At 48.5% G+C, this 221,528-nt stretch overlaps 1 protein-coding gene and 1 long non-coding RNA gene across 4 annotated transcripts; one reads left to right on the top strand and one right to left on the bottom strand.

The window, feature by feature from the left end:
- Nucleotides 1-2,132: 2,132 nt before the first annotated feature.
- LOC140389906 (uncharacterized) lies at nt 2,133-27,137 on the bottom strand. Its single transcript, XR_011934506.1, has 2 exons — nt 26,789-27,137; nt 2,133-3,618 (listed from the first exon to the last, which is right to left on the bottom strand). It is a non-coding gene; the product is annotated as an uncharacterized lncRNA (long non-coding RNA).
- itgb6 (integrin, beta 6) lies at nt 25,766-165,692 on the top strand. 3 transcript variants are annotated; one of them, XM_072474525.1, is made up of 16 exons: nt 25,766-25,876; nt 26,145-26,445; nt 26,898-26,977; nt 27,788-27,992; nt 28,505-28,751; nt 37,004-37,169; nt 37,290-37,451; nt 50,592-50,687; nt 64,758-64,847; nt 108,224-108,358; nt 112,310-112,727; nt 133,591-133,813; nt 139,816-139,913; nt 147,382-147,501; nt 163,460-163,626; nt 164,835-165,692. In XM_072474525.1, the coding sequence occupies exons 2-16, from the start codon at nt 26,385-26,387 to the stop codon at nt 164,928-164,930; spliced, it is 2,364 nt and encodes a 787-aa protein (XP_072330626.1). In that variant the 5' UTR covers nt 25,766-25,876; nt 26,145-26,384; the 3' UTR covers nt 164,931-165,692. The 3 variants fall into 3 exon arrangements, with proteins under 3 accessions (XP_072330626.1, XP_072330619.1, XP_072330635.1); XM_072474518.1 differs by having other exon boundaries at nt 25,790-26,445; XM_072474534.1 differs by lacking the exons at nt 25,766-25,876; nt 26,145-26,445 and adding an exon at nt 26,582-26,600.
- Nucleotides 165,693-221,528: the final 55,836 nt, after the last annotated feature.

The following is a 221,528-nucleotide window of genomic DNA, read 5'->3' on the forward strand; positions in this document are numbered from 1 at the left end:
AGGGCCTCTTACTCTATTGCCAAAATGTATTATTCAGGAACTCTACCAACTGCTCTGTTGACCACTGGGTATCAGCGAAGCCCCGTTGTCCTCTGCCATCTGTTCCGGTGGCGCATCACGAAGACTATCGTGCTCCCACACCTCTTTCCTTCTTGCACCACTCCTTGTCCAAGGATCAATGCACCAGCCACAGCAGAGGAGTATTATCGTCCCCAGGCACTCCTGTACCTTTTGCCCACAAATCCCCTTTGGGGGAAAAGACTAAAATAACCGCCTTGAGCAGGAGCCACAAAATGTGCGACCACTCACTCCACGGCCGCCACCGGAAGTGGCACACATTTGGAATATTAAGCTCTGCTAATCCTTGGTTAAAATCAGCATGAGAGGCATTGGAGATGGCAAGGTTAGAGGCCACATACGGTAGGATGCCTGCCTATTTTTCTTAGCTTTCCTCTTTTCTCAAGTAATAAAATATACAAACAGCATAACAACCTGACGTGGTGCTGCAGTGTCACTCATCAGCTACTACTGAACTTGCCCATATCTTGCAGCATAAGTCTGTGAGGGGATTGTCGTGTTAGGTACACTGGTATAACACTGGCTGCAACTGGATGCAGCATAGATCAAAAAGATACTCCAGACCTTGAAGTTAGTTTAATCAGGTTTATTGAATTAATAGCACAGTTAGCACAGTTCTCTGTGAGTTTGACTCTCTGCTAATTTAAGTGTGGTTACTCTGTCTGACTGAACCAGACTAGCTCTTAGCCACGTGGTGGAGGTGTGAGATTGTAACAACACCCTTGACTGACTCTCCAGATGTTCATCAGTGGAAAGAGGCGGAGTGTGAGTGCTCGTGTCTTTTATAGTCAGATCCCACCCCTGAGTGTCCTGCCTGCTTATTGGTCATGTCCTGTTCTCTGTGTCCATTAGCTAGTTGTCTGTATATCATGACAGGAATAACCCTCCAGAAGAGGCAGCACGCCATCCTTCCCAAGCACCAGCAGAGAAATTAGCATCCAGGTCGGTATACATATTGGGTGGAATTTTCTATTTGCCACAATTTAGCGGCCCGCTTCATCACCGACGCAAGTCGCATAATGGTCGCTAAATTTTGCGAGCAGCCAAAAACTCGATTTTTTTCGGCGAGATCTCTGTTTGAAATCTCCACCCCCCCTGCTGGTGAGATGATCAGTCATTTACATAAATTTCCAGATATTAACATCGACTTAACGGCATTGATGCTGTAACATGGGGGAGGGCAGACGGAGAGATCCCCGTGAGGGACGAGAGAGATGCCTTGATGTTTGTGTCGTTGTGGGGTGGTCCCCGATGTAGTTTTTCAATCCTCCAATTTTTGTGTGTTCCAATTTCACTAATAATCCCACAGCAAACTTGAGTTATGATTATCTGAGGAAGTTCACTAAAAGGAGTGTCTGCAACATCTCACTCCACATTCACATGGCACAGGGAGGGATTCTGTAACTGAGGATAAACAGCCTTCCAGTAGATGAAGCTCAGATGTTTTTTGTTTAAATTTGTTTACGGGATGTGGGTGTCGCTGGTTAGGCCAGCATTTATTGCCCATCCCTAGTTACCCTTCAGAAGGTGGTGGTGAGTTGCCTTCTTGAACTGCTGCAATCCTTCAGGTGTAGTAACACACACTGTGCTGTTAGGGAGGGAGTTTGTTCTAGCGACAACAAAGGAACGGCGATATATTTCCAAGTCAGGGTGGTGAGTGATTTGGGGGGGAACCTCCAGGTGGTGGTGTTCCCAGGTATCTGCTGCTCTTGTCCTTCTAGATGGTAGTGGTTGTCGGTTTGGAAGGTGCTGTCTAAGGAACCTTGGTGAGTTACTGCAGTGCATCTTGTAGATGGTACACACGGCTGCCATTGCTTGTCGGTGATGGAGGGTTTGAATGTTTGTGGAAGTGGGGAGCAATCAAGTGGGCTGCTTTGTCCTGGATGGTGTCGAGCTTCTTGAGTGTTGTTAGAGCTGCATGCTGTTGCTCTCTTTGGTGTTGTCTCTTAATTGGCTCTGTTTAATTACATTTGCTCAAGAGTCGCCAGGTATCTTTCGACACCGCCTCAAGGTTCAGAACCGAATACTGATCAATGACTCGATACACCAGTTAGTAAGTTCAAAAGCAATGCTCATTTATTTACACACAGTCAAATCTACTCATGCACAAACTCTACAAACTAAACTACCACTATTACCAAGGCCCATACTTAACTTCGGGTGCCCACTCAGTCAGAGGAACAATGGCTGTTGCTCGGTTCTGAGGCTGCTGGATTGAACTGTTTACAGGGTAGCAACTAGGAGCGTCTATCTCGTAGTGTGCGTTGACTTGGAACTTACTTGGTCTGCTGTAGCTGCTAGGCTGCTCTCTCTCTTCATTGAGAGCCAAAGCCAAAGGAGAGAGATTCTCCCTTGCGGAATCCGTTTTACACCAGAAAGGGCTTTGCGCGCTTTTGGGCAGGCCTTGAACTTGGCCTCAACTAATTGGGTCTTTCTCAATCAATCATATCGATCTTCCTCCAATAGAGGGGTGGTTCCCTGATTGCTGGGCGTGTCCTAGTGACCGTTGGTCTGCTTTGTCTTAGCCTCTTCTGGCGCCGGGGTGTCTGCCTTAACATTGTGTATTTAAATGTTTCCCTTTTGTCCCCGGAGATGGCTCATTAGTATGTAGAGGTTCTAATCACAGACAGAGCTTGCACCTGCTTGTTTCTTAGCATTGTCCAATTTTCCTTGCATTCTTTACAAGTGTCCATTTTGGAATCAGGACGTGGCCATCCCAGATGGCTACACACCCTCCTTGTGATCCTCAACGCAAAGCGTGAAGGATCACACTACTACGTCGTCTTCACCCTCTGACCACCGGGGCACCCATACTTAGGCTCTATCCTATGCAACACAATTTTACCTAATCCATTTTAAATACATTCATTATCATAAAACTCTACAGGGCGCTATGACATTAATACATGCATTAGAGAAAAATAAAAAACTGGAACCTCTAATTATTCTCAATAAACTAACCTCATTCAAACAATCCAAAAATACAAACAATCCAAAAATAATCTATACATCTCAAACTGTACAAAATAGCAGCACACAAATTTCTCTGGCCTGGCAGTCAGACGCAGAGGTTGACATCTCTTTATTCCACAGAATACATGAAGAAAAATGGATGCTCTTTAATCCGTCCCAATGGGTTTGGGGTCTGGTGAAATCCGAAAATGGGGGACCTAAACCTGTATACCGGGGTGCGAGAGCAATATGCTCTCTTTCGCCATTTCCTAACTCTAAACGTTTGCACGACACTGCAAAGTATCGCCAGCACTAAGAGTGCTTCGACTACGTATGAGAGTGAGTACCAGGTGATAAACCTATCACACCAGGTCGGGGTATTGCTAGCTGTCGCTGAGCTAGTTATCTCGGGGTTTCATGTATTGCAGGGGTGAGAATCATTTACGGTTTGTGTGGTAGGGGTCAGGGGGGTAGCGTCCGTGCGCCACTGAAGGGATCCCGCTAAGGTCCATGTGAACACGAAGGCTGTCTTCATCTTTGTCGGTCTTCTTCTTTGTCTTCCTCTGGGGTTCCTGGGTTTCTGGAGTTCTGTGAACACAAGCATAATTTCTGTTATTATCTTGCTTAAGATCTCGTATGTCTGTCTGTCTGTGCTTTATTGCCAATTTCCCTTTATAATTGGTCACCATCTGTGACTCCCTCATTTTTTTTAAAAACCGAATATTGGGACAAGACATCTAAGAAAAATACTGCCATACTGCGAGCCGTCTCGCAGCCTGTGTGATTTACCATCCCAGTGATTGAGGATGTAAATAGCAAAGGGAAGCAACCTAAGGGTTGCCAAAACCAAACAAAAGAATTTTGAACGTAATGAGCCAAAATGTGGTACGTATGGGCCGCGGCGGGTAAGAAATGGGTGGAATCCCCGGGTAGGACGGTGATCAATGCCATATGTGCTCTACCCGAGCGAAGCTGACCAGAGGGGGATCCTCAGGCAGAGCGGGGACCAATGCCGTTTCTCCACTGCCTGAGCAACCTGCAAGAACGGGTAAGAATGTGGTCGTCGTGGGGGGTGCCTCTCGAATTAAGAGAGCAACTATGAGTCATGTTCTGTCGACAAACTAGTTCCTCTGAACTATTGTCTGGGGACAAACTAGTTCCTCTAACAGCCAGGGGGCATCAAAGGAGTGGTGACGTGGGGCTGTGAAAATTTTCGAGTTTACAAACAACACTTAACGTTAACACTAACGAACAAACATTCAACAAAAATGGTGCAGGTTCCATCAGAAAGGACACCATATCTCTCCATCGGTTTCTCCATCATTTGGACACCTCACTGCTCAATAGCGAACAGGGTCGTAAAGGGATTCGTTTGGTGGGATTCAGACTCTAAGTCATCATCTTCTCCCGGCTGCCAAACTCTTGTCTGTAGTAACCGTGCTGAAGCTGCTTGGGGTGAATTGGGGTCCATCTTATCATTCCGGATGAGCCTGAACGAATATTCTCAGTGCCAGAATCGTGTTTCGAGGTTGGAGCTACTATGCTTCAATCTGTAATCAGCGGGCGGTGGGTCTGGGTCAGGGGCTTTGATATAAATGATCTCAAATGGGTCAGGAGAATCATGCTCGGATTCGCTGGGAGTGGGGCCTGGTACAGGGGTATAGTCGTAACGTGGTGTGCTGTGGCTGTCGTCATTGTGGTCGCTATCACTGTCGCTGTTGCTGCTGGTTGAGGGAAGGGAGGTGCGGAGTCGTGCCTCTGGGGGCAGAGTTGAAGTCGTGTCGGAGGACGGGCTGGAGTGGTTGGGGGAGGGTAGGAATATGTCATCTGTTGGCGGGACGTGATCGTCTGCTTGGCTGCGAGCAGGATGTGGTGTGTGTGGTTATTCTGTGAGCCGTAAGCCTTGAGCTCGTTTATATGAAACCACGCAGACTTACCATTGGGATAGGTTATTTTGTATACTGAGGAGCTGACTTTGTCCGAAATAAAGTACGGTCAGGAAAGTTTTGGGGAGTGGATTGAACTGGGGTTGTAAAGGGAAAGCATAACTTGTTGCCCTACTGTAAACTCAGTGGCGTGTACTGTTTTGTCGGAACAAGCCTTGCTCTGTTTCTTCCTGGTTCCAAGTCTCACTGCTGCGGCGAGTTGGGCTGCCTTTATGTTCTGTATCAGTTGTTTAACCGCATTTTCATGCGTGAGGGCTGTAACTGCGGGGCTGGCCAAATCCAGTCCTAATAAATACTTAGTGCCTTTCATGGGGCGTCCGGTCATGAGGGTGTGGGGGGTGTATCCTGTGGATGTGGATACCATGTTTCTTAAAAACATTAAAGCAAATGGGAGTACTGAATCCCAGGTGCTATTATTCTGCTGTACCATTTTCCTGAGGGTGGCTTTCAATGTCCTATTCATTCGTTCTACAATACCACTTGACTGGGGGTGGTATGCAATATGGAGCTTTTGTCTAATGCCGAAAATTGTGAGGACGTTTTTCATTACACGTCCAGTGAAATGGGAGCCTTGATCGGACTCTATACTGTGTGGGAGGCCCCATCTTGTAAAGATCTGGTGTGTTAATATTTTAGCAGTCGTCTTGGCCGTATTAGTTAGTGATGGAAATGCTTCCACCCATTTTGTGAAGGTGTCTATGACCACCAACACATACTTGTAACCATTTCTGCACGGGGGTAGGGGTCCTATATAATCTATCTGGAAATTTGTCCAAGGTCCATTAACGGGGAGGGTGTGACTAAGTTGAGCATTTTTCGCATATCTGTCTGGATTGTTCTGGGCACAGATTAAGCAATTCTCAATGTAATGCGTTACATCGGTTTTTAAATCAGGCCACCAGCAGAGCGGTCTGAGGTGGGCTAGAGTGGGTTCAATTCCTTGGTATCCATGATTGGCATGGAAGTGACAAATGATCTGGTTCCTGTCCTGGCTGGGAACTATATAAATGCCATCCTTTAAAATCACACCGTCATGTGTGGTGATTGAGTTTTTATACTTGTCGTACGGGGCTGGGAAGGTTCCCTTTAAAACTTCCCTGAGTTTCTTGTCCTCTTTCTGGGCCTTCGCTAAATCCTGAATGTTGGTCTGTGAGACCTGAACTGCGTGTACTGGGGTGCTCTCGAGGGGGTTCCAAAAATAACCACGCCTAGAGCCTGCCTTCGCTAGGGCTGTCATAATATACACCAGTATATCATGGTGCAGAAACACACACACTGATGGACACACAGTGGGACCAATCAACACACACAACACCGCAGCCAATCACCAGTTAGAGCACACGCACTATAAAGACAGGGGACATCAGAGTTCCCGCTCATTCGAGCTGCAGCTTCCTAGTTGGACAGAGCTTACAACCTGCAGCACAAATCTTCACCATGTGCTGAGTGCATAGACTGGTTAGGACAAGGCATAGGTCTTTAGTTCAACCTAATATCATGTTAACCCTCAGTGAAAGTATGTTAAACAGTTTCTGACTTAATAAAATTGTGTTGCACTATTTTAAGTGTTGGTGGCCTGTATGGATCCAGAGCGCCCAACACAACATGATACCAGGAGTTGAGGGATATTAGAACTTCTTAGACCTACCTGCAAGTGATCTGCCTTCCACCTTTAACGTTACCTGGGGGGGAAGAACGGTGATGACTGCGAACCTTAATTATTCCGTATTTCCTATCCTTCACTGTCTCTAAGATATGGCGGAGTAATGGGGCTGAGGGTAGAGGTTTACCGTTCACGGAAACAAATCCACTTGTTTCCCAGAGTGGTAGGAACTCTGTCAAACTATTACAGACATACAAGCTGTCCGAATAGATGTCTGCTGAGGTCGGGAACGCGTCTAGGTGGTCTACAATACATGCAATCGCTGCCAGCTCTGCTGCCTGCGAGCCTAAGTGTCCTGGCAACTTTAAGGAAATTTCATCTAGAGCGCGTCCCTGCGCATCCTCTACATATATACCGCAACCGGTAATTCTCTCTCCATTTAACACTGTGGAGGAGCCATCCACATAAATCCTCAGGAGTGCGCACGTGTCTGTGGGCTGGTGTCTCTGGGGTGTACTACCTGCTTTCCTGGGGGGTGTTTTGGGAATAAATGGGCCTGTGTTGTGTTTTGTGGTGATGATCTCACATTCATGAGGGGTGCCTGCAGAATGCAAATTGTCGGCTCGGAAAGTGTGGGTCTTGGTTCTCTTTACCGTGATGTCCCGTCCCTGTAAAAGAAGGGTCCAACGGGCTGCGCGGATTTGGCTGACTGCACCATCTTTAAGTCGGCCGTCTAATAATAGCTGTGTTGGGGTGTGTTCAGTGAGAATGGTGATGGGGTTGAGTCCTGTAATGTATGTGAAGTATTGTACTGCCCAAAAAACTGCGAGCAGGTGCCTTTCACAGGCAGAAAATCCTTGCTCTACGGGGTCTAACATGCGTGAAGCGTATGCTACGGGGCATAATTGGTCGTGGCGTTCCTGGAGGAGCACGTCTGAAAGGGTTCAGTCGGTGCTAGAAACTTCGATTGCGTACGGGGAAAGTGGATCTGGGATCTATAGTGCGGGGGCTGTGCTGAGACCTCTTTTTAAAGCATCCACAGCATCTGTATGCTGTGGAAGCCATTCCCAAGGTGCCTGCTTCTTGAGAAGGTCGGATAGGGGCGCTGCATTAGTGGCGTAACCGTCAATATGGTTTCGGCAGTAGCCAACCAGTCCTTAAAATGACCGAAGGGCTGAGACATTGTGGGGAAGGGGCAATTTGACGATTGAGTCAATTCTCTTGTGCTCGATCTCGCGTTTATTATGAGTGATCACTGTTCCTAGGTAAATCACTTTTTCTTTCAAAATCTGTGCCTTCTTGGGGTTGACTTTACAACCAATTTCTTTTAGGAGTGCTAGGAGTTCGACGAGAAGCAAAATATGCTCTCCCTTTGTGTCTGTCTGTAGTAACAAGTCGTCTACATACTGGACCAGACAATCGGGGCGGGAGAATTTTGCGAAACCATTTGCCAGCTATCGGCGGAAAATGGAGGGGGAGTTGTGGAAGCCTTGTGGAAGGCACGTCCATGTGTACTGTTGCCCTTGGAATGTAAAGGCGAATTTGTACTGGCATGCTTTAGCCAATGGAATGGACCAAAAGCCATTACTAATGTCCAAAACCGAAAAAACCTTTGACTGGAGTCCCTGTTTGAGCATGGACTTGGGACTCGTGGCTACGGTGGGGGCTGCTGCTGGGGTTACTTTGTTCAGTTCCCGGTAATCAATGGTCAGTCACCATGACCCAGCCGGGTTCCTGACGGGCCAAATCTGTGCGTTGTTTGTGGAGGCTACAGATCTGAGTACGCCTTGATCCAGCAAACTCTCTATTACTTTGGAGATTTGTCCCTCTGCTTCCTGGGGAAATCCGTACTGCTTCTGGGGTTTAGGGTCGGGACCTGTAATGTTCACAAAGCCAGCCAAATTACCACAGTCGTGCTTGTGCTGTGCAAATTCTGCTTTATGTCCTGCAGGACTGCCCTAACCTGTTTGTCTGCACTAATGGCACGGGGGTCGAACCAGAAGTCTCCTACTGAGCTAATCCTGTTCACATATTCTCCTACTGTGAACGTGGCGGGGGCTCGTGCTGCCTTTGCCATTTTCCAAACACACTTGTTAATTGGGTCAAAAGAAAGATTATGGGAGCTCATAAAATCGATCCCAAGGATATGGGATTCTGCTGTCTGGGGCAGATCAACTAAAACTACGTGGTGCTTAGTCATGATGTTCCCCATTTGATTCGCTATAGGGGCTGTGATGTGTCCCTGTTGTAAATGACCTGTAAAACCGCTGAGTGTGATGGTGTCTGTTGTGGGCCACGTGTCTCGCTGAAAAATCGTGGAGGAATTGAGTGTGGTGCGGGTCCCTCCTGTGTCCCAAAGGAATTCTACGGGTTGTCCCCGGACTTTGCCTGCTACTACCGGTCTACCGGACTTGTCCCAAAGGGTGTCGCAGACCCAAGTTGGGGAGCCCGAACACCATCAGTCGGTGCCATTCATGTCTGTACTCTCTGAACAGGCGCTAACACTATGGATCGGCTTTGCCCTATTACTGTTTAGGGTGCCTGTCTGTTGGTTTCTCTGCTGCTTCTGGGGCGCATTGCACTCTCTCGTGCAAAGTGTCCTCGCTGTCTACAGTTGTAACATTCCTGAGCTTTGGGCTGGGGTTGGCTGTTCCTGCCCTCATTTACCCATGCGGGATTCTGGTGTGCTTTAACTGGGTTCATTTCTGCCTGCTCTTCATCGGGTGTTATAAATGCGGTTTTGCCTGCAATTGATTGCTCCCAAGCACGGGGCAATATCTTCAAAAACCCATTTTTCATTGTGGGCCTCATCTGAGGGGTCAAAATTTGCGCAAGCTTTTCGCCCTGCTTCTGTGGTGTGGGAGACTAGAATTTGGGTCCATTTGGCTATATTATCTGGGGACAAATGGGTGTGAGCTAACTCTCCAAAAACTGCGGTGAAGTGAATCCACAAATGTCCAGCAAACGCTGTGGGGTGCTCTGTCTTCTTTTGCCGACACTTATTTAGGCCTTCTACGGGGTCTCCTCTGTTAAAGCCGATCGCATCAAGGATCGCTGTGTGCATCTCTTGGAATGTGCCTCCTCCTACATTCTGTGGGTCGGGAAGGGCTGCCGCGACTGAAGGGTCGAGGCTTAAAACTGAGCTTCACTTGCTCCTTTTCATCCAGGCCGTACATGGTTGCCTGCTGTTTGACTTTCGCGAAAAATTGGTGGGGGTCTGAAGTGGGAAGGAACGGTGTAATTGTTCCACACGCGTCCCGTAATTGGGTCACGGTTAACGGGATTGTGTAAAGGAAATCTGCTTCTCCTTCTCCTGCAGCCCTGCGGTGTGTGGTTACAGGGTTCATGGGGGTGTGTTCTGCCTGTTCGGTTGGGGGTTGGGGCGCTCTCCTTTTCTGGGGGTTTTCCTGCGTACATGTCCCATGTACGTATCTATGGGCAGCCTCGTTCAATTCCTGCCAATTGGGGCCGTTTTCTTGATCTAATTGGGGTCCGAATGTACTTTGAAAACCATTTTGAACGGAAAGCAGAGATTGCAATTCTGCAATTTGCTTCCGGCACTTTGCGTGGTCTACGGAGCTCTGCCTTTGTTCCGTTGTGGAAGTATGGAGTGCTCGTAGGGCTGCTTTTAAATCGTTGCACTGTTTCTGCAATTTCTCAACTTGCTGTTCTGTTTCATGTCTTACCAAGACCGCACGTTGCGTGTCCTGGTAGGCCTTATCATATTGCGTCTGAAAACTGTTCAAATGCGCGAGACAAGACTGATGTGCCTTCTTGGCATCATCCACCTCTCTGTCCCTTGCTGCTAACTGCTCTTTTAAGTTTCGATTCTCTTTCTCTACCTCACTCAGGTCTACCTCACTACTTCTGTCTCTCTCCTCTTATCTCTCTACGGAGCATCCTAACGACCTCCTCTGTGCCTCGCAATTGTGCCAAACAGGACACGATTGCCATCGTCTTGCGAGCTTTCCCTAAGCTCTTCTTGTGGATCTCTGACAGGTTCTCCCGTCAAGTATGTCCTATACTCCCGGGTCCTGTTTCCTCATTATCACAGAATTCACTCCAAAGGGGCGATCCTTTCCCTTTGAGATATTTCCTGATCTCATCTTCCCAAACGGGACACGGTCCTACTCTACTGAGCGCTGCGACCTCGAATTCCTGAGGGTTCATAAGGCGTTCCATTGCCTGCATTGCCATTTTCTCTATCTAGGTTCTCTACTGAATTTGGGACAGGGGGTGATAAAGTGGTGATGTAAACACGGGTACGGCTTACGCTAATTTCCGGCCTACAAAACTCCCGACAATTTTACGCAACAAAATCTCTCAGGTTTACCTTCTATCCCTGTTAGTACGCATGCATTAACACACTTCCGAATCTCAGAGGATTCAGAATTCACTCCAAAGGGGCCATCCTTTCCCTTTGAGATATTTCCTGATCTCATCTTCCCAAACGGGACACTGTCCTACTCTACTGAGCGCTGCGACCTCGAATTCCTGAGGGTTCATAAGGCGTTCCATTGCCTTCATTGCCATTTTCTCTATCTAGGTTCTCTACTGAATTTGGGACAGGGGGTGATAAAGTGGTGATGTAAACACGGGTACGGCTTACGCTAATTTCCGGCCTACAAAACTCCCGACAATTTTATGCAACAAAATCTCTCAGGTTTACCTTCTATCCCTGTTAGTACGCATTAACACACTTCCGAATCTCAGAGGATTGATCAGTACTGTTTTGACGCTTGTGGTTTTTCTTTCTGTTCCCAATTGGATTCTCAATTAAAATTTTGGGTTCTCTCGGAGTGGTTAGGCCACTTCTAAGTTGAGTCCCGCGGAGTCGCCAGTAAATGTTGCTCTCTTTGGTTGGCTCTTAATTTGGCTCTGTTTAATTATGTTTGCTCAAGACTCGGCAGGTATCTTTCGACACCACCACAAGGTTCAGAACCGAATACTGATCAATGACTCGATACACCAGTTAGTAAGTTCAAATGCAATTCTCATTTATTTACACACAGTCAAATCTACTCATGCATAAACTCTACAAACTAAACTACCACTATTACTAAAGCCTATACTTAGCTTCGGGTGCCCACTCAGTCAGAGGAACAATGGCCGTTACTTGGTTCTGAGGTTGCTGGGTTGAGCTGTTTACAGTGTAGCAACTAGGAGTGTCCATCTCGTAACGTGCATTGACTTGGAACTTACTTAGTCTGCTGTAGCTGCTAGGCTGCTCTCTCTCTTCGTTGAGAGCCAAAGCCAAAGGAGAGAGATTCTCCCTTGGGGAATCCCTTTTATACTAAAAAGGCCTTTGCGAACTTTTGGGCGGGCCTTGAACTTGGCCTCAACTAATTGGGTCTTTCTCAATCAATCGTATCGATCTTCCTCCAATAGAGGGGTGGTTCCCTGATCGCTGGGCGTGTCCTAGTGACCGTTGGTCTGCTTTGTCTTAGCCTCTTCTGGCGCCGGGGTGTCTGCCTTAACATTGTGTATCTAAATGTTTCCCTTTTGTCCCCGGAGATGGCTCATTAGTATGTAGATTGCTTGGCAGTTTCTGTCCTGTCTGAGAGTTTAAAGTTCTAATCAACAGACAGAGCTTGCACCTGCTTGTTTCTTAGCATTGTCCAATTTTCCCTGCAGTCTTTGCAAGTGTCCATTTTGGAATCGGGATGTGGCCATCCCAGATGGCTACAACTCAACCAGGCAAGTCGAGAGTATTCCATTACACTCCTGACTTGTGCCTTGTAGATGGTTGACAGGCTTTGGGGGGGGTTAGGAGGTGAGTTTCTCGTCATAGGATTCCTAGCCTTTGACCTGCCCTGGTAGCCACAGTATTAATGTGGCTAGTCCAGTTCAACTTCTGATCAATGATAACCCCCAGGATGTTGATTGTGGGGGATTCAGCGACAGTAATGCCATTGAATGTCAAGGGGCAATGGTTAGATCCTCTCATGTAGGAGATGGTCATTGCCTGACACTTGTGTGGTGTGAATGTAACTTGCAACTTGTCAGCCCAAACCTGGATATTGTCCAGGTCTTGATGCATTTGGACAATGGACAGCTTCATTGTTTGAGGAGTCGCGAATGGTGCTGAAGATTGTTCAATCATCCGCAAATATCCCCACTTCTTTTATTTTAGAAAATATTTTATTGAGGCACTTATAATTTTTAACATTTTAAACAAAGAGATCCAACACACACAAAACCCCCACAATAACATACCCATTCCACCATCCCTCCCAAAACATAAACCCTAACTATCATGATCCATGTGTCTACTCCATCCCCCGGTTCTCCCCTCATTAGATTTTCTATCCTTATTCGTCACTTCCATGCCTCTCCTTGAAGAAGTCCATGAACGGCTGCCACCTCCAAACGAACCCCTGTCGTGAACCCCTTAAAGCGAACTTAATTTTCTCTAACCTAAGAAAACCTGCCATGTCACTGACCCAAACACCCGACTTTGGAGGCTCCAAGTCCCTCCATCCCATCAGAATCCGTCTCCGGGCCATCAGGGAGGCAAAGGCCAAAACGTCAGCCTCTCTCCCCCCTGGGCTCCCGAATCTTCCGACACTCCAAATATTGCCACCTCTGGACTCGGAGTCACCCTCCCTTCCAGGACCTCTGACATGACATCCAAAAATCCCTGCCAAAATTCCCTCAGCCTCGGACATGGCCAAAACATATGCACATGGTTCGCAGGACCTTCCCCACACCGGCCACATCTGTTCTCCACCTCCTTAAAAAACCTGCTCATCCGGGTCACAGTCATTTGAGCCCTGTGGACCACCTTGAACTGGATCAGGCTGAGCCTAGCGCACGATGAGGATGCATTAACTCTCCTCAGGGCCTTCTCCCATAGCCCGACTTCCAACTCCCCTCCCAACTCTTCCTCCCACTTCCTCTTCACCTCCCTTCTTGGAACCCCTTTCCACTCCATCGGTTCCTTATATATTTTCGAGATCCTCCCCTCCCTGACCCCTGTTTTTGACAACATGTTTTCGTGTAGCCCCCTTAATGGGAGGCGAGGGATCACAGGCACCTTCATCCGGACAAAATCCCGCACTTGTAAGTACCGGAACCCATTCCCTCCTGGTAACTCAAACTCCTCCTCTAGCTCCTCCAAGCTCGGGAAACCCTCCTCAATGAAGAGATCTCCAAATCTCTCAAACCCTGCTCACTGCCACCTCCTAAAACCCCAGTCCAACCCACCCGGAGTGAACCGGTGGTTATCACAGATCGGTGACCACACCAATACCCCCTCCAGTCCGATGTGCTGCCTCCATTGCCCCCACACACTCAGGGCTGCCACTACCGGTGAGAACGGCAGAGGTTCTGTTAACAAAGCCTTCAGACTCGTGCCCTTACAGGATGCCGCCTCTACCCGCTCCCACACCGACCCCTACCCCAGTACCCACTTCCTAACCATCGATATATTAGCCACCCAGGAATAGTTAATAAAGTTCGGAAGGGCCAACACCCCTCCCCGTGCCCACGCTCAAGTAGGGCCCTTCTTCACCCGTGGGGCTTTCCCGGCCCATATAAAACCCGAGATCGCCGCATTCATCTTCCTAAAGAATGTCTTCGGGATGAAAATTGGGAGACACTGGAAAATGAACAGCAATCTCGGCAGGGCTGTCATTTTCAGTCTGTACCGTCCCCGCCAATGACAGCGGGAGCACGTCCCAGCTCCGGAAGTCCCCTTTCATCTGCTCTATCAACCTGCCCAAATTTAACTTATGAAGCTGACCCCAGTCCCATGCCACTTGAATACCCAGGTACCCAAAATTCCCTCCCACCACCTTGAACGACATCTCCCTCAGTCTCGTCTCCTGACCCCTTGCCTGGATCGCAAAAACCTCGCTCTTGCCCATATTCAGTTTGTAACTTGAGAACCGGCCAAATTCCTCCAGTATTCCCAGAATTCCTGCAATCCTCCCCAACGGGTCTGTTATGTAGAGGAGCAAATCGTCCGCAAAGAGCAAGAACCTGTGTTCCAACCCCCTCTCACTATCCCCCGCCAAATGTTCGATGCTCTCAGCGCCATTGCCAAAGGCTCTATGGCCTAGGCAAACTGTAGTGGGGAGAGTGGACATCCCGGTCTCGTCCCCGACACAGGATAAATTATTCCGATCGCACCCGGTTTGTCCTGACATTTGCCATTGGTGCCTGATATAGCAACCGTACCCAATCCACAAATCCCTGCCTGAACCCAAACCTTCCCAGGACCTCCTACAAATATTTCCACTCCACCCGATCAAAGGTCTTTTCTGCATCCATGGCCACCACCACCTCGACCTCACGCCCCTCCGCAGGCATCATTATCACGTTAAGGAGCCACCTAATGTTGGACGCCAGGTGTCGTCCCTTAACAAATCCCGTCTGCTCCTCCCCGACTCAGCCAACTGATTTTCGTCTTTTCCAGGCACTTCTGGTCCACCGCTCCACAAACTAGGGGTCACTCTCTTCTGCTCTCACTTCTATGCCTTTTTCCTCCAAAATTCCTGATATAAACCGGGGCAATGGCCACAAAAAGACCACCATGAGCAGGAGCTATCAAACATGCGACCACTCACCCCATGGCCGCCACCGGAAGTCCACATCCCCACTTCTGACCTTATGATGGAAGGGAGGTCATTGATGAAGCAGCTGAAGATGGTTGGGCCTAGGACACTACCCTGAGGAACTCAGGTGGCCCAGCCTGGGCAGAGCTTGCTTCTGTATGGCCTGACAATTGGAAGTTAAACAGTCAACTGGCTGCACAGCTCAGAAAGGTCATTTTAAACTGCTCTAAATACCAGAGTCTTGGGTCATGTGACCTTCCTTCTCCACAGTGAATTCAACAAACGACTGATAATGTCTCAGCCATTATTGGTTGGAAAGGGTGGCATTCATGCTGAGGGCCTGGCGACTGGGAAGCCGTTGCCTCAACAAACCCACAGACTCTGCGAGCAAGGTTGGCTTATCAAATGCAAATGAGTTCCTGTGGCTCCTTTTGATATTGATCTGTCCAGTCCCACATGGTTTATTCAAAGCTTCTTCGGCATAACGAGCTGCGACACACCCGAAACTAAGAAGATAATTATATTTCTCAGGAGGCAGCGGGGGATAATTTCCAGGAAGAGGGCCAATCATCTTAATTATCTGTCTTCAGCAGAAACGTCCAGTTTAAAATTGGGAAATAGTAATGAGGCGGCATGGTGGCGCAGAGGTTAGCACTGCAGCCTCACAGCCCCAGGGACCCGGGTTCAATTCCGACTTCGGACGACTGTCTGTGTGGAGTTTTTACTTTCTCCCCGTGTCTGCGTGGGTTTCCTCTGGGTGCTCCGGTTACCTCCTATAGTCCAAAGATGTGCAGGTTAGGTGGATTGACCATGATCAATTGCGCCTTAGAGTCCAGGGATGTGCAGGTTAGGTTATGGGGTTACAGGGATAGGACGGGGTGGATGGGGGAGTGAACATGGGTAGAGTGATCATTCAAAGGGTCAGTGCAGACTCGATGGGCAGAACGGCCTCCTTCTGCACTATAGGGATTCTATGATTCTATGATAAAGTTTTTAAATATATACAGGATGGTGATCACCTAATGGACGTGTGTCCACAGCAGGTGGAAGTAGTGACTGCCAAGGTCTATGTCACTTGGAGGACCTCTGAACACCAAGTACCTGCAGAATCTAAGTCTGATGATGAGCTTCTGTGATGGGCCCTGTGAGAAATGTTGGAGATTCAGAGACAGGCAGGGGAACACGCGACAGGCAGGGAACATCAGGCAAAATTGTCAGAACAAGAACATAAGAACATAAGAACTAGAAGCAGGAGTAGGCCATCTGGCCCCTCGAGCCTGCTCCACCATTCAATGAGATCATGGCTGATCTTTTGTGGACTCAGCTCCACTTTCCGGCCCGAACACCATAACCCTTAATCCCTTTATTCTTCAAAAAACTATCTATCTTTATCTTAAAAACATTTAATGAAGGAGACTACTGCTTCATTGGGCAAGGAATTCCATTGATTCCCAACCCTTTGGGTGAAGAAGTTCCTCCTAAACTCAGTCCTAAATCTACTTCCCCTTATTTTGAGGCTATGCCCCCTAGTTCTGCTTTCACCCACCAGTGGAAACAACCTGCCCGCATCTATCCTATCTATTCCCTTCATAATTTTATATGCTTCTATAAGATCCCCCCTCATCCTTCTAAATTCCAACGGGTACAGTCCCAGTCTACTCAACCTCTCCTCGTAATCCAACCCCTTCAGCTCTGGGATTAACCTAGTGAATCTCCTCTGCACACCCTCCAGTGCCAGTACATCCTTTCTCAAGTAAGGAGACCAAAACTGAACACAATACTCCAGGTGTGGCCTCACTAACACCTTATACAATTGCAGCATAACCTCCCTAGTCTTAAACTCCATCCCTCTAGTAATGAAGGACAAAATTCCATTTGCCTTCTTAATCACCTGTTGCACCTGTAAACCAACTTTGTGTGACTCATGCACTAGCACACCCAGGTCTCTCTGCACAGCAGCATGTTTTAATATTTTATCATTTAAATAATAATCCCTTTTGGTGTTATTCCTACCAAAATGGATAACCTCACATTTGTCAACATTGTATTCCATCTGCCAGACCCTAGCCCATTCACTGAGCCTATCCAAATCCCTCTGTAGACTTCCAGTATCCTCTGCACTTTTTGCTTTACCACTTATCTTAGTGTCATCTGCGAACTTGGACACATTGCCCTTGGTCCCCAACTCCAAATCATCCATGTAAATTGTGAACAGTTGTGGGTCCAACACTGATCCCTGAGGGACACCACTAGCTACTGATTGCCAACCAGAGAAACACCCATTAATCCCCACTCTTTGCTTTCTATCAATTAACCAATCCTCTATCCATGCTACTACTTTCCCCTTAATGCCATGCATCTTTATCTTATGCAGCAACCTTTTGTGTGGCACCTTGTCAAAGGCTTTCGGGAAATCCAGATATACCACATCCATTGGCTCCCCGTTATCTACCGCACTGGTAATGTCCTCAAAAAATTCCACTAAATTAGTTAGGCACGACCTGCCCTTTATGAACCCATGCTGCGTCTGCCCAATGGGGCAATTTCCATCCAGATGCCTCGCTATTTCTTCCTTGATGATAGATTCCAGCATCTTCCCTACTACCGAAGTTAAGCTCACTGGCCTATAATTACCCGCTTTCTGCTTACCTCCTTTTTTAAACAGTGGTGTCACGTTTGCTAATTTCCAATCCGCCGGGACCACCCCAGAGTCTAGTGAATTTTGGTAAATTATCACTAGTGCATTTGCAATTTCCCTAGCCATCTCTTTTAGCACTCTGGGATGCATTCCATCAGGGCCAGGAGACTTGTCTACCTTTAGCCCCATTAGCTTGCCCATCACTACCTCCTTGGTGATATCAATCCTCTCAAGGTCCTCACCTGTCATAGCCTCATTTCCATCAGTCACTGGCATGTTATCTGTGTCTTCCACTGTGAAGACCGACCCAAAAAACCTGTTCAGTTCCTCAGCCATTTCCTCATCTCCCATTATTAAATCTCCCTTCTCATCCTCTAAAGGACCAATATTTACCTTAGCCACTCTTTTTTGTTTTATATATTTGTAGAAACTTTTACGATCTGTTTTTATATTCTGAGCAAGTTTACTCTCATAATCTATATTACTCTTCTTTATAGCTTTTTTAGTAGCTTTCTGTTGCTCCCTAAAGATTTCCCAGTCCTCTAGTCTCCCACTAATCTTTGCTACTTTGTATGCTTTTTCCTTCAATTTGATACTCTCCCTTATTTCCTTAGATATCCACGATCGATTTTCCCTCTTTCTACCGTCCTTCCTTTTTGTTGGTATAAACCTTTGCTGAGCACTGTGAAAAATTGCTTGGAAGGTTCTCCACTGTTCCTCAACTGTTTCACCATAAAGTCTTTGCTCCCAGTCTACCTTAACTAGTTCTTCTCTCATAGGGGCTGTTTAGCACAGGGCTAAATCGCTGGCTTTGAAAGCAGACCAAGGCAGGCCAGCAGCACGGTTCAATTCCCGTATCAGCCTCCCTGAACAGGCGCCGGAATGTGGCGACTAGGGGCTTTTCACAGTAACTTCATTTGAAGCCTACTTGTGACAATAAGCGATTTTCATTTCATTTTCATTTCATCCCATTGTAATCTCCTTTGTTTAAGCACAAAACACTAGTGCTTGATTTTACCTTCTAACCCTCCATCTGTATTTTAAATTCCACCATATTGTGATCGCTCCTTCCGAGAGGATCCCTAACTATGAGATCCTGAATCAATCCTGTCTCATTACACAGGACCAGATCTAGGACCGCTTGTTCCCTCGTAGGTTCCATTACATACTGTTCTCTGAAACAAAGGATGGAAGAGTCCGTCCACATTCCTTCTGAGGTCATGTCTCCAGCATGAAACACATCAGAGACTCCGTGGGAAGGGTGGTGGCCACCTTGGTGTCCCAGGTCCAGCAGGCACTGGCAGATTTGCACCCGGCCTGCACACATCTCACTAGCCATGGATGCGTTCCAGCAGTGGTTACACAAGAGGGGGAACAGAGCACTTTGTCCTCCCTTCAGGTGCCGCAAAATCTCAAGGAAGGGTCCCTCGGGCACTAAAAGGGAAGCTGAGCAGCAGCAAGACACCTCTGGGCATTCAAGGGGGGGCCATGCCACTGCAAATCCCCTCCACGTGTGATCCGATCAACTTCAGCAAGTCAGGCCAAGGAAGGTGCACCTGCACCAGAGCAGGAGGCGCTTAGCAGGCTGAGGTCCTCAAGGCTTCGGGCCTCCAGACGACACCAGCCAAAGTCATGAAAGGGAGGTCGTGTCTCATTAACTTGATAGAGTTTTTCGAAGAGGTCACAAAGATGATTGATGCAGGTATGGCAGTGGATGTTGTCCATATGGACTTCAGTAAGGCCTTTGACAAGGTCCCTCATGGTAGACTAGTACAAAAGGTGAAGTCACACGGGATCAGGGGTGAGCTGGCAAGATGGATACAGAACTGGCTAGGTCATAGAAGGCAGAGAGTAGCAATGGAAGGGTGCTTTTCTAATTGGAGGGTTGTGACTAGTGGCGTTCCGCAGGGATCAGTGCTGGAACCTTTGCTGTTCGTAGTATATATAAATGATTTGGAGGAAAATGTAACTGGTCTGATTAGTAAGTTTGCAGATGACACAATGGTTGGTGGAATTGCGGATAGCGATGAGGACTGTCAGAGGATACAGCAGGATTTAGATCGTTTGGAGATTTGGGCAGAGAGATGGCAGATGGAGTTTAATCCGGACAAATGTGAGGTAATGCATTTTGGAAGGTCTAATGCAGGTAGGGAATATACAGTGAATTGTAGAACCCTCAAGAGTATTGAAAGTCAGATGGATCTAGGTGTACAGGTCCACAGGTCACTGAAAGGGGCAACACAGGTGGAGAAGACAGTCAAGAAGGCATACGGCATGCTTGCCTTCATTGGCCTGGGCATTGAGTATAAGAATTGGCAAGTCATGTTGCAGCTGTATAGAACTTAGTTAGGCCACACTTGGAGTATAGTGTTCAATTCTGGTCACTACACTACCAGAAGGCTGTGGAGGCTTTAGAGAGGGTGCAGAAGAGATTTACCAGGATGTTGCCTGTTTTGGAGGGCATTAGATATGAGGAGCGGTTGAATAAACTCAGCTTGTTCTCACTGGAACGACGGAGGTTGAGGGGCGACCTGATAGAGGTCTACAAAATTATGAGGGGAATAGATAGAGTGGATAGTCAGAGGCTTTTTCCCAGGGTAGAGGGGTCAATTACTAGGGGGCATAGGTTTAAGGTGTGAGGGGCAAGGTTTAGAGGAGATGTACGAGACATGTTTTTTACATAGAGGGTAGTGGGTGCCTGGAACTCGCTGCCGGAGGAGGTGATGGAAGCAGGGACGATAGTGACATTTAAGGGGCATCTTGACAAATACATGAATAGGATGGGAATAGAGGGATACGGACCCAGGAAGTGTAGAAGATTTTAGTTTAGACGGTCAGCATGGTCGGCACAGGCTTGGAGGCTCTCTGTGAGTACAATGTTGAGTTAACCCCAACTTTGGTTACATGCTATTGTGTTACAGAACACTGCGCCCTGATTCCGATGGCACCTTGGGGCTCAGTGTCAAGCTGCGGCCTCTGCATTAATCATGCATGAGATAATAATATTTATTCGTGTCACAAGAAGGCTTACATTAACACTGCAATGAAGTTACTGTGAAAATCCCCTTGTCGCCAAACTCCGGCACCTGTTCAGGTACACTGAGGGATAATTCAGAATATCCAATTTGGGAGGAAACTGGAGCACCGGGAGGAAACCCACGCAGACACGGGGAGAACGTGCAGACTGTGCACAGACAGTGACCTAAGCTGGGAATCGAACCCGGATCCCTGGCGCTGTGAAACAACAGTGCTAACCATTGTGCTGCTGTGGCGCCCTAAACTGGCGTTCTGAGAGATGCTGCTATCCAGGTGTAGCTCAGTCTTCAGATGGTCAAGCAAGAACCATTGACTGATGTTTTCCCTCTTATGCCTACAAATGGACCGATCAAGAAAAGCAGCGTGAACCTGCTCTTCTTCCGACTTTTTATCTAAACCTCAAAAAATGCTGTAACTTAAGAGTCCTTTCCTCCATCGACCCCAGTTATGTGATTGGTCTGGACCCTGGTCTAGTCCAAATTGGCTTGGAGGTGGAGAATTGTGATCCATGTTAAAAATAAATTTTAACGTATGTGCAGTTTTAAGAGCTTTCTGGATTTCAAGATGGCATTGCCATTGACTCGAGACAAAGGGATATCCTGCACTTGCTGGTTTTGGCAGGCTTTGTAAAATGGTGATGGGGCACTTTTTGAAAGAAAGCTTTTAGCAATGAGTGCCTGTTGGCTTCTTTTGTTCAGTGGTTTATTTTTTAAATGATCAAGTCAGTCAATTCTGCTTGTTTTTACTGAGCTGGACAGTTGCAACATTCCTGACATATTTAATCAATTCTTTGACTTTTTCTGGACGAATTCAGGCTCCCATGTGGGCATCAAGTAATAGCAATGGGTTTCTTACAAACGGCACTTTGGACACTGAATTACTGAAAGGAATTCCCAGGACTTTCCGCAGCCTGGAATTTTCAAAGATTTAGCTCATCCATGCAGGTTGAGTCGATCTGCAATCTAAAGCTGGACTTGTAACACAAGAAGCTTTCTTGCATGAACAATTTCGAAGCCAGTTCTGTGACCCATCTCCATAAGGTAAAATACATGAAATGAATAAAGGGAGGAAGGTCAGCCAAGGAATTCTTGAAAAAAGCCACGAGATAATAATTTTTTTGAGAAATAAAGCTCATAGAATAAAACATGCAGATCGCTAAAATAATGGAAGGCTCATTGCCCATTTCTTGCAGTTTTCTATCACAGAAAACCCCAAGGTTATGCTTACAAGGTATGTGCAACAGTTAGATGGTTATTTATTTATTTTAATACAATCGGCACACAATACAAAAGCTCATGATCACAGCATTTATCACAATTGCCATATTGAGATACATCAGTCTAGATGGATTGTTGTTACTATATATGTTTATATGGGAGGGGGAGGCTCTAAGCGCTTGCTTGAAGGTTGACTCCGCTCAAGAGATACTACACAGGAATATTGTGTAAATTGGGATACCATTTGCAAATTCAAACATTTTTACTCTATTTAATTCTATTATTTACCCACATACAACTGAATGAAACGTGTGGATGTAACATAAGTTTAATATCCATCCTCTTCTTCTATTACTGAAGAAAGCTAGATGAATGTTAGCAGCCGCAGGCTGTTTTAACAATATTGATGCATTAACTCCGTTTCTCTCCACAGATGCTGCCTGAACAGCTGTTTTTTACCAGCATTCTTTGTTTTTATTTCCGATTTCCAGTGTTCACAGTATTTTGCCTATGTGCTCAGCATGGCAATTTATTGAACTGAAATCAAAATAAAATCTTGTAATTTTGAAATATGTGAAACATATTTCAAGAGATTTGGACATGACAGAAATGAATCAAAATATATCATAACCAATGCAGTCGAATATTTTTGAAAAGGTCAACAGTATGGAAATTGAGCTCGAGCTACTGAGTAAGGACGTGTGGTATTTTTACGAACTGATGTAACTATTCAAGTTTTCATATATGATGGAAAATGCCAGGTAACATGAGAGATTAATAATCTTTATTGTCAAAAATAGGCTTACATTAACACTGCAATGAAATTGCTGTGAAACCCCCTAGTCACCACATTCCGGCACCTGTTCAGGTATACAGAGGGAGAATTCAGAATGTCCAAATTACCTAACAGCACATCTTTCGGAACTTGTGGGACGCAACTGGAGCACCCGGAGGAAAGGCAGCACCAGGCAGAACAGGGAGAATGTACGGACTTCACACAGACTGTGACCCAAGCCGGGAATTGAACCTCGGACCCTGGAGCTGTGAAGCAACAGTTCTACCCACCCACTGTGCTACCATGCCGTCCGTATGAATAAAAGGATCACCAATATTTAACATGATCCTTTTCATTACATTATTGCTTACTTTGTCATGATCAGAGGAATTATATGCCTTGAGCAAATTAATAACTTTTATTATTTCACCTTAGTCAGTAGAAGGGGGGAGGCTCGAAGCGCTTGCATGAAGGTTGACTCCACACGAGGGAGAGATGGGAGAGAGCAAGAGATTGATACATGAGTTACGATGCATCAATAAGAAAGAAAGTCAGAAAGCTGAATCGTCATTTTATACACTGATATGATTAGCAAACACGAATTTACACTGGGAGTGTGCTGGAATGTGCTAATTCCTAAAGGAGAACAACAAAAATTAGAATTAAGAGTAGTACTTAAGATTACCTCTGAGTATTAAAAAATGGGAATGATATGAGAGACTAATAGTCAGATATATGGCACTATATTATCACTAAGATTATCTATCAAAGATAAATCTTTTCACTTTAGATTTGAACAAAGGTTTAATTGAGCTGGTTCGTATATCCAAGGATATTGAATTCCATACATTTGTGCGTTAAAGCAGTTTTTTGCACTGAATAAATGAGAAAGATCATGAATCAGTTCAAAAATCGATAAGGGATTGTTTAAAATATGTGCTGGCAGTTTACAGCTAAAATCACTAAAGCAGCCTATTGCGTAATAGATTAGGAGCACAGAAAATCAAATAGGGCAGGTGCATTCCTCACATGAATGGCAGGTGGTTCACTCTTATATCCATTATGACTTGTTCCATTTCTGTTAGGGTTCATCTGGTTCATACACAATGCTGTATGGGCAATATAAAATTTATATTATAAAAATGTTTGCATTAGATAGGAGTAGGTTGTTTCAAGTGGCTGATGGGTCAAAAATGAGAGACCACTGATTGATAAAAGATTAAATGTGAGAGGTTTATAACCGGGAACATGAGAAATTTCTTCATGCAAATAGTTGTAAGAGTGCAGGATTTACTACTAGAATTAGTGCCTAAGGTGACAAGTTATGTCCCGACGAGTGATTCTTATATTTTCATCCAAGTCAGACTTTTAGCCCAGTCAGTTGCTCCAAAGATTTGTCAAAGTGAGAGTTTCCAGGCATCAGGGAACAGCAGTAGCAAGAAATATAATCTAAATATAAGTACCAAAAGTTTATCCATCTATTTCTGCTTTCATAGTGTATATTTAATCTGACTGGTGCTAATTGTCAGGATATGAGATCGAGCACACCATATCAATGAGTTTGATACCCCTGGCCTTGTGGTGCACATTTCTGTCATCATAACTCGTATCTTGTCCAACTTATTCTGACAAACATCATGGGAGATCTGCTGCGTTGACCAAAATTAGTCATAGGCAAAGAATAAAAAACAGCTGCAGTGGAAAAATTGGAGAAATTATACTGTTAGAGTGGAAGATTTTGTTCTCAAGGTGCAGCTCAATTCTTCCAATGCAACCGGATTGGACACTATAGCAAGCTGTGTGAGGCAAGAACTCTGAAAAACTCTAGCATGAACCCCAATAACAATTGTGGATATCAATAGTCCCAGGAGAGGGAAACAAATGTGAGGTGTGCAAGTAGCAATATGCCTGGATGGACTGCAGACCCAGGCTGCAATGGGCAAGTCTGACGAATACCAGCATATAAGAGAACAGAAAAGGAAAATATATTTGGTGTGTGGAGGCTGTAGATGATAAGTAAAATGAAAAGAATTCAATTCAAATAAACATTATCTGGAAGCAGCAGGAACAAAAGTGCTGCAATTTTAATTTTAGCAGGAGAAATTTATTAAAAAGTAAGAGATTAAAATAAAGCATACGTCCATTATCAGCTAAAGCAACCTTTGAGAAATGGACCTTGGAGGAGCAGCAATGCTATTTATCAGGAGAAAGACTAAAATCTACTTATGGTCCCAAGTATATAGATAATTTGGACTTGGGTACTTGGAGCAGAATATCAAAATCTGCCAACAACACAAAAGTAGGAGACTGTGAGCGGGCTGTAAAAGAATAAAGAAAGACAAACGGGTTAATAGACTGGACGACAGTAAAATATTGTGAATGCTGGAACTGCTCAGGGAACAGACAGCATCTGTGCAGAGAAACAGAGTTAATAGGTTGACTACCTCTCATCAGAACAGTCCCTAAAGACGTGCTTGTTAGGTGAATTGGACATTCTGAATTCTCCCTCTGTGTACCCGAACAAGCTCTGGAGTGTGGCGATGAGGGGATTTTCACAGTATCTTCATGGCAGTGTTAATGTAAGCTTACTTCTGACACTAATAAAGATTATTATAATTCTGCTGGTACGTGATGCCCTGAAACATAACTGGGTTTCTCTCCACAGACCCTGCCTGCTCTGCTGAGCATTTCCAGAGTTTTGTTTTTGTTCCTATTATAGTGGAGTAGGTAAATAGATGGCTGATGCAATTTGATGCAGACAAATGAGAGCAAAGACTATCTGATAGAGTGAATTAAGTTACACAATGCAATATTGAGGATGCCCCCCCCCCCCCGCCCCTCAAGGGCAGTTAATTCACATTGATGAATATTGTGGTTATACTTTCCTAATCAGAGTTTTGCATGGACAATCCCCCACTCGCTACAACAACCTTCCTCAATAGTTTTTCCTTTCCCAGGTATGCCACTGACCGGGTGACTTTGAGTCGGGGAAGCTTGCTGGGGCTTGTCAGCTGTGGAGCCCGGCGTGTAAATGTGGGATGTGCCCTTTCTATAGAAAAAATTGCCTCTAAAGGTAAGTTATTTACGTGGTCTGTACAGAACCATCTATTATCACGGAAATCCTGGGACATAGAAAGTCAAAACAAACTTGGGGTGGAAGTTTTTTGAGCCTGTGGTGTGCCGGATTTTATAGGCAATGTTGATGAAAACGTGATTCACACAAGAGTTGCGGAAATGCACCGGAAGTTGGCCAGGTGAGCACTCTCTGCCTTTCCCCCATCAGGGCAGCCTTTGCACCTTCCTGACATATGTTTTCTTCACACCTGCCTTTACCATAAAAGGAAAAAGGAAGTTGGCGAAGGGCAAGGGCGAGGCGGCTACACCATGGTGACCGTACTACGAGACTCCCAAGTGTCAGCAGTCTGCTCCACCTCCACAGGTAAGGCACACGTCCTTTGCTCTGTGCTTGCAACTCCTCCCCCACAAAGCGCCAGGCTGCGGGTATCAGGAGCTTCTCAAGTCTTCCTTCGCCTTGAAACGCATCCTCTGGATCTGTCTGCTGTGTGGTGGAATCCAAAGACATGGGAGTGGACCTGCTGACAATTGTGCTGCTTCTGGCAAAGACACTGAGCGGTGCAGAAGGTGAGATCGTGGTACCTGCAACACGTTTCACTTTTATTACTTTGACTTTTCTTTTGTTTACGCAGCACGAAAGCAAGGGCCAGCAAAACCTGCTCCATGACCTTGAGTATTACCTGAGCTGTCTGATATTGTGCAGTGAAACTATTTCATGTACAGTAAGTCAACTGAAATGTGGTTTGGTTCTGTTTAATGTTACTTAACGTGCGCAAGTATCATTCGTCCACATACAGATCAGGAATTAAGGTGAATATTACACCTGATTTCTCGGGGAGGGATATATTATCACCATCCATTCATTTGACCACATTTTTAAAATTTAAATTATCAACTTGTTTACACTTACCAGCTAGTGCAATTTGTCAAACGTTCAGGAATGTACCTTTTCGGTCACAGGCAAGTTATTCCTTCGATTGATATTCTGGCCATTCATTCCTCCATTGTTTCTTTGGCAGGTTCCTGCTCCTCTGGAAACGCAGTCAATTGTGAAGACTGTTTGAGGCTCGGTCCGATGTGTGGTTGGTGCTTCAAAGAGGTGGAACAAACGTTTTTTAAAAAACATTATCAAGTCTTTCCAGGACAATCGTTACAGTTATTCCATTATTTATTGAAGTGTTAGGTGAAATGGCTTTTCCGTGTTGCGTACTCGTGAGTTTGACCATGGAGTTAATAGTTAATCCATTAAAACCACAGCCTTCTTGTGCTGTTTATTTGCGCCAATTGCAGTCTGCTGAAGTACATTTTCAGTAAATGAATAATCCATTTTATGGATGAATATGGCAAAGTGTTTGCTCATAACGTGTACGGCAAACAATCATGAAAGCGAATGATTCTAAAACCAATTCATTTGTCCCTAATATGTAGCTGTCACCTGCACCTCAAACCGGGAATTTACACCGGGGCTGAAAATGTATCAGAGTGCGTCAACTCATTTCAGTAGCCTCGGGCTCAGATAATTAGTCTTGAAGAAACTTGTACAAATATTCCTCTCAAATTACTCAGCGAGTGAATGCAAGCCCGTGGAGCAAAATGCACACTGTAGATTGTAACAAGATGGAAAAAGATATTACAAATGGTGTGTCCCCATTATCCAGTTGGATGGAAATAGCTCGCGGCCAGGCAATGCTGGAATTCATGTTCACAGATAGAGCAAGTACCCGGATTGAGGGAAAACCTGAAGTGATTGATTCAAATTTGGAGATTTCAATATTACCACTTCCCTGATTGGGATCATGTTAGCAGATTTCAAAATGTTTGAACACCTCCATCCAGCCTTTGTTTTGGAAAACATATTTCTATTACCATGACTAGGTCGAGGAAACGAATGTGTTATTGTTCATTTTAGGGCTTCAGTGACGGTTCGAGCTCTGGTGGAAGATGTGACACCTTTGATAATCTTTTGCTGCGGGCATGTCCCCGGAAGTTTATAGAATTCTCCACCAGCCACCTTCGGGTTATAAGAGGAGAGCCTTTAAGCGTGAGCAGCGAAAAGAGGGGCGGGAAAAGGACACAAATCACCCCACAAAAACTTGTACTTAACCTGCGGCCAGGTAAGGACGATAGAGAGTGGTATTCGTGTATACCCGCACATTGCATCTGAAAAGGGAGTGTATGCCACTTACCTCACAGGTTTCACTGAGATAGAAAGTGCAGGCTAACCCATCAAGTGGGAATTTCCCCATAGCCCTGGATGCCAGCCACAGATAGCCTTTACATGCTCGAAATTGCTGCAAGAGTTTTTGAAATCATTTCGTGATTCAAACATTGTCAAATTAAATAGAAACAGAAATAGAATAATATTGTTGGATACCTGATTTTTTTTTAGCATTAATCATTGAATGGCAATAGCATCTGGAGTAACAGGAGGCACCTGGTTTGAGTAAAATAAACGTTATAGATTGTATTGTACTGGAAAGTCTTAAGGATAAATAACATAGAATTTAATTTATTTATGTAGAGGACCATTTCAATTTCGACCACACCTGTCTTTTGCATATAAATATTCAGCAACTCAAATATGATTGTTTTTGACTTTAATTTGAAAAAATTAATTTTCTAACAGGTAGTCGGGTGACATTTGGAGTGGATGTGCGGCAGTTTGAAGATTATCCAGTTGACCTTTATTATCTAATGGACCTTTCTGCCTCTATGACTGATGACTTGGATGAAATTAAAGAACTGGGCTCGTCTCTCTCCAAAGCGATGGCCAACCTAACCAGTAACTTTAAACTGGGTTTTGGAACGTTTGTAGACAAGCCAATGTCTCCTTATATCAAAACGACAACGAGGGATTTAGCTAATCCCTGCTGGTATGTAATTTATATTATTATCAATGTATAGGGGAATTATCAAACATTTTTCAGAAGCCCTGGTCGTGTAGGAAATTCAAGGTGTGAAGTAATAATGTAAAATCATTTTTGTCAATAAAGATGATCTACGACAATCCCAACCCAAAATAAAGCTTCTTTTACGATGGCCCCACATCAATTTAAAATAAAGCAATTGTCAGCCTCATAAAATGACTTAGTCTTAACTCCAAGTCAAAGTTGCTGTTCCTGCTAAGTTACTATGCAGTTATTGTGCATATTTTGGTTCAGCCCTTGAGAATTTGCCCATCTCAGATCAATATAAGTTTTACCACTTTATCTAAAAAAGCAAGTTTGTGGAGTGCCTTTAACTTAGCATCGCGACAAAGGATCATGGAATCCCTAAGGTGCAGAAGGAGGCCATTTAGCCCACTGAGTCTACCCCAACCCTCTGAAAGAGCACCCTACCTAGGCCCACTCCCCAGCCCTATCCCTGTAACCCCATAACCCCACCTAACCTTTTAGACACTAAGGAGCAATTTAACATGGCCAATCCACGTAACCTGTACATCTTTGGACTGTGGGAGGAAATCGGAGGATCTGCAAGAAGTGCACACAGACATGGGGAGAATGTGCTAATTCCGTACAGTCAGTTACCCAATGTTGGAATTGAACCCGTGTCTCTGATGCTGTGAGGCAGCAATGCTGTAGTATAAATTCATAGGATGTGACTCGACATTTGGTGTGAAAATTACTGAGGGAATATCTCACACCACTTCGGTGCGATGTCTATATTACATTAAAATGGCAAACAGTACAGGCATTGCTTCCTGCATTGTTCAAACATTTAAATGCATGAATGGGTGGCACAGTAGCACAGTGGTTAGCACTGTGACTTCACAGCACCAGGGACCCGGGTTCGATTCCTGGCTTGGGTCCTTGTCTATGCGGAGTCTGCACGTTTTCCCCATGTCTGCGTGAGTAATTGTGTGTCGGGCGACATGAATTAAAACCATGTAGCAGAAAAAAGAAGAAGGAAAAAGACAGGCAGGCTCCATCAGAACTTGGACACCTTAATACTTAGGCGGTGTCTCTTTCTCACCATCTGGACACCTCAGGGTTCTGTACCAAACAGTGTTGTAAAAGCATTACCGAAACGAGAGGCAGTATCTGAATCATCACCATCTCCCGGTTGCCAGACTCGTGTCTGCCGTTTCTGTGCCATGGCCACATGGGCCGTCGGATATTCCGAATTGTCATGCCTTACTAGTCTGCAAGAGTTGTTGCAGTGCCAAAGAGGGGCTTGTTTGTCGTGAGGCGTAGGGGCGGTGGGAGTGGGGGGGCGAGTTACTGTCGTCGGGCGGTGGCTGTGGCGGTGGTTGGGGGAGGGCATAGAGGGGGTCAAAGATATCTAAGGCGTGGTTCCGGGGGCTGGGGTGACTGGGGGCAGAGAGATGGCGCCAGTGTTCAGGGATAGTAATCAAATCCGGGAGGCTCCCGCTGTCGTCGGAGTTAAGTTCAAGGTGAAAGTCTGTACCTGTGGGCGGAGATAAGTTCGGGTCTGTGGGCGTGGACAAGGGATAAATGCTGGCATGGCTGGGGGAGGGTTGGCGTAGGGGTCGGACTAGGTTGTCGATGGGCGGGGCGGAAGCGTCTCCTATTGCCAGAGAGACGTGGTGGGAGTGGCTACATTGGGATCCATAGACTTTGAGTTGGTTGATGTGGAACCAACCAGTTTTACCGTTCCGGTACGTTATCTTGTACACGGAGGGGCTCACTTTGTTGGAAATGGAGTAGGGTCCTGCAAATTTGGGAGAGAGGAAAGAACTGGGGTTGTAAACTGAAACCATTACTTGCTGACTGACTGTGTACTCTACGGGGTGGATGGTTTTGTCAAAGCAGGCTTTACTCTGCTTCCTTCTAGCGCCTAATCGGACAGCTGCAGCGAGTTGTGCCGCTTTAATGTTATCTGTAACCTGTTGGACTGCTTTTTCATGGGTGAGGGCGGTTACTGTAGGGCTTGCCAGATCGAGGTCGAATAAATATTCAATACCCTTCATGGGCCGTCCGGTCATGAGAGTGTGGGGGGTGAAACCTGTTGAACTGGAAACGGTGTTCCGAATAAACATGAGAGCAAATGGGAGGACTGCGTCCCACGTGGTATTGTTCTGTTGCACCATCTTCCTAATGGTCGCTTTTAAAGTTCGATTCATTCCCTCGACAATGCCGCTGGATTTGGGGTGAATGCTATATGGAATTTCTGCCTGATCCCAAAAATTGTTAAAACATTTTGCATAACTCTGCCGGTGAAGTGGGAACCTTGGTCTGACTCAATGCTGCAGGGGAGACCCCAGTGTGTGAATATCTGTTGGGTCAAAATCTTGGGTGCTGAACTACACAGGCTATGGCTGCGAGTTCTGCTGCTTGTGAACCTAGATGGCCGGGCAATTTTAAAGAGATCTCTTCTAGTGGACGTCGCTGCGTGTCTTCTATGTAAGTTCCACAACCAGTAATTCTAACTCCATTTTCGATTGTGGAGGAACCGTCGACATAAATTTTTAAAGCATTCCCTGTGGTTTGGGAATCCTGTGTCTTACTGCCTGCTTGTGGGTGTAGTGACTTTGGGATAAAGGGTCCTATGTGGTGTTGAGCTGCTGTGATCTGGCACTCATGTGGGGTCCCTGCATATTGGAGATTATCGACCAGAAACGTATGGGTCTTGATGCGTTTTACCGTAATGTCCCTGCCTTGTAACAGTAGTGTCCAGTGAGCTGCTCTTGATTTGGCTGACTGAACCGTCCTTTAATCTACCGTCTAGTAATAGTTGCGTGGGGGGGTGCTCGGTCAAGATAGTTACTGGGTTAAGGCCTGTGATGTACGCAAAGTACTGTACTGCCCAAAAGACTGCAAGCAAGTGCCGTTCGCAGGCTGAGAATCCTTGCTCTACGGGGTCTAATACTCTTGAGGCATAGGCTATGGGTCCTAAGTGATCGTGTCATTCTTGGAGGAGTACTGCTGATAGGGTTCGGTCAGTGGTTGCTACTTCTATGGCATAGGGCAAGTCTGGGTCTGGAACTTATAAAGCGGGGGCTGTGCCTAGGGCGCGTTTTAAATCATCAATGGTGTCTATGTGCTGCGGAAGCCATTCCCATGGGGCATTCTTTTTAAGGAGCTCTGAGAGTGGGGCTGCTTTAGTGGCAAAACCATCTCTATGATTTCTGCAATATCCTACCAAACCTAGGAATGACCGGAGTGCAGTGACATTTTGGGGCAGGGGCAATTTGATGAAGGACTCGATCCATTTTTGCTCAAGTTCTCTCTTTCCGTGGGTGATGGTGGTGCCTAAATAAAGAACCTTTCCCTTTAAACTCTGGGCCTTTTGTGGGGTTGACCTTGCATCCGATGGATTGCAGTAGGCCTAGTAATTCCGATAAGAGCTCTACGTGTTCCTCTTTTGTGTCCGTTTGCAGGAGCAGATCGTCTACATATTGTATGAGGCATTCGGGTCAGGAAAATTTAGGAAGCCCGTACGTCAATTGTCGGTGGAAAATGGAGGGGGAGTTATGGAATGCTTGTGGGAGGCATGTCCACGTGTACTGCTGCCCTTGAAACGTAAACGCGAATTTATACTGAGAGGCCCTGTCTAACGGGATGGACCAAAAGCCATTGTTGATGTCCAGCACTGTGAAATATTTTGCCTGTACTCCCTGTTTAAGCATGGTCTCGGGACTCGTGGCAGCAGTGGGGGCTGCTAAAGGGGTTACCTTATTAAGTTCTCGGTAGTCGATCGTTAGTCGCCATGAACCATCGGGCTTTTTTACAGGCCAAATTGGGGCATTATTTGTGGATGCTACGGGTCGAATAACTCCTTGGTCTAACAAACTGTTAATAACCTTCAAAATCTAACCCTCGGCTTGCTGTGGGAAACAGTATTGCTTTTGCGGCTTTGGATCAGGACCTGAAATCTTTATTGTACCTGGGATCTTCCCACAATTGTGTTTGTGTTGTGCGAACGAAGCTTTGTGTTTTATGAGGACCTCTCTAAACGTCTGGTCTGCACTAATTGTTTGCGGATTAAACCAGTCGTCCCCTACTGAGCAAATCCTGTTTTCATAATCCCCTACTGTGAGCGTAGCGGGAGCCCTAGCTGTTTTGGCCAGACACATTTGTTTACTGGGTCAAACGCAAGGTTATGGGAGCTCATAAAATCTATGCCTAGAATGTGTTCGGCTGTTTGGGGTAAGTCAACTAAAATGACGGGGTGTCTGGTGTTAATGTTCCCTATCTGAATGGGTACGGGAGCTGTGAGATATCCTTGCTGTATGTGGCCGGTGAATCCATTCAGGGTGATGGTGTCTGTGGTGGGCCATTTGTCCCATTGAAACATGGTGGAGGAGTTGAAAGTGGTGCGGAATCCTCCAAAGGAAATCAACTGTATGTCCCCGGACTGTGCCTGTAACTTACCCAAGTTGGGGAGTCCAAACACCGTCAATCTGTGGGATTAAACGCTAAATTGTCTGAACGGGCGCTAACATTATGCATGGGCCTAACATTGTTCCGAGGTGGGGGGTTTGGTTGTTGGCATCGTTGCTGGTTCGGGGGTTTTGTCGGCAGTCATAGATAGAATTTACAGTGCAGAAGGAGGCCATTAGGCCCATCGAGTCTGCACCGGCTCTTTGAAAGAGCACCCTACCCAATCCCACATCTCCATCCTATCCCCACAACCCAGTAATCCCACCCAACACTAAGGGCAATTTTGGACACTAAGGGCAATTTAGCATGGCCAGTCCACCTAACCTGCACATCTTTGGACTGTGGGAGGAAACCGGAGCACCAGGAGGAAACCCACGCACACACGGGGAGAACGTGCAGACTCCGTACAGACAGTGACCCAAGCCGGGAATCAAACATGGGACCCTGGAGCTGGGAAGCAATTGTGCTAACCACCATGCTACCGTGCTGCCCCAATGTCTGGGCACAATGTCCCATGTGACCACAATTGTAACAACCTCGTGGTGCCTGTGCTCTGGGGTGCTGTCCCTCGTGTCTACCCTCGTTTACCCATGCTCGGTCCTGGCTAGTCCAAACTGGGTGTATGTTTGCTTCTAACTTGTCCTGATCTGTCTGCCGGTGTAGGGTTTGTTCCCATGCTCTAGAGAGTCATTTCTATACCCAAACTTCATTGTGTGTGTGGTCTGCGGGGTCGTAGTTTACACAAGCCTTTTGACCTGCGTCTGTGGTATGCGAGACTAAGGTACGGGACCATTTAGTGGTGTCCTCCTCATTTAGGTGTGTGCGGTTCAATTGTCCGTAAACTGCCATGAAATGAATCCATAGGCGACCGGCAAATGCGGTTGGATGTTCTCCCTTCTTTTGCCTGCAGTGATTTAAACCCTCGACTGGATCTCCTTTGTTATACCCGATGGCATCTAATATGACTGTTTTCATTTCTTGCAGGGTTCCTCTTGCTACATTTTGGGGTTCGGGCAAAGTTGATCTTACGGACTGGCTGAGGCTCATAACTATTAGCTTTACTTCCTCTCTCTCGTCTCGGCCGTACATAACCTTTTGTTGGCGCACTTCCTCAAAGAAGCTGTGCGAGTCTGCGGTGGGCTGGAATGGAATAATTTTCGTGCAAGCTTCTCTTAATTGGTTTATGGATAGTGGGGTGATATCAAGCTCATCCTGATCCAATGACTTGCATTGTGTGGTAACCGGATTCATGGGGGTTGAATTGTGAGTGGGGGTGTGCGCTGCCTGTGCAGTCGGTGGTGCGGGTGCTTTTCGTTTTGGGGCGTGGGGGGCTCGATTTTGATTTTCCGTGTCCTCTACGTATTTTTGGGCGCATTTGTTTAATTCCTGCCAATCGGGAGCATCGTCCTCATCTAAATCCTGCCCGAAAGTGTACCTGAAGCCATTCTGTACTGAGAGTAGCGACTGTAACTTTTCTATCTTCTGTCGGCATTTAGCATGATCAACGGTAGTCTGCCACTCTTCCATAGTGGAGCTGTGGAGCGCTCGCAAAGATGCTTTTAAATCCGCGCATTTTCTAGTTAGCTGGGCGACCTGTTGTTCTGTTTCCTCTCTTACCAGGACTGCGCGCTGTGCATCTTGGTCGGCTTTATTGTACTGGGTCTGGAAGCTACTACGGTGAACTAGACAAGATTGATGTGCACATTTTACATTGGCCATTTCGTTATCCTTAGCTGCTAACTGTTCCCGGAGTTGCTCAATTATCTTCTCGCTTTCGTTACTGTTTCCTCGAACTTTTCTTCCTTCTCAATTAACTGCCTACGGAGAATCTTCACGAGCTCCTCTGTGCCTCGCAACTGTGCCAAACAGGACACTATTGCCATCGGCTTTCTGACTTTCCCTACATTTTTCTTGTGGACCTCGCTTAGGTTCTCCCACCAAGTCTGTCCTATCTTTCCTGGACCTGACTCATCATTAGCACAAAAATTCGACCAAAGGGGCCATCCTTTCCCCTTTAAGTATTTCCTTAACTCTTCCTCCCATATGGGGCATTGCTCTGCTCTGTTGGTCGCCGCGACCTCGGGTTCCTGTGGATTCATCAATCTTTCCATTGCTTTAGTGGCCATTACTTCTCTTACCTCTTGCTCTACGTTTAGTTTGAGACAGGGGAATAAGGTGGCGATTTGAACAGCGGGGATGGCCTAAGCTATCTTCCGACACACAATCCCTCGATAGTTGTACACAATTCTAACGAGTTTACCTTACTCTTCCTGTTAGGTACGCATGTGGGTTAGTACACACTTCCGAAATTTGGTTATTTGGTCGATATGGGACTTGCACTTGTGGTTCTTTCTCTTTCTCGCAATTGGATTCAAATTTTGTGGGTTCTCTCGGAGTGACCAAGTCACTTCTAATCGAATCCCACCAGAGTCCCCAATAATGTTGCCCGTTTCGATCTCAACAGCGTCGCCAATACTGTTGCTAATATTAATGATGTTGGTGAACCACAAGCCTTCCCTTATATCGATCAAATGACCACACAACCAGTTAGTTAGTTCAAAAGATGGTTTATTTACATACACAAGAGTTACCTTGACATGCAAATACAATATCTATTACGAGTTAAACTACACCTATCAGCTACAATAACCTATACTTAACTTCAGGGCGACCGGCACTGTGGAAATGGATAAGGCCTTTATCTGGATTTCATTTGGCTAGTTCGAAGAAAGTGGCTCTGTCTCTGCTGGGCTCATCCATCAGGTAGCGATCGTTGATCTTGAATTTGGCTGGCTGTTCCTGCTGCAATTGGGTTGGCACAGGCCGGATCCAAAAGAGACAGAACACATGGCTGCGCTCTCTTTTATCCCTCTGGGATTTCACGCTCTTTGGGGCGGTCCTTAACCTTGGACCCAATAGTTCGACAGGGCTCTGATCACTGTCTTCGATTTCGGCCAATAAAGGGGCAGATGCCTTGGTAGTGGGCGGGTCCTTAGCGGTCATAGACCTTGGCAGTTGGACTTTCTGAGTGCACCGGTCAGTCTGTGGCTGTACCGGTTGCTTGATTGGAGTTCTATTGTCCTGGGAAAATGGGCCATTAAAATGCAAACGAGCGGGGGGGGGGGGGGGGGGGGGGGGGGGGTCGATCAGGTCTGGTTACCTGTGTTTCAAATACACATAGGCTCTGTATCTGTCTGAGTCCTGGGTTGGCCATCATTCCCATGATCCTTTGCAGGTGGCCATCTTAGATGGCTACAGGGACAATTTAAAGGGAGAAGGTAAGTTTGAAATTTTACGGTTTCAGACAACAGGGGGGGTGGGGGAGGACAGAAAGGGGAATGGTGGGGCGGGGCAGATCGGATCAAGAGGAGGGTCGGACCAGAGAAGGATTGGGACCAGGTTGGGGCATGGTAATTTTCTGCAGGGATTCCCCAGTGCATCATTGGTGTACCCCGTAAATTCGATGCTGGGGAGCCTAATGTGCAAAATTGTGCTGCACTGTTTTTCATGAGGCACTGAACAGTTTCCAAACAGTCCAAAGACGTGCAGGTTAGGTGGAGTGGTCATGCTAAATTGCCCTTCTTGTTCAAAAAAAGTTGGGTTGGGTGGGGTTACTGGGTTAAGGATAGAGGTAGGGTGCTCTTTCCAAGGGCCGGTGCAGACTCCATGGGCCGAATGGCCTCCTTTTGCACTGTAAATTCTATGATTCTATGAAGTGTTGCTGCCGTCTGAATTCAATTGTGCATGGAGCTGGAAAAAAATTGTGTCTTTCTTTTTAATAGGAGGCACGACGTATATTGTTTGCCCACATTTGGTTATACACACATGCTTTCATTGACTGAGGACACCACCAAATTTAATGAAGTTGTTCAAAAGCAACAAATTTCTGCAAATGTGGATACTCCTGAAGGAGGATTTGATGCAATATTACAAGCAACTGTCTGTAAGGTAAATTAGACTTTTAAATTCACTTAGCTATAAGATTAGTCACTGCCACACAGACAGAAAAGAACTGATAAAATGTCCAAAGACAACTTGTTGAAATATTTTTTAAAATCTGCATTTTAGGAAAGAATTGGTTGGCGCAATGATTCCTTGCACATGTTGGTATTTGTGACTGATGCTGATACACACTTTGGAATGGACAGCAAGTTGGCTGGAATTGTCATCCCTCATGATGGAAAATGCCACTTAGACAGCAAGAACAAATACGCCAAGTCAACAACAATGGTAAAAGAAAATATTTGTTTAAATGCTTTGTTTACATGAAAAGTGTTCATGTTGAAAGCTGAAAGAATTGGCTGCAAAATAACTGCCAATTTTTGCAGGCTGCTTAGGTTTCAGGTCAATGTTTAGAAATCCTCAACATAGCCTAACTTTGATCATTCCAGTTTCCTGAAAATATAAATATTTGATATTAGCAAAGCTCTAAATGTTGCATGAAATATATATGAGATTAATTTAAACAAATCTTTTAAGTTGATAAATATTGGGTGGGGTTCTCCGTCCTGCCAGCCCCGTTTTCCGGCACAGCGCCCCCCCGCCGGCAACAGGGTTCTCCGTTCCGGCAGCCGGTCAATGGGGTTTCCCATTGTGGCCATCCCAAGCCTTCGGGAACCCACAGGCATGGGTGCACAGCTGGCAAAGTGGAGGATCCTGGAGCAATCTCAGATGGCCACCTGCAAAGGACCATGGGAATTATGGCCAACCCAGGACTCAGACAGACTCAGAGCTTGTGTGTGTATTTGCTACCCAGATAGCTAGATGCGATCGAAACCCCCGCTTGTTTGCATTCTAATAGCCCATTTCCACAGAACAAAAGAACTGTACTCAGGTAACCGATACAGATACAGACTAATCGGCGCCACTCCCTTTACTCAGGGAGCCCAAACAGCCAAGGTCAATGACCGCTGAGGACACGCCCAGCCATCAAGGCACCCGCCCTTTTATTGGCCAAAATCGAAGGCAGTGATCGAAGCCTGTCGAATTATTGGGTCCAAGTTAAGGACCACCCCAAAGAGCGCAAAATCCCAGAGGGATAAGAAGAGGCACAGCCATGTGCTCGGTTTCTCTTGGATCCGGCCTATGCCAACCCAAGTGCAGCATAACGACCAGACAGACAAGTTCAAGAGCAAAGATCGCTACCAGACGGATGAGCCCAGGAGAAACAGAGCCACTTCTTCCACCCAGCCACGCAAGATCCGGACAAAGGCCTTGTCTATCTGCATAGAGCCGGTTTCCCTGAAGTTAAGTATAGGCTACTGTAGTTGTTAAGTGTAGTTTAACTTGTAGTGTTTTGTGTTGCATGTCGAAGTAATCCTTGTGTGTAAATAAACCACCTTTGAACTTGAACTGACTAACTGGTTGTGTGGTCCTGTGATCGATATCCGGTAAAGCCTTGTGGTGGTATCAGTTGATACCTGGCGACTCTAAAGAGCATCATTATTAATTGGCAACATTATTGGCGACTCCGGTGCCGATTGGCAACAATCCCGCCAATGGAAAATCAAGCAGGTTATTTTTTTCAATCTAGTTTGCCAAGACTTGACTATTCCAATTCAGGCAATACCACAATTGTGGAGGGTACCAAATGGTTAAAGATTAACACACAAAGTTCAGTCCTGATAAATTTCTGCAAATAAATAAAACCGAATGGTGTATTGTGGTACAGGAACTATGATTTACTTCCCGTTTGTACACAGTGGTGAGAAACTGATGGTGGCATGACTACCATGCTCCTCTGACATGACTTCTTCACTGGAGCTATGAATAGTAGTTTACATGAATATTGCAGTCTCTTCAAAATGAGAGTTTCTCTGCTCATCCTCTCAACATGTGTTCCTGCTTTCTTTACAATGGGTGTAACAGTGAAGTTGCACATCGGATGGTTTTCTTCTGACTTTCCCTTCCTTGTCTCTTACCTTTCTCTTCATCACATCTTTCTTTCATAATTTCAGTTTCTGTATCAGATTTTACATTTAACCGACATTTCTTGACTCAGATTCAGTGCTCCTTATTAAAAATTCTCGTCTTGTTCACACAGTCCTAGTCCTCTGTAGGAACTTCCAAACCTAAATAGCTTTCCAGCAATAGCAAATCCCATTGCAAAAACTATAGTAAGTCTGTGGGCAAGTATAAGTGTAATGGATGATGTGGCACTGTTCATTTGCCACTGAAACCAAAATCTGGACCATTATCTTCAGGCTCAAACCCATCTGTGAGGGATCTGTTTGTGCCTATTAATGCACCAACAGAAGGCAGAGAGTTGGGATAAATGGGTTATTTTCTGGTTGGCAAGATGTAACTAGGGAGTGCCACAGGGTTTGGTCCTCGGGCCCAACTATTTACAGTAAATGTTAATAACTTGGTGTAGGGATAGAAAGTACGATAGCCTAATTAATATAGACACTAAAATAGGTGGGGTAGTAAGTTGTAATGAGGAAATAAGATATTTACAAAGGGATAAAAATAGGTGAGTGGGCCAAAATTTGGTAGATGGAGTTTAACATGAATAAGTATAGGGCAGCCCGGTGGCACAGTGGGTTAGCCCTGCTGCCTCACGGCGCCGAGGTCCCAGGTTCGATCCCGGCTCTGGGAGTTTGCACATTCTCCCCGTGTTTGCGTGGGTTTCATCCCCACAACCCAAAGATGTGCAGGCTAGGTGGATTGGCCATGCTAAATTGCCCCTTAATTGGAAAAAATGAATTGGGTTCTCTAAAGTTATAAAAAAACATGAATAAGTATGAGGTTATCCGTTTTGGTTGAAAAATGAGAAGGCAACTTATTATCTAAATGGAGAGAAACTTCAGAGTGCTTCAGTGCAGAGGGACCTGGGTGTCCTTGTGCATGAATCTCAGAAAACTAGCATGCAGGTACAGCAGGTAATAAAGAAGACAAATAGAATATTGGCCTTTATAGCTAAAGGAATAGGGTATAAAAGTAGGCAAGCATTGCTGAAACAGTACAAGACATTGGTGAGAGCACACTTGGAGTACTGTGTACAGCTTTGGTCCCCTTATTTGAGGAGGGATGTAGTTGTATTAGAGGCTGTTCAAAGGAGGTTCACTAGATTGATTCCAGAGCTGAGGGGTTTGTTTTATGAAGAGAGATTGAGAAATTTAGGCCTACACTGTCTCAAGTTTAGAACAGTACGAAGTCTTACAACACCAGGTTAAAGTCCAACAGGTTTGTTTCGATGTCACTAGCTTTCGGAACGCTGCTCCTTCCTCAGGTGAATGAAGAGGTGGTCTCCAGAAACACATATATAGACAAATTCAAAGATGCCAAACAATGCTTGGAATGCGAGCATTAGCAGGTGATTAAATCTTTACAGATCCAGAGATGGGGTAACTCCAGGTTAAAGAGGTGTGAATTGTACCAAGCCAGGACAGTTGGTAGGATTTCGCAGGCCAGATGGTGGGGGATGAATGTAATGCGACATGAATCCCAGGTCCCGGTTGAGGCCGCACTCATGTGTGCGGAACTTGGCTATAAGTTTCTGCTCGGCGATTCTGCGTTGTCGCGGGTCCTGAAGGCCGCCTTGGAGAACGCTTACCCGGAGATCAGAGGCTGAATGCCCTTGACTGCTGAAGTGTTCCCCGACTGGAAGGGAACATTCCTGCCTGGTGATTGTTGCGCGATGTCCGTTCATTCGTTGTCGCAGCGTCTGCATGGTCTCGCCAATGTACCACGCTTCGGGACATCCTTTCCTGCATCGTATGAGGTAGACAACGTTGGCCGAGTCGCATGAGTATGTACCGCGTACCTGGTGGGTGGTGTTCTCACGTGTAATAGTGGTATCCATGTCGATGATCTGGCACGTCTTGCAGAGATTGCCATGACAGGGTTGTGTGGTGTCGTGGTCACTGTTCTGAAGACTGGGTAGTTTGCTGCAAACAATGGTTTGTTTGAGGTTGCGCGGTTGTTTGAAGGCAAGTAGTGGGGGTGTGGGGATGACCTTGGCAAGATGTTCATCGTCATCAATGACGTGTTGAAGGCTGTGAAGAAGATGACGTAGTTTCTCCGCTCCGGGGAAGTACTGGACGACGAAGGGTATTCTGTCGGTTGTGTCCCATGTTTGTCTTCTGAGGAGGTCGGTCCGGTTTTTCGCTGTGGCGCGTTGGAACTGTCGATCGATGAGTCACGTGCCATATCCCGTTCGTACGAGGGCATCTTTCAACGTCTGTAGATGTCTGTTACGCTCCTCCTCGTCTGAGCAGATCCTGTGTATACGGAGCGCTTGTCCATAGGGGATGGCTTCTTTAATGTGTTTAGGGTGGAAGCTGGAGAAGTGGAACATCATGAGGTTATCCGTAGGTTTGCGGTAAAGCAAAGTGCTGAGGTGACCATCCTTGATGGAGACGAGTGTGTCCAAGAATGCAACTGATTTTGGAGAGTAGTCCATGGTGAGTCTGATGGTTGGATGGAACTTATTAATGTCATCGTGTAGTCGTTTCAGTGATTCTTCGCCGTGGGTCCAAAGGAAAAAAATCTAATCGATGTATCTGGTGTATAACATCTATGAAGAACTTGTTGTCGAAGGTGAAGACGTTGTGATCCAGAATGAAGCGGATGAGTTGCAGAATTGCGTCTGGAGATTGGCAGTTGTCGGTGTTGAGTACTGAGGCTGTTGCAGCAATGCCGTCGTCATGGGGGATGATGGTGTACAGTGCCGAGACGTCCATTGTGACGAGGAATGTTCCTGGTTCAACTGGTCCATGGGTGCTGAGTTTCTGTAGGAAGTCCGTCGTGTCGCGACAGAAGCTGGGCGTACCTTGTACGATGGGTTTCAAGATGCCCACGATGTAGCCAGAGAGGTTCTCACACAGGGTCCCATTGCCTGAAACGATAGGGCGGCCTGGTGTGTTGGCCTTATGTATTTTTGGGAGGCAGTAGGGATCTCCAATGCGGGGAGTACGTGGGATGAGAGCACGTAGGGTGCTCTGAAGATCTGGATCCAAGGTCTTGATCAGTCTGTTAAGTTGGCGGATGTGTTCCTTGGTCGGATCTGCGGGTAACTGTCTGTAGTGTTCTTGGTTGTTCAGTTGTCGGTATACTTCTTTGCAGTAGTCCGTTCTGTTCAGTACGACAGTGGCCTTTGTCTGCTGGTTTGATGACGATGCTGTGGTTGGTCTTGAGAGCGCGGATGGCATTGCGTTGTGCTTGGGTGACGTTCGGGGCTGTCTTGTGAATGCGACTGATGAATCTGGCATTGACGCGACTCCTGACGGCTTGAGCATACATGTCGAGTCTAAGGCAGCGGCCTTCCGGAGGGGTCCAATTCGACTCTTTCCTCTTCGGTTGCCGCACCGCAGATCTCTCGGTCTGCTGTTCCGGTTCATTGGTAGTCTGCTTGGGTTCGCTGTTGGCCTCTTGGGGTCTGTGGAAGAATTCCCGGAGCCTCATTCGCCTGATGAATTCCTCCGTGTCTGCCGCGAGACTGATGGGGTCCATTTTGCTGGTGGTGCAGAAATTGAGCCCTCTGCTGAGGACTTCGATTTCATCTGGTTGAAGGGTGTAGTCTGACAAGTTGACAATAGATTTCCCTGTATTGTTTTCTACTGTGACACCGGGGGTGGCTTGGTTGCTGCCGGTGGTGATGCCAAGTTTCTCAAGCTTTCTGTTCTTGGTATGCATATAGATGGCATAGTATTGTTGTCTCATCTGTTTGGCGGTGTTCCGCAGCTGGTCTGCTGCATCCTGAGCGCAAGTTGAGAATATGGCCTCTATCTTGGTTTCCAGGTTGCGTCGTCTGCTGTAGAGCTGGTGTACGAGGTGGTTGAGGAGTGTGAGAGAGGTGCGACGGCAGAGTCTCTCAGCGAAGTCTGTGTTGTAGGTCGACTTGAGTGGGTTTGTGATCTGTAGCCCTTTCGGGATCTTGTCTGCTTTCTTGCATCTTTGTAGAAACTTAATGTCAGTGTCTATATGCGCGATCTTCTTGGAGATCCTCTCCACTTTGAGCCGGCAGTTTGCGGTGTCGTTGGTAGCCATGATGTGGAGATGCCAGCGTTGGACTGGGGTGAGCACAGTACGAAGTCTTACAACACCAGGTTAAAGTCCAACAGGTTTGTTTCGATGTCACTAGCTTTTGGAGCGCTGCTCCTTCCTCAGGTGAATGAAGAGGTCTGTTCCAGAAACACATATATAGACAAATTCAAAGATGCCAAACATCTTTGGCATCTTTGAATTTGTCTATATATATGTTTCTGGAACATACCTCTTCTTTCACCTGAGGAAGGAGCAGCGCTCCGAAAGCTAGTGACATCGAAACAAACCTGTTGGACTTTAACCTGGTGTTGTAAGACTTCGTACTGTGCTCACCCCAGTCCAACGCCGGCATCTCCACATCAAGTTTAGAAGAATGAGAGGAGATCTAATTGAGGTATATAAGATGATAAAAGGTATTGACAAAGTAGACGTAGAGTGGATGCTTCCTCTTGTGGGGCAATCTTGAATGAGAGGTCATAGTTTTAGGATAAGGATTCGCAGATTTAAAACAGAGATAAGAACATAAGAACATAAGAACTAGGAGCAGGAGTAGGCCCTGGCCCTTCGAGCCTGCTCTGCCATTCATTGAGATGATGGCTGATCTTTTGTGGACTCAGCTCCACTTTCAAGCCCAAACACCATAACCCTTTATTCCTTTATTCTTCAAAAAACTATCTATCTTTATCTTGAAAATATTTAATGAAGAAGCCTCAACTGCTTCACTGGACAGTGAATTCCATAGGTTCACAACCCTTTGGGTGAAGACATTCCTCCTAAACTCAGTCTTAAATCTACTTCCCCTTATTTTGAGGATATGCCCCCTAGTTCTACTTTCACCCCCGAGTGGAAACAACCTACCCGCATCTATCCTATCTAGTCCCTTCATAATTTTATATGTTTCTGTAAGATCTCCCCACATCCTTCTAAATTCCAATGAGTACAGTCCCAGTTTACCCAACCTCTCCTCGTAATCCAACCCCCTCAACTCTGGGATTAACCTAGTGAATCTCCTCTGCACACCCTCCAGCGCCAGTACATCCTTTTTCAGGTAAGGAGACCAAAACTGAACACAATATTCCAGGTGTGGCCTCCCTAACACCTTATACAGTTGCAGCATAACCTCCCTAGTCTTAACCTCCATCCCTCTAGTTATGAAGGACAAAACTCCATTCGCCTTCTTAATCACCTGTTGCACCTGTTAACAATATTTTTGTGACTCATGCACTAGGACATCCAGGTCCCTCTGCATAGCAGCATGTTTTAATATTTTATCATTTAAATAATAATCCCTTTTGCTGTTATTCCTACCAAAATGGATAACCTCACATTTGTCAACATTGTATTCCATCTGCCAGACCCTAGCCCATTCACTTAGACTATCCAAATCCTTCTGCAGACTTCCGGTATCCTCTGCACTTTTTGCTTTACCACTCATCTTAGTGTCGTCTGCAAACTTTGACACATTGCACTTGGTCCCGAACTCCAAATCACCTATGTAAATTGTGAACAATTGTGGGCCCAACACTGATCCCTGAGGGACACCACTAGCTACTGATTGCCAACCAGAGAAACACCCATGAATCCCCACTCTTTGCTTTCTATTAATTAACCAATCCTCTATCCATGCTACTACTTTACCCTTAATGCCATGCATCTTTATCTTATGCAGCAACCTTTTGTGTGGCACTTTGTCAAAAGCTTTCTGGAAATCAAGATATACCACATCCATTGGCTCCCCATTATCTACCTCACTGGTAATGTCCTCAAAGAATTTCACTAAATTAGTTAGGCACGACCTGCCCTTTATGAACCCATGCTGCGTCTGCTCAATGGGACAATTTCCATACAGATGCCTCGCTATTTCTTCCTTGATGATAGATTCCAGCATCTTCCCTACTTCCGAAGTTAAGCTAACTGGCCTATAATTACCCGCTTTCTGCCTACCTCCTTTTTTACCTCCTCACGTTAACTAATTTCCAATCCGCCAGGACCACCCCAGAGTCTAGTGAATTTTGGTAAATTATCACTAGTGCATTTGCAATTTCCCTAGCCATCTCTTTTAGCACTCTGGGATGCATTCCATCAGGGCCAGGAGACTTGTCTACCTTTAGCCCCATTAGCTTGCCCATCACTACCTCTTGAGTGATAACAATCATCTCAAGGTCCTCACCTGTCATAGCTTCATTTCCATCGGTCATTAGCATGTTATTTGTGTCTTCCACCGTGAAGACCGACCCAAAATACCTGTTCAGTTTCTCAGCCATTTCCTCATCACCCATTATTAAATCTTCCTTCTCATCCTCTAAAGGACCAATATTTACCTTAGCCATTCTCTTTTGTTTTATATATTTGTTGAAACTTTTACTATCTGTTTTTATATTCTGAGCAGGTTTACTCTCATAATCTATCTTACTCTTCTTTATAGCTATTTTAGTAGCTCTCTGTTGCCCTCGAAAGGTGAGGAGAAATTAAGAATAATCTGTGGAATCACTACCCCACAGTGCGGTGGATGCCAGGACATTGAGTAAATTTAAGGAGGTCTTTCATTAGTAATGAGTTGAAGGGATATGGGGAATGGGCAGGAAAGTAGAGTTGAGGCTGAGATGAGATCAGCCATGATTGTATTAAACAGTGGGGCAGACTTGAGGGGCTGAATTGCTTGCTCCTGCTCCTAGTTCTTATGTTATTCTTATTTTAATGCTTTATCAAAACATCTTTTTTTTAACATATTACCTTCGGTTGCAAAAGAATTGACAAGAATATCCCATTAATTTACTCCCCTCAAGTGGTCCCTTATACTATCCCTCAGCATTTTTGGGCAGTTTTCCCAGACTCAATATAAATCTAACAGATTTATAAATAGCCTATCCTTGCCCCATTTTTGAAGATGGTGATACCTTAGAATTGTCTGGGGTTAATCTTGAATTCAGTGATCTTTGGGAAACATCTGGAAGTAGATCCAAAGTTGGTGGTTCCTGCATGTTTAAAATCATGTGCATAAATTGTCAAGGCTATATGCATTATCTATTTTCAGAATCGCTAATATACTTAATAATTGCCCTTTTGGGATTGAAAAATTGTCCATGAAATTTATAATAAAATTATTCCTATGTTGTGTCATAATAGTTTGCAAGCAAAGGCTTTGCACTGATGTTTTATTATAATTACTTTAAAAGAAGTGGAGCACTTATCTAAGATAATAGCACCCAATAGGGTTGTGCCAAAATAATACAGAACAGCAGGCTAGTAACCTCCAATATTTAATTATTAAAGTTCACACAAACTTTCAACAAACTAAAATCTACGGGCGGGATTCCCTGTCCCGCCAGCCCCATTTTCCAGTGCTGTGCACCCCCGCTGGCAGTGGGATTCTCCGTTCCCGCAGCCGGCCAATGGGGTTTCCCATTGTGGCCATCCCATGAGGCTGGGAAACGCATGGGTGCACTGCCAGCGAAACGGAGGATCCTGCCGACGGAGAATCTCGCTGTTTTTAAAAAAAATTAAACTATTTTGTCCAAATGCTATCCTAATCACTGAACCTATTGAGACTCCAAATCTTTCAATCAGGATTCGATTGATTGATAGGACCCTGTCTTGCGAGGGGTTGAAGATTCACTCCCCTCCCTTCCCAATAAACTTTGAGACAGAAACAAATGAGCCTCTAGCGGTCACAATGCATGGTTTGGGAACCCCTGGCTTAGATCAATTAATATACCCAATGGAGGCCCCCGCTCCCCAGTTTCTCCAATGCCCACCAGCCTCTCAATTGCCGCTCCCCAACACTCCCTGGATTCTGCTGATGATGGTTTCCTGCGCTGGCTGAGGGGGGGCTTCTTCCTGATTTCTCAACCTCTGCGGGGCCACCACCTCTGCAAAAACATCCGCCCAACATATTTTACAAGATTTGTATGAGTGATTATCCATGATGGTGCAGGAAGATAGTCTGAGAGTTTTCAACCTACAAGGATGGAAATAAAATAAATGGAAGAATCAACTGTTCTCCTCATAACTTCAGATAGAGACCCAACAAGCAGGCCTTCGATCCATCTATTGCAGATAAAAACAATAGACGGTTTGAAAGGCATTTAATGTTGTTGTATATTGTTCCCTCAATATTTAATGCAGGACCAACACTGATAACCTGAGATAATTACTTTTTATATCGCAAGAGATGTTCTATATATTTTGATAAATCTGTTTGATGATATTCATGTAAACAGCGAAGTCCTGTTGCAACCTCATTATCTGCTCCTTCTCGATTTTCAAAATGAAATCAGTTTGCCAAACAGTTTTTCAGACAGACACCTCACAGGTCTTTCAATATGTGGTGCCAGTATATTTGACCTCAGTCATACAGTCTATAAAAATATTAAAAGTGTGACAATTTTCCAACTATTTTTATTTGGATTTCAAATTTTAAACAGAGCTGAAATATTTTACAGAAAACTGAAGTAAGTACATTCCAAAAGCAAAATGCACCTATCTTGAATAAACACAGACACTTGACTCATTCAAAAGTTGCTTTGCGTCACAGGTACCATTGATCAAGGCTTTTGTGACAAACATGAACTGGGAAACCTCATTATGACTCAGAGTTGAGTTTTCTTCTGTCGCAAATATCTTGTTCCTTATTTTGATGTGACTCCAAATTTCTAAGAATCTATTTGCTACCAGCTTAGAATGGAAAATATCAAAATCAAGAAGTGTAGGTGACGTGTTTCATATTCATCAAATATGTTTATGGGTCAGGGTTAGCCTTTTCATGTATTAAATGTATTTTTGCTGTATTTTTTAACAAGTTGCATTTTATCCTCCCTTTAATGTAGCAAAATATCCCAGGATGCTTCAAGAGAGAACCTGGTAACGACACAGCCTATGGAATAAAAGTAAAATACTGTCAATGCTGCGATCTGAAATAAAAACAGAAAGTTCTGGAAAAACTCAGTCAGCCTGGCAGCATCTGTGGAGAGGGAAATAGAGGGTGCGATTTCATAGAATTTACAGTACAGAAGGAGGCCATTCGGCCCACCGAGTCTGCACCGCCTCTTGGAAAGAGCACCCTACCCAACCGCACACCTCCACCCTATCCCCATAACCCAGTAACCCCACCCAAGACGAAGGGCAATTTTGGACACTAAGGGCAATTTAGCATGGCCAATTCACCTAACCTGCACATCTCTGGACTGTGGGAGGAAACCGGAGCACCCGGAGGAAACCCACGCACACACGGGGAGAACGTGCAGACTCCGCACAGACAGTGACCCAAGTCGGGAATCGAACCTGGGACCCTGGAGCTGTGAAGCAATTGTGCTAATCACTATGCTACCGTGCTGCCCGGCATAGCTGAGGATGCGACTAATGACGCCAGTTCGGAGGCCGGTGACCGATGCAGAGACCCGATACAATGAGGACCTTCAAGTGGCCACATGGGCTGTCATTGAGTGGTGCATTGGACTCCTCAATATGCAGTTCCAATGCTTCGACCACTCAGGTGATGCACTGCAGCACACACCCCAAAGGGTCACCCACTTTGTTGTGGTCTTTTGTGCCCACTTCAACCTGGTCATCATCGACTGAGCCATGCTATGGACACCTCTACTCACGCTGCTGACATCATGCACCAGGTTCTCCACTGTGGGCACCGCCCACGCATTGCTGGTGACAGCACCTGCGCCCATAGCCTCTGGGACTCCTCCAATCGGCTATTGGCCTGCTGGACTGTCGCCGATATCCCTCTCTGAATATCACGGCTGCACACTAGCCTCTGCATCAGCTCTGGGTAAACATTGTCCAGAGGTACAGCATTTGGCTGGGTCCCAACATTGTCCTGGGATCCAGCAGACCTCTGACTGCTGTCTCGCCTGGGCGTTCGCGCCTCCAGCTGCTGTGCATAAGCAGGTGTGGGGCTCACCAGAATGTGCCCCGAGATGTGTGTCCCTGTGCTGGTGAAGGGTGGGGATGACAGCTGTGCCGTGATTATAGTGGTCACCTTGGAGCTTCCCTCCAAGGTGTGCTCATGGGAGGCACAGGGAGGGACCACCCCGGATGGCAGGCACCAATGGATGAGGATCCAGCTGGAGTATGGACATATGGTCAGTAGGAGAAATTGGTAATTCTGCATGGCATTAACAACTCAGGCGTGGTGGTCATCTGGGTAGGGGCCGTTGAAACCACATCTCAGCACCGTACATCGGCCTCTGTGTCAATGACATTGAGTGACATCTGTCCTCGGCCACCCCCGTTAATTCCAGGCCCCATTCCTCATAAGGGGTGAGGACTCTGATGTCTGGCACCCGCCGCGCTTCTGGGCACTCTCCCGTCTGTGGTGTGCCAACTTCTCCTGCAGAGACACAGACGAGGCATCGTGATCCACAGGTGGTGGTGGGGGGGTGGAGATGGTGAGTATGGGGGGGATGAGGAGTGTGGGGAGTATGGGTGGCATGTGGGGGTGGCGGCTTGGAACGGTGCTGAGCGACGGCCGTGCCAGGTGCATGCTTTGGGGTGGGCGTGAGTGGCAGGCAGAGCCAGGGGGCAATTGCCAACCCACCCGCGCGGCCTGGTGGAGGTTGTTGACCTTCGTAGGGCACTGGGTGCCAGTACGCTCCTGGTGATGCTCCCCGAAGTGGCGGGGGGAATCTAAGGCCATGTTGGAAGTGATTTTGTGGATCTAGACAGAGAAAGGCCACAAGATTAATGGACCGATGGAAATGCCCAGTTTAAAACACCTGGTTACCATGGTAGGCTCAGAGATTTGAGTCTTCATACATCAAAAAGATTAGATTTAGAGGTGATTTAGCGGTTTATGAAAAATGAGCGTGCTAGTTTCTGCTTACCTAGAGCAATTACTTCAAATGAATAAGTTAGGGAGGACCAGATGTTATGCTTGCAAATTACGTAAAGATAGAACTAGGTTAGAAATTAGGTGGTTCTTCTTTTCCCAGAAAATAGTGGACTGTGAGCGTGTAGCCAACTTGTGTGATGAACAATGATTACATGTATTTCTTCAAGGGAGAGCTGCACTTGTTGCTGGCTTAGGGAGAGATTACACTGTGCATGAGATAGGTGTCTGCAATCTAAATCATGACCAGTGTGACCTCCGAGACCAGTTTAGTTTGCCTAAAGGGTTTTGGAGAGGAATTTTTCCAATTCCTTTTCCCTAATTAGTTCGAGTTTTTATCTAAGCTTTTGCCTCACTGAGGGATTACATGACTGCAGGTGGGTGGGGGGTGCATTACAGGGACCACAACTCTGTGGGATATGCTCGATGGGGCAGTGGGTCTTTTCTATCCATTATTTTTGTATGCTTGCATCATGTTCAGCTGCATTGTAAATTTCCTAAATATTTTTCTTTTATCTTTTTTTTCTTTTACTTTATATTTGTAGGAATATCCCTCACTTGGGCAACTAATAGAAACACTTGTGGAAAATAATATCCTGCTGATTTTTGCAGTGACAGCTGATCATCTGGACATATACCAGGTAATTTAATTCACTATTATAACTGAAAGAATTGCAGAAATTTCAGTGCTTAATATGCAATGTATTTAAAGAAAATTTCTGGAGGCAGAATGCTGAACTTGCATTTCAAACAGAATTAAAGTCTGATAAAGCATGAGAAATCACCACATGATTATTTGGTAGTTACAGCATTGAATACCTAAGAAATGTCATGGAAAAAAAGATAGTGATTGGCTTTTCCACTTATTCGGAATATTGGTGTCTTGCACACATTAGAGGGAAAGGAATAGGATTTTGAGGAAGGTTGGGGATAGGCAATCCGAGTTGGAGGAAGGTTATGTTGAGTTATAAACACTGGAATAGACCAGTTAAGTTAAATCAATTAACTCGGTTGTTGATTCTATGTCATTTTTGGTTTTCCATGATTTCTACCCATCATAAGGATGTGCCTGTGACTTTAACCAATATTCTAGCCTCGGGGCCATTTTCATTTGCCATGCAGGCTTCCTAGAATCTACCAGAACAGACAATGATTTGAGCAGCAGGTCTTAGAGTGCCACAGTGTAGTCTGGAGACTGGTGAGACTGAAAATTAGAAAAGAATAATTGCACCTGAGCCTATGGAGCTGATTGTATTGAAGGGCAAACATGCCTTTTGCACTTTTCATTTCGAGGAAACAAATGCTGCAAAACCTTTCCAGATAAATGTGCTTCAGTCATTCCAATCATTTGACAGTATGCCAGCCCACACATGAGTGGACATGTTACATGTTTCCTGTAAATTTTAACAGGACATAAGGAAATCTGTTGTGTGAACAGAGCAGTTCCTGAAGTTTGAGGTGCCAGTGTAATTTGAGCCTGAAATTTAGTTCCGTTGATTGCACAATAGCATAGAAATTGCAAATCAAACAGTACTTTTTTTTTTAGAAGGCATAATTCGAATTCACTTTTCATTACTTTACTTTGGGTTTGGGATGAGGGTTGCAAGCTTTTGGAAATTAAATACATTTCTGTTCTGATGCAAGTGTCAGCAAGTCCGTTAGATGCATAATAAAGGTCCCTTCACTCCACACAGTAGTTGCTTTAACACCAAGCACAGAACCTACTACAGTGAGTGCCATTTTCCATTTCACCAGTCCTCCTGTGTATTTTGTGAGATTGCCAGTTTGTTGCTGTTTCGTTCATAATTAGGAAAAAATTCTGTCTTGTGGACCCATGACCACTGTGGTGAATGTATAATTACTGATAATTCACCAGTGCACTGTGTTATGTTATTAACCCTGTGGGCTCTACCTATGGGCCATTGTGTGGCTTCACCCACAGGGGATATGTTGGGGCATGTACAGGCTCCGCCCATGGCTCCACCCCCTTTACAGGAAGTATAAGAGCTGCTGACCTGCGGGGCCGCCTTCAGTGTTGTACCGGTCACAGGCAGGCTCAGTTCTAAGCTGATTAAAACCACGGTTACCTCTCCATGTGTCTTCGAGTGAATTGATGGTCGCATCAATTTAATCAGCTTAAAATACTACTATGGAATCAGCCCTCAAACCTGACAGACTGGAACTTGATCCACAGGCCGCGGAGGCGAAATAAATTTTTTCAGATTGGCTTTGATGCTTCAAGGCCTATCTCGCCGCGTCGTCTACGCCATCCGTCACTGATGAACAGAAGCTGAGCCTCCTCCACGCACGGGTGAGCCATCGCATTTCTGTCCAGCTCGACAAAGCCGCTTCCTATACAGAGGCCCTCGCACTACTCGAACGCCTCTATGTGCGGCCTGTGAACGAGGTATACACGCGACACGTCTTCACCACTCGCCGCCAGCGCCCCGGGGAGTCGCTAGATAATTACCTATGCGACCTCAAAGCCCTCGCGCGTATCTGTAACTACCAGGCCACTCAGCACAATGGAGCTCGCCGTCCGAGACGTTTACGTGGCGGGGGTCCGATCGAACTATGTGAGACAGCGCCTGCTCGAAAAAGGGGCCCAGGACCTGGATGATACAGTAAAACTGGCTACCTCTCTGGAGGCCGCTTTTCAGAGCCTTACTGCGTTCCCGGCCTATCACGCGACCCCCTCGTGGGCCCCCGACCCAAGACTACTCCAGACCTGTGCCGCGCGGCCGCCCGCCCATCATGGGGGCTACCCTGCTACTTTTGCGCCCAGTCCCAACACCCCCGACTGCACTGCCCGGCCCGCAACGCAAACTGCAGCAGCTGCGGGCGAAAAGGACATTTCGCCAAGGTCTGCCTGGCCAGGTCTAAGAACTCAAACTCACAGACCCGATCCACAGACTCACAGGCCCGCAGACCCCGCAAGGTGGCAGCGTGTCTGCCGACTCCGCCTCCGCATAACATGTGCGACTCATGGGGGCCGCCATCTTTGCCATCCTCCCCCACGCGGCCGTCCACGTGCGATCCATGGGGGCCGCCATCTTGGACGCCATCTTCCTCACCGCCCACCATGCTCGACCAACGGGGGCCGCCATCTTGGCCGCCATCTGCTACGGCGCTCGCCGCATACGCCCTGCACGGACAGCCATCGCGGGGCTGCCGCAGCACCTCCAATCACGCTGCCGGATACCCACACCTCAGCGCGGTCACCCTGGACCAGTTGCGACCTAAGCACCTCCAAAGCTCCATCGACGCCTCAGAGGACGCTTTCGCCGCCACCCTCAACCAAGCAGGCAGACAGGTAGCATTTCTTTCACGCACCCTGACCACCTCTGAAATTCGACACTCCTCGGTCGAAAAAGAAGCCCAAGCCATCGTGGAAGCCGTGTGGCACTGGAGGCACTACCTCATGGTAGGAGGTTTACCCTCGTCACCGACCAACGATCGGTTGCCTTCAGAATGATAAGATCTTGAGGTGGAGAATCGAACTCTCCACCTATAACTACGATATAGTATATCGTCCTGGGAAGCTCAACGAGCCCCCAGATGCCCTGTCCCCACGGCACTTGCGCCAGCACGCAAGATGACCGACTACTGGCTATCCACGATGACCTCTGCCACCCGGGGGTCACCTGGCTCGCCCATTACATCAAGGCCCGCAACCTGCCCTACTCCACCAAGGAGGTCAGAGCTATAACCAGAGACTGCCAAATCTGTGCGGAGTGTAAACCGCACTTCTATCGACCGGATAAGGCCCACCTGGTAAAGGCATCCCGGCCCTTTGAATGCCTCAGTATCGATTTCAAAGGGCCCCTCCCCTCTAATAACCGCAACACGTACTTCCTTAACATCATAGATGAGTTCTCCCGCTTCCAGTTTGCCATCCCCTGCCCTGATATGACCACTCCCACTGTCATTAAAGCCCTGCATAGTGTCTTCTCCCTGTTTGGTTTCCCCAGTTATGTCCACAGCGACAGGGGCTCGTCGTTCATGAGCGACGAACTGCGTCAGTACCTGCTCAGTAATGGCATCGCCTCGAGCAGGACTACCAGTTATAACCCCAGGGAAAACGGGCAGGTGGAGAGGGAGAATGTGACGGTCTGGAAGACCGACCTACTGACCCTGCGGTCCAGGAATCTCCCAGTTTCTCACTGGCAGGAGGTCCTCCCCGATGCACTCCACTCTATTAGGTCCCTCCTTTGCATGGCCACAAACCAGACTCCTCATGACCGTTTGTTTTTTTTCCCTAGGGGAGCTACCTCAGGGGCCTCACTTCCGCCCTGGCTGATGACACCAGGTCCAGTCCTTCTCCGAAAACATGTTCGGAGCCATAAGACCGACCCGCTGGTAGAGAGGGTCCAGCTCCTGTACTCCAACCCACACTATGCGTACGCCAAACACCCCGATGGCCGGCAAGATATAGTCTCCCTCCGGGACCTGGCGCCCGCAGGCTCCAACACCACTACCACTACTGCATCCCTCACACTGTGTCCCGTCCCTCCTCCCATGTTCAGCGCCCCCACCCCTATATGGTTCCCGTGCTCCCTCCCACCCGCCGCACCGGTCCACAGGAATGAGGCTCCGGAAGAGCCGCTCCCGGAGTCCACGCCTGTGCCTGCTCCGGACCCACTTCCACAGCCACCTAAAGTGGCTGCAACACCAGTGCTTCGGCAGTCGCAACGTACGATCCGGGCACCAGACCAACTGAGTCTATGAGCCCATCACCCCCGCTGCTCTTCATTTTTAAACAGGGGGTGAATGTGGTGAATGTATAATTACTGATAATTCACCAGTGCACTGTGTTATGTTATTAACCCTGTGGGCTCTACCTATGGGCGATTGTGTGGCTTCACCCACAGGGGATACGTTGGGGCATGTACGAGCTCCGCCCATGGCTCCACCCCCTTTACAGGAAGTATAAGAGCTGCTGACCTGCGGGGCCACCTTCAGTGTTGTACCGGTCACAGGCAGGCTCAGTTCTAAGCTGATTAAAACCACGGTTTACTTCTCCACGTGTCTTCGAGTGAATTGGTGGTCGCATCAATCACAAAACAATTAAGTGCAGATGACCAAAACCATTCCCCATACAACTGCAAGTTGAATCATGGAATCATAGAATTTACAGTGCAGAAGGAGGCTATTTGGCCCATCGTGTCTGCACCGGCCCTTACAAAGAGCACCCTACTCAAGCACACATATCTACCCTATTCCGTAACCCAGTAAACCCCACTTAAGCTTTTTGGACACTAAGGGCAATTTAACATGGCCAATCCACCTAACACGCACATCTTTGGACTGTGGGAGGAAACCAGAGCACCCGGAGGAAACCCACACATACACGGGGAGAACGTGCAGACTCTGCACAGACAGTGACCCAGTCGGGAATCGAAGCTGGGACCCTGGAGCTGTGAAGCAACTGTGCTAACCACTATGCTACCATATTGCCCCCTGCGTACTGCAAATTGAAGAAGGAGACCTTCATCGTGTCATTTTAGGTTGGATTCAAACTCAGGACATGGCAGTGAAAGGCAATTGTTTTCTAATCTTCTATACCCAGTCCCTGATATTATTTTTAATTCCTGAGAAATAATCAAAATGTGTAATGGTAGTTTATCAGAATCTAATTATCTGTAATCTCTTTAATTAAAAAAAAACACAGAACGACTTCCGGTTGCGGCGATGACCAGCTAAGCCGCATGTTTCGGCACCTCCCGTTTCAACGGACTTTTGGGCTCTTATCGGGAGCCCCAACGGAAATTTTTTGCGGCCAAACCCAGTGTGAGGTGACAAAGGAAGGAGTCCCCCCGGGTGTGGATGGAAAGGAGCGACAGTAGTGGCCAGATTGCGGAGGATCCTTTGGAGCAGCGGCAGAGAAGAGAAGGGAGAAGCAAGATAGCGGCCGAGGGAGCCCAGATGGTATGGGGCCCGGAACAGCAGGAGTTCCTCCGACGATGTGTGGAGGAGCTCAAGAAAGAGGTGCTGGCGCCGATGTTACTGGCAATCGAGGGACTAAAGGAAACACAAAAGGTCCAGGCGATGGAGCTCTGTGGAGTGAAGGCAAAGGCAGCCGAGAACGAAGACGAGATACAGGGCCTGGTGGTAAAAGCGGAGACGCACGAGGCACTACACAAGAGGTGCATAGAAAGGCTGGAAGCCCTGGAGAACAGCTCGAGGAGGAAGAACCTACGGATTTTAGGTCTCCCCGAAGGAACAGAGGGAGCGGAAGCTGGGGTGTATGTGAGTACGATGCTCCATACTCTAATGGGAGCTGAGGCCCCAACGGGCCCCCTGGAAGTGGAGGGAGCGTACTGGGTCCTCGTGAGAAGACCAAAGGCAGGGGAAACACCAAGAGCAATAGTGGTGAAGTTCCATCGCTACAGGGACTGGGAGATGGTCCTGGGTTGTGCTAAGAAGACACGGAGTAGCAAGTGGGAGAACGCGGTGATACGCGTGTATCAAGACTGGAGTGCGGAGGTGGCAAGAAGGAGGGCAAGTTTCAACCGGGCCAAGGCGGTGCTCCATAGGAAGAAAGTCAAATTTGGGATGCTGCAGCTGGCGAGATTGTGGGTCACACATCAGGGCAAACACCACTACTTCGAGACGGCGGAGGAGGCATGGACATTCATTCAGGAAGAGAAATTGGACTAGACTTGAGAAAAACAGAGGGGTGGCAGTACTGGTGGGGAAACGTGTAACGTTCGAGGCTAAGACCATAGTGGTGGATAGTGGGGGCAGGTATGTGATGGTGAGTGGCAGATTGCAGGGTGAGGCGGTTGTGCTGGTGAACGTATATGCCCCGAACTGGGATGGCGCGGGATTCATGAAGCGAATGCTGGGACGTATCCCGGACCTGGAGGTGGGAAACTTGTTAATGGGGGGGGGACTTTAACACAGTGCTTGACCCAGGGCTGGACCGGTCCAGATCCAGGACCGGGAGAAGGCCGGCAGCGGCCAAGGTGCTTAAGGGATTCATGGAGCAAATGGGGGGAGTGGATCCGTGGAGATTCGCCAGACCGATGGGTAAAGAGTTTTCCTTTTTCTCCCACGTCCACAAGGTATATTCCCGGATAGACTTTTTTGTTTTGGGAAGGGCACTGATCCCGAGGGTGGCAGGAACGGAGTACTCGGCTATAGCCGTGTCAGATTACGCCCCGCATTGGGTGGATCTAGAACTGGGAGAGGAAGGGGAGCAGCGCCCACTCTGGCGATTAGACATGGGACTACTGGCGGACGAGGGGGTATGCGGATGGGTGAGGGGATATATCGAAAGATACCTGGAGGTCAATGACGATGGGGAGGTCCAGGTGGGAGTAGTATGGGAAGCGCTGAAGGCGGTGGTTAGAGGAGAGCTGATTTCCATCAGGGCCCACAAGGGGAAACAAGAGGGTAAAGAAAGAGAGAGATTAGTAGGGGAAATTTTGAGGGTGGATAGGAAGTATGCGGAGGCCCCAGACGAAGGGCTATACAGGGAAAGACGAAGATGACAGACGGAGTTTGACCTGCTGACCACGGGAAAGGCAGAGACACAGTGGAGGAAGGCACAGGGAATACAATATGAATATGGGGAAAAGGCGAGCCGGCTGCTGGCCCAACAACTTCGGAAGAGGGGGGCGGCGAGAGAGATTGGAGGAGTTAGGGACGAAACGGGAAAGATGGAGCAGAGAGCAGGGAAAGTGAACGAGGTGTTCAAGACATTCTATGAGAGGCTGTACAAGTCCCAACCCCCAGAGGGGAAAGAGGGAATGATACACTTTTTGGACCAGCTAGAGTTCCCGAGGGTGGAGGGGCAGGAGGTGGCAGGTCTGGGGGCGCAGATTGAGTTGGATGAGGTGATCAAAGGAATTGGGAACATGCAAGCAGGGAAGGCCCCGGGACCAGATGGGCTCCCGGTGGAATTTTATAGGAAGTATATGGACCTGTTGGACCCGCTTTTGGCGAGAACCTTTAATGAGGCTAAGGAAAGGGGGACATTACCCCCGACAGTGTCGGAGGCGACGATATCGCTAATTCTGAAACGAGACAAAGACCCGCTGCAGTGCGGGTCATAAAGGCCCATCTCCCTCCTAAACGTAGATGCCAAACTGCTGGCCAAAGTGATGGCGACAAGGATAGAGGATTGGGCCCCAGGGGTGGTACATGACGACCAGACAGGGTTTGTTAAGGGGAGACAATTCAATGTCAATGTACGAAGGTTGCTGGGGGTGATGATGATGCCCCCAATGGAGGGGGAGGCAGAGATAGTGGTGGCGATGGATGCAGAGAAGGCATTCGATAGGGTGGAGTGGGACTATTTGTGGGAGGTGCTGAAGAGATTTGGGTTCGGGGAGGGGTTCATTAGATGTGTTAGACTCTTGTACGCGGCCCCGGTGGCAAGCGTCATTACAAACAGGCAAAGATCGGGATACTTTCGACTACATAGGGGTACAAGATAAGGGTGCCCCCTGTCTCCGTTACTGTTCGCGTTGGCAATTGAACCATTAGCCAGAGCACTGAGGGACTCTAAGAAGTGGAGGGGGGTGCTTAGAGGGGAAGAGGAACATCGAGTGTCACTATATGCAGACGATTTGCTGCTATATGTGGCGGACCCAGTAGAGGGGTTGCCAGAGGTAATGCAGATACTCAGGGAGTTTGGAGAGTTCTCGGGATACAAATTAAATATGGGAAAGAGCGAACTTTTTGTGATGCACCCCGGGGAACAGGGCAGGGGGATAGATGCTCTGCCGCTGAGGAAAGTAGCAGGGAATTTTCGATACCTGGGGATACAGGTGGCCAGGAACTGGGGAACCCTACATAAACTTAACCTGACGCGATTGGTAGAGCAGATGGAGGAGGACTTTAAGAGGTGGGATATGGTGCCCCTGTCATTGGCGGGCAGAGTACAGGCGGTTAAAATGGTGGTTCTCCTGAGGTTTCTTTTCGTGTTTCAGTGCCCCCCCATCCTGATTACAAAGGCCTTCTTCAAAAAAACAGACAGGAGCATTATGAGCTTTGTGTGGGCAGGAAAGACCCCGAGGGTAAAGAGGGGGTTCCTGTAGCGCAGTAGGGACAGAGGGGGATTGGTACTGCCGAGTCTGAGTGACTACTATTGGGCTGCCAATGTGTCGATGGTCTGTAAGTGATGAGGGAAGAAGAAGGTGCGGCGTGGAAAAGGTTGGAGATGGCGTCCTGTAAGGGAACGAGCCTAAAAGCGCTGGCAACAGCGCCGCTACCATTCTCCCCGAAAAGGTACACCACAAACCCAGTGGTGGTGGCGACCTTGAAGATCTGGGGGCAGTGGAGACGACATAGGGGAGTGACGAGTGCCTCGGTGTGTCCCCGATAAGGAATAATCACAGGTTCGACCCGGGGAGGATAGATGGGGGATTTCAATGTTGGCAGCGAGCAGGAATTAGGAAGCTGAAGGACCTGTTTGTGGACGGGACGTTTGCGAGTTTGGGAGCATTGGAAGAAAAATATAAGTTGCCACCAGGGAATGCCTTCCGATACATGCAAGTGAGGGCATTTACGAGGCAACAGGTGAGGGAATTTCCGCGGCTCCCGACGCAAGGGGTCCAGGATAGAGTGATTTTGGGGGCATGGTTTGGAGAAGGTAAAGTATCCGAAATATACAGGGAGATGAGAGACGAGGGGGAGGCGATGATAGAGGAGCTGAAGGGAAAATGGGAAGAGGAGCTGGGGGAAGAGATTGAGGAGGGGCTGTGGGCAGATGCCCTAAGTAGGGTAAATTCCTCGTCCTCGTGTGCCAGGCTTAGCCTGATTCAATTTAAGGTTCTACACAGAGCGCATATGACGGGAGCAAGACTGAGCAGGTTTTTTGGGGTGGAGGACAGGTATGGGAGGTGCTCGGGAAGTTCAGCGAACCACACTCACATGTTCTGGTCGTGTCCGGCACTGCATGAGTTCTGGGAGGGTGTGACAAGAGTGATCTCAAAGGTGGTGGGGGTCCGGGCCAAACCAAGCTGGGGGTTGGCTATATTTGGGGTTGCAGAAGAACCGGGAGTGCAGGAGGCGAAAGAGGCCGACGTCTTGGCCTTTGCGTCCCTAGTAGCCCGGCGAAGGATTCTACTTATGTGGAAAGAAGCGAAGGCCCCGGGCGTGGAGCCCTGGATAAACGACATGGCAGGGTTCATAAGACTGGAACGAATAAAATATGCGTTAAGAGGATCGGCTCAGGGGTTCACCAGGCGGTGGCAACCGTTCCTGCACTATCTCGCGGAACGATAATGGAAAAACAGAAAAGACAGCAGCAGCAACCCAGGGGGGAGGGGGGTGGGGGAGGGGGGGAGGATTATTCCGTGTTCTTGTATTTTCTTAGTTAGTTGTTGATATTTGCTTTTTGTTTATTTCTTTTTCCATCTGTTGTTAGTTTAATATATTATTTGAATAACGTTTAATGTATATTCCTTTATTAAGTTGTAAAAACGGAAAATCTTTGTTTGAATAACTTCAATAAATATATATTTTTTAAAAACACAGAACTTAGAATAATTAAGAAAACTTTCTCCAGGCCAATGCAGAGGCACATTAGATTGCTTGGGAATTGTGAGCACAGAAAATTAGGAGAATACACATGCAAGGAAAGTATCTAATTTTTTGATACCCATTGTGCTCAAGCTCCCATGAACCTGGGTACACGGAATCTTTGATGTTGTGCCTAAATGTTTTTGAAGCAGTGTAAACACGGCTCTGACTTGGCCCTCAGTATTTAGTCCTTAAAACTAATTGCAGCCAACCAGACAAATGCAGTTTATTTCAAAGAGCCTTTGTTATATCTAGACTGTGACAGTCATCACGTCCAAAGCGACTTACATTTGTTCTATGAATCACAAAAAAATGAAACCTGTCATTTTATCTTTTATTTGTTTAAGGAAATTCATTGGCCACTACAGCAGAGTATGCTTATCATCAGTTTATATTAATCAGAATAAAATTAAACTTTATTGGTACAAACATAGCTCAGTCATCTTAAGAATTACTGATTGCAGATATGCTAAAATAAATGATACAAACTGGAAAGATTTTACACATGGTTAACCATTATAGCCCAAGCCTGTCTGAACAGGTGGCTGTGTAGATAAGCTTTCCCTTGTACACTGAATGTGACCTTTGAATGCGAAGAATCTTTCAATATCTGACAAACAAAGCTCGTGCCCTTTACTTTGATTAGGTATATAGAGGTGTCCGTGCAAGATTAATTGATTACACCCCTCAATTTCCAATTTTCCTTTAGGTATAATCCATTCAAATGGATAGCTGTTTGACAGATTATATTTACAATTGTTAGTTTCTTTTGTATCCTCACAACTTTCTTTCTCTTTTCCTGTCAACTCAAAAACCTAGCAGAAGCTAAGCCACAACTTTAAGAAGCTGGCAGTTCAATTACATGATTAACAGGGTTAAACTACTCAATTCTGTAATCATAGCCATGTTGGCTGTGTGTAGGCCTGCAGCCTCTTATATCTATATCAGCATTCAAGCCACAAAAAATGTTGGACATGCCCACAAGAGAAACTAATGTGGTATCTGATACTCAAATAACTGAGTGTGTGACAGGATATGTTATATGGCTAGCATTTAAGTGCCTCACTTCAATTGTTGCATTGTCTTTGGGCATTGCAACATCATGATAGAATGCACAAGGTTTGGTGAGTAAATGCCAATGCTATTGCTGCCTTAGGACGGTGACTGAATGAAAGAAAAATAGAAAGCAAGCTGGAGAAAAGTAAAGGCCTTCTATGTCCTAATACTGATATTTGGATTTGATGGATCGTTAAGACTTTGAACGATGTTGTGTTTACAGTGCAGGAATAAAATGTTTAATAAAGAAATCCAGAAAAAAGACACCTGCCAGGAAACTCAGCAGCCAATTGCTGTACCAGAAAATTCAACCCAAATGTTTACTAATGAGTTGAATGACTAATGCACCTCTTTTGCTGCTGTTGATTGAGGTATAAGTGTTCGAACAACACCAGAAGGACTCCCTTTTTCTCCTTAGTTATTAAATATTACCATGTGATCATAGAATCATAGAATCCCTGCAGTGCAGAAGGAAGCCATTCGGCCCATCAAGTCAGCACCGACCCTCTGAAAGAACACCCCAAACAGAGTGTTATGGGCCAGGGTTTAGAGAACCCCAAAGTGTATCATGGAGTTCACCTGACCAACAACTTTTAATAGATTGTGGTATGGGGAGCACATGGCCCACTCTACAGGAGTGGTACAGCAGAAATGGAAAAGTATTTTTTAAAAGCAAAACAATGTTTATTCTATGAACTCACGTTAACCTTTTTAAAACATTCAGTGAACATCTCAGCAACCATCAATTCAAATACAACCCTCCAAGAATACAACACTAAGTAATGCTTACGCTGTCCTTTTAACATCCAGAAGACTGACAAAAAACATGACCTTTAACAGAAGCACATCAGGTTAAAGTCACTACTGAGAACATTTATAATTCTGAATTCACCAAATGATCAAGAGATAGTCTTTTCGTGGCAGAGGGAACAGCAGTACACCTGCTTTGTCTGGCTTCAGCTCCAACACTGAAAAATGAAACCAAAAAAACAGACACACCCAAACTTTTCTCAAAGTGAAACAAAAACCTTTGCCTGTAGGCTTCAGGCACTAGTTCATATGCACCTAAGATGGATTTTTTTCACCTCCTCATAATTCCCAAATACCTCCTCCGGTAGTGATGCAAACACTTGACTAGCCCTACGTACCAGCTTTGTTTGAATCAGTAATACCCACATGTCCTGTGGCCATTTCATTTATTTAGCTACCTTCTCAAATGAAATGAAAAAGGCTTCTACCTCCTTCTTATCAAACCTTGGCAATGCTTGGACAAATTAAAATAGATCCCCACCAAGCCTTCGACTATGACGCTCTTTCGTACTATCCTCATCACTATCATCCAACTGTACGTTTCCCTTTACACCTACCAATTTTAACTGACTGTCATGTTTCATGGCCATTTTCTGAAGTTCAAACTCTCTCTCTTTATCTTTTTCCCTGATTTGTATTTCCCTTTCTCTTTCTTTTTCCTCGCTCTCTCTTTCGTATTTAAGCTGCCTTGATTCTTTCTGATTTCCATTTGTTTAAGTTGTAACTGAATTTTTGCCATTTAGAATGAGTCAAACTGTATTTCAGGCAACTTTAAATCAAATGACACTCTTTCTCACTAAGTACAGACCCCACACCGACAATCACCCGAGGTCCGAATCGGACCCGGTCCCTGGCGCTGTGAGACAGCAATGCTAACAACTGTGCCACCGTGCCGGCCTAGCACCTGCATCCACCTCAGCAAGGAGAAGTGGTTTTATTTTAGCTTTCATCTGAAAATGGCAACTCTTACAATGCAACCCCCCCGCCCCCCAGTACTACACCAAAGAAGCAGTCCAGATTATGTTGCTAAACTCAAGCCAATATACCAGGAGCATGACTGAATTTGCAGCCCTTTAAGTGGCCAGAAGGGCCATTGATTTCAAGGCTAAACTGTTTGACTGAATATTGTTACAATTGTTTTACACGTCAATTTTATGAATTTTAGACACTCAACAAACTCTCTGAAAAACAGATGGCAGTGGCCCATTAGCAATGCAAAGAAGAATAGTTAGAAACTAATTACTTAGAAAACATTTTAAATACTGAAAAAAATGTACGCTTTAAAGTTACAATGCAAGGAATAGCTGTCAGGAAAAAATCTTTGTGAATGTCTTCTTCCCATTCCCTCTTGGACAATTCTTTTTTGACTGGCAGGCTTGCATATGACCTGAAATAAAAGCAAAACAGGTTTTATTCACTACTGTTCAAAATGTCTATTCAATGCTTCATCTCTGGCATCCAGCTCTTGGTACGACTTTGTTTAATTTCCACTTAGTCTGCACGCATGCTTAACCAATCAAACACAGTGAGCATCAGTAGTAACCGGACTCACATAATCAAGCATAGAACAATTGGACACTGTAGCACAGAGAGATATGTTGAAACAGGTCCTGACGTAATTGTTCAAACTCTAGCTTAATTATATTAATTCCTGTTTGCTCTGTATTCATTGCTTGCGTTGGAAAACACTTTTTAAATTTTCAACATCTTTTCCCATTTTATATTTGCACTGACCTTCTCACTCATTTTAACAACCAGAGGAAAAAGATATAATCACTTTTGGTGTTTTAAACACAATCTTTGTTGCTCTGTTGATCAGTTTCACTTCTCAGACTTATTGGTGTTAGCCTTTTTACACCGTGCAATGCACTGTAGGTTGGTTTAATTTTTATGTTATTTTGGTCACCTTTGTGCGACACATGGCCTGCATTAATAGTGGTCCCTCTTCCTGGTGATTTCCAAACACTTTGAAATCTCAAAACATTTGTAGGTCTGTTATAATTTAAACTATGCAATTTATGGGAAATGATGTTCTGTGATACAAGGCATGCAGTCTAATTACAGAACTAAATCCCAGGTTGTGAACAGATAGAATGTTGAAGTAAATGGTTAGCATATTTCCAACCAATTTATTTACAGAAAAAGCAACTGATTTGGTCACTCACCGTTATTATCGGCTTTTGTCATAATCTTTCAGATATGTGTAGTTTTTTTAAGAAATGGTGACAAATTATTATTGCACAGCAATTTATTTTATGGGTGTGATTGTTGCTTTTAAAATTAACCATCACATAATTGTTGCTTCCTCGTAGAATTATGCAGAACTGATACCTGGTGCCACAGTGGAACTACTTGAAAGTGATTCGAGAAATATCCTTCAATTGATTATTAAGGCATACAAGGTACACTTTTATATTTTAGCACTCAGCAGAACATTAAAAACTCAATCCCATTCATTGAAATTGTTTATCATTTAGTCAACTAATTAATTTCTTAACAAATGCTGATATGTAAAGGATCAAGGGTTATGGGGAGAAGGCACGAGAATGGGGGATAGGAAACATATCAGCCATGATTGAATGGTGGAGCAGACTTGATGGGCCAAATGGCCTAATTCTGCTTCTATGTCTTGTGGTTTTATGGTCTATAGTGTGAAATCTGACATCCAAATCTGTATCAGGTGTGAGCATGGCCAGTACATTTGTAACCACCGGCGCAAGGTTATTTTAACATGGTAGTGTAATCAACAAAGCGGTTAGGAGTGGGATTCTGACTGGCAGAAAGCTACTGATGGTCACACAAGGAAACAGTTTCCAGCAGAAGGAAGGTCAAGGAAGAGGGGTGGGACGGGCAGAGGTGATCATAGTTGTAGGGAAGGGGAGCCTGGGGTCCAGGAAGATATGGATTTCCTTGTGAAGCACAGAGGAGCCCTGCCAGAGGAGTATCTTTAAGACAGAGATAGATAGGTTCTTGATTAATAAGGGGATCAGGGGTTATGGGGAGCAGGCAGGAGAATGGGGATGAGAAAATATCAGCCATGATTGAATGGCGGAGCAGACTCGATGGGCCTAGTGGCCTAATTCTGGTCCTATGTCTTATGGTCTTATGGTCTTACAAGGAAGCCCAAAGTGTTAAAATCAAACTTATCCAGGTCTTTCATGAGAGGCTCTGTTGCTAACTTTCCGTTGGTTCAATTGCTCTGTTTTATGACCTTTACTCTCGAGTCGCCAGGTATCTTTACGATACCACCACGAGGTTCAAGTCCGAGTAATGATCAATGACCCAATTAGTAAGATTCAAATCAAAGCACATTTATTATTCACAGTAATCACTACTCATGCACAAATTCTACATCTAAGCTACTTCTACAACTAATAGGCCTATACTTATCTTCGGACTGGCCCACCAGGTCAGGGGAACAAATGGCCTTTCGTTCGGGTTCTGAGTCTGCGGGATTCGAAGTTGGTACGGATTGGTAGCTAGGAGCGCCTATCTCATAGCGAGCACTGAATTAACACTTACTTCTGTCGGTGGTCACTGCACCGGTCACGGTCAATGTTGGTTCGTGTTGCTGGGTGACCCGGGCAGGACGAAGAGGTGAAGAGAGCTGAAGAGAGACCGATTTGAACTTGGGGCTGAACTCTTATAGTCCCCAGGGGCTTCCCGCCTTTTGGGGCGGACCCTGTACCTGGTCCCAAGTGATTGGACTTTGTCCCAATCGCTTGGTTCGATTTTCTCCAATACTGGAGCGGTTCCCTGATCGATGGGCGGTCTTGAGGTGCTTGTTCACCTCCTTTGTGTTGGCTCCTGCTGGCGCCGAAGAGTCTGGCTTTGCTTTATATGTCCAAAATGTTACTTATTGTTCCCGGGGATTGCTCATCAGTATGCAGATGGCTGCTACATTGTTATGGCGATGGTCGCTGGTATCAAAGTTGTCTGGCCTTTGCAGAGGTAATTACACAGCAAACCTGCAGCTGCTGGTTTCTGTCTATGTTGGCTGACTTTCCCATCAGCCTTTGCCATTCGCCATTTTAAATCAGGAGCTGGCCAATTTAGGTGGCTACAATCCCTCCTTGTGATCCTAACGCGAAGCGTGAATAATCACATAACTACGTTGCTTTCCATTCCCTGACCTGGAGGGGCACTTCTTTCATGGCCTCTACACTGACCATAACTATGCAAAAAAATTTTTAACTGACAATTCTAAGGGGCGCTATGTCAACAGGGACATACATTACAAAACAATAAAAAAAGTGGGAACCTCTAACTATCCTTAATATGCTACTCTCACTCAAACATTTCATCACTCTAAATTCCTCAACCATACAAACAAAATCATAGCAGTCAATACACATTTTTCCTGGCTTGGCAGTCAAGCTCAGGATCGTACAATTGCTCATGAACATTTCTTTATTTACAATAAAACCGCAAGTGAATGCTCTTTATTATAGATCGCGGGGGTCGGGGGTCTGGTCGTACCCGAAAATAGGGGATCTGATCCTATATACCAGGGTGCGAGCGCGGTAGGCTCTCCTTCTCCATTTTCTGAGACGCATAGTGAATCATTAACGGCTGGGGGGCTTGAGGTCATGGGGTTCGCGTTCATGCGCAACCAAATGTCCATTATTATGATGAACCATCCGAAGGAAGTCCTCATGGTGCTTCTTCTTTCACTTCTCTTCTCTTCTCCGGTCCTGGGGCTTCTGGAGTTCTGTGGAAACAAGCATAGTGTCTATAACTATCTTGGTTTAACATCTCGTACAATAGTCTGTCTGTCCTTTAGTGCCAATTACTCCCTTTATAATTGGTCACTAAGTGTGACTCCCTCATTTTTTTTCAAAAACCGAATTTTAGAACAAGACACAGTTACAAATAATGAACCAGTGCGAGCCGTCTCGCAGACTGTGTGGTTTACCATCCAAAGTTTCAGGATGTAAATAGCATGTGGTTGGCAACCTAAGGGTTACCCGAAACAAAACAAAACATTTTGAACTAAAGTTTCCAAAATGAGGTGCGTATGGGCCGCGACGGGTAAGAGTTGGATGGAGTCCCCGGGTAGGACGGCTACCAATACCATATGTCCCCTACCCGAGCGTAGTTGACCAGAAGGGGGTTCCCAGGCAGGGCGGGTCCCAAGCCGTTTCTCCACTGCCTGAGCAACCGACAAGAACGGGCTGCCATAGTGGTTCTTCCCTCGAACCAGAAGGGCAGTTATGAACGGGCGTCTGGTATCTGTCGACAGACGAGTTCCGTTGAAATTGCGTCTGGGACAGTAGCAAGTCTCTGTGGGCAAGTCCTCAGAGGTTTCTGCTGAAAAGGCGTGGGGCCGTGGAAAAATGTTTCCTGTCTGACATACAACATTTAACAAAACAGTACAAACAACGTAAAACATGCTGCAGGTTCCACCAGAAAGGACACCGTTTCTCCCAAGCAGTTCCTTTTAAAACATCATCTGGACACCTCAGTTATCGGTTGCGAATAGGGTCACAAAGGGGTTCTTGTTTTGGGAGTCAGACTCAATGTCGTCATCTTCTCCCGGCTGCCAAACTCTTGAATGTATTCAGGTTGATAGGGCTGCATGTTGTGATTTGGGGTCGCTCTCGTCGTTTCGGACGAGTCTGTATGAGTTGTCTCTGTGCCAATAGGTGGTGTCTAGTTGTGTGGGGACGGAATTGGGGTCGTCATGGTGGGTCGGTGGTCGGTGGTGGGGTTTGTTTAGGAAAGTAATCATGAAGGTATCACTCGGATCGTAGTCGGATTCGCTGTGTGTGGGTCCTGTTGCATGGGGATAGTAGGGAGGCGTGCTGTGGCTATCGTCCGAGTCACAGTCGCTGTCTCTGCTGCTGCAGTCTGTGGGCATTCCGGGGCGGAGTGTATATTTCGGGGGTGGAGTCGAGGTTGAGTCCATGGCTGGGCTGGACGTGTTGGGGGATGGTAGGGTTACGTTGGCTGTGGGCAGGGTGTGGTGTGCTGCGTCGAGCATGACGTGGTGTGAGTGGTTAGACTGTGTTCCATATGCCTTCAGCTGGTTGATATGGAACCATGCAGTCTTTCCGTTGGGATATTTTATCTTGTATACGGAAGGGCTTACTTTGTCCGCAATGGAGTACGGACCCGAGTACTTTGGTGACAGGAATGTGCTGGGGCTGTATACGGAGAGCATGACTTGCTGTCCTACACTGTACTCAGTCGCATGCACTGTCTTGTCGAAGCAGGCCTTGTTCTGTTTCTTTCTTGTGCCCAATTTCACTGCGGTGCTAGCTGAGCCGTTTTAACATTATCCACTAATTGCTCTACTGCTTTCTCGTGTGTGAGGGCCGTCACTTTGGGGCTGGTCAAGTCTAAACCTAATAAAAATTCTGTGCCTTTCATGGGGCGTCCGGTCATGAGGGTGTGTGGGGTGTAACCTGTGGAAGTTGAAACTATATTGCGCAAAAACATCAGCGCAAAAGGGAGGACTGTGTCCCAAGTGGTGTTGTTTTGCTGGTCCATTTTTCTGAGGGTGGATTTTAGGGTCCGATTCATGCGCTCCACGATACCACTGGACTGTGGGTGGTATGCCATGTGGAATTTTTGGGTGATGCCAAATATCGTGAGGACGTTCTGCATGACACGTCCCGTAAAATGGGAACCTTGGTCGGATTCAATGCTGCGGGGAGTCCCCATCTTGTAAAGATGTGGTGGGTCAAAATCTTGGCTGTGGTTTTTGCAGTGTTTGTTCTGGCTGGGAATGCTTCTACCCATTTCGGAAACATGTCTATCACCACGAGTACATATTTATAACCATTCCTGCAAGGGGGCAATGGTCCTATAAAATCGATCTGGAGGTTAGTCCAGGGGCCATTAACGGGTCGGGTGTGACTAAACTCAGCCGTTTTGGCATATCTGTCCGGATTATTCTGGGCACAGATAAGACAATTCTCGATGTAGTGATTTACATCCTCCTGTAAATTCGGCCACCAACAAAGCTGCTTGAGGTGGGCTGTAGTGGGATCGATTCCCTGATGCCCATGGCCATCATGGAACAAACAAATCAGTTGATTCCTGTCCTGTTCAGGAACCACATAAAAGGTATCTTTTTCCACCACACCGTCATGTGTGGTCAGAGCATTTTTAAATTTCTCATGAGGTGCTGGATAGTTTCCTTTTAAAATCTCCCTGAGGTTGCTGTCCTGCTTTTGGGCCTCCACTAGATCCTCGATCTTAGTCTGTGAGACCTCAACTGCATTCACTGGTGCGCTTTGGGGTGGTATCCAAAAATATCCATGTCTGGAACCTGCTTTAGCCAGTGCGTCAGCTTTTACATTTCCAGGGGGGGAGGAACGATGGTGACTGCGAAATTTGACTATCCCAAAAGTCCTGTTCTGTGCTCGCTCTAAAATGTGATGGAGCAATGGGGCTGAGGGGAGGGTTTTTCCATCTGCGGAAACAAATCCTCTTGCTTGCCACAGGGGCAGGAATTCCGTAAGGCTGTTGCAGACATAGAGGCTGTCCGAATATATGTCTGCTGGGCTGGGGAAGGAATCTGGGTGTTCCACTATATATGCGATGGCCGCAAGCTCTGCTGCCTGCGTGCCTAAGTGGCCTGGAGGTTTTATTGCGATTTCTTCTAGGGTACGTCCCTGCGCGTCCTCGACATATATAACGCAACCTGTTATGCGCTTCCCATCCAATATTGTGGAAGATCCATCCGCATATATCCTTATGGGCTCACACGTGTGTGTGTGCTGGGGGCTCTGGGTTGAACTACCTATCTTTCTGGGGTGTGTTTTAGCAATAAAGGGGCCTGTGTTGTGGTGTGGAGAGATAATTTCACATTCGTGGGGTGTTCCAGGGTACTGTAAGTTGTCGGCTAAAAAGGTGTGCGTCTTTGTCCGTTTAACAGTGATGTCCCGTCCCTGCAAGAGAAGGATCCATCTAGCTGCTCTAATCTGGCTTACTGTACCGTCCTTGAGTCGTCCGTCCAGTAAAAATTGGGTGGGGGTGTGTTCGGTGAGAATTGTGATGGAGTTCAGTCCGGTAATAAACGAAAATACTGAACTGCCCAAAATACTGCGAGCAGGTGCCTCTCACAGGCTGAAAATCCCTGCTCCACAGCATCTAAAGTTCTGGAGGCATAAGCTACAGGCCTTAACTGGTCGTGCCATTCCTGGAGGAGCACGGCCGAAAGGGTGCAGTCTGTGGTTGCTACCTCTGTAGCGTAAGGGGAACCCAGGTCTGGAACTTGCAGTGTGGGGGCTGCTATGAGTGATTGCTTCAAAGCATCCACAGCATCCGTATGCTGCGGAAGCCATTCCCAGGGGGCTCCTTTCTTTAGGGGGTCTGAGAGGGGTGCTGCCTTGCTGGCGAAACCGTCAATGTGGTTTCGGCAGCTCAATGTGCTCTTCCTTGGTGTCTGTCTGCAGTAGTAGGTCGTCTATGTACTGGATGAGTCATTCGGGGTGAGAGAATTTGGCTAAACCATTTGCCAGCTGTCGGTGGAAAATCGAGGGGGAGTTGTGGAAGCCTTGTGGCAGGCATGTCCACGTGTACTGCTGATTTTTAAAAGTGAAGGCAAATTTGTATTGGCACGCCTTTGCCAATGGAATGGACAAGAATCCATTACTGACATCCAAAACCGTAAAGTATCGGGAATTGAGTCCCTGCTTGAGCATGGTCTCGGGACTTGTTGCTACTGTGGGGGCTGCTGCGGGGGTGATTTTGGTGAGTTCCCGGTAATCGATGGTCAGTCGCCATGATCCATCGGACTTTCTCACTGGCCAAATCGGGGCATTATTAGTGGATGCTACTGATCTGAGTACGCCCTGCTCTAATAAGCTTTCTATTACCTTTGAGATTTCTCCCACTGCCTCTTGGGGAAATCCATATTGTTTTTGGGGTCTAGGGTCAGGTCCTGTTATTTGTACGGAGCCAGTCATCCGTCCACAGTCGTGCTTGTGGGTCGCGAATGCTGCCCTGTTCTTTTGCAGAACTGCCCTAACCTGCTTGTCCATACTAAGCGTGGTCGGGTTGAACCAAAATTTGCCTACTACGCTAATTTTGTTGGCGTATTCTCCTATGTTGAGCGTTGCTGGCGCTCTTGCAGACTTTGCCATTTTCCAGACACACTGGTTGACTGGATCAAATGATAAGTTGTGGGAATTCATAAAATCGATTCCCAGAATGTGTTCTGCTGTGTGGGGCAGGTCAACTAAAACTACGGGGTGCTTGGTGGTGATGTTGCCGATTTGAATGGGTACAGGGGCTGTGATGTGTCCCTGCTGTGAGTGGCCTGTAAAGCCGCTGAGGGTGATGGTGGCTGTAGTGGGCCACTTGTCCTTTTGGAACATGGTGGAGGAATTTATTGTGGTGCGGGACCCTCCTGTGTCCCATAGAAATTCGATGGGCTGTCCCCGAATTTTCGCTGCAACTATCGGTCGTCCGGACCTATCCTAAAGGGTGTCGCAGACCCAACTGGGGGAGCCCGAACATCGTCAGTCCGTTCCGGTCAGGTCCGTCTGATCTGTGGCTTTCTAGGGGCATTGCACTCTCTTGCAAAATGTCCCTACTGTCCACAGTTGTAACATTCTTGTGACTTGGGTGGGGGGCTGTTCTTTCCTTCATTTACCATGCGGGGTCCTGGTGTATTTTAACTGCCTGTATATCTGCGTTGGCCTGCTTTTCCTCGGAATTCTTGACTGCGGGTTTGCTTTGTATAGATTGCTCCCAAGCGCGGGACAATCTTTTCACTACCCACTTCTTGTTATGGGCCTCCTCTGAGGGATCATAACTCGCGCAAGCTTTCTGTCCTGTTTCTGTGGCATGGGAGATAAGGGTGCGTGTCCATTTGGCCATGTTGCCTGGGGACAAATGGGCGCGGTCTAAGTCTCCAAAGACTGCTGCAAAGTGAATCCACAGGCATCCAGCAAACGCTGTGGGGTGCTCGGATTTCTTTTGCCTGCATTTGTTGAGGCCATCTACGGGGTCACACCGGTTATACCCGATCGCATCCAGGATCGCGGTATGCATTTCTGCAAGGGTGCCTCCTCCTACATTCTGTGGGTCGGGAAGGGCTGCTACGACTGAAGGGTCTGAACTTAAAACTGTGAGCTTTACATGCTCTCGCTCATCCAGGCCGTACATGGTCGCCTGATGCTTTATTGTGGCAAAGAAATGGTGGGGGTCTGAGGTGGGGAGGAACGGTGTGATCGTATCGCACGCGTCCCGTAATTGGGTCACTGTTAAGGGGGCGGAGTATAGAAATTCCGCATCGTCCGATGTGGCTGTGCGGTGGGTGGTTACTGGGTTCACTGGAGCTTGAACTATCTGCTGTGTGGGGGGTTGGGGCGCTTTCCTCTTTTGTGGCTTTCCCTGCGCACATGTTCCCTGAACATATCTCTGCGCTGTCTCATTCAACTCTTCCCAATCAGGGCCGTCTTCCTCATCTAATTTTGCTCCAAAGGTTTCCTGGAATCCTTTCTGAACTGAAAGCAGCGATTGCAGCTCTGCAATCTGCTTCCGGCACTTTGCGTGATCTAGCGTGCTTTGTCATTGCTCCGTGATGACAGCATGGAGTGCTCTTAATGCTGCCTTCAGGTCACCACGCTGTCTCTGCAATGCTTCTACCTGCCTCTCTGTTTCTTCACGTACCAGGACTGCACGTTGCGTGTCCTGATAGGCCTTTTCATATTGGGACTGGAAGCTGCTTAAGTGCGCCAGACAAGACTGGTGTGCCCCTTTGGCATCCTCCACCTCTCCATCTTTTGCTGCCAATTTCCTCAATTCTAAGTTCTCTCTTTCTACCTCGCTTACATCGACCTTACTCATTCGATGTATGCCATCTACTTCTTTCCAGAGCGTCATAACGACCTCCTCTGTGCCTCGCAGTTGTGCCAAGCAGGACACGATTGCCATCGGCATGCAAGCTTTCCCTAAGCTCTTTTTGTGGATCTCGCTCAGGTTCTCCCACCAAGTATGTCCTATACTCCTGGGGCCTGATTCCTCGTTGTCACAGAATTCATTCCAAAGGGGCCATTCTTTCCCTTTGATATATTTCCTGATCTCTTCCTCCCAAATGGGGCATTGTCCCACTCTACTGCTGCTGGTCGCTGCCACCGCAAATTCCTCTGGGTTCATGAGGCGTTGCATTGCCTGCATTGCCATCTTTCCTATTAGAATGCTGCTCTTCAAATTTGGGACAGGGGTATTAAGGCGGTGCTGTAAATACGCGTATGGCTTTCGCTACTTTCCGAAGTACAAACTCCCGACAGTTTTGTCGCAACAAAAAATCTATCAATTTTACCTTATCGCCCTGTTAGTTACGCATGCATACACACACTTCCGAATTATGAGTATTGATCAGAACTGCTTGAACGGACTTCCAGTTGCGGCGATGACCAGCTAAGCCGCACGTTTCGGCACCTCCCGTTTCAACGGACTTTTGGGCTCTTATCGGGAGCCCCAACGGAAATTTTTTACGGCCAAACCCAGTGTGAGGTGACAAAGGAAGAAGCCCCCCCGGGTGTGGATGGAAAGGAGCGACAGTAGTGGCCAGATTGCGGAGGATCCTCTGGCGCAGCGGCAGGGAAGAGAAGGGAGAAGCAAGATGGCGGCCGAGGGAGCCCAGATGGTATGGGGCCCGGAACAGCAGGAGTTCCTCTGACGATGTGTGGAGGAGCTCAAGAAAGAGGTGCTGCAACCGAAGTTACTGGCAATCGAGGGATTGAAGGAAACACAAAAGGTCCAGGCGCTGGAGCTCCGTGGAGTGAAGGCAAAGGCAGCCGAGAACGAAGACGAGATACAGGGCCTGGTGGTAAAAACGGATACGCACGCGGCACTACATAAGAGGTGCATAGAAAGGCTGGAAGCCCTGGAGAACAGCTCGAGGGGGAAGAATCTAAGGATTTCAGGCCTCCCCGAAGGGACAGAGGGAGCTGATGCTGGGGCGTATGTGAGTACGATGCTCCATGCTCTAAGGGAGCTGAGGCCCCAGTGGGCCCCCTGGAAGTGGAGGGAGCATACCGGGTCCTCGTGAGAAGACCAAAGGGAGGGGAAACACCACGAGCAATAGTCGTGAGGTTCCATCGCTACAGGGACAGGGAGATGGTCCTGAGATGGGCTAAGAAGACACGGAGTAGCAAGTGGGAGAACGTGGTGATACGCGTATATCAAGATTGGAGTGCGGAGGTGGCGAGTTTCAATCGGGCCAAGGCGGTGCTCCATAGGAAGAAAGTCAAATTTGGAATGCTGCAGCCGGCAAGATTGTGGGTCACACACCAGGGCAAACACCACTACTTCGAGACGGCGGAGGAGGCATGGACATTCATTCAGGAAGAGAAATTGGACTAGACGTGAGAAATTGATGTTTGGAGAGAGGTAGCGAGGTGGTGGCACAGAAATGTAAAGTGGGGAGAGGGGAGGGCTAATATGTAAAAATGTTGGACGGGGAATTTTTTCTCTCCCCCCCCCCGAGGGGGGGGACACGAAGAAATGTGGGCGCCGGTGGAAAAGGGGACAGGGAAGGGGAATGAGGGAACTGCGCCATTAGGGGTGGGGCCGAGAGGGGAGCGCGGGTTTTCTCCCGCGCTATGGAAATTGTGGCGGGAAAAAGGGTGCAGGAAGGAAGGGGGCCTCACACGCAGGGAGGTCAAAGGATAAACGGGGGAAGCCGAGGTCAGCCAGAGTTAGCTGACTCCCGGAAGCAATATGGGGGGAGCAATCAAGCTAGAGGGGAATCTAGTGGGGGGGGGGGGGGGGGGGAGCTGATACGAGACAGACAAGGTGGTTGGGACGGGAGGGCGCCGTCTGGGGGACAGAAGGGTGTGTGGGACCTGGGTGAGGAGCTGGCTTAAAAAAGGGGATGGCTAGCCGACGAGGGGGGGGGGGGTAAATGGCCCCCCAACCTGGCTGATCATGTGGAATGTGAGAGGTTTGAATGGGCCGATTAAGAGGGCAAGGGTGTTTGCGCACTTAAAGAGACTGAAGGCGGAAGTGGTTATGCTCCAGGAGACGCACCTGAAATTGGCGGACCAGGTTAGACTAAGGAAAGGATGGGTGGGACAGGTATTCCAGTCAGGGTTAGATGCGAAAAACAGAGGGGTGGCAATACTGGTGGGGAAACGGGTATCGTTCGAGGCTAAGACCATAATGGTGGATAGTGGGGGCAGGTACGTGATGGTGAGTGGCAGATTGCAAGGTGAGGCGGTGGTGCTGGTGAACGTATACGGGATTCATGAAGCGAATGCTGGGATGTATCCTGGACCTGGAGGCGGGAAACTTGTTGATGGGTGGGGGGGGCTTTAACACAGTGCTGGACCCAGGGCTGGACTGGTCCAGATCCAGGACCTGGAGAAGGCCGGCAGTGGCCAAGGTGCTTAAGGGATTTATGGAGCTGATGGGAGGAGTTGATCCGTGGAGATTTGCCAGACCGATGGGTAAAGACTTTTACTTCTTCTCCCACGTCCATAAAGTATACTCCCGGATAGACTTTTTTGTCTTGGGAAGGGCGCTGATCCTGAAAGTGGCAGGAATGGAGTACTCGGCTATAGCCGTTTCAGATCACGCCCCACATTGGGTGGATCTGGATCTAGGAGAGGAAAGGGAGCAGCGCCCACTTTGGAGATTAGACATGGGACTACTGGCGGACGAGGGGGTATGCGGAAGGGTGAGGGTATGTATCGAAAGATACCTAGAGGTCAATGATGGGGGGGGGAGGTCCAGTTGGGGGTAGTATGGGAAGCGCTGAAGGCGGTGGTTAGAGGAGAGCTGATTTCCATTAGAGCCCACAAGGGGAAACAAGAGGGTAAAGAAAGAGAGAGATTGGTTGGGGAAATTCTGAGGGTGGATAGGAAGTATGCGGAGGCCCCGGATGAAGGGCTATACAGGGAAAGACGAAGACTACGGAGTTTGACCTGCTGACCACGGGAAAGGTGGAGACACAGTGGAGGAAGGCACAGGGAATACAATATGAATATGGGGAAAAGGCGAGCCGGCTGCTGGCCCAACAACTTCGAAAGAGGGGGGCGGCGAGAGAGATTGGAGGAGTTAGGGACGAAACGGGAAAGATGGAGCAGAGAGCAGGGAAAGTGAACGAGGTGTTTAAGACATTTTATGAGAGGCTGTATAAGTCCCAAACCCCGGAGGGGAAAGAGGGAATGATACACTTTTTGGACCAGCTAGAGTTCCCGAGGGTGGAGGGGCAGGAGGTGGCAGGTCTGGGGGCGCAGATTGAGTTGGATGAGGTGATCAAAGGAATTGGGAACATGCAAGCAGGGAAGGCCCCGGGACCAGATGGGTTCCCGGTGGAATTTTATAGGAAACATGTGGACCTGCTGGCCCCACTTCTGGCGAGAACCTTTAATGAGGCTAAGGAAAGGGGGACACTAACCCCCGACAATGTCGGAGGCGACGACATTGTTAATTCTGAAACAAGACAAAGACCCGCTGCAGTGCGGGTCATACAGGCCCATCTCCCTCCTAAACTTAGACGCCAAACTGCTGGCCAAAGTGATGGCGACAAGGATAGAGGATTGTGTCCCAGGGGTGGTACATGACGACCAGACAGGGTTTGTTAAAGGGAGACAATTGAACGCCAATGTACGAAGGTTGCTGGGGGTGATGATGATGCCCCCACCGGAGGGGGAGGCAGAGATAGTGGTGGCGATGGATGCAGGGAGTGGAGTGGGACTATCTGTGGGAGGTGCTGAAGAGATTTGGGTTTGGGGAGGGGTTCATTAGATGGGTTAGACTCCTGTATGGGGCCCCGGTGGCAAGCGTTGTTACCAATAGGGAAAGATCGGGTTACTTCCGATTACATAGGGGTACAAGACAGGGGTGCCCCCTGTCCCCGTTACTGTTCGCGTTGGCAATTGAGCCATTGGCCATAGCGCTGAGGGACTCTCAGAAGTGGACGGGGGTGCTTAGAGGGGGGGAGGAACATCGAGTGTCACTATATGCGGACGATTTGCTGCTATATGTGGCGGACCCAGTAGAGGGGATGCCAGAGGTAATGCAGATACTCAGGGAGTTTGGAGAGTTCTCGGGATATAAATTAAATATGGGAAAGAGCAAACTTTTTGTGATGCACCCCGGGGAACAGAGCAGGGGGATAGATGCTCTGCCGCTGAGGAGAGTAGCAAGGAATTTTCGATACTTGGGGATTCAGGTGGCCAGGAACTGGGGAACCCTACATAGACTTAACCTGACATGACTGGTAGAGCAGATGGAGGAGGACTTTAAGAGGTGGGATATGGTGCCCCTGTCATTGGCGGGCAGAGTACAGGCGGTCAAAATGGTGGTCCTCCCGAGGTCTCTTTTCGTGTTTCAGTGCCTCCCCATCCTGATTACAAAGGCCCTTTTAAAAAAAATAGACGGGAGCATTGCGAGCTTTGTGTGGGTGGGAAGGACCCCGAGGGTAAAGATGGGGTTCCTGCAGCGCAATAGGGACAGAGGGGGATTGGCACTGCCGAGTCTGAGTGACTACTATTGGGCCGCCAATGTGTCGATGGTCTGTAAGTGGATGAGGGAAGAAGGAGGTGCGGCGTGGAAAAGGTTGGAGATGGCGTCCTGTAAGGGAACAAGCCTAAAAGCGCTGGCGACAGCGCTGCTATCGTTCTCCCCGAAAAGGTACACCACAAACCCAGTGGTGGTGGCGACCTTGAAGATCTGGGGGCAGTGGAGACGACACAGGGAAGTGACGGGTGCCTCGGTGTGGTTCCCGATAAGGAATAACCACAGGTTCGTCCCGGGGAGGATAGATGGGGGATTTCAATGTTGGCAGCGAGCAGGAATTAGGAAGCTGAAGGACCTGTTTGTGGACGGGACGTTCGCGGGTTTGGGAGCATTGGAAGAAAAATATAAGTTGCCACCAGGGAATGCTTTCCGATACATGCAAGTGAGGGCATTTACGAGGCAACAGGTGAGGGAATTTCCGCAGCTCCCGATGCAAGGGATCCAGGATAGAGTGATTTCGGGGGCATGGGTTGTAGAAGGTAAAGTGTCTGAAATATACAGGGAGATGAGAGACGAGGGGGAGACGATGGTCGAGGAGCTGAAGGGAAAATGGGAAGAGGAGCTGGGGGAAGAGATTGAGGAGGGGCTGTGGGCAGATGCCCTAAGCAGGGTAAATTCCTCGTCCTCATGTGCCAGGCTTAGCCTGATTCAATTTAAGGTTCTACACAGGGCGCATATGACGGGAGCAAGACTGAGCAGGTTTTTTGGGGTGGAGGATAGGTGTGGGAGGTGCTCGGGAAGCTCAGCGAACCACACTCACATATTCTGGTCGTGTCCGGCACTGCATGAGTGTGACAACTAGGGGATTTTCACATTAACTTCATTGCAGTGTTAATGTAAGCCGACTTGCGATATGAGTAAAGAATATTGTACAGCAACATAAAATATACATTTTTTTCCGACAAAAAGCACATGGGGCATCACAATAAATGTAACTATGCCTACTAAGAGATTTCTCCTGGTAGGAGAATTTAAATTTGAACCAGTTATTATGAACAGGGTAAAAAGCAAAATGCTGCAGATGATGGAAATATACAGCAGATCAGTCAGAACCTAAAGTGGGGAGGGGGATTGGAGTTGGGGAAGAGAGATGTTTACATTTTGGGTGCAGTCTCATCTTGAGAACTGAGAAACATGAGATGGCCTGAGACATTGAGCATAATTCAACAGCCTCATCACACCCGCCTTGGTGTCCGGGAGAGGCTGAGATTTGCGACGTCGCAACATCGAGGTGTTGTGATCCTGCCAAGGTGCCAGGCTCGCAGTGCCAAGGTTCCCAGGTGCCAGGTTGTCCATGCCAGAGGTCAGGCCTGTGGTGATATCATGGTTGTGTTGTAATTTACCGACTGACCACTAGGAGTCTCACTAGTATATAAATAAATGTTAGAGTCAGGTGATCTCGGACTGACTGGAGAGCAGAGAAGGGAGAGGTTGCTTGTGCATGATCATACTGTTATTCATCTGTTGTTTTGTATCGTTTACCCACAGTTAATGTTAAATCGTTTATAGTTTTATCTACAAGTGTTCTTGTAATATATATCAGGCCATCCAACAAGAACATGACATGGTACCAGGGTTAGATGGTATTAAACACTGAGAAAAAAATATCAGCCTGCCACAAGGTCCACAGAAATTTGAAGATTTTACAGATTGCCAGAATTAACAACTTGGAGTCGTTGAAGCCACCAATGAGTCTCAGTTTTCATGGTAATGTGGACAGCAACTGGCATTTGTTTAAACAACAATTTAATTTGTTTCTTACTGTAATACATTTAGGAGATCAATCAGATTCGCGTAAGATAGCGATGCTACTAACAGCGCAGGGCCCGGAGCAATTGTTGTGTTTAATACGTTTAAATTTGCAAACAATGAAGATAGCAAAAATTTTAACGAAGGAATTTGAATGTTTGATGCACATTGCACTCTCAGAAAAAAAAATGACATTTATGCATTTGTTTATAAATGTGTTTAGATCACATTTATAGAAGACAGAAGAGTCCATAGATCATTTCATCATTGACTTAAAATTAAAAGCTAAAACCTGTACTTTTTCTGCTGTGGAATCTTCCATGATTTGGGATCAGATTGTGTTTGGTGCAAATGAAAATAAGTTGAGGAGAGGTTGCTGAGGGAATCGGAGATGTCCTTGGAACAAACAGTTAAGATTTTTCCGGCTCACGAGCTAGTTGCACAGCATTCTAAAATGTTTCTCAGTAATGGTGGCGTCTTCTTGGAGGAAAGCACAAAGGGTGGGAAACGTCCGAAAAGAGGAAAGTTCCTGCGGCTCCTCGCACACCAACAAACAGGTTGAAGATAAGGAAAAAGTATTTCTTTTTTTTAATAACAATTTTATTGAGTTTTTTGGTATTATAACAACAACACAATAAACAATGTACATGAAACTATAAACATAATGCAAAAGTCGTCTCCCTCCCTTACAGGTCCCACCTATTATTAATCCCCTACTTTAAGCTAAACAAACCCCCCCCCCCCCTTCTGCTGACGATTAATTTTCCGCGAAGAAGTCGACGAACAGTTGCCACCTCCGGTTGATCCCTAACAGTGACCCTCTCAAGGCGAACTTGATTTTCTCCAAACAGAGAAAGCTAGCCATGTCCGATAGCCAGGACACCAACTTCGGGGGCTTTGAGTCCTTCCGAGCTAATAGTATCCGTCTCCGGGCTACCAGGGAAGCAAAGGCCAGATCGTCTGCCTCTTTCTCCTCCTGGATTCTCGGGTCTTCCGACACCCCGAAAATTGCCACCACTGGACTCAGCACCACCCTTGTTTTTAACACCATGGTCATGACATCTACAATCCCCTGCCAAAATCCCCTAAGCTTCGGACATGCCTGCTCCCCCCAATCGCCTCTCCTGTCTCCTCGCCTGGACCGCAAACATCTCACTTTTCCCCATATTTAGCTTATACCCCGAAAACTGGCCAAATTCTCATGATTTCTTCCATCCCCTCTAATGGGTCCGATACATACAGGAGCAGGTTGTCTGCATAGAGCGAGACTCTGTGCTCCACCCCCCCCGTCAACCCGGACCAGCCCCTTCCAGCCCCTTGAGGCTCTCAGAGCAATTGCCAGCAGCTCTATAGCCAGCGCGAACAACAGTGGGGAGAGGGGGCATCCCTGTCTCGTCCCCTGGTGCAGTCTAAAATAGTCTGATGTCCTATTCGTCCATACACTTTCCACAGGAGCCTGATACAGCAACCTGACCCAGTCAATAAAGCCCCGCCTAAATCCGAACAGTCCCAGTATCTCCCACAGATAATCCCATTATACCCGATCAAAAGCCTTTTCTGAATTCATTGCGATCACTACCTCCACCTCGCTCCGTTCAGGGGGCATCATGATCACATTTAACAACCTTCTTACATTGGCCACCAACTGCTTGCCCTTAACAAACCCCGTCTGGTCTTCCCCAATAACGTCCGGAACACAATCCTCAATCCTGGAGGCCAAAATTGTGGCCAGCAGTTTGATGTCCACATTCAACAGGGAGATCTGCCTGTCGGACCCATACAGCTCCGGGTTCTTGTCCCGCTTCAGAATCAGCGAAATCGTTGCCTGTGACATCGTCGGGTGCAGCACCCCTCTTTCCCTTGCCTCATTGAACATCCTCATCAACACCGGCCCCAATATCCCAGAGAACTTTTTATAAAACTCTACTGGGTACCCGTCCGGGGTTTTACCCGCCTGCATGGCCATCAGACCCTCCACTATCTCTTCCAACCCGATCGGGGCCCCCAGCCCTTCTACCAGCTCCCCGTCCACCTTTGGGAAATTCAGCCCCCCAAGGAGTGCCTTATCCCCTCCGGCCCCGTAGGGGGCTCCGACCTACACAGCCTACTGTAGAAATCCCTAAACGCCTTATTCACTCCTGCTGAATCTCCAACCAGGTTCCCACCTCCGTCATTTACTTTCTCTATCTCCCTGGCTGCCTCCCTCTTTCTAAGCTGCTGTGCAAGCATTCTGCTGGCCTTCTCTCCATACTCATAGATCGCCTCACTCGCCTTTCTCAGCTGCTCCACCACCTTCCCTGTGGTTAACAAGCCGAACTCCGCCTGTAGCCTCCGCTGTTCCCTGAAAAGCCCTGCCTCTGGGGTCTCCGCATACCTCCTATCGATCTGTAGTAACTCCTTTACCAGTGGGTCCGTCTCCGCCCTGTCCACCTTCTCCCTCTGGGCCCGTATCGAGATCAGCTCCCCCCTGACCACCGCCTTCAGTGCTTCCCACACCACCGCTGCTGAAATTTCCCCCATGTCATTGACCTGCAGGTAGTTCTGAATACATTTCCTCAGCCGCACGCACACCCCTTCGTCAGCCACAAGTCCCACCTGCAGGTCAACCCAGTGCGGAGCATGGTCTGAGATTGTGATCACCGAGTACCCCGTGTCCACCACTCCTGCCAGTAAGGCCCTGCTCAAAATGAAAAAATCGATCTGGAGTACACTTTATGCACATGTGAGTAGAAGTAGAACTCCTTCACCCTTGGCTGCCCAAATCTCCATGGATCCACCCCCTCCCCCCCACCCCCATCTACTCCATGAACCCTTTTAGTTAATTTGCCATTGCTGGCACCCTGCCCATTTTCGAGCCTGACCGGTCCAAGCCAGGGTCAATAACTGCGTTGAAGTCCCCTCCCATGACCAACCTGTGCGAGTCCAGGTCCGGTATCTTCCCCGGCACCCTCTTTATAAACTCCACATCATCCCAATTTGGCGCATACACATTTACTAATACCACCTGCACTCCCTCCAGTTTCCCACTGACCATAATATACCGACCTCCCACATCCGAAATATTCTACCTGCCTCAAACACCACCCGCTTATTGATCAGGATCCTGACCCCTCTCATCTTTGAATCCAGTCGCGAGTGAAAGACCTGACTGACCCAGCCTTTCCTCAATCTAATCTGGTCAGTTACTCTAAGGTGCGTCTCCTGCAACATTACCATGTCCGCCTTCAGTCTCCTAAGATGTGCGAACACACGTGCCCTCTTGACCGGCCCATTTAACCCTCGAGTATTCCAGGTGATCAGCCTAGTTAGGGGTCTCATTTCCCCCCCACTTCACCAATCAGCCATCCCCTTTTTTGGGCCCGCCTCCAGCCCATGCTCCGCGCCTCCACCGGCCCGCCCCCAGGCAGCCTCCGCTCCCAACCTCCTCTCTGTCCCTTTTCACCCCCTCCCCCGCACCCTAGTAACAACACTCTGTAACACAACCCCTTTGATAAACCAAACACATGCACATCCCTCACAGGACAAAGTATTTCTGTGTAAAAGATGTAGTCAAAGGCACAAATTAAGGCAGTGTCCAGCATTTGGCAAGTTTTGTTCCAGCTGCAAAGGAAAAAATCACTTTGCTCAGAATTGTTACTCCAAGCTCAACCCCAGATCGGTCAGCACAGTCTCCAGTGATGAAACACCATTATTTGTTGGAGTAATAACAGAGAAGAATAATTTTTTGGAGACATCAAAAAATTCTCCAGCACTTAAAAAAATGCAAATTGACACTTAATTTAAAATGAATGCGGTTAATGAGGACAAATGGCTGCCAGCACTTGAAGTGAACGGTACAGTGGTCCAATTAAAGGTAGACACTGGTGCCAAAGCCAATTTAATCAGCATGTCTGATTTATAAAATCTAAGTTTCAACGATTAGAAGAAATCATAAAATACCTCTGAGAGATTATAATGGTTCAAGCATTAAATGTTATGGTGCTTGTGACCTGAGTGTGGTAGTGAAGAACACAGTTTATTCCATCCCAGTCTGTATTGTATCCAAGGGCTTGGATTCATTATCAGGTGATCAGTCCTGTGAAGAATTAGATCTACTACTGTTGGCATATAGCATCCACAAGTTACTGATTAATACTCCAACGATTCTGAGAACATCATCAGCAAATTCAGTGATGTGTTCACTTATTTTATTGCACTACCATTTGACAACGAGATACAATTTGAAGAAGATGCATTATTTAAAGCACCGATACAAACTATTAGGCAGCACAGTAGCACAGTGGCTAGCACTGTGGCTTCACAGCACCAGGATCCCAGGTTCGATTCCCCGCCGGGTCATTGTCTGTACGGAGTCTGCACGTTCTCCCCGTGTCTGCATGGGTTTCCTCTGGGTGCTCCGGTTTCCTCCCACAGTCCAAAGAGGTGCAGGTTAGGTGGATTGGCCATGCTAAATTGCACTTAGTGGCCAAAAAGGTTAGGAGGGGTTATTGGATTACGGGGATAAGGTGTAAGTGAGGGCTTAAGTGGGTCGGTGTAGACTCGATGGGCCGAATGGCCTCCTTCTGCACTGTATGTTCTATGTTCTATGTTCTATTCTAGTAGTGAAATTGCTGAAGATGTAGATCTGCATGCCAAGCTCATTTGTACCCTACCACCCGTATCAGATACAAAACCACAAGTTACCAAGAAGATAGAAAAATCTAACAATGGGGTAAATTCCATGGTATGTGTGAAACAAAAAAAGGCAATGCCCATATAAGCATGGATCCCAAAGATCTTCATGAAAACAGTGTCTATATTGTGAAACAATCTTTGTAGTAAGCAATGCACAGCCAATCTGATCCATATCTCACGAAATCACGTTACAAAGCGTTACCATTGTCTCATGGTAGATCACCAGCAGAGTTACTCGTGAATAGAAGGTTCCAGACTTGGAAAAGAAGGAGGATAATGCAGTGGTACTGCAGGAAATGCAAAACATTAAAGCAAACCAAAAGCAGTTCTATGATACAGTGTCTAGAATTTTACTAACTCTGAGTAGTGATGACATTGTAAAAGTAGAAGATTCAGGCAATTGGTTGAGAAAAGCCACTGTGTTTGAAGAAGTAGCACCTCGATCCTACAATGTACAGAGGATGGGGTTAAGCAGAAATCATCGCGCACTCTTGAAAACCAGAGAACACTTTCACAACAACGTGATTGATGACAAACCTACATCAGAATCAACGCAAGTTGCAGTGTCAGATAGTTCAGCAGTTCCTCAGCTTGAGAATGTCAAGCAGAACATTAAATCTACAAGTTCTGAGCAGCAAGGTCAAACTCTTGAGAAGATCAACCAGTCAGAAAAAAACCTGATCGACTCAATTTGTAGATTTGGACTATTTGCACATACTCTGCTTGCTGTTCTTGTGTATATATATATATATATATTTATTAAACCACTTTAAAAAAATTTAAAGACAAAAATGAATACTGTTAGACTCACAGGCTAATGATATCACATATCAATATACTGATGATAATGTATTAATTTATTCCTTCAAAGGAAAGGGGATGTGGTGATATCATGGTTGTGTTGTAATTCACCGATTGATCACTTGGAGTCTCACTAGTATATGTGTGAATTTTAGAGTCAGATGATCTCAGACTGACTAGAAAGCAGCGAACAGAGAAGTTGTTTGTGCATGATCATAGTGTTATGCATCTGTTGTTTTATATATAGTCTACCCACAGTTAATGTCAATAAATTGTTTATAGCTTTAGCTGTAATAGTGTTCCTGTAATATAAATTAGGCCATCCGACAAGAACATTGAAGGGCCCGGGGAGCCTTGTCCATTTGTCCATAAGAGGTGGGGTAAGTAAGAGGGGGCTTGAGGACCGCAGAAGAGATACGTTGGGTGAAATGGGGGAGTGTGGGGATGGGGGGGGGGGGGCATATTGAGGGGGGGTTTGAAAGATCAGAGCTGCCTTTAAAAAGACACCCAATCTGCGAGTAGTCTTTCTACACTCGCTTCTGCAGGAAATTACTCAAAGTATGGCCTCGATGGGGAGTTCCTCGCCGAGGCCAAAAATCAGCAAAGTGCTATTGAATAGCGGGGTCTTTCTTGGCGCTGTGCGAAACATGCCATTTTGTGGACTTTAACTCAAGTTCACTGAATCGCACACATTGGGTGGGATTCTGTGATCCTGAGGCTGAGTGTTGACGCTGTCGTAAACATGGCCTCAGGGGCACCGATTCTGGCCCCTATAGGGGGCCAGCACGGCACTTGAGCGACCCACACCGCACCAGCTGCCGATCCCGGTGTCAGATAGGTGCCGCAGATCTGTGCATGCGCAGTGGTACTGGCGCCAACGCGCACATGCACAGTGGCTCCCTTCTCCGCGCCAGCCCCGACGCAACATGGCGTAGGGCTACAGGGGCCGGCGCAGAACAAAATAGGCCTCCTGCCCGAGAGGCTGGCCCGGCGATCGATAGGCCCCGATCGCGGGCCAGGCCACAGTGGACAAATTGGTGAATATAGTTACATTTTTCTGAAAAAAAAACAATCGGCAATTCTGACTCTCCATCTGACAAAAGCCGTGATGATGAATCCAGCTGTTCATTTCTCCAAATGAAACAAAATTGAGTAGAGTCTGAGCGTGTCTGCCAATTTGTTCTTGCCTATTTTTGATCACCACACAAGATGAATATTTAGCTGTATGTTTTTCTGGAGTGGCTGTCACAGACATGTATGGTATTTTCTTATAACAAGATCTAAGGCCATCCACCCACCTGGCCATATATTGGCAGTCAAAATGTCATGATGGCCCTTTACCTTTTTGCCTTCATCTCATTCCAGGCTATGTTGGTGACATCTATACCTGTACCAAGCAGATTACCAAAGCCAATGATTGCAATGCATTCTCCATAAATGCCAAAGGTCAGCTGGAAAGGGATGGGAGAGTTGGACTGAAAGTAGGATTCGCATTAGTTCAACCTGTCAATTACTGCTTGCAAGTAGCTATGATAACATCTCCCAATTAGCCAGCAGTGTTTGTGCTCTGCAGCAATACCCATGTGTGCCCGGTACATGTGTGCCTGTGACTGGGCAACCTATCCTGAGCCTCAGCCATCGACCATACGGATTGCCCCAAGCCTTGGATGTGTTGGCCTATGGCTGTGATGTTTTAACCCAAGGCTCCCACCACGGATGCCACCCGTTCAGTGTTGACCTCGGTGTTGACCGACAGGTATTGTCGGCACCCTATCCTGCAGCTGAAGGAGGCGGGACTCCTCCAATTGCATCTGCAGGCACGGGAAAGTGGAAAGTTGCTGACATCCCTCCTATAGATCCCAGCTCTGCGTCTGCGTCTCCACCAGTGACGTGATCACACTTTCCAGAAGTGCGATACCTATCCAGACTACCCGCTCCCTCAGGAATTCCTATCTCCACCTGATGTGCTGCAGCATATGTGATGTGCGCACCAGATGGAGACCCAGGAGCCTCTTCACTAAAATGCCCCACCGAGGTGATAGTATCTGCACTGGTGGAGGGTGCAGGTGAGTGCAGTGCCAAGAAGTCAATGTCGTCCCCGGACTGCTCCTCTGGAGTGTGCTGGAGTTGTGGCTGGGGGCAGGATACCCCAGAAGGGCCGGCCTGATCCTGATGGTGATCCTGCAAGACAAAATAATAATTTAAAAATAATAATCGCTGATTGTCACAAGTAGGCTTCAATGAAGTTACTGTGAAAAGCCCCTAGTCGCCACATTCCGGTGCTTGTTCGGGTACACAGGGGGGAAAAGGCAAGAGACATGAGACATCATTTTGCATTAGGGGCCCATTTGACTGTGGCATACTGACTTCCACCTTGGCGATAGTCTTCTCCTGCACCTCCCCGTCTGACTCTATCGCCCTCTGCTCAGCAGGGGTGAGAGCCCGGAGGTCCAGTGCACCCCCCGGTCTTCTCCCGCGCCTTTTGTTATGGGCCATCTTTTTCTAAGGGACACACAAAGGACATGGTGAGACATTTGTGGGCGTGTTCCACGGCGGGGGGGGGGCGGTCTGTAACTGGTGACATGTGTGAGCAAGGCACCTGGCCAGAGAAGACAATAAAGGTGTTGGGGTTTGGTACAGGGTGGGATGTGAGGGAGATGCATGCAGATGGGTTTTGATTGGCCTCTAGGGGGGGGTCGGGGTGTGATGTGAGGATTGAGGGACAGGAGCGATGCCAGGGAAACACAGGTGGTGACTCGCCTGAGCTGCTCTAAGGAGGTCATTCATCTTCTTGTGGCACTGTGTGCCAACCTGCCTGGTGAGACTCACAGCATTCACTTCCTCGGCCACCTCCACCCAAGCCCAGTTAAGGATAACAGGCTGGGGTGTCCTGCCCACCCTGGGGAAGAGGGTATCCCGCCTCCCCTCCACCACATCCAACATTCGGTCAAGCCCCATGTCCACAAATCGGGGGGCAGCTCTTCTCTGGACCAATTTATTGACAGTAATGAGATTGTGTGGGGAGTGGAGTGCTTATAACCAGCTCCAGTTTTTCAAGCCCTCCAGCACCAATTCCAGCCCCAGCCAATCCGACTCCTAATAATAATAATATTTATTATTGTCACAAGTAGGCTTACATTGACACTGCAATGACGTTCCTGTGAAAAGTCCCCAGTCACCACACTCCGGCACCTGTTCGGGTACACAGAGGGAGAATTCAGAATGTCCAATTCACCTAACAAGCATGTCTTTCAGGACTTGCGTGAGGAAACCGGAACACCCGGAGGAAACCCACGCAGACATGGGGAGAATGTGCAGACTCCACACAGACAGTGACTCAAGCCGGGAATCGAACTTGGGACCTTGGGACCCTGGCGCTGTGAAGCAACAGTGCTGACTACTGTGCTACCGTGCCGCTCTCTGGTGGGAATGATTCATGTGGGCAGAGTACTGGCCTATTAGCATGTCCTGAATTGCTCCGAAAATGGTGCCTGCTATGGGAACGCAAACCGCACACAATTCAGTCCCGACATCAACACTTAAAGCACGATCTACCGGCCATGTTGCACCTGAAAGTCAGCGCTCCTTGGCATAATGTGGCTGGACATCAGCAGCAGTTGATTATACTTCGTCTCACTCTACCACTCACTGTTGCATCAACTCTCCTCAGTACCACCTCGACCAGCTGAAGTGTTGGGTACTCTGATACACAGACCAACCAACACGGTTGCGAATGGTACAACGCAGTTTTATTTCAATGAACTATTAACATATTAAACTCTGGTATTCAGCACATGGCGAACCTCTGAGTGGCTGGCAATGAGCTCTGTGCCCTGAGCTCTCTCCTGCTCGAGTGCCCAGGAAGTGTTGTGTTCCCTGCTTTGTACTGTGTATGCTCTTGTCCGTGATTGGCTGTCGTGTTTTGTGTGTTGATTTGTCCGTTGATCTGTCCATCATTATGTGTGTATGTATGTGTTGTGATGTTCACCTGAATATCATGACATCCCCCTTTTTTACAGGATTATGTGCCTATGTGTTTATAAATAGAGATGTGTACTGAGTGTAGCTAAATGTGTGTGTGTGCAATATTTACAGCATGTACATGGAGCTTAACTATATACAAGGGGCGATGTCGGGTGTGACATAATAACAAGGTTGTACCATAAACAAAGAATGGGGAAATGTTGAAAGATAAAACGAATTCCTGTAACGATAAGAACATAAACATATTAACAAAGTGGTTGCATGAGTTCAATGTATAAACAGTCTCATAAGTCCAGTCTAGTAGGTGGGTGACGAATTTGGGTTGACCGCCTCAAGGATAGGTCTGGAACCACCGGCTGAGGAACGGGCCTGGCCACGGGCGACGACGGAAGGGGCATGGTAGCAGGCAGCTCCACGGAGTCGAAATCAGGAACAACAGGAGGGCACGGTGTGGGTGTAAGGTCTCGTAGCAAGCGTGGAAGCAGGCGACGCACGGATCCATCAGCCATGCGAACCAGGAACGAGCAGGGAGCCACACGTCGGAGAACTTCGGCAGGTGCTGACCAGCCACCTTCTGGTAGGAGGATGCGGAATTCGTCTCCAGGGGCCAGGGCAGGAAGATCAGTTGCCCGTGTGTCATATGACCTCTTCTGGCAACCGCACTGCAGTTGCATCCTGTGCAGTACCGGAGCATGGTCGATTGTGGGTGCCAGAATGGAAGGTACAGTAGTTCTGAGGGTGCGACCCATCAACAACTGGGCTGGTGAGAGACCAGTGGCTAGTGGGGCCGAGCAATAGGCCAGCAGGGCGAGGCAGAAATCCGATTCGGCAGCAGCAGCCTTACAGATGAGCCGCTTGACAATGTGAACGCCCTTCTCCGCCTTTCCATTAGACTGGGGGTGCAGAGGGCTGGACGTCACGTGTGTGAAGCCATACGAGGCAGCAAACGATGACCATTCCTGGCTGGCAAAACAGGGCCCATTGTCCGACATGACCGTCATCGGAATGCTGTGGCGAGCGAAGGTGTCTTTGCAGGCCCTTATGACAGCGGACGACATCAAATCGTGCAGGCATATGACCTCTGGATAGTTGGAGAAGTAGTCAACGACGATGACATAGTCCCTGCCGAGCACGTGAAAGAGGTCCACACCCACCTTCGCCCAGGGGGACGTCACCAGCTCATGGGGCAGAAGCGTTTCAGGAGTTGCGCCGGCTGAAACCTTTGGCAGGTTGGGCAGTTGAGCACCATATTGGCAATATCATCACTGATGCCCGGCCAGTATACCACCTCTTGGGCCCTCCTTCTGCACTTCTCGACCCCCAGGTGGCCTTCGTGTAGTTGGTCGAGAACCAGCTTGTGCATGCGTAGCGGAATCACAATCCGGTCTAGCTTCAGAAGGACACCATCAATGACGGCCAAGTCATCTCAGACATTGTAGAACTGCGGGCACTGCCCTTTGAGCCACCCTCCCATCATGTGGCGCATCACACGTTGTAGAAGGGGGTCGGCCGCAGTCTCTCGGCGAATACGGGCCAGATTGGAGTCGTCAGCTGGCAGATTTGCCGATGTAAAGGCCACCTGCGCCTCGACCTGACATACGAACCCCTCCGAATCTGGCGACGTGCTCACTGCTCTCGATAGGGCATCCGCAATGATAAGGTCCTTCCCTGGGGTGTAGACCAGTTGGAAGTCATACCTCCTGAGTTTAAGTAGGATGTGCTGGAGGCGAGGGGTCATCTTGTTGAGGTCCTTGTTTATGATGCTGACCAGGGGGCGGTGGTCAGTTTCAACATGAGCCGGGGAAGACCATACACATAATCATGGAACTTGTCTAAACCGGTTAGCAAGCCCAGGCACTCCTTTTCGATCTGCACGTAGCGCTGCTCTGTGGGGGTCATGGCCCATGAGGCATAGGCGACCGGGGCCCATGACGCAGTGTCATCCCGCTGCAGGAGCACTGCCCCAGTGCCGGACTGGCTGGCACCAGTCAAGATTTTAGTGGCACGAGACGTGTCGAAAAACACCAGTAGCGTTGCAGTGGTGAGCTTGAGTTTGAGCTCATCCCATTCCTGCTAGTGTGTGTGCTGCCACTGGAACTCCGTGGACTTTTTGACGAAGTGGCACAGTGCTGTCGTGTGGGAGGCAAGGTTGGGAATGAACTTCCCCAGAAAGTTGACCATGCCTAGGAAGCGTAGTACCAGTGTTCTGGCGAAAAGAGTAAATAGGGTGGTCAATAGGACTTTAAACTAAAGATTGGGGGGGAAGGAAAAGTCAGGGAACCAAGAGGTGAAGTAATCAGCGGGGAGCGTAGCTGCTTAGGAATACAAAAAAACACGAACAGACAAAACTCAAGAGTGGTTACGATTGTCCCCATCCCACAAAATATGACACAGTGTATGGAAAGGCTCAGTAAACCAAGGTCCACCACACCAAGAAAACAAAAAGGGACGGTCAATAGAGAATTAAAGGTGCTATATTTAAATGCGCGCAGTGTACGGAACAAGGTAGATGAGCTTGTGGCCCAGATTGTGACTGGCAGGTATGATGTGGTAGGCATCACAGAGACATGGTTGCAGGGGGTTCAGGACTGGCATTTAAACATCCAGGGATTCACAACCTATCGAAAAGACAGAGAGGTAGGCAGAGGGGGCGGGGTTGCCTTGTTAATTAGGAATGAAATTAAATCAATAGCACTAAACGACATAGGGTCAGATGATGTGGAGTCTGTGTGGGTAGAGTTGAGGAACCACAAAGGCAAAAAAACCATAATGGGAGTTATGTACAGGCCTCCTAACAGTGGTCAGGACCGGGGGCACAAAATGCACCACAAAATAGAAAGTGCATGTCAGAAAGGCAAGGTCACAGTGATCATGGGGGACTTCAATATGCAGGTGGACTGGGTAAATAATGCTGCCAGTGGACCCAAGGAAAGGGAATTCATTGAATGTTTACAGGAGGGCTTTTTTGGAACAGCTTGTGATGGAGCCCACGAGGGAACAGGCCATTCTGGACTTAGTGTTATGTAATGAGCCAGACTTGATTAAAGATCCTAAAGTAAGGGAGCACTTAGGAGGCAGTGATCATAATATGGTCGAATTCAATCTCCAATTTGAAAGAAAGAAGGTAGAATCAGATGTAAACTGACGAAAATCGACTGGGGAAAGACAGTAGAATAGCAATGGCAGGAGTTTCTGGGAGTAATTGAGGACACAGTACAGAGGTTCATCCCAAAGAAAAGAAAGGTTATCAGAGGGGGGATTAGGCAGCCATGGCTGACAAAGGAAGTTAGGGAATGCATCAAAGCAAAAGAGAAAGCCTTTAATGTGGCAAAGAGTAGTGGGAAGTCAGAAGATTGGGAAGACTACAAAAACAAACAGAGGATATCAAAGAGAGAAATAAGGAAAGAGAGGATCAAATTTGAAGGTAGGCTAGCCTCCTAGGCTAGCCAGTAACATTAGGAATGATAGTAAAAGTTTCTTTAAATACATTTAAAACAAACGGGAGGCAAAAGTTGACATTGGGCCATTCCAAAATGACGCTGGTAATTTTGTGATGGGAGACAAGGAAATAGCTGAGGAACTGAATTAGTACTTGGCGTCAGTCTTCACAGTAGAAGGCATGAGTAATATCCCAACAATTCCGGAGAGTCAGGGGGCAGAGTTGAATATGGTAGCCATCACAAAGGAGAAATTGCTAGAGAAACTAAGAGGTCTAAAAATTGATAAATCTCCGGGCCCAGGTGGGCTACATCCTAGAGTTCTAAAGGAGATAGCTGAAGAAATCGTGGAGGTGTTAGTTATGATCTTTCAAAAATCACTGGAGTCAGGGAAAGTCCCAGAGGATTGGAAAATCACTGTTGTAACCCCCCATGTTCAAGAGGGGAACAAGGAAAAAGATGGAAAATTATAGGCCAATTAGCCTAACCTCGGTTGTTGGCAAGATTCTAGAATCCATTGTTAAGGATGAGATTTCTAAATTCTTGGAAGTGCAGGGTCGGATTAGGACAACTCAGCATGGATTTAGCAAGGGGAGGCCGTGCCTGACAAACCTGTTAGAGTTCTTTGAAGAGATAACAAATAGGTTAGACCAAGGAGAGCCAATGGATGTTATCTATCTTGACTTCCAAAAGACCTTTGATAAGGTGCCTCACGGGAGACTGCTGAGTAAAATAAGGGCCCATGGTATTCGAGGCAAGGTACTAACATGGATTGACGATTGGCTGTCAGGCAGAAGGCAGAGAGTTGGGATAAAAGGTTCTTTTTCGGAATGGCAACCGGTGACGAGTGGTGTCCCGCAGGGTTCAGTGTTGGGGCCACAGCTGTTCTCTTTATATATTAACGATCTAGATGACGGGACTGGAGGCATTCTGGCTAAGTTTGCCGATGATACAAAGATAGGTGGAGGGGCAGGTAGTATGGAGGAGGTGGGGAGGCTGCAGAAAGATTTAGACAGTTTAGGAGAGCGGTCCAAGAAATGGCTGATGAAATTCAACGTGGGAAAGTGCGAGGTCTTGCACTTTGGAAAAAAGAATAGAGGCATGGACTATTTTCTAAACGGTGACAAAATTCATAATGCTGAAGTGCAAAGGGACTTGGGAGTCCTAGTCCAGGATTCTCTAAAGGTAAACTTGTAGGTTGAGTCCGTAATTAAGAAAGCAAATGCAATGTTGTCATTCATCTCAAGAGGCTTGGAATATAAAAGCAGGGATGTACTTCTGAAGCTTGAAAAGCATTAGTTAGGCCCCATTTAGAATACTGTGAGCAATTTTGGGCCCCACACCTCAGGAAGGACATACTGGCACTGGAGCGGGTCCAGCGGAGATTCACACGGATGATCCCAGGAATGGTAGGCCTAACATACGATGAACGTCTGAGGATCCTGGGATTATATTCATTGGAGTTTAGGAGGTTGAGGGGAGATCTAATAGAAACTTACAAGATAATGAATGGCTTAGATAGGGTGGATGTAGGGAAGTTGTATCCATTAGCAGGGGAGACTAGGACCTGTGGTGTTGGGTGCTCTGGTGCACAGATGAGCCAACACAGTTGTATGTGGTACAACTCTATTTTATTTTTAACTCTTATATACAGTTCGTTCTGGATACTCTGCACGTGCTGTCTCCCTGAGTGTGTCGTGTAACAGGTCTGTCCTTGTCCTTGTCTCCAGCTAATACTGTCCACCAGGTGTCGTGTTTGTGCTTTTATATGGTTCCTGTCTTTGTCTGTGATTGGTTGTGGTGTTGTCTGTTCTGATTTGTCTGTTGGTGTGTCTATCATGATGTGTGTGTTTGAATATCATGACATCCCCCCTTTTTTTACAAAGATATGTGCCTACGTGGTTATAAATATAATCGTGTCGTGAGTGCATCTAAGAGTGTGTGTGTGTGTTGTGTGCAGCATGTGTATATGACGTAACTATTTACATGGGGCGATGTTGGGTGCGTCACACTAACAAGGTTGTACCATAACAAAACATGAATGCGAGAAAAAAAAAACTTGAACAGTTGTCCGGTCAGACGATATCTGGAACGATAAACAACAACAGGTTATACCTGTTTAACTTTTTGAACGTATGAACAGCGTTATAAGTCCAGTCTAATGGGTGACCGCCTCAAGAATAGGCTGGTCCTCAAGCCGGTTCAGCTGTGGAGATTTGGGTTCACACTGGTTCACATTGGACTGTTGGAGGTGATGCTGTTGCCGAAGTCTCTACTTTTCCATTTGTTGTACTTCGTGCAGTGCTTGGTTTTCCATTCGTGCAAATATAACATTCAACATCTTTGTTGGTTTGTGGTCCTTGAGAACAACCACATATTGTCTCTATAATTCTATCAATTGATTTCTGTAAACAGTCAGATGATGTGCTGACTATGCGGGGACATTTTGACTGGCATGCCAACTCAAAAGGGAGAAAATACTTGTCTGCTTCAATAAAGTTTGCCCTGGATTTGACAGGTGGCAAGGTCCCAGAAACAGCCTTAGCTTCTGCATGGGGAGGATTTTAGCTGCTGTGGCCTGGTCACGGGTGGCGATGGAAGGGGCATGATCCGTGGCATCTCCACAAAGTCATCCTTGGGAACCAGTGGAGGATCCGGCGTGTGCGTACGGTTCAGTTGCGAGCGTGGAAGGCGGCGCAAAGCTCGCTGACTGCGCCTACGCACCAATCCATCCGCCCTGCATACCAGGAACAAGGTGGAGTCTTTTTTCTTTTTATGTTTGTGGTGGACGGCATCTTGTAGCCGATGGGTCGTTGCCATCGAAGAAGCACCATCACTAATATCATGCAAGGCGATGACTGTGCCAGATGTGGAAGTTGGCCGAGACCGTGCACGCTGGTTCCGGCCACCTGCTGTGCCGGAAGGGCGACTTCGCAGAGAAACGTCGAAGCATATCGACTTGGAGAGAGAATTGTCGCTCGCATCAACGTCTGGCGATGGCGCGAATTGGTGTGTCCGTCTTGGACCGCCGGTGCTGGTCGCCACTGCCGACCCAGTGGGACTGCCACGCGATCCATTCCCTGTCGCCGTGGCATCCGCCGTCACCCTGAGTGTACCATCACCGAGGCCGCGACACCGCCCGTCCGGAGCAAGGTCTGGCGTACGCGAATCAGAGTCAGCGCTTGGCTGCTCCCCATCTGGAGTCCGGTCTGCCTTCCGTCGATGCTCCCCGTCCGGAGTCCCAACAGGTTCACTGGAGGCAGCCGAGATTCCCTGAAGCTGCACTTCTGGAGTCGGAACATGCAGGAATGCACCGACCAGTGGAGAGGCTCGAGCCATCGAGGGTGGAAGCGTTGCGCCGTCACCGCAGTCGTCAGTGGTCCCACCGTGATCGTCGAGTGCCTCGGTACGCATTAGGCGAGGTCTGTCACCTTGCACCTTTTGCATGGGAAGTGGGATGCTGTTGTCACTCGTCTCACATCCCGTGGATAGATCCTCATTAGCAGCTTGCTGTTCACTAGGGTTGGGTAAATTGTCAGAGTTTTCATCTGGTGGTGCACACCATGTCGGTGGACTGTCATTGTCTTGCCGTTGTCCTTCATTTGGGCTTTTCTTCTTTGGAATTTTAAATCTTCCCCCAGACATTGCAGAACCTTGTTTATTACCCCCAAATTCTCCCATCTGTATGGTCTCGAATATAGGATCCAATGTTTCTATCGACATTGTACTATTTTCCAAAGAACATTCCGTTTCACTTTTCTTCTCAGGTACCTCATATGTATCTTTGTCTAATGTACATGCCTTCATGGTCTCTGGGTCTGATTTTGCTGGGACTGGCATGGTCACAGTCTCTCTTTTACTGTTCTCAATTGCCCACATTATACTCCCCATACATAACTGCTTAATCACTGGGGTTAGTGTGGTACAATGGATAATCGGGTCGACCTTATCTGCATCGTCACCATTAGTGGAAAGCACACTTGGTTCACTTGAAACTGCTGCGGGTTTTAAATTCGTTATCTGGCTACTCGATGTCGGTGTCCTCAGGATTCTTGCTCCAATGTTCTGCTCATTTATCAGTGGAGTGTGTTTAGATTCAATGCAGTTAATGTTCCCCTCAAGGTTTGAAGAGTCATTACTGACTAACTGCTGGTCTCCGAAGTTGGGACTCTGCGGTGTTGAGTTGAAGGGAGACATTTGTCCCTGCTGTAGGTATGATTCAGGTTGTGTTATTTCCATTAACTGAGGATCAATGTCTTGTCCATTTTTTTTTTTCGTACTAAAACACTGGCAATTCTCAGTCTGCTCCTTGCAAGGTGAACATACAGGTAATTTCTTTAGCAAATCCTCAGTATCCTTCTGTGACCGTGCAGCATTATTAATCTCTGTTCGGCTACAATGATTCTGAAGGTCAGCGCATGAACCTTTTTCCTTCGGGCTTGGAAGAGGAGATTCCTTTGGCTTGTCTTCAGTTGGGCTTGAACAGTCATCAGCGCTGTGCCCTTCATTGTAGCAAGAGAGACCGTCATGGTCATGCTGCTGTGCAGTGGAGTGTGGTAGGCTGTCATAGCCTTCGTGCTGTTCACGTGAGCATGGCAGACTTGCATCGTCTGCCGCTGGTTGGTCAGAAGAGGTTGCTAGACCCTCATGGTCTTGTTCCTGCAAGGACTGCGCATTGGAGTCAAGCATTTTTTCTTTTGTGGAGTCTGTCCACGAGATCGCTGTGGAGGCTTGTGACTCTGGAGTCACTTCTTGTTCATGCAAGGACTGCACTCTGGAGTCTTGCACGTCTTCTTTCATAGAGTTGGGAACGCTGAGCGGGACGTGGACCATGCTCTGTGTGGCAGCAGGGCGCTCTCCGTGTGCTTGCACCGCTCCCTGTCTGTTAATGTCAGGCTGCAGCATCATCCGGTACTGATAAGTTGGGACGTCATATCTGCTGGGTTGAAGATCTTCAAATCCGAAAAATGAATCCACATCTGCGTCGGATTCAATGTGGGGGCCGCCAATGTGCAACACGAAAGGTTCGTCCGAGTCATAGTCGTATAGGACCACGGAGCTATCATTGGGCTCGCGAGGTCCCAAAACACTGTAAAGATCGTCATCGAAGTATTCGAGGTCGGAATCATCGGCTTGTGCGTAGGTAACTGCTTGCCGGAGGGTTCTTCGGAGGTCAAATTCATCTCCTGGGTCAATTTGCGGCAATGTGCTGTGATTCCAGGTGAGGGAAGGTTGTTTTACAGCTTTAACAGATTTTTGTTTTTTTGATTTGGGACGTTTCCCTTTTAAATTGGATTTGGGACGTTTCCCCTTTAAATTGGTGCGGTCTGGGGCCTCTGACATCCTGACGCTCAGTATGTAGCACGTAGGAAGCGACTGCGCATGCTCAGATCGCTGTTCCTTTACCGATGGCCGTTTTCTTGACTGCGCATGCGCAGCATCTCGTGCATGCGCAAACAAAACTTCCGGTTCTGCGCACTGCTCGCGCAATTGTGCTAGCGTGATACCTTTAGCAAGATGGCTGCTGACCTCGACCCAGCCCTCTCTCAGGCCCGGGATTTCGGCCTCTGGGAATTCGGGCTACGGGAACCCGGCCACGATGTGAGTACTGCCGCTTTTCTTACCTTTACTTGCCGATTGGAGTGCGTTTTCTTCCCAGTACTTGGAGAATTTGTCCAGGACTGCCCGGTAATCGTGCCTTTGCTGCCTCCTGAAGAACCTGAACCTTGTGAATATTTCTCTTGCCCTTGCACCGGCGATGGTGAGGAGAAATTCAATTTTTTCGCTATCATCCAGGTCTTGGAGTTCAGCTGCCACCAGGAACAATTCGAACTCTTGCCGGAATCGCCGCCAGTTTTTGCGGAGATCGCCGTGGCACTGGGGCGGCTGCAGAACCGGGAGCTGTAACATTTTGCCTGGGGACTGCTGGTTGTCTCTGTACACTGAGGTATGCCGGCAGGTATCAATCCACTCCTGTACCATGTGGTGTTGGGTGCTCTGGTGCACAGGTGAGCCAACACAGTTGTATGTGGTACAACTCTATTTTATTTTCAACTCTTAAATACAGTTCGTTCTGGATACTCTGCACGTGCTGTCTCCCTGAGTGTGTCGTGTAACAGGTCTTTCCTTGTCCTTGTCTCCAGCTAATACTGTCCACCAGGTGTCGTGTTTGTGCTTTTATATGGTTCCTGTCTTTGTCTGTGATTGGTTGTGGTGTTGTGTGTTCTGATTTGTCTGTTGGTGTGTCTATCATGATGTGTGTGTTTGAATATCATGACAGGACCCGGGGGCACGGCCTTAGAATAAAAGGGAGTCACTTTAGAACAGAGATGAGGAGAAATTTCTTCAGCCAGAGAGTGGTGGGTCTGTGGAATTCATTGCCACAGAGGGCGGTGGAGGCCGGGACGTTGAGTGTCTTTAAGACAGAAGTTGATAAATTCTTGATTTCTCGAGGAATTAGGGCTATGGAGAGAGAGCGGGTAAATGGAGTTGAAATCAGCCATGATTGAATGGTGGAGTGGACTCGATGGGCCGAATGGCCTTACTTCCGCTCCTAAGTCTTATGGTCTTATGGTCTTACTGCTTTCTTGTCTGCCGTCTGCGGCATGGCTGTGATGGCGCTCACCTTGTCTGCATCCGGACGGACCCCTGACTGGGAAATGTGGTCCCCCAGGAACTTCAGCTCGGTTTGGCCGAAAGAACACTTGGCTCGCTTGAGGCGCAGGCCGTTTTCACGTATGCGTGCAAAGACGCGTTGGAGACGATAGATGTGCTCCTGTGGTGTGGTGGACCAGATGATGATGTCGTCCATGTAGACGAGCACCCCTTCGATGCCTTCCATCATCTGCTCCATGATCCTATGAAAGACCTCGGAAGCCGAGATGATGCCAAATGGCATCCGGTTGTAGCAGAACCTGCCGAAAGGGGTGTTGAAGGTGCACAGCTTTCAGCTGGACGGATCCAGTTGGATCTGCCAAAAGCCTTTAGAGGCATCCAGTTTGGTAAATATTTTTGCCTGGGCCATTTCACTCGTGATCTCTTCCCGTTTGGGTATGGGGTAATGTTCCCTCATAATATTGTTATTGAGGTCTTTTGGATCAATACAGATCCGGAGCTCGCCGGGGGGCTTCTTGACACACACCATGGAGCTGACCCACGGCGTGGGCTCCGTGACCCTGGATAGGACCCCTTGGTCCTGGAGATCCTGCAGCTGCTGCTTGAGACGGTCTTTGAGTGGCGCAGGGACCCTGCGAGGTGCGTGAATGACCGGGGTGGTGTCTGGTTTGAGCCGAATTCTATAGGTGTATGGCAGTGTTCCCATGCCCTCAAATGCCTCCTGGTTGTGGGCGAGAAGCGATTGGAGCTGTGCGTTAAACTCTGCATCCGGGAAGTCAGATGTGCCGTTTGGAGAGAGAGAGTGGATTTGTTGCACAAGGTGGAGAGCCTTGCATGCCTGTGCGCCTAGCAGGGAGTCCTTCGATGAGCTGATTATCTCGAATGAGAGTGTGGCCGTGTGTGTGTTGTGTGTCACCTGGAGCTGGCAGGATCCCATAGCCAGGATAACGTTCCCGTTGTAGTCGACCATCCTGCACCGGGACGGCTGAATTGGTGGTCTGACCTTCATGGCATAGAAGGCTGACCATGCTATGAGATTGGCGGAGGTGCCAGTGTCCAGGCGGAAAGTTATCAGCAATCGGTTGACCGTCAGGGTGGCACACCATTCATCACCCGGATTGATCATGTTGACTCGGTTCCCATCAATGACCGCAACACGGAAGGCGTCTCGGTCATCTGTGTCACCGGTTTGGATGTCGTCTGGGCAAGATTCGTAATGGGGAGGCTGAATGGTCCGCACGTCCCTGCGAGGTTGTCGGAGTTGTGGAAGATTGACAGGTTGAGCTGCTCGACAGTAAGCAGCGTAGTGGCCCATCTTGCCACAGCGTAGGCATTGTCGGGTTCTTGCGGGACATTGCTGATTTAAATGTGCGTCTCCACAGTTACCGCACGTCGTGATGTCATGACGTTCGTTGCGCCACTGCGCATGCGCAGTTCAGTCTTGAGTCGTGTGTGCCTGCGCATCACGTCCCTCAGTGTTGCCGCAGGCGCGCACAAGCGCGGGAGGCCCCGAAAAGCGCGCAAAATGGCTGACGTTGTCCGGGCCGCGGGCCGGGAGGAACTCGATCGCCTGGACCCGTTCGGCCTCATGGGGCACCTGGCTCGCCGATCCGGCCGCGTAGTATCCCCGCCGCGCCGATTCAGTCGCCTGAAATTGTGCATAGCGGCTAGTCGTGTTTTCGTGCAGGACACAGGCTTCGATTGCGGAGGCTAAGGTGAGGACTTTTATTTTTAAAAGCTGCTGGCGTAGGGTGCCCCAGGTGACCCCAAAAACGATCTGGTCCCGATCATGGAGTCTGATGTGGTGTCGTAACCGCAGGACTGCACGAGGATGCAGAGATGGGTAAGGAATGACTCAAAGAATTCATCCTTACCTTGCAGGCACTGCTGGAAGACATATCTCTCGAAGCTCTCGTTGACCTCGACGTTGAAGTGTTGGTCGAGCTTGAGGAGGACCGTCTTGTATTTGGATTTGTCCTCGCCTTCCGCGTACACCAGGGAGTTGTAGACATGGATGGCGTGCTGCCCTGTGGTGGTGAGGAGGATGGCGATCTTTCTGGTGTCCGAGGCGCTCTCTCTTTCGTTGGCTTCCCGAAAGAGCTGGAAGCGCTGCTTGAACAGCTTCCAATTTAAGCCGAGGTTCCCAGCGACTTGCAGCGGCTGCGGTGTGTTGACGGTGTCCATGGTGCAGGATGGCAGATTTGTGGGTAGGTGTCAAATCACTCCTGGTATCATGAAGTGTTGGGTACTCTGATACACTGACGAACCAACAGTTTACTCAGAGAGTAGTAAGGGCGTGGAATGCCCTGCCTGCAACAGCAGTGGACTCGCCAACACTAAGGACATTCAAATGGTCATTGGATAGACATATGGACAATAAGGGAATAGTGTAGATGGGCTTTAGAGTGGTTTCACGGGTCGGCACAACATCGAGGGCCGAAGGGCCTGTACTGCGTTGTCATGTTCTATGTTCTAACACGGTTGCGAATGGTACAACGCAGTTTTATTTCAATGAACTATTAACATATTAAACTCTGGTATTCAGCACATGGTGAACCTCTGAGTGGCTGGCAATGAGGTCTGTGCCCTGAGCCCTCTCCTGCTCGAGTGCCCAGGAAGTGTTGTGTTCCCTGCTTTGTACTGTGTATGCTCTTGTCCGTGATCGGCTGTAGTGTTTTGTGTGTTGATTGGTCCGTTGATCTGTCCGTCATTATGTGTGTATGTATGTGCTGTGATGTTCACCTGAATATCATGACACCAGCTACTTTCACTGTTTTTTACTTTGTTCATTCTTGGATTGGGCGCGGTGCAGGCAATGCATTCCAGTTGCCTGGTTTTGATATAACATAGTGTGCTTGTTAAACCACTTTCGAGTTAAGAGTCAACCACATTGAAGAACCTTTGACCCCATGTAAGGACCCCGGCAGTGTGAATGTGTCAAGACACATAAATTTGATCCCTTAAGTTAATGTTAGGACTGCACATCTGCTTCATCTGCATTTCATGATTTTAGTCCAAATAATCAACAATAAATAAAAGTGTTCCAAATTATTTCTTATACTGTGGAATTCAGTCCCAGAAAAAGTTGTCAGCTGAAACAGTGCCTCTTCCCTGCATTCTAGAGTTTAGGTATACAGTAAACAATCATCTGCTGGATCAGATGTGTTGAAACATGCATTAAGCTTGAGATTTCCTCTTCATCTTCTCAACACAAATTGTTTAGATTTTCAGTGGGCTCATCAGCCAGCAAAGGTGTTCGAATTTTAAAAGTTATCTGCCATGGTTAAAATTGTTTCCAAGTGCACCTTCATATCATGCCATGGATGCAAAAGAAGCTGCCTAGACAACTGAATAATAAATATGAGAGGTAAACAAGTATCCCTTTGCTGTCGTGAGTAAGATCCTGCAGGCCTCTTTTATAGCCTGATTCACAGTCTGCAGGGAAGGAAAGCAGCAGGTTTGTGCAAGTCTTTTCCGTACTTGGAATGAGCAGGATTAGAGAATTGTTTATTCAATGCAAACATGCTGCGAACAACCGCAAAGCACAGAAGTATTACAATATTGCGCTCTGCGAAATAATTGTGAATGTTAGAATCTGAGAAACAAAAGAATGTTTGTATGTCTCCAGTCTTCTCAGTTTTGCACAGATATCCGAGACTGTTTAAAAAAAATAATGCATATATATTATTATTTCGATATAAACAATGATAGCGACAAAAAGTTTAAATCGGCTTTATCTAACAGAAAGTCTAGATTTAAACAAGCATCTCACTGGCAAGAATTTCTACTGGTTCAGTCATGACTTGAGACTTCCAGGGAAACTTTACTGCTAAACTAGAGATTCACCTTTAGTAACATGTTACACCCTGCTATAACGCTGACAACATGGAAAATTGCCCAAGTATAAGCTGTCCACAGAACAAAAGGGCAAATCCAATTTGACCAATTACCCCACCAGCCATTTGTTCTCAATCATTGGGAAAGTAATGGAAAGTGACATCAACAGTGCTATCAAGGAGCACTGAGCCATCAATGACCTGTTCACTGGTGCTCAATTTGAGTTCAACCTGAGCTGGTAGGGCCACTTGGCTCCAGACCTTATACAGCCTGAATCCAAACATGGACAAAGGCCAGAATTTCAGGTGTGAGGTGAGGGGAGCTGCCCTTGATATCAAGGTACCATTTGACTGAGTGTGGCATCCAGGAGCCCTAGCAAAATTGAAGTCAATGGGAATCGGGTGGTGGGGAAACCCTTCGCTATGAATTATCCACTTCAGCAGGAAGAATAGAAAAGCGGCATTCTATTTAAATGAGAGAGATTCCAGAACTCTGAGCTAGAGAGGGAGCTCGGATATCACACAAAGCTAGTGAGCTGTTCAGCAAGCGAATGGAAAAGTAAATGGAATGGTGTTTATTGCAAGGGGAATGGGAAAAAAAAGTAGGAAATTTTCCTGCAGTTGTACAGGTGAGACTGGAACACTACGTGGAGTTTTGGTTTCCTTATTAAAACAATATATTAATGCAATAAAAGTACAAAGTCTTACAACACCAGGTTAAAGTCCAACAGGTTTGTTTCGATGTCACTAGCTTTCGGAGCACTGTTCCTTCCTCAGGTGAATGAAGAGGTATGTTCCAGAAACATATAGAAAGACAAATTCAAAGATGCCAAACAATGCTTGGAATGCGAGCATTAGCAGGTGATTAAATCTTTACAGATCCAGAGATGCGACTCGGCCAACGTTGTCTACCTCATACGCTGCAGGAAAGGATGTCCCGAAGCGTGGTACATTGGCGAGACCATGCAGACGAATGAACGGACATCACGCAACAATCACCAGGCAGGAATGTTCCCTTCCAGTCGGGGAACACTTCAGCAGTCAAGGGCATTCAGCCTCTGATCTCCGGGTAAGCGTTCTCCAAGGCGGCCTTCAGGACGCGCGACAACGCAGAATCGCCGAGCAGAAACTTATAGCCAAGTTCCGCACACATGAGTGCGGCCTCAACCGGGACCTGGGATTCATGTCGCATTACATTCATCCCCCACCATCTGGCCTGCAAAATCCTACCAACTGCCCTGGCTTGATACAATTCACACCTCTTTAACCTGGGGTTACCCCATCTCTGGATCTGTAAAGATTTAATCACCTGCTAATGCTCACATTCCAAGCATTGTTTGGCATCTTTGAATCTGTCTATATATATGTTTCTGGAACAGACCTCTTCATTCACCTGAGGAAGGAGCAGTGCTCCGAAAGTTAGTGACATCGAAACAAACCTGTTGGACTTTAACCTGGTGTTGTAAGACTTCGTACTGTGCTCACCCCAGTCCAATGCCGGCATCTCCACATCATGCAATAAAACTGGTTTAGAGAACATTCACTTGACTGATACCTGGGATGGGAGGATTATCTTATGAGCAAAGAGTAGACACGCTGGGGGTGCATCCATTGGAGTTTAGAATAATGAGAGGTAATCTTAGTGAAACATAGAAGAATTTAAATAGTGAGTATAACAGGGATCAGGGACACCCAGGGCGTGATTTCAAACATTGAGTCCGGAATTCTCCAGCCATTCACGCCGACTGTATCTTCCCGTCCGGCCGACTAATGCCCCTGCCATGAGTTTCCCGGCGGTGAGAGGGGTGCATTAAACAGAGAAGCTCGTTGAAAACAGCGAGACCAGAAGATCCATTGTCAGCCAATCGGTGAGAGTTTAAACAGTGAGTGTGAGAGGGAGCAGTGACACAGCACTGAGGAGGAGTATGAGAGAGAGGATCCAAGGAGGAATGAGAGAGAGAGGAGCCAGTGAGGAGGACCGAGAGAGAGAGTGGACCCAGTGAGGAGGACCGAGAGAGAGAGAGAGAGTGGGTACAGTGAGTATGACCGAGAGAGAGGAGCCAGTGAACAAGACTGAGAGAGAGAGGACCAGTGAGGAGGAATGAGAGAGAGGATTTCAAGAGGAATGAGAGAGAAAGAGAACCCAGTGAGGAGGATCGAGAGAGAGTGGACCCAGTGAGTTTAAACAGTGAGTGTGAGAGGGAGCAGTGAGACAGCTATACCACAAAAGAAACTGGAGCCATTTAAGGCTCCAACAAGCAGACCTGTGTCCCCGTGATGCCATGCTTTGATTTTTCTCCGAATGCATTGGTCCACAGACTCAACTGGGGCCTTGCCAGACTCACACACGCTCTCCCTCCTTGTTGTATCCACTCTCTCTCCGACCTGGAGCTGCATGGTCCTCACTGCACCCTCGCTATTTTTCTGTGCTGTATCCGTGCTCTTGGCCGAGTCTGGTCCTCACACTCTCTCCTTGCCAGGTACGCACTCTAGTCACTGTGTCCGCACTCTCTAACCTCACCAGATCCATGCTCCATCTCCCTGCCATGAAGACGCTCCTCGCTCAGTTGGTGATTTCTCTCCCTGCTAGACCCATTCTTTCTCGCTCCTCCTCACTGGGTTCACATCCTCACATTCCTTCTCTCTGACTCCTCTCTCTGTCATCCATCCTCACTGGCTCGCCTCTCTCTCGTTCTTGCTCACTGGCTCCTCTCTCTCTCTCACGCCTCCTTTCTGGCTCCTCTCTCTTTCTCGAACCTCCGCACTGGGTCCACTCTCTCTCTTGATCCTCTTCACTGGGTCCACTCTCTCTCGATCTTGCTGACTGGTTCCTCTCTCTCTCTCATTCCTCCTCACTGGCTCCTGTCTCTCTCTCTCATTCCTCCTCACTGTGTCCACGCTCTCTCTCGATTTTACTTACTGTACTTACTGTTCCTCTCTCTCTTTCTCAATCTTGCTCACTGGCTCCTCTCTCTCTTTTCTCCTCAGATCCTCTCTCTCATTCCTCCTCACTGGGCCCACTCTCTCACTCTCTCTCCATCTTGCTCACTGGCTCCTCTCTCTCGGTACCCCTCACTGGCTCCACTCCCTCTCTCTATCCTCCTCACTGGCTCCTCTCTCTCCCTCAGTCCTCCTCACTGGGCCCACTCTCTCTCTCTCTCTCTCGATCTTGCTCACTGTCATCTCTCCCTCTCATTTCCCCTCGGATCCTCTCTCTCATTCCTCCTTCCTGGGTCCACTCTCTCTCAGTCTTGCTCACTGGCTCCTCTCTCTCTCTCTCGATCCTCCTCACTGGCTCCTCTCTCTCTCTCGGTCCTCCTCACTGGGCCCACTCTCTCTCTAACTCCTCATCACTGGGTCCACTCTCTCTCTTGATCCTCATCACTGAGTCCTCTTTCTCTTATTCCTCCTCACTGGCTCCTCTCTCTCTCTTGCTCCTCCTCACTGGGTCCTCTCTCTCCCTCTCTCATTCCTCCTCACTGGGTTTTCTCTCTCTCTCTCTCTCTCTCTGTCTCTCTCTCTCTGTCTCCCTCTCCTCTTCACTGGCTCCTCTCTCTCTCGCTCCTCCTCACTGGATCCCCTCTCTCGCTCCTCTTCACTTTCTAGTCCCACATTAACCCCTGCTATTCTCGATACCCTTATACTACACTGGGCATCACACATCAGCTTCGATGTTAAGATCTTAGAGACAGCACAGAAGAAATTTACTAGAATGGTACCAGGGATGAAAAGTTAGTTATGTGGAGAAACTGGTGAAGCTGGGGTTGTCTTCCTTAGAGCAGGGAAGTTAAGGTGAGATTTGTTTAAAGGGCTTTGGTAAGTAAACTAAAATGAACTGTGGCAGAAGGGTTAGTAACCAGAGGACAGAATAAGGTAACTGGAAAAGAATGTGAGGCAACATGAGTTGTTATAACCTGGAATGTACCACCTGAAAGGTTGGTGAAAGCAGATTCAGCAATAACTTTAAAAAGAGAATTGGATGAATAGGTGAAGAAGATAAGAATTGTTGGGAGAACAGGGAAATACGACTAACTGGAAGTTTTCTAAGATCCAGCACCGGCATGTTAGGCCAAATGGCTTCCTTCTGTTCTACATAGAATTACAGTGCAGAAGGAGGCCATTCGGCCCATCAAGACTGCACCGGCTCTTGGAAAGAGCACCCTACCGAAGGTCAACATCTCCACCCAATTCCCATAACCCAGTAACCCCACCCAACACTAAGGGCAATTTTGGACACAAAGGGCAATTTATCATGGCCAATCCACCTAACCTGCACATCTTTGGAAATCTCAGAAGGTGAAACTATGTTTAACACTCTTTACACAAAATGTCCTCACAGTTATACACTAAACTGTGCCTGCATTTACCATTAAATGTTTTAAAGGGACAGCACAAGCTGTCTGTTTTTGACTTCCTTCTGATATCTTGGAACATCTGAATTTGAGGATGGTTAACATTTGTACATGTGGTTCCATGCTCATTTCAGTAAGGTGTATTTGTAGGAAATTTGCAGAAGACTGAGTTTAATACAGGATAAAAAAGCCCACAACAGTAATCTGCTCACAGTTGAATAACATCTGCACCATATTTTGGCAATAATACCAGGCTGTATATGATTTAGGCAGCTTCATTCAGCATGAGCACAGAGATACCCAATGTGGGAGATAATAGTCAGGCCCTTATACATCTAGCATTGAACCATTTTTTTGTTTACTAAAGAAGTGTCTCACTTGATACTCAACCCCTGTTATGCTTCATGCACAACAGTTTTATGTTGACAATAAGTGCAAAATACAAAAACAGTTTTATGAGGGGTTCAAAATTATTCTTGATAAGATAAATAAGGAAACATTCTTTTCGCTGGTAGGTTAGTTGATAACTGGAGAGCATAAACTTTAGATGATTACCAACAGAAAAAAGAAAGAAGTTGGGACAAATTACCTTGCTCAGACACAATAGACCTGATGTAAGATTCCAGGAATTTATGCAGATATTGTAAGGATAGAAGACCCCTGACCGAACACAATTGATGGAGCTAAATCCATCACATATTTTGAAAGGGAAGTGGACATTAACTTGCAAAAGAATAATTTAACTGTGTGTGAGGAAGGACAGGTACTTAGACATTCGACTGGTACAATGGGATGGGACATTGTAGTGGAAGATTCGATGATCTCTTCCCTGTCTTTGCAGGAGCTGCGATCTGAGGTGGAACTGGAAGTGACAGGAGATACTGATGGAGTGCAGTTCTTTTTCACCGCCATTTGTCAAGATGGTACCATCATTCATGGAGGGAAAAGGTGCTCTCATCTCCACATTGGAGACACAGTAAGGCTTAATTTTCCTATCTGAACAAAAGAATCTGAATATCATATATTTGATTGCAAATAATTTTTTTAATGTTGTCAATTTTGATACTTTGATATGCTACCATTATCTCCCAATATAGCTATTCAAAGGTATTAAAATTATGAAGGAATTCAACAGCGCAAAGCAAAAAAAGACATAGAGAGGGATATACCGCCCCCCCCTCCAAGTGAACGTGTTTTCCAGTGGCAGACCCCCCCTCCCGCCCCCCGCTCCAAGTGAACGTGTTTTCCAGTGGCAGACCCCCGCCCCCCCCCCCCCGCTCCAAGTGAACGTGTTTTCCAGTGGCAGACCCCCCCCCCTCCAAGTGAACGTGTTTTCCAGTGGCAGACCCCCGCCCCCCCCCCCCGCTCCAAGTGAACGTGTTTTCCAGTGGCAGACCCCCCCTCTCCCCCTCCCCCCCGCTCCAAGTGAACGTGTTTTCCAGTGGCAGACCCCCCCCCCCCCGCTCCAAGTGAACGTGTTTTCCAGTGGCGGCAGACCCCCCTCCCCCCCCCTCCAAGTGAACGTGTTTTCCAGTGGCAGACCCCCCCCCCCCCGCTCCAAGTGAACGTGTTTTCCAGTGGCGGCAGACCCCCTTCCCCCCCCTCCAAGTGAACGTGTTTTCCAGTGGCAGACCCCCTCCCCCCTCCAAGTGAACGTGTTTTCCAGTGGCAGACCCCCCCCCGCTCCAAGTGAACGTGTTTTCCAGTGTCAGACCCCCCCCGCTCCAAGTGAACGTGTTTTCCAGTGGCAGACCCCCCCCCCGCTCCAAGTGAACGTGTTTTCCAGTGGCAGACCCCCCCCCCGCTCCAAGTGAACGTGTTTTCCAGTGGCAGACACCCCCCCCCCCGCTCCAAGTGAACGTGTTTTCCAGTGGCAGACCCCCCCCCCGCTCCAAGTGAACGTGTTTTCCAGTGACAGACCCCCCCCCGCTCCAAGTGAACGTGTTTTCCAGTGACAGACCCCCCCCCCGCTCCAAGTGAACGTGTTTTCCAGTGGCAGACACCCCCCGCTCCAAGTGAACGTGTTTTCCAGTGGCAGACCCCCCCCCCCCGCTCCAAGTGAACGTGTTTTCCAGTGGCAGACCCCCCCCCGCTCCAAGTGAACATGTTTTCCAGTGGCAGACCCCCCCCCTCCCCCCGCTCCAAGTGAACGTGTTTTCCAGTGGCAGACCCCCCCCCGCTCCAAGTGAACGTGTTTCCAGTGGCAGACCCCCCCCCCCCCCCCGCTCCAAGTGAACGTGTTTTCCAGTGGCAGACCCCCCCCCCCGCTCCAAGTGAACGTGTTTTCCAGTGGCAGACCCCCCCCCCCCCCCCCCGCTCCAAGTGAACATGTTGGAAGATTTCCTGGGTCACCAGACCATACCTCTGGAGGAAGTGCCCTGTCAGACACAATTTTTGCTCCAGGTGTGGGATGGAGTCAGGGCCGCTGTCTCCAGACATAGATCATAGGAACCCATAGAGGCTGCCAAGTGCTGAATCAGGCTGTTTTATAGGCTTGCTTGTTCTCTGTTGTTTCCTTAAATCTTGGGCCCTCTGGCCCTTATCCTTCATACTCCATCAGCTGCACCCACTCGACATGCCAACTCCATTTCCCCATGTCAATTTCATGCCAGTTTAATGTCAACTCATGTTCTCCACATGCCAACTCATGCTCCCCATCCATCCTTTTCTCTTACACTGCTACTGACCCACCCGGTATCCACCATGGACAGGCTTCAGGAACCATGTTGAGAGGAAATAAAATATAGGTTTAAATATCTATTGCCGCCTTCAAAGGATGCTAATCCTTTAATTATCTCTTTGAGCTGTCAATAAAACTGTGAACATAGGACCCTCTGCTGAGACAATTATTGGTTGTAGAAAACAGCCAAGCATGAATAATGGCAAAATGATGACCATTGGGAATTGCCAACAAACAGCTATTGCAAATGCTAGAACAGTTTATTTTTTTTTTCTAATCTCAGTAATAGAGACTGCCTTTTTAATTTTTTGAGGAGTGGGGATTTCAATAATTTCACAGTTTGGCAATTTACTCTCTGTGCGCAAATGTCTATTCTAAAAGTTTGCGACTCCCATGATAAGACTTTTGCTACAGTGAAATCGAGTCTGTTTCAACTCAGCACTGAGTTCAAATGGTCATGCTGGCTTCAGGCTTCCCTTATGAGTGAGGCACTCCGTCACGCACACTGCCCCCTACCGGTGCAAATAGAAACTGTTGGAAAAAGCTGTGGTCCCAGGTTCGATTCCTGGCTTCGGTCACTATCTGGGCGGAGTCTGCATGTTCTCCCTGTGTCTGCATGGGTTTCCTCCAGTTTCCTCCCAAAAGTCCCAAAAGTCCTGCTTGTTAGGCGAATTGGACATTCTGAATTCTCTCTCAGTGTACCCGAACAGGCGGTGGAGTGTGGCGACGAGTGGATTTTCACAGTAACTTCATTGCAGTGTTAATGTAGCCTACTTGCGACAATAAAGATTATTATTATTATTATTGCACCCACTCCAGTGCTTTATGTTTTTAATAAAATGGTGCTCCGAATTGTATTCCGGATGTGCCCATAAAGGTTCAACACAAGTTTAGGATAACTTTTTTACTTTTCAGTTCTCTCCTTCCAGAAATAATTCTGAGTGCTTGGTTTGTTTTTTTCTTATGACCGAGTTAACTTGCATCGCTACCTTTAGTGATAAGATCATAAAACATTGAAGCAGAATTAGGCCATGGCTGAGATGTTTCACATCCTCATTCTCCTGCCTTCTCCCCATAACCCTTGATCCCCTTATTAATCAAGAAGCTATCTCTGTCTTAAAGGCACTCAGTGATTTGGCTGCCACAGAAGGCTGTGGCAAAGAGTTCCACAGATTCACCACACTCTGGCTGATAAATTCCTCCTCATCTCAGTTTTAAAGGATTGTCCCTTCAGCCTGAGGCTGTGCCCTCAGGATCTAGATTTTCTACTGGTAGAAATATCCTCTCTACGTCCACTCTACCCAGGCCTCAGTATCCTGTAAGTTTCTATGTATTTTACGCTCAGATGCGTGGCATGGTAGCACAGTGGTTATTATTGCTGTCTCGCAGCACCAGGGACCCAGGTTGAATTCTGGCTGTAGGGGACTCTGTGTGGAGTCTTTACGTTTTCCCCGCGTCAGTGTGGGTTTCTTCCGGGTGCTCCAGTTTCCTCCCACAGTCCAAAGATGTGCAGGTTAGGTGGGATTGTGGGATTGCCAGGATAGGGTGGGGAGTGTGCCTGGGTGGGTACTCTTTCAGAGGGTTGGTACAAATGCGATGGGACAAATGACTTCCTGCACTGTAGGGTTTCTATGGATTCCATGGATCCCTTTGTTTCTTTATCCTACTTTGATTCTTATTTTCTAAGTAATATGCAACATCCATACTTTTCTTGTCAAACTGTATAGCTCACATTTATCTATGTTTAAATTAATTTGCCGATTATATGCCAACCTAGACCTTTGGTAATATCTTCTTGCACCTGGTTGCAGTCCTCCTCCGTGATGGCTATCCCACCTTCTTTGGAGTCGGCTGCAAATTTAGAAATTGTGCTTTTCATAATTGTAAATTATGAACAAGTGGTGCCAGCAGTGATACACCACTTCCACCTGCTGCCGCTCTGAATAATTATCCATTGCCCTGACTCTGCTTTCTGCATGAAACCAGCTAGCTATCCATATTGCTACTTGCCCTCAACACTGCATTCTCTGACCTTATTCATCAACCTAATATGTGGTAACAAATAAGCATTCATACTTACATTTGTTTTTAAAACAATAGAAGCCTCGACTTATATGAACAGCATCAATAGTGTACAAGTTTGGATGATGTGATGACATAAAGCATTATCCATCATGTGATAGATGATTGGTTGCATATCACACTTTGATTTTCTTTATTAATATATTATTTTTTATTTAACTTTAGGTTTCTTTCAATGTGACTGTTGAATTGGCAGAATGTCCGAAGGAACCTAAACATATTGTAATAAAGCCTTTAGGGTTCAGAGATGCCTTAGAGATCGAAGTGCAACCAGCCTGTAGCTGCAGCTGCCAAGCAAGTGCAGAGCACAACAGCTCAAGATGCAGCAGTGGCAATGGCTCTTTTCAGTGTGGTGTATGTGTTTGCAATGCTGGCCGATTAGGTCCTCATTGTGAATGCACAGAAGAGAACATAAACATGGGTACCTGCAAGCACAGTGCGGAAAACATTTCCTGCAATGGTCGAGGAGACTGCTACTGTGGACAGTGCGCCTGTTATTCATCTGAGTTTGGACAGATATACGGTGCCTATTGTGAATGTGATGATTTTTCGTGTGTGAGATTTAAAGGGCTTCTGTGTGGAGGTATGTAAAGTTTTACTTTAATTGATTATTTTTTAGAGTTTGTCATTTATACAGTACATTCCTGTCTTTTAACCTGAATCACTTTATCTCGAAAACTGCAATAAGTACAAAAATACTCAGTTTGAAGGCACAATTTTAACCTAAAATGACTCAATAAGTAAACATATTGGGCTGGATTCTCCATTTGAGAGACTATGGGCTGGATTCTCCCATTTTGAGGCTATGAGCTGCATTTTCCGCACCCCGATGCCAAAATCGTGGCCGGTGCCAGGGTGAAGAATCCATTTCCCCGCACAGAATCGGGACCGCCGCTGGTTCTGCGAGCCCCGAAAAAGTACACGCGTCGCATATCACCTACCTGCGGCCATTGCTAAAGGCCCGCTCTGTCATTCTCCGCCCCCAACTGGCCGAAGTCCCAACGGCGTGGAGCAATCATGGTCCTGCCGGTCGGGAAACAACTAGCGTGGTGGCTGCAGACTCAGTCCGCGGCCGCCCTGGTGGGGGCGGGCTGATCAGAGGGCAGGGGGACACAGTCCACAGCTGCCACGCCGGGCTCATTAAAACTGAGACCACACGTGTCCCGCACTGTCGGGAACTTGGCCCATCAGGAGCGGAGCATTGGGGGAGGCTCTTCAGGTAATGTCCTGAGGCCATCCCAACGGCATGCGGCAAACTCCTCGATTACGCTGTTTTGAAGACGGCTGAGCATCCGGAAACAGGCTCAGCCCCCCGATTCGGTCGTAAACAGGGATTCTCCGTCTGATCGCTGATTACGATATCACCGTCGGGCAACGGAGAATCCCGCCCTATGTTCTCCCGCCGGAGCTGAATTGCATCAGTTTTACAATCCCCTTGAGATCATAAAGCACGATGCAATTCAGTATTCCACGCCTTGAAAATTTATGCATGACGTAGAATACGAGGGAGTTACAAAGACCATCGGACACTGCTCTGCGTCGCTGGTCAGTGCTGCGTCTGACGGGAGGTATGCAGCTTCATGCCCGACAGGGAGTCAGGTCACGGATTCAATTTGTTCGGTGCAACTAACTCGTGCCGTCAACATACACCTGGGGTGGGGGGAGGGTGTGCTAGAGAAGGCATGGGCAGGCCATGCATTGTTGGTGGAGGTGGCTGTCAGATGGGCTTGGATGGTCTCTACCAGCGTGGCCCTGGCGTGGTGGACCTTGGCCCACCACGAGGTCCACCATGTCAGGTTCATGTTGCGGAGACCACAAGTGATTTGTGCCCACGTGACCCCCGGCCATGGTGACCTGAGAAACAGGAGTACAGAGCATAGGGTGCCGGCCCGCTAAATAGATACAAATGGGTCATTAAAACCTATTTGCATTTATTTACACCTGACACCCGATTCTCCGTCCCATCGGGGAATGCATTCTGGGCTTCCGATTGACTGAAGAATGATGGATAAAATACGGTTAGCATATCTTTAGTACATATCACAAATGCTGCATCCTCAGGACACAGCGAAGCTTACACAAATGATTTAATCTTATTCTGCCAGTTATGTTCAGTTAGATTGTTTCATAAAGGAGATGTATAGAGTTGCAATTTCCACAAGTTTTCAAATGAGGTCTGTTTGCCCCCCAAAATAGCCTTGTTAATAATTTAACTGTCAATTCTGATGGACATCACAAGCGGCACTAAACACCATCATAATCATACATACATTGACTGATGCTGTCTCATAAATTACGTTCTCCAGCCCACCACTTTGTTGTCAAGAATTTTGACAATTAATATTATTCATGTTATGAGTGAGATTCTCAGAGTCTCTTGTCACTGGTGGGTTCTTATGCACAGCAGAAAAGTACCTTCTGTTGCTTACTGACTGCAAGGTCCAATCGGCAATGCATGTCCTTCTAAAGTTCAGATTGGTGTATATTTAAAGAGAATAGTTGAAATATTCATAGGCCAATGTAACAGTAACAATTTGTTGGAAAGTATCTTGGGGAATTAAATTCTGAAAAATGTTTTCTTCTAATTTAGTTTCATGTGATTTGCCAACGTTTAGGATGTGACACACTTATGAGTCAGATGATAGCTTTAACTTGTAGATTGCTGATGTCCACTTTTGAATTCTTCAACTTTTGGAAATTTAGTAATTGGGTATGATCAGGATCTGTCAAAATCTGTGTAAAGTCCTCACAAATATTTGTAAAACATTTATGGATGCACAAGGAATGTTGGGCTCAATTTCCCTCTGGCAACGGGAATAAGTGCTGTGTGCTCCAGTGAAATATTATTTCTCCATGGTTTTTGCTATTGTTTTTGAATGTTGGTTAATGCTGGTTTAAATTCCATTTTGCATTTTGGGTAAATGCATCTGCCGACCATGACTAAAGTCAGATACATTTTAATCAGCTGCAATGCTCAGATTTTCAGAAATTATCTTCGTATTGATTAAATTAAGTTTCATTTTGTTCTTCGTGGTTACAAAATCATGCGTGCAGTGAATCAAGCCTTTGATCTCCTTGCCTGAATGTTTTATATGCATTCCTGTCATGCAAAGCTCTATGCCAGGAGGGTGAACTCTATAAAATTATGAAGTTTCAGCGTGTATCCATTGGGTCTACTATTTTGTTCCCTGGGACCATTCCAACACTTTGAGAAATCCAGACCAAAAATATGTTGTTTTTGATAGCATCATCTGTCTGATATATGAACATACTTTCGGATGCTGTTTCCTGCTGTTCACCCTTCTCCAATTTCAATCACACTTTCATGTAACCACAGAATGCCTGTATTATATTCCTTCTCCAACTCACTTACAAAGAAATGCAAATTTCATCATATATTTTACTTCCCCATGGCTTTATTCACAAGAAAGACAATCACATCTTTTAAGCATCAAAAATGAAACAACTTGCATTTATATAGCGCCTTTCACGAGCACAGGACATCCCAAAGTGCTTCACAGCCAAAGAAGTATTTTTGAAGAGCCGTCACTATTATAGCTTACGAAATGAGGAAGTGAAATTGCAAACAGCAGTAAAATAAGTGACCAGATAATCAGTTTAAGGCGTTGGTTCACAGACTGAGAAGGCGGGGAGTGGATGCTTTGTCTTGTGGGGCAATCTAGAACGAGAGGTCACAGTCTTAGGATAAGAGGTAGCAAATTTAAAACCGAGTTGAGGAGAAATGACTTCTCCCAAAGGGTTGTGAATCTGTGGAATTCACTACCCCAGTAGATGCTGGGGCAATGAGTAAATTTAAGGAGGAGTTACAGATTTTTAATTGCTCATGGGTTGAAGGGTTAGGAGAACAGGCAGGACAGTGGATTTAAGGCCAGGATTAAATCAGCCATGATCGAATGGCGAAGCAGACACAATGGGCCGAATGGCCTAATTCTCCTTCTACGTTTTATGAACTTATGAACTAAGTGACAGATTTATCACTGACCCCAGGCTAACAGTGTAATTAACCTCTGTACCTTCACTCATTCACTCCTTGCACTGAGAGTAGGTTTTGTGCCACAGTTTATAGTTTGTCATCTGGTAAATTGACATAAAGGACAGTTGCATGCATCCCTCTCCAGAATTACCTAAATGGTCTCAGGTGATACGAAAACAGAAAATGCTGGAAACACTCAGCAGGCCAGGCAGCATCTGTGGAGAGAGAAACAGATGGCGCGATTTAATAAAAAAGATTTTAAGTGTGGTAGCGAGCGGGAACTGCCACGAGCTTCCCGAAGTTCAGACCGACGAGGCTGTCACTGCTATAAAAAGTTAATTGGGGACTTCCGGTTGCGGCTATGTTGAGGTAGGTCGCACGTTCGGCAGCTCCCGCCGGGAACGGACTTTTGGGCTCTCTAGAGGGGCCCCAATGGCAATTGTTCGACGGCTTCCAGTGTGGGAAGGTGACAGCAAGGTCCCCCCCGACATTATATGGATTGGACCAGGAGTGGAGCGGTTAAAAAAGTGATCCTGGGGCAGCGAAAAGCGCGAGGGAGGAAAAGCAAGATGGCGGCGGGTGGAGACCAAGCAGCGTGGGCGCAGTGGTCGCGGGAGCAGCAGGAGTTTCTTAAACGCTGCTTTGAGGAGCTGAAGACAGAAATGCTGGCGCCAATGAAGGCGGCGATTGAGAAGCTTGTGGAGACCCAGAAGGCCCAAGGGGCGGCGATCCGGGTGGTGCGGCAAAAAGCCTCGGAGAACGAGGATGAGATCTTGGGCCTGGCGGTGAAGGTGGAGGTGCACGAGGCGCTGCACAAGAGGTGGGCGGAAAAATTCGAGGACCTGGAGAATAGGTCTAGGAGGAAGAATCTTCGGATTCTGGGTCTCCCTGAAGGAGTGGAGGGGCCCGATGCCGGGGCATATATGAGCATGATGCTCAATTCGCTGATGGGCGCGGGAGCTTTCCCGAGGCCCCTGGAGCTAGATGGGGCTCATTAGGTCCTGGCAAGGAGACCCAAAGCCAACGAGCCGCCAAGGGCTATAGTGGTGCGGTTCCACCGCTTTATGGACAGAGAGTGTGTCCTGAGATGGGCCAAAAAAGAGCAGAGCAGCAGGTGGGAGAACACGGAGATCCGAATTTACCAGGACTGGAGTGCGGAGGTGGCTAAGAAGAGGGCTGGTTTTAACCGGGCTAAGGCGGTGCTCCATCGGAAGGGGGTGAAGTTCGGGATGCTGCAGCCAGCGCGATTATGGGTCACGTTCCAAGATCGGCACCACTATTTTGAAACGCCCGATGAGGCGTGGGACTTTATACAGACTGAAAAGTTGGACTCAAATTGAGGGTTGGTCGTGGGGGAATGTTTACTGTGTTTATTGCGTTTGGGGAATGTTCTCTTGGTTTGAGTGCTGGGTGGGGATGGGTGAATGGATTTGATGTGGGGGCTGTGGGAGAGTGTGGGCGTCGGTGTTGGAGGGGCAGGGCCCCACGGAGGAAGAGGGGGCGTGGAGGCGCGGGGAGGAGGAGTTGGGGTAAGGCCGCAAAAAGGAACTGCGCCAGAGGGGACGGGGCCGGCTCAGTAAAGCGCGGGCTTTTTCCCGTGTTAGGGAAGGATGGGGGTGGGGCCGGGGGGGGGAAGGGCGGTGCTGGAGAGGAGCGCACACTGACTGCCAAGGGGTGGAGGGATACTCACACTGGGGGGTCGATGGAATGGCGACAGAGGCCGGGGTCAGCAGGAGTCAGCTGACTTGCGGGAGTGTCATGGGGGGAGCAAAATGGCTCGATGTGGATCTAGTGGGGGGAGGGGGGAGGGGGGGAACAGGGTTGCTGCTGCATTGGCCAAAGGGGAGCTGGAAGTAGGAGAGGTGGTCGGGGCGGGGGTCCGCCGCCTGGGGGACTGGAGGGTGCGGGAGGCGCGGGCATGTGGCTGGCCTAGAAAAGGAGATGGCCAGTCAGCAGAGGGGGCGAGTAGCCCCCCCAATCCGGCTGATAACTTGGAATGTGAGGGGCCTGAACGGGCCGGTCAAGAGGACCCGGGTGTTCGCGCACTTAAAGGGACTGAAGGCAGACGTGGTTATGCTCCAGGAAACACATCTGAAGGTGGCAGATCAGGTTAGGCTGAGAAAGGGATGGGTAGGGCAGGTCTTTCATTCAGGGCTGGATGCAAAGAACAGAGGGGTGGCAATACTGGTGGGGAAGTGGGTGTCATTTGATCAATGAATATTGTAGTGGATAATGGAGGTCGATATGTGATGGTGAGCAGTAGGTTGCAGGGGGTGCGGGTGGTACTGGTGAACGTATGTGCCCCGAATTGGGATGATGCCGGATTTATGAAACGCATGCTGGGTCGGATTCCGGACCTGGAGGTAGGAAGCTTGATAATGGGGGGGGACCTCAACACGGTGCTGGACCCAGCACTGGACCGCTCTAGGTCCAGGGCGGGTAAGAGGCCGGCTGCGGCCAAGGTGCTCAGGGGGTTTATGGACCAGATGGGGGGGGAGTGGATCCATGGAGGTTTGTCAGGCCACTGGCCAGGGAATTTTCCTTCTGTTCCCACGTCCATAGAGCTTACTCCCGGATAGATTTTTTCATTTTGAGTAGGGCGATAATCCCGAAAGTGGAGGGAACGGAATATTCGGCCATAGCCATCTCGGACCACGCCCCGCATTGGGTGGAGCTGGATTTGGGGGAGGAGAGGGACCAGCGCCCGCTGTGGCACCTTGATGTGGGACTATTGGCGGATGAGGAGGTGTGCGGGGGTGCATTGAAAGATATTTGGAGGCCAACAACAACGGGGAGGTGCAGGTGGGGGTAGTCTGGGAGGCGCTGAAGGCGGTGGTCAGGGGAGAGCTAGTCTCCATTAGGGCCCACAGGGAGAAGAGAGAGGGGAGGGAGAGGGAGAGGTTGGTGGGGGAGATTTTAAGGGTGGACAGGAGGTATGCAGAGGCCCCCGAGGAGGGGCTACTCAGGGAGCGATGGAACCTCCAGACGGAGTTCGGCCTGTTGATCACAGGGAAAGCAGAGGCACAGTGGAGGAAAGCGCAAAGGGGCGACCTATGAGTATGGGGAGAAGGCGAGTCGGATGCTGGCACATCAGCTTCGTAAGAGTGAGGCAGCAAGGGAGATTGGTGGAGTTAAGGATAGAGGGGGGATACGGTGCAGAGTGCGGTGAGAATAAATGAGGTATTTAAGGACTTCTATGGGGATCTGTACAGGTCTGAGCCCCCAGCGGGGGAGGAGGGGATGCGACGATTCTTAGATCAGCTGAGGTTCCCGAGGGTGGAGGAGGATGAGGTGGCTGGTTTGGGGGCGCCAATAGGGCTGGAGGAGCTGGTTAAAGGATTGGGGAGCATGCAGGCGGGGAAGGCCCCAGGGCCGGATGGGTTCCCGGTTGAATTCTACAGGAAATACGTGGACCTGCTGGGCCCGTTGCTAGTGAGGACTTTCAATAAGGCGAGGGAGGGGGGGACCTTGCCCCCGACAATGTCTAGGGCGCTGTTTTCTTTGATCCTGAAGCGGGACAAGGATCCACTGCAATGTGGGTCATATAGACCGATCTCGCTCCTCAATGTTGATGCTAAGTTGGTGGCAAAGGTGCTGGCTACGAGAATTGAGGACTGTGTCCCGGGGGTGATTCATGAGGACCAGACGGGATTTGTGAAAGGTAGGCAATTAAATACAAATGTGCGGAGGCTCCTCAATGTGATTATGATGCCCCCAATGGAGGGGGAAGCAGAGGTTGTGGCAGCTATGGACACGGAGAAGGCCTTTGACCGGGTGGGGTGGGAGTATCTTTGGGAAGTGCTGCAGAGGTTTGGGTTCGGCGAAGGGTTCATCAGCTGGGTCAGGCTGCTATATAGAGCCCCGGTGGCGAGTGTGGCTACGAATCGGCGGAGGTCGGAGTACTTTCGGCTGTACCGGGGGACGAGGCAGGGGTGCCCCCTGTCCCCCTTGTTGTTTGCACTGGCAATTGAGCCTCTGGCCATGGCACTGAGGGAGTCCAGGAAATGGAGGGGACTGGTCCAGGGGGGAGAGGAACACCGGGTGTCGCTGTATGCGGACGACCTGTTGCTGTATGTTGCAGATCCAGTGGAGGGGATGGCGGAGGTCATGCGGATCCTAAGGGAGTTTGGGGACTTTTCGGGGTATAAACTCAATGTAGGGAAGAGTGAGCTCTTTGTGGTGCATTCAGGGGACCAGGGAAGGGGGATAGACGAGCTACCGCTGAAGAGGGCGGAAAGGAGCTTTCGGTACCTAGTGATCTAAGTAGCTAGGAGTTGGGGGGCCCTGCACAAGCTCAATTTGACGCGGTTGGTGGAGCAGATGGAGGCGGATTTTAAAAGATGGGATGTGCTGCCACTCTCACTAGCGGCTGGGTGCAGTCGGTCAAAATGACGGCCCTCCCGAGGTTTCTCTTTGTGTTCCAGTGCCTTCCCATTATGATCCCCAAGGCCTTTTTCAAACGGGTAAGTAGGAGCATCATGGGTTTTCTGTGGGCGAATAAGACCCCGAGGGTGAAGAGAGTGTTTCTGGAGCGTAGCAGGGACAGGGGGGCACTGGCGCTGCCAAATTTGTGCGGCTATTATTGGGCAGCCAATGTGGCGATGATCCGTAAGTGGGTAATGGAGGGAGAGGGGGCGGCGTGGAAGAGGCTAGAGATGGCGTCCTGTGTGGGCACGAGCCTGAGGGCAGCACCGCTGCCGCTCTCGCCGACAAGGTACACCACGAGTCCGGTGGTGGCGGCGACGCTGAAGATCTGGGGGCAGTGGAGGCGACACAGGGACGAGGTGGGAGCCTCGGTTTGGTCCCCAATTCGGGAGAATCATCGGTTCGTCCCGGGAAGGATGGATGGGGGGTTTTGGAGCTGGCATCGGGCAGGGATTAGAAGAATGGGGGACCTGTTCATCGATGGGACGTTTGCGAGCCTAGGGGCGCTGGAGGAGATGTTTGGGTTACCCCCGGGAAACGCTTTCAGGTACATGAAAGTGAGGGCGTTTGTGAGGTGGCAGGTGAGGGAATTCCCGCTGCTCCCGGCACAGGGGATTCAGGACAGGGTGATTTTGGGTGTATGGGTTGGAGAAGGCAAGGTTTCGGCAATTTACCAGGAGCTGAAGGAAGAGGAGGAGGCCTCGGTGGAGGAGCTAAAGGGCAAGTGGGCGGAGGAGCTGGGGGAGGAGATAGATGAGGGTCTGTGGGCTGATGCCCTGAGTAGGGTTCATTCTTCCTCCTCTTGCGCCAGACTCAGCCTAATACAGTTCAAAGTTACTCACAGAGCGCATATGACAGGGGTGAGGTTGAGTAGGTTCTCTGGGGTGGAAGACAGATGTGGGAGGTGCTCGGGAAGCCCGGCAAATCACGTCCATATTTTCTGGTCGTGCCCAGCACTGATGGGTTTTGGAGGGGTTTTGCGAGGACTATGTCCAAGGTGGTGAAAGCCCGGGTCAAGCCGAGCTGGGGGTTGGCATTATTTGGGGTAACGGACGAGCCGGGAGTGCAGGAGGCGAAAGAGGCCGGTATTCTGGCCTTTGCGCCCCTGGTAGCCCGGCGGAGGATTTTGCTATTATGGAAAGATGCGAAGCCCCCTAGTGTGGAAGCCTGGATTAATTACATGGCAGGGTTCATCAAGCTGGAGAGGATAAAGTTTGCCTTGCGAGGGTCTGTGCAGGGGTTCCTCAGGCGGTGGCAATCGTTCCTAGACTATCTCGCGAAGCGTTAGGAGGAGGTCAGCAGCAGCCCAGGGGCGGGGAAAGAAGTGGGGGGGGGTTCTTTTGGGGGGCGTTCGGGTGGGTGGAGGGGGGGGGTTTCCTATTGGTGCTTTTAAATGTCATATGGGGGGTTATTGCATATGGGGGAAATCCAATGCATAATTTTTGTATAATTATTGATTGTTGTGTTCTTGTTTCTTTCTTTTTGTTGTGGGGGAGTTGTTGAAAATCTGAATAAATACATTAAAAAAAAAAAAAAACGTTAATTGGACCACTTAACGACACAAATGACTATCCCGCTGGCTGATTCGCCGGGACCGTGCTCACCAGACCCCTGTTGACAAGGGAGAGCAGCGCTTAAACCACTCCTGCACAGCTAACCTCCCACAGCTCGCAGCCATGCCACTGAGAAGACCAGCCCCACGATTCGGGGATGCCGACCTGGAGAGGTCTAACAGGGTGCCTTGTTCTTCCAAGGGTCTCTGAGGGTCAGCCATGCGGCAACCAGTGTCACCTAGGAGGAGTAGCAGTGGCCATCAGCTCGGGGAGCGTCACCAGGAGGACTGGCACCCAGTGCTATAGGATGGTCAACAACCTCCACCGGGCCCAAGGGTGGGTTGGCACCGGTCCCTCAACACGCCGCCTCCCCCATGAGCATGCACCTGGCACTGCCCCCGCTAAGCACCAATTTGTGCCCCGGCACACCCATGTCCAGCCCACGCCATCACCGCCCTCCCATACTCCCCATTTACCCCAAATTCCACACCCCTCACTATTCCCCACACCCCCACTACTGCCCACACCCCCACTTCTCCCCATCCCCCACATACTCACCATCCCCCCATATGTCTCAAACGCCCCCCCCCCCCCCGAAGCCCCCTCCCACTCCCGTGATGAATGACGCGTGCAGCTCACGGTGGCCCCTCTATGCCCCCGCAGAAGAAGTTGGCCCACAACAGACAGGAGAGGGCCCGGATGGGCGGCGGGGTGCCGGACATCAGAATCCTCCACCCCTATGAGAAACAGGACCTGGAGGTCGCGTAGTGGCCGAGGACGATCTGTCTCTGATGTAGAGGTTGGCATACGGTGCAGAGGTGAGGATACATCGGCCCTACCCAGGTGACCTGTCACACGTGAGGTGTTAATGCATACAGACTGACCCATCCCTCCCACTGACCACATGTCCATTCTCCCGCAGGATCCTCATCCAATGGTGCCAGCCCATTCAGGTTGGTCCCCTACCCAAAACTCCCATGAGATCACCTCGGAGGCGAGCTCCATGTACACGGCACAGCTGCCATCCCCGTCTCCCACCAGTACAGAGACACACACCTCAGTGGGCGACAGGAGTGGACATGCTTCTGGGGCACAATCTGGTGAGCACCACACAGTTGCTGATGTACATCAGGTGGATGCAGGAACACCCAGGCCTCGCAGCAGGCGGAGGTCAGCGACACTCCAGCAGGTCCATAACCGACTGGAGGTGTCCCAGGGGCTACGGGCGCAGGAGATGTCACTGTCAGTACATGGCACCAAGGCCAACGGTGCTAGGGTGGCGACCGCAGTGGAAAGCCTGGTGCATGACGTCAGCAGCATGAGTGGAGATGTCCAAGGCATGGCTCAGTCAGTGAAGGCCATGGCTGAGGGCCTCCAGAGCATGTTCCAGTCGTTCGGGGCGTGACTTGGTACCAGGAAGATCTCCATGAAGCACTGCGGGATATTCCCCAGTCTCAGGTGAGCATTGCCAAGGCCTTCCAGAGCATGTCCCAGTCGCTGGGGCAGGTGTCCCAGTCTCAGGTGGACTTCTCCGAGGCGCTACGGAGCATGTCCCAATCACTGATGGGCATCGCCAAGGGAGTCAACACTGTGCTGCAGACATTGGGGAGCCACCAGGGCTACTGGCAGAGTCAGATTACGCAGGGGCAGCCGAGGCTCGATCCAACTGGACCCTCCGTCCCGAGGTGAACTCCAGGGCCCTATGGTTACAGACTGAGAGGAGGGGGCGCTGGGTGCCAACCTGGAGCCACCCTATTGAGTGGCGATGGAGGACACCAGCTCCCCCGAGACCCACCCACCTGCCGCAGCGCGTCTCGGAGTCAGCGCCTGGAATAGGGTGGCACAGCAGGGCATGTGCCGCCGGCAAGTGTGCCAGGGCCCTTTGGCCCCAGTGCCCCCAAAAGATGCCTGACAGGGGCATCGAGGACCACAGGATGCAGTAGGCAGCAGGCGGCCTCCACCTCTGATATGTCCCTGCTTGGGAGGGGTTGTGAGAGTGGGGTGGCAGCATCGGGGGATTGGGATAGTTGGGGACACATATGTACAGCATTAAAAAAAACATTGCACTTGAGAAATGTAGGGCGAAATTCTCCGTAGCCCGATCGTGAACGGCAATCAGTGGGAGAATGGCTCCCGATGCCGGAATCGGGGCAGGTGCCAGTTTGACACCAATTTGCAGTGTTCTACCCCTTCCAAGCAGCATCATTGGGACGTGCGCCGCGTGCAGTTGCAACCCCACTGACGCGTCATCGGCTGGCCCCCCTGCAATGCTCCGCCTCCAATGGGCCGGGTTCCCAACGGCGCAGGCCATGTGTGGTCCCAGCGGTTGGGAATCTGGCGTGCTGGCTGCGGACAGTGTCCAGCACCACCTCACTCAGCTGTGATCCGTGCCGCTGGCCAGCGGGCTTCTGTTGTGGCTGGGGGGAGCGGTGGGGGGTTGGCTGTGGGGTCGGGGTGGGCGAGTACGTGGTCCAGCACGGCCGGCGCCATGTTTCCTGGTGCAACCGGTGAGGGTATAGGCGTGCGTGGCTGTAACATGTCAGTCCTGTGCATGCCTGGCCCGGGACCGGGGCGATCCACAGGTGTTTCATGCAGCGTCAGTGATATCCCTTTACCGGTACCGGAATCTGCGAGGGGTCCATGCTGATTTTCCCGTCATGAAACACCACGAGTCCTCCGCTGGCTTTGGCACTTAGCCGCTGGAATGAAGAAGCCAGCCCATCAGCCCGTGATGTCTTTGGCACTTTCTTCCGCAATGAGACGACCACGAAGCGGGCGACTCTCCGGTGGGTGTATGGCTGTGCACCACCAGACCTGTTTAATCATTGGAACTACATTTTGAGGGGTCCAAAGCACTGCTCACTGACAGCTGGGTGAGCACATGGGCTCCGTTAGATCGGATCTCCGAATCGGTTTCTGGCTTCCGTACTGGCTTCATTAGCTCGGTCCTCAGCGGGTACCCCTTATCCCCCAAGAACCAAATGGCCATCCTGGGGTTGGTCCTCAAAGAGACCGGGGATGTCCGACAGTCGTGCACCCTCCCTGGAAAGTGTGCACACACATGCAGGATCTTCATGTGGTGGCCGCACATGAGCAGGACATTCAAGGAGCGGAACCCCTTCTGTTGAGGAAGGGCATTCCCAGATGGCCCAGTGAGCGCAAGGCGACATGCGTGCTGTTTTGTTATGTTTCCTTTGTAACATAAGCGGCTTCCTTGTGTTGCATTTGTCAAGGAAGGTCGAGACGTGTAAATAACTTCAACTCATTTATTTACACTATGTACACTTTTATAACTTGAGTTCGACACTACTGCTAATCCTATTGTAGCTACCTAAACTGACTAACCAGCTGCTGTCTTCCACGTGGTGGGTGTGATAATGAATCAACCCTGTGCCTCTCCTCACTGACTGTCTCCGCTGGCCAAAGGGGCTGATCATATGTGTGGTGTCCTTTATGTATGGGTTGGTGTAATGCCCCCCTGTGGTCGTGTCACCTCCTTGTGTATCGTGAATGTCCATTGGTCGCCTCCCATCTAACTTATCTATTGGTTGAGTGTGTGTGTGTGATGTTTCTGGTGCTCCCTCTAGTGTCTGTCTAGCTTACATGTATTTACAGTGATGCACATCACCACATCCTCCCCTTTTTATATGTTCATATTTTCTGTACACTTTACGAAAAACTGAACAAAGAACAGGTAGAAAAGGTAAGGTATATACACGTCATGGGAACGGTGATTAAACAATAAGTCCAAATCATTCATGTGAGTCTATAAACCATCAATCATCATGGTCAACTGTCTCTCTTGGTTATGAACGCCATCAACAGGAACCAAGAAGTGGTCGAATCACTGCGCTGCCGATTTGGAGTCCTTTTTCTTTTTTCTTTTTATGTTTGTGGTGGTGCTGTCGGATGGCATCTTGTAGCTGATAGGTCGTTGACATTGAAGAGGTACCATCAACAGTATCATTCGAGGTCATGGATGTGCCAGATGTTGAAGTCGGATGAGACTGTGCATACTGGTTCTGGCCACATGCTGTGCTGGAAGGGTGATTCTGCTGAGAAGCGTTGAAGCATGTCGATTTGGAGACAGAATTGCTGCTCGCATCAATGTCTGGTGATGGTGTGAAACTAGAACCTTGCATCTGATAGGAATATGCTGTCTGGCCAGGCTGTGGTGCAGCAAATCCTGGGCAGTAACTAAGGCATCCAGTCTGTAGTGCAGATTGCACTGGCGGGAGTCCTCCTTCGGTCTTGATTCCATTAGTGGGCAATCCGCAGTGCTGGCCTGTTTGAGAATATGCTGCATAGACTGCTGGCTGCTGCAGGCTTGAATACTGGGTTTGTCCAGCATGAGCTGTCATTGGCCGCACTGTCGGTGTGGAACAAATGTGTGGACATAGCTGTGGTGAAAATTGGTGTATTCCTCTTGGACTGTAGCTGCTGCTTGTTATTGCTGACCCAGTGTGATTGTCACGTGATCCATCTCCTGTCATTGTGGCATCTGCTGTCACACTGAGCGTGCCATCACTGAGGTTGCGACACTGCCTGTCTGGAGTAAAGTCTGGCTTACGTGAATCAGAGTCGCCGTTTGGTTGCTCCCCATCTGGAGTCTGGTCTGTTTTTTGTTGATGCTCCCCGTCCGGAGTCTTAGCAGGTTCACTGGAGTCAGCTGAGATTTCTTGAACTGCACGTCTGGAGTCGGAACATGCAGGAATGCATTGACTAGTGGAGAAGTTCGAGCAATTGAGGGTGGAAATAGTGTGGTGTCACCGTAGTCACCAGTGGTCTCACCGTGATCGTCGAGTGCCTCGGTACGCTCTAGCTGAGGTCTGTCACTTTGCACCTTTTGCATTGGAAGTGGGATGCTGTCGTCACTCGTTTCACATACCATGGGTAGATCCTCAGTAGCTGCTTGCTGTTCACTAGGGTTGGGTAAATTGTCAGAGTTTTCATCTGGTGGTGCAAACAATGTGGGTGGACTGTCATTGTCTTGCCATTGTCCTTCATTTGGGCTTTACTTCTTTGGAATTTTAAATCTTCCCTCAGACATTACAGAACCTTGTTCATTTCCCTCAATTTCTCCCATATGTAGGGCATTAAATGTTAGATCCAATGTTTCTTTCGTCATTGTACTAGTTTCCAAAGAACAGTCCGTTTCAATTTTCTTCTCAGTTACTTCATATGCATCCTTTTCTAATGTACATGCCTTCATAGTCTCTGGCTCTGATTTTGCTGGGACTGGCACAGTCACAGTCTCTCTTTTACTGTTCTCAATTGCCCACATTCTACTCCCCAGACATAAATGCTTAATCTCTGGAGTTAATGTGGTACAATGGATAATTGGGTCGACCTTATCTGCATCTTCACCATCACTGGAAAGCACAATTGGTTCACTTGAAACTGCTTCGGGTTTTAAGTGCTTTATCTGGCTACTCGATGTCGGTGTCCTCAGAATTCTTGCTCCAATGTTCTGCTCATTTATCAGTGGAGTGTGCAGAGGTTCAATGCGATTAATATTCCCCCAGGGGTTGAAGAGTCATTACTGACTAACTGCTGGTCTCTGTAGTTGGGACTTTGCGGTTTTGTGTTGAAGGGAGACAGTTGTCCCTGCTGTAGATATGATTCAGGTTGTGTTATTTCCATTAAATGAGGATCAATGTCTTGTCCATTTTTTCGATCCGTACTAAAGCAATGGCAATTTTCAGTCTGCTCCTTGCAAGTTAGACATACAAGCAATTTCTTTAGCAAATCCTCAGCATCCTTCTGTGACTGTGCAGCATTATTAATATCTCTTCAACTAGAATGATCCTGAAGGTCAGCGCATAATCCTTTTTTCTTCGGGCTTGGAAGAGGCGATTCCTTTGGCTTGTCTTCATTTGGGCTTGAACAGTCATCAGCACTGTGCCCTTCATTGTAGCATGATAGACCGTCATGGTCGTCCTGCTATGCTGTGGAGCGTGGTAGACTGTTATAGCCTTCTTGCTGTTTAAGTGAGCATGGCAGACTTGCATCATCTGCCGCTAGTTGGTCAGAGGAGGTTGCTAGACCCTCAAGGACTGCGCATCGGAGTCAAGCGTTTCTGCAATTGTGGAGTCTGTCCACGAGCTTGCTGTGGAGTCTTGTGACACTGGAGTCACGTCTTGTTACTGCAAGGACTGCGGTGTGGAGTCTTGCATGTCTTCTTTCGTAGAGTCGGGATCCCTGAGCGGGGCGTGGACCACGCTCTGAGTGGCAGCAGGCCGCTCTCTGTGGGCTTGTACCGCTTTCTCTCTCTTAATTTCAGGCTGCAGCATCATCCTGCACTGATGAGTTGGGATGTCATACCTGCTGGGTTGAAGATCCTCAAATCCGAACAATGAATCCGCATCGGCATCGGATTCAATGCGGGGGTCGCCAATGTGCAACACGAAAGATTTGTCCGAGTCGTAGTCGTCTAGGACCATGGAGCTGTCATTGGGCTCGCGAGGTCCAGAAAAAATGTAAAGGTCGGTATCGAAGTATTCGAGGTCGGAATCATCGGTTTGTGCGTAGGTAACTGCTTGTTACAGGGTTCTTTGGATGTTAAATTCATTTCCTGGTTCAATTTGAGGCATTGTGCTGTCATTCCAGGTGAAGGAAGGTTGTTTTACAGCTTTAAAAGATTTTTTCTTTGATTTGGGACGTTTCCCCTTTAAATTGGATTTGGGACGTTTCCCCTTTAAATTGGTGCGGTCTGGGGCCTCTGATGTCATGACGCGTGTGACGTAGCACGTAGGAAGCGATTGCGCATGCGCAGATCGCTGTTCCTTTACCGATGGCCGTTTTCTTGATTGCACATGCACGGCGTCTCGCGCATGCGTAAACGAACCTTCCGGTTCTGCGCACTTCTCGCGCAACTGCGCTAGTGTAGTCCCTTTAGCAAGATGGCCACCGACCTCGACCCAAATCGCTCTCTGGTCCGGGATTTCGGCCTCGAGGTGAGTACTGGCGCTTCTCTCACCTTTCCTTGCCGATTGGAGTGCGTTTTCCTCACAGTATTTGCCAAATTTGTCCAGGACTGCCTGGAAGTCGCTCCTGTTTTGCCCCTTGGAGAACTTGAATTTTTAAAAGATTTCTTCTGCTCTTGCACCGTCGATGGTGAGGAGAAACTCTATTTTTTCATTATCGGCCAGGTCTTTAAGTTCGGCTGCCACCAGGAAGAATTCAAACGTTTGCCGGAATCGCTGCCAGTTTTCGTGGAGATCGCCATGGCACTGGAGCGGCTGCGGAACCAGGAGCTCGTACATCTTGCCTGGGTATTGCTGGTTGTCACTGTGTGCTGAGGTATGGCTATCTGGATTTAAGCAGTTCACTACTGGTACCATGTTTTGTTATGTTTCCTTTGTAACATAAGCGGCTTCCTTGTGTTGCATTTGTCAAGGAAGGTCGAGACGTGTAAATAACTTCAACTCATTTATTTACACTATGTACACTTTTATAACTTGAGTTCGACACTACTGATAATCCTATTGTCGCTCCCTAAACTGACTAACCAGCTGCTGTCTTCCACGTGGTGGGTGTGATAATGAATCAACCCTGTGCCTCTCCTCACTGACTGTCTCCGCTGGCCAAAGGGGTTGATCACGTGTGTGGTGTCCTTTATGTATGGGTTGGTGTAATGCCCCCCTGTGGTCGTGTCACCTCCTTGTGTATCGTGAATGTCCATTGGTCGCCTCCCATCTAACTTATCTATTGGTTGAGTGTGTGTGTGTGATGTTTCTGGTGCTCCCTCTAGTGTCTGTCTAGCTTACATGTATTTACAGTGATGCACATCACCACACGTGCCAGCTACTACCCCTGCACCTGGGTCATCGCAGCAATGGTGAAGAAACCTGCTGCCTGGGCTGCTGCCTGGGCATCCTGTTGAGCCTGGTCCATGCATCACGGTAGCACAGTGGTTAGCACTGTTGTTTCACAGCGCCAGGGTCCCAGATGCGATTCCTGGCTTGGGTCACTGTCTGGGAAGAGTCTTCACGTTCGCTCTGTGTCTGTGTGGGTTTCCTCCGGATGCTCCGGTTTCCTCCCACAAGTACCAAAAGACGTGCTGTTAGGTAATTTGGACATTCTGAAATCTCCTTCTGTGTACCCCAACAGGCGTCGGAATGTGGTGACTAGGGGCTTTCCACAGTAACTTCATTGCAGTGTTAATGTAAGCCTACTTGTGACAATAAAGATTATTTTAAAAATCTATATATATAGCTTGCTGCCTAGGCACACAGGGCATCTGTGATCTGTCGGATGCACTTGTGGGCTGCAGCTTGTGAGATGCCATACTAGTCCCCGTACGAACCCTGGAATGATACTGTGGTGTAGAAGTTCAGGGCTTGCGTTGATCTTCATGGCCACCGGGAGTGGGTATCCTCCTCCCCCACATGGTGCCGAGTCCGCAAGAACATGGCACAGGTGTCGCACTGTCTCCTTGTTGAGGCGGAGCCTCCTGCAGCACATGCTGTCCGTCATTTGTTTGAAAGACCAGTGACACCTCTATACCTTGGGCCGTCGTGGGCCTCTCTCTCTCTGGGTCCCTCCCTGGCCTGATGGGCGGCGAGGTGATGGGCGAGGCACATGGGCCGCCACCTTGAGCCTCTGTCGATGCTTCTGCCGCCGCCTCCTCTGGCGTCTGGCCATCTGGCCTGCCAGCAGCACCACGACGGCAGCTTCCGTGGGGTCCAAGATATCATCCATTCCGTGTAATATCTGTAAGGAATTGGAGAGGGTAAGAAACAGACAACCAGTGCTGTCTTCCTCCTTGGGACCCTCCATTCCCCCATTGCTCCCTCACCAACCAACCCGCCCTGCCCATACATCCCCGGCCACAGTAGGGGCCCCTGCTTGCCGGACCCCACTCCCTCTATTCTACCTCAGAAACCCACATGTAATGTTACCTGGACCGGACACTGACCCCCTCCCCTGTGCACTCACCCACCCTCTGGCCCAGCCCCTGGGTGTCCGGATGTTAGCTGCTGCGTCCATAGTATTGCTACCTGCAGTACTCAGGCACAGTGTCCAGGCATCGCGGTCTGATTGGGATGCTAGGCAATAACTCCCACATGCTACAGGGCCCGCCTACCAGGGGCTGGTTTAGCACAGTGGGCTAAACAGCTGGCTTGTAATGCAGAACAACGCCAGCAGCGTGGGTTCAATTCCCGTACCAGTCTCCACGAACAGACGCCGGAATGTGGCAACTAGGGGCTTTTCATAGTAACTTCATTGAAGCCTACTTGTGACAATAAGCGATTATTATTATTACCCACGTGGATCCACTTGGGAGGTGTGAAGTGCTTTCCTAACTACTATTGCCAATAGACCTGTACAGCCTGTGGGAGTTATGGGTGGTTAGTGGGCCTGGCGGGCTGGGGTTGCCCCTGGAATGGGAACACTTATCCAGCATCGAAGATGGCTACTCACCTCCTTGGGTCCTCGCAACAGCCATTCCGCCAGCTTCACAATTTTAAAAAGGTATACTAATCGGCGCCTGTGTGACCACTTGCTGGGGAGGTGGTTAGATCATGGGAGGCAGTTAGATTGGAGGTAGATCCCGTTAATTGTATGGAAATTGGCCTTAAGTGGCGATTATTGGATTCTCGCCATGCACGCAGGTTCCTGATTTCGCCAATGGGACGAGTCGGTTAGATCACAAACCGATCAGTGCCCACCGCGGTTCTCATTTTTGGCCTCTCCTATGATCTAATGGCCTCATCGTGCTCTCGCTTAAGCGCAACACGGCCATTAAACCGTGCCCAGAGTTACCATTTTCGATATCTTAGACAAGTTATATTGACAGGAAGGGCAAACCAACAAAGTATGTTGCTTGGATATCAGGAAACACATTGTCAAGATTGGCAATATGTTGACTCAATACAAGAAAGTGGTTACTCAATTCTGTCAGGATGGATTAAATTTAGTTTGGATGAGGGGATGCAAAATTCAGGTGGGGTGGGATAAGATGTATTTCTAATTTTTATTTTTTCAATTTTTGTACAGCTGTCAAATCAAAATACAACTGCTGAAACCCATTTATTTTGATATCCATGATCAGCGTAAGAGTTCTTCCTGTTTATTCCCTTGATTTCTATTACTTTTATTTTATTATTTTTGGCCTGTGGACCCATAATCGGAATGTGCCTTTAAGCAGAAGAGTGCTTGCCAGCACTTTGCGTTCCCAGATTTTGTATTTTGGAGAGAAGAAACTAGACTCGTCGGCACCAAAAGAATCTTAGGAACCGGTTTTGGAGGAAGTCGGTTTGATTGGCTGACTGGCAATCAGTGGGTTGGCCAGGGACTGTGCTCTGCCTGACAACAATTGGTGATTGGTTCCTGCCAGGTGGTTTTTATGGAGCGAACCTGCAGAAACCTCTAGAACCTCGAAGGAAGAGGGGCTATGTTTCCTCCCTCTCTGTGTGTCTCTGTGAGTCTGCAGTGAACATCTTTGCAAGCTGAAGGAAAATAATGTACCCAACTGAAGACCTAACCTGAGAAAGAAACTAATTCAAAAATATCCATCTGAATCAAAGATCTTACCTTTTTATTTTATTATATTTTCTTTATCTCTCAACCGTCGTTTTCCCTCTGTGTTGTTTGTCTATGTGTCTTTGTATGTGTAGAGATTGGGGGAAGTTAGAAAGTAGTGGGGGGGGGGGGGGGCGGGGGGGGGGGGGTAAGAATCAGATAGTAGGTAGCCAGTTGTATTATTTGCCTATTTAATTATAATTACTGTTTATAATAAAAGGTTACTTGTGTTTAAATTTACAAACCTGGCAACTTTGGTCAATCTGACTCAACCAAAGCCACAAGTATTAACATAAAATCTAAATGAGCTTTGACAAAGGGTCATCTGGACTCGAAATGTGAGCTCTTTTCTCTTCCTACAGATGCTGCCAGACCTGCTGAGATTTTCCAGCATTTTCTGTTTGGAATATAAAATATAATTTCACTTGTGTTGCGACTCTGTGTCGAGTGGGGCTGGAATTGGTCATGCACTAGGCCAAGGTGTCGAAACATCAGTTGCTAAAAAGCAGCCTGCTTGATTGACACCCTAAACACCACCTTAATCATTCACTCCCTCTACCACCGGCATGGTGTTCCCATATGTTTGTTGTCTTTGGAAACCCACGCAGACACAGGGAGTATGTACAAACTCCACATAGTCACCCAAGGTCGAAATTGAACCCGAGTCCCTGGTGCTGTGAGGCAACATTGCTAACCATTGTGCCAACGGGCCGCTCAGATATGTTTAATAAATCGATCAAACTGGCCTAGGCTAAGCCTGTACAGAACTTTTTCAGAGTACTTCAAATCAGCCATTTGAACTAATATTTAGGTTTAGGGCTAATATATGTTAAGACTCCTAATTGAAATGTTGCAACATGTTTAAACAATAGCGTACTGAAAGTATGTTTTAATGAAATACTGACAATGAGTCTCAGCAAAGGTTTAATATTCATTTTCTTTCCTAGGCCACGGGCTATGTGATTGTGGGGAATGTCACTGCAACCAAGGATGGAATGGTGAATATTGTAATTGCACCACAAACACAGACCTCTGTATTTCTGAAAATGGAGCCCTATGTAGTGGACGTGGAGAGTGCATCTGTGGCAAATGTGTCTGCGTGCACTCTGGGGCCTCTGGGGATAAATGTGAAAAATGCCCAACTTGTTATGACCCCTGCATTTCTAAAAGGTAATCTCCTTTGTTTGATAAGAAAGGAATATATAGGGAACAGGTAACTGGTCTAATTCCATGACCAAAAATTCACAAAGCAAAAAACCTGGAAAGATGTGCAGGTTATGTGGATTGGCCATGATAAATTGCCCTTAGTGTCCAAAATTGCCCTTAGTGTTGGGTGGGGTTACTGGGTTATGGGGATAGGGTGGAGGTGTTGACCTTGGGTAGGGTGCTCTTTCCAAGAGCTGGTGCAGACTCGATGGGCCGAAAGGCCTCCTTCTGCAGTGTAAATTCTATTTTAAAAAAACTCCCGACTATAAACAGATCCCCCAAACCGCCCGCTGCCACCCCCAAAACCCCCTATTCAGCCCCCCCAGAGCAAACCGGCGATTGCCACATATTGGTGCCCACACCAAAGCCCCCTCCAGCCCCATGTGCTGCCGCCACTGTCTCCACACCCTCAGGGATGCCACCACTACCGGGCTTGTGGAGTACCAGGCTGGCGAGAACGACAGAGGCACCGATAACAGTGTCCCCAAACGCGTGTCACTACGTGAGGCCGCCTCCATCCGCTCCCATACCGACCCCTCACCCATTACCCATTTGCTCACCATTGCAATATTTGCCACTCAGTCGTAGTTTATGAAACTTGGAATACCCAGCCACCCCCCCCCCCCCCCCCCCCCCGGCCACCTCCGCCCGCTCCAGCAGCACCTTCTTATCAATTATAGTTTGACTGATTCAGAAAAGCTGGGTACTGGAGACAGCCCTGTCTCCTGTGCCCGCAGTTCTCTTCCTGTTCTAGGTCATCTTTAAAGGTTGATAACTTCCTCTGTTTTTTGTTGGAAAACTGTTAGAGTCTTCATATAGAGTTAAATGCGAAATCTGAACAAATAAGTGTGGCAGCTCTGTTATCCGTGCTGAGAAAAGAGTTCCAGAAGCTGTATTGCACCCCAGACTTCACTGAGGAGCAGGAAAGCCAATCTTGTGAATCTTTGGAGGCCATGTAGACCCACTTAGAATCTTCTACAAATGTAACTTTTGAATAATATGTGTTCAACACCAGAGCTCAGGAAGAGGGGGAGAATATTGATTAGTATGTGACTGCATTGAGACAAATAACTGAATACTAAGAGTTAGAGTAACTGAAGGATGACCTGATCAGAGATATGATTGTCTTTGGAATCCTGTGAGAGCACATCCGGTGAGTGAAGAAAAACTTACTCTCAAGAAAGTTATTGACATGCGCAGAAGCTCTGATATGATTAATCATCAGCTGAAGAGTATTGATGGTAGAACTGAATTAGACTTTTCACTATGCAGAGAGGCAGTTCAGGGGCGGGATTCTCCGCCCTGCCACTGTTTTAATCACAGTCTGAAAAAAAAGGTTTCACATGTAAACAAAGGGACAATCACCACAACACCAGTGCTACATGCAACATCATGAGCTTCACAGACCTGCATGGAATTGCTCAAGGTGGCCACGATTTCACTGATACCCAAAAAAGATAAAGACCTGATGAAATGTGGATCATACAGACCCATTTCACTGCTGAATGTGGACGCAAAAATACTCACAAAGGTCCTGGCCAAAAGGCTGGAGTGCTGCGTACCGGAGGTGGTCACGAAGAACAAAGAACAAAGAAAAATTACAGCACAGGAACAAGCCCTTCGGCCCTCCAAGCCTGCGCCGATCCAGATCCTCTATCTAAAACTGTCGCCTATTTTCTAAGGATCTGTATCCCTCTGCTCTCTGCCCATTCATGTATCTGTCTAGATACATCTTAAATGACGCTATCATGCCCGCCTCTACCACCTCCGCCGGCAATGCGTTCCAGGCACCCACCACCCTCTGCGTAAAGAACTTTCCACGCATATCTCCCTTAAACTTTTTCCCTCTCACCTTGAACTCGTGACCCCTAGTAATTGAGTCCCCCACTCTGGGAAAAAGCTTCTTGCTATCCACCCTGTCTATACCTCTCATGATTTTGTCGACCTCAATGAGGTCCCCCCTCAACCTCTGTCTTTCTAATGGAAATAATCCTAATCTACTCAACCTCTCTTCATAACTAGCGCCCTCCATGCCAGGCAATATTCTGGTGAACCTCCCCTGCACCTTCTCCAAAGCATCCACATCCTTTTGGTAATGTGGCGACCAGAACTGTATGCAGTATTTCAAATGTGGCCGAACCAAAGTCTTATACAACTGTAACATGACCTGCCAACTCTTGTACTCAATACCCCTTCCGATGAAGGAAAGCATGCCGTATGCCTTCTTGACCACTAGCAGAGGACCAAACGGGCTTTGTCAGGGGTAGGCAGCTCACAGCGAACATCAGGCGGCTGCTGAACGTAATAATGACCCGCCCCTGGGGAGAGAACACCAAAGGTGATTGTCTCCCTGGACGCAGAAAAGGCCTTTCGACAGAGTCGATTGGAATTACCTCCTCGAGATACTGGAACGGTTTGGGCTAGGAGCGGGGTTCACCGCCTGGGTGAGGCTTTTGTACACCGCTTTCAAAGCGAGTGTCCAAACTAACACAACCAGCTCTAAATACTTCTAGCTGCAGAGAGGAACAAGACAGGACTGCCCCCTGTCCCCACTTTCGTTGGCGTTAGCGATCGAACCCCTAGCGCTAGCCCTGCGGGATGCGAAAAGCTGGAAGGGAATCCGGAGAGGAGACAGAGAGCACAGAGTTTCACTCTATGCAGATGATCTGTTCCTCTATGTCTCGAAGCCACGGAAAGGACTGAAGGCAATACTGCAGATCCTGAAAGAGTTTGGAAACTTTGTGGGCTACAAACTTAACCTGGGCAAGAGTGAGGCATTCCCAGTGAACCCAAATGGAGGAGGGGCAAAGCTGGAGGTGCTCCTGTTTAAAACGGCCCAGAACAGATTCCGTTACCTGGAGATGCAGATAGCCAGAGACTGGGCACTGATCCACAAGTGGAACCTGACCAGCCTGGTGGAGGAAGTAAAAAAGGACCTACAAAGGTGGGGCTCACTCCCACTCTCCCTGGCGGGAAGAGTGCAAACGATCAAGATGAACGTACTGCCAAGGTTCCTCTGCCTGTTCAGATCCATTCCGATCCTCATCCCCAAGGTCTTTGTGCAAAACATAAACAGTCTAATCATGGTGTTTGTGTGTGTGTGTGTGGGTAGGGGTAAGAATCCGAGAATTCACAAACCAACACTGCAAAGAAGGAAAATCAAAGGGAGCGTGGCTTTACCGAACCTACAATACTACCACTGGGCAGCAACGGCAGAAAGAGTGAGGGGATGGGTACACGAACCCGGCGCAGATTAGGTACAAATGGAGGCGGCCTCCTGTAAAGGAACGACCCTCCAGGCCCTGACTACAGCAGCACTCCCATCCTCTTCAACAAGATACACAATGGGCCCAGTGGTAGCGGCCACGCTGAGAACGCGGGCCCAGCTGAGACAACATTTCGGACTAACTAAAATGTCCCTCTTGGCCCCCATCTGCGGCAATCACAAATTCCCCCCAGCCATGCTAGACACCTTCTAGATGAGAAAGTGGAAACTAGCAAAAGGACAGGAAATGAGACACATCCAAATAAAACACTTCCTCCGCAAAGGGACAGTAGGGTACCCTAGGGCCCCAGAAAACACACTACTAGAGCGCCTGATAGGCACAAGCAGCAAGGAGGGGGGACTATGTGGGAGAATATGCTGACAGTTACTGGGCAGAGCTCGAACACCACTGGACGAGACCAGACAAAAATGGGAGTACGAACTGGGGACAGAGGTAGGGTGGAGTCTCTGGCGTGAAGCAATGAGCAGGGCTAACTCCACCTCCTCCTGCGCAAGGCTCAGCCTAATGCAGCTCAAAGTGGTACACAGAGCGCACCTGACCAGAACCCGAATGAGCAGGTTCTTCCCGGAGGTGGAGGATAAATGTGAGCGGTGCCAGAGGGGCCCGGCCAACCACACCCACATGTTCTGGACCTGTCCCAAACTTGCTGGGTTCTGGACAGCCTTCACCGAGGCAATGTCCAAGGTTGTGGGGGTGAGGGTGAAGCCATGCCCCATAGTGGCAATCTTCGGGGTATCGGAGCATCCAGAGTTACATATGGGGAAGGGGGCTAACGCCCTTGCTTTCGCTTCCCTAATCGCCCGCCGGAGAATCCTGCTCGGCCGGCGATCAGCAGCACCGCCCACAGCTGCAGACTGGCTTGTTGACCTCTCGGAATTTCTCCACCTGAAGAAGATTAAGTACACCACCCGAGGGTCAGAGGAAGGCTTCCTGGATATTTGGGGGCAGTTTGTCGGTCTGTTCCAAAACCTGTCGAGACCGGAAACAAGGAGTAAGTTAAGAACAAAAAACAAGATAGATGAGGAACCAAAGGACTGCGCAACCTGGGGTGGAGGGGGGTGGGGGAGGGAGGGTGTGGGGGGGGGGGGGGGGGGGGAGTTGGGGGGGAAGACGGAAGAAAGGTGGAGAAACCATAAAAACAAGAGAGGAGTGGGGGAGCTAACCCCCACCTTGAAAATAAAAGCAAAGCGCAGCTGAAGTCAACAGGGGGAGGGGGGAAGGGACAGGGGGGTACGCAAGTGAGGGGGGGGGCAAGGGTCAGGCAGGAGGGGGGAGGGACCATAGGCCAACCCAGAGGGTGGTGAAATGTAGATTGGGTCAATTAAAAGAAAGACAAAATAAACCTTTCTGCACAATAAAGTAAACGCGCGTAAGAAAAATGTGATGTATATATATAATTATTTATAAGTATGAGAAATGCCAGTAAAAAGATTTAAAAACTAAATAATAAATCAGTCACTTAAGGGCCTCTTGGAAAGGACAGATGGGCTGGTGTAGCTGTTTACTATTCCATTGTAAAATCGAGGAGCACGGCGGACGCCATTGGGATGGCTTCAGGACGTCGCCTGAGGCCCTCCCCGATGCTCCGCCACCGATGGGTCGACTTCCCGACGCCGTCGGTCGCGTGGTCCTCTCAATTTTCGTGGACCTCGCATGGCGGCTGCGGACTGTGTCCAACGCCACCGCAGTCGGTGGGGGGAGCCGATTCGCTGGCCAGTGGGGCTTCGGCGCTGGCTGGGGGGACTGGTGGGGGGTGGTCCTGGGGTGGCGACGGGGGTTACAGGGTGGCACGATCTGGCAGGCCGGGTCCGCACTCAGCCGGTGGCATGGTGTGCTGCGCGGCCACCGCAGGTCACCGCCATGCGCATGCGTGGCCACGGACCCGGCCATTCTGCGTCCATATCGGCAGATAAAGCCGGGGGCTTTACGTGACGCGGCTGCTAGCCCCCCACCGGGCGGAGCATCCGTGAGGGGGAGCCGCCGACTTTTTGATCGTAAGACCAGACGCTTCCTCCGGACATAGCCGCAAAATCAGAGAATCCAGCCCATAATATTTTGAGCTTCAAATTGCCACACTAACAGAAATTCAGTTACTTCTCACCAAAATGGAAAGTAATGATGCTTTAAAGAAATACTTGTCCAACTTTTCCCAAAAACCCTCAGAATGAATTTGGCTGACCTTTAATACTTTCATACAACAACTGTTGTAGACAGAGATATTTGACACATCTCTGTCCTTAACATTGGAATGCCATTTATCCCTGTTATCTTTCAGCAACTTCTCTTTTTAAAATAGCCCTTGGCACATTTTTGTCTCCAAGATAATTTATGATAGAATTACATGTCTCGAACGAGGTTCTGTAGCTGTTTTGAAAACATTCCCTGTCATGTAATATATGAGATGCTTTTTTAAAAAAAGAACTAGGAATATCTAAAGCTTTCTTGTCTGCAAGGGATATGCCAGGAGTGCTTTTTGACTCCTCTGAGAAAAATACCCTTCTGAATAATGCTTGTCAAATATCAACTATATAAATGTCAACCTCCAAAGACATTTTGGATAGCTGCATATAGTGCAGAGATTGTGTTGGTTTCTAGATCTTAAGAACCATATAAATTTAATTCTTTACTGGTGGAGACAAAGGCCTGGTCGTTATTGATCTTGCATGATGGTATTTCCAGGAGCTGTGTTGAATGTTTCCTGTCGAATGTGGATGGATCAGTAGAAGAATGCCAAGAAAAATGCATGTTAGTTGATTCGACGGTCAATCAAACAGCAGGTAACAAATATTACTTTCATGTGAAAATAATAAAACCAAAACAAGCTCAGAATTATTTTTACTTGAATTTAATTCAGTTTTGATGCGGTGATTGTTTTGATCTCAACAGATCTGTGGATTTAAGATAGTCTGAGAACAAATCAAAATATGTAGAATTATCACGATTCAGACAGAGAGGGTCAGTGTTTCGTTCAAGCGTACCGCTGGTCATTTCATGTCTAATATTTGCAACATGTCTTTTCATGGAAATGAGATATAAATTAACATTTGATTCAAACTTCCGGTGATTATAAAGAAATATACACCTTAATCTGATACCTTTAGAACAACACCTGTTGTTAGCTGATCTGAACATGAGTGCGGCCTCAACCGGGACCTGGGATTCATGTCGCATTACATTAATCTCCCACCATCTGGCCTGCGAAATCCTACCAACTGTCCTGGCTTGATACAATTCACACCTCTTTAACCTGGGGTTACCCCATCTCTGGATCTGTAAAGATTTAATCACCTGCTAATGGTCGCATTCCTAGCATTGTTTGGCATCTTTGAATTTGTCTATATATGTGTTTCTGGAACAGACCTCTTCATTCACCTGAGGAAGGAGCAGTGCTCCGAAAGCTAGTGACGTTGAAACAAACCTGTTGGACTTTAACCTGGTGTTGTAAGACTTCTTACTGATCTGAACCAAGGAAGTAGTAGAGACATTAAAGAGACCTCAACCAAAGTTCACATTTATGATCATTATCCAGTGATCCCTTCTGAAAGTACACAGCCCAGGAAATCCAATTCTCAAATAAATGAAAAATGGTCCTTTGCATTTGCTACCAGATAGATGGTGACACCCACAGAACTATGTCCCAGCATTAGTTACTGACCTCAGGAGAAATGTTGGGGAGAAAAACATGGAAATTGAGGAAAATGAACTTATTTCCTGCGATTCTCCCAATGCTGGGGCTGGTTTAACACAGGGCTAAATAGCTGGCTTTTAATGCAGACCAAGCAGGCCAAGCAGCACGGGTTCAATTCCCGTACCAGCCTCCCTGAACTGGCGCCGGAATGTGGCGACTAGGGGCTTCTCACAGTAACTCGATTTGAAGCCTACTTGTGACAATAAGCGATTTTCATTTCATTTTTCATGCCACAAGTTGAGTAATTTCCCTACTTTACGAAAGGAGTATATTAAAGAGAAATATTTTGGTGTTTCGGTTCCTTTCAAATAAAGGCCTTTAAGAAGGGAATTTAGCTTTAAAATCCTGAATCTATATATTCCTGAATTTAAAGTCCTTAATCTAAATAAAGCAAACTACAATGGTATGAGGTGCAAGTTGGCTCTGGTGGATTCGGGAATGTTACTTAAAGGGATGACGGTGGATACGCAATGGCAAATATTCAAAGAGCGCATGGGTGAATTGCAACAATTGTCCATTCCTGTCTGGTGCAAAAATAAAACGGGAAAGGTGGCCATACCATGGCTTATAAGGGAAATTAAAGATAGTATTAGATTCAAGGAAGAAGCATACAAATTGGCCAGTAAAAACAGCAGACCTGAGAATTGGGAACATTTTGGAATTCAGAAAAGGAGGATAAAGGGATTGACTAAAAAGGGGAAATTAGAGTATGAGAGGAAGCTTGCAGGGACCAACAAAAACTGACTGTAGAAACTTCCATTGGTATGTGAAGGGAAAAAGACTGGTGAAGACAAATGTAGGTCCCTTATGGTCAGAAACAGGGGAATTTATAATGGGGAAGAAAGAAATGACGACCAACTAAATACTTAATTTAGTTATGTCTTCACAAAAGAGGGCACAAATAACGTACCAGAAATGTTGGGGAACACAGGGTTTAGTGAGATGGAGAAACTGAAATAAATCAGCATTGGTAGGGAAATGGTGTTGGGGAAATTTATGGGATTGAAGACCAATAAATCTAGAGGGCCTGATAATCTACATCCCAGGCTACGTAAGGAAGTGGCCCTAATGTAAAGTCTCGGACAAGCGACCACTCGGTCGATGACTGCAGAAAATCTTGGTTTTATTCTCATTACTATCCTCTCCTCCTACTCCCCGAAGGTTCTCCTGCACCCTGCCCATTCTCGGGCCTTGGTATTTATATCCCAGCGGTCCGAGGAAAAAGGGGGCAGCCCCGCCACCTCATCTGAGGCCACAGGGACTGTGATGTAGCAGATTCCTGAGCCTCCCATAAGGTTGTAACACCGCTCCAACCCCCCTCCCACCCCCACCCCTCCCCAAGTCCGGTACATCATCCATTTCGATGGCTCTCTTCATCAAGGGCTGATTATCTGGCACTCACCGCTCCAGGCACAGAGGGGTGTAACAGACTGGGGAATATCACTTCCTGGTCGAACATCTGGGTGGTTCCTCAGCCTTTTTTTTGGCGATCACCCCAGATCTGCATCGAATTCCATGGACAAAAATTCCATGCCCAACTCCTGGTCGGACTTGTCGACCTCCTACATTTCAGAGTCACAAGGCCCAGCTGCCTCGCTGGGTACCACCAGCAACTGCTCCAGAGAGAGGGGCATCACCTGGCTCGGGATCCGTGGTCTGTCTTCGGACACATGTTCCACTTGGTTCCGGAGATGGTCCACGTGTCGATTCCAGTCCTTTCCTTGTACCAGCACCCTATACAGGACCAGCCCAGACCATTTTATGATCATTCCCGGAATTCATAATGCCCGTTAGTTAAATTCCAGACGTAAACAGAGTCGCCAGTAGTGAATTTCCTCACGGGCCTGGCTCGCTTCGCTCTAGTCTGTTCCTGCTATTCACAGATCTCTCCCCGATGGCCGGCAAAACGAGGCTCAATTGCTCATCAAAAGCTTCATGGGTGTCACCCCAGTGGTATCGTGTGGCATGGTCCTATAGTAGAATAGGAAATGGTGAGCCTGGGGTCTGCTTTCTCATCCCAAGTTTGAATGTTTGTATGGCATGTTCTGCCAACCCATTTGAGGACGGATGATAAGTTGCGGTGCGGACATGATGGACCCATTTTGCTACAAAAATACGGAACCTCTAAACTAGTAAACGGGGTGCCATTGTCCGGCACCAGTACCTCCGGGAGTCCGCGAACACTAAAAGTCAGCCTGAGTCGCTCGGTGGTGGCACGAGATGTCTCCGTCATCATCAGCTGTACATCTTTCCATTTAGAATGTGCATCTCCTATGAATAGGTACATTGTCCCCGGAAAGGCCCTGCAAAATCTACATGGAGGCGGCACCATGGCCAGCCCGACCAATCCCACCCTCGTCGCCAGTGGAAAGTCTCAGGCAAGTGGCACTCAAAGTGATGACTAAAAAATGTTGATTTTAATCTCCTTACAATACACTCCTACTCCCCAAAGGGACTCCCATGCCTGGTCCACACCCGAGTCTCGGTATTTATATCCCAGTAGTCGTAGGAAAAAGGGGGTAGCCCCGTCCCCTCATCGGGGTAAATTGTATTCAGGTGAGGCCACAGGTATTCTGAAGTTACAGATCCATTGGCCTCCTATAAAGTTAGAACAGCTAGAAATAGTGGATGTACTGGCGGCTATCTTCCAAGATTCTATTCATTCTACAACAGTTCCTACAGATTGGAGAGTAGCTAATATAACACCACTATTTAAAAAGGAAGGTAGAGTGAATAAGGGAATTGCAAACTGGTCAGACTGACATCAGTAGTGGGGAAAATGCTAGAGTCCATTCTAAAAGATTTAATAGCAGAATACTTGGAAAACAATGGCAGGGCAGGACCGGACAGAGTCAGCACGGATTTATGAAAGGTAAATTATGCTTGACAAATAAATCTACTGGAATTCTTCAAGGATGTAATGAGTAGAGTTTATGAAGAGGAGCCAGTGGATGTGATTTATTTGGACTATCAGAAGGCTTTTGGTAATGTCCCACATAAGAGATCAGCGTGTAAAATCAAAACGCAGAGGATTGGGGGTAAAGTATTGAGCTGGATAGAAAACTGGTTGGCAGTGACTTATGGTGTACCGTAGGAATCAGTCCTCAGACCCCAGCAATTCACAATAATTGATTTAGATGAGAAAAGTAAATATAATATTTCCAAATTTGCTGATGACACAAAGCTGGGTGAGAGGGTGAGCTGTGAGGGGGATGCCGAGATGCTTCAGGGTGATTTCGACAAATTGATTGAGTAGGCAAGTGCATGGCAGATGCAGTATGATGTGGATAAATGTGTTATCCACTTTGATAGCAAAAATAGGATGGCAGATTATTATCTGAATAGCTATAGATTGACAGAAGGGAATGTGCAACAACACCTCATACACCAGTTGCTGATGCAGGTACAGAAGGCGGTGAGGAAGGCAAATGGTATGTTGAAATCCATAGCGAGAGGATTCAAGTACAGGAGCAGGTATGACTTGCTGCAATTATACAGGGCCTTGGTGAGACAGCCATGCCAACCGGCAACCGGATATTCCCGCCCGAGGTGAACGAACCTTTACATGGTCCCCGTACCGTCCATAGCAATCTTGCAGCAGGCACGGACAAGGAATCCAACCCCACATCTGGATTATTGTGTGCAGTTTTGATCTCCTTATCTGAGGAAGGCAGTTCTTTCTATGAAAGGAGCGCAGCAAAGGTTTACCAGACTGATTCCTGGGATTATGTGACTGATGAATGGGGGGAGATTGAGTTGGTTAGGATAATATTCGCTGGAGTTTAGAATGAGGGGCGACCTCAAAAGAAACCGATAAAATTCTCACAAAACTAAACAGGGTAGATGCAGGAAAGATGTCCCCAATGGCGAAAGGGGAGGCAGTAGCGCAATGGTATTGTCACGAGACTAGTAATCCAGAGATAATGTTCTGAAGACGTCAGTTTGAATCCCACCCAGGGAAGATGGTGGAATTTGAATTCAATAGAAATCTGGAACTAAAGGTCTACTGATGACCACAAAACCATTGTCAATTGTTGTAAAAACCCATCTGGTTCACTAATGTCCTTTAGATAAAGAAATCTGCCATCCTTACCTGGTTCGGCCTATACGTGACTCCAGAACCACCAGCAATGTGGTTGACTCTTAAATACCCTCCGGCATGGGCAACAAATTCTGGCCCAACCAGCGGCGCCCACATCCCCTGAACAAATTTTTTAAATGTTCATCACCAGGGATCACAGCCTGAAGATACAGGGTAGACCATTTTGGACTGAGATGGGGAGAAATTTCTTCACCCAGAGGGCGGGTCAAAAATGAAAACCAGTCGTGACGACCATGCCGGGGGTGTATAGGAACATTGCGTCCCCAGGTGATGCAGGACGTGGCTGAGGCCCTGGCAAGCGGACAATGCCAACCTGGCTGTGCCAACTGGCAGTGCAAGGGTGGCAGTACTCAGGACGTGCACGCTGGGGTTCCCCTTATGTATGTGGGGGAGGCGCAATCCTCGTGAGGGGGGTGGTTAGTATCTGCATTGGGATGGGGAGTGGAACTGGTGCCTGTGAAAGTGGAGGCGATGCTCTGGTCCTAGAGGCGGGTTTACCCCGAATCTGGGGGGAAGGGGCCGGGGAGTTGTGAGTCTAACAGGGAGGTGGGGGGGCCACACAGATGCATGTGAGGGGGTGGGAGTGCCCCAATCTTTGTGCAGTGGGGAGGGGGTAATGCCATGTTCTTAGTGTCGTGGTAGGGAGATGCCCCAATCTTAGCATTGCAGAGGGGGTACCCTGATACTTGGGCAGGGGGGGAGAGAGGGGTGGTTCCCGATGTCGGAATTTAACCCCGAGATCAGAGCGCCTTTTAAAAATGGTGTCCTGATCTCAGAATCCCGGCTTTGCCAGCATGTTTAGGCTGAGCCCCTGAAGGGAGATCTGTGATCTTTGCCAGTACGCTGAAATTGCACAGGGTGCCGTTTAATCAGGTGAGAAAAGGCATCTGTGAAGTTGATATGGTCCACACTGCTTTTCTTGCCTGATCCAGCATTCTACAGTTTTGGGAAAAGTCCGCCCAGTTTATTTTGCTGAATTTGGTTGGCACTGGAAAAATTTCCTGTCATACTTCAAATACTGCGAGAGGGTATTTTATGTCCACATAAGAACAGACAAGGTCCTGGTTTAACCTCCCATCAAATAGATAACTCCCAAGTACAGCTCTCCCTCAGAACTTCTCTGAACTGACAAGTCCCTGGAACTGGACTTGACCCTTCCGCATCAGAGCTGAGAGTGCTATCACTGAACCAAAAGTGAGATGAGGAGCCCCTTAACTTTTAATATTGTCCCCACAGAATCCCCCATCAACATTCTGGGAGAGGCCACTATCGACCAGAAACTTAATTGGACCACATAAATATAGTGGCTAGATGAGCAAGTCAGGTGCTGAGCATTCTGTGCCAAATTACTCACTTCCCGACTCCCAGAACCTTTCCACCCTCTCTAAGGCACAAGTCAGATGTGTAATGGAGTGCTGGCCAAGGCAAGAAGTATTAATATGCATTAGTTAGAATATTAGCAGTTCAGAGGCTTAGTTGCTAAGTGTCTTTTCCCTCTTGCACATGTTTCTCATAGTGATTGCAATAAACCTTTCAAATTTGGGGAAAAAATTACTTTTTCCAGAAGTCGTATATGATTTTTAAAAATTAGGCTATTTTCATAAAGGTGCACTCCTGCAGGTCATCTCAAACACATGCATAATGGGGAATCATAGGCGCACTGCCCATGAATTTCTATACATTAAAAATGAGTAAACTTGGTACAACTATGTGAAAAGATTCTAAGGTAATGTAGTACTGCAAGGGTTAAATACTGAATTCAGTTATTTTGAATCATGAAGAATAAAGATCTCAAATAAATTAAAATAAAAGTCAGTATAGATTTGTTATTGTAGCCCCTCAAAATTTCAGTGTAATGAAATGGTGGTCACACAACTTAAAAACAAACATGATTTCTGAATTGTAATGCTTCACTTGTCTTATAGTTGGAAGTTCTCAGGTGAATACATTTCAAATGTTTTAGCTTTCTTCACTTTAGAAGTACCTGGCCTATCCCAAGAGCTTTCAGTATAATTTTGATTGCATGAACATATATTAAATGTAATAGAATCTAGACATGTTAGTTGTTGGAACTAACAATGAACAAAGTATAATCTACATTGTATCATGGGTATTGTGGACCATTAAGTATAAAATAAAGTATATTATGAATGGTAAAAGAATGTGTGCAGCCGATTAAATTAACTTCTTATGAAAGAAAGTTGACAGATGCATTTGTTGGCCAATGCTAATGGACCACCCCTGGAGCTACTAAAATCAGACAGGGCCCTTTCTGGCAAAACATTTATGTGGAAACTGAGATTTCAAAAGTGCTGTAATGCGGAATTATTTTATCATTCCTTAAAAAGACAAATACAACCATTCAAGACGATAGTCAGTGTATAGCAGTTGTGACTTTACAGATTTTTAAAAAAATGTTAAAAATTGAGTGTGTATATTCCCAAACTTTTTATAGAATTTGAAGAAAACCAATCTGTCTACTGTTCTTTGAAAAGTGGCAATGATTGCACAATGTCATTCCATATTGTCAAAGATGAACATGGAAGATCCCATCTTTTTGATTTAAAACAAACAGGTGAGCGTGGGCAATACATAAATTTATATTGAAGTCTTGTATCTAGCCTTATCCATGTGTTGTTCTCTGCCTTGCTCGAACCAGATGGCTTTGATGTGTAGTGTTGATCAGAGAACGAATCTTGTAAATAACCAAATTATTTATTTAACACGACAATTGGATTCAACACTTATCGCTAAGAACTGGGGCAGCACGGTAGCCTTGTGGATAGCACAATTGCTTCACAGCTCCAGGGTCCCAGGTTCGATTCCGGCTTGGGTCACTGTCTGTGCGGAGTCTGCACATCCTCCCCGTGTGTGCGTGGGTTTTCTCCGGGTGCTCCGGTTTCCTCCCACAGTCCAAAGATGTGCAGGTTAGGTGGATTGGCCATGATAAGTTGCCCTTAGTGTCCAAAATTGCCCTTAGTGTTGGGTGGGGTTACTGGGTTATGGGGCTAGGGTGGTGGTGTTGACCTTGGGTAGGGTGCTCTTTTCAAGAGCCGGTGCAGACTCGATGGGCCGAATGGCCTCCTTCTGCACTGTAAATTCTATGAAATGAAAACTAACAGTTGATTAAACACAAATAAACTATACTCATCTAATATCTAACTCACTAACAGATTAACTACTCGCTTGCTCTCTCACTATCTTCAGTACTCCCAGCCAGCTCCTGCTCCTACCACCTACCCCAACCTTCTGTCCCATAAGGATCAATGTCACCCCTTATCTTCCTCTATGATTAGCTCCCTCTAGTGGCTGTCTGTACACATTCCATTAACCCTTACATTACCTTCATGTATTTCTGGATGTTACACATGTGCAAAGCAAAAATTATCAACTTGCTAAAATAAGGAAAAACTGTTAAATTGTGAATTAAGCATCTAAATTAAATGTGAACCATTCAAAAACAGTTCAATTTCATTGATAGGTGCAAATGAAGAATTATTATGCTGACAAATCAAATGAGTCCTTTTCCAAAAAAGCTACTGATCCGAAAATGGCAAATGAGTGGAGGTGACAAGTTAAATTGATGCAGAATTTGAAGAAGTTAGTCTGAGCCACCAGCTAAGGAATTCAAGAACTGAATTAGGCCATTCAGTCCCTTGAGTCAGTTCCACCAATCAATCAAATCACAGCTGGTCTGCATTTTGCCAGCCTTTCATCCATATCCCCATATGACGTTGCCTAACAAAACTATCAATCTCAGTCTTTAAAATTTAAATTAACCAACATCCAGAGACTTTTTGGGGGACTGTGTTCCAGATTTTCACTATCGTTTCTGTGGAAAGAATGCTTCCTGGTTTCTCTTATAAATAGCCGAACCACACTTTTAAAATTGTGTCCTCTTGTCATGGATTCTTCCACCAGAACAAATGTCTCAGGTGGGTAAAACACCCATTGGCTGTGCTGCTGGCTTTTGCCTCTGAATGGGCAGCACGGTAGCATAGTGGTTAGCACAGTTGCTTCGCAGCTCCAGGGTCCCAGGTTCGATTCCGGCTTGGGTCACTGTCTGTGTGGAGTCTGCACATCCTCCCCGTGTGTGCGTGGGTTTCCTCCGGGTGCTCCGGTTTCCTCCCACAGTCCAAAGATGTGCAGGTTAGGTGGATTGGCCATTCTAAATTGGCCTTAGTGGCCAAAAAGGTTAGGTTGGGTTACGGGGGGATAGGGTGGAGGCGTGGGGCTTATGTGGGGTGCTCTTTGCAAGGGCCGGTGCAGACTCGATGGGCTGAATGGCCTCCTTCTGCACTGTAAATTCTATGAATCTTTAAACACTTTGAAGAAGAAAACAGGAGGCAGATCCCACAGTGTCATGCTGGCAGCAGCAATTTGGGCTCAAAATAGATCCCCTTCGCACATCCCACCCCAAATCTCCCCAACATATGCCCACCTCCCCAGCACTGTCACCTGGCATTCCCCAGGCAGTGCTGAGGGACAATCAAGAGGGGAATTCCCACCCGTATAAGTGCCACTTTGGGAATCCCGCTCCTCCACCATTCCTGCTCAGCAAAAATGGTGGTGAAAAATTGCCCCAAAGCATTTCCAACTAATTGTGTGTCCTCTCTGCTGAACTTAATCCTTTAAATATTGGTCATAATTCTGGTAATTGGCATAATTCTGGTAAATCTGTGCTGCAACTCTTCCAAGACATATGAACTTACGTATGAACATGTTGTTTAGGAACAGTAAGGCTACTCAGCCCCTCAAGCCTGCTCCATCAGTGCAGGAAGAGATTGGGGCACCATTTAAAAATGCCGCCTCGATCCCTCGACCCCCCGCGTGACCCACGGACACCCACAATGCCCCGGCTCACCTGTTGGGAGGGTCTTGAGTGCCCCCCCTCCCAGCAGACCACCACATACCGATAGGGCATCCCCAGGTCTAATCCCAAGCGTGGGCAAAAATGACAGCCTGGCACCGTGGCACTTCCAGCATAGGGAAAGTGCCAGGCTGGCGGTGCTCGGGTGGCACCAGAGTTGCCAGGGTGCCAGCCTGGCCAGAGGCCGACCACCCGATTGTCTGAGAGACCCCCTCCCTCCCCCACAAGAACCATTCCGCCTATTTGTGGAGACCAGTGGTAAACGGCGCCCGGCTAAGGTCTCTTCGGTGAGGCCGTTCTATCCAGCAGCAACAAATGAGTTTTTAAGCTCTTTTAGCTGTGCAAATCTGGGTCCCTCATTCAAGGATCCAGATCGCGACATCTGTGAGATTTCGTTAGATCTCGCGAGGCATAACAACCGTCGTTATGGTTCTCCCGGGATCTACCAGCCACATCCCGTTCGATTCCGGCGGGACGCAGCAGGAAAATCACGCCCATCATCTCCATAACCACCCTGTCAATATACTTCAGGATCTCAAAGGTTTCGATCAAGTCGCCTTTTACTCTTCTCAATTCCTATGGATACAAGCCTAACCTATCCAACCTGCCCTCATATGTGGTCTGCCCATTCCTGGTATTAGTCTACGAAAGCTTCTGAGAACTGCTTCTAACACATTTACATCTTTCTTTAAATAAGGACACCAATGCTGTCTACAGTACTCCAGATGTGGTCTCACAAATAACCTGTACAACTGAAGAATAACCTGCCTACTTTTGGAATCAATTCCCCTCACAATAAATGATAATATTCAATTAGATTTCCTAATTAATTGCTGCATCTGTATACTCGCCTGTTGTGCTTCATGCACTCGGACACCCAGATCCCACTGAATCTCAGATCTCTGAGATTCAAATAAGGAGTCTTCCATTTAAGATGGAGATGAGAAGGTCTTTTTCTCTCAGAGGGTCGTGAACCTTATGAATTCCGTTACCCAGAGAGAGGTGGAAGTAGCATCAAATAATATATTTAAGGCAGAGATAGATAGATTCTTGACTAACAAGGGAGTTAAAGGTTATCATGGGTAGGCGGAATGTGGCATTCAAGCCACAATCAGATCAGCCAAGATCTTATGGACTAGCGGAGCAGGTTTGAGGGGCCGAATGGCCTAATCTTGCTCCTGATGTGTATGTTCACAGATTTGGATGTCAGACAATCGGTCTGAAAACACAGGTAGTGGAGCGATATAGCTAGATATCATCAGTGTACATAAGGAACTTGACCCTGTGTTTTGGATGATCTCACTAAGAGAAAGTTTGTAAATGAGGATGAGGAGAGAGCCAAAAATAGATCTTGTGCAGGGGCGTTAAGAGAAGTAATTTCTCTGAACATAACTGGCTAGGTAAGAGTGAAATAAAGCAAGGGCAATGCCAGTGCACTGGGCAACAGAGGAGACGGATTGAAGGATTATTGTATGCTCGACTGTGTCTGAAGCTGCAGAATGGTAGAGAAGGACAAAGAGGCACACTGCACTAAGGTTACAATTACAGAGCATATAATTTGTGACTTTGTTAGTGCCGTTTCATGTTGTGTCTGAGGGTAAACCCTGATTGTGGAGATTCAATCATGGATTTACAGATCAGGCACAGATTTGTGAGCCAACGCCCAAGGACTTTAGAAAGAAAAGGAAAAAGGGAAGTTGGAGATGAGGCAGTAGCTTGTAAGGACAGAGGGGTAAAGGATAGTTTTTTTCAGCTGAAGTGTGATGACAACAGACTTGAAGGTGGGGGCGTGGAAGCACTTGAACTGAGGGAACCATTTATGATGTCAGCTAGCATGGAGGTCAGGAAGTGAAGTTTAATTGTTAGGAATTTAATGGGATCCAGAGAGCAGAAGGCAGGTGATGTGTTGGGCACTTTGCTACACAGACGAACCAACACGGTTGCGAATGGTACAACTCAGTTTTATTACTAACATTTATTTACAGTGATAAACTGGTTACTGAGGTTCGATCATAACCCTAGAATCTGTGGACCTATTCCTAATACTATCTTGTTGTGGCACTCAGCACATGGTGGATGTCTGAGTGGCTTGCTATGAGCTCTGTGCCCTGAGCTGCCTCCTGCTGGAATGCCCAGGAAGTGTCGTGTTCCCTGTTTTGTACTGTGTATGCTCTTGCCTGTGATTGGCTGTGGAGTTGTGTGTGTTGAATGGTCTGTTGATCTGTCCATCAGTATGTATGTATGTTTGTGCTATGATGTTTACCTGAATATCATGACAGTAGGTTTCATAGACCAATTGAATTTCATAGACCAATGAATTTGGACAGGTCAGGAGGGGATTTAAGAAGGAACTGAGGAGCTGTGTGTTCAGTGATGGGGAAAAAAACTTTAGGGGAGGGCTCAGGGAAGGGTGGAGGATGGGGGAGCCCGTGGCAAAGGCAGCAAACTGTTGAAGAAAGTATTTGTTATTAAAGGTGGGGGAGGAGAGATCAAGAGAAACAGGTTTATGAAGTTGACCGATAATGGCAGTCTGATGCTAAAATTACTTTTAGGATGATTCATGGGCAGTGAACAACTTTGACAGAAGAGAGCAGGACCCCACAGAACAAAATAAAAAATGAGAAAAAACGAAAAGGCTGCACTTACAATCCTGGCTATGAGCCAGGAACTGACCTAGTGCTCTAAACCACTTCTCCAGAGTGCTTCTATCCCAGAGTGCCTCTGTCACGAGCCTCCACCTTACACACCATAGGCCCAAACATTGCCACTTTGAGGTGTCAGAGAATGAACCCCTTTTTATTGTCAATTTAACCTATGCCTCGTGTCCTTCTCAATTTTTTTCCAGCTCCTCTTTCCCTTGACTGTTCCACCCCAGACTTCTCAACTGTTTAGCATCTGAACAAATCACTCCACTTCCCAACCTTTGTGCTTACAAATCATAAATCAGGGATAGAAATGCTCTACATCTAGTGAGGTTCCATCACACTCCAAGCGCCAATTTTGAAGCACCATGCTTTATTAAATAGGCAAAATAATTATTAAAGAGAGCAAGAAAGCTAGTTATTTAATGCTGGCTTATTTAAATCAGTTACCCCAAGAAAAAAGTGAACTTTGTCTTTAAAGGGTGAGGTTAGGTTCTGCTTTATTTAGGAAGTTAAATGTTATAACTATGCTCCAGTCATAGGCAATTCTGAGTGATAACACAAGATGCAGTTTACATAAAAAAGTTATCTTACAAATACAATATTTATAAATATCTTACATTTAAATCTTTATGTTGGGTGTTTTACAATTCAATCTTTACTGAAGTCCTTTCATTCTTGTGCAATATAGTTAGCTTCTATAGACAAGCCTACATATTACCAATGAAATATATAAGGCAATATGCCATAAGTTAAATAGTAAATCCTCATGTGCAATAGTACTGCTGGTATAGTGTTGTTTAAATCATTCTTAATTAGCAGAGAGTACAAGGATATTAGGGAAATCTTGTGGTGCAGTGGGTAGATCCATGCCTTTTCAGCCAGGTTCAAGTACCATTCCAAGACTTTATGCCCAAGGAAGGTGCACTTGTATCAACTTGTAAATCCTTCAACACAAGCCAATGGCAGGCGGTAAGAGTGGGAGAGATTCCTGTGATGGAAAGACATTAGAGCCTCGACTTGTAGATTACACAATACATGTAAAATTGTATGTTGCCACAGCAATGTGGACTCATTAGGGTGCCAGTTGATTTAGCTGTCTGGAAGGCTGGTGTTAATCAGACTAATGCCAACATGGGGTTCATTACCCGTTCCACCCAGGATGGATTAGGGATCTGCCTCTTTTCCCAACCAGGGTAGAGATCGTGGAGCTGTGGGTCGGACCTGCCTTCAGGTAGAGAACTGAAGGAGAAGAAGATATGGCTATGAGATTATGGGGGGGGGGGGAGAAATATTTTGTGCCTGCATTTGCCATGACAACAAATGGTGACACGGGCGCAAAATCCCACAAGAGCTGGAAAACGAGTCTTGCCAACAAGATCTCTGTTTCCAATTTCCCCCAGCCGCTGCCAGTGATGTAAGAAGGTTCTGACCTTCCGCGTTTCATATATTGACATCCTATTAGCCGACTCCCCTACCGTATCGTCCCCCCACATTACAAATTCCCCCCTCGGGTAAGGTTTACAACTTTTTAAAAAAGTAACCAGATGGAGGGAGCGTGCAGGTAAATATAACCCTGGGGGCGAGAGAGGCATGGCTGGGAAGTACCTTGACAATTCACCCTGGCGGTGCCCCCTGCCAGTGATGTAATGAGGTTCCCACCCAGGAAGGTCAGGATTCTCGTTTCAAAGATTAGCATCCATTAGCTGCACAGCCGGCCTTTCACACAACAGTGGGCTCTAGCTAAAGTGTTCTTTCAGGGGTCAATGCAGACTCGATGGGTCGAATGGCCTCCTTCTGCACTGATTCTATGGAGAGTAAAATACCATCTATAACTCCTAGATTTTGAAGCACCTCATTGAAGAAAATGATCAACATTTCCTAATATATTGTAACTTTTGTTTCAGGCTTTTGTTAAAGTCACTAACTGATAAATATTTATAACATCTTTTGTCATCAGCAACAAAATATCTAACCATGTCTAACATTATAGTCAGACCAAAATTTAAACATTGAGGCTGACATGTTGATCTCACTTAATAGTAATCATGATGAAAAATTAAGGAAATTTAGTACGAGGCTCAAGTGAATTGTATTTTAATGTTGACCACAATCAGTTATGGCTTTTCATTTATCATTCAAAAATGATTACAAAGGCAGTGCTCACTGTGAGAAGAATGTAATTAACTAAAAATAAAACAATCACATTTAATGATTACAGACACCAAATATATTATTTTCACAAAGCTAATTAAATATTCAAACTGTTCTTATACTTTAACATGCAACACATTCCTCCACCAGTTTTTGATCACAGAGCAGCAGGGGATAGAGTGAGACTTTTTAAAAAAAAAATTTTATCAAAGGTTTTCATAAAATATCAACAACAAAATGAGAAAGAAAAAAGAACCCAACAGGGTTAAGTACAAAACACAATCTAAAAAAGCAACCCCCCCAAACCCCTCCCCCCCGTACATAAATAATAAATTAACATTAACACCCCGACTTAATGGGTGTATACACCCCCTCAAACCCTCCAGTGTAAATAGCATAAATAAAAATAAAGTAAACCCCCCCCCCACCGAGCTGCTGCTGCCATTGACCAATGCCTATCGTTCTGCCAGAAAGTCTAAGAACGGTTGCCACCGCCTAAAGAACCCTTGTACCGACCCTCTCAAGGCGAATTTCACCCTCTCCAATTTAATGAACCCTGCCATATCGCTGATCCAGGATTCCACGCTTGGGGGCCTCGCATCTTTCCACTGAAGGAGACTCCTTCGCCGGGCTACCAGGGACGCAAAGGCCAGAATTCCGGCCTCTTTCGCCTCCTGCACTCCTGGCTCCTCTGCCACCCCAAATATTGCAAGCCCCCAGCCCGGTCTAACCCTGGATCCTACCACCCTCGACACCGTCCTCGCTACTCCCTTCCAAAATTACTCCAGCGCTGGGCATGCCCAGAACATATGGGTGTGATTTGCTGGGCTCTTTGAGCACCTAACACACCTGTCCTCACCCCCAAAGAACTGGCTCATCCTTGTCCTGGCCATGTGTGCCCTGTGCAGCACCTTAAACTGTATGAGGCTGAGCCTCGCGCATGAAGAGGAAGAGTTCATCCTCCCTAGGGCATCTGCCCACGTCCCCTCTTCGATCTCCTCTCCCAACTCCTCCTCCCACTTACCTTTCAACTCCACCACCGAGGCCTCCTCCTCCTGCATCACGTGGTAAGTTTCTGAGATCTTCCCCACTCCCACCCACCCCCCCGAGAGCACCCTGTCCTGTACTGTGTGTGGCAGTAGCCGCGCGAATCCTACCACCTGCCGTCTGACAAACGCCCTTACCTGTAAGTACCTGAAGGTGTTCCCCGGGAGAGCCCGCACTTCTCCTCCAGCTCACCCAAGCTCGCGAACTTCCCGTCCACAAACAGGTCCCCCAACTTTCGTATCCCTGCCCTGTGCCACCCCGAAAACCCTCCACCTGTTCTTCCTGGAGCAAACCGGTGGTTTCCCCGTAATGGGGTCCACGCCGTAGCTCCAACATCCCCCCTATGCCGCCTCCACTGCCCCCAAATTTTGAGGGCCGCCACCACCACCGGGCTCGTGGTATACCTCCTTGGACGGAGCGGCAGTGGCGCCGTTGCCAGTGCCCCCAGATTCGTACCCACACAGGACGCCGTCTCCAGCCTCTTCCATGCAGCCCCCTTCCCCTCCGACACCCACTTGCGCACCATCGTCGCATTGGCGGCCCAGTAGTACCCACAGAGGTTGGGCAGCGCCAGTCCCCCCTATCTCTACTCCGCTCCAGGAACACCCTTCTCACCCTCGGAGTCACTTGCACCCACACAAACCCCATTATACTCCTGTTAACCCGCCTGAAAAAAGCCTTCGGGATAAACACGGGGAGGCACTGCAACAGGAACAAAAACCTTGGGAGCACCGTCATTTTGATTGACTGCACCCTGCCCGCCAAGGACAGCGGCAACGCATCCCACCTCTTGAACTCCTCCTCCATTTGCTCCACCAGCCTTGTAAAATTAAGCCTATGCAGGGCCCCCCAGCTCCTGGCGACCTGAACCCCCAAATATCTGAAGCTCCTCTCCGCCCTTTTTAGTGGGAGCTCGCCAATCCCCCTCTCCTGGTCCCCTAGCTGAACTACGAACAGCTCGCTCTTCCCCATATTCAGCTTGTACCCCGAAAAGTCCCCGAATTCCCGAAGGATCCTGATTACCTCTGGCATTCCTCCCACCGGGTCCGCCACATACAGCAGCAGGTCGTCCGCATAAAGCGACACCCTATGCTCCTCCCCACCCCGCGCCAACCCCCTCCAGTTCCTCGACTCTCTCAGTGCCATAGCCAGGGGTTCAATCGCCAGTGCGAAGAGCAGGGGGGACAGGGGGCAACCCTGTCTCGTCCCTCGGTGCAACCGAAAGTACTCGGACCTCCTCCTATTTGTGGCCACACTCGCAATCGGGACCTCATACAACAGCCTAACCCACCTGACAAACCTCTCCCCAAACCCGAACCTCTTCAGCACCTCCCACAGGTACCCCCACTCTACCCTATCGAAGACTTTCTCAGCGTCCATCGCCACCACTATCTCCGCCTCCCCCTCCCTCGCCGGCATCATGATAACATTCAAAAGCCTCCGCACTTTCGCGTTCAACTGTCTCCCCTTCACAAACCCCGTCTGGTCTTCATGGATGATCTGCGGCACACAATCCTCAATCCTCGTGGCTAAGACCTTCGCCACCACCTTGGCATCTACATTTAGCAAGGAAATCGGTCTGTAAGACCCACATTGCAGGGGATCCTTGTCCCGCTTCAGGATCAAGGAGATCAGTGCCCGGGACATCGTCGGGGGTAAAGCCCCCCCCTCCCTTGCCTCATTAAATGTCCTAACTAACAGCGGGCCCAACAGGTCCATATATTTTTTATAGAACTCGACCGGGAAACCGTCCGGCCCCGGTGCCTTCCCCGCCTGCATGCTTCCTATCCCTTTGATCAGCTCCTCCAGCCCAATCGGGGCCCCCAGTCCCGCCACCAGTCCCTCTTCCACCTTTGGAAACCTCAATTGGTCCAGGAAACGGCCCATCCCTCCCTCCTCCCGTGGGGGTTCGGATCGGTACAATTCCTCGTAGAAGTCCCTGAAGACCCCATTGATGCCAACCCCAGTCCGCACCACGCTCCCTCCCCTGTCCTTAACTCCCCTGATCTCCCTAGCTGCCTCCCGCTTCCGAAGTTGATGCGCCAGCATCCGGCTTGCCTTTTCCCCATACTCGTAGACCGCCCCCTGGGCCTTCCTCCACTGCACCTCCGCCTTCCTGGTGGTCACCAGGTCGAATTCGGCCTGGAGGCTGCGCCTCTTCCTCAACAATCCTTCCTCAGGCACTTTCGCATACCTCCTGTCTACCCTCACCATCTCCCCCACCAGCCTCTCCCTCTCCCCCCGCTCCCTCCGCTCCTTGTGGGCCCTAATCGAGATCAGCTCTCCCCTCACCACCGCCTTCAGTGCCTCCCATACCATCCCCACTCGGACCTCCCCGTTGTCGTTGGTCTCCAAGTACCTCTCTATACTTCCTCGGACCCGCTCGCTCACCTCCTCGTCTGCCAACAGCCCCACCTCCAAGCGCCACAGCGAGCGCTGGTCCCTCTCCTCCCCATCTCCAAGTCCACCCAATACGGGGCGGGGTCCGAAATGGCTATTGCCGAATACTCGGTACCCTCTACTCTCGCTATCAGCGCCGTACTCAAAATGAAAAAGTCGATTCGAGAATAAGCCTTATGGACATGTGAGAAGAAAGAAAATTCCCAAGCCCCCGGCCTTGCAAATCTCCAAGGGTCCCCCCCTCCCATTTGGTCCATAAATCCCCTCAACACTCTAGCCGCCGGCTTCCTACCCGTCCTAGACCTGGAGCGATCCAGTGCCGGATCCGACACCGTGTTAAAGTCTCCCCCCATTATCAGGCCCCCCACTTCCAAGTCTGAGATCCGACCCAACATACGCCGCATAAAACCCGCATCGTCCCAGTTCGGAGCATACACATTGACCAGTACCACCCTCTCTCCCTGCAACTTACCACTTACCATTATGTACCTACTGTCTTTATCTGCCACAATGCTCGACGCCTCGAATGACACCTTCTTTCCCACCAAGATCGCCACCCCTCGATTTTTTGCATCTAGCCCTGAGTGAAACACCTGACCTACCCACCCTTTCCTCAGTCTTACCTGGTCTGCCACCTTCAGGTGTGTCTCCTGGAGCATAACCACATCCGCCTTGAGCCCCTTCAGGTGCGCGAACACGCGGGCCCGCTAAACCGGCCCATTCAGTCCCCTTACATTCCAGGTTATCAGCCGGATCAGGGGGCTACCCGCCCCCCCCCCCCCCGCCCCCGCCGACTGGCTGACCCCTCCTCGGTCAGCCAGGCGTCCGCACTCCACACCCGGCCCGTTCTCCACAGCGGCATAACTCCATCTCGACCCCTCCCCCACTCGCTCCAGCTCCTCCTTGACCTTAGCAGCAGCAACTCAATTCCCCCCCCCCCCCCCGGGCTAGGACCCATCCTAGCTGGTTTACTCCCCCTATTGCACTTCCGCAAGTCAGCTGACTCCTGCTGACCCCGGCCACTCCTGCCTCCCCTTCGACTCCTCCCATTGTGTGGCACACACTCCTCTTCCACTCCCCATCCACAGGCTCTCCCCCTCACCCCTCCGTTCTAAGCACGGGAAACAATCCTTGCTTCCCCGCCCCGCCCCCGCCCCCCCCCCCCCCCCCCACCCCCCACCCCCAGTCTTCAGCATGGGAAAGAAGCCCGCGCTCTCCACCTACCAGGCCCCGCCACCAACCAAAACAGTGCTCAATCCACCCTCCCCAACCCGAAAGAGAAAAACACAGAGAAAAAGAAACCCAAAACAATGCAAAGGCCCCCCCGCCGCCCCCCCCGAACCAATAATAGGCATAACATATCCACCACAGTCCCCAATCGCCCATCCCGACCCTCAGTCTGTGTCCAGCTTCTCGGCCTCAACAAAGGCCCACGCCTCCTCTGGAGACTCAAAATAATGGTGCCGGTCCTTGTAGGTAACCCACAGTCGCGCCGGCTGCAACATGCCAAACTTCACCCCCTTCCTGTGCAGCACCGCCTTCGCTCGATTGTACCCGGCCCTCCTCTTCGCCACCTCCGCACTCCAGTCCTGATATATCCGAACCTCCACGTTCTTCCACCTGCTGCTCCTCTCCTTCTTGGCCCACCTGAGCACACGGTCCCGATCGACGAACCGATGGAACCGCACCAGCACCGCCCGCGGAGGCTCGATAGCCTTGGGCCTCCTCGCCAACACTCTATGGGCCCCTTCCAGCTCCAGGGGCCCCTGGAAGGACCTCGCTCCCATCAGCGAGTTCAACATGGTGACCACATAGGCCCCCACGTCCGGCCCCTCCAGCCCCTCCGCGAGGCCCAGAATCTGCAGATTCTTCCGCCTTGACCGATTCTCCATCTCCTCGAACCGCTCCTGCCATCTCTTGTGGAGCGCCTCGTGCGCCTCCACCTTTACCGCCAGGCCTAAGATCTCGTCCTCATTGTCAGAGATCTTTTGTCGAGCCTCTTGGATCGCCACCCCCTGGGCCGTCTGTGTCTCCAGCAGCTTATCAATAGAAGCCTTCATCGTCTCTAGCAGGTCCGTTTTAATCTCTCTGAGGCAGCGCTGGATACCCTCCTGCTGCTCCTCCGCCCATTGCATCCACGCTGCCTGGTCTCCGCCCGCCGCCATTTTGTCCTTCTTCCCTCCCTTCTTCTGGTCCACCACCATCTTTTTTGTCGCCCCGCTCCTAGTTAAAGCCATATACTGACGGGGAGCTATTATTAACTCCTTCCCACACCGGGAAAAGGTGAAAAGGTGCCCTTGGGGGCCCTGAAAAGAGCCCAAAAGTCCGTTTTTGCGGGAGCCGCCGAATGTGCGACTTAGCTCCGCATAGCCGCAAGCGGAAGTCTCAAGAGAGAATCCTTTTGGCAGTGTTCGCTTCACCAATCTGCCCCAAAAAGTCTGTGGAAACTCCTGAAAAAGGTCTGAAAGTCCGTTCCAGACGAGAGCTGCCAAATGCGCGACCTACTCCTCTATGGCCGCCACCGGAAGCCTCGTCCCCGCTTCTTCAATGGCCTTGGTAGATCTTTTCACAGTTGTTCCCTCTGCTGCTAGAATTCACCTTTAATACTGGCCCTCAAGTCAGCTTGCAGCTTTAAGCTTGCCCTTCCCCCGCCTGTATGATGGAAGAGGCCCCTCTCTCCCCTGCAGTTACAGCTAAATCTTTTACTGTTTCTGCCGGGTCTGGTAACCAAGAGACATACCATTCCTGGGGGAGACTGTCAGGGGAATGTTGCAGTCTTCTTCCCACACCGGGAAATGTCAAACAAATGCCCCTGAAAAGAGCCCAAAAGTCCGTTCCAAGCAGGAGCTACCAAATATGCGACCTAGCTCTGCATAGCCGCACCCGGAAGTCCATAGAGTGAGACTTATGCATGGATTTTCATCCACAAGGCAGGTAAGGAAGAGTCCAGAAAATTCCTGGCTCAGCCATTCCGTCTTCAGAGAAAATGCCCACCAAGGTGGAATCTTCATTGCTGGGAGTTGGTTGCAGGCTGGAATCGGACCACCTGATCCAGGAAGAAGTGCTGAGGCAGCCACAGCGGCTGCTGTGTATGGAGGCAGACTGATTAAAAGACCCGTCTGAGTGGCGTGAAACTTGGTCCCGATGAAAGAAAAATGAAAAGGTCCTCCATTCCTCATTCCTCTCATCCCCTCATCCCGCCAAGCACTTCCCATGCCCATTCAGGCCAGCTCATGCACCTTCATGCCCCCATGCCAGACTCTGCCCTTCCACCCACCCCTCATGCCCCCCATGCCAGGTTCTGGGACTTTCATGTTCATTGATCCAATGTACACCTTCTAGAAGCAATAAAAAACACAGTATAAAGTGGAACATTGAAAAAAACTTCTGGAAAAATGTATTCCACTGATCACTTTCTCCTATGGAAAAAGCATGGGTGACAAGCCAATGTAAGAGTCAAACATTCAGGCCCTATGAAGTTTCAAAAACCACGAACAAGAAGCTCTTGAAACTCAACGTGTGTCAAGAAACATTGCAGAACATTGCTTCATTATATGTGTTTGGCTGAGAATCCAGACATCCATTGGAATAACAACACCTGCACCGCAGAGAAAACATTGTGATTGATAGCTCAGGCTCTCTGATCTTTGCAGTCAATTTCACAATGTTTGTTGACATAACTCAAGTAATTTGAAGTATTTGTGGCTTTTGAAACTTCAAAAGGTCTGGATGATTGACATTTTTATTAGCTTGCCATCCAAACTTGTTTCATTGGAGAAAGAGATTAGTGAATTACATTTTTCAAAGCTTGTTTGTAAACATCCCATTGTAGACTTCAGTATTGACTGGTTCTAGAACAGTGCACAGTGGGCCAATGGGCATGGACATTCATAAGTTCATAAGATGTAGGAGCAGAATTAGGCCATTTGGTCCATCGGGTCTGCTCACCATTCAATCATGGCTGATCTCATCCTGGCTTTAATTCTACGATCCTGCCCTTTTCCATAATGCTTACACCATTACACCCATAACCAATTAAAAAGCTATAAATGTCAACATTCCATTCTCTTTCTTTATTATCTGCTGTACCTGCATACTAGTTTTATGTGACTCATGAACAAGGACCCCCAGATCCCTCTGCAATGGATCACCCCAAAGTCTCTCCCCATTTAGATAATAAGTTGCATTCTCATTTTTCCAGCCAAATAAATGACCTCACATTAAACTCTATTTTGGCCCACTCTCCAAACCTATCTATATCCATTTCTTATTTCCTCATTGCAACTTACTGTCTCACCTATTTTTGTGTTGTTGCCAATTTGGCTGTAGAACCTTCTATCCCTGTATCCAAGTGGTTTATATAGATTGTAACTAGCTGGGGCCCAAGGAACAACCCCTGGGTACCCCACTAGTTACATCTTGCCATCCAGAAAAAGACCCATTCATCCTGACTCTCTGTCTTCTGTCCAAGCTAATAAATGACCCCTAACCCCATGTGATCTCACCTTGTGAACTGCCAGAGCCTGGCATAGGGAGCATGAAGACCATAGAGGATGGGTGGAAGATCAGAGCCTGGCTTAAGGGACATGAGGAGCCTGAGGGTGTGGGTGGAAGGGCAGAGCCTCGCATAGGAGGAATGAGGGGACAAAGAGGGTGGATGGAAGGGTAGAACCTAGCATTGGGGGGCGTGTGGGGACAGTGTGCAGGCGTAACTTGGCATTGGGTGCATGAGGGGACCTTTTGAACTTGCCCTTTGCTCCCTCATGCACTCTATCATTTACAACTCCTTTCGGGGGCCATGAATCACAACCCTTTAAAAACCTGGGAAGACTGTAAGAAAATTGTCGAGGAGCAGGAGACACCTATCTCCACAATGGAGCTGACCAGATCCAGAGTGCCATATGTAGGATTCTGACAGGAAGAAGCCTGCACTCTTTTAAAGCACTCCTGAAAATCATACAGTCCAATTCTGGGTTTGGGAATCCCGGAATCAGGACCTTTCATCGATAAAATCATAGAATTTACAGTGCAGAAGGAGGCCATTCGGCCCATCGAGTCTGCGCCGGCTCTTACAAAGAGCACCCTACTGGAGCCCATGTATCTACCCTATCCCGTAACCCAGTAACCTCTACTTAACATTTTTTGGACACTAAGGGCAATTTAGCATGGCCAACCCACCTAACCCGCACATCTTTGGACGGTGGGAGGAAACTGGAGCACCCGGAGGAAACCCACGCAGCCACAGGGAGAGCAGGCTACCATTACTAATGCAGACAGTGTAATGCATTCAATGTTATATTTCATCTTGATCTCCCATTCTCTAACATAATTCTTGTGTCTATTACAACTTGTCATCATAAAAATAACATTCCTGCATCTGAACAACTGTCACACATTGAAATATTGTATTCTTTGTACAGAATGCCCCTTGCCTCCAAATGTATTTATGATAGTTCTGGGAATTTCTTTGGCAATCCTTGTCGTTGGTTTGGTTATCCTCAGTATTTGGAAGATGTTTATATCCATTCACGACCACAAAGAAGTGGCCAAATTTGAAGCTGAACGAGCAAAAGCTAAGTGGCAAACGGTATGTATTTAAAATTAAATTATTTATACTTTTAGTTTCCATCGCACATTTAATAAAATGCAAATATTTAAGAGGCTACTGAATTAAGAGAGATGTAATGCATATTTTGTAATTCTAATAAGCTGGATAGCTAAAGCTTCAGTGGGCAAACTGGAAAATGTACAACAAAGGGTGCGATCCTCCAGTACTGCTGTGTTGGAAAAGCAGCTCATCGTGGCATATGGTGGCCGTTGAAAGCCGGGAGACCCCGCTCCCGGGATCTATCCAGCCCGCAAAGCCTTACGAGACTCAACGTTATCTCGCGAGACATTGCAAGGTGAATCCCACCAACAATGGGCGGGATCACCTTTTGGCAAATCTGCATATGAGAGCAAGGCAGATTCCCGAGGTAACAGAGGCTTTGGGGTTCAATCGCTTCATCGCGGGGACCTTGGGCGAGTGCAGTTTGATATTGGTCGCCACAAACAGGGACCAGATGGAATGGCACTTGTGGGGGTCTCAAAAGGGATCGGATGCCCCCAGCTCCATGCCCTTTGGGCAGGATGGTACCCTGGCACTGCTGGTGCCACTTGGATACCCTGTCAGTGCCACCAGGGCACATTGGCAGTGCCAGCCTGGCACATTGGCTGTGCCACCTTGGTGCAGAGGCACTGCCAATGTGGCATTTTGGTACAGCCAAGATGCAAAGATGGCATTTTGTGCTCATGTGTGATCAGGCTGGGATTGTCTGGTGTGGGTTTTGGGCGGTATGGGGGGGTGGAGCCAGGGGACCCTCCCATATTGTGTTCGGTCTGGGGGGGGAGGTCAGGGATTATTTTGGGGGCCTCGGAGATCAGGACGCGATTTCAAAATGGCGTCCCGATCTCATGCTACAATGTTCAAAACGGGGCTATATGTGGCCTCAGCCGCACATTCCCCGTTCAAGCCCCTTATTCAAAGCGAGTTGCGTTGAACACACTTACTTGGGGACGATCGTGCCCCAAGTATTATTCAGACAAGTATATTGGTAAATTCTCGATTACCTTTGTGATAATTGCCAATACTGATGAGGTTTAGCAGCATTTGGAATGACGAAAAGGAAATTGGAGATAGTAAGTGTAGTATAAACTTACGGTGACAATAGAGATAATTCATATAATTCATTATGCTTTATGTGCATAACTGCATACATTTTCCAGTTACTTAATAATGTATTATTGTATTTTCAGGGTACAAATCCACTTTACAGGGGATCAATTTCCACATTTAAAAATGTGACCTACAAAAATTATGGGAAAAAAGAAGTTACTGCTATTGGGAATTGATGCTTAATTTATTGGAAAATTGTAAGTTTCACAAACAGGCCTGATGCACTTTTATATTCTTTTTTGTCTCGACCAAATCCATTTATATGCATATTTTAGATTTTTGCCTGCCTGGTATATATAGAGGTTGCAACACCATGTGTATATTTTGAATACTTTATGTATATATTAGAATGTTAGTGATGTTTCAATAATAACTTGTATTTATATAGTGTCTTTAACATAGAGCAAAATCTCAAGGCACTTTGGCAGAGCATTATCAAACAAACCTTGATACCAAGCCAGATGAGGAGATATTAGAACAGGTGACCAAGTGGGAGATTTTAAGGAATGTCTTAAGAGAGAAGTGAGAGGTGGAGAATGAAGAGATTTGGGGGGAGAATTTCAGCATTTAGTGCAAGTGAAATCTTGGCTGCCAATGATGGAATGATTGAAACAGGGGATGGTGAATTGAAAAGTCCAGAGATCTCAGAGCATTATAGGGCTGGAGAAGGTTAGATATTCAAGCAGTAGCTTAAAATTTTATACTATTATAAAAAATATAAATTTTAAAAATGCTTATTTCAATTTGAAGGACTGTTTCTGAGAAATTTACCCAAGTAATGTGGTTGTTAGTTTTCAAATAACTGCAAACCTCTTCCCGCCCCCTCCAATTCAAACGGCTATTGCCGTTGTTTTTCTGTGGAAAGGTCAATTCTGTATTTTGTTCAATGAATACTGTAATATGTATATTTAATGTGTATAAAGATACAAGATTGGAAATTGCTGTCTGAATTATTATTGTACGAACACTTAACATGTTCATTTAAAAAATATTTGGTCTACTATTTTAATGGAATGTAGGGCGCGATTTAATGCCCATGTTGCGCCCGAAAAGCAGCTTGCCGTGGTGCAGCGTGGCCGATAAAAGCTGGGAGACCCCACTCCTGGGATCTACCTGGCTTGCAATGCCTTCCGAGATCTAATACGATCTTGCGAGACGTAACAATGTGAATCCTGCCCATTGTGGGTAAGATCACATTTTAGAATATCTGCATATTAGAGTGAGACAGCTAGTCTCATTTTAATGTGCAGATTTCTGAATTACCTGAAGTGTGGGACCTATCCACTTTGCCTTGGAGATCTCATATGAGTGCCATTCAATACTGGTCTCCCGAACTGGGTACCAGATGAAATGGCACTTGTGGAGGTCTCCCAGGGGATTGGAGGCCCTCAGGTACGTGCCCTTAGGGCAGATTGGCATCCTGGCAGTGCCACCTGGGTACCAGGCTGGCATTGCCAAAATGCCAAGCTGGCATTTTTTTCAGTGGGTGTGATCGGGCTGGGGGTGCCCTGTGTGGGTTGAGGGGGTGTGGTGGTGTGATTGGGGCTTCAGGGGGTCGAGGGTCGCTTTGGAGGCTTTGGATATCAGGATGCTATTTAAAAATGGTGCCCTGGTCTCTTGCAACATGATGGAGTTCTGCTGATTGCAGCTCACGGTATACAAAATTGGGCTATGTGCGGCCTTTCCATTGAAGCCCCTTGTCAAACACGAATCGTGTTTTATCGCCTTGTGTTTCTCGGCTCTGCGAGCGCTGGGAAACACGCGGCTAAATGTGCTCGCTATGGGACTTTGTTCCCATGTAGTTAAATCCCGCCCGTAATCTATTGGTAAGAATTGGTAAAAATAAAGATGAAATAAATGAAATTGGGATAAAATAAAACAATTTAAAAAGGGAATTTAAAAGGGTAACTGTCTGAAGGGGGTTCAGACAGTTGCCCTTTTCAATTAGTATGTGAATTAGCATACCAATGAGAAAAGCAAATGTTTACCTATGTGACTCGGGGAAACAATGGCGTAAATAAGAGGTCATTTCAAAGGGGCGATCTAAGGGAATTGGCACATATGGGTCCATGTGGAAAGTCTGAGAACATGCACTAACAGATTCAAAAACAGCTTCTTCCCCACAGTTACCAGACTCCTGAATGACCCTCTTATGGACTGAACTGATCTTGCCAAACATCTTCTCTACTGTGTAGCACTACACTCCTTTTGCTTCACCCGATGTCTATATATTTACATTGTATATCTATCGTATGCCCTATGTTTTTCATGTATGGAACGATCTGCCTGGTCTGTAGACAGAACAATACTTTCACTGTATCTCAGTACACGAGACAAATCTAAATCTAAATCTAAAATCAAAGGAAAAGAATTATACACCCAATGCACAATAACTAGAGAAAGGGGGGCACAGTAGCAGCAGCTACAATCACAGCCATACCCAGCAGCAGAAAACAGTTTCCCCTGAAATCAAGTTATTCCTAAAAGGGCAGGAGGTTAAAATCAAAAACCTGAACCGAGAAGATTACAACTTCGCTGAAACTGAAGACGGTTTTCTTAAACTTGGACAAATAAAACGTGCATGGTAATTATCTGCTGGATTTAGCTCATCGAGTTATATAATATTGGATATTGTTTGTGAACAAAGAGGGGTCTCAGAGTTCACAAAATGTAGGTAGTTGAGAACAAAGGGGAAAGTTAATGTCATACTGTGTGTGTGTATAGCCATCGGTGCAGTTAAGTATACTGTTGTACTGTATTATAGCCCTTGTTGCTATGTGTTTTTCTTTAGTTCATAAATATTCTTTATTAATTGATCACAAAACAACTAGACTATTCCTTCCTGGTTTGCATATCTTTTCTCACATTACACCAAATTGAAAATATACACCACTGAGAACCAGTGTTCCAGATTACTCATAGGTTTTGGGATACCCTGGCATTTAACAGCAGCTGAGTTCCTAACATAAATTGGGGGCTCTTTGGCAGGATTTTGAAAAGCATAATTCCTCGGCTGTAGGGAAATTTGAGACTTTTAAACATAACAAGAGTGAGGAAAGTGTGGAACCAAGTGAGGATGTGTGTCGTTTAAAATAAGGTGACTGCAACATGACTCTTGCATTGGCTAAGACAATATAACCAAGGAAAGTCTGAAAAGTATACCTAAAGCTATATTGATGGAATTGTCGCTTACGTTACAATTAGGATTACCTGTAAGGACTAAGAAAGCTGAGGTAATTGAACGAACAGTGAAGCATTTAAATGTAAAAGAGTTGTCAGATAGACCAAATTCTTCAAAAAGTGAGAAAATCAAATTAGCTAAAATTCAATTACAAATGGAACAATTAGAAATGAAGAAAAAAAATAAAGAGAAAGAAATAGAAATTAAGAAAATTGAATTGGAGGGAAAGGGAAAAGAGAAAGAAATATAAATTATTTTCTAAAAACCAAAAAGAAAGGGAAAGAGAGGAAATAGACGAAGAGAGCCCTTTTCAAAGTGAATCGGAAATGGAGGCGTTGTGATTGGCAACTTCCACAAACCATCAAAGAGCAAGTGCATTGCAGTCACACGCTTGAGTGATTGGAAAGTACTTCGTGATTGAAATACATTTACCTCTGGTGTGGTTGATGTTTGTAAACATCGGGGTTTCAGCACCTAGAGTCACTCATCCATGAAGGGAGATGAATGAGTCAAGGCTGCAGCTGGTCTGTGGTTTGTCAATCACAGTTCACTACTAGAAAGGAACCCCCCCCCCCCAGCACCACCCTCACCACCACCTCACTACTTTCCTCACTATCTCCGCACCCCACAACATCCTCACCCCCACTTCCACATCACCCTCACCCCCACCCTCAACCTACACCACTCTCACCACCCACCCACCCTCACACCACCTTCATCCCCACCCTCACTCAACACCAACCTCACTCTCACCACCCGCGCACCCTCACCCCACCACATTCATGCTCACCACCTGCGCACCCTCACGCCCACTCACCCTCCACCACACCCGTATCCCCACACAACCCTTATCCCCACCCTCAACCTGCACCACTCTCACCACCCATGCACCCGCACACCACCTTCACCTCCACCCTCACTCTACACCAACTCACTATCACCACGCACATACCCTCGCACCCACACACTCTCCACCACACCCGTATCCCCACACCACCCTCACGCACACGCTCAACCTACACCACTCTCACCACCCGCGCACCCGCACACCACCTTCACCCCCAACCTCACTCCACTCTTACACCAACCTCACTCTCACCACCCACGCACCCCCACGCCACCCTCACTCCCATGCTCACCCTACCACCCCCACTCATGCATCTTGTCTTGTGCCTTGCAGCAACTGCTGGAGATGGGGTGGATACATCCACCCAGCCAGTGCCACAGCCGGAACCCCCCGTGAGCCAAACATTGACGATGAGAGCAGCTTGTGTGGCAGCTCCCGATCCGAGACTCAGGAGACCCTAGTGCTCGAGTCTGAGGATGACATTTACTTCCCGTCACACCGTTTCCAACACCCTCCGCCATCCCGGAGACACTCACCTCGATTGGGCACTTTAGTGAAGAGGCTCCTGGGACACAATCTGGTGTGCACCACACACATGCTATGGTGAAGCAGGTGGAGATAGGAACTTCCAAGGGGGCTGACAGATGGAGAGCACGCCGACTCCAGGAATTAGATGCCATTGTAAGGGGAAAATTCGGGACAACGGATCAAGACCATAAATCATGGCTGACACTGTACCAGAAACAGGCAGGCAAAGGGTTAAATCAGATGGGTAGCACGGAAAGACCACACTTAAAAAGCACAGACACAGATCCTATCAGGACAATAAAGTATTCCCAATCAATACAAAGCCTGCATTTAATACCTCGTTATGAAACCCGGAACATATCTCAACCGCCACCCAAAAGCCATCACCATTTAATCTAGTTAAAGGGAGCTCTATTGTGAACCTAAATAAATCCTATTAAAATGCATGGTATTGACGTCAGAACCAGGAAGCCCGCGAAAAACTATGAATGAATGAAATCATGAATGAATGGACTGTGAAGTGGGAACCGGTAATGGCCCACTGAAACTAACCTACGATAAAACCTTCATGAATAAGCCCGCCAAGAATCATGTCTGCAGGGTAAACCTGTAAATATGCATGAACCCAAAAGCCTGCCAAAACTTGTAAGAAATCTGTACTATATAAGATAAAGCCTTTCTGTATGTATTTTGAGTTCAGTGTGGACCGTGCTGTCTTTTAACGCCGGCCCGCTGTGCTCCCTGGAGCTTCAGACAATAAACCCTGTCTTGCGATTCAAACTTCTGACTCAGGCTGAATTTTTCCCTGCAACACCATCCAGACAGGTTTTGGGCTCCTGGGACAGTCCCATCGATTGTGTAGATGCAGTCGCAGAGTCAGAGACTACATGATGGATTGTTGGTGAGCATCCAGTACCTGTAGGTGCAGTTGAAGGAGTCCAACCATGTGCAGGTGCAGGAGGTGGTGCCGACAATGCATGCCACCCAGGCTTACACCGCATGGGTGATGTCCGTGGTGGAGGCATTGGGGGCGATGGTATCAGCTGTGGATCTGCATGTCCAAGGCCTGGGGCATTCTTTGAAGGCACTGGCCAAGGCCCAGGACAGGGTTGTCACCTCACATGCAACCTTGCGCGAGAGCCACCTGAAAATTGTAGCGATGCTTTTGAGCGTGGCCCAGTCACAGCAGGCCATGGCTGGGAATGTCGGCGGCATTGCCCAGGCACGGGCCGAAGTGGCAAAGGCACAGAGGAAGGTGGACCAGTCCAAGAGGGAGATGGTGCAGGCACTGGCTGATGTGACACAGAGCCAGAAGTTGGTGGCACAGTCAATGAATAATGTGGCACAGTCCCAGACAGAGATGGTCCACTCCCTGTGCTCCATGGCCACGGGATGCAGACCCTGGTCCAGCCCAAAGTGGGTCTCCAGGACTTGCAGTGCCAGGTGGTGGGGGGGGGGGGGGCCTCGGTTGATAGCTCTGCTCACACCCCCGTCACATGGAGTAGCCCAGCCACCCTGAGGGCGGAGGAGGTGATGGGGCCCGGCCGGTGACTCCCACAGGGAGATGCCGGAAAACTGCAGAACCACCAACTCCCCACGCCTGCCCCATCTGGTGGACAACGGGCTGAACAGGGTGATACTGCGCCACTTGGGGTGCCCAGGCAGCAGCCGGGCGCATCCAGGCCCGGTCGCCCCAGAAGACCGCCGCCAACGGGGATCCAGGTCGCAGGGTGGGAGTCACAGCAGGCCGCCTCGCTTCCTGCTGTACTGACTGGGGATCCACCAAGATGTAGCATGAGGGCCCGTAAGGCCAGAAAGTTAGACACCAGTTAAGTTGGCACACGTGCAGGGTACAGTTTAGTTATAGGGACTAGGGCACAAATCTGTATATACGTTGTCACATTAAACACCTGTTCACACTGTTACAACCTGTCTCGGTGCTCTGTCAGATGGGTGTGAGGGGTGGGCTGGTCTGGGCTGGCCAGAGAGGGGGTGCGGGGGGGGGGGGGGGGGGGTGGATGGAAATGTGTGGGCATTGTGGGTGGCCTGGACTCCTAACCACAACCCCCACGCCCCACCACCACCCCCTCCACCAAACGTCCCCACCATCGTCACCCCAGGGGTTCGATGGGACCGTGTGATGGAATGGGCAACTCACATGCAGGGATCACCCAGGTGGACGGTGGAAAGTGCTACTGTGGGCAGGAGCCAGAAGCTGTCAAATGATGCGTAGGACCAGAGCTCTTCGCAGAATGGGTTGTCATCATCCTCTATCCCATGGACCACACCCAGTGTTACTGCCGACCCAGGACCCCCACCCCGTAGTGCGGCAGGTATGTCCCATGGAGGGGGTGCACGTGGAGGGGTGGCCGGAGGGAAGGGGGGTTTTGGGGGTGTGATGCGGTGTCCATACTCCTGACCAGTGTCTCCACCCCCCCCCAACAGTTGGTGAACCTGGAGGTCATCAGAGTGCCCCATTCTCGTTGGCCCAGGCAGACATGTCATGCTGGCTGCATGGGCCCCATGTCCTGGCCATCCTCCCCCTCCCCTGCATCCTCCTCATCGGAGGAGGCCTGCCATTCATTCTCAACTCCAGCACGTTGCCCCTCTGCTGCGCGATATTGTGGAGGATGCAGCAGGCTGCCATGATCCGGGCAACCCTATCAGCTGGTCATACTGGAGGGCCCATCCAGAGCAGTGCAAGCACCTGAATCACATCTTCAGGAGGCCAAAGCAGGTTCGATCACACTCCTGGTTGCTGCAAGGGCATCATTGTAGCGGGTCTCCGCGTCGGTCTGTGGCCTCCAGATCGGTGTCATCAGCCGCGACCTGCCCTGGGTGGGCAGCCTGATGCCCAGCCGATGGGTGGCAGCCAGGTTGGGAGGGTATGGCAGAGGGTTTGGTGCGTGGGTAGGGGGGGGGGGGGGGGGGGCAACTATACGGCCGGTTACACTCTGCAGAGGTGGGTGATCAGTGGGGTGCGCAGCAAGATGGCTGCCTTGCAGGCCTATTTCAAGAGGAATAGAAATTTTAAATCAGAGTTGTGTTAAATGTATACAGAACCTTGGTTCGACTACACTTGGGGTATTGTGAATAGTTCTGCTCCCCATATTAAAAAATGATATAGAGGCAATGGGGAAGATGCAAACAGATTTACAAGAAAGATAGCAGATCTGAACAGTCATACCAGACCACATTTACCTGCTTCAGAAGGCAATATGTCCTCTTTGTCCAAGCACAGTCCGAGCCCCCGCCGGTTGCCGAATTCTCCGGCACCGGAGATTCGAATGGGCCGAAGTCCCGCTGCTAAAATGCCTGTCCCGCCGGCGTAGATTAAACCACCTACCTTACCGGCGGGACAAAGCGGCGCGGGCGAGCTCCGGGGTCCTGGGGGGGTGCGCGGGGCGATCTGGCCCCGGGGGGTGCCCCCACGGTGGCATGGCCCGCGATCGGGGCCCACCGATCCGCGGGCAGGCCTGTGCCGTGGGGGCACTCTTTTCCTTCCGCCTTTGCCACGGTCTCCACCATGGCGGAGGCAGAAGAGACGCCCTCCACTGCGCATGCGCGGGAATGCCGTCAGCGGCCGCTAACGCTCCCGCTCATGCGCCGCCCGGAGATGTCATTTCCGCGCCAGCTGGCGGGGCACCAAAGGCCTTTTCCGCCAGCTGGCGGGGCGGAAATTCGTCCGGCGCGGGCCTAGCCCCTTAAGGTTGGGGCTCGGCCCCCAAAGATGCGGTGCATTCTGCACCTTTGGGGCGCCGCAATGCCCGACTGATTTGCGCCGTTTTGGGCGCCAGTCGGCGGACATCGCGCCGATACCGGAGAATTTCGCCCCAGTAAAGTGTGGACATGGGTCCCACAAACGGCAGAGGAAGGTAGGCTCTTGTTTTCGGGCCCGCCAGAAGGGCTCCCACACCATTGCAGCAAAGTTGCAGTGTTTCAGTTTGATGACCCTGTGCCAGGACTAGAAACAGTTAGGTGTAGTGGGTTTTAGCTAGCACAGTGGCAGAGGAATTGGGGGAGGGGAATGAAAGACAGGATCCCTGGTCGTGCACTACTCCACTCCGAGGTCCCCACCTGCTTCAAGAAGACCACCATCATACCGGTACCAAAGAAGAACCAGGCAACGTGCCTCAATGACTACTGACCAGTGGCCCTGACTTCAGTCATAATGAAGTGCTTCGAGAAGTTGATCATGAAGCGCATCACCTCCATACTCCCAGAAGGCTTTGATCCACTGCAATTCGCACACCGCTGCAACCGGTCCACATCAGATACCATTTCCCTGGCCCTACACTCATCCCTAGAGCATCTCGAAAACAAGGACTCCTACATCAGACTCTTATTTATTGCCTACAGCTCCGCCTTCAACACCATAATCCCAGCCAAGGTCATATCAAAGCTCCAAAACCTAGGACTTGGCTCCCCACTCTGCAACTGGATCCTCGATTTTCTGACCAACAGACCACAGTCAGTAAGAATGAACAACAACACCTCCTCCACAATAGTCCTCAACACCGGCGCCCCGCAAGGCTGCGTACTTAGCCCCCTACTCTACTTCCTGTACACACACGACTGCGTGGCAAAACTTGGTTCCAATTCCATCTACAAGTTTGCTGACGATACAACCATATTGGGCCGGATCTCGAATAACGATGAGTCCGAATACAGGAGGGAGATAGAGAACCTAGTGGAGTGGTGCAGCGACAACAATCTCTCCCTCAATGCCAGCAAAACTAAAGAGCTGGTAATTGACTTCAGAAAGCAAAGTACACACCCCTGTCAGCATCAATGGGGCCGAGGTGGAGATGGTTAGCAGTTTCAAATTCCTAGCGGTGCACATCTCCAAAAATCTGTCTTGGTCCACCCACGTCGACGCTACCACCAAGAAAGCACAACAGCGCCTATACTTCCTCAAGAAACTAAGGAAATTCGGCATGTCCACATTGAATCTTACCAACTTTTACAGATGCACCATAGAAGGCATCCTATCAGGCTGCATCACAGCCTGGTATGGCAACTGCTCGGCCCAGGACCGCACGAAACTTCAGAGAGTCGTGAACACCGCCCAGTCCATCACACGAACCTGCCTCCCATCCATTGACTCCATCTACACCTCCCGCTGCCTGGGGAAAGCGGGCAGCATAATCAAAGACCCCTCACACCCGGCTTACTCACTCTTCCAACTTCTTCCATCGGGCAGGAGATACAGAAGTCTGAGAACACGCACGAACAGACTCAAAAACAGCTTCTTCCCCACTGTCACCAGACTCCTAAATGACCCTCTTATGGACTGACTTCATTAACACTACACCCTGTATGCTTCATCCAATGCCAGTGCTTATGTAGTTACATTGTATATGTTGTGTTGCCCTATTATGTATTTTCTTTTATTCCCTTTTCTTCTCATGTACTTAATGATCTGTTGAGCTCCTCGCAGAAAAATACTTTTCACTGTACCTCGGTACACGTGACAATAAACCAATCCAATCCAATCCAATCCAAAGAGCAAAAGGGGCGACTTCCGGGTCGGACCTTTGGACTTTTCCTCGATTTTTACTCGGAGTTTACTCGGAAAATTGATGGTGAACGTAATTGTGAGGAGGAATCCCACACCAGTGCATGGAGAGGCGGACCAGGAGTGCTCGCAAAGGAATAAATAGGCGAATAGAGATGGCCTGGGTTGAAGCTGCAGCGGGAGAAAGCATGCCGGAGGACCGGAGTCCTGGCTCGACCCAGCGGTCGACGGAGCAGTTGATGCAGTTTATACAAGAGGACTTTGCCAAGCAGAAACTGGGATGCTTGGACCCGATTAGGGAATCGATTGCTCGGCTTTAACAGAGATTGGATGCTCAAGATGGGGAGATCCGGAATGTGGAGAAGGCACTGACTGAGCAGGAGGAACACCAAACAGCAATGGAGGTGGAGGTAGGGATGCTGAGAGACCAACAGAAAAGGCTCCAGGAGAAGGTGGAAGATCTATAGAATAGGTCTCGCTGGCAGAACTTCAGGATCGTTGGTCTTCCGGAGGGGTCCGAAGGAGCGGTTGCTGGGGCATATATAGTCGGCATGTTCGAGAAGCTAATGGGGGATGGGACGTTCACCCAACCCTTGGAGGTGGACAGGGCTCACAGAGCGCTGGCGAGGAAGCCGCGTGTAGAGGACCCCCCGAGGGCGATGGTGGTAAGATTCCACAGGTACCTGGACAAGGAGTGTATCTTACAGTGAGCTGTAAGTGGGAGAACAACCTCCTGCGTATATACCAAGATCTGAGCGCGGACGTAGCCAGGAGAAGAGCAGGGTTCAACCAAGTAAAGTCGATCCTTTTCAAGAAGAAGGTGAAGTTTGGACTGCTGTATCCGGCCCGTCTTTGGGTCACTTATGAAGAGCAACATTTTTACTTTGAGTCGCCCGAGGAAGCGATGGACTTCGCCAGAAGGAAAGGGCTGGCAGTGGACTGAGGTGTTTGAACTTTGCTGCAGCGTTCACGTTCAAAAAGTTTTTGTTTTTGGACTATATTTGTAATGTCTTCTGTATTGATCCGGGTGTTGCCACATATTTGTGTAAGTTAAAGTTTGCATTTGTACTGATGGGGGATGGAGGTGCGAATTTTCGATGTGGGATTTTTGCTTTTCTTTGTGTTTCTTTCGGTCAACTGGTCTGGGACTGTTTTCTTTTGCATACATATGTCCGAACGGGGGAGGTGGGGGGGGACAATAGGTGGGAAAATGTCTGGCGCCATGTTGGGGGGGGCTACCAAGTTGGCTGGGCGGGCTGGTCCATGGAAGCGCAATGGGGAGTGAGCAGATGTTATGCTTGTTGAAGGGGGCTGTTTGTACAGCGCTGTTATTGTGGGGGGAGGGGGGGGACTGTTCTGCTGACGAGGAAGGGACTTTTGCTTGGGGACAAAAGGGAGGTCGGGGACGGAGGTTGCCTGGGAGCGGGCCTGCGGATGCGCGAGCTGGAGACTGGCCCAAGAAAGGAGATGGCTGATCACCAGTGGGGGGCGAGAAACCCCCCCAACCAGGCTCATCACATGGAACGTAAGAGGACTAAATGGCCGGTTAAGAGGGGCACACATGTTCGCACATTTGAGGGGATTGAAGGCGGACATGGCAATGTTACAGGAGACACATCTTAGGGTAATCGATCAGATTAGATTAAGGAAGGAATGGGCCGGACAGGTATTTCACTTGGGGCTGGACTCTAAGACTAGAGGGGTCGCGATCCTGATTAATTAGCAGGTGTCATTCGAGGCGGGAAGAATAGTTGCGGATGTGGAAGGCCGCTACATCACGGTTAGTGGGAAGCTGGAAGGGCTGCCGATGGTACTCGTGAATGTGTACGCGCCAAATTGGGATGATGTGGAGTTCAGAAGGAGGATGCTGGGGAAGATCCTGGACCTGGATTCGCATAAGTTGGTCATGGGGGGTCTTTAACACAGTCATTGACCCAAGGCTAGACCAGTCGTGCTGAAGGACAGGCAGGGTGCCAGCAATGGCAAAGGAGCTAAAGGGGTTTATGGAGCAGATGGGGGGAGTGGACCCATGGAGGCTTGGGCGGCCGAGAGTGAAGAAGTTCTCCTTTTACCTACACGTGCATAAAGTATACTCCCGGATCGACTTTTTTATCCTGAACAGGGCTTTACTGATGGGGGTCGTGGACACTGAGTACTCAGTGATCACGGTCTTGGACCGTGCCCCACACTGGGTGGACCGACAGGTGAGCAAGGAAGGTGGCCAACGCCCGCATTGGAGAATGGATGTCGGATTGTTAGCAGATGAGGCGCTGCGCGGGCGAGTGAGGAAATGTATCCAAAACTATCTGGAAGTTAATGATACTGGGGAAGTCTCGGCTGCAATGGTCTGGGAGGGGCTGGAGGCGGTGGTCAGAGGGGAGCTGATCTCAATACGGGCCCACAGGGAGAAGGTAGTCAGAGCAGTGACGGACTGACGGATAAGGGAAATACTTCAGGTCAACAGGAGATATACGGAGACCCCAGAGGCAGGGCTTTTAAGGGAATGACGGAGGCTACAGGTGGAGTTTGGCTTGTTAACTACAGGGAAGGCGGTGGAGCAGCTGAGGAAGGCGAGGGGGGCAATATATGAATATGGCGAGAAGGCCAACAGAATGCTTGCGCAGCAGTTCAGAAAGAGGGAGGCAGCCCGGGAGATTGGGAAAGTAAGGGACAGAGATGGGAATCTGGTCGGAGATTCAGCAGGCGTTATATAACAGGCAGTATGAGTCGGAACCCCCAGCCTTGCCGGAGGGGATGGGGCAATTCTTAGGGGGGCTGAGGTTCCCGAAGGTTGACGAAGGGCTAGGGCCCCCGATCGGGATGGAAGAAATAACAGAAGGGTTGAAGGCCATGCAGTCGGGTAAAGGCCCAGGACCGGACGGGTACCCAATGGAGTTTTATAAACAATTCTCTGGGATACTGGGGTCGCTGCTGATGAGGACATTTAATGAGGCAAGGGAGAGAGGGGGGCTTCCCCCGACGATGTCACAGGCCACTATCTTACTGATCCTGAAGCGGGATAAGGAACCGGATGCGGGTCCTACAGACCGATCTCCTTATTAAATGTGGACGCCAAACGTTTGGCCAAAATCTTGTCCTCTAGGATCGAGACTGCGTTCCGGACGTGATTGGGGAGGACCAGACGGGATTCGTTAAGGACAGGCAGTTGACGGCCAACGTTAGAAGGCTGCTGAATGTGATCATGATGCCCCCAGAGGGTAGGGACATAGAGGTAGTGGTCGCAATGGACGCAGAGAAGGTATTTGACCGGGTGGAATGGACCTATCTGTGGGAGGTGCTGGGGCGGTTTGGGTTTGAATGGGGGTTCATCGACTGGGTTAGGCTGCTGTATCAGGCTCCCGTGGCGAGAGTATGGATGAACAGGTTGACATCGGGCTATTTTAGGCTGCACCGGGGGACGAGGCAGGGATGCCCCTCTCCCCACTGCTGTTTGCGCTGGCCATAGAGCCGCTGGCAATTGCGCTGAGAGCCTCAAGGGGCTGGAAGGGGCTGGTTCGGGGAGGGGTGGAACATAGAGTCTCGCTATAGGCAGATGACCTGCTCCTATATGTTTCGGACCCACCAGAAGGGATGGAAGAAATTATGAGGATTCTGGGGGAATTTGGCCGGTTTTCAGGTTATAAATTGAACATGGGGAAAAGTGAGATGTTCGCGATCCAGGCAATGGGGCAGGAGAGGCGACTGGGGAGCTGCCGTTTAGAGTGGTAAGGGGTAGCTTTCGGTACCTAGGCATCCAGGTGGCACGGGAATGGGAATGGGAACGGCTACATAAGTTAAATTTGACCCGACTAGTAGACCAAATGAAGGAAGACTTCCGAAGGTGGGATATGCTCCCGCTATCACTGGCTGGGAGGGGACAGACAGTGAAAATGACGGTCCTCCCAAGATTCCTGTTTGTATTTCAGTGTCTCCCCATCTTTATTCCACGGACCTTTTTAAACAGGTTAACAAGGTGAGCTCTGGCTTTTTATGGGCGGGTAAGACCCCACGAGTAAAAAAGGGGATGCCGGGGGGAAGGGCAGACTGGTGCTGCCGAACTTTAGTAATTATTATTGGGCGGCAAATATAGCCATGATTAGCAAGTGTGTGGGGGTGGTGGGGGGGGGGGGGGGAGTCGATGAGGGAGTGGGTAGAGGCGGCATCATGTAAGGGCACGAGTTTGGGGTCATTGGTAACGGCGCCTCTGCCGTCCCCACCGGCACGGTACTCCACCAGCCCTGTGGTGGTGGTGGCCCTGAGAGCCTGGAGGCAAGGAGGAAACATGTGGGAGCGGAGGGAGCATCGGTCTGGTCTCCAATCTGCAATAATCATCGGTTTGCCCCGGGGAGGCTGGATGGAGGGTTTCGGAGATGGCAAAGAACAGGGACCGAGAGGATGGGAGATCTGTTCATAGAGGGGAGCTTTCCCAGCCTGAGAGAGTTGGAGGAGAAATTTGAATTGACGGATGGGAATGAGTTCAGGTATCTGCAGGCGCGAAATTTCCTAACCAGGCAGGTCTCAACCTTCCCACTCTTACCGCCAAGGGGGATACAGGACAGGGTTGTTTCCAGAATATGGGTGGGTTTCGGACATTTATAAAGAACTCATGGGGTCAGAGGAAACGCAGCCCAAGGAGCCGAAGCACAAATGGGAAGAGGAGTTAGGAGGATACAGGATGGCCTCTGGGCGGATACGTTGAGTAGGGTCAACGCGTCCACAACATATGCCAGGCTCAGCCTGATACAATTTAAGGTCGTTCACCGGGCTCATATGACAGTGGCCCGGATGAGCAGGTTCTTTGGGGTAGAAGACAGGTGCGCAAGGTGTGCAGGAGGACCAGCGAACATGTCCACATGTTCTGGACATGCCCGAAGCTTAGGGGATTCTGGTAGGGGTTTGTGGATGTCATGTCCAAGGTGTTAAAAACAAGGGTGGCTCCGAGTCCAGAGGTGGCGATTTTCGGAGTGCCGGAAGATCCGGGAATCCAGGAGGAGAAATAGGCAGACATTCTGGCCTTTGCCTCCCTGGTAGCCCGGAGATGGATACTATTAGCTTGGAGGGATTCAAAGCCCCCAAAGTCAGAGACCTGGCCTACTGACATGGCTAGCTTTCTCTGTCTGGAGAAAATCAAGTTCGCCCTGAGAGGGTCAATGTTAGGGTTCGTCCGGAGGTGGCAGCTGTTCGTCGACTTCTTTTGGGAAAATTAACTGTCAGCAGAGAGGGGGGGTGGGGTTTAATTGAGTTTAGATTAGTGTGGGAGAAAGGTGGGATCTGTGAGGGAGGAAGACGGCCTTTGCACTATGTTTATATTTGTATGTACTCTGTTTCTTCTGTTATTGTTACAAAATCACAAATACCTCAATAAAATGTTTATAAAATGGAAGATCTGTAATTGGGTGGAAGGCAGAGCGATTATAGAGGGATATATACAGGTTACATAAATGGGTAAAAACTTGGCAGGAGGAATGTAATGTCGGAAAATGTGAAGCAATGCGCTTTGGTAGGAAGAATAAACAAGCTGATTATTATTTAAATGGAGAAAGATTGCAGGAATCTGCAGCACTGCGGGATTTCTACATGCATACAACCATAGAGCCATTGAACCCTTACAGTGCAGAAGGAGGCCATTTGGTCCATTGAGTCTGCAAGGGCCCTCTGAAAGAGTACTGTACATAGGTCCACTATCCTGCCCTATCCCTGTAATCCCACCTAACCTGCACATCCTGCGCATCCCTGGACACTAAGGGGCAATTTTATCATGGTCAATTCGCCTAACCTGTACATCTTTGGACTGTGGGAGGAAACCGGGCACAAAACCTCGTGCCCGGCAAAATCTGGATCTCGTCCTCACTGGGTGCGAGCCAGATATTTAAATAAGCCATAATACCTGGATGGAGGATTCATCAGGTGCATGGAACTCAACAGCCGCGCCTGGGGGGACTGCAAGGTGGCCAGTCCTAACGGCATCTGGGGGGTCTCCCAAGCATTGTACATCCCCAGGTTGTCAGAGACAGGACAGAGTGACCCCCTGGCTCTCCTGGCACTTGGGCACCTTGGCACTGCCAACCTGGGTGCCCTGGTGGCACTACCATGGTGTTTGAGGGCACTGCCAGGGTGCCAGGCTGGCAGTGCCAATGTGCCTGGGTTCCAGGCTGGCCCTGCCAGGGATCAGGCCTGGAAGGGGGGGGGGGCTCTGCCAGGTAGTTGGTGGGTTCTTGGTGGTCTCCCCAAGGATGATGGGGTGAGGCAGGTTCAAGAAAACATGGGGGCCTGAAAGGGAGGGGGAAAAGATCAAAGCAGCATTCCAAAACAGCACCCTGAAGCTTGCCAGCAGGAAATCCCTCTGCAGCCTTGGCAGGGAGAAACTACCCGAGACCAAAACAAATGGGAAAGTGCCATTTGATAGCTGGGTGTGTCTCGGCACTGCAGCTGCCGATAAATACCCCACTAAACGCGCTGTTCAGCTGACTTTAACCTGAGTTCGTTGAATCACGCCCCAATAACCTTGTTTCTTGTTCCACTGACGCTGTCAGACCTGCTGAGTTTTCCCAGCATTTTCTGTTTTGATTACAAATAAATTACTGTTTCACCTGGAAGGAATGTTTGGGGGCTTGGTCGGTAGTAACCGAAAAGGCAGGTGTTGCATCTCCTGGGCTTCCATCAGGAGGTACTATTGGAAGGGAAGTGGGTGTTGGGATAATAAAGTATGGATCAGGGTATTGTGGAGGGAGGGGTCCCCTCGATTGTTGAAAATGGAGGGAAACATACGTTTGATGGTGACACCGCACTGGAGTTAATGGAACAAGGTCCGTTGGATGTGGTGTTAGATGAGGACAAGGGAAACCCTATGGTGGCTTTGGGAGTGAGAGGAAGGAGTGTGAGAGCAGATGTGTGAGAAATGGGATAGACATGGTTGAGGCTATGTCACTTTGGAAGTGAATCCTTAGTTGGGAAAGATGGATTATATCTTTGGCAACCGATGACGAGTGGTGTCCCGCAGGGTTCAGTGTTGGGGCCACAGCTGTTCTCTTTATATATTAACGATCTAGATGAAGGGACTGGGGGCATTCTGGCTAAGTTTGCCGATGATACAAAGATAGGTGGAGGGGCAGGTAGTATGGAGGAGGTGGGGAGGCTGCAGAAATATTTAGACAGTTTAGGAGAGTGGTCCAAGAAATGGCTGATGAAATTCAACGTGGGCAAGTGCGAGGTCTTGCACTTTGGAAAAAAGAATAGAGGCATGGACTATTTTCTAAACGGTGACAAAATTCATAATGCTGAAGTGCAAAGGGACTTGGGAGTCCTAGTCCAGGATTCTCTAAAGGTAAACTTGCAGGTTGAGTCCGTAATTAAGAAAGCAAATGCAATGTCGTCATTCATCTCAAGAGGCTTGGAATATAAAAGCAGAGATGTACTTCTGAAGCTTTATAAAGCATTAGTTAGGCCCCATTTAGAATACTGTGAGCAATTTTGGGCCCCACACCTCAGGAAGGACATACTGGCACTGGAGCGGGTCCAGCGGAGATTCACACGGATGATCCCAGGAATGGTAGGCCTAACATACGATGAACGTCTGAGGATCCTGGGATTATATTCATTGGAGTTTAGGAGGTTGAGGGGAGATCAGAAACTTACAAGATAATGAATGGTTTAGATAGGGTGGACGTAGGGAAGTTGTTTCCATTAGCAGGGGAGACTAGGACCCGGGGGCACAGCCTTAGAATAAAAGGGAGTCACTTTAGAACAGAGATGAGGAGAAATTTCTTTAGCCAGAGAGTGGGGTGTCTGTGGAATTCATTGTCACAGAGGGCGGTGGAGGCCGGGACGTTGAGTGTCTTTAAGACAGAAGTTGATAAATTCTTGATTTCTCGAGGAATTTAGGGCTATGGAGAGAGAGCGGGTAAATGGAGTTGAAATCAGCCATGATTGAATGGTGGAGTGGACTCGATGGGCCGAATGACCTTACTTCCGCTCCTATGTCTTATGGTCTTATGGTCTTAAGGTCTTATATCAGGATAAGTGGTATGGAAGATTGCATAATCAGAATCGATGCAAGGGAGACAGAGGAAATCAGGCCTGTATGTCTTAGGGGTCTTCTACCTCTCTATGGATACAGAATGTCTCCTTCTTTCCAACCTTGTCGCCATGTGCATTGTCTGAAAACAGTGCAAATTCTTTCGCACTACTTCTTTCATCCACAATACTATGAGAGGCACAGACTGCCTTTAGTAGCATTAACTATTTGCAATATTGCACCTCCTATTGGTATATGCAGACAATGAACAACATTGGCGAGAGCTAGTTTTATACAATGATCATTTAAAATAATAGGCAGCACTAATATATTGTACTGCCTGCAAGGTTATGAGTGGATGTGGGTTAAAAGTATACTGCACATACATTTTTATAGGTTAGCCAATTTGCAGCACCCCTCACCAACATCCTTCCCAAACCCATATTGTTGATTGGGAAATTATAATTTTTAGAATCACTTGCAGTTTATAGCTTTACCTATGCTGTGGGTCCTGAACATGGCTACATATTATAGAACATAACTAAGATCTTGACTGGTTCCAGCTCTCTAGAGGACCAATCATATTAGTAGAGAATGATGTATTTTGCCAAAAAAAAGTGAAATTTGTACTGCCTCACAGGAGCCAATCTCTGATCAGCCTGCACTGGAAACTGGGCCACATCTGCAACATTCTTGGAAAATATTAAATTGCTTTTTTTAATTATTTAACCTAATAGTCAAATTCATGCTGAATGTAGCAAAAAGACAGAACTGATTAGTTGTTTGGTGTGCTGTACATTTCTGTAACTGATTCATTCCACCCCACATGTAATGAAATTCGAATGCCAAAGCCTGCTTTTCAAAATCCAATGGCATGTTTCAAACAAATAAACGGTAATTTTAGCTGAGAAGGCCACATCCCTGTTGAACTGAGAAAACATACACCCTGGGGCCTTTTTTTATGGAGCCATGTTGTAACATTCCCATACACATTCCACCACTGGATTAACAGAGTTTAAACCAATGTTCCCAATGAAATGTCAAGTATACCTTTGCAAGGTGTGAAAACTGGATTATTATAGGTGGATCCAGATTTACTTTTTTATTCCTTTAATTAATGCATTAATTTTTTGAAAGTGGTGAAGAAATACTTAAAGTCAAGGCCAATAAAGTTACCATTGTATGAAATTGTACAGGAAGAAAATTGCTGCAAAGCTCAATTGGTTAGTCAAAATATTTACATACTAAAAATTGATTTCCTTAACAAACAACAGATGCTCTACTTTTCATAATTAAAATTAATTTCCTTTTAAACTGTTGTTCCAATTGCTAATTAATCAAAAAGAAGTAAAACCTTCAGTTATTAAAACTTTAAAATAAATATTCTAAACCAGATGGAGAAGGGAAGTATTTACCATAATAATAATTTATTAATAATAATCTTTATTGTCACAAGTAGGCTTACATTAACACTGCAATGAAGTTCCTGTAAAAAAAGCCTAGTCGCCACATTCCGGCGCCTGTACAGGTACACAGAGGGAGAGTCCAGAATGTCCAAATTACCTAACAGTATGTCTTCCGGGACTTGTGAGAGCGAACCGGAGCACCCGGAGGAAACCCACGCAGACACAGGGAGAACATGCAGACTCTGCACAGACAGTGACCCAAGCCGGGAATCGAACTTGGGACCCTGGCACTGTGAAGCAACAGTGTTAACCACTGTGCTACCATGCCGTCAGTAATATGATCTATTTCTCCCAACAGTTCTATGAATCAAAGGACCCAAAATGACCATAGCGTGAAGAAATGCTATCCTTCTTTCATTTTGGTCGATCCAATTCAGGTGGGAGCTATAAAATAAATGGCAGAACCATCAGGAGCATAGACACACAGAGAGATCTGGGCGTGCAGGTGCATAGATCTTTAAAAGTGGCAGCAGAGGTGGAAATAGTGCTAAAGAAAGCATATGGCATGCTTGCCTTCATCGGATGGGGTATCGAGTATAAAAGCTCGCAAATTATGTTACAGTTATATAGAACGTTGGTTAGGCCACATTTGGAATACTGTGTCCAATTCTGGTCGCCACACTACCAGAAGGACATGGAGGCTTTGGAGAGAGTACAGAAAAGGTTTACCAGGATATTGCCTGGTATGGAAGGTATAAGCTATGAGGAGCGATTGAATAAACGGAGATTGTTCTCCCTGGAAAGGCGGAGGCTAGGGGATAACCTGATAGCAGTTTATAAAATTATTAGTGGTATAGATAGGGTGAACAGTTGGAGGCTTTTTCCCAGGAGGGAAATTACAATTATAAGGGACCACAAGTTCAAGGTGAGAGGGGATAGGTTCAGTGGAGATGTGCGGGTGACGTTTTTTATACAAAGAATGGTGGCGGCCTGGAATGCAGTGCCAAGTGAGGTGGTTGAGGCAGATACGTTAGCGACCTTTTCGACTTATTTGGATAGACACATGAACAGACGGGGTATACAAGGATACAGGTGTTTGGTCTAGATATGATATGTGATCGGCGTAGGCTTGGGGGCTGAAGGGCCTATTCCTGTGGTGTATTGTTCTTTGTTCTTCAAACTTGCACTCGCCCATTTAATTTCCAGTGGAATTTGCTGGCAGGCCTTTGAGATTGGCCTGGTCGAAATCATTACATTTTCACTTCAAGTTGTTGGTGAAATATTGAAATGGTACAGTGCATCTGATACTAGTGTGAAGAATGTGCATCTATTAAACCAATTAAGTTAACGACTATGTATTGATAATTCAGAATCTGGCTCAGGAAGTGTAAATTAAAATTGTGAATTAAATGTCAAGTCAGATGCAGAAATTAAAAGAAATGGAGGAAAGAAGAAAGATGAGATTCAGAGAGGGGAAAAAAGAAACAGAAAGAAAAAGTAAAAAGAAAATACATTAAATTTTTAAAAATCTCCAACAATTAAAAGCTAAAGGATTGAGACTCTACATGAGTCAATTTTCAGTGCCAGTGACTGCTTGGCACTAATTAAAACTGAACACGCTGTTAAATGAGCACTGGTACTAAATGGACAAGCCCTAACTTTATAAACCTAAAACTATAACATATAATTCATTTGAATGCAGAACTTGACAACTAGGAGCTGTTTTCATGCCATTTTTTTGAAAAGCGGCATATCGCGCAGAGCAGCTTGTGAATTTTCACATTTAACTGCACATTTGTGCTCACGAGATGTTGCCATTTGTTTTGCGCGTAAATGAAATTAATATTGTTAGCATTATTTTTACAGCAAACATAGGCCCAATATTCTTCAAAAAAGAGTGTAAAATGAATCTAAGACAGGAACCCACAAGTGTTAGGAGCTATGACACTCCTAGCAATGTGTTACAGACAGTAGGTCAATGGCTTTGATTTTCAAAGAAATAATGGGCAGGATTTTGCAGTCCTGTCATGGTGGGGGTGGGGCTGCAAATGGGGCAAAAAGTTCAAAAGCCCATTGAGTTTAAAATGGATATTAAAGCGCATAGGTTTGCTGAGCTCTAATAATGTAAACCTTCTTTTGATGGACTACAATTAAACAATGTTAAATGTGCACTATGATTTTGTATTTCATGGAATCAAAGAATTCCGACAGTACAGAAGGAGGCCATTCAGCCCATCAAGTCTGCACCGACCCGCTGAAAGGGCACCCCACCTAGGCCCACTCCCCCCACCCCATACCCATACCCCAATAACCCCACATAGCCTTTTGGACACTAAGGGACAATTTAGCATGGCCAATCCACCTAACCTGCACATCTTTGGACTGTGGGAGGAAACCAGAGCACCAAACCCACGCAGACACGGGGAGAACGTACAAACTCCACAACGTCATTCAAGGCTGGAATTGAACCTGGGTCCCTGGCTGTGAGGCAGCAGTGCTAACCACTGTGCCACCATGCCCCCCCCCCCCTGCACCTTGTTAAAAAAAATAATAACTTAGCTTTATATTTGTGCATGTTTAACAGATCTTGTGCATTCATTCTATGCAAAGAAAGAATTACAATTATTTTATGAATTATAGGGCTACAGGGGCCGGCGCGGAACAAAAGAGGCCCCCAGCCCGAGAGGCCTACCCGCCGATCGGTAGGCCCCGATCGCGGGTCAGGCCACGGCGGAGGTACCCCCAGGGTCAGACCCCCCCTTCCCCCCCACCAGGCCGCCCCCAGGTGGATGCACGCCGAGGTCTCGCCGGGTAAGACCACACATGGACAGCGCCGGCGGGACTCGGATTCTTTTAACGGACGCTCGGCCCATCCCGGGTGGAGAATCGTCGGGAGAGCCGCGTAGAGCGGCCCCCTACCGGCACTGCGCCGACCACGCTGGCGCCAATGGCGCCGATTCTCCGTTCTCCGGAGAATCACCGGACCGGCGGCATCGTGCGATTTGTGCCTGGCCTGGCAATTCTCCGGCCAGGCCTGGGCTGAGAGAATCCTGCCCCCTTTCTCTGTAACACTTCCATCTCTTCCCTCCCATTCCTTTGCCCCACCATTGGTGGCTGTGCCTTTAGCTATCAAGGCCCAAACTTCTGGAATTAATTTCATAAACCTCCATCCATCTCCGCTTCAATCTCCTCCTTTAAGGTACTCCTTAATACCTACCTCTTCGACCTAGATTTTGTTATCTCCTCTCTTTCTTTGGCTCAATATTGAGCACTCATGTGAAGCACCTTGGTACGTTTTACTATGCTGAAGGTGCTATATTAATGTAAGACATTATTTGTTGTAGAGTGGAGGAAACCTTCTTACTGCTTTCCAAAACAGAACATAATGGGCTGGTTACTGCAGTTCATGAGCCAGAAGGTTCCAGAACTGGGAGTCACTTTGAGGTTATTTGGGTTGTGCAAAGTGAATGATCGCTCATTAACAGCAATATGTATCTTCTTCATTGGTGAGGTGCTTTCACTACCTTTCAACTCTCACAACCTCCCCCCATCCTGTATCTCCCGATTCTGTTGAAGAAATGGGTTAAAAGGTACTTTGCCTGTGTTCGACAGCTCCAGCATGCATTCAGTCCATTTTCTTGTCTCTGCATTGAAGTCTTTGGATCCCCAAGATGAATAGAGAGAACTGATGAATAGCCTTTAAAAACTAGCCTCGACCACAGAAATTACTTCATTGACCAATGTTCTGGAACATTGGATTTCATATTGCTGCTTGCTTCTTGTCATATTTAGTTAATAAATGCATTAACAGTGACAATTGCACTCATGGATCCTCGAAGTAGACACAAATAAATCAACATTCTATTTTACTTCGTCCAAAGTAACCTACCCAGCCAACATTCCCATTCCCATCACCATATAATCTGGCTGCAGGCCCATTCTATTTCTCTAGAAGGTTGCTCATCCTGTTCCAGCAAAAAGAGGGGAAGCTTCAACTTTTCTTTCAGTGAAGTTGGTTACGTTGTTATGGCAGCCAAAAAAAAAATATTTTCTACTTGCACTTCGCCAGCATTACATCAGCGGTGCAGTGGAATAACAGTTTATGCTCGTAAATAGGGGTTCTGCAGCCCTTCTGGCAAAGTAATATCTGTGAGGGAGAGCAATTCATTAGATTTCCTCATCAGAATATTTCCCCTATCGCCACTCATTGTGTTGAAGGCTCACTGTGAAGAATAGCTCCTGGCTGAGATACTAGAAAGCAACCAGTGCCTATGGACTTATGCTTCATCAAATAATTAATTCATTATAGGAAGAGCTAGAAGGAAAAATCATAAAGAAAATCTTGGTAGCACATTGGTTTAATTAAAATTATTTGTTAAATAGCAACAGTAGCAGCCAGTTTTTTTGAACATTTTCATTAATTGTTGGATCTGATGAGAAAATGTTGGCATTCTTTAAATGAGGCTTTTCGATAGCATGACTAATGAGCACAAATAATTTGCTCACCTTAAATTCAGCAACAAGGTTGATCACACTGTTGCCTTTTTTACCAACTGTAAATATGGCAGTCAGTGAGGTTGCCCTCCTTCCTTTGGATATCAATATTCTATTGCTCAGAGTCGCCAGGTATCAAACTATACCACCACAAGGTTCAATCAGATATCGATCAAAGAGCCAAACACCAGTTAGTTAGTTCAAGATCAAGGGTACTTTATTTACACACACAATTAATCATGCAACATAAACACTACTAGTTAAACTACACCTGTCGACTATGACAACCTGTACTTAACTTCAGGCACCCGGCTTAGGTCAGAGGAACAGTGGCCGTTGTTCGATTCTGGATCTATCGGGTCTGTAGAAGTAACTGCTGCTCAGCTGGGCTCATCCGTCTGGTAGCGAGCGTTGAACTTGGACTTGATTCTGGTGGTGCTGCGATTGGAGATGGTCGTTGCCGGGGCGCCAGGTCCAAGAGAGGTCGAACACATGGTGGTCTCTCTTTTTATTCTTGGGAGTTTTCACGCTCTTTTCGGCGGTCCTTCAGTTTGGACCCAATAATTGGGTGATTCCTGATCATTGTGTTCGATTCGAACCAATAAATGGGCAGGTGCCTTGATGGCTGGGCGTGTCCCAAGTGGTCACTGACCCTGTTGTTTACGCTTCCCTAGTGCAGGAAGTGGCGCCGAAATGTCTGGGACTGTATCGGTCGCTCAAGTATCAGTCCTTTGTCTGGCAGAGATGGGCCATCAAATGCTAATCGGTCGGGGGTTTCGACACTGTCTGGATTCCTCATTCGCAAATATACATTCAGGCTCTGAGCCTGCCTGAATCTCGCATTGTCCATTTTTCCCGCTATGCTTTGTGACCTTCTCTGTTCCTGGTTGTGAGTGGCCATCCCAGAGGGCTACAACACAAATATTTAATTCTCCTATTAAGATAACATGAATCACTTCTGTAAATGGGGATTAATACGCCTTACAACAATACTAATCAAACAAAGGATTTGAGGTTAATGTTACACTGGATTGCAGTTTGTTGGTTCAAGCTACAATAGCCACAACAGGGACCTTGTGGCCATCAATAATCAGAAACAACAAGCCATTTCATAGTTCTCCTCTGCTGCACTCAGTGGTTTTTTAAAATAAATTTCGAGTAGCTAATTATTTTTTTCCAATTAAGGAGCAATTTAGCGTGGCCAATCCATCTACCCTGCACATCTTTTTGGGTTGTGCGGGTGAGACCCACGCAGGCACAGGGAGAATGCAAACTCCACACGGACAGTGACCCGGGGCCAGAATCGAACCCCGGTCCTCGCCGCCATGAGGCAGCAGTGCTAATACATGGGGCGGGACTCTCCGTTCCTGAGTCTACGTGCTGACGCCAACAGAAGATCCGTGGAGTTCCACGTCAGAATAATCAGCGCCACACCCGCCCTGATTCCACTACCGGTGAGGGGCTAGAACCGGCGCCGCTTGGAACACTAGCAGAATACACGAAAAGTGCTGCGGGAATCGCCAGGTCTGTGATAGACACTCACAGGGCTGAAGAGCTGCAGCTGTCCTCAGACTATACACCCCCCACACACACACCGACCGATGGCACTGGTTGTGCTGGACCAGCCATACAGCTAATGGGTTGGCTGGGGCCAGAGGTTACCCAGGTGGGTACCACGGTGGGGTCACCTCTACGACCCAGGGCACTAGTTTCTAGCAGGCTGTCAGTGGCATCATTCACAACCACATGGCTGCCCTGCCGGCTGCAGTAATGGTTCAGCGTACCCGTCCACCCCCGATCCCACAGCCCACCTTCTGGCCAAGCCCACAGCTCTGGTAGAAGTCCCCCGGCCAGCGGCACGACTGTTGGCGAAGTATGGCGGCGCTGGATACTGTCCGCACGCACTCTCTCTCTCTCTCAGCAGCCACCAGGCCAGGTTCATGATTGTTGAGAGAACACGTGGGCCGCGCCATTGGGAATCGGCCCAGCGGAGGCGGAGAATCGCAGATGGGCCCATTAATGAGATGCGAACGGTGTTGCAACTACACGCAGCGTGCATCTCAATGGCACCATTTTGGACGGGGCTGAGCACCGTGATTCAGCGTCAAACTGGCACCTGCCATGATTTTGGCGTCGGGAGCTTTCTCCGCCCGATCGCCATTCCCAATTTCGGCGCCGGCCAACGGAGAATCCCGCCTATGACCTTTATGAGTCCTACTCACTCCCGGATGAGAAGGCATTACCAATTCTGACTCACTGTAATCATTTAAGAACCTGCAATATGTGGACATTTTCATTGATTCCAATGAATATGAGGTTGACTTGTGCTGCCCAGATTATCAGAGTGCCGCTTCAAATGCTTCAGCAATTGTCTCTTTCTTAATCTTCATTATCACACATATACAAGAAGTTGAACAATAAGGAACTAATGTTGGCTCGTAACTTTTCACTATGTTTCTTGTAATTTTGTCATTGAAAGATGATGGTGCAGAATAGAACCACACACTAAGACGATGTAACTTGGTCATCGAAGGCATGTTTAGGATGCTGAGATTAAATTATACTATTCTGAATTTCCAAGGGGACACTCAGTATTGGTCTGACAAGTTCTGCTGATCTTGTGCGTTATTGTATAATGTGGCATTCATCCACTGGATTATAGTGCAGGTCTCAGACATAAACAACGAACTACAGGCCTCAGCAGAATCACATTTCCAATTGGCAGCATGACACAGCCAAGAACTTGCACCACAAAAATGCTTAACATTGCCATGGTACAGCCACTAATAGCAAAAAAGATCCTGTATATTTTTGAACTCCGAACTATTATGGTAAGCTTCATTGAGAGCACTTACACATAACAAAACAAATCAATTTGTTTATTCTGCTTGGTGCTCCAGACACTTCAGAATGCTGCACATTTACTTCTTTCTGTACATTTTTGAAAGATGAATGTCATGCTCGCAAATCAATGTATTTAGTTTCGTAGAAATAAAAGCCTGATTTGTAAATGGATCCTGCTGACCATTGTATTGTGCTTTTGGAATTTGGACAATGCTGTCAAAGCAATGCACTTTGACCATCCATGGCTGCCCTTAGAGGTTAATTATCAGCCACATAGAGGGTGTAATTAGGCAACTCTGTTGTGAATCCAGGTGCAACAGGAGAATCGTGCAAAAGCACCAGATCGGGCTCCGCTTGGGCACTGGGACAATTGCAAGTCACCTGACTCGCTCCACCCGGCATGATCTGGATCTCGTCCTCACTGGGTGAGATCCCAGTCAGCATATTTAAATCAGCCTAATGGCTCATTTAAATACCCAGATGCCGGATTCACCCAGTGCCCCAGTCACAACGGCAGTCCCTGCAATACCTCGCCAGAGCGTCGTTTAGTATTGGTCCACACAAACGGCGATCAGGTGTAACGGCACCACAGGGGGCCTCGCAGGCCCTTGGAGACCCCAGGTTTTATGGGGCAGGGTGGTATCCTGGCACTCCTAACGGCACCAGGGCACTGCCAGCCTGTCACCCTGGCTGAAAGGGGGGGGGGGGGGAAAGATTGGGGATCCCTGATCTGCGAACAGCTCATCGGCAGGAAATCGCTCTAAGTGCGGGCGCAGCAGAGAGAAACTCCCTGAGGCAAAAAAAAGGGTTAAGTGCCATCGAATAGCGGGGTGTTTCTCGGTGCTGCAGCCACCGCGAAACATCCCGCTAAACCCGCCCAAAGCAAACTTAATCCACTGAATCGCAGCCAGAATAGGACTAGAGTCACACATGGGTTAGACTGGTCAGAGTTGTAGGTAACTTGAAGGGATTCAGTTGAGTTACAGTTGTCAAAACAGGTATCAGATATGTCACACATCACTGGGAACTTGTTTATTATATAGAACAGCTGTGTAGTTTAACACTTAGATTCTTGCATAGAAAAAGAAAAGATAGAGGTGAAGATTATCAAGGCTGCACAACCCCACATTAAATTAAAAGCGAGGCCCTCAATGGATGAAGTATTGGTCCATAACTTCCATTCCTTTTTTTCGTTTGTGGAGATTCTCTTTTTTTTTAATATGTTTATTCAAATTTTTCCAACAAAATTTTTTAACCATCAAACCCCCCCCATGACAAAAAGAAGAAAGAACACAAACACCACAATCAAAGATAATAAGCTACTTATACATTGGGTTTCTCCCTGCATATATTAACCCCCCCATATGAAAAAAGTACCCTTGGGGAAACCCCCCCCCCACCAACCCAAATACCCCCCGAAAGAGACACCCCCCCCTCTCTCTCTCTCTCTCTCTCCCCCCCCCTCCCCTCCACTGGGTTGCTGCTGCTGCTGACCTCCTCCTAGCGCTCCGCGAGATAGTCTAGGAACAGTTGCCACCCCCTGAAGAATCCCTGCACAGACCCTCTCAAGGCAAACTTTATCCTCTCCAGCTTAATGAACCCTGCCATGTCATTTATCCAGGCTTCCACACTGGGGGGCTTCGCGTCTTTCCATAATGGCAAGATCCTCCGCTGGGCTACCAGGGACGCAAAGGCCAGAATACCGGCCTCTTTCGCCTCCTGCACTCCCGGTTCGTCCGTTACCCCAAATAATGCCAACCCCCAACTCGGCTTGACTTGGACTTTCACCACCTTGGGCATAGTCCTCGTGAAACCCCTCCAAAACCCATCCAGTGCCAGGCATGACCAGAACATGTGGACGTGATTTGTCGGGCTTCCCGAGCACCTCCCACACCTGTCTTCCATCCCAAAGAACCTACTCAACCTCGCCCCTGTCATATGCGCTCTGTGAGTAACCTTAAATTGTATTAGGCTGAGCCTGGCGCAAGAGGAAGAGGAGTTAACACTACTCAGGGCATCAGCCCACAGACCCTCATCAATCTCCTCCCCAAGCTCCTCCTCCCACTTGCCCTTTAGCTCCTCTACCGAAACCTCCTCCTTTTCTTTCATCTCTTGCTAGATCGCCGAAACCTTGCCTTCTCCGACCCATACACCCGAAATCACCCTGTCCTGAATCCTCTGTGCCGGGAGCAACGGGAATTCCCTCACCTGCCGCCTCACAAATGCCCTCACTTGCATATACTTAAACGCATTTCCCGGGGGTAACCCAAACTTCTCCTCCAGCGCCCCTAGGCTCGCAAACGTCCCATCTTTAAAAAGGTCCCCCATTCTTCTGATCCCTGCCTGATGCCAGCTCCGAAACCCCCCATCCATCCTTCCCGGGACAAACCGATGGTTCTCCCGAATCGGGGACCAAACCGAGGCTCCCATCTCGCCCCTATGCCGTCTCCACTGCCCCCAGATCTTCAACGTTGCCGCCACCACCGGACCCGTGGTGTACCTTGTCGGTGAGAGCGGCAGCGGTGCCGTCACCAATGCCCTCAGGCTCCTGCCCCTGCAGGACGCCATCTCCAACCTCTTCAACATCGCCCGCTCTCCCTCCATTACCCACTTACGGATCATCGCCACGTTGGCTGCCCAATAGTAGCCGCACAGATTCGGCAGAGCCAGCCCTCCCCTGTCCCTACTACGCTCCAGAAACACCCTCTTTACCCTCGGGGTCTTATTTGCCCACATGAAACCCATGATGCTCCTACCTACCCATTTAAAAAGGCCTTGGTAATCATAATGGGAAGGCACTGAAACACAAAGAGAAACCTCGGGAGGACCATCATTTTAACCGACTGTACCCTGCCCGCTAGCGAGAGTGGCAGCACATCCCATCTTTTGAAATCCTCCTCTATCTGCTCCACCAACCGTGTCAAATTGAGCTTGTGCAGGGCCCCCCAGCTCCCAGCCACCTGGATCCCCAAGTACCGAAAGTTCCTTTCCACCCTTTTCAATGGTAGGTCGTCTATCCACCTTCCCTGGTCCCCTGGATGCACCACAAAGAGCTCACTTTTCCCTACGTTGAGCTTATAGCCCGAGAAGTCCCCAAACTCCCTTAGGATCCGCATGACCTCCACCATCCCCTCCACTGGATCTGCCACATACAGCAACAGGTCGTCTGTATACAGCGACACCCGATGTTCCTCTTCCCCTCGGACCAACCCCCTCCATTTCCTGGACTCCCTTAGTGCCATGGCCAAAGGCTCAATTGCCAATGCAAACAACAAGGGGGACAGGGGGCACCCCTGCCTCGTCCCTCGGTACAGCCGAAAGTGCTCTGACCTCCGCCGATTCGTAGCCACACTCACCACCGGGGCTCTATATAGGAGCTTGACCCATCTGATAAACCCCTCCCCGAACCCAAACCTCCGCAGCACTTCCCAAAGATACTCCCACTCCACCCGGTCGAAGGCCTTCTCCGCGTCCATAGCTGCCACAAAAATCGTCGCATCCCCTCTTCCCCCGCTGGGGGCTCAGATCTGTACAGCTCCTCATAGAAGTCCTTAAATACCTCATTTACTCTCACCGCACTCTGCACCGTATTCCCCCTGCTATCCTTAACTCCACCTATCTCCTCGCTGCCACCCTCTTACGGAGCTGGTGTGCCAGCATCCGGCTCGCCTTCTCCCCATACTCGTCCGTCGCCCCCTGTGCTTTCCTTCACTGTGCCTCTGCTTTCCCTGAGGTCAACAGGTCAAACTCCGTCTGGAGGCTTCGCCGCTCCCTAAGTAGTCCCTCCTCGGGGGCCTCTGCATATCTCCTGTCCACCCTTAAGATCTTCCCCACCAACCTCTCCCTCTCCCTTCCCCTCTCTCTTCTCCCCGTGGGCCCTAATGGAGATTAACTCTCCCCTGACCACACTGGAAGCCGTCGAACAAGTGCTGTTGGGGCCCCTCTAGAGAGCCCTAAAGTCCGTTCCCGGCAGGAGCTGCCGAACGTGCGACCTATTCAGGCATGGCCGCAACCGGAAGTCTGTTTGTGGAGATTCTCTGCCGCACATGCACACTGGGATGTGACGGAAGTCCCGATGCACGGACACACACGCCGGAAGCAGTGTTTAGACTACTGGTCTGGTTTTACTTACATGTTTTTCTTGATGCGCTGCACTGAACTGCCTGTATTAAAAATCCAGGGATAGCGGTAACATGGCCGGCTTGCCCTGAAATTAGATAAGTTTTAACTTTTTTTTGTTCCAGAATTATCGAGCAGAGGCAGGAGACATTGGAGACCAATTCTTTGGTGGGTTAATGTTTTATAATATTAGTGTTTATAAATATGTTTAAAATGTTCATAAAGTGAAAGAAAGATGTATTTTTTAAACTTTAGTTTGTCATGGGTCTGTTAATTGCATTAAAAAGTACTTTAATGTATATAGTGAGTTTGGCATCACATAAAGTGAAAGAAAAATATTTTTAAACTATGGTTTGTCATAAGGATGTGGAACTACAACCGATAGAATGGGTTTGGAGTGTACGTAATCTTCGGCGATCGCTCGCTAACGAGTATGATTGTTGATTGATTGATTGATATTTATTGTCACATGTACCAAAATACAATGAAAAGTATTTTTCTGTGGCCAAGGGAACATACACAGTATGTACATAGTAGATGAAAGAATAATCGACAGAGTACATTGACAAATGGTACATCAACAAATAGTGATTGGTTACAGTGCGGAACAAGGGCTAAACAAACAATACATGAGCAAGAGCAGCATAGGGTGTCGTGAATAGTGTTCTTACAGGGAACAGATCAGTCCGAGGGAGAGTTGTTGAGGAGTCTAGTAGCTGTGGGGAAGAAGCTGTTCATATGTCTGGATGTGCAGGTCTTCAGACTTCTGTATCTTCTGCATGATGAAAGGGTCTGGGAGAGGGCAAAGCCTGGGTGTGAGGGGTCTCTGATAATGCTGTCTGCCTTTCTGAGGCAGCGGGAGGTGTATACAGAATCAATGGGAGGATGGCAAGCTTGTGTGATGCGTTGGGCTGAGTTCACCACACTCTGCAGTTTCTTGCGATTTTGGACCGAGCAGTTGCCATACCAAGCTGTGATGCAGCCGGATAGGATACCCTCTATGGCACATCTGTAAAAGTTTGTGAGAATCGGTGCAGATATGCCAAATTTCTTTACCTTCCGTAGGAAGTAGAGACGTTGTTGGGCTTTCTTGACTGTTGCATCAACATGACTGAACCAGGAGAGACTGTTGGTGATGGTGGCCCCCAGGAACGTAAAGCTACCGACCATCTCCACTTTGGAGCCATCGATGCAGACGGTTGGGGGGGGGGGGGGGGGGGCGTTGTGCTACGCTTCCTGAAGTCAATGATCAGTTCCTTGGTCTTTCCAATATTTAGACAGAGGTTGTTCTTGGTACATCATGCACCCAAGTGATCAATCTCCCTTCTGTTGTCTGATTCATCATTGTTTGAGATACGACCCACCACAGACATATCATCTGCAAACTTATAGATTGAATTGGTGTTGAATCTTGCTGCACATTCATGTGTGTACAGGGAGTACAGTAGAGGACTGAGCACACATCCTTGCAGGGCCCCTGTGTTGAGGACTATTGTGGAGGAGGTGCTGTTGCCTATCCTGACAGATTGCAGTCTGTTGGTGAGGAAGTGAAGGATCCAGCTGCTCAGGGAGGGGTCAGGTCCAAGGTTGCAGAGTTTGGCTATTAGTCTTGTTGGGATAATGGTGTTGAAGGTGGAGCTTTAGTCTATGAACAGCAGTCTGAGATGTTTGAGTGTTGATTGTAGGGCCAGAGAGATAGCATCTGCTGTGGATTGGTTGCCGTGGTAGGTGAACTGCAACGGATCGAGACCATCTGGGAGGCTGGCGATGATCCATCTCATGACTAGGTCGGATTTGCCAAAGTGTGGTCGGGGAATGGAACGGTAGGCACCTTTGATGCTCATGTAGCAGTGGTCCATGGTGTTTGCACCTCTGGTGGGGAAGGAGGTATGTTGATGGAGTTTGGGTAGAACCTTCCTGAGGTTGGCCTGGTTGAAGTCTCCAGCCACGGTTGTCAGGGCTTCAGGGTGATTTGTTTCTTGGTTGTTGATGGTGGAGTGTAATTCGTCAAGTGCTTTCTTTACTTCCACGTGGGACGGGATGTAGACTGCTGTGATGAGTACAGAGATGAATTCATGTGGGAGGTAGAAAGGGCGACACTTCACAGTCAGTTATTCTAGGTCTGGGAGCAGTGGCACACCAGGGACACCACATCCAAGCACCAAGAGGTGTTGATAAGGAGACAAACACCCCGCCCCTGCCTGAAGCCATCCGGTGGATCGAGAAGCCTTTGGGTTGGATGGTGTGGCCGGAGTAAGCCATGTCTCAGTGATTCTGAGCACACAGCAGTTCCTCACTTCCCTCTGGGAGGTAAGTCTGGCGTTGAGGTCGTCCAGCTTGTTCTCAATCGCTTGGACGTTCACCAGGAGTGTGCTGGAGAGAGGAGTCTTGAAGCCGCGTAATTTAACTTTCACCTTCAGGCCGGCGCGTTTTCCCCACTTCCTGGGTTGGGGCTGCTGTTGGATGGGAGGCTGGATTTCCATAAGGTAAGTGATTGCGTTCGGAGGGGTCATGGATGATGGTGGTGGTGTCAGGCTCACTGGAACGGGTTGTATGTGGGTTTGTTTGGTCTCGTGGGGCAACGAGGTCAGGCTCACCTTCCGGTGTGATGGGGCGGGTACTTGCCGCTACGGGGTTGGCTCGGGCTTTGCTGGCGTGGCCTCGTGTCCCCGCGGTCTAGTCATGCTGAGATTGGCCTTGGTAGTGCTGGTGGTACTTAAGGATGATAGACAGGCTGAAAACCATGTGGTAGGGTCAGGTCATGTGGTCAGAGATTGGAGGGAGCAGTCACGTGATCAGACTCCGGAGTGAGCCTAGTCGGGTCTACACCGGGGAAAGGGTGCAGTTCATCTGGAGCAGGTAAGCCATAGAGAATTTGGTGGGTCCTCGGGCCGTCACTGGGCGAATAGGCCTCGATCCTCGGGCGGTCGTTGGATGGGTAGGCCTCAATCTTCGGGCGATCGCTGGGCAGGTAGGCCTCGATCCTCGGGCCATCACTGGGCAGGCGGTGATGGGCGGGTAGGCCTCGATTCTCAGGCTGTCGCTGGGTAGGTAGGATTCCATCCTCGGGCCGTCGCTGGGCGGGCAATCGATGGCCAGGTAGGCCTTCATCCTCGGGCTATCGCTGGGTGGGTAGGCCTCGATTCTCGGGCCGTCGCTGGACAGGGAGGCCTCGATCCTCGGGCTGTCGTTGGCCGGGTAGGTCTCAATCCTCGGGCGGTTGCTGGCCGGGTAGGCCTCAGTCCTTGGGCCATCGCTGGCCGGGTAGGTCTCATTCCTCGGGCAGTCGTTGGGTGGGTAGGCCTTGGTCCTCGGGCTGTCGCTGGCCGGGTAGGCCTCAGTCCTCGGGCCGTCACTGGCCGGGTAGGCCTCAATCCTCGGGCGGTCGTTGGGTGGGTAGGCCTCGGTCCTCAGGCCGTCGCTGGTCGGGAGTGGAGGTCCGGTGGCGGCGGCGCGTGTAGGATACTGATGGAGTCGTGTCGGATCAGGTCACAGGGTCTGGTCCTCGAGGTTCGGAGGATTCTCAAATCTGTAAGTAAACACAAAAGGGCATTATTTGTAATTATATATGAAGTGGAAAAGAGTTTTAGTAGGTCAGAACGGTGATAAGAGATAAAAGAAAAGGGTCTTGTTGAGAGAGCTCGCAGAGAGTGGCCATGATCCAGCGCCATCTTGTGATGCCTAAGATACTCCGTGTTACTGGTCATGAATTCTGTGGGTCCTGAGTGGCAGATGAGCCCAATCCTGGAGCCGCATCTTCGACTGCACACTTGGCAAATGTTTCCAGAAGGTAGGATCGGTCCTTGGACTCTAGATTGAGGGTATTCCTTTCTCAGGCTCCTTTTTCAGGCCTCCTCTTGCCATCTGGTGTCCTCCAGAATTGTCTCCCTCCAATCATGATGTTCATCCAAGTAGGTCTCTTCTGAGCAAGGGTGTTCCAGACATTGAAGTCTGTGTTGCATTTCTTGAGGTAAGCCTTCTGGGTGTCGTTCAAGCACTTCCTTTGTCCTCCTCTTGTTCGGGATCATTCCTTGAGCTGGGCATAGAAAATTTGCAACGGCAGTCGGATTCCGACATGCTAAGCACATGGCCGGCCCAGCGGAGTTGGTTTCGGATGATGTTAGCATGCCTGTCCATCCAACAGATGCAGAACTAAAAGTACATTAGGATATTGCAATGCATTTTAAACTGTGTTGTTTAAGATGATGTAATTGTGATCCTTACAAGCCTCATCGATTGCTTCAGATGCTTCAGCAGAGTTTAATACCTTTGTTGACGTATGCAAGTCTCCTGTAAACTAATGTGAACTCTCTCTCAGACGGGTATTGCAGAACACAGTGCAGATTCAAAATCTGTAGTCTTGCTTCACCTCCGCTGGGGCGTAACACTGATAGCTTGGCTTCTTAAAAATCCTTGAAGTTCTTTTGAGGTTTCGACAAACGTGCAGGGATCACGGGAGAAGAGTCAGGCATCATCTCTGCCTTGTGAGGAAGCGAATCAATTACCCACCCCTAAGAGCGTACAGACAAAGGACATCATGTGAAATGATGTCAGAGGAGATGTGTGTCAGGAAACTGCGCTTCAGCAAGGAAGCAATGGGGGTGCCTTTGTGAAAGGTTGAAGGAAGACCTGAAGCCGAACGTGCTGCACTGCTTTAACAATGGAAATGAAACTCACAACAATGTTAAATGTTTTGGAGTCAGGGTCCTTTCAACTTGGCATCAGTGACATATGTAACGTTTGACTGAAAGCTGCTAGGATCTGCATTCAGCAGGTAATGATTGCAATTTATCATGAGGCTTTTTATTGGTAAATATTTTCATTAAATTTGTAACATTTTATACATAAACAATCAAACAGTAACACATGTATCAACCACCTCAGCAAGCATATTAAAATTAAAAAAACCTCCAACAATTATAACCCCCCCCCTCCATGTATGCCACCCCCAACAACTAACAGTAACCATATCCTTGAAATACAATATAAATAGTGGCTATCTCCGATAGAACCCATCAATTGCTCCCCTCGTTGTGAACTTGACCTTCTCGGGGTGCAAGAACCCAAATCACAGCAGTGCTGCTCCACTGGGAGGCATCACCTACCTCCAACTCAGCAGAATCCACCGCTGAGCCAACAATGAGACAAAGGCCAGAGCCAACAATGAGACATCCGCCATCACCGCAGTCCTCAATTCCAGCTGGCCTGACACCCCACCAGAGACAATGGAAGGCTGTAAATCCACCCTCACCCTACTCGTCAGACTAGTAAAGTTCAGCTTGCGCCCAGTCTCGCGGCACCTGAATCCCCAGATAACGGAAGCGAGTTCCAGTGCAGCAAAAAGGCAGCCCCCTCATATCAGGACCACCCCCCCCCCCCTACCCACCCACCAGGCCCCCCCCCCCTCCCACCCCGAGGGGCCAACTACAAAATACTCACTTTTCCCAACATTCAACTTATACCCCAACTTCTCCAGTATCCCCATGATATCACCCATCACTGCCCCCGGGTCCCTTACATACAACAAAAGACCATCAGCATACAATTACACCATGTGCTGTACTCTCCCTTCAAGATCCATCTCCACTTATCCGAGGTCCTCAAGACAATTGTAAATGGCTCAATACCAATGCATGCAACAGTGGAGACATAGGGCGACCCTGCCTCGTCCCCTATACAACCTGAAGGAACCCAATTCATGACGTTAGTTCGCACACTAGCTGACAGTGCCTCGTACAACAGCCACACCCACGACACAATCCCAGGACCAAACCCAAACGTCTCATAGAACATAGAACATAGAAAATACAGCACAGAACAGGCCCTTTGGCCCATGATGTTGTGCCGAACCTTTGTCCTAGATTAATCATAGATTATCATTGAATTTACAGTGCAGAAGAAGGCCATTCGGCCCTTTGAGTCTGCACCGGCTCTTGGAAAGAGCACCCTACCCAAACTCAACACCTCCACCCAACACCAAGGGCAATTTGGACATTAAGGGCAATTTATCATTGGCCAATTCACCTAACCCGCACATCTTTGGACTGTGGGAGGAAACCGGAGCACCCGGAGGAAACCCACGCAGACACGGGGAGGACGTGCAGACTCCGCACAGACAATGACCCAAGCCGGAATCGAACCAGGGACCATGGAGCTGTGAAGCAATTGTGCTATCCACAATGCTACCGTGCTGCCCTTAAGAACAAATAAATCTACACTATATCATTTTACCGTAATCCATGTACCTATCCAATAGCTGCTTGAAGGTCCCTAATGTTTCCGACTCAACTACTTCCACAGGCAGTGCATTCCATGCCCCCACTACTCTCTGGGTAAAGAACCTACCTCTGATATCCCTCGTATATCTTCCACCTTTCACCTTAGATTTATGTCCCCTTGTAATGGTTTGTTCCACCCGGGGAAAAAGTCTCTGACTGTCTACTCTATCTATTCCCCTGATCATCTTATAAACCTCTATCAAGTCGCCCCTCATCCTTCTCCGCTCTAATGAGAAAAGGCCTAGCATCCTCAACCTTTCCTCGTAAGACCTACTCTCCATTCCAGGCAACATCCTGGTAAATCTTCTTTGCACCTTTTCCAGAGCTTCCACATCCTTCCTAAAATGAGGCGACCAGAACTGTACACAGTACTCCAAATGTGGCCTTACCAAAGTTTTGTACAGCTGCATCATCACCTCACGGCTCTTAAATTCAATCCCTCTGTTAATGAACGCGAGCACACCATAGGCCTTCTTCACAGCTCTATCCACTTGAGTGGCAACTTTCAAAGATGTATGATCATAGACCCAAAGATCTCTCTGCTCCTCCACATTGCCAAGAACTCTACCGTTAACCCTGTATTCCGCATTCATATTTGTCCTTCCAAAATGGACAACTTCGCACTTTTCAGGGTTAAACTCCATCTGCCACTTCTCAGCCCAGCTCTGCATCCTATCTATGTCTCTTTGCAGCCGACAACAGCCCTCCTTACTATCCACAACTCCACCAATCTTCGTATCATCTGCAAATTTACTGACCCACCCTTCAACTCCCTCATCCAAGTCATTCATGAAAATCACAAACAGCAGAGGACCCAGAACTGATCCCTGCGGTACGCCACTGGTAACTGGGATCCAGGCTGAATATTTGCTCCAGAACCGTAAACAAGTATTCCTATATTAGGGCAGCACAGTAGCATAGTGGTTAGCACAATTGCTTCACAGCTCCAGGGTCCCAGGTTCGATTCCCAGCTGGGTCACTCTCTGTGCGGAATCTGCACGTTCTCCCCATGTCTGCTTGGGTTTCCTCCGGGTGCTCCGGTTTCCTCCCACAGTCCAAAGATGTGCGTGTTAGGTGGATTGGCCATGTTAAATTGCCCTTAGTGTCCAAAAAATGTTAAGTGGGGGTTACTGGGTTACGGGGATAGGGTGGATACGTGGGCTTCGGTGGGGGGCTCTTTGTAAGGGCCGCTGCAGACTCGAAGGGCCAAATGGCCTCCTTCTGCACTGTAAATTCTATGATTCTATGATTCTGTGATCCCCATTCAACTCTGTCGAAGGCCTTTTCTGCGTCCAAAGACACAATTACCTCCGGTTCTGCCTCTTCCCCCCCCCCCCCCTCACACCACCACCACCACTGGTGCAAGAATCACATTGAGTAACTGCCTCACATTAAATGACAACTTCCTAAGCCGTCACAAAGCCCATCTGATCCTCCTCCACAACCTCCGGGAGAATTGGCTCCGACCTTTAACGCGAAGACCTTGGCTAGAGTTTTGCATCTTCATTAAGCAGAGGGATCAGCCGGTCCGCCCACACTCTGTGGGGTCTGTATCATTCTTTAAAAGGAGGGAAATGGAAGCCTACATCAACGTCTCTGGAAGAGACCCCCAAGCCAATAAGACAGGCCAAACTGCATTACCCCGATCAGCCACTACCAGCACCACCCCCCCGAAAACAAGCCCTCTTGCTAACCAAAATTGGCACCCCCACTTGCCCTGCTGTCAAACCCAGACTGAAAAACCTGGCTTACCCAAGCCTTCTGCAACCTGATCTGTCCTCCCACCCACAGGTGTGACTCCTGCAGAAACACCATATCGGCCCCCAAACCTTTCAAATGGGAAAATCCCTTGCCCTCTTCCACCGTCCCCCAAGCCTCGCACGTTCCATATGATCAACCTTGTCGGGGGTCTCTCACACCACACCCCCCACCATTATGTCAGCCATTGACACAGTGACTAAATGTTCCTACCCAAATTCCTGGATCCCAGACCCACATAAGATGGCCATCAGCCACCCCTACCTAATGTGGAATAAAGAAAATCCCTGGGTACTGTTAGCACTCCCCTCCCCCTTTGTAAACCCCTCCAACAGGCCCATAGACTGCCTGGTGTCACATTCCCTCCCCTCACCCCCCCACCACCATCCCCCCACCACACAAACAACCAGCTACACCCATTGCAATCCATCCACACAGGCGCAACAGACCGCAGCCTCTCCCCCATTCCACTACTATTCACTATCCCCCCTTCCTTATTGCTTGAAAAGTGGCCCCAGCTAGGGTCCTACTCCAACAGCTCCTCAAAACAAGAACCACCCCATCCCTTCTGGCCCATACTTCCCACCAACACACCCAAACCCCACCATCCTTAACAAACCTCTTCCCCCTCCAGAACAAATCGCACAATCCTCACAATTTTATTATCGCAGCCCCACCAACCTGAAATTTACCCAACTTGACTTGTTCTCCAGATCATCCACCTTCAGCATCAGGCCTTTATTATCTTGCCACCATCAGCAACTCAGCCTCCAACGAGGCAAACTGATCCTCGTGCTGCAGCAGGGCCTTCTTCACCCCTTCAATATCTCACCCTGCACTTTAACGACGTGAAAGATCTTCACCAACTGTTCCAAAATCGGGCCGAAAGCTTCCTTGACAGTGGCTCTAAAGGATTCTTTTATATCCTTGCCCAGCTGCTCAAACAGCCAAGCAATTTGCTTACCAAACTTCTCCAGCTCTTGTGCCATCACTACCAGCAACATGTCTAAAGTAGTGGGCACGGCGGCCATCTTTCCACCTTCACCTTCCTTCGACGGGCTACCCTCCTGAGCTTTCTTCGAGGTGAGCTTCAGTGTTGACGTTTCGACATGACTCAGCCGAGGAGCAATTCCAAAATCCACAATGGAAGTTTGGTCATCAAAACCCTCTGAAAAGTCAGATAAAAGGGTTCATAAACAAAGACCCAGCTGGGAGCCACTTTTTGCGCATCTTGCATGATGTCACCAGAAGTCGCTGGAGCATATTATTTTTGACACATCCCCTGTGAAATAAAGGAAAGGTCCACCGCATTCTGGTTTCTCAAAGGTCATCAGGGCTGTTGCTAGAACGCATATTGTATTGAAGGCACCAAGAAATTACACTGTTTCATTCAACAGGAAGGGGTTCAATTCTCTAAACGTGATGATAGTGTGTGATGTACAAATGAGGATCCGCACATTAAATCCAAACAACCGGAGAAGTGTCCATGACACATTTGTCCTTGAAAACTCAGGGCGGGATTCTCCGATCCCGCGCAGGGTCAGAGATTCGCCGGGAGGGGGCACGAATTCTGCGATGCCGCTCCGACGCCGGGTCCCCGATTCTCCGGCGACCGGCGAATCTGCGGCAATGGCATCATCGTGGTCGGCGCGGTGCCGGTCGGGGGTCACACAACGCGGCCCCCCCTCCCCGCAGCGATTCTCCGAGCTCGACGGGCCAAATGCCCGCCGAGTTTGGCCGAGTCCCGCCGGCGTCGTTCGCGCGTGGTCCTACCCAGCGGGACCTCAATGCTCTATCTGCGGGGGCCGTCCTGGTGGGGGGGGGGAGGGGATCCGACAATGGGGAGGGCCTCCACGTTGGCCAGGCCCGTGATCAGGGCCAACCGATCAGCGGGCGGACTAATTGCGGGGGGAGGGGCCATGTTCCTCCATGCTGGGCCCCTGTAGGACTCCGCCATGTTGCGTGGGGGCCAGCGCGGAGACGGCAATGCATGAGAGGACCTGTGCCAGCCGTGCTGACGCCCATATCGGCAGCTGGAGCTGCGTGAGGCACTCCAGTGCCATGCTGGCCCCCTGTGTGGTTCAGGATCGCTTCTCCTAGGGCCAGATGACGGCGTCGTAAAACACTCCGGTGTTTACGACGTCGTCAACACTTAGCCCCAGGATCGGAGAATCCCTCCCTCATTGGTACACAGGTCCATTAAAACACCACCAGAAATTAAAGGATGGTTACTGGGTGATAAGGGATACCCAATGAGAAAATGGCTTGTGACACCATTCTGGAGGACCAACAATGATGCACAGGGACTCTGTGCATGTAGATAGTATAGAGGACAATTGGTGTTTTGAAATTGTGGTAGTCTGTGTAGAGCTATTACGGTATCTGGTAAAGCTGGAACACCATTGGTAGATATTGTAACCTTCCTATTGGTCAAGCTGTATGGTAGCTCCGCCCCGCTAGGCGGGGTATAAGAGCCCGTGCCGCCCCAGCAGCCTTCATTCTGTACCTGAGCTGCTGGGGGAAATATCTAGCTTATTAAAGCCTTCAGTTGGACTGCAACCTCGCTTTAGTGGTCATTGATCGTGCATCAGAAATCATGGCCGGGATTCTCCCCCACCCGGCGAGGCGGGACATCCCGGCGGGATGGAGTGGCGTGAACCACTCCAGCGTCGGGCCGCCCCAAATGTGTGGATTTCTCCGCACCTTTAGGGGCCAAGCCCTCACTTTGAGGGACTAAGCCACACCGGTCGGCAGACGTCCGCGCATGCATGGGAGCGTCAGCGGTTGCTGACGTCATCCCCGCGCATGCGCGGGGGGGGGTCACTTCCGCATCGGCCATCGCGGAGGCTGTGGCCAAGGCAGATGGAAAAGAATGCCCCCACGGCACAGGCCCGCCCGCAGATCGGTGGGCCCCGATCGTGAGCCAGGCCACCGTGGGGGCCCCCCCGGGGCCAGGTCGCCCCGCGCCCCCCCAGGATCCCGGAGCCCGCCTGCGCCGCCAGGCCCGCCGGTAAGGTAGGTGGTTTGATTAACGTCGGCGGGACTGGCGTGACAGCAGCGGGACTTCGGCCCATCGCAGACCGGAGAATCGCCGGGGAGGGTCCACCTACCAGCGCGGCGCGATTCCCGCCCCCAACAAATTTTCGGTGCCGGAGAATTCAGCGGCCAGCGGGGGCAGTATTCACGTCGCACCCCCCCCCCCCCCCCCCCGGGCGATTCTCCGTGTTTTCAATGTCTGGGCAGGTCAGGGTTCATGTTAAAGTATGCACCAGAGATAGTCACAAAGATTATTGTGCATTTGCCATTTAGCATGGACTGAGCATTCACCCGGAAGATATCTTGCCATCAGAAGTGAACGAGGTGCAGGTGTGTAAGCCCCGGCTCCAGCTGACGCAAGGGCCATTTGAGATCAGCTGGCAGCTGCTGCTTTCGGACATTGAGCTTGTAAAATTAACAATTGATAGGTCAAATCGCTCTCTCGGCTCATCTCACTCCCTCCCTCCCCTTTCCCGGTTCTTCCCTCCCCTCCCTGCCTCTCCTTCCCTCTCTTCCCTTCTCCTTCCCCTCCCCTTTACAAACAGTAAGTGTGTTTATGTGGAAAAGTATAGGGTAAGTGGATTGGCCACACTAAATTGCCTGTCAATTGGAAGAAAAAGAATTGGGTACTTTAAAATGAAAATTATTCAATTCCCCAAGATCTAAATATGTCTCAAAGATGCAATATATACTGGATTGTTACACCACAATTAATTGAAGCTCCAAAATGTTCTAAGTTTGTTAGAATGCAATTACATAATCAAAATACACAGAATATATAAATCCGTAACCCCCTCAGAGTGGTGGGGCGGGATTCTCCGACCCCCCACCAGGTCGGAGAATCGCCGGGAGTCGGCGTGAAACCCGTCCCGCCGTCCTCCGAATTCATCTGCCCCCCAAAAATCACCCCGGTGTGAATCGCGCCACCCGCCTCGGAGAATGGCGGGGACCGGCGCGACGCAATGGGCCCCAGGGCCGCCCGAATCCTCCGGGCCGCGATGGGCCGAAGTCCCGCCCATTTAACAAGGGTCCCGCTGGCGTAAATCAAGGTTGGTCCCTACCGGCGGGACCCAGCTCCGTGGGCGGCCCAACCCCTGGGGGTGATCCCACGGTGGCCTGGCCCATGATCGGGGCCCACCGATCCGCGGGCAGGCCTGTGCTGTGGGGGCACTCTATTCCTCTGCATCAGCCTTGTACCGATCCACGATGGCCGACGTGGAGATGAACCCCCCCCTGCGCATGCGCAGGGATGACGCCAGCAGATGCTGGCGCTCCCGCGCATGCGCCAACTCGCGTCGGCCGGCGGAGGCCTTTCGCCGTCGGTTGGCGTGGCTCCAAGCTCCTTCCCGTCGGCCGGCGCAGCGCAAACCACTCCGGCACCGTCCTAGCCCCTGAAGCTGCAGAGGATTCCGCATCTTTGGGGAGGCTCGACGCCGGAGTGGTTCCCCCCAGGGTTTGCGCCATTTTTTCCTGCCCCGAATCTCACCCGTGATCTCTGGCAGTAGCAATCTCTGGAGGGTGTGTGGTGGGTCCCCGGGGGGCAGTATTTTGTGTGTATATGCGAGGTGACCTGTCAGAGGCTGGGTCTGGATTTTTAAATAGTCACTCTGGAGTTAGAAGTGTTTTTTTTCCCCCTTCTAACTCTTTCAGAGTAACTATCAAGGTAAAACTGGCAGAACCAGTTTGGTTGTATGGACTCAGTGTTTGCGCGGGACTGTGCTGCCTCATTCTCGAACTAAAGAAGGAGGACAGAGAGAGGGAAGCAAGAATAGGGGAAACAGGTGAGGGGGCGAGGAAGGGAACGGAGACAGGCAGACAGAACAAAGGCAGGGCAAGACCAGCCCAGGGAGGAGAGCCACCGTACTAGCTGGGAGGGCTAGCACGGGAAAACAAGCAGTAAAGGGGGCCACGGCGCACCTCTCAGGGGAGAGTGAGAGTCTGGCCAAGGCGGGGGGGGGGGGGGGGGGGGGGGGGGCGGGGTGCAGAGCAGAAAGGGGGATGAATTCAGGGGGGAGGAAATGGAGGGGGGACAGGGAGGGGGAGGAGGAAGGGGGGACTCACAGAACAGAAAAAGGGCAGAAGGATATGAAAGGGTTAACAGCGAGATAGACACAGGCTCAGCAGGCAGGGCGCAGGCCGAGGAATCAAGATGGCGCCCAAGCAGCAACTTTGGAGGGTCCCTGTGGTGAACCACTGTACACCTGTATTCGGGGATTTAAGGTAGGACTTGTACTACAGGTTCGCCAGTAGCCTCTGCCGGCTGGCTCCGCCCAGTAGGAGGAGTATAAATATGCGTGTCCTCCATTCAGCTGCCATTTCGCCAGCTGCAGCAGGAGGCCACGCATCTGACTGCAATAAAGCCACAGTTGGACCCAACCTTAGTCTTTGTACAATTGATCGTGCATCAATCCCTAAACAAAGGGAGACTCCGGAGTGATGGGGTGCACCCATGTGGCGTAAACACAGTTGGCGGACATGTTGGGTGCCCGATGCACAAAGGGAAACCCCGGAGGGCAGGGGCCCGGCCTCATGGGGAGAGCGGCAACCGCGACCATTTTGGATGGTCCCCTAACAAAGGGAATCCTCGGACAGATGTACCATTCATGCTATGGGACGAGGGCTAGGGCAGTGGCCATACTGATCAGCAAGAGGACGAGATTTACTGAGACTAGGATGGTTATGGATCCAGGGGGATGGTACGTCATGGTCAGCGGATGGGACACCAGTAGTACTGGTAAATGTGTAGGCTCTGTGGTAAACCACTGTTGCACCTCTATTAGGTGATGTATGGTAGGACCTGTACTACAGGTACGTTGGTAGTCCCTGCCTGCTGGCTCTGCCCAGTAGGCGGAGTATAAATATGTGTGTCGTCCATGCTGCAGCCATTTCGCCAGCTGCTGTGGGAGGCCACACATCTTAGAGCAATAAAGCCTCAGTTGTACCCAACTCAAGTCTTTGTGCAATTGATCCTGCATCAATTTATTGCTCTAAGATTTTCAAAAGATGAACCTCCGTATCAAACCGGATAGCCTGCAGCTGGATCCGCATTCAAGCGACGCCAAAAAGGACTTTCAACACTGGCTAGCTTGCTTCGAGGCGCACATCGTTTCCAACCCTGTCTCGGAGGCTCAGAAGATACAGATCCTGTACTCAAGGTTGAGCTCCAGCGTCTTTCTGCTAATCCAGGACGCGTCAAACTACGCCAAAGCCATGACGCTTCTCAAGGAGAATTACGCTCAGAAGACAAACACGCTCTTTGCCAGGCACGTACTCGCCACTCGCTCTCAACTCTCTGGTGAGTCCATAGAAGACTTCTGGCGGGCCCTAATTCCACTCGTCCGGGACTGTGACTGTCAGGCCGTTACGGCCACTGAACATTCAAACCACCTTATGCGGGACGCGTTTGTTACGGGGATCACTATTGTGCACCACCACTAACACCACACCCCATGAAAGTCATTTTGCCTTCGCCAGGAATTCCACATCCGGGGTGTCGCTCCCGACTTGGCTCGCAGCTCCAGAACCCGTCCTGCTCCGTGGGCATGTCCGACTCCACAAGGCGGACCCGTTGGTGGAAAGGATGCAATTGCTCCATGCAAACCCCCAGTATGCCTACGTAGCGTACCCCGACGGCCGCCAGAATACTGTCCCCCTCAGGGACCTGGCACCAGCAGGTCACACACACACACACACCCCCAGCCCGGCACCACCCTCCTCTCCCCCGGCGCACCCTGCAGCAACTCCCCCCCCCCCCCCCCCCCCCCCCGGACCATCCATCCTTCCCCTGCCCACGCTCAAGGATGAAGAGGATTTTGGCATGCTCCCAGAGGCTCCGGACATCAAACCAGCATCGGCATTGCCGCCACCACTACGCCGCTCCCAGCGGTACATCAAGGCCCCGGACCGATTAAACCTTGAACTGGTCCACTGGACTTCAAAAGACATTTTTTCTTCACCCCTATCAAAAATTGTAAATGTAAATGTAAAAAGAAACTATTTGTTGTAGATAGTTCGCCACCACCCCCGCCGGACTCAATTTTAACAGGGGGTGAATGTGGTAAACCACTGTTGCACCTCTATTAGGTGATGTATGGTAGGACCTGTACTACAGGTACATTGGTAATCGCTGCCAGTAGGCGGAGTATAAATATGTGTGTCCTCCATGCTGCAGCCATTTCGCCAACTGCTGTGGGAGGCTACACATCTTAGAGCAATAAAGCCTCAGTTGTACCCAACTCAAGTCTTTGTGCAATTGATCGTGCATCAGGCTCCCAACTGGGATGACACAGACTTTATAAAAAAGACCATGGCGGAAATCCCCGACATTGACACGTACCGACTGATTATGGGGGGCGACTTTAACTGCGTACGGGACCCGCTGACCGACCGATCAAACTCCAGAACGGGGAAAAATACAGGCATGGCTCAGGAACTGGGAGCATTTATAGAGCAGATGGGGGTGGTGGACCCATGGAGGTTCCTGCACCCGGGAGAAAAAGCATTCTCATTTTCTTCACACGTGCACAAGGTATATACCCGTATCAACGTCTTTGCAGTGGGGAAATTGGTGCTTCCAGGAATTACAGGAGCGGAGTACTCCGCGATAGTCATCTCCAACCACGCTCTGCACTACATGGGTGTGAGGTTGGAGACGGGCCGTGCCCAGCTCCCCACGTGGAGACTGGACATGGACCTCCTGGCTGACAAGGCCGTCTGCCAAAAAGCATCGCAGGCCATAGGCGACTACGTGACTAACAACTGGAACGGGGAAGTCTCACCTTCCACGTTCTGGGAGACACTGGAGGCAGTGATCCGAGGGGAAATAATAGCTTACAAGGCACGCAGAGATAGGGAAGAGAGGGAAGCCGGGCAACAGCTGATCGACTCCATCTTGGAGGTAGACAGAAAATGCTCCGAGGCCCCTGTTTATCTGGTTATAAATATGGCGGTTAATATGCTCGCCTTCCTTAATCCTAATTCTGTTTACATTTCTACTTTCAGAGTCGCCAGGTATCTCTCGATACTGCCACAAGGTTCAACCCGAATACCGATCAAAGAGCCAATACACCAGTTAGTTAGTTCAAAGTCAATACTATTTATTTGCACACACAGTAAGATCTACTCATGCACAACAGTACTACAAACTAAACTATCTCTAACGCCTATACTTAACTTCGGGTGCCCGCTTAGTCAGAGGACAATGGCCGTTGTTCGGATCTGAGGCTGTTGGGTTCGAAGAGATACAGGAGAACAGCTAAGGTCGTCCGTCTGGTAGTGAGCGTTGACCTTGAACTTACTTGCTTCTGGTGATGCTGGTGGATGGGTCTCTCTGTCTGAGAGCCAAATCCAAGAGAGCGAATCTCTCGTGGGGGTTCCTTCTTATACTTGGAGGGTCTTCGCGCGCTTTTAGGCGGGCCTTAAACTTGGTCCCAATTAATTGGGCAGCTTCTGGATCATTGTTATCGATCTTGACCAATAAAGGGGTGGGTGCCCTGATGGCTGGGCGTGTCTTAGGTGGTTGTTGGCCTTGCTTTGTTTGTGTCTTTCTGGCGCCGGGAAGTCTGTAACAGTATCAACTACCTGAGTGTTAGTTCTTTGTTCCTCGGAGATGGGCCATCAATATGCTAATCGACCCAGAGTTTCGATTCCGTCTGGTAACTGCTTCCCAAATATACATTCAGGCACTGTGTCTGCTTGTCGTCTAGCATTGTCCACATTTCCCTAAATTCTTTGTGAGCGTCCATTTTGTATTCTGGAAGTGGCCATCCCAGATGGCTACACACCCTCCTTGTGATCCTCAACGCGAAGCGTGATGGATCATATTACTGTATCTTCTTTGTTCTCTGCCTAAGTCGAGCACCTGCAATCAATGACAGACTCTGTTCTACTCTGTCCTATGGATTGGAACTTTACCTAAATTGTTTCATATACACACATTATTATAAAATTCTACGGGGCGCTATGACATTCAGGCATGCATTACAATTAAAACACGGGAACCTCTAACTATTCTTATCTAAACTATCTTTAGTCAATTACAAGAATTTACAACAGTATAAACTATACAATAGCAGCAATACAGGTCTCTGTAGCTTGGCAGTCAAGTACAGAGTTTTACATCTTTTTCTTCGAACAAACAAACAAAAGAAGTCGATGCACTTTAATTCACTTAAAGGGAGTGCGGGGTTTGCTGAAGTCTGAAAATAGGGGCTCTGAATGTATATACCGGAGGGCGGGAGGCTTTCCTTCGCCATTTCCTAAGTCTCAGTGTCTGGATGACACTACAGAGTATTGCAATGACTAACAGTGCTTCTACAATGTAGGACAGGGAATACCAGGTTGGTGTATCAGTTGCTGTCTCTGGGTGTAGTGTATGGCAGGGATGGGAAACATTCACGGCCTGTGAGGTAGCAGTCAGGGGGGTCGCGTCCGCGCACAACTGTAGGGATCCCGCGAAGATCCAAATGTAGACCATGATGTCTGTCTTCATGTTCTCTTCTTCCTTCCGTGGTCTTTCTGTGGCTTCTGTGGTTCTGGATTTCGTGGACACAAGCATAATATCTGTTATTATCTTGCTTATGATCTTGTATGTCTTCTGTCTGTTCTTTATTATCAATTGCCCATTATAATTGGTCACCATCTGTGACTCCCTCATTTTTTAAAAACCAAATATTTGGGGACAAGACATCCGAGAAGAAAATCCTGTCACAGCGCGAGCAGTCTCGCAGCCTGTGCGATCGATGTGGTGAGTGTACCATCCCAGTGTTTGAGGATGTAGATAGCATATGGAGAGCAACCTATGGGTCGCTAGAAAACAAACAAAAGAGTTTTGAACCAAAAGTTCCGAATGGGGTGCGTATGGGCCGTGGCGGGGCAATAATGGGTGGAATCCCCGGGTAGGATGGTGACCAGTGCCGTATGTGCACTACCCGAGCATAGCTGACCAGATTGGGGTCGTCAGACAGGGTGGGGACCAGTACCGTTCTCCACTGCCTGAGCGACCGGACAAGAATGGAAAGAATTTGGGTTCGCCATGGATGTTGCCTCTTGTGATTACCTTCGAATCAGAAGAGTAGTAATGATAGGTTGCCGACAAACTTGTTCCTTTAACTGCCAGTGGACTTTAAAAGAGTGGTGGCGTGGGGTCATGAATAAACTTTAGGTGAGCAAACAACATTCAACATTTACAATAACAAACATTTAACGTAACACAACAAAATCATGCAGACTCCATCAGAAAAGACACCGTAAATCTCACATCAGTTCCTTTTTACCATCCTCTGGACACCTCATTGCTCTACAGTGAACAGAGTCACAAAAAGGTTCGTCTGGTGGGAGTCACACTCTAAGTCATCATCTTCTCCCTGTTGCCATACTCGTGACTGGAGTAGCTGTGCCAAAGCTGCTTGGGGCGAAGTGGGGTCCATCTCATCATTCCGGATGAGTCTGTACGAATTGTCTCGGTGGCCGTGTTTCGTGTCGAGGTTGGAGGTAGTAGGGGGCAATCCATAATCGTCAGGCGGTGGGTCCGGACCAGGGCCTTTAATGTACGTGGTCTCAAAGGGGTCGCTGGACTCTTGTTCGGAGTTGCTGGGAATAGGGCCTGGTGCAGTGGTGTAATCATGTTGCGGTGTTATGGGGCTTTCGCTATCGCTGTCGCTGTCGGTTGAATGAAGGGAGAGGCGGAGTCGTGCCTCTGGTGGTGGAGTCGAAGTAGTGCCTGAGGATGGGCTGGACTGGTTGGGGGAGGGTAGGAATAGATCGTTCGTGGGCAGGGCATGTTCATCTGCTGCTGCAAGTGAGATGTGGTGTGAATGGTTGTTCTGTGTGTCATAAGCCTTAAGCTGGTTTATGTGAAACCATGCAGACTTGTCATTGGGATAAGTAATTTTATATACTGAGGGGCTGACTTTATCAGAAATGGAGTACGGTGCTGCAAATTTGTGGGAGAGGAATGAGCAGGGGTTGTATCGGGATAGCATGACCTACTGCCCTACTGCAAATTCTGTGGCGTGTACTGTCTTGTCAAAGCAAACTTTACTTTGTTTCTTTTGTGTCCCAACCTAACAGCTGCGGCGAGCTGGGCTGCTTTTACATTCTCGACAATCTGCTGAACTGCTCTCTCATGGGTGAGGGCGGTGACTGTGGGGCTGGCCAAATTGAGTCCTAACAAATATTCTGTCCCCTTCATGGGTGGTCCGGTCATGAGACTGTGGGGGGTGTATCCTCTCGACATGGATACCGTGTTCCTTATGAACATTAGTGCAAAGGGGAGAACTATGTCCCAGGTGCTATTGTGCTGGTGCACCATTTTCCTTAGGGTTGCTTTGAGAGTCCTATTCATTCTCTCAACTATTCCGCTTGATTGGGGGGTGACATGCAATGTGGAATTTTTGTTTGATACCGAAAATTGTGAGGACATTTTTCATCACTCGTCCTGTGAAATGTGAGCTTGGTCGGATTCTATGCTGCGGGGAAGACCCCATCTTGTAAAGATGTGCTGAGTGAGGATCTTGGCTGCCGCTTTAGCCGTGTTCGTCCTGGATGGAAAAGCTTCCACTCATTTTATGAAGGTGTCGATAACCACCAAAACATACTTAAAACCATTCTTGCAGCGTGGTAGGGGTCCTATATAATTAATTTGCAAATTCGTCAGGGGCCATTAACGGGGCGGGTGTGACTAAGCTGCCCTTTCCTTGCATATCTGTGCGGATTGTTCTGGGCGCAGATTAAACAATGTAGTGCGTTACATTGGATTTTAAATCGGGCCACCAGCAGAGAGGTCTGAGGTGGGCGAGGGTTGCTTCTATGCCTTGATGTCCATGGTTGTCATGGAATTGACAAATAATTTGGTTTCTGTCCTGAATGGGGACCACATAAATACCTTCTTTTAAAATTATACCATCATGTGTCGTCAACGTGTTCTTGTATTTATCGTAGGGGGCTGGGAAGTTGCCTTTTAAAACTTCCCTGAGCTGTTCATCTTCTTTTTGGGTCTGCGCTAAATCCTGAATGTTGGTCTGTGAGACCTGAACCGTGTGTACTGGTGCACTCGCGGGAGGATTCCCAAAGTGACCGTGTCTGGAACCTGTCTTTGCTAGGGCGTCTGCCTTACCGTTACCAGGGGGGGGGGGAAGAACGATGGTGGCGACGAACTTTAATAATACCATATTTCCGATCTTTAGCTGTCCTTAGAATATGCTGGAGTAATGGGGCTGAGGGGAGGGGTTTTCCATCTGCGGAAACAAAACCTCTAGATTCCCACAGGGGTAGAATTCTGTTAAACTATTACAGACATATAGAGTGTTGGAATATATGTCGGCTGGGGTCGGGAACGAGTCGGGGTGCTCTACAATATACGCCACAGCTGCTAGTTCTGCTGCCTGTGAGCCTAAATGTCCGGGCAATTTCAAAGATGTCTCCTCTAACGCGTGTCCTTGCGCATCCTCTACATATATCCTGCAACCGGTAACCAGCCCTGTAAGAGAAGGGACCATCGGGCAGCGCAAATTTGGCTGACTGTGCCGTCCTTTAGTCTACCATCTAGTAGAAGTTGTGTTGGAGTGTGCTCAGTTAAAATGGTGATGGGGTTGAATCCTGTTATGTAGGCAAAGTATTGAACTGCCCAAATAACTGCGAGCAGGTGCCTTTCGCAGGCAGAAAATACTTGCTCAACTGGATCAAGTACTCGTGAGGCGTATGCTACGTGGCCTAAACGATCGTGTCTTTCTTGGAGGAGCATGGCCGAAAGGGTTCGGTCGGTGGTTGCAACTTCAATTGCGTATGGGGAGAGTGGATCTGGGACCTATAATGCGGGAGCTATGCTGAGGGCTCGTTTTAATGCATCCACGGCATCCGTGTGCTGTGGAAACCATTCCCATGGTGCTTGCTTCTTTAGGAGTTCGGAGAGGGGCGCTGCCTTTGTGGCAAAACCGTCGATGTGATTCCTACAGTAGCCAACCAGTCCTAGAAATGACCGGAGGGCTGTGACATTATGGGGCAGGGGTAATTTGACAATGGAGTCGATGCATTTCTGCTCGATCTCGCGTTTGCCATGGGTGATGACTGTTCCTAAATAAACTACTTTTTTTTGTAGAATCTGGGCCTCTTTGGGGTTCACTTTACATCCAATTTGTTGAAGGAGTCCTAATAATTCGGCGAGAAGCGAAATGTGCTCTCCCTTAGTGTCAGTCTGCAGTAGCAAGTCGTCTACACACTGAACAAGGCAATGGGGTTGGGAAAATTTAGCTAATCCATTCGCCAGCTGTCGGTGGAAAATGGAGGGGGAGTTGTGGAAGCCTTGTGGAAGGCATGTCCACGTGTTTTGCTGTCCCTGGAAGGTGAAAGCAAATTTATATTGGCACGCTTTATCCAATGGAATGGACCAAAAGCCATTGCTAATGTCTAAAACCAAAAAACAATTTGACTGGAGTCCCTGTTTTAGCATTGTCTCATGACTCGTGGTTATGGGGCGGGGGGGGTTGCTACTGGGGTTAATTTATTTAGTTCCCAGTAATCGATGGTCAGTCGCCATGATCCATCGGGTTTCCTGATGGGCCAAATTGGGGCATTGTTTGTTGAGGCTACTGAATGGAGTACGACTTGGTCAAGCAGACTCTGGATAACCTTTGAGATTTCTCCCTCTGCTTCTTGGGGAAAACCGTACTGCTTTTGGGGTTTGGGGTCGGGACCTGTAATGTTCACTAAGCCAGCGATCTTGCCACTGGGCTGGGCGTGTCTTAGGTGGCCGTTGGCCTTGCTTTGTTTGTGTCTTTCTGGCGGCGGGATGTCTGTAACAGTATCAACTACCTGAGTGTTAGTCCTTTGTTCCTCGGAGATGGGCCATCAATATGCTAATCGGCCCAGAGTTTCGATTCCGTCTGGTAACTGCTTCCCAAATATACATTCAGGCACTGTGTCTGCTTGTCGTCTAGCATTGTCCACATTTCCTTACATTCCTTGTGAGCGTCCATTTTGTATTCTGGAAGTGGCCATCCCAGATGGCTACAGACCGTAGAGCTGCTGGCGGAGAGGAATAAGCTACAAATGGATTTAACCTGTTATCCACTAGGAAGGCAGTGTACCAACTCCGCCAGACATGGGGGACCTTTTACGAACAAGGAGAAAAGTCTGGTCACCTGCTGGCTCACCAGCTGAGAAAGCAGGCAGCCACGGGGGAAATACCGCAGGTAAAGGATGGCAGAGGCAGACTGGTAGCGGGACCAAAAGAGGTCAATCAAGCATTTGAGACCTTGTACCGAGAACTGTCCACCTCCGAGTCCCCCACCCGGGATGCGGGGATGAAACAGTTCCTAGACGGGCTGGAAATGGCGGTTGTGGGGTAGGACAGACGGGAGGGGCTGGAAGCACCAATAGATCTGGGAGAAATCATGGAGAACATCAGTTCCATGCAGGCGGGGAAAGTGCCTGGACCCGATGGGTTCCCAGCGGACTTCTACAAAGAATTTGCACTGGCCCTCGCCCCACATCTAAGGGACATGTTCGCAGACTCGCTGGCAAGGGGCACTTTGCCTCCTACGCTAGTGCAGGCCACAATCTCACTGATACCCCAAAAAGATAAAGACCCGATGGAATGTGAATCATACAGACCCATTTCGCTGCTGAATGTGGATATGAAAATACTCGCAAAAGTCCTGGCCAAAAGGCTGCAGAACGCTGTGCCAGAGGTGGCCGCAGAGGACCAAACAGGCTTTGGCAAGGGTAGGTAACTCACTGCAAACATCAGGCGGCTGATGAATGCTATTAATGACCCCCTCCGGGGAGAGAGCACCAGAGGTGATCGTCTCCCTGGATGTAGAAAAGGCCTTCGACAGAGTCGAATGGAAATACCTCCTCGAGGTACTGGAACGGTTTGGGCTAGGAGCAGGATTCACCGCCTCGGTGAGACTCCTGTACAATGCTCCCAACGCGAGCGTTCAAACTAACATCACCAGCTCTGAGTACCTCCAGCTACAAAGACGCACTAGGCAAGGATGCCCGTTCTCCCCGCTCCTGTTGCATTACCAATCGAACCCCAGCAATAGCCCTCCGGGGTGCAAAAAGCTGGAAGGGCATCCAAAGAGGAGACAGTGAGCACAGAGTCTCGCTCTATGCAGATGACCTGCACCTGTACGTCTCAAAGCCACAGGAAGGACTGAAAGCAATCATGCGAATCCTAAAAAAGTGCAGAACCTTCTCAGGTTACAAACTCAACCTGGGCAAAAACAAAGCATTTCCAGTGAACCCAAAAGGGGAGGGACAGAGCTGGAGGGACTCACATTCAAATTATCTCAATACAGATTCTTATACCTGGGGATCCAAATAACCAGAGACTGGACACAGAGCCACAAATGGAACCTGACCAGCCTGGTGGAGGAAGTCAAAAAGGACCTGCTGACGTGGGGCGCACTCCCACTCTCCCTGGCGGAGAGAGTGCAGACGATCAAAATGAACGTGCTGCTGAGGTTCCTCTTCTTGTTTCGGTCCATACCGATCTTCATCCCCAAGGCCTTCTTCCAGGACTTAGATAGCTTAATTTGGCGTTTGTGTGGGGGGTGGCAAGAACCGAGGAGTCCCCAAATTAACACTGCAAAGGAGGAAAAGGAAGGGAGGCCTGGCACTGCCAAACCTGCAGTACTATCACTGGGCAGCAACAGCGGAAAGAGTGAGGGGATGGGTGCACGAGCCCAACACAGAGTGGGTACAGAGGGAGGAGGCCTCCTCCAAGGGAACGACCCTCCTGGCCCTGGCCGCGGCAGAATTCCCATCCTCCTCGGTGAAATACACATCAAGCCCAGTGGTAATGGCTACACTGAAAATGTGGGGCCAGCTCAGACAACATTTCTGGCTGCCCGGGACGTCCCCCATGGCCCCCATCTGAGGCAACTATAGCCATGCTAGATGCAACATTTAAAAAATGGAGACAGGACGGGGAAACACTGACAGTTAGGGACTTCTAAATTGGACACTGCCAACCACTGATTTTCCCACTTCAAAGAAGTCAATCTGGGTGTGTATGTTATGTACCTGGGAGAAGGAGAACCTCCATAGATACACTGCCTCCATCTGTTCATGAATATGCTGAGTTCCCTTACCATATTAGATGTCCTCCCTGTTTTGGGGTTCGACCTGTCTCTGTGTCGGTCCTGTACACAGTTAAAGTGTTCCCCACCCCCCACATATGTGTGTGTCGATGTCGGGAATTTCCACCATGGTCTTCTTTATTAATTCCGTGTTGTTCCAGTTGAGAGTGTACACATTAACCATGACCATTGGTGCTCCCTCCAGGACACCGCTGACCATGATGTTCTGTCCCCTGGGGTCCGTAACTGTTCTTGTCGCAGTAAACATCATCCTCTTATTTAACAGTATGGCTACCCCCCTGGCTCTTGTCCCGTAGCAGGAATGGTAGGTCTGTCCCACCCAGCCCTTCCTTACCTAGTCAGTCCTTCTCCCTCAGGTGCATCTCTTGGCAGAAGACTATTTCAGCTTTCAAACTTTTCAGGTGAGTGAAGATTCTGGATCTTTTCACTGGGGCATTGAGTCCCCTGACTTTCCACTTTACGAATAATATAACAATATAACAAACATATTTGATAATTCTTCCTTTCATCACAAATACCATGTTGAACTGGCTCACATATCTTTAAAACCCTTCAACAGCATGCACAATTCACTGTCAGTCTTCCTGCAGAAGAAAGTGACACACAATTGATGCATAAGTACGAGAAGAGAAGACTGCAGACTGCGACACCAATGGAGAAGCAACCATCAGCATCACTGGCCAATACAGAGAATACTCAGCATCAGAGATTGTGAGGACATACTGTTTATTCTTACCATTGCATGATAATCTTTCTCACCCTGCTCTATATTAGTTATTTGAATAAATCAAAATTTGCAAGCACACAAGGTAGAACCAGAAGGGAAAAAAACAGTAAAACTTGAGAAATGACTAATACTGGACAGTTCGGACCAGAGATATCCGAGTCTGCTCTCCGACAGATCAGTGAGAATGCTGCGTTGCAGCTTGGTAGTAGGGGCAGTGGTACAATGGGAATTCAACATTTTACTGTCTCTCGTGCTTGTAGAATAGAATCTTATAGCTCCCAAGGAGACCATTCGGTCCATTACATCTGTGCTGGCTCTTTGAAAGAACTGTCTAATTTAGTCCCGACCCCATCTTTTCCCACTTGCTTATTAATCCTCTTCAGAAACATGTTAAAACTTTTCAAAGTTCCTGTGGAATCTGATTCCACTATCCTTTTAGCCAGTACATTGCAGATTTTGATAGCCTAAGTGAACAAAAACTTTTAATTCTTCCTCTAGTTCTTGCAATTATTTTAAATCTGTGACCTCTTGTTATCAACACATTTGCCAGAGGAAATAGTTTCTCCCCATTTGCTCTTTCATAGCCGCCATAATTCTGAATGCCATATCTCAATAAGGACTTGCCTTGAACTTCCCTGCTCAAACAGAACAATCCCCGTCTCTCCAACCTCTCTGCATTACTGAAGTTCCTTATCTTTGGTATCATTCTAGTAAACCTGTTATTGATGAGATATTGATTCTGTCGCTGGATCTGCTGAGGATCACTCATGTGGAGATCACAAGTGGTCATCCTGCCTCAGACCAGGGAGACCTTTTTTCAAAAGCTACATAGGGGCCATCCAGGACAGACAAATATGAAGATGTTGGCGCAGAGTTATGTCTGGTGGTCAGGCATAGACAAAGCCATTGAAGAACTAGTAC

This window comes from Scyliorhinus torazame, chromosome 2 (genome assembly GCF_047496885.1).
Source record: "Scyliorhinus torazame isolate Kashiwa2021f chromosome 2, sScyTor2.1, whole genome shotgun sequence".
In the NCBI taxonomy this organism is placed as follows: domain Eukaryota; kingdom Metazoa; phylum Chordata; class Chondrichthyes; order Carcharhiniformes; family Scyliorhinidae; genus Scyliorhinus; species Scyliorhinus torazame.

Excerpts from the sequence above, each read along its gene's own strand:
- itgb6 (XM_072474525.1), top strand. The coding sequence starts at position 26,385 with ATGGGAGTGGACCTGCTGACAATTGTGCTGCTTCTGGCAAAGACACTG. Across the intron at positions 26,446-26,897 it reads GACACTGAGCGGTGCAGAAG|GTTCCTGCTCCTCTGGAAAC; the intron begins GTGAGATCGTGG and ends TTTCTTTGGCAG. Across the intron at positions 37,170-37,289 it reads TACAAGCAACTGTCTGTAAG|GAAAGAATTGGTTGGCGCAA; the intron begins GTAAATTAGACT and ends TCTGCATTTTAG.